At 44.9% G+C, this 288,358-nt stretch overlaps 5 protein-coding genes, 1 long non-coding RNA gene and 1 other non-coding gene across 10 annotated transcripts in view; 2 read left to right on the top strand and 5 right to left on the bottom strand.

The window, feature by feature from the left end:
- Positions 1–1,223, bottom strand: part of LOC107401958 (uncharacterized) — a 3,790-nt gene extending 2,567 nt beyond the window's left edge. Inside the window, 3 exon segments of the mRNA XM_076554686.1 lie at positions 1–671; positions 840–1,034; positions 1,083–1,223. The exon segment at positions 1–671 is cut by the window's left edge and continues 301 nt beyond it. Of these exon segments, the coding sequence (XP_076410801.1) occupies positions 1–671; positions 840–1,034; positions 1,083–1,223 (1,007 nt within the window).
- Positions 1,224–36,844: 35,621 nt separating this feature from the next.
- Spmip10 (sperm microtubule inner protein 10) lies at positions 36,845–43,530 on the bottom strand. The gene is made up of 3 exons (XM_006997936.4): positions 43,382–43,530; positions 40,357–40,465; positions 36,845–37,155 (listed from the first exon to the last, which is right to left on the bottom strand). Exons 1-3 carry the CDS (start codon positions 43,465–43,467, stop codon positions 36,946–36,948), a joined length of 405 nt encoding a protein of 134 aa, XP_006997998.1. The 5' UTR covers positions 43,468–43,530; the 3' UTR covers positions 36,845–36,945.
- An 831-nt stretch (positions 43,531–44,361) lies between these two features.
- Positions 44,362–57,994, bottom strand: Phax (phosphorylated adaptor for RNA export). Its single transcript, XM_042263882.2, has 5 exons — positions 57,833–57,994; positions 54,739–55,322; positions 51,617–51,737; positions 47,051–47,134; positions 44,362–45,022 (listed from the first exon to the last, which is right to left on the bottom strand). Exons 1-5 carry the CDS (start codon positions 57,926–57,928, stop codon positions 44,753–44,755), a joined length of 1,155 nt encoding a protein of 384 aa, XP_042119816.1. The 5' UTR covers positions 57,929–57,994; the 3' UTR covers positions 44,362–44,752.
- A 13,703-nt stretch (positions 57,995–71,697) lies between these two features.
- Positions 71,698–114,045, top strand: Aldh7a1 (aldehyde dehydrogenase 7 family member A1). Its single transcript, XM_042263692.2, has 18 exons — positions 71,698–71,993; positions 73,197–73,250; positions 75,773–75,838; positions 85,473–85,553; positions 85,986–86,109; positions 87,732–87,864; positions 89,142–89,186; positions 93,005–93,082; positions 95,618–95,715; positions 99,359–99,400; positions 100,936–101,030; positions 104,137–104,221; positions 105,784–105,890; positions 107,455–107,571; positions 107,730–107,827; positions 107,974–108,047; positions 110,646–110,721; positions 112,139–114,045. The coding sequence occupies exons 1-18, from the start codon at positions 71,700–71,702 to the stop codon at positions 112,191–112,193; spliced, it is 1,722 nt and encodes a 573-aa protein (XP_042119626.2). The 5' UTR covers positions 71,698–71,699; the 3' UTR covers positions 112,194–114,045.
- Positions 114,046–129,253: 15,208 nt separating this feature from the next.
- Positions 129,254–240,559, bottom strand: Gramd2b (GRAM domain containing 2B). 3 transcript variants are annotated; one of them, XM_076555274.1, is made up of 14 exons: positions 240,411–240,559; positions 160,209–160,328; positions 156,340–156,439; positions 154,083–154,149; positions 152,192–152,295; positions 148,127–148,222; positions 145,302–145,373; positions 145,127–145,207; positions 142,052–142,163; positions 141,421–141,543; positions 140,764–140,851; positions 139,225–139,329; positions 135,358–135,451; positions 129,254–130,460 (listed from the first exon to the last, which is right to left on the bottom strand). In XM_076555274.1, exons 1-14 carry the CDS (start codon positions 240,536–240,538, stop codon positions 130,419–130,421), a joined length of 1,332 nt encoding a protein of 443 aa, XP_076411389.1. In that variant the 5' UTR covers positions 240,539–240,559; the 3' UTR covers positions 129,254–130,418. The 3 variants fall into 3 exon arrangements, with proteins under 3 accessions (XP_076411389.1, XP_076411390.1, XP_076411392.1); XM_076555275.1 differs by lacking the exon at positions 240,411–240,559 and adding an exon at positions 233,073–233,346; XM_076555277.1 differs by lacking the exon at positions 240,411–240,559 and adding an exon at positions 201,666–201,800.
- On the bottom strand, positions 144,984–145,075 carry Trnaa-agc (transfer RNA alanine (anticodon AGC)). Its single transcript has one exon. It is a non-coding gene; the product is annotated as a tRNA-Ala (tRNA).
- On the top strand, positions 201,946–253,439 carry LOC107399619 (uncharacterized). Of its 2 annotated transcripts, XR_013046105.1 has the most exons (7): positions 201,946–202,044; positions 205,963–206,102; positions 222,940–223,023; positions 234,415–234,533; positions 240,450–240,569; positions 243,642–243,707; positions 243,821–246,388. It is a non-coding gene; the product is annotated as an uncharacterized LOC107399619 (long non-coding RNA). The 2 variants fall into 2 exon arrangements; XR_013046104.1 differs by lacking the exons at positions 243,642–243,707; positions 243,821–246,388 and adding an exon at positions 253,060–253,439.
- Positions 253,440–288,358: the final 34,919 nt, after the last annotated feature.

The raw sequence follows: 288,358 nt of genomic DNA, 5'->3' as shown, positions 1-288,358 counted from the left end.
CTTTCTAAGAACGCTGCCGGCGTCTCCTCCTTTCCCTGGATCACATTCCTAACCTGAGCCAAATTGGTAGGGGGTCTAGCGGCCCCTCAGAGACCCGCTAAGAGCAACTGGCGATAGAGACGTAGGTGCTCCCTACCTTCTGGGGTCGCGAAGTCCCAGTTCGGGCGGGTGAGGGGAAAGGCTGCATCAATGACATTAGGCAATTGGGTGGGTCTTCCATAGTCTCCTGGAACCTGCTTCCGAGCCTCCAGGAAGACTCGCTGCTTCTCCTCCACCGTCAGGAGGGTCTGCAGTAACTGCTGACAATCGTCCCATGTGGGCCAGTGGGTCACTAAAATGGACTCAATCAGGTTAGTCAAGGCAACAGTGTCCTTAGAGAAAGGAGGATTATGCTGCTTCCAGTTGTAAAGATCAGAGGCCGAAAACGGCCAGTATTGGAGCTGGTGATTGGGGCCCTCCCGAAGGGGGAAGGCCCTGGATTCTTTGGCTGGTTCGTCGCACCTTCCTCGTAGGCGACCGGCAATTGGGGAGGGAGCTGGAGCCTCATCCTCCCGCTCTCTCTGTAGAGTCTGTTCGGGGGCCTCTGGGGGGGGGTGCCGGTCCCTCCGGCGCCGCTGCAGGGGCCGCCGGTCCCTCCGGTGCCTGATTCCCCGGGTATGGCGGTGGGTCCTCTGTCAGGAGTCAATAAGAGGTGAATTGGGGTCTGGGGGAAGGACAGGGGCCTTAGGGGGATCCTTTCGTGGGAGAACAGGGTAAAGGGAGGAGGTAGGAGGGGCGAGAGGGAGCGGTGGTGCTGTGGAGGAGGTGTAACACTCGGGGCTGGGTGGCTCGGCGCCCACGGGTGACGCCGCCCCCGAGCCATCTTCCCCACTCCCCCGGCCCCGGGATTCGGCGAGCATTGCTGCCGGCGCTGGAGGGGAGAGAAACGGCCTAACCCATGGAGGGGGTTCTGTCGCCAGGAGTCTCCATACGGCGATGTATGGGACCTGGTCCGGGTGGCCATGGGGACTCGGAGTGAAGACTTGTCCCTCCACCTGTGAAATAAGTCTGAGGTTAAAGGTTCCCTCGCGAGGCCATCCTACATCCATCATGACCCATTCGGCCTCGCAAAGGGTGATCCATTTATTCTTCTTGACTACAACTCCCTCGTTGTTGGCTTGTGCCTTCACGTCTGACCAGTGGTTAAGCGTGAGGCTCAGGAGGGTGGTGACAGTCTGTCCCATGGCTGTTTCTAGGAGGAGAACGGTTAAATAGAAAACAAAGAACGACAGACAAACGCAAATGAGACTAACATGCACTGCGCGGCTTCGGTTCCAAACTGAAAGCAAAACCTCAGGAGACTGCGAGGGTCCGTACCCCTTGTCTCCGACCAACACCACGTATCCCTCGGATACGTGAGTGGCCCCGAAAAACCGTGCCCCGGAGGGGACTTCAGACACCCGTGGAACATCTTCCAGGGTTACGGTGGGCGAAGTCCGAGCTCGTCAGCTCCTTCAGCCCCCACCGCCACAGACAGATTACCAGATGCGCGCAGACAAGCAGACAACACTCAGACAGGACAGGGATGACATATACCGAGGCCGGCCGGCTTACCTCCTGACGGTGGGTCGGAGGTCCCAGGGAGGGGTCTCTATCCCGGACGAGCCCCCAAATGAAAGACCCCCAGAGGAGATCTTCCCTCAGGAGAGACCCCAAACCCAAGGAACACGCCGAGACCACGGATCAGATGCAAACAGCAAGAGGGTTTATTCAGATACACAGGTACCTGGGGCGAAGTCTCTCGGAGGACTTGCGCACCTTCCTAGGGCAAGGGGGACTTTTTATAGGATCCCAGGGGCAGAGGCGCGGTTACAGAAGCAAGAAGCATAGTTACAGGGTTCCTATTGGTTGTTTCAAAGAAGGCCAGGTGAACTTGGGGACGTATTTTTAATTCTCGGAAATTTGATGTGTGTGGCTGACTTGGCCTTGCCTAGGGTACAGTGGGTGTTTTTCCAGCCCAACTGCTTATTCCTCAAGGCCGGTGGCCGACCACAGTTATCTCTCTCAAGGCCGGGTGGCTGGCCACAGCTGTGAACTCCTGTTTTTCTGGTTCTTGCCTTTCAGAATGGCGTTTCTTAGGCTATGTTATTGGGACCGGGGGGGGGGGGCATTTCATTGGCCCAACGCCCCATGTCCTCATAATGGAGTGGGGGTCTTTCAGGGCCACCACCGTTGGTGCGTCCTGGGAGCCACGTGAGGCCGGCACGTCCATCTCCTTGACGAAGGGGCAAACGCTGTCTGGATTCCCGGGGAATCCTTTCCTCACCGTGGAGGGGGCCCCTGCTTCTGTGGCTGACGAGTCAAGGAGCAGCCTGCGCCCGGTATCCGCTCTTGGCCTTGGGGACGCCTGGGGCCTTGGCTCCGGATCACGTTTATTTTTTATTTTTCTGCCTCCGCTGCAGACATGGGAAACAAGGCTTCCAACCCTGTTAGTCCTTCCTCTCCGTTAGGCTGTCTTGTTGAAGCTTTAAAACCTCTCAGTTTAATGCCTTACATAAAGATTTCTAAGCTAACTCGTTTATGTTAAAAAGTGGCCAAAGTATGCTTTAAAAAATAACAAAGGGCCGCTGAGCTCCTTAGATCCCGATATTTCACGGGGGCTATCCAATCACTGTTGGCGTTCAGGCAAATGGAAAGAGTTGCTTTCTTCTTTCTCAACGCTAAACTGTCTCTTCTTGTTTCCTTCTCTCCTGCTCATATGCTCCTAGCTATACGTAAACCAGAGGATTCTCTGACTCCGGAATCTCTGACTCTAGATCTTGCTAAGGAACCAATAATTAAAATTCATGTTCCATCCTCTCTAACAGAACTCTCTCAGATAGAAAGTAAGCTGGGTTCTTATACGTCTAATTCTGCTTCCTTTATTAAACAGTTTCAATATATAACTCAATCTTATAGTCTCACCTTTCATGACTTCCTGGGGAGCTCAGGTGTGTATGGGAGCAGGCTAGGACTAATACAGACGAAATTCATCAAACTAACCTTTCACATCCCCCAGGAGCTGAAGCGGTTCCTGACCGAGAGCCACACTGGGACTACAACACCCAGAGTGGCTGTTTAGCCAGAGATAGGTTTATTACCTGTCTCCTGACAGGCCTCCATAAGGCTGCCCTAAAACCAGTAAATAGTTCAGGATAAATACGAAAATCTGTCTCTTGTTCCCCAGACCTACCTGACTAAAACTTAAGCATCTGGAGAGCAAGGCTCCGGACCCCACAGGCAAAAGAGTCACCTGTGGCATTTAAGGTGTGCCAGGGAAGAGATAAAAGCCCGAAAACAAAATTGCCAAGTGCTGGCACTCGCTGACTTCCAAAAGCTGTTGGGTCCCTGTTTTAAATGAGGAAAAGGCCACGGGCTACCGAATGCCCTGCCAGGCCATCAACAGCCTTGTTAAAAGTGCCGCCTAGAAAGACAGAGTCAGCTGACTGCCCCCAGGCACCAAGATGCATGGGTACATCAAGCTAAGACCTCCAACAGACCTAGGCTTGGCTACAGACATGACAGGGAACCCAGAACGCAGCAGGGAAGTGATCTGTTTCTTTCCTTCTGGACACCAGAGCCATTGACTCAGTCCTGGGAGTTTTGGGATGCCACCTCCTTTATTGTCGGGGTTGGGGGACAGGCTTATCTACCTCAGCAGACACCGCCACTTAATTGTATTTTCAGAGGCATCCCTCTCACACATACATTCTTAGTGGTGCCAAGTTGCCCTGTACCTTTAATGGGGAGGGATCTCCTAGCTAAGGTAGGAGCGTCCATTTCTTTTCACTCCACACATTTGCCTCCTCCCAGACACACCAGCAGCTCTCCAACTTCTCCTCCTAGCCACTAACTCTACAGACTCCAAATATGCTTTTCATATCCTCCTGTCCCACGCTGCTATTTGGAGGGAGCGTGGCCTTCTCACAGCAAAAGGAGAATCCGTATCTAACTCAGGCCATATAATGGCCATGCTGGAGGCTTCCCACCTCCCCAGGGCTACAGCTCGATTTTACCCATATGCCCACCGTCAGGAAAAGTTAAATATCTCCTCAGACCAGTTCTAACACCAGGTCTTTTTCCAAGCCTCCAACTGTTCCAGATAGCCTGTTAACCCCTCTTTTATGTCACCTAAGGTCTATTCTATGGAGCTATGCGGACTGCTCACTGCCTCAGCCGTGTGACAATCCTTGCCCATCTCCAATACACATTGGGGATCAGGTTCTTCTCTTTCCTCCAGGCCAGCGCCCTTTACCCCTTTCCCCTAAGTGGCAGGGACCCTTCAAGGTAATTCTTGTAACCCCCACAGCTGCTAAACTCGAGGGCTTTCCTCACTGGGTCCACCTGTCTCACCTAAAACCTTTTTTATCTCACCTCCATCCCAGAAAAATCTCTCTTCATATACAGTGAAACAAACAGGGCCTCTCACTCTCAAGCTCCAGAGGACATCAGGACCCACTGCCTTGTCACCAATTCCAGAGGAATAAAGTATCACCCCTCCCTTTCCCAACCAGGGCCACACAGAGCCGGAGGCAAAAAGGACCATCAAAAATATCCAGGCGGTAAGGAATAATGTAATACAACAATTTATCATTGTCCAATACTCAGCAACTGATCACCTGTGTTTCCTAAGTGTTAACCTAATAAGAGAAACAGGTGCCTTAAATGAACTACCTCCAGCAAGGCTTGCCTAAGGAAAACAGGTGCCTTAAATGAACTACCTCTAATGAGGCTTGTCTCAGATAGAAATTAAGCAGAGTACTAAGACCAGATCTACCTCAGGTAAATGTCACATGCCTCTATCTGGGCAGGCCAAATCTACCTCAGATAAATGCCAACTCCAAAATAAAATAATAATGATTCTTTCTCTCTAAGCTCTCTCTATGTCAACAGTATCTTGTTAAATGGGAGGTCCCCAGCAGCAGCACGGTTGGACAGCCGCAGAACCAGGAGACAGCAGAACGTCGTTCCAGGACCTCCACCATCATCCCTGGACTTCACAAGATACCCCTCACCCCCCCCCCCCCAAGAGCCAACCAATGCCCACTATTCAGCTGGAAGCAGTCTTTGAGAGAAACGTCGCCCCCATACCCAGTCAACCACAATTTTTTTTCTTTTTTAAAAAATAAGAGTCAGGAATGAAGGGTTCACAACACGCCGCCCGCCCCCCCCCCCCCCCCCCCCCCCCCCCCCCCCCCCCCCCCCCCCCCCGCACGGTCGCATTTACCAGGTGGACACTTCTGCCTAGCCAATTCTGGTCAGGCCGGACACCTCCGCCTAGCAAGTTCCAGCCAAGGCATCTCACGTGACCAGAATCGGTGACGTTACATGGCTACGTAAGCGCGCAGCGTGACTATGTGATCTACGCACACACATGGAGTAGTGACGTGACCTGGCCACGCCCCCAGCCGGTTTTTAAAGCGGCATGCCATATTCCCGGTTCTCTCTCTTCTCTCTCCTCTCCCTCTTCTTCACGCACGTGTCTCTCCCACAGGCCTGAGCACTCTCTATCCCTTTATCTCTAATAAACTCTTATAAGTGGATTCTGTCGTGTTTCGTGACACTTCCTTGCAGGGTAAGAACACAACGCAGCTAAATAACTAACACCCCCCCAATCAAACTTGCTTCAAATTCAGCTCAAATTGTGGTAGTGGTATTATTCTTGACATTGGGATTAACAGGGTTTTTTTTTGTTTGTTTCTTTAAAGAAAGTATATAAGCAAACCCAGACCTTAACTATATGGAAAAAGTTCCAAGGAAAAAAGATATTTAAGATTCTCCTAAAAGCATGCGTAAACTTAAAGTGGGCAAAGACATAATATGAAGAAAGGTACACATCTTCATTTTGTTTCTATTGCTGTGAGTGTAAGGATTCTGTCCTTAATTATGTCACCAGCCTGTGATGGCGTCCCAGCCTAAAAAGAGGACGTGTCCTCTCTGTGTTCTCTCTTTCCGAACTCTCTCCTTCTGTATTCCCCCCTCCTCGCGGTCGTTCTCTCCCCCCTCCCTCCCTCCCTCTCTCTCACCCTCCCTCTCCCAATAAAGCTCTAGAAAGGTAACCATGGCTCTTCAGTCACTGATACATCCAGCACTCTCCTCCTTCGGCATGGCCACCGGCCAGCCACGAGCACCGCCGCTTAACCAACAGTGAGGAAAAGTGTTCTGGTGGAAGCTCCACCTCAGACCCTGGCACCCATATACCCAGAGAGTCTGGAATGTTCTGGTAGAAGCTCCACCTCAACACCTCTCCCCCCACATCTCTCCTCAACCTGCTTCCTCAAAGCCCACCAAAAGCAGCCCCTCCCTGGGACTGCTCAAGACCACAACTACAGGTTACTTAAGGCCTGGTAGCCGTATTTGCCATGTGACCCTTCCCTAACCTTCCCAAGGGTCACTCAAGATTGATTTGCTCTGTTCATCAAACCTGGCTTTATTAATTCGGTTTGATTTGGCTTAATACATCAACAGTGGTGGAACCGAGCAACTGGGGATTTAAAACTTATCAGAGCCGGGCAGTGGTGGCGCACGCCTTTAATCCCAGCACTCGGGAGGCAGAGCCAGGCGGATCTCTGTGAGTTCGAGGCTAGCCTGGGCTACCAAGTGAGCCCAGGAAAGGTGCAAAGCTACACAGAGAAACCCTGTCTCAAAAAACCAAAAAAAAAAAAAAACTTATCAGAAATGCCCTGACAAAACCAGCACAGGGAGGCAGAGGTAGGTGGATCTCTGTGAGTTCAAGGACAACCTGGTCTACATAGAGTTCCAGGACAGCCAAGGCTACACAGAGAAACCCTGTCTCAGAAAACCAGAGGGGTGGGGGGAAGCTCAGGGAGAAAGGATTTATTTTGAGCTCAGTTTCAGATTATTGTGCCCATAGCAGGGAAGTGGAGGCAGCCGGAAACTGAAGCAGTGGGTCACGTGATATCCAAGGTCAAGAGCCAAGAGAGTATAAATTCACACAGGCTTATGCTCAGCTCACTTTCTCCATTCTTAAAAAGGCCAAGGCCTGGCTGGTAGAATCATACCAACCGCACGCAGGGTGGATCTACCCACCTCACAGGCAACTCATCCGGGCAATTCCTCACTGAAAATCTCTTACCAGCAGCCTCTAGACTGTGTCGAGTTGATAATTAAAGTGACCACAGTACACTTTAATGTTTGGAAAGTCTTGAGCTCTTCCAGGTAGCTATATTTGAGCAGGTCTGTGAAATTAATTTGAGAAAATTAATGCTGGGAAATGCAAATTTAGCTTAATTTAGGGAGCGTTAAGGGTAATGTTATACTTAAATATATGTGCAATAAAGAAACAGAAGAGGGGCTGGAGAGATGGCTCAGCGGTTAGGAGCACTGACTATTCTTCTAGAGGACCCAGGTTCGATTCCCAGCACCCACATGGCAGCTCACAACCGTCTGTAACTCCAGTTCCAGGGGATCTGACACAGACATATACGTTGGCAAGACACCAATGCACATAAAATAAAAATAAATAAATTATTTAAAAAAAAGACACAGAAGAGATGAGTGGAAATTAATATACTGGCAAATAGTTCTGAAATGGCTGTTCTGCCTACTATTACGTCAAGATACAGGGGAGCTGTCTGCATCAAAGCCAAACACAAAGCGTCATACAGAGGGCCTGAGCTCAGTGGTGATGGCTTCCGAGAGGAATGACATGGGAAACCTGATGTATGCTGAACAGATTCAAACTAGCAAGTGACTGGTTGCAGAAAATAAGAAAGAAAAGATGGATGATGTTGGCATTCAAAGTGTGGACCAAATAAACACATGAGTTTCGTGTACAGAATGTCATACCTTGGCAGCGTGACCTGGGTGCTGTTGGTTGCTTATGGAACAAGCACTTCCACCCTAGAAGGTCTCCTGTAGGTGTCTGGAGAAATTCTGGCATGGTTCTTTAGCAAAGAAAGCCAGAGATGCCTTAGCGCTATGCTCCTTCCTCCCTTTACACTAGTGATAGGAATATAAGGGGAAAACATCCCTGCAGTGGGAGCCCAGGTCTGCAGCAAGTAGAGAAGAGTGACATGGGTTACCAAGAGCCTAAGAAGGCTCGAGACGTAGCTCAGTGATAAAAAGGTTGCGTAGCATGCTCGAGGCCCTGGGTTTGATGGACCGACCTACACGGGAGCATGTGCACTGAGCATGTACGTAAAGACTAAAGGATCATGGAGTTTTCTGTACCTGTATTTTATGAGTTGCCATTGCTCATATGGCACATGACCTCTATAATTTGAGAAGAATTAGCATAGCTATTAAGCAAGGCTTGATCTAATAGCTCAGGCTGAACTCGGTAGCTCTTCAGACTGTTGGAGATGGCTCAGTACCCTTCGCTGTGGGAAAGTCAGTCCAGAGAAAACATGCATGTTATAGAATGGGAAGTGCACAAGGAGCCAGGAAAAGGTCAGAAAAACCCCTTTCTCATGTGTATTTGACCTAAGTTTCTTATACAAACCACATGCAACCTAAAGCCTTGCTGTAACCGCAAAAACAAACCTGTGATTCTGAGACGCAGATTATCAGTGACGGCATGCGGAAAATTTTCTTTTACTAATTGTATGTTTTTCTAAAGGAGTTTCTTTAGTTTGCTCTTTTTTTTTTTTTGGCAGATCATTACTGATACCTGCAAATAAGATTTTATTGGAACACCACCATGCCCACTTGTTTGTAAAGGAAACAACACCTCACTCAGCTTGTAGCTTGATGATGGATCCACTCTTAGCCTGGACTAGTACATTGGTGACATGCATTTCCAAACAGCCATTTCCCACTGGGCTTTCTTGGCTCTCATTAAGACTTCTCTGAAGCATAAATCATTCCCAATTACTACCTTAATTGAACAGAATATTGGAACTCCCAGTCAACTTAGCTTTCCTCTGGCACCAAAAGCCACGATCATAGTCTCTTTGGCTCATCTCCTAATGTTAAAGTCCAATAATAAAAGATACTCAATGACCAAAAGGTTTGTGTATTATAGGGTAAGTCTGTGCATTATTTAGCATGCTGAAGCTTTGTATTCCCCATCTCCCTAGCTGTTGGAAACTGCTGCAACACATTAAAACAACTTTATTTTAATGTAACACGGAGAATCATGAAATACAGGCAAGGGGTGGGCAGATGGCTTGGCGAACAGAAGCACTAGCCTTGCAAGTCTCATGGCTTGAGTTTGATCCTGAACCCACGTGCAAAGCCAGGTGCAGTAGTATACATCTTCAATCAGAGCACTCCTGTGAAGCGTGATCCTAGTTGGTCTTAATAATAAAAACCCAGAGTCAGATATTGGGGTAAAACCTGAAAGATCAGAAAAGCAAGGGAGCAGCAACAGTCACCTCTTCCCTCTCCGACTCCTCAGACCGAAAAGGGCCAAGCTCCTCTCTCTGCCCCTCCTCATCACTTCCTCTCTCCGCCCAGCCATATCACTTCCTGTCTCCTGTCTGTACAGACCTCCAGACCTCTATGGTTAACTAGTGGCTAGCTCCACCCTCTGATCTTCAGGCAAGCTTTATTTGTCAGAGCACAGAATATCACAACTCTCCTGCAGTGAGTGAAGGGTAAAAAACAGGAAAACTGGCAAGAAGCTCACGGCCAGCTAGCCTGGAGTACATAGTACAGGCAGAGATGGGCCAGCTAGCTTAGAGTACATAGTACAGGTACAGAAACAAGAGACTGCCTCAGCAAGGTTCAAAGCAAAACAGACTCCCAAAAGCTGTTCTTGAACCTACACACACGCACACACACTAAATAATACTTAAATATGTATATACACATATGAATATATATATATATATATATATATACATATATATATATATATATATGCTAGAAAAGGTCCTTTGAAGTCATATTGTTCCCTTTTACATGTAATTTTGCAACTGATGAGACTGAGGCTAAGTAAGACAATTTTTTAAAAGACTCATTTATTTTATGTTTATGGGCATTTTGTCCACGTATATGTCTACACACCAGTATGGGATCCTGTGAGACTGTGGTTATAGAGGGCGGTGAGCCACCATGTGACTGTGGGGAGTTGAACTCAGGACCTCTGGAAGAGCAGCCAGTGATCGTAAACATGGAGCCATCTCTCTAGCCCAAAGATAAAATTTATTGAAACCAGGTGTGGCAGTATTGTGTTCCCCAAAATATTATGCACCCTAATAAACTTATCTGGGGTCAGAGACAGAACAGCCACTAGATACACAGGCTAGAAAATGGTGGCACTCACACCTTTAATCCTAGCATTTCAGAGGTAGAAATCCCTCTGGATCTCTGTGAGTTCAAGGCCACATTGGAAACAGCCAGGCATGGTGACACACGCCTTTAATCCCAGGAAGCGAGCCTTTAATCCCAGGGAGTGAGGCAGAAAGCAGAAAGATATATAAGGCATGAGGACCAGAAACTGGAAGCATTTGGCTAGTTAAGCTTTCAGGCTTCTAGCAGCAGTTCAGCTGAGAGCCATTCAGAAATGAGGACACAGAGGCTTCCAGTCTGAGGAAACAAGACCAGCTGAGAAGTTGGCCAGGTGAGGTTAGCTGTGGCTTGTTCTGTCTCTCTGACCATCCAGCATTTCACCCCAATAACTGGCCCCGGGTTTGATTTTATTAATAAGAACTGTTAAGATTCATGCTACAACCAGGGCTGGAGAGATGGCTGAGTGGCTGAGAGCACAGGCTGCTCTTCCAGAGGACCTGTGTTCAATTCCCAGCACCCACATGGTAATTCACAATGATCTGTAACTTCACTTCCAGGGGATTCAATGTCCTCTTCTGGCTTCTGAAGCTACCAAGCATGTACATGGCACACATGCACACATTCAAACAAAACATCCATACCCATAAACTAAAATTATAATTAAAAAAATATTTAAAGCAGACCCTATAGCAGGCTGGGAGAGAAACTAAGATTGGAATCCACTTTCTCTGACCCAGTGGCCTTTGACCTCTACTATGTATGCTATAGGAGAATAAAGAGATGTGCAATGTAGCTCCCAAGTGAAATGACTCCTAATCCAATCAGTGACTTCTCAGGAATTGTGGCAGAGATTCTGTATCAGAAGGTATCTGGGGAGCATCAGGCTGACTTCCTAGAACATCAGTCATCCCTTAGAGTTCACAGGTTAGAGTAGGACCCGCTACCATGACAACTTCTAAGCTGGTGGCTAAACACAACACACGTTTATTCGCTACTCATACCAGCTTGGATGCTCCTGGCTTATGACAGCCTTCTATGTAATGATTGAGGAACTCGGAATCTCCCTAATCTCCCTATTTCTGCCTTCCACACCTTTGCAAATAGGAAGAATCAGCATAGAAGACTTCTTAGTCCTTCTGACTTTGGAAAAATACATTTCATGAATTACGCTGTTCAACACTCTTCATGTGACCCCATCACACCGGGAGAGTCTGGGAGATACAGTCTCTGACCTGACCACTGACTTTGTGAACTTGGGAATGGCGAGCACAAAAGTTTGGTGAGTCCTCCCAGAAGCAAGGGGGGTGGTTCAACACCCTTGCCTCAGTTACCAATCCCAGGGAATCTATGAGGCGGGGAGTGCAGTAACTTTCCGGTTGTATCTGGTACAAACAGCTCCCCTCGGCCCAGTGCTAGCACCTTGGGAGGAGCATCCCATCCAGCGCAAGCCAGCCTGGGAAGGTGATTCAGTGGGTCCGAAGCAGCATCTGGTCCAGTCAAACATTTGCGCCACTCAGCTCCCATCATCTCTCGTGGTAACATCGCTCCATCTGGTGTCTAATCTGCCAGGATTCTGACTGGTACACTTTCTGAGTACTCATGAAAGGAGGGTTAGTGTAATAAACTTTAACACCCTGAATGGTTTGTTGCAGCTGGTCCTGAGCCGAGGATAAATACAATCATCCTCAGGATGAATGGTCACTTGTTGGCCGCGTGAAAGGCTCTGATGGAGTCTCTTTGCTTACACAAGTGGCTGGTTGATTTCTCAAAGGACCGTCCTCTATGGAGGGCCGGGCACTGCTCTTCCTCACTGATGGTTACAAGCACAGCAGCGGCATTAACCATGTCAGCTTTGCTGGGGGTCCGCGCTGTTGAACTCATTCATCGCTCCTTTTGCTATCCTGTTCCCAAGGCAACTGTGTGAGGAGTGGAGCGGCTGAGGCCAGAAGCTAGTTGAAACATTCTAGGTGATAGTTCCATAATTTTTAATTTTAAAATTTATTTGATGTATTTTGGTGTTTTGCCTGCATATGTAATGTCTGTACACCAAATGCATGCCTGGTGCCCACAGAGACTAGAAAACAGCATTGGATGCCTTGGGACTGGAGGTACACACAGGTGGTTGTGAGTTGCCATGTATGTTCTGGGAACCAAACCCAGATCCTCTGGAAAAGCAGCCAGTGCTCTTAACCGCTAGCTCTTAAAACTCCAGCCTTCTGTTTTCTGACTCTTGTTTTTTGTTTGTTTGTTTGTTTGTTTTTGTTTTTGTTTTTTGCCTCATCTACTGTGGTTAATTTTGATGTGCACTAGTGATACTCTAAAAAAATATTACATTTATTTGTTTATTGGCGGGAGGAACTTGCCATAGTATGGGTCAGAGGTCATCTTGTCTAACTCAGTCTTCTCCTTCCCAGTATATGGGTTCTAGGAGGATGGATTTTTTTTTTTTTTTTGAGACAGGGTCTCACTATGTAGCTCTCTAGAACTCACAGTGTAGACCAGGCTGGCCTCAAACTCCCAGAGACCAGCCTGCCTCTGCCTCCCGAGTGCTGGGATTAAAGGGGTAAGCCACCATGCCCAGCTGAGGATGGAATTCTGATTGTCAGGTTCAGCCACACCTTCACCTGCCATGCCATCTTGCTGGCCCATTCTTGCTCAGTATCACAGACCCACTCACATACTGGTTCTTCCAATCATCATGTTTCCTCCAACGGTGCTCTCCCCATGCCCATCACTGGTCAGGCCCATGATCCCTTTTATTGGAACAGTTTCCTCCTTCCCACGGAGACTAACAAGGAGTCCCACCTGAAGTTCCAGCCCCAGATCCACTGTCCTCCTGCCTTCTCTCTTTTTTCTTGCGGTGTTCAAAAACAAGTACTCCACCGTTGAGCGACACACCTTCCCCAGCCTTGTGCTTTCCCCTTAGTGGTTGGAGACACAGGACACAATATCTCCAGAGAGGAGATGTCCTGCCGTGTGCCTGAACACTGGAACCTTGGAAACTTCACCAGTATAGCAGGCTCCTTCATGTTTTTTTAGGGGTTATCTTCCATTTGTACTGCATGTGTCTTGGCAGCATTCCAGAGAATTGGGAATTTTTCTTTCTTACCAGGTTCATCCTGATATCAATAGGACTGACCAATGTAAGCGTCTATGGAATGTCGATACAATCCTTTTGGGTATTTGTTTGTTTGTTTTTGTTTGAAACAGTATCTTGTTACGTAGCCAAGACTGCCCTCCAATTTACCATTCTCTTCCCTCAACCTCAATGTTGGGATTACAATTTATCTCCATGCACTCAACACCAAGTTTTGCTTCTTAGTTGGTTGGTTCAGCCCAAAGCATCTGGGGAAACTTAGAAAGAACCAGCCAAGGTCACTGAATCACCGCATCTCTTTCTCTTAGGCCACCCAGACAAACCTTGCTCATTATAACACTGAGCTGAACATGCCGAGTCGTTCTTGTCCACTGTCTTCTCACTTGGAACTGGTGCTTTTGTCCTTGAAGTGAGCATGTCTGTGAATGTGCCCACCATCTTTCTTTTTAAAAACTGTTTTATGTTATGGGTATGATGTTTTGCCTCTTTGTATATCTGTGAACCACATTTGTGCCAAGTGTCCTTGGAGGCCATAAAGAGGGGATCCCCTGGAATTACAGATAGTTGTGAGCCACCTTGTGGGTGTTAGGAACTGAACCCAGGTCCTTTGCAGGAGCAACAAGTGCTCTTAACTGCTGAGCCATGTCTCCCAACCTCTTCTTTTTAAACTATGATCTCAAACTGAGCATGCTCCAAATATGTATCTTAAGTTGAGCATGCTCAGAAACGTGCCCAGCCCTAACATGCCTTCCTACACCAATATATATATAGATTCTTCAAATAAACTCCCATTCTTCCTTATTTCAGGGAGAGCACTGCTTTGCAAAGAACCCTAACAATACAGTAAATAATAACAATACAACTACCTGGAATAAACACAGCATGACTGCAGACAATAAATCTTTCTCTAGTCTTTTATCTACTGGTTATGTGTTTCAGATTTGCATCCCCCAAGACAAGATGTGAACAACCGCAATCAGCCACACCATGACCAATAGTGGGGAAGTTAACATAGTTCTAAACCAAAGTCATAAACAGACTGAATGAAAAAAATAAATAAAAGGAAAGCACCCGGCCGCTCCTCGCTATGGTGGAGGAGAAAGTTTATTGTAGACAAAAGGAGAGCATAGTTAAGAGGCAGGGGCATCTGGGAGAGTCCAGAATGGACATGACCCTGAACCACGAGGGGAGAGAGGGGAACCAGATGCAGCAGCCATGAGGCCAAAGGTACAAAGGGGGCAGGTAACCAAACCGTCTGGGTTATGTAGGGAAGAGCCTCTTGGAGAAGGGCAGCCCAGCCCCTGGGCTGGAGAGTTTAGGGTCGGGGTGGGATATGCCAGCCATACCCTGTAACAGGTAGGGACTGAGGGATGCTGGGAGAACCTGGAGGCCAGGTCCAGCTTTGATATGCTACCTAGGCACCTCAGCCATTTGTCCCAGGGTTTGAGACTTAACACAGACAAGTATCCATTCTTTGGAAACACAACTATTTGTTATTTGGCTGTCTAATGGGAATTGCAAAGAACAGACTTTTAGCAGAATTGTCAGGCTGAAGTCAACGCTTCTCTGTTCTAGTAAAGATGTTGCATCTAGCGCGGGAACTCCAGTTAGGACTGCTAATGGATTGCTTCTGGCGCTCTGTGTTCTGCCACGCTTCCTTGCAACTTTGTAGAAATCGGGCTATTTAACGAAATGGATATATGTGGGAATCACTGTCTCTATATCCCTTAGGTGTTGGGAATTATATTACTATCTACCGTTCTCCCCAGGATTCAATACTGTCTCCAGTTGTTGCTGTTTAGTTGCTTTCAGTTTCAAGTTTATGTCTGGAAATGACCACAGACTCGCAAGACGTTGAAAACCACCGCGCGAGCAGTCCTGTGGACCCAGTGTCTATATTCCCCCACGTCTCCAATGCCAGAGCCAATGCACCTTCATGATTCGATGCAGCTTCTGTCAATCACATTTCATCCCAGTGAACCACGGAGGAGTCAGTTATTTGTCTCATCGGTGTGGCGAAAACAGCTCATGAAGGAAGGGGTCGCCTTGGCTGGCAGTTCCAGGGGATACCGTCCACCACGACTGAACGATGGGAAGACAGCAGGAGGCGGCCGCTCATGTTGCATCTGCTGTTGTGAAGTAGAGAGGCACGAATGCTAGCTCTCAGGTCACTCTCTACCTTTTTGTTTTGTTTTTCGGAACTCACAGAGATCCGCCTGCCTCTGCCTCCCGAGTGCTGGGATTAAAGGCGTGCACCACCACCGCCCGGCCGAGACAGGGTTTCTCTGTGTAACAGCCCTGGATGTTCTGAAACTCGCTCTGTAGCCCAGGCTGGCCTCAAACTCCCAGAGATCCACCTGTCTCTGCCTCCAAGGGCTAGGATTAAAGGCGTGTTCTCCTTTTTATTACAGCTCAGGAAACCATGCCCCCCGCCACATCCATGGAATGGTACCACCCACAACTAAAGTGGATCTTCTTACCCCAGTCGACCTGATCTAGATGGTCTCTCATAGACTTGCTCAGAGGTTTGTCTCTAGGTGATTATAGATTGCCACATTTGACGATCAGTACTAGCCATGACCGATGAGCAGGCATTTTAAGCAATTACAGACTAACCACAGCTCACCCACCAACCACAGATGTTGGGGTTCTCACCGCCATCTAGTGGATGAATGAGGCAATGCTTCAGAAGCACATCTATCGCCAAATGCTCCATGTGAGCCTCGGGTGAAGAAGCTGAAGAGATGGCTCATTAGCCCAGATTCCCGGGATGTCACACGGAAACTCACAACCCTCTCTCCAGTTCCAGGGGATGCCCTCTTCTGGCCTCCGCAATACCAAACATGAATGCGGCACACAGATATGCATATATACATGCATGCAAAACACCCATACACACAAAATAAAATAACTTTTAAAAACTTAAATACAAGCGCCATGTGGCATTGCACATCTTCAACCCCAGCACTCAGGAGGCAGAGACAGGCGGATCTCTGTGAATTCGAGGCCAGCCTGGTCCACAAAGAGAATTCCAGACAGCCAGGCTGTAACACATAGAAACCCTGTCTCCCTCCAAAAACAAAACATAACAACAACAACCCCCCCAAAACCAAACAAAACAAAAACCTTAAACAAAAAAGAACTTGGGGTAGGAATTTTTACATCTGTGATTCCAAAGGAGAAACTTTTCACTGAGGTGAAAGGTGAAGAAATCCAGACTCCAACTAACTAAGCCTAAGGCAATCCGAGAGTATGAACTGCACTCACGTGTCCTGCCCACGAGGCTGCCATCCTCCTCCATCAGTTCGTCTTTACCAAGATCTCCTCTGGGAGTCGGGCATAGCCTTTCAGACATTGTCTCCAGAAGCACTTCCACGGTCCTTCACACAATGACAGAGGCCTGAGCCCTGGCAGTCAGCAGTTCCACAACTGGAGGACATGCAGAGTCAGGAGAAGGGGATATGGACAGGGCAGCCAACCTCATCCACTCTGCTTCCCAAAGAAGACAGACTTCACTATAAAAAACTGAATGACAGGAAGAGGGCAGCTATGTGCCGGACTCGGGGTAGTGCTAGGATGGGGACAATGTTAGCATGTGTGGCATCCAAAAAGAAGGACAACGTGGGTGGAATGTGAAGAAGGCGGAGCTGGGCCAGGCTGGGCTTGCAAACGAGACCGAGTATGAGGTAAGACTCGCTGGCTTTCCCTTGGGGGCACACTGATAAAGTGATTTAGTTCCTATGTTAATGAATAATTTATACAGGGAGTCACTTCTCTTTAATAATCCGTGAAACGAGGGCCATAGTATTAATTTGATGGGCACTACGACACAGGGAAATTTGAGTTCATGACCTGGTTGGATCTGTTGTTTCTACTTACATTAAAACTACTCATCCACACATCAGCTCGCAGCTCATTCCAAATGTATCAGATCTTAGCTGTTGCTGCTCTCATGAATTTTTATGAGATTACAAAGCCAGTCCAGCGCTGACCTTGAGTGTCTTATCTATCCTCTCTTCATTAGGCTGTGCTCGAAGGAGCCATTCCCGAAGGAGAAAAACGTATTAGTCATACTGAAACACTCCAGCACGAGAGAGGCCTGGACTTGTCACTTTTGACACCGACATCGACCTCTCCTCTGTGTCACTGTCGGCCTTTGTAGTAGGAGCATTTTATTCCCACTTGAAGGATAAAGTGGTTCTCTCTAGCTGTGCTTTCCCGGCCTCATTTACAAAGGTAAATGTCATCGGCAGTGCAGCAATTCTAGTGTGGCCCTCGCCCGAATCCGTGCGCACAATCAATCCCCTGTAGTGTGGGCTTCCTTCACACCATCAGACTCTTCTCTGTCCCTCCGCTCTGCTCCTCATGAGAGACCCTCACCTGGGTTTCTTTCCATGCAAGCACTCATGTCTCTCACTTTGCAATTCATCCTTTCAACTATTTCCAGATTAGTTTTTTTGTCAAACCAGGCTCTACTCATTTACATCATCATCTGGTCCACAGAAATCTGTTACAGCTGCTTGTTTGGGAATTGAAAGTTCTTTCTGAGAAGCCAGGCATGGTGGCACACCTACAATCCTAGCCAGGCATGGTGGTGCACACCTACAATCCTAGCACTTGGGAGGAAACAAGAGGGTCTTGACTTTAGGGCTACATAGGGAAACCTTGACCAAAAAACATAAAGACATTTACTGGGTGGCGGCGCACGCCTTTAATCCCAGCACTTGTGAGGCAAAAGCAGGCCGATCTCTGTGAATTCGAGGCCAGCATGATCTACAGAGCAAGTTCCAAGACAGCCAGGGCTACACACAGAGAAACCCTGTCTTGAGAAACCAAGAAAAAAAGAAAGAAAGAAAAAAGAAAAGGAAGAAATAAATTCTTCATGAGCTGATTTTTTCCTGTCTAGTACTGTTGTTTTTATTAAATTTATCTTATATAATTTATTATTTGTGTGTGTGTGTGTGTGTGTGTGTGTGTGTGTGTGTGTGTGTGTTGGTAGGGATCGATTCTAAAGCCTTGTACCTGGTAGACAGCACTCTACTTCTGAGCCACATCCTCAGGCCTGGGAGAGTGTCCTGTGTGACTCCACTGAGGACACGTGGAAGCTTGTACCTTCTGCTTCCTGACATCATCCCACGCACCTTTTCCCTCAAGTCATAACCAAAGGTATGAGCATATGCAGAGATGTGTGAGCCTCTACAGTGAATTATAGAATATAAAAGTAATCTTTTGGACCTTTGAACATAGAACCAAATGTCCTTCAGTGAGTAAATACACAAAATGTGGCATGGCCATATGATAGAAATACTGAATATTACTATTCAGTAATAAAGAGTAATGAGTTAGCAATACAGGAAACAATTTGGATAACTCTCAAGAGTTTAAGAAAACTGATTTCCAGGGTTGGTTTCATACTGGGTGATCTATTCATATGATGTTTGTGAAATGACCAAGTTATATCAATGGAAAACAAATCGGTAGTGGTCAGAGGGATGGTGTCACAATCAAGGTTCAACACAGGAGAGTTCTTTGTAACAGCAGAACAGATGTTTAAGATCACCGTAGCCATGGTCACCCAACAGGTTAGCCATGTGTGGTGGCACATGTCTGTAATCCCAGTACTTAGGAGGCTAAAGTCAGAAGAATGAAGTTCTAGGTTAGCCCAGGCTACATAAGAAAACTCTCTCAAAAAACTCAGAACTTGTGGGTGTGGCCAACCAATGATTGGTCCAACCTTGAGGGGGACGCATGCCTGACACTGCCTGGGTGGTTAGGAATCAGAAGCTGGACAGCCCAAAGACCTAGGGTAGAACCAAACACGACTGGCCAAAAAGAAAAAGAAGTCAATGAAATGATTTCTAATGCTATTCTAGTACACTCAGACCACAGCCTAGTCCAACTGTCATCAGAGAGGTTTCATTCAGCAACTGATGGGAGCAGATGCAGAGACCCACAGCCAAACATTAGGCAGAGCTCAGGGAACTCCGTGGAAGAAGAGGAGGAAGGATTGTAGGAGCCAGAGGGGTCAAGGACACTGTAAGAACACAGCCCACGGAATCAACTAAGAGGGTTCGTAGAGCCGGGCGTTGGTGGCGCACGCCTTTAATCCCAGCACTCGGGAGGCAGAGCCAGGCGGATCTCTGTGAGTTCGAGGCCAGCCTGGGCTACCAAGTGAGCTCCAGGAAAGGCGCAAAGCTACACAGAGAAACCCTGTCTCGAAAAACCAAAAAAAAAAAAAAAAAAAAAGAGGGTTCGTAGGTGCTCACAGAGACTGAAGCAACAATCACTGAGCCTGTATGGGTCTGAGCTAGGTCGTCTGCATATTTGTTATGGTTGTGTAGCTTGGTGGGTTTGTGGGACTCCTAACAGTGGTTAGTACTTTTTGTACCCCATTTTCACAGTATTTAAAGGCATGTGGGGACTGGGGATACTACTTGGTCAATAGGGCACGCTTGTTCAGCACACATGAGGTCCTGGGTTCAATCCTCAGCACTGAGGAAAAAAAAGTATGCACCATCACACCCAGGTCATGTATCTCTTGAGAGAGAGAGAGAGAGAGAGAGAGAGAGAGAGAGAGAGAGAGAGAGAGAGAGAGAGAGAGAGAAGCTTTCTTAGCAACATTTTGAGATATAGCTTGTACAAAATGGTATGTATGGGTAACGTTTAGACAGTTAAGGTCTTCCTCTCCCTTGAGGAGCCCGTCCGCACACAGGCATGTCTTAAGTTCCCTTGCTCTCTCTCTCAGGAAGCACAGCCCCCAACCTGGGTGTGCTGTGGTTTCTCTGGGTGGCTTTCTTCTAGCCTTGGTACTTCAGCCTGTGTTAAAATCATGCTAGCAAACTCCCAGCTACGCTGCACTAAGCTAGTCCTGAAATTCTCTGCAGCATTGAAGCCACAAACCCTGGTGTGACCTCAGACTGGTGTGGGTGGCAGTGTGGAAATGCATCTGTCCCCTTATCACTGACAAGTACGGGGACTTGGGGTAATGATGAAAGCATTTTGTTGTTGTTTGAGACAGGATTTCTCTATGTAACCCCAGCTGTCCTGGAACTCACTGTGTAGACCAGGTTGGCCTGGAACTCAGAGATCCTCCTGCCTCTGCCTCCTGAGCACTGGGATTAAAGGCATGTGCCACCACCGCCTGGCAATGAAAACATTTTAACATGACATCCCTGGTGGTGCGTTCGCAACTCTGTGCTACCTCTAAATGGTATGAGAAGGCAATGCAGAAACACAGTTCTCACCCCCAAGAGGATAAGAAAGAGCTAGCCTTATTCTGAAGCAACTCCTGACCATGGCCAGGAACAGATTTAGGTCACACCAAATTACATGTTCCAACCTGGAAACAGTCTCATGGAGTTTTTATTGTAATGAAACGAAGGAAGTATATGTAATTCAGGGTGCTTTTCAAATCAGAGAAGTAGGACCATGGCTAGGTGGGGAGACCTCGGCTGTAGCCTCCGACGCCATCTGCAGACACTGTCGGCGGCGTTTGGGCAGGTGGAAGCCGGTGCTCAAAGTCAATGCATTCCAAAGGAAATCTAGTGCTCTGTTTGTACATTCCAAGTGATTTACCTCCTGGTCGCAAAGCTGTTAGGCCAAGAACAGAGGAGGGCAATAAATGGCTACCATGAGGGCTAAAGATGGGGTTTGGAGAGCTGGCTCGGTGGTTAAGAGCACTGGTTGCTCTTCCAGAGGACCTGGGGTTCAATTCCCAGCAACCACATGGCAGCTCACAGGCAGCTCACAATCATCTGCTGGTCTCTTTGGGCACCAGGCACACACAATGTGCATATACACACATGCAGACAAAACATACATGCACATAAAATAAAAGCAAGAAATAAATAGGAGGGGGCAAACACGTTAAAGATGGATCAAGATAATTAGGTTCTGGTCCTGCAACATTCCAACTCCCTCCAACCATTGCCGACCCTGTCAGTGAATCAGGTGCCCAAGGCTCAGTTGAAGCTTCTTTCTGGGGACTTTTGTTTACATCCTCCCTGGTGGCTGAGCATCACATTTTGTGCGTGTGGGGGCCACATACTGTTTATAAATGTGATTAGTGTCCCAGGATCGGCTGTAAACGAGGCTGAGTAGCAGGCAGGAAAGCAGTCCTCAGGAGGGAGGAATGGTTGCCAAAGTCATTAAGGAAGAAACCGGATCATATTAAAATCTACTAGACATTATGACCTGGATCTGATCTTTTAAAATTATTTAATCTTCTGTACTTGACATAGCATGATATATATTAAAAGTAATATAGCTAAAATTAAAATAATATCACAAACACTGAACAGATGAAAAGAATACTTTTTTTTTTGTTGTTTTGTTTTGTTTTGTTTTTTTTTTGAGACAGGGTTTTTCTGTGTAGCTTTGGCTGTCCTGGAACTCACTTTGTAGACCAGGCTGGCCTCAAACTCACAGAGATCTGCCTGTCTCTGCCTTGAAGTGCTGGGATTAAAGGCATGGGTCACCACTGCCTGGCTGGGAATACATATTTTAAACAGCCAGAATTTCCGTAGTTTTTAAAACTTATATTGACTATTTATTTGAATCTGAAACACAGGAAAAATATTTAAGGCATTATAAGTATCTAAAACGTATAAAGACAGGTAAAACACATTAATAGTCTTGTGTTTCCTTAGCAAATTTAAATGAGTTCATTTGTTAAAGAATTAAGTCATTATAATGGCTACTTTGAAATTGCTTTTATTTTTTAAAAAGGCATTTACTTCTCATTAAAGTTTATGAGGCATTGAAAGCTGAATAAAGTTGAAGCATTTTAATTTTATTCATTTTGAGCTTCCTGTTGATATTTGTGGTAAATTCATTAATTCTTTAACAAGTGTTTTACCTACACTATTTTATCTTTGTTTAAAACTAAAAGCACAGAGATGAATAATTGTCCCATGTATATACTTATGATTAATACGATATATAAATATGTAAAACTTTATGTAATATGTTAAAAAAATATGTAACCTTAAGATGTCTTTGCAAGTCTTGATGCAGGTCTTTAAAATGACAATTTAAAAAGAATATTTAGAGTTGTGTCTTCCTATATAGGCTTGGAAAGACACAGAATGTTGAAAATCCTGTTTTGTTATATGTTTAAATCCTTAAGTGCACACACATGCGTACACACACAAAATCCAAAGGCACTGAGATCAGTCATATTTGAAGTATGGAGTAAAGAACGTAGCATTGACCAGGCGGTGGTGGCACCCACTTTTAATCCCAGCACTCAGGAGGCAGAGCCAGGATCTCTGTGAGTTCAAGGCTAGCCTGGTCTACAGAGCAAGATCCAGGACACCAAAACTACACAGAGATATCACCCCAAAAAAAACCACACACACACACACAAAACAAAACTAGCATTTTAGAGGAGGGCAAGTATCCCAAAGGAAAAATTGTGTCCGGAGCAGAAGGTAATTTATATCTCTAGCAAATGGGACCATGTGGCAGAGCCAGAATTGAGACAGGATCAAGAAGATAACCTCTGGGCCAGAACTCTATGATTATATATATCTATTTTCTTTTAAAAACTTTTTTACATTTAAATGTAAAGGTTTATGTTAATTCTAACACAGTCAGATCTAGAGTCATCACCGGCCTCCGTTTGTTTCTCCAAATGGTCACATGGACTGTCTTAGTCCCTTTGTTATTCTGTCCCTTCCACTGGCATCCTGGACACATGGCCACACTTAGCCTGCTGGGGCAGTTGGAGCTAACACTTTTCCTCTTGAAATTTTAGTTTTACTCTAAAAGGAAGTTGGGCCAGTTTCCCAGCTTTAGTTTACTGGAGCACCGACAAGCCAAATTGTATTGAGTAAATGATACGTGTAGAGTATAATACATAAGTAACCGTATATCATCTCTCTAAAAAGGAAGCTAAGTAGCTGGGGAGTGGGCAGCTTCCTCTACTGATAAAAATATTTTTTCAATGTTACTTTAGACCAAGGTTTTTTTTTCCCCCATCTTAACTATATTTACCATGCTTGCTTTTGATCTAAAAGACATAAAAGAAGTGCAGGTTCTTGGATCAGGAGTCACCTACTGGCCCAGTATCAATCTGCAATATTGATCCCTTCCTAGATCTGGCTGGTCTGTCTCTGATCGGGATTAAACACCACAGGCCTGTCCCACACAGCCTTTACCCAGCATCTGGTCCTTCCCCGGGTTCACAAACCCCTTCTTCCCTCTAGGCATCTACGCCTCTGTTCAGTGTAAAGTCTAAAGGCACACACACACACACACCACACATATACACCCACAGAGACACACATGCTACACACACACACATACATACACAGGCACACACATACACACAAAGAGGCACACACATATACTAGACACATACACACACAGGAGCACACAGACACAGCGGCACACAACTACACCACACATTCATAGGCACACACACACATACACACACACACACACACTATACATGTGTTTGCACATACAGATAACAGAGTATGAACACAAATAGTCGTGTAATTATTCTTGATAATAAGTCCTTGGACTACAAAATGGAAAGATATTGCCATCATATGGAATTATAGCTGCAGAACTCTTTGTCACAGGTGGCAACAGGAATCTAAGGAAAACTGACAGTCTAACAATTAACTGAAGACTCACAATTTGCAATTGGATGGCAAATTCAATGAAGAAAGTAGGAAAACTTGTATTTCTAAAACCCAGCTCAGTAAAGTGTCACACCAAAATGTACAAAGCCTGTCAACTATCTGTGTGAGCCCGTTGGGGTCTGGCAGTATGAGTCGGCAGTGGTACAAAGCACCCCCAAGAATCCTAGGTGAGCTCCGGGGCTCCTTTCTGTCTTCCACGTTGGCCCCTCAATGAACGTCCACTTCAGGACTGCTCTCTGCAAAGCGCGGTGAAAGCCAGGGGGAATATCGAGAGGATTGTGGGATGGCCTCGGTCTCAGGAGGACTTCAGAAGAAAGAATAGTGATACAGAAGACAACTGAAGCCAAGGCCCAGACGCAGGAAGGAGTGTTTCCAACACCAAAAGGAAGGCTTGAAGCACAGACTGAGTGGCTGGAAGACCAGCATGAGGATGTATTAGGTAAGTAGGGAAAACGAGAGGGATGTGAGCATCCAGGAAAAGGTACAAGCTGCGCCCTGTAGCCTGCATGGACGTTGTCGCAGAGAACCATGTGAGAACGAAACCACCATGGGAGGGTATGAGAAGAATGTGCAATAAGACGGTCGCTCATGGGTCCTTTCACGGCCAGTGTGTCAGAAGCTGTGTGAATGGAGATTGGTTGGGATCGAATGTTGATGGTCTTTCCAGAGCACTGTTCTGTACTAAGATACAGATAACACAAACTTTACCAAGGAGCTATTTCTGTGTACAGTCCATGGCATTAAAGCACAACCATGTTCACCTATAGGGACCACTGAATAGCTTGGTGGGGTGAGTGTGGGGAGCGGGGCGTTAAAGTGATTTCTGAGACCCAGAGAACTAAAAATAACGGGAATGCCTCACACTGATGGTACTTATCAATAGTAAACCTTCATAAAAAGGTAAAATAGGCCAGGCACAGTGGCAAATATCTTTAATCCCTGCACTCAGGAGGCAAAGGCAGTCGAAACTCTGTGCATTCAAGGTCAGCCTGGTCTACATAGTGAGTTCCACATATGAATAGTCACACACCTACACATAAATTAAAAAATATATATTTTAAAGTAGACTGAATGCCCCTGAGTCCTTAGCTGAAAGGGACTGAGTTCTGGTCTCCTTCCACTTTATATAAGCTTTTCTCCACCCAGCAACCATCACTGCCTGGCTCTGGTTCTCGTCCAGACTGGATTAATCTCATGTAATCCAGGGTGGCTTTGAATTCATGGAGATCCAGATGGCTCTCTGCCTCCCAAGTGCTAGGATTAAAGGCGTGTGCCACCACTGCCGGACCTCTATGTTTAATCTAGTGGCTAGCTCTGTCCTCTGGTCTTCAGGCAAATTTTATCTGTTAGAGGACAAACAAAATATCACCACAATTCACACTTATTTTTAAATCCTTGGTCATGTCATACATGTGTACAACATATCTTGGTCCTATCTGTCATCCATTTCATCCCTCCATCATCCCTTACCCTCCCAACAGAGTCCCCATGTTCCTCCAGCTTCACTTTTCCTCAATAACCCGATAAGTTCAATTCATGCTGCCTTTATATGCATGGCGTGTGGGATTGTCCCCTGGGTCTTGGGCAACTTATCATCAGCTTCTTCCCCGCTAAATAAAATGACTCTTCTTCCCTCAGCAGTCACCCACTGCCGTTAGCTTCTCGGGTAGGGACAGGACGTAGCCCCTCTTTTCTCCACTATGCATTTTTTTCTTTTTTCTATTCCCCCCCCCTTTTTTTTTTCTTCGAGACAGGGTTTCTCTGTGTAGTTTTGGTTCCTGTCCTGGATCTTGCTCTGTAGACCAGGCTGGCCTCGAACTCACCGAGATCCGCCTGGCTCTGCCTCCCCTATTTCTTTTTTAAATAGATTTTTCTCTCGTACAATACATCCCAACCAGTTTCCCCTCCCTATACTCCTCCCAGCTACCCTCACCATCTCTTTCCCCCAGACTCGCCTCCTCTCCCTTTTCTCTTCAGAAATTGAATTGCTTTTTAAGTGATGCAACAGAGCCCCCTTCTGGTCCAGTGAGGAATGGGGCCCACGAAGATGGACCTGCCAGGGAAAGTAGACCTTGGAGTTGAGTGTGAAACAGCGTCCCAGAGGAGTTAGCAGTGGTGTTGCTTTGGAACTGGGACAGCAGCCCAAGGAAGAGCTTCTGTTGATAAATTACCTGTCTGTACTTGCCTGTACTCTCAGCACTCCTGGGCTAGCCTGGGCTACAGAGTTGTATCAAAAGATCAAAATCATCGTCACCATCATCACCAATGACATCAGCATCACACCCAGAAGTATTAACATCAGGATGTTTTGGTGTTCTGGCTTCCGGCATTGTTTCTGGTTGTATACATTGTTATTATTCACACACACACACACCACCACCACCACCACCAACAACAACAACAACAACAACAAAAACCAGGTAAACTGCTCACGCCTTTAGTCCCAGCACTGGGGAGGCAGAGGCAGAGGCAGAGGCAGAGGCAGAGGCAGAGGCAGAGGCAGAGGCAGAGGCAGAGGCAGAGGCAGAGGCAGAGGCAGAGGCAGAGGCAGGTGGATCTCTGTGAGTTTGAGGCCAGCCTGGGCTACCAAATGAGTTCCAGGAAAGGCACAAAGCTACACAGAGAAATCCTGTCTCAAAAAAAACCACACACACACACACCAAAAACAACAACAACAACAAAAAAAACAGGTAAACTGACCTCATCCTTCAGTGTTCTCGCACATATATTTTCCCACATTCTTTGCAGAACACACAGATCCTCTCTTGCCAGAGCCCAGAGGATGCAGAGAAGTGCAAACTAAACTATTTCAATCCAAGCCACTGCTCATCCTTCTGCCTGCCTCCCTGCACCCCGTGGACTATGCCTGCATGGCTCAACCCCCTCGGATGGAGAGAAACTGGTCAGTGCTGGTCAGATCCAATCACCAGGGATCTTAGTATAGGAGAGCTATACCACAGGCTGTTTGGAAGTCCCAGGGATTCACGATCACTGGAGAGGACCTCACTGGGCTAAGAGCCTTCATGTATTAGGGCTCTGCTGGGAGGGAAATCGTAACCTCAAACTAACCCATAGTAGAGGAGGGAAGCACCGGAAGGAGCTGAGTGTGAAACCAGGCAAGGGGCAGTCTGAAAGGAGACACTCACTGGAGGAGAACTTGGTATTCACAGAAATGGAAGGAAAATCCAGGGGGATGAAGAGTTAATTACTGTCGTACAATTGTGTCTAACATGCCCGAGGGAGCAGTTTAATGGACAAAGGTGTATTTGCGCTCATGGTTTCAGGGAGTTTGGCCCCATGTCTCTTCGTCCCATGAACTCAGGCAGAGCATCATGGGAGCGAGAGGTGTGGAGGAACCAGAAAAAGGAGAAAGGACTGAGGCCCAGATAAAACTTTCAAAGGCACATCCCCGGTGACCTACTTCCTCCAGTTAGGTCTCCCTCCTCTAAAGTTTCCAGAACTTCCCAAAATAGCTCCATCAACTGAGATCAAGTGTTTAACCATTTGCCCGTGGAAGATATTTCAGATTCAAACTGGAACAGACAGGAAACTTGATGTCATAGAATCGCTGTCTCAGAGTCAGACTTCACAGAGGGTAAATAAGTTACTAGATTGTTCTGGTTACTGTACAGTATGTCTACAGATAGATACATTTATAAAGGAAAGGTTGAATCAGGTGTGGTGGTGCTTAGCTTTAATCCCAGCACCCGAGAGGCAGAGGTAGACAGATAGAGCTGTGTGAGTTAGAGGCCAGCCTGGTCTACACAGTGAGACCACGTCTTGGGAAAAGAAAAGACAAGTTTGGGCTGGGGGCATAGCTCAGTGGTTGAGCACTATAACCTAGCATGGGTGAAACTCTGGGTTTGCTCTCCAGCACTGAGGAAGACAAAGAAAGAAATAGCTCCTTAATGAAGTTCATAGTTTGAAGGATGAAAATAAGATAGGGTAGACCCACTCATTCGGCCTCTGGAAGGTAGCTTCATAATCTGAGCACGATCAAGGGTGAGATTCTATCCAAAGACAGGCCTACCACCCTACCACAGGGGGGCCCTGGAGTTGAACCCTCACAGTAAAAGCAACATTAACAAATCAACCAGAGAACTGGAGTGATTCAAGGGTTCCTACCCTCATAAGACTAACGCAGGGGTCCCCCAGGTGCTGTATTAATCTCTTCTGAGGGTGCACACCCAAGTACCCAAGACTCCTATTACGTTTCATCACTTAACACTGTGAGGACCAAACTTCTCCACAAACACATGAACCCTTGTAGGGACGAGAGGACTCAAACCACAGTGTATAAATACCACTGGCTGTGAGCGATATAGTCAGAGGTCTCTGCGTGTGTTCACTGCTCATTTCAACTCAAGATTTTTTCCTACCTAGTCCTAGAAATACAGGAGGATCCCAACTCACATCAGCTCCCAGACTCCAGGTATCCTTTCACAGAGGGCGTGGGCTCTTTAAGATGCCCGGTGGAGTTCCCATTCCTCATTCCTGTAAGATTGTCTGGGCTTCAGTGATTTCCGAGGTTTTAAACTCCACTTGAGTGGCATAAATAGAAAGGCTGTCATCGAAGTTGACACAAAGACTTTTCTTTCTCCATTTTCAGCTGACTTTGCTTTTGTGGTCCACGGCAGAGAGGGTGCTGGATTGATTCTTGACAGGGTGGGAAAGCTTGCTCTAGAGAAGTGGTTTAATTGGCTCAGATCTGTTTTAGAGGCAAAAGCAGTATCGTGTGATTATGAGTGAAAAACGTACTTGTCCTAAACAGCCTTTAGACCCCCAGGGCCACTAACCTCTCATTTCTTAGATCTGTAATTTATATAAATGTACAGACTATTGAGGAGATGCAGAAAATGAGTGCTCTGTAGGGAACTCCAGCTGTTTCTTAAGTTTCAGTGGGGCAGAATGGCAGTTCTCGTGAGTGTGATGTTACAAACACAGAAATGTCTGTGCTTTTCCACAGTGCCAGGATTGATAAAACAACAGACTTATAAGCCATGTTGGTCTCATCAGCGGTAGTTTCCCTTGATAGCAGTGTTGGTGAGCATGGATTCTCTTATTCCATTCTTAACAGCTAAGGTTAACTCTGGGTCACACAGCAAATCCCCACCCACCCCCACCTCCCTCCCTCCCTCTCCCTGTCCCCCCCCCCCCCCCCCCCCCGTGTGTGTGTGTGTGTGTGTGTGTCTGTGCACATGTGTGTTATGGAATGGCCGCGAAGAGAGGGAGATATTCATTCCATAAGTTCTGACTCTAGAGAACCCTGACTAATACAGGTCCAGATGGGCAAATGGAATGGACAGCCATCTAAACAGGCCACATCAACAGCAAAGGACCATGCCTGTCTGTCCCTTGATTCACACAGCAGTTGATCCTATGACAGTCTGTTGCCATCACATGACTAGATGTTCTCCTCTCTGTGGAGTGAAAGTGAGAGACGCGTACACCTTCCTGGGTCTGGTGTCTCTGGCAAGTTATGAGGACTGGTTCTCCTATTATTTAATTATTATTTAAATACACCCACGTGCTCTTGTGGTCCCAATTCACTTTCTAGGAGGGTGTCCTTTCTACTTTTAGCATAAGTTATTCACGAGCTGCGCCTTGTGGGTGGTGCCAGACTGGGGCTGCTGTTTACACGCCCACCGAGTCCTCCTTGCCCCGCATTTCCTCTCAAACCAGAGCAAAAGGCTGCTTGTAACACGGAGTCACCAGGGCAGGGCACAGCCTGAAAAGTCAGGGTTTGTACAACATAGAGTAACACTGAGCAAGGTCTAGTCTGATCTCAGCAGTTATGTAAATTATATTCCACAGCTGCTGAGGCCTGGGTCCCCAACTCCTGACTTCCTAACTGCCTCTGACCTTTTGCCCTAGCTAACACCCTGCCCCATAGGGACGGGCCAATCAGAAGCCGTGAACACCTCACCCGGAAGGGCCTATCAGGAGCCATGAACACTTCACCCCTGGGGAGGGCCAATTACAAGTGGACACAACTCTAGGGGCTGAGCTACAATGTTGCAATTCCCTAGACCCAGGAGAGCCAATCAGCTCAGCCCAGGTATTCCTAACCCGGGCCTGAGCCAATTTCTGTAACTGGATCATCTTGGAGTCCCCCCCAAGCCCCACCCAACTTGTCTAGCTACGATAAAAACCCTCGACCCATGCGGCTCAGTGTCTCTCCTGCTCGGCTGCTGTGTCAGTGGACGGAGAGGCCCGAGTTAACTCGTATTAAAGACTCTTTGTTTTTACATCGGATTTGGCCTCTTGGGGATCCTTTGGGGATCTGGACTTTGGGCACAACAGCCCCACAACCTACAGTCAGCACCATGCTGCTCAGACCGCAGCCTGGTAAGATTTCTGGTCCCGCTGGCACCGGCTCAGCCAAGGTCACCCAATGTGGGTTTTAACCAAATCTCTATTGTTCTGTTTACCAATGAAGACTCAGGAATCAGATGTTGGGGTGAAGACCTGCTAGATCAGAGAAGCCAAGAAGCAACCACTGACCTTCCTTTTTGGGGAGTAAGGAATTGATTAGAAGAGTCATTAAAGCCACTACAGACAGAGAGGTAACCCAGTGGTGAGGGCTTCTAGGAGAGTTGGGGTCTCAACCCTAGAGAAAGACAGCATGGGGAGGTTTCTGGAGATATCAGAGCCTATGGGGTGTGGGAGCCCATTCTTGGGTTCCTCGTGGCTTTACCCAGCAGGTCCGAATAGAGGATGATCAGGACCACGGGCCTGAGTGCAGGTGTCTGAGATGGTCTGCACTTGGCTGTGCTGGGGGAGGAGGTCTTTTGCTCCACCCCTTGGCGTCTCTATAAAAACCCTGGGCCAGAGACAGTCGGGGCCCGTTGGAATAGGTTCCAGGCCCTCTCGAGGCTATCCTTTATTTTCTATCTGTTTATCTCCGCAAGATTCTCTGCTATAAATCCTTCTATCTAATATTTCCTGCTGATTGCACTCAAGAAAACTCTGGGGAACTGTGGGGGTGGTGGGTAAACGCCCCACAATGGGGCAGAGGAAAGAGTCTCTTACAGTGGTCTGAGGATGGAGGAAAGTTCCACAGAAAGTGGTTCTCTGAGTCCCAGGCAGGAGGCAGGGAAGTGGATGGGGATCAGGATGTGTGGCTTCAGTGTTAACTCACCCTCCCAGGTGAGAGTCTGACCCAGGCACTGTGGGGACTCAGGAGTTGCCTGTCAGTATCTGAAAAGGGAAGAGGAAGCTGGGCAGGCACTGCGGCCTGAGCAGAGGCTACATTCTAACTGGAGTGATGGGCAGTTATGAGAATAAAAGAGAAATTGTCAAAGAAATATCTTTTTTTTTTTAAGTATTCATTCATTCATTCATTCATTATGTATACAGTGGTCTGTCTGCATGTATGCCTGCACACCAGAAGAAGGCACCAGATCTCATTATAAATGGTTGTGAGCCACCATGTGGGTGCTAAGAATTGAATCCAGAACCTCTGGAAGAGCCAGCCAGTGCTCATAACCTCTGAGCCATCTCTCTAGCCTCTGTCAAAGAATATCTTAATAAATTTTTTTAAATTAAAAAGAGCATAAATTGCTGGGCAGTGGTGGCACATGCCTTTAATCCCAGCACTCGGGAGGCAGAGCCAGGTAGATATCTGTGAGTTCGAGGCCAGCCTGGGCTACAGAGTGAGTTCCAGGAAAGGCGCAAAGCTACACAGGGAAACCCTGTGTGGAAAAACAAAAAACAAAACAAAACAAAACAAAAAATGGAGCATGAATCTAGAATTCTTCTTCTAGGGTGATAATGTAGACCTTTTCTTCACTACTAGGGATAATTGAAAAGAGAAACCATGTGACCTTGGGGGAGGGTACAGAGTAAATGGATTAAGTTTTATTTTTAGGAAAATAAAATCTTCTAAGGCTCAGAAGACATTTGAACCAGAACCCACTCCTTCCTTCATTCCTTCCAGCTTATGATGGGGACTTGACAGGCTCAGCCAAGAATGATGGCCAGCCTCCCTTCCCAGCCCTAGTCAAGTGGTTACCTGTTGAAGTAAGGCTGACCTCAGTTACTGCATGCTGTGTAAAACTGTGGTTTTTCTTTTCCTTCCTTCCTCCCTTCCTCCCTTCCTTCCTTCCTCCCTCCCTCCCTCCCTCCCTTCCTTCCTTCCTTCCTTCCTTCCTTCCTCCCCCCTCTCTCTTTCTTTCTTTCTTTCTTTCTCTTTTGAGACAGAGTTTTCTATGTAGTTTTGGTGCCTGTCCTGGATCTCGCTCTGTAGACCAGGCTGGCCTCAAACTCACAGAGATTCTGCCTCCTGAGTGCTGGGATCAAAGGTGTGTGTCACTATCCCTGGGTGTGATTTTTCACATTGTACTTCTAGGAAACTCCATTTGACAAGCAGCGTTTGAGTCCATTTTGAGGGAGGAGGATGGCTGTGGCCCTGGGTGGACATGTAAACAACACCTTTGGTCTGGGACCACATGCCACAGACTGCAAGTAGCAAGACTCTGCCCTATGCATTTCTCATGGAGAATTGGAACTGCCAGTGGACAAGGATGTATTCTGATCATTTTAGGGAAACCAGACCCGTGGACTTAGCAAACACCAGGCCACAAAAAAGACACAACTCCTTCTCCTAGACTCCATGAAGAGGTGGACACTCAGCACTGAGATGGCAAAGACCCTCCCACCGACCTGTCATCTTGTTAGATAGGTACAGGCACTGGCAGGCTTGGAGGCCATTGAAGATAGACCCCACCCTCATAGTCATCTTTAGATCCTACCTTCTCTCTCTCTCTCTCCCCCTCCCTCTCCCCCCCTCCCCCTCTCTCCCCTCTCTCTCTCCACTTTCTTTCTCTTCTCTCTCTCACTCTCATCTCTGTCTGTCTGTCTGTCTGTCTCTCTCTCTCTCTCTGTGTGTGTGTGTGTGTGTGAACTGACAAGCAGAGAACTCCTGACTGTCCCCGGGGTTCAGCTAGGCTCTGTCCCTACTGTTGATGTGGCCTTCCTCAACTTCCATCTTTGGTCTGCCTGCTTGCCTGTCTTTCCTTGCCATTCATCTGTCTCCCTGGTCCTTCATCAGGACCTGATCTTGCCCTTCCACCTCTGCAGCTGGACTCAGCTCTACAGCTGTGCTCTCAAGCCCCTGGCACACAGCTGTGGCCGCTTGAGCCTTTCCCCTGAAGTTGGGCTTGGGTTTCTTGTCTTATCAATACAGACCTTATTTACCTCTGAGACCTCTCGCTTTAGCCCTTTGTAGTTATATATATTATAATCCTTATAAAGAGATAGATCTGCTGTGTGACACGTGATCGATGATGAGCTGAGAGTTAATGTTGGTAATTAAGATGGGAATAAGTTTTTGCCCAGCGGGGGTGGGGGTTGGGGGTTGTGGGGAGTTGGGGGTTGTCGGGAGGTGTAGGCTTGCTTTCCTTTGGCCCTATCTGTGTGCTTTCTTTCAGAACAGGGACCTATGGGCTCTAGTGAGTGTAGGCTGACCTTTAGTAGAGCGGTAGTTGGAGTGTGTGTGCTGTGGGATGGTCTGTATGTCAAATGCTCTGATTGGTCAATAAATAAAACACTGATTGTGGCCAGTGGCCAGGCAGGAAGTATGGGTGGGACTAAGAGAGAGGAGAATTGAGAGAACGGGAAGGTGGGAGGAGTCACTGTCAGCCACCGTCATGACCAGCAGCATGTGAAGATACTAAGCCACGAGCCACATGGCAAGGTATAGATTTATGGATATGGATTAATTTAAGCTATAAGAACAGTTAGCAAGAAGCCTGCCACGGCCATACAGTCTGTAAGCAATATAAGTCTCTGTGTTTACTTGGTTGGGCCTGAGCGGCTGCGGGATTGGCAGGTGACAGAGATTTGTCTTGACTGTGGGCCAGGCAGGACCAGAAAAACTCTAGCTACAGGTCTGTAACCTGACCCAAAGCCCACTGAGGTCTTCAGATTATAGATCCTCTGGCTGCTCCCTCCTTGTCCCCTCCCCCAAGCCTAAAATCAGGCTGTACCTCTCCTGCCATCTGTCAAAGAGCTGGTAGGTCCCTCTGTGTGGGAAAATCAAGCCCAGCCTCCCTCCCCACGCCCAGGAAAGAGACTAAATTACAGCTTGATCAGCATGTCCTGATTGCCTGCACACAGTCTAGGACAGGCTAGTCCACTCGGAGCAGAACTTGTGGCTATACCCTAAAACCTTATAAAAGTCAGTCTCTGGCTTTCTTCAGTTTTGTTTGTTTCTGAAGGAATTTTGAAGACTCCCTGCAGACCCACTATCATGCTACACGGCCACTCTCTCTCCTAATGCAGCTCCTTGCGGATTTTGAAGAGGTCCCTCTCTCCCTTCAAGGTCCCATCACGCCGTGTCTGGTGTAGCTCTCCTAACTGCCCTCTCGTTCGTTATAAGGCTGGATCGTGTCCCCCAAAGCCCCATGGCCGCGAGGCTCTCTCTCCTAATAAAGCTTGCTCCGAAGGGTCATTTTGTGTCAACCCTTTGTGGTATCCCCCGTACTTCCTCATTGGTAACACGGGTGTCACACAGGAAGAAGTGTGCCACTGTCCTCGAATTTGCTCCATGGGCAGGCTTGGAGGTCGTTCCTGAAATTGCTCAAGACAAGTCACTCTTGGTTCCTTCCCACGCCCTCTTTTGCCGTGGTGTGGAGAGAGGTTTAAGCTTTTAAGGGACGTTCAAAGACAAGGGACTTTCACTGTGGTGGGAGGGTCACGGGAGCCCAGGAAGAAGGCTGCCAAAACTCTGCCATAGGAGCAGGGCTATGGGCAAACCCAAGGCTGATTTTCTGAAAATCCACTTGGACACTCAACACTGCAGCTGGATGAGGGGGGAGGAGTGGGAATTGGGGTGAGGGGAGGTTAGATGTCCCTAAAATAGCAAGCCAAGAGTAGTAAGAAGCTCCCCATGGAGTGGGCTCTAAGGAGCCAGAAGTTGCTACAAAATATTTTCTTTCTTTCATTTATTTTATTTGTTTATTTATTCATTTTGAGACAGAGTCTCACAATGTAACCCCTGCCGGCTTAGAGCTCACTATGGACCAAGCTGGTCTCAAACTCACAGAGATTCTGCCCGCCTCTGCTTTCCCAGGGCTGAGATTAAAGGCGTGTGCCACTATGCCCAGCTACAGTATATTTCCTAAAATAACCTGTTCCCATCAAAAACTTTCCAGACATTGGAAGAAAAATTAGGAAAGAACAATTTATACATTAGAAAGAAGAAAGATAACAGAACCTGCCAGAGGTGAGCTTTGGCAGGTAACACCTTCCTAGAATCCATTGTAAATATGTTTCAAAACTAAGAATACCAATTAATGCGTTTCTGCCCAACCTGGGCTATATAGTAAGACCCTGTCAAAATGGAGGGGGAAAAGAGTAAGGGGACCCAGGAGTGGATTTCCAGGGAAGGAGGTAAAACTCAGGTGATATGAAGGGAGGAATAATGGAAGAGGAAGGGTTAAATGGGGTGGGGGGATGGGAGGTCATAGAAGAGGGGGAAGTATGGGGAGTAATAACTAACATGAAAGATCTTTTTAAATGCTACGTCAAGCTGTGCTGGCTAGTCTTGTATCAGGTTGATTTGCAAGCTAGAGTTATCTGAAAGGAGAGAATTTCAGTTGAGAAAATACTCCCATAAGAACTGGCTGCGAGGCATTCTCTTAAATGTGATTGATAGGAGAGGGCCCAGCCCATTGTGGGTGGCTCCATCCCTGGGCTAGCAGTCCTGGGTTCTGTAAGAAAGCAGGATTAGCAAGCCAGAAAGAGAAAGCCGGTAAATATCACCCCCTCCACGGCCTCTGCATCAGCTCCTGCCCCTGGCTTCCTGCCCTGTTTTGAGTTCCTGTTCTGGCTTCCTTCAGTGATGAACTATGATGTGGAAGTGTAAATCAAATAAACCCTTTCCTCCCCAACTTGCTTTGGGTCATAGTGTTTCTTCTCGGCAATAGAAGCCCTAGGACAGAAACCTACTGCAGAAGCATCCTAACATATATAAACACACACATAGAAAAGGAGTTTATGTGGGGGTCCTCTCTAATGGGAACAGTGCCTCTGCCAGACACCACAGGCTATCAAATAACCCAGTTTCAAGTATGGGTGACTTCTTTTCAAGTTGTTGTTCAGCAAGGTCCCATCGCCACCTCCCCCTAATATTACAAGTTATGCCTTTGTTCTCAGTTACCCTCCAGAAGTCGATGGTAAAAACCTCATTGCTGAATACACCACATACTTGAATCACAGGATGTGGAGAAATTAAGCTTGGTACTCATCACAGCTGGCTGGCTTTCTGAGTCCCAGGAGGGTCTATGCACGGTGCCAAAGAAGAGAGGTAAGCAACAGTCTCGCCCAGGTATGAGCCCTGGAAGACATGCCCGCTGTTGCTATAGTGGAATAAATGCCATGGGGGTAACCAACCTCTGCAACCCTCATCAGAGAAGCTTCTTTTTAATACAGAGACCCACAACTGGTCAACGTGCAGAGAATAAGAGACTGTGGAGCTCGTGTCTAAACAGGACATCCATATCATCTCTCCTCTCTGTAACACTCAGATCAAAGCAGAAGATGGGGTGGGGAGATTGTAAAAGCCCGAGGATGTCCGCTGCAAAACAGTCCTGGCCGGACATGGCGGCTCTAAGGACTCACAGTGGCTGGAGCTGCATGGCCAAGACAGTAGGCTGGGCCCATTGGTTGCTCTTTATCCACCTGGAGTGAAATGCCACCAGAAAAGCGGTTTCCTTCCTCCCCGCTTGACCTCAGATAGCCTCAGAACTGATGCCCTTTCCAAAGCTTCGAAGATCTCTATATAATGCTAGTGACTTATAATCATCAAACAAATTAAACTTTTAGGCGAAATGCAATGAGCTTAAATTAAGCACCAGAACCAAGAGAGGGCAAGAGATTGAACTATTTTATAATTTTATTCTTTTTGGTAGTAATGGGATTAGAACACTGAGCCTCTTGTGTGTTGGGCAAGCACACTGCTACCCCAAGGTCAGCCCATTAGATCAGTCGCCTCCTGAAGCCATGGGAGATCACGGTGCTCTGGTATCTGGACAGAGGCGAATGCAAAGGCATGTCGGCAATCTTTATCTCCGGTGGGCCTTTCTTCATGATGACTTTCCGGTCTTCGCCATGGCAAAGCCGCTCACTGTGACCCCAGAACAGAGAATCTTCCAAGGGGCCAGCATAGATCCCACACGCATCTGCTTGCTAAGAGAGAAAATATTCTGCTGAACAGCACCAGACGTCATTTTCATGTTAGATTTAAAGACTTTTTCTTTTCTTCCTCCCGACCCAAGTAACTATATTAGAATGTATTACTAATGTGGGTGCTGAGAATTGAACCCAGGTCCTTTGGAAGATCAGTCTCTTACCTGCTGAGCGATCTCTCCAGATCCCTACCCCTACCTCTACCCCCTTTTATTTTAAAGGAAGGATCTCACTAGGTAGCCTTGGCTGACCTGCAACTAGCTATCGAGACAGGGCTGGCCTTGAACTCACAGAGATCCTCCTGCCTCTGCCTCCCAAGTGCTGGGATTAAATGTGTGTGCCACCATGTCTGGCTTTTTCTTTTCTCTTTAATGTTTAAATTACATTTATGTAAGTGTGTCAGCATCTAAGAAAAATGGAAAGGGAAGAATAAGCTAATAAGAATATTAACAGTTAGTGTGAGCATGCTATTTCATTTCATTCTCTTTTTATAGTTCATGGTAACTTCTTAAGGTGGAACTCTGCACGCACACACACACACACACACACACACACACACACACACACACAGAGTCACTGGTAATATTGTAAAAATTGTTGGGAACACATTAAACTACATTGTAAAAGTGAAACACCCTTAAACTCGCTAAAGATCCAGCTGAAGGCGTCAGCTCAGTGGTACAGTGTGCTCAGCACCACAGGAAAGCCTGAAGGGTCAACCCTCACGCCTAAACAAAAGCAAAACAAAACACAAGGAAAAGAGGGGCTGAGGAGATGGCTCGGATGGCAGAGGCTGTCAGGTCTAATGACCTGACCTCAGTCCCCAGGACCTACATGGTGAACCAACCAGAGCATCCCCACACACATGCTTACACATAAGTGGTAGTCTGAATGTACACATGCTTACACTTGTGGTAGTCTGAATATAATTGGCCCCCATAAGCTCATAAAGAGTGGCACTGTTAGGAGGTGTAGCCTTGTCAGAGTAGGTGTGGCCTTGTTGGAGTAGGTGTGGCCTTGTTGGAGAAAGTGTGTCATGGTGGTGGTGGTGGGGGCTTTGAGGTCTCCTTTGTTCAAACTATACTCAGTGTGGTACACAGTTCGCTTCCTGTTGCCTGCAGATCAAGATGTAGGACTCTCAGTTCCTTCTCCAGCACCATGTCTGCCTCTATGCATTCCATGTCCTGCCATGAGGATAATGGACTAAACCTTTCAAAATGTAAACCACCCCAGTTAAATGTTTTCCTTTAAAAGAGTTGCCATGGCCCTGGTGTCTCTTCACAGCAATAGAAAGACAGAATGAAACATACTTTTTATAACAACAGTGAGTGAACTTCTTTAATACACTGAATTTTTCCAATTTCAGTTCATAAAGTTTGTATCTTGTATTTCTAATAAGTGAAAAAGGTAGTTAAAAGTAGTGACTCACCATGTAATGCTATTCATTTTTTTCTAATTTATTTATTTTTATGTCATGTGCATTGGTGTTTTGCCTGCATGTATGTCTGTGTGAGGGTGTCAGATGCCCTAGAACTGGAGTTAGAGACAGTTGTGAGCTGCTATGTGGGTGCTGGGAATTGAACCCAGGTCCACCAGAAGAGCAGTCAGTATTCGTATACCACTGAGCCATCTCCAGACCCTGCAATGCTATTTATTAAGCCAACAAATTATATAAAATAGATCCCAATATCAAGACTGAAGAAAAGCCAGTCACGGTGGTACACACCTTTAATCCCAGCATTTGGGAGGCAGAGTCAGGTGGATCTCAGTTAGAGGCCAGCATGTCTATATGCAAATTCCAGGATAGCCAGGAATATACAACAAGGCTTTAACACACACACACACACACACACACACACACACACACACACACACACACACACCTCAAAATTGAAGAAAGTCTTAATAAGCGTATGTAGACTGGTATTTCATACCTGTGTTTTAATTTCTTTAGGTTTTTGTTGTTGTTGTTGTTGTTTTGTTTTAAGTATTAGATTAAAACTCATATTCCAGGCTGGGTGGAGGTGGCACATGCCTTTAATCCCAACACTCAGGAGGCAGAGTCAGGCAGGACAGCTAGGGCTACACAGAAATATCCTGTCTCAAAAACAAAAAAACAAAAACTAAACCAAAACAAACAAAAACCTCCATATATCTCAAGGAAAACATAACTTTTAAAATTTTATAGCATTGTGCATGAGCATTTTTTAAGGAAATAATTGAGCCATGTTTTATAATTTATTTTATCCCATGTAAACATCATTTCTAAGACTTCTTTTCGTCTTGCCAAAACATATTCCTATTCAACATTAACTATTCAATTGAAATTTTCAAATTATTTATGCAATAATACATTTTAACTCTTTAAAGAAATAACTTACTAGATAGGTATGGTGGCTCATGTCTGTAATCCTAGTACTGGGGAAGCTGAGGCAGGGGGATAGCCATGAGTTTCAAAGCCAGCTTGGGCTACATAGTGAGTTCTAGGAGAATCTGGGCTCCAGAGTTGAGACTCAATTTGAGAGGGGGTTGTAGGAAGGAGAAGGAAGAAGAGGAAGAGAAGAGAAGAAAGAGAGGAGGAAGGAAGGGATGGAAGGAGGGAGAGAGAGAGGGAGGGATGAAAGAAGGGAAGGAAGAAGGGAGGGAGGGAGGACAGGGAAAAGAAGAGATCTATAATGGTCAATCTGAATTTGGAAAACGTTTTCAAATTGGCTAGTAGCACTGAGTGGGCAAGTCTCAACCTGTAAATCCAGCCCAGCTCTTCCTATGGCTCTCTCTTTGAATAGTCAGCATCATCTAAAAACATAGCTCCAGTCCTGTAGCTTCACTGATATTCACGACACCTACGCCTGCTCAGCCTCCAACCCTGCACATGAGTGTATGTGACCTCAAATGCTGTCACCTGTCCATTTTAAGTTTGCATTTGGGTTACTTTTTGTTTACATGTATATATGAAAATGAAAATGATTTTTTTCCGTAGCTATACATGTCTTAGAGATTAAATTGGCTTTAGTTTTATTATCACGTTTAGTTTATTTAGTGAGCCTGTGTGCACAGGCCAGAGGACAACCTGCAGGAATCAGTTTTCTCCTTCCATCCTGTGGGTCACAGGTCAGCCTCAGACCGTCAGGCTTGGTGGAAAGCATCGTTATCTCTAACAGCCATAGGCAGGCATTAACCTGAATATTTGTGAGAAGATACCTGCAGATTCACATTCCTGAATTTCATGTTTTCTTTCCAAGGCATAACATAACGTGATGGGAACATGCCTTGCTTTATTGAGAACCGTGGCAAGTGAACGTCATCACACCTGAAGATTAGGAAAGGAGAAAGGGGATTAAGTTAAATTGTGTCCACGTCATTCTAAGACAGCAGTTCTCAACCTGTTGGTCATGACCCCTTTGGCGGAGGAGGGCGGGGCGTCAAATGACCCTTTCACAGGGGTCACCTAAGACCATTGGAAAACACAGACATTTACATTGTGATTCATAACAGTAGAAAATTGACAGGAAGTAGCAATGAAAATAATTTTATGGTTGTGGTGGTGGTGGGGGTCACCACAACACGAGGAACTGTATTAAAGGGTCGCAGCATTAGGAAGGTTGAGGACCACTGCTCTAAGGAATGGATGCAGTTGTGTTCATCACATCCTACATCTGCAGGACAGAGAGCTGTGCTGCTGAGGTGCATCTAACAGCAAGCCAGCCCTCTCAATATCTCAGCAGCCAGCCAGCTGGACGTGGGAGCTCAGGCCTTTAATCCCAACAGTTGGGACGCTAGAGGATTGCTCTGGAGACCATCCAATCTACCTATTGAGTACTGGGCCAGCTAGGGCCAGAGTGAGACCCTTCCACAAAACAAACAAACCAACCCAAGTATCACCAAGATCAAGTTAGGGCTGGGTATGTGTACCCCAACTATAAATGTACATACAACCCAGACTTTGATTTTGATTTGGGAAGTGTGTGTGTGTGTGTGTGTGTGTGTGTGTGTATGTGTGCGCACGAAGATGCCTTTCAGAGACCAGAAGTGGGCATTCGAGCCCCTGGAGCTGGACCTAGAGGCAGTTGTGAACTGCTCAGTGTGGGTGCTAGGAACTGAACTCTGGTCCTCTGGAAGAACAGCAGCTGCTCTTAACCACTGAGCCTTCCCTTTAGCTCTACAGTTTAGTTTGAAGAGTGAATATAGTACACCGCAATTTGCTTCATACCTATGAATTGTCCAAAGGGAATATACAGCCAGAAAAAAGGAAGAGAAGGAGGGAGGGAAAGACTAATTTGGATTCTGGATTTATCCAAGCTCTATATTTAAGTCAGACTCACTATCCTTGCACCAACTTTTCTCTATGGAACATTAAACTTTCTATATAAATGCTAAGAAGCATGTATGTGGTGGTTCGAATGAGAATGGCCCCCATAGGTTCGGATGTTTGAATACTTGGTACCCAGTAGTAGAACTGTTTGGAACTGTTTGGGAAGGATTAGAGGTGTGGTCTTGTTGGAAGAGGTGTGTCACTGAGAGTAGGCTTTGAGGTTTCAAAAGCCCTTGCCATTCCTAGTTCTCTCTCTCTCTCTCTCTCTCTCTCTCTCTCTCTCTCTCTCTCTCTCTCTCTCTCTCTCTCTCTCTCTCTCTCCTCTGCCTTGTGCTTGTTTATGAGATGTGAGCTCTCAGTTGCAGGACCACGCCTGTCTGCCTGCCTGCTGCTATGCCCCTGACATGATGGTCATGGACTAATCCTCTGAAACCATAAGCTTCTTAGAAACTCTTTCTTCTACAAGATGCCTTGGCCATGGTGTCTCTTCACAGCAACAGAAAAGTAGCTAAGACAAAATTCAAATTTACTGTGCTCTCGTAGATCTCAGACCACACAACAAATCAGCAACAGAAACCCCAGGACTCACTGAGGGTTGGTGGTACACACCTGTGATCTCAGCTATTTGGGAGATGGAGGCAGAGGCCTCACAAACTACCGACCAGCATGGGTAACTGAAGGAGACACTGTCTCAGAAGCGGGAGGAAAGACTGTATAAGTCAGAGGGGATGGAGGACACCAGGCCAACATGGCCAACATGGCCCACCAACTCAACCAAGCAGGCCTCACATGGGCTCAGAGACCGAAGCGGCAAGCACAGGGCCCGCATGGATCTTCGTTGGGGCCTCTGCACGTCATGGTTGTTAGCTTGGTGTTTCTGTGGGACTCCTAACAGCGGGAGCGGGTGTATCTCTGACTCTTTTGCCTGCTCCTGACTCTATCCTCCTACTGGGTTGCTTTGTCCAGCCTTGATGTGAGGGCTTTTGCCTTGTCTTAGTGTATCTTGTTTTGTTTGGCTGTCCTCTCTAGGAGACCTGCTCTTTTCTTAAGAGGAAACAGAGGTGGAGTAAAAAAATCTCGCAGGGCGGTGGTACACGCCTTTAATCCCAGCACTTGGGAGGCAGAGGCAGGTGGATCTTTGTGAGTTCGAGGCCAGCTTGGTCTACAGAGTGAGATCCAGGAAAGGCGCAAAGCTGCACTGAGAAACCCTGTCTCGAAAAACGAAGATTAAAAAAAAAAAAAAAAAAAAAATCTGAGGGAGAGGGAAAATCAGGGGTGGGTAGGAGTGGAGGGAAATGAAACCGTGGTCAGAGTGTATTGTGTGAGAGAACCTATTTAAAAAAAAAAGTTTGCAGCAGAGATGACCGGGAAGTTAAGAGCACTTGAATATTCTACATGAGGACAGGGGTTCAATTCCCAGCACCCACACTGAACAACTGCCAGTTCCCCCCACATCTAATACCCCCTCCTCGCCTCCAAGGACATGGACACACACACAGCGTGCTTGCCCATAAACTCATGCAGATACATACATACATATAAGTAATGGTTTTTTAAATTAAAAAAAAAAACAGAAAAATAATCATTTTAAGGGGCTGACAAGGGCAGGGAACGCAGTTTAGGTGGTAGAGAGCTTGCCTAGCACACATAAGCTTGGGTCCCATCTCTAGCACTTCTTGGTGGTGCACACCAGTATCCCCAGCACTCCAGGTGGGAGCAGATCGAGTCCAAGGTCCCTCTCAGCTCTATAGGGAGGTCAAGGCCAGCTTGGACCACATGAGAGCCTGTCCTGGGGGTGCAGCGGGGGAGGCTGATGAGACTCAGTGGTAGAGCACCTGCCTAGCTTGTGAGGCCCTGCACTGTGTCTAAGACAACACAATGACCCACCGCCCAGAACCCCGAGGTCCTCCTCACTTATTGGCAGGCTTAGATTCGTTCCCTGCTGCACCACTGTCGTCCAGTTTCGGTAAAGCAGGACAGGCATCTTTTTCCAAAGCCATCACTGGCAGCAATGACAGAATTCTCACTTAGAACCTCATACAGCCCAATTCTGATGAAACTGCTGCTGTTGATGTAACAATCATCCTAATGCCACAGCAACCCTTGAGAGCCAGCAATGTGCAGCTCAGAGCTATATTCACAGTGTCTGTAAGTCTCTTCATGAAAAACATTATTGATTAAGGCATGACAATAGTTGGAGCCCCTGCACATTTGACAGACACAGGAAAACATGGTTGGATTAGAACCTAAGGATGCAGTTCAGTTGGTGGTATTTGCTCAGGAGGACTGAACTTTTGGTTCAATTTTTAACACTGTATAAACCAAGTGTGGTGGTGCAGGCCTGTAATCTCTGCGCTTGGGAGGAAGAGGCAGGAAGATCAGATATTCAAGGCCATCATTGGCTACATAGGGAATCTGAGGCCAGCCTGGTCTACATAATGAGTTCTAGGATAGCCAGAGCTACATATTGAGATCTTACCTCAAAAAAACAAAAAGAAAAAAAGCTTCTGACATTTGCTTTCAACAAACAAGTGGCAAGTGGCTTCCGTACAGACTAAGTTTCTGTCTTCAAGAGTGCTCAGAAGGGGCTAGTGAGATGGCTCAGCAGATAAAGAAGTTTGAGGTACAGGCCTTACAACCCAGAAGCCACTTAAAGGGGAAGAGACACCTGACTCCACAGAATTGTCCGTGGACCACCACAAGCATGCTGGGGCCAAATGCACGGCCCCCTCACTCTCCTCTCAAGCACACAGTAATAAACAGCTCTTATCAAAACTTGCCAAAAGGTAGTAGAACATGGTGGCATGAACCAACCCATAATCTCAGCACTACTTAGGCAGAGGCAGAAGGACCCTGCCCACCCTGCAGGAACAATTGGATGTCAGAGCTGATAATTTATGCAATTTATGCATATTATAGCATATTTTAATGGAATGTGTTGAAACCAAAGCATAGTTCAGCACAAAGATAAATCAGGAAAAAAAGCTTCTTAATGGCATCCAACAGTGAGCTGGACAGTGACTGCAGGTGGAACGAGGCGTTACCAGTCAGTACATGCAGCAGAGTGAGAAGCAAGGCCCGTGCTGTACGCCTGTCAGCTACAGCCATCCATCTCTAAACACTGCTATCAATGGCAGCATCGACTGCTCTCATACACGTTTACTTCAAGCAGAAACAGAAACAGCTCTCCTTCCTCAGATTCAGTGCATAGTACAGCAACCTCAGTAGAAATGGAAACGATGTTTTTTTTACAAAGGTTTATTCTTCAAAATGTCCAAAATGTGCCTAAAAGATGTCCAAATCCTGAGTGTGGTCCACCTCGATGGCTTCCTCAGCATCCAGCTTGGTTTCACCAGCTCCTTCCTGGGCTTCATCAAGAGAGGCCAGGGCCTCATTAGTGTCACTTGCAAAAGTTTCTCGTGATGTATCATCATCCTCTTGAAAATTTAAACTTTTAATAGCTTGTTTCATTTTTTTCCCCAATAGCTGTGTTCTTCTTTTTCTAGCAGCCTTTTTATTTTCATATTCCTTTTGATTTTCAATGTAGAAAATATCCTGAAATAAAAAAAAAAAAATTGGCTAAAAATAATAAACAAAAACCATCCCATATTATTTGTTATAGGTACATTGAGGCGGGACTTTTATAGTCATTTTTTTTTTTTTTCTCACAAAAAAGGACTAGTCATCTCATTATCAGAACAGAGTTCATGATATTAAGTGCCAACTGCTATATTCGAAACCAATCTACTGTTAGGTAGGCCATGCTTATTCTACCATAACACATCATCCCACATATGTGTTTGCTAAAAGAAACTACCTGGGGAAATTTTGTTTAGAATTTAAATAAACTATAACTGATAACACACACACACACACACACACACACAACCAGAATAAACGATTTACTACTACTAACTTTGAAACATCCTAACTATATATGACTACAAAACTATTTATGTGCTATGAAATTAAACTAACCTATGTAAGAACATGCTACTTGCAAAATGTAACAACAATTCTATCTCTTCAAAATATTATTGTAGGGCTGGAAAGACGGCAGTTAAAGCGATATTGGCTTGACGGAAAATTCCTTACAAATCATTCATACCTTCTCTCAGGAGTATTACTTTCCCCAGGCAAGTCCTGAGCATACCCTCCACCCCCCACCACACATACTTTCAGGAGACATCCTTATCTACTGGAAGGTCTTCCTTAGGCCTTGGAGGCTGTGACACACATAAAGAAGCCAGAGGTCTCTTCATGAGGCTATGAAACATTTGTCCCTGTACTTGCTCAGGAACAAGATAATGAAAACAAGGAAACTTTAAAAGGTCAACAAGATTCGGTGGGCTATAAGAACTGGTCACAGTTGAGCAAGCCTCTTCCCACTGTCCACTCAGGCAATGACGTGACATGTACAGCAACAAAGTTAGTTACATTAGCTGAAGTTACCATGCCAGAATTTGAATAGCTGTAGCAGCTTTGGCCTGAGGATTTTTCTTGGGCACTCTGACCTTTAAGAGTTAATAATACACTGCTTGGGACATGGCAATATGCCTGGGGTGGCTTGAAGATTTTGTTTTGGTCTAGCATTCTTGTAGCAACAACCAGAGCTACCAGCCTGAGAACAGGCTGTCATATGCCTCTAGATTCTTAAAAATTAGGTTATAGATTCTTAAAATTAGGTTACCTCACAAGTAAAAATGTTAACTCTTCATCAATTGTGTCAAAACTTAAAGGGAAACGACTGGAAATGATAACTCTGTTCTGTCATATTTTATTAATGAGCAAAAGGGAGTGAAACACATGTCCAAAAACAAAAATGATATGATCGATGTTTTGGAACAACATGAATATATCCCTGTTTACTAAATTCTGTATAAATAAAGAAGCACTCTGGATGCTAGTCTGTCAGGGCTGCAAGATTCTCCCAACCATCATGGCTGACTCCTTACGTCCTCTGCTGAGACCTGTCCATAGCCAGGGATAGCTCCCAGCAAGGTTGTAGGCCTTAGTGGCCAGCTCTCTTAGTCACTGAGTCCTCTCATTGGCCCTACTGCATGTTCTTAAAACTGATTCTCAAAATGCTAGACCAGCCCAGCAGTGGTGGCACACATCTTTAAACCCAGCATGCAGGGGGCAGAGGCAGGCAGATCTCTGTGAATTCGAGACCAGCCTGGTCTACAGAGTGAGTTCCAAGACAGCTGGAGCTGTTAAACAGAGAAACCCTGTCTCAAACAAACAAACAAACAAACAAACAAACAAACAAACAAACAAAAACAAAACAACAAAACAAAAAGAAAAGAAAGACTGAGTAGAAGTCCAAAAAGTACTATGCATCTTTTCTCTCCTATTTCTGAAACAGGATCTCATCTAACTCTGGTGGCCTCAAACTCAGAGATCCACCTGGCCCTGCCTCTACCAAAGGGCTAGGGTTAAAGGTGTGCACTGCACTCCTATGCCCGGCTCCCCTCTATCTTCTGAAATGGGATCTTCCCTAGACTGTGCAGCCATCCTCCTGTCTTTGCTTCTGGGTGCTGGGATTACAAGTGTGGGCCCTAAGGACACAGCCATTGCCATTACCTTAATTTGCTCTTCACTGATGCTAGGAGTGTTCTTCAGGAGATTCAGAAAAACCCCACCGGGTGTTCTTCTTCGACTACCGTTCTATGAAAAGGAATGAAAAAAAATTAAACTACACACACTTCCATGGGCAATTTTTTTTGAGAATATTTCAAATTTATTCTTTGACAATTTCATACATGAAGACTGATTATTTATTTAACAGTGCTGAGACAGAAGTCAGGGTCTCTACCATGCTAGGAAAGTGCCCAGTCACTGAGCTAGAACCCCAGTTCCCAGACCACGGGCTCCATGAATGACCAGGACATATTTGAATAGAAGTATGCTTATGGAGACAGCCAGTACCAGATTTGAAACCCAGATCTGATTCTGGTTTTGTTTTGTTTTTTTAAGAATTTTAGATTTAAATATATACATTGAGATATATGTATCTATTGCTGTTTCCCACCAGTCATGATGGACATATTCTATAAAGTAGTCACAAACACTGAATTAGCAAATATTAAAACACAGCTCTAGACATAATGTAACATTAGATTTGGGCAAACTTGAGTCCTGTTTAAGGACACTTTATTTAAAACAATCTGGTGGGGTTAAGGGTGTAGCGCAGTGGAAGAGGGCATATTTTGCACAAGACTGGGTTTTAATCAACTACCGAAATGACAACAAATTAAAAATCAACCAACCAAACTGCTTGCACACACTTATGGATTCACTGATACTGGATAATGACCAAAAGCATTACAAATCTTTATTAAATGGAGCTTACTGAATAAACTTTTCCCTTACGGCATGCCACAGTGCTCTTGAGTTGACAAGTGTTAGTTAGTACCCTCAGACTACCCATGGAGGCCAGCTGACCACCAGAAAATACAGCACAGAAATGTGAAACACATAGCACTATGTAAAAAAAAACCTGGAGAAGGACACTAGCTCACAGAGCAAGAGGTAAAGCTCTGATTTAGCATATTCTAGAATGAAATGTGCACTTCAGCCAATCGAAGACCCCCAAGAACTGTATTTTAGTAAAAGTCAAAGTGAAATGTGAGCACAAATTCTTCCCCACTAGAACCTGCCCCATTTCTTCTCTAGTCTTATGTGGTGGTTCAAATAAGAACGGCCCCACAGGCTCATGTTTGAATGCTTGCTGCCAGTTAGTGGAACTGTTTGGGAAGGATTAGGAGGCGTGGCCTTGCTGGCGGACACTGGGGACCTGGCCAGTCCGAGTGTTTCTCTCTGCTCATGTCTGTCTTCAGATGTGAGCTCTTGGCTACCGCTCCAGCGCCATGCCTGCCTGTCACTACACTCACAGACTCCAACCTCAAACGCTAGGTCCCAAGTTCAATGTTTTCTTTTATAGGTTGCCTTGGTCATGGTGTTTTAGCACAGCACTAGAATAGTAACTAAGACATCTTATGTCCTATTCTCTCCTTAATTTTATTCAGCCACAAAGACCCCCTTGTTCCTATCAGGCACCAGGAAGAGATTAGGTCAACATGCACAAAGTTCAAGCCCACTTTTTTATTTAGTCCAATGTGGATTTTCTTGCTTTAAGTTTTAGTTTTGAGCCTGATATGTGGTGCACACCTTTGATTCCAGTACTCAGAGGCAGAGGCAGGTGGATCTGTGAGTTTGAGGCCACTTGGTCTACATAGTGAGTTCAAGGGCAGCCAAGGATACATAGAAAGATCCCATCTCAAAAACAAACAACAAAAACAGTTTTTAGTTTTGAAAAGATCACACTGAAATGCCAAGTACCTTGAGTATTCTTGGCATCCTGCCAAACTTGGCACGCACGGCCAATTCTTGCTCACTCTGAGCATTTCTGGCCTAGCAGGTGCCTCCTCTCCCGTCGTCCACGCTGTCATACACATGGCCTAGTCCTGCAGCACTTAATGCTTTGCCGTTTAAGCCTGTTCTCATCTCTACCCTGACCACTTACTTACTCCACCCTCTTCCTTACACCTTCTTCACTTGATCTATTTATTTCCCCTTAGTGCATAGACTTGCCAATACACTCGAAATTATATTTATTACTCTTAACATTTTTTTACATTAATTTTTTTCAAGAAAGGTGTGCATACATGTGGAGTTCAGTGGACAACTTGCAGAAGCTAGCTGGCTGTTCCACGCCATGACTCCACCATGAGTGAATCTAGGGAGGCACTCAGATCATCAAGCTTGGCAGCAAATGCCTTTACCCACCTAGCCATTTCAAAGGCAACTATTTATTGTTTCTTTTTTTTTTTTTTTTTTTTTTGAGACAGGGTCTCACTATATAGGCTGGTGAGTCGGAACCTTACTAGGTAGGCCAGCTCAGTGATCCTCCTGTCTCTGCCTCTCATGTGCTGGGATTGTATGTGTCACCAGGCCTGGCTTTATAATTATTGCAATAAACTCAGTTTTTCTTGTCTTCAACCTCAATATCTCTCAGTACAAAGTAGGCACTCAATTATTCAAAGAGGATACATCAAAAGCGCACTTGAATTCACATCTCAGTATTCAGCAGACCAGTATTAACCTACTTGAATATAGTTTTCTTTTTTAAAAAGTTACAATAAACCTTTAATTTCATGTTCAAGTAAATGAAAATCTAAACAAGTGATATGACTAATTTTATCTTTTGTTGCTGATTTCTATAATTTAAGTTTATAGGCTGTTTTTTCAGCCAATGCTATCAATCTTTTTTCAAAATGTTCATTTTAAATATGATATGTGGTAGTGTGAATGCTGGTACCCAGAGGCCAGGGGCATCAGACCCCCGTGGGGCTGGAGTTAAAGAAGGCTGTGAGGCATCCAGCATGTGTGCTGGGAACTAAACTTGCGCCCTCTCCAGAACACTATGTGCTCTTAACCCTTCAATCCTGCAGGCTTCTTCTCTCTCTATTCCCACAGCTTTTTCATCTACTTCAGTGCTGTGCCTGCTGGGTAACACACCAAACCAAGAGCAGCAGGAGAGAAGGAAGACAGTCACACTCTCATCCTTACCTCACAGTGAAAGCTGAATGAATGGAATCTGGAAAACCACCTTCTAAGTGATACTGCCCTTGGCCTTGCCAGAGAAGACACAGTGAACTGTTTTTCTCAACCCCTTTCCCACTCCAGGGGCTTTTTCAGATGCCTTTCCTTCTTACCCGACCACCCGTGAACTTTCAATACACGCAGGTATACTGTTTATCCGTTTGTGAGCTGACTTATATCTGAAGCAGGGTCTTGCCCAGGCTGTTCGGGAACCCCCAGCAATCCTTCTGCCTTGGCTTCCTGAATGCTGAGACTACAGGCAAATCCCATCACACCAAGCTCGACTTGGGTTTTACAACTTCAGTGTTTTCAAGACAGGGTCGGACTCTGTAAACAAGGCAGGCCTTGCACCCATGATGCCTGGCATTAAGCTATGTACCCTATGTGTACCATCTCATCTAATCCTTAGAGCACAGGATTCATCTTCATTTTCTACTGAGGAGACGGAGCACAAGGAATCGAATAATTGAGCTAAAGTACAGTAAGCTGTGCTCTAAAACCAAACCCTTCAAACTTGACCTTTCAGTTCCTTCCCAACAGTTGTCAATGTCTGAGGATAGCTGGAGGAGCCACAGTGAAACCCTGTCATCAAAGCAGGGGTGGGGAGGGCAACAGAGAGGCGAGTTTATTCTGCTTTAAAAAAAAAGGGGGGGGGGGCTGGAGAGATGGCTCAGAGGTTAAGAGCACCGACTACTCTTCCAGAGGTCCTGAGTTCAATTCCCAGCACCCACGTGGTGGCTCACAACCATCTGTAGTGAGATCTGACACTCTCTTCCATATACATAATAAATAAATAAATCTTTAAAAAAAAAAAAAAAGCCAGATGATACTATAAAACCAGCCACAGGCACCAGGCAGTGGTGGCACACATCTTTAATCCCAGAACTGGGAGGCAGAGGCAGGCACACTGTGGAATAATCCTTCTGTACACTATGAATATGTATTATTCTCATTGGCTAATAAAAGTGTACAGGCCAGTAGCTGGGCAGGAAGTTAGGCGGAAGAGTCAGACAGACGCCAGCCAGCCGCCAAGCAAGCAAGACATGTAAGAAATGAGGAAACAAGCCATGTACCAAGTGGCAAATATAAATAGAAATATAGGTTAATTTCAATTTAAGAGTTAGCTTGTAGTCTGGGTGGTGGTGGTACATGCACTCGGAAGGCAGAGTCAGGCAGATCTCTGTGAGTTTGAGGCCAGCCTGGTCTACAGAGGGAGATCCAGTACAGGCACCAAAACTACACAGAGAAACCCTGTCTCAAAAAAACCCCAAGAGTTAGGTTGTAACAAGCCTGAGCTATGGGCCAAGCATCTATTAATTCATATTCAGCCTTTGAGTTGGTTATTTGAGACCGGGCAGTGGGGACAGGAAATGTCTGTTTACAAAGGCAGATCTCTGTGAGTTTGAGGCCAGCCTAGTCTACAGAGAAAGTTCCTGGACAGCTAGGGTTACACAGAGAAACCCAGTCTCAAAAAACCAAAACCAACCAACCAACCAACCAAACAAAAACCCAAAACCAAACCTAGAAACAGTAAAGCAGTCTTACCATTATGAAAAGACCACCATTTTGTTCAACTTCAGCAGTTTCCATCAAAAGTTCAATGGCCTTTTTGGTCCCAATTATCCTCACTACTCGGGCTATCAGGTCTTTCTTCGGTTCCTGTAACCTGTCAAGAACACAAAGCAATTACTACTTGTTGAAATCTATTCCCCAGTATAGTTCTCAACTGGAACCCAAACCTTACTGCTAACACCTGCTTTTCTTTCTAATCGCCATCCATTAACCATGGAGTCACTGACACAGAACAAGCTGCTCTTTCAGTCCCCAGAGGATGTTAACCTCAATTCTATATTAACTCTTAAACTAAGCCTCTTCATTTGCCTTGTTGGATTATGGCAGTTCTCAAAATAAATAAGCATGCAGAGTGAGGTGAATGAATTCAACTCTAAATGTAAAGACAATAAACTGGTTCACTTCTGCCAAACCAAGTAACAAACATATAATATGCTTTCAGTTATTATGCTTCAAAATTAACCTTTCCAATATCTACAAATGATTTCTTATAGTTCGATCCTAACGGCCTTACCTAATCTGCACACGTCAATTCTTTCCAATGTCAGACACATTATTTTCATTCTGTTCTTCAGAGATCAATGATTCAGGGAGCTTAAGTAACTCTAACTGGGTCAGACAGAGCCCATGGTCCCCGGAGATAAGAAAAACAGTGCAGAAGCCTTTTTAGTTTCCAATCAGACCCAGTACCTTGGTTTCTCCTCACAGGAGGCAATGCAATACTGTGGAAAAAGTATCAGACTAGGAGGAGCAAGAGACCAAGGTTCAGCTTCAGGTCTGACCCCCACAAAGCTGACGACCTTGTGCAAGCCAGGTAACTACTGGGCCTAAGCTTCCTTATCTCCAAGGGAGACTTTAGTTTATAAATTCTACATTTCCTTTCTGAATGCAAATTCCAAACTTCTATCTAAAATTTTCTGTATGTGTAAGTGTATTGTCTGCATGTATGTCTCATGTTTAATGCCCAGGGAGCCAGAAGAGGATGCTAGTGCCCTGCCACTGGACTTGAAACCCAGGCCTGATTCTTAATTTTTTTTAAAGTTTTTTATTTTTTGTGTATGAGTGTTTTGCCTGCATGTATGCATGTGTACCATGTGTACTCAATGCCCACAAAGGCCTAAACAGGGGGTTAGATTGCCTGGGACTGGAGTTACAGATGGCTGTGAGCTGCCATGTGGGTGCTGGGAATCAAATCTGGCTCCTCAGGAAGAACAGCCAGTGCTCTTAACTAATAACCATCTCTCCAGTTCGCAAACATCTTGACTATTAAAACCAAACTTACCAGTACTGGTGTTGCCTGAAACACTGTTTCCCTAACAGCAATATTTATTTTCAAATATGTAACTAGTGACGACTTAGAGCTAATAAAAGTTAATTAGAATCTGAACCTGTGAAAAATGCATGAGTTGTCAATTTAGTATCTGCCAAATAATTCTAATTACCCAAAAGAAATGAAAATATATGGCCAAAGGATTTGATTTGCAAGCAAAGGTTCACTAACAGCATTACTCATAATAAACAAATGTAGACTATCCATCAGTCTGGATATACATAAATCTATATGCATCCAGTAAAATCCCAGACTATTGTAGTGAATGCCTGTAATCTCAGCCCTTGGGAGGTAGAAGCAGGAGGAGAGTTCAAGACCCACCTTGGTACATAGTAAGTTTCAGGCTGGCCTGGGCTATGGGAAACCTTTCTCCAAAACCAAACCCCCAAATCACACAAAAAGCAACACCCCTTATTTACAAATTAAGAAAATAAGCCGGGTGGTGGTGGCGCATGCCTTTAATCCCAGCACTTGGGAGGCAGAGGCAAGTGGATCTCTGAGGTCAAGGCCAGCCTGGTCTAGAGCTACACAAAGAAATCCTGTCTTGAAAACAAACTACAAAAAAGGTATAATGCATGGCTGCATCTGTATGGCAAATTTACAAGGACAGGAAGTATACTTGTCTGGGAAGGAGAACAAGGATATTAACAGTAAATGGATATATGGACATAGACAAAGAATTTTACTGGAGAGAAAAGGTTTTAAATGCAATGGTTATAAAAATATAATAATAATAATAATAAAGCAATGGTTGTAAAACTGGATTTGTCTCCATAAAAAACACCTGAAAATGAGTGATTATTATATTAACATATCAGTTATTTTAATTTTCATTTCAGAAATAACATTAAAATAATTATATCCGTTTATTTGTGTGTGTGTGTGTGTGGGGGGTCATGCCATGGCACAAATGTGGAGGTCAGAAGACAGCTTGCAGGAGTTAGTTTTCTACTTCCACCACATCAGATTAGGGGGGATTAAACTGGCACCAGGCTTAGTGACAAGCGCCTTTACCAGCTGAGCCACCCTGCCAGGCTCCCCCTTAGAGACAGTATCTCATCTAGCCCAGGCTGGCATCAAACTCCCTATGTAGCTGAGATGATCTTAACCTTCGGATCTTCCTCTCCTTAGTGCTGTGATTACAGGCATGGAACACTATGCCCAGTGTATGGGGTGCTAAGGATTGAACTTTGGGTCTCACACATGTCAGTCAAGCACTGTACCAACTGTGCTAGGTCTCCAGCTCCAAGTTATCTTTGTTTTTTTTTTTTTTTTTTTGTTTTTTTTTGTTTTTGTTTTTTCGAGACAGGGTTTCTCTGTGTAGCTTTGCGCCTTTCCTGGAACTCACTTGGTAGCCCAGGCTGGCCTCGAACTCACAGAGATCCGCCTGCCTCTGCCTCCCAAGTGCTGGGATTAAAGGCGTGCGCCACCACCGCCCGGCTCCAAGTTATCTTTGAAAAGACACAATGCATTCATAGTCAAATATGCCCTGGGTTAGTTCCTTTAAGAAAAATAAAATAAAACAAAACAAAAAACCCTCAGCCAGGTGTGGAACACACACCTTTAATCCCAGCTCTGAGAGGCAGAGGCAGGTGGATCTCAGAGTTTGAGGCCAGCCTAGTCTACACAGCAAGCTCCAGACAGCTGGGACTATAGAGAGACCCTAAAAACAAGTGAACAAATGAACAAAACAACCCTCACAAAGGAATGTATTTAGCATCTACCTTACTCCCTGTAAAGACCAGCTATGTAGTCCAGTGCTTACCTGAAAGCAATTTCATCAGCCACTTTCTCCTGAGCGTCGTCTTCTGTGATCTCGTAGCGGCCTTTGTAGTTCATTTCCAGTCTGTGACCCAGTCTCTCTTTGACGGGTCGCTTCCGTTTGAGATGACCCTGCCCGTTCTCTTCTTCCTTTGACCCAGGTTTTTTGTCACCACGCATATATTCATCTAGGTCTTTGTCTAACTCTTTTGTATACTCTTGAGATTCCCGCTTCAGTTTCTTAGCAAGCAAATAATTATAGGTCTCAGACTGCCTGCTTTTGTCAATGGTGCCCTCCATCCCCAAGATGCCGAGTTCAATGGCCACTGCATCTTGATTTTGTTCCTGGAGCACGGCACCCCAAATGTTGTTCACCTTCTTTCCTCCGTTGAGAGCGGTTTTCTGACTGCTCTGGCCAAACGGGAAAGGCTCTGGTTTGGGAGGAGGATTAAAACATTTTTGTCGCTTGTGTTTCCAAGGAGAGCACTCTTCATCTGAATCCACACTCTCCTCACTTGAATCCACATTCTTAACTGTCCGATAGTTTGATACCGGCGCGCATGCAACACTGCCCTCACCTAGTACTTTCTGCAAGGGAAAGAAATCGGAGTCAGTTCCACAAAACATTCATTCCACCTACCACGGGCTATTTTTTTACAATGATGTAGTACTGCGCATGCCTGTCAGCCCAGCATCCCAGAGGCTAAGACAGGAGGACCAGAAGTTTAGGGACACCTTAGGGTACACGGTGGGTTCAGGCCTGTCTGAGCTGCACAGCAAGGCCTTCTTAAGGAGAAAAGGAGGGAGAAAGAATGTAGGAGAGATTCAACTGGAGCACCCAAAACAATCATGCTCCAAAGACATCTGAAATAATCTAGTCCCTATTAAATTAACTCAGTTCTGAAAGATCTCCTTCTACAAAACTTACCAAAGCCTTTACTCCTCACCTTTAAAGACCACGTCTGTGAGACTGACATACACAGTAATTGTTACTGGCAGTTAAGACAAAGTTTGTTATCTTTCTCTCCAAAAATATATTTTCTAGTTGGGTGTATCAACTTCCTTTATATGGTTCTGTGGCTACTCCTTTAAGATTTGATGGGATAGTAGAGCTTAGCAACCCACAACTTCAATCCCAGCACTCTTGGGAGGCAGAGGCAGGCAAATCTCTGTAGGTTCAAGGCCAATCAGGGCTACATAGTAAGGCCCTATCGCCAAAAAAAAAAAAAAAAGATTTGATGGTAAGCTCCTATGGGGAAGAATACCAGACATATTACTTTTTTTTTGTTTGGTTTTTTGAGACAGGGTTTCTCTGTGTAGCTTTGCTCCTTTCCTGGAACTCACTCTGTAGACCAGGCTGGCCTCAAACTCACAGAGATCCGCCTGCCTCTGCCTCCCGAGTGCTGGGATTAAAGGCGTGGGCCACCACGGGCTAGACAGAAATATTACTTTTAACTGCAGGTTTCATCAGGTGTAGTAGTGCACACCTTTAATCAGCACTCAGAAGGCTGAGGCAGGAGGATCCTGGTTTTAAAGACACTTTGGGCTACAAAAGAGACCCTGTTTCAAAACAAGCAAACAACAAAACCACTCAAAATTCAGACTTCACAGCATTGTTAACCAATTACTAATGTAAAAAAATTTTAAAGGGGCTGAAAAAATAAGGTCCTAGTATTAATATCCTAAGACATCTACATGTGAAGATAATCACTTAAAAAACTTTAACAACTGACACTGGCGGTGGTGGCCCACACCTTTAATCCCAGGGCGCTGGGGAGGTAGAGGTAGCAGGATCTCTGAGTTTGAGGCCAGGCTCCAAAGCTACACAGAGAAACCCCGTCTGAACAAACAAACAAAAATTAACCACCACATACAAACTACACAAATTTATGCTGTATAATATGATGCTTCAATATATGTATATATTTCACAATGATCAAATCAGGGTTGTTAGCTTATCTAGCACTTTAAATCATTTCTTCATGGTGAATAGATCCTTTTATGGGGGGGATAAGTGTGTACATTACACTCGGCTCATGAGTACAGGGGAATTGAACTCAGAGCCTCCTGCATGCTAGGCAAGCACTCTACCATTGAGCTACATCTCCACCCCCTGGCTATTTTGAAATATACTCTAATTAGTCACCCTACTAAGCACTGCAGCCCTGAGTTTACTTCTAACTCTAAATTTGCCCTCCATCGTTGCTTTTTATACTAAACACAAGACCAAACATTCGTTGAATTCCTCTTAGGTATTTAAAATGAGTGAGATGACTCAAGCCATTAAGTGAATAAATAGTTCGCCGGTGATAACCACGGCCAACACTGGCCAGGCCTTACAGTGTGCAGTATTCCGCCTCATACCTTTACACCCGGGGGCGGTCTATCATGCCAGTCCCACCTGAACACCAAAACAGGGCAGTTAAATATTTTGCAGACGGCGGCGGTGCCAAGGATTGAGTGCGGGTAGCCTGGCAGGAAAGCCCTCGGAGAGAATAACGGGAGTCTCAGAAAATCAGCAGGCTGCCTGGAGTGCTAGTGCTCGGTGATCACCCAGCACTTCTGGGGTGTCAGAGGCAAGACGACAGCTCCAGTGCCAGATCAGCCGTGGGCTACACCGCGGGATGCCATCCATCTACCACCCTGGGCGGCCGAAACAAAGCCTGGTGCCTCCATGCAGCGCGTGGAAGCAGACCAAACTCGGTGGTGGGCGGGGGGGACCACGACACTGAAGACCGGGCCCCGAGTACGCAATGAGCTCCCTATCCACCCGCCAGGGTCAACATAAGAGCATCAGAAGCAGTTTCAGCTCTCCGTTCCCCACCTTTGGGGGCGGAAAAAAAAATCTGTCTCCACGGGGCGGCTGTGCAGAAGCCGGGAAGTTCGCAGAAGGCAGGAGCCGCAAGAGAGCGGGGTGCACGCGTGTTCCGGGAAACCGCGAGGCCGGGTAGCGGGCTGGAGCGCCGCCGCCGCCGCGGCCTCCGACTCCTGCATCCCCGAGGCCTCCCGCGCTCCCTCCATCCCGGCCGCGCTCCCTCCCCCGACCCCCGACCCCCCGGCGTCTGGCCCCGGCCCCCGCGCGCCCTCTCCTCGCTCACCGCCATCTGCATCGGCCTGTCGCTGGGGACCACCGTCATGTCGGAGTCCGAGTCGGAGAGCTGCCCCTCTTCCATGTCGCCAGCTTCCAGCGCCATCTTCCCGCGGCGGCGCGCGCGCAGGGTCAGGGGAGCGCTTCCGGCGGCGGCGGCGGCTACGGCGGGCGGGCGGCGGCGGGCGGAGGGAAGGCCTCGCGCTCCGCCGCGCTCCGCCGCGCTCCGGCGCCCCCGTGCGGCCGGGCCCCGCAGAGCCTCACCATAGCCCGACTCGCCGCTGGGAGGCGGGGTCCGCGCGCCCGGCGACTTCCCCGCCCGCCCTCCCTCCTCTCCCCGACCCACGGTAAGGCGGTGCTCCCGGGATGCCGCTCCCCCGGATGCTCAGGACGGCCCTTCCGGCTGCCGGTCTCCGCCGCCGCCGCCGCCTCCAGCTCCGCTCCCCGCCTCCCTCGCCTGCTCTCCCGAGGCTCGCACGCTCCCGCCGGCTCGCTCCCGTTCCCGGGCGGCCGCCTTGGCTGCCGCTGCTTTTCCTGAGTCCCCGCCTTAGGCTAAAAGTAACGAAGCCCTTCTTCCCGAGATGATAAAAAAACGGCCCACCCACCTCACCCCGGGGTGTTTAAGCGAATCGAGGCTCAATTATTTTTAAAGTGCCGTTAATGGTAATGATAGGCCTTTATGGTAATGTTTATTTTTTTTTCCCTTTAACCTTAGCTGGTGGAGGCCAGGGCTGTTTGAGCCTCTGTTGTGCAAGAAATAAATCATGTTACAGCTGCCACGCCATCTTTGTGAGCTTTGACCTTCTGGAACCAAAAAACAAAAATAAACCCACTTCTATTAACTAAATAAATGAATCAATAAATAAATCATGTTCCATTTTTCAGTATGAGGTGGTTTGGGGCTCAATTACAGATAAGCAGGAGGCGCGAGCCCACCCCCTACCGCCACTGTCCCCAACCATACCCCTGGCTTCCCTGAGTGGGCAGCTGGTGCCCGCTTGTCTAGGCACCCCAGTTTATCCTAGAGTTGAAAAGTTACAGGTACTCTGCCGTGTGACTGAGCCAATGATGATGGGAAAAGGGAATCCCAAAGCCCAGGAGATACAATAGATTAAGGCTTTAATGTTCGGAGCCAAAAGGATGGGGAGTTTGGGGAAGGTGCTTTGCTAGTTGAGAGCAAAGGTTATGTAGCTCTCTGGAGTACCAGACTATGGGAAGAGGGCCTTTAAAAATCACTGTTTCTCAAAAAACCAAAGCCACCCTCCCAACACACACACAAAATGACTGTTTCGTGCCAAACTGGTACACCAGTCCTTTTAGTAGGCAGACATTTGTGTATACTTGAAAAACAAAACAACCGAATTATTGTTTCATGCCAGAGTGGTACGCTAGTCATTTTAGTAGGCCAATATCCATGTCTGTAGAATTACTGTAAAATAAAAACTTTCACTTTTCCTAGTCTCTTGACTTTGTTATTACAAAGCGAGGGTTCTCGTTTCTCACATAGTTGAAAGGTTTTAGTCCCTTCCCCGTGACCTAAGCCAAGGACTCTCAGCAGAGCAACTGAAAGCATTACATAGACACACTGCAGCTGGGTGGGTATGTAAGGAGTGTCCTAGCCCATGTTGCAGAGCGTGGATCTTTTCTCGCAGGTTTCCAAAGGGAAAGGGTCTATGCTGTGTGACCGATGAGTAGTCCACAGTACCCTTGTAACCAGGCAGTCTCTGAGCCCTCAGCAGCAAGGGCTGGTGGTGGGTGAAAGGGTCTTGAGTTGTGAGGAAGGGGGCGTGCAGAGGATGAGCCCATTTAGTTAATGTGTATCCATCCTACAGGCTCTGTCACTAATAGCTCCTGTCGCCTTGGAGTCTGTTAGCCTGGGGCCTTTGGACAGATCTCTATGGGGGAGGAGACATTGCTTCAGGCTGGCATAACCTGAGCAGAGTCTCTTATCGGCTCCAGCAATCGGCTACTGGATGACAAAGCAAAACTCTGACTCTGGAAGGTACCATCCCAGCTGCGGCTGTGTCAGGTAGCCTATGCCTGAGGTTTGGGATATCAAAAGGCAAGATGAACTACAATGACTGTTTTCATTCAGGCTAGACGGGAGCACTGTTCCTGTGACGGATACAAACATGGTCCTTCATTTATGTGAAGGATGGTGACTTGATTGACATAAGCATCCTTTTTACATCCCTTCTGGCTACATAGCTAGGTTGTTGGACTTTTCCAGTCAGCTGGGAGATACCCAGTATTAACAACACTGCACACAATTAAGAAGAGTTTCTCGCCGGGCGGTGGTGGCACACACCTTTAATCCCAGCACTCGGGAGGCAGAGGCAGGCGGATCTCTGTGAGTTCGAGGCCAGCCTGGTCTCCAAAGCGAGTTCCAGGAAAGGTGCAAAGCTACACAGAGAAACCCTGTCTCGAAAAACCAAAACCAAAAAAAAAAAAGGGTTTCTCTAGGGGCTGGAGAGATGGCTCAGCAGTTAAAGGCACCTGCTGCTCTTGCAGAGGACCTGGGTTCAATTCCTAGGGCTACAAGGAGCTGCCAAGTCCAAGGGTCAAGAGTCCCAGACACGCCGGGCGATGGTGGCGCACGCCTTTAATCCCAGCACTCGGGAGGCAGAGGCAGGCGGATCTCTGTGAGTTCGAGGCCAGCCTGGGCTACCAAGTGAGTTCCAGAAAAAGGTGCAAAGCTACACAGAGAAACCCTGTCTCGAAAAACCAAGAAAAAAAAAAAAAGAGTCCCAGACACCTTAGGCCCAAGAGCTTTGATATTAAATGTTGCAGGACCTGAGGGTTTAGGGGCTGCTACATTCATCAGGAGCTGTCTGCTGCCGACCACCATCACCACTCACCGCCCTTGGAAGCCAAGAATTACAACAGCTACAAGACTCCAGGACCATTGGTAGGTGGGACCCAAAGCACCAAGCTTCCATCTTGAGTAGCTAAAAAGCTGATGTCTCTGGTTTCTGGCTAATCTTGGTTTTCAAGTGGACAGGATTTGGAATCAATCACCTAGGAGGTACAGCTCTGAGCCCAGGCATGTCTGTGAGGACATTTCCAAAGGTTTCGCTGAGGAGGAAGACCCACCATGAAAGGAGGTGGTCCATGCCATGGGGTTGGGGTCCTGGGCTGAAGGAGAAAGCAAGGAGAGCACCAGCACGCTCGTCTCTCTGCTTTCTACGTGGAGGTTTCAAGTGGCCAGCCAGCTCACATTCCCACTTCGGTGCCTCCCACACTATGACTTGGAAGTCACTCAGTTGCCTGGGCTGGTCTTGGTCTAGAAACATGGCTCAGCAGTCAAGAGTACTTGCTGTTCTTGACAAAGACTTGAGTTTGATTCCTCCTGAGTTTGGTCACTCCTGAGTACTGGTTTACAGGCATGTACAAACATGTCTGTCCCTGAAAGTGAACAACTCCACACCCGTGCACAAATGGTCAGCACTAACTGGACCCCAGGAGTTAATAATAACAACAAAAGACATGGAGTTGGGAGGGAAATGGGTTGGGATTTCCAGGGGGAATTGGAGAGAGGTAATGGAGAATGGATACAATTAAAACATTTGCATGCATGTATACAATTTTCAAAGTATAACATTTTAAAAAAGAAACAAGTTTTATTTTGTTTTTGGACAATGCTAGGAATCACACAGAGTAGGCAAGAACTTTACAACGGAACTATACCCTCAGGCCCAAGCTTTCTGATCCACAGAACCCTGCTTTCTTCAAGTCCCCAGCACACAGTGCTCTGTTCAATACTGGATCTGTCTGCCTCTTTGTTCGGTGTTACAACACCTCACAGCCAGCCATGTCAGCAAGCGTATCTTTGAACTCCTGGTCCTCCCGAGCACTGGGATTCGAGGCATGTACCACCATACCTGGCACATTTTATCTTTGCTAGGATATTGCATACCTGAGGTTATTTACCATGTATTATTTTGTATCTGGCCTCTTTTGCTTCATGTAATGCTTTTGGTATTTATCTATGATTTTTAGGAGAATGGCAAAGACTTTTCCAAATGCTTCTACCATTTTTATTTAGTCACGAATTAATGAGCATTTTAGTTGAATCCAAGCCAACCTAGTACTTAGTTATCAGTCCTTGTGATTATAGTTAATATTGGTCTGAGTTCTACAGAGAAACAATAAACCACATTTAGAGAGAGTTTTACAATATAGAATGATTGTGTAAATTGGCTCATGTGACTCTGGGGACAGAGGAGCTCATACAATCTTCCATCTGCCGACTGGAAACTGGGGAGATTAGTGGGATATTCCTGGGGTGAGTTTGAAGGTTTAAGAAAAAGGAAAACCTATGATATAAATTCCAGTCCAAGTCTATTATAATATGGATATTGTCCTCAAAGGTGTTTTTTGTTTGTTTGTTTTGTTTTAATTTTGAGAGAAGGTCTCACTGTGTAGCCTTGGCTGGCCTGGAACTCACAATGTAGACCAATCTGGACTAGACTGAAACTCCCAGAAATCTACTTGCCTCTGCCTCCCAAGTGCTGAGATTAAAGGCCTATGTGACCAAATCAAGCAGGGTTCATGCTTTGAGGGTCTTGTTTCTAGAATATGTAAGAAATGCTGGCACAGGGAAAGGTGCATTAGGTAGGGTACTTGCTTTGCAGGAATGAGTACCCATGTTCAGATCCCGAGCACTCACTTAAATAACAAGTGAGCATGGCAGCTCCCTGTAACCCTAGTCCTTAGGAGCTGAAGGCAGGAGATTCCCAGGGGCTGTTGACAAGCCGGATCGTCAAGCACTGGGTTCAAGTGAGAGATTTATAATAATAATAACAACAACAACAACAATAATAATAATAACACTAATATATAAGGTGGAGATGACAGAGAAGGACACCCGATGCTGACCTCTGTCTTCCACACACAGGCCCATGCACTCACGTGAACTCATGAAGTTTGGGCTGGCAGAAATGAGACTGTTTTAAAGAGCTTTCTCTTTATCTAAGTCTCTAGATCTATCAGGCTGTTGAAGCAGTGAACCCCAAGAAATAGGGATTTCCCTGGGAATCTCATGCTGGAAAAAGGACAAGGCACAAGCAGAGGAGGGACTGGGGAAAAGGATTTTCCACAGCTCTAACTGCTCAGACTATAGACTGAGAAGAAAGCCCACACAGTGACGGGTCAATGAGCGGTGGCTGGGACCACACCTTGATCCGATTCTTTAGAGGTGTGCATCCTTGGCCTCTGTGCAAACTTTAATCTCATCCTGGGACCCAAAGATGGACTTTAGTGGGAGTCATGGATCTCTCTGTCCCTCTTCCCAAAGTGACTGCATTGAATAAATCTCCCTTTTCTGATTTTTACTATTAATTTGTCTATTGCAACTGGCTCCTCAAGGATGGGTGATCAAACATGACTTCTTGGAGCACAGACTGTGACTCCCAAGTTTGGTAAAAACACACATGGGCCCGCATAGGCAAACATGCATACACATGTGCAAAAAAGAGAAGAAGAAATGCTTATGGTTCTACAAGTCTGACTTTTAAAACATGTACCAATTTGACAGACTGTTCCTTAGGTGTTACTGGTTTTTTCCCCAATCCGGGTCCATTTTCCCTCTCAGGATTATGGAACCAAGCATCGGCTGAGCAGAAAAAGGAGACTTATTTTTGGTTAAGAGCAAGAGAAATGGAGGATAAACTTTCAAATCGGTTTAGCAATTCTTGGGCCTTGAGAAGTAACAGGTAGAGGGTTAAAAAGTGAGGAAGAGGGAGAGGCTTAGAAAAAGGGGGAAGAATATTCACATTTTTTCAGAAATTGGATAGTCAGCATTCTGGAATTCAGGTGATACCCCTCTCCCATCCCCGCCTTTTTTTTTTTTTTTTTTTTCTCTTTGCTCATTGCCATGGTAATTGTCACCAATCTATGGTGGTAAGGCACAGGCCAGCAGTGTTATCCTCATAGCCTGAGGAGTTTCTCGCCTTGGGGAATGGGGTAAAGTTAAACTCTTGACTACGCAGAAGAAAAAAAAATTCTGGGACCAGCCCGAGAGAAGCAAAGTTAGCAAGCCTGGTCAGTAGAGATAATGGGGTACACACTTCAGATTTAAGTGCTGGCTCCGAGAGAGGTGGAGAAGGGCTGTCCATACGCAAAACGGCTCAGAGCTCAACAGAGCTGTGCTTAGGGGTCTCCGTAGTGGATACATTTGATTGCAACATTCTCTTACATTGTGCCAAGAAAAGTAGTTTACAGCAAGGTTAAAGATTCAGTAAAGGTCAAAAATTAAGTAAAAAATATGGTCCAGTTTACTTTTTACGGTCGTTGGTTTTTTTTTTTTTCTTTTTATTGTTGTTGTTGTTTTTCTGAGACAGGGTTTTGCCACCATCACCAGCTTGGTTTACTTCTCTAACATTAAAGAATTTCTTTTTATAAGTGAAATTGTAAAGTGATTTTGACAAGGTACGTTCTTTAAGTTTGGATATGAGAGAGACGTGCTAACTGAACACACACACATTCTGGCCCCGAGGCGTCTGTAGCAAAAGCAGCGTTATCTCTGTAGGCCATTGCTTCTTGTTTTTTTCAAATAGTGTTGAAATCTTTTTTTTTTTTTACTCTTAGTCAGCAGGACATATAAAGTAGATTCTAGGGTGAGGGCTTAAATAACAGAGTTTTAAAGTAATCTTTTAGGCAAAACCTCAATTCTTTCACTAGGATTCTAATACTTTGCAAACAGCCTGCCTGCCTGCCGCCCTGCCCGCCTGCCATCCATCTGTTCTTCCTTCCTTCCTTCCTTCCCTCCCTCCCTCCTCTCTCTCTCTCTCTCTCTCTCTCTCTCTCTCTCTCTCTCTCTCTCTCTCTTCCTTTCCTGCTTTTTCCTTTTTGTTTTTCGAGACAGGGTTTCTCTGTGTAGCCCTGGCTGTCCTGGATCTCACTCTGTAGACCAGGATGGCCACAAACTCAGAGATCCTCTTGCTTCTACCTTCTGAGTGCTGGGACTGAAGGCATGCACCATCATGCCTGGTTACACCTGCCTTTTCAAGAATGGACATGACCAGAAAAGTGTGATTGATCATCTGGCCAGTTATACTGTAAACTCAAAACCCCCCAGGCAGAATATAATTTCCCTGCCCACTGAAATATTTGACCTGGAGGAGGAGGCATGTGTCATGACCTTGCTATTAAATTGCCCTAAAAGCTCATGTGTTGAAAGCTTAGTTCCCAACTGGTGTCATTAATAAGAGGTGACTAATCATAAAAAAGCTAATCTCAAAAACCCATTGATGAATTAATAGCTGAATGGACTATTAGGAGGAGTTGGAGCCTGTTTGGGACAAGTGGATCACTGGGAGTATGCCTTTGAGGGGTCTTTCTTGTCCCTGGCCCCCATCCCTTTCCTATCAGCCATAAGGTGAGCAGCTTTTCTCCTCCATGGTCCTCTATTATGTCTTTCCAAGAGCTCAAAGGCAATACAGCCAGTCATAGACCAAAATCTTTACAATCATGAGCCAAAAAAAAATTGTTCTTTTAAGTTGTTTTTCTCTGGTATAGTATTGCTCTAAAAAACTGATGGACTTAGCAAATGTGCAAGCCAACAATCTCCCTTCTCCTTCCTAAACATTCTGCTACCGACTGGTTAGGGATGCAGATATGAGCCTATAGCTTCCTCTCTCTGAGTCAGTGAGCTGTACAATAACGCCTTTGCTGTAGTATTTAGGGCAATAACTAAAGACTTTTGGGTACCTTCCTGTGGTCTGCAGAGGACATTGTAAAAGCTAGAGGTCAATAATCTGTTGATTACGATAGCCTTGTAAATCTTGAAAATACCTTGGTTAGTCTTGGAGTCCTCCGTGCTGAAGGAGGATGGTCATCAGCTTCAAATAAACACACCTTAAAGGATTAATGTGTTGAAGTGCTGAGTTGAGCAGAGTCTGACCTAAAATGCCAAAGCAGTAAAGGAGACAGATAGGAAGTGAAGGCAGAGATGCAACGCCTCCGTATCCAGTATTCAGTGACCCTGGAGATATCTGCAGGCCCGAGTGAAGAGTCAAGGCTGTGGGGAATAGCAGCGTCAGAGTCCCTGTGACATTTCTAATTGTGGCAGTGGATGGATTTTATGGATAGCTAAGGATGTGACTAAACAGTTTGTCATAGCAAAGGTATTTCCTATGTTTTTCTCTAAGAGTTTTAGAATATTAGCTCTTACTTTTAGGTCTGTAGTGTTTTGAATTAGTTGCATATGATGTCAGCACTAGGCATGGCAGGCACTTTTAGGGGACAGGCTTATATGCTTATTAGCAAAAAGCTGTCCCTTATAAGTCTGGTAATATGACCACAACTTTATTTCCATTTTTAATTTATGTGTGTATGCACATACATATGTGTTCGTGTGTGTGTGTGTGTGTGTGTGTGTGTGTGTGTGTGTGTGTGTATGCTGCACTTGACTAGATGCCTCCAGAGTACAGAAGTGTCAGATCCCTTGGAGCTGGATTTACAGGAATCAAGACTTGGGAATCAAACTCAAGTCTTTGGCAAGAACAACAAGTGCTCTTGACTGCTGAGCCATGTTTCTAGCACCAAATTTCCTTTGATTTTCACTATTACTTGTCTTCTCTCTCTCTCTCTCTCTCTCTCTCTCTCTCTCTCTCTCTCTCTCTCTAGGGGTTGGTTTCTCAAGACAGAATTTCTTTGTGTAGCCCTGACAATCCTGGAATTCACTCTGTGGAAGAGGTTGGCCCTGAACCCAGAGATCCATTAACTTTGCCTCCCGAGTGCTGGGATTAAAGGTGTGTACCACCACCACCTGGCCCTTTATTTCATTTCTTAATCTGTTTATCTCCTTAAACATGGGACTTAGCTCCATTCCACTTCCCGGTTCTCCTTTTCTCCTCAAATTGTACATTTTGTATTTTTCCTCGCTCAACTCACTCCTTTGATTTGAGTTAACACTGATAAGCACACAACGGAGTCTATACTAGGCTGTTTTTTAAAATTTTTATTATTAAGAAATTTTCTATTCAATTTACATACCAACCACAGATCCCCTCTCCTCCCTCCTCCTGCCTCCCAGCCTTCCCCCATAACCCACCCCTCATTCCCACCTCCTCCAAGTCAAGGTCTCCCCAATGGGGAGTCAGCAGAACCTGGTACATTCAGTTGAATATACTAGGCTGGTTTGAGATTTTCTCTGCCAACAGAATTAATCCAAATATTTTCACTTTAGCTTCAGGAAGACTCTTTGGACAAGGGCAAAAAGCAGCCACATTCTTCATCAAAAATTACAAGAATGATCTCTGGGCAACACACTAAAATTCTTCTCCTCTGAAAATTCTTAAGCCAGGCCCCCACAGTTCAGATCTTCCATGCTCCTACTAGTATGACCCATTAAGCAGTGCTTAAAGCATTCTACTGAAACCCAAAGTACCAAAGTCCAAATTCTTACAAACAAAACATGGTCCAACTATGACAGCAATACCCCACTCCTTGTACCAACTTCTATCTTAATTAGGGTTTCTATTGCTATGAAGAGACACTGTAATCATGACAATTTTTGTAAAGGAAAACATTTAATTAGGGCTTGCTTGCAGTTTCAGAGGTTTAGTCTATTATCATCATGGTGGAACAGGGTGGTGTGCAGGCAGACATGGTGCTAGAAAAGGAGCTGAGAGTCCTACATCTTGAGTCACAGACAACAGGAAGTGAACTGTGACCCTGGGCATAGCTTGAGCATAGGAGACCCCAAAGCCCACCCCCACAGTGATACTTCCTCCAACAAGACTACACCTACTCCAATAAGGCCACACCTAATAATGCCACTCCCTTTGGAGGCCATTTTATGTCAAACTACCACACTAGTGAAAAGTGTTTTTTTTTTAAAAAACCCAAACAAAAACAAAACAAAACAAAAACAACCCCCATGCTCCAAGCATTTTCCTGAAGATAATATTATTTCTTTTTTTTATTTGTCTGAACTAAAGTCCATAACACACACACACACACACACACACACACACACACTTCATCTATTTGCTAATGGACACCTAGGTTGATTCTATAGCTTAGCTATTGTGAATAGTGCCATTTTAAAAATGAATGTTAAACCAGGAGGTGGTGGTGCACACCTTTAATCCCAGCACTCAGGAGGCAAAGGCAGGTGAATCTGAGTTTGAGGCCAGCCTGGTCTACAGAGTGAGTTCCAGGACAGCCAGGGCTGTTACACAGAGAAACCCTATCTCAAAACAAAAAAACAAACAAACAAACAAACAAACAAAAAGGATGTTAGATATTCCTGTTGTATGCTGAGATTCTTTGAGTAGATAAGTATATACCCAGGAGTTACCCACCTGGATCATGTGGTAGTTATATTTTTAGATGTTTTTTTAACCCTCTGTTCTAATTTCCCCAGTAGCTACACTAATTTACACTCCCACCAAAAGTGTACAAGTATTCCCTGTCTTCCATCTTCCTGGTGTTTCCTTGTTTTCTTCCCTTTGGCCATTCTCACTGGGGTGAGATAGACTCTACAGCTATGATTTGCATTTCTCTGCTGGCAAATTAGGTTTAACATTTTAAAACAAAGTTACTAGTCATTTGTACTTCTTTTGAGAACTGTTTTTTTGGATTCATTTGCCCATTTAATTGACTGGATTATTATTTTAAATATTGTTTTACTTTTAAAAATTCTTCATAGGTTCTGGATATTAACACACTGTCAGGTGAAGAGCTGGCAAAGATTTTCTCCTGTCCTGTGCTCTCCCTAACTCTGCACATAATCTGTTTACATTCATTTTATTATTTCTTTAAAATAATTTTACTTTTTTCTTTTTTTGAGACCTGGTCTTTCTATGCAGTCCTGATTGTCCTGGAGCTCACAATATGGACCAGGCTGTCTCAGACTCACAGAGACACTCCCGCCTCTGTCACCCGAGTGCTGGGATTAATGGCATGTGCCACCACACTGGCTTTGTTTTTCTTTTGTGTCTATGAGTCTTTGCCTACATGTATGTCTGTGTACTATATCCATGCCTGGATCCTGAAAAGGACATCTGATTCCCTGGAACTAGAGTTAGAGATAGTTGTAAAGCACGTTAGGAATGTTAGGATTAGAACCTGTGTCCCCTGTGAGAGCAACCAGTGCTCGTAACCTCCAGCCCAAGCTCTTAATTTAATGCAATCCTACTTGTCAGTTTTTCCTCCCTGAAAAACAGGGGCTCATGTAGCCCAGGCTGGCCCCCAATTTACCATGTAGCCAAGGATGACTTTGAATGTCTGATCTTCCCGCCTGCCCCTTCCAAGTTGAGATTATTTGCTTGTTCCTCCACCTGGATGAACAGTAGAGGGTTAAACTCAAGGCTCCCTGCTTGCTAGGCAGTCACTCCATCCACTGATTTATACTCCCAGGTCACATTTGCAAATTCTTTTTTTTTTAAAGATTTATTTTATTTTTTAAAATATGTATATGTGTGTGTGTGTGGCTGTGCACATAAGTGCAGGTGCCTGCAGAGGCCAGAGGCGTCAGAGCTCCCTGGAGCTAGAGTTATAAGTGACTGTAAACCACCTGCCAGGGTGCTGGGAACTGGACTCAGGTCCTCTAGAGAACAGTTATATGCTCTTAACAGTTGAGCCATCTTTCTAGGACCCATTTGACAATTCTTGCTCTTAATTCCCAGACTACAGGAATCCTGTTTAAAAAGCCTTTACCTACACTAATATCTTGAAACTTGAGAAGTTTTAAAATTTTGAAGCAGACTCTGATGCAGTCTGGGCTGGCCTTGAACTTGCTATGTAGCACCTTCTGCCTCCACCTCCCGTGTTCTCTGTTACAGATGTGCATTACCACACCCAGCCTTGTTATGCCATGCTGGAGATGGAACCTAAGACTCCATGCATGCTAGATATATCAATGAGCTATATCCCCAGATCCCCCCTCCCTTATTTTGAGACAGTGTTTCTCTGTGTAGCCCTGGCTGTTGTGGAGCCCGCTCTATAGACCAGATTGTCCTTGAACTCACAGAGATCCACCTGACTCTGCCTCCTGAGTGCTGGGATTAGTAGGTACATGTGTGCTACCACTGCCTGGCCCCATTTTCACAATACCAATTGTGTTAATCTATGAGCATGGGAGATCTATTCATTTTCTCCTGTCTTTTTTTCAATTCTTTATTCAGTAGCTCTTAATTTTTTTTTTTTCAAGACAGGGTTTCTCTGTGTAGCTTTGTGCCTTTCCTGGAACTCACTCTGTAGACTAGGCTGGCCTCGAACTCACAGAGATCTGCCTGGCTCTGCCTCCCGAGTGCTGGGATTAAAGGCATGCGCTACCACCGCCTGGTTTATTCAGAAGTTCTTAAGTGTTTCAAAGTTTTTGTTGTAGGTCCTTTATTTCCTTGGTTAGATTTATTCATAGCTGTTCTTTTTTGTATTTTATTATCATCATTGCCATCATCATATCATCATCATCATCACTATGGCCAATGAGGTTGTTTTCCTCTTATCTCAGCATGTTTTTATTGCATATAGAAAAGCCACTTCATTAGTCATGTAGCGTCACTGGTAGACTGTTGGCCCACCGTGCATGATGCCCTGGGTTTAGTTACTAGCACTGTATAGTCAGGTGCATTTGCACACACCTATAATCTCAGCACTCAGGTGAGAGAGGCAGGTGTTAAGGTCATCCTTAGCTGCATAATGAATAGGAGGCTAGCCTGAGCTACATTAGACTTTGTCTGAAAAAAAGTCCATTAATTTTTTTATGTTGATTTTGAATTTAAATCTAACTACTTTGCTGCCAAGTGTTACTATATATTAGAAATATCTGGTATATCTTGGAGTTTTTTTTTTTTTGAGACAGTGTTTCTCTGTGTAGACCTGGTTGCCCTGGAATTCACTTTGTAACTCTGTAGACCAGGCTGGCCTCCAATTTACAGAGATCTGCCTTCATCTGCCTCCTGAGTGCTGGGATTTAAAGGCTTGTACCACCACCAGCTTTTTAAGTAAAGTGTCATATGAATAAGTATAGTTTGATTTTGATTTTTCCTTTTCTATTCGTATCCTTTTGTGACTTTAACTGCAGGGTAGAAAGCAATGGAAGTATATTGAAAACATCAGCAGGGAATCATTGAAAAACCCAGTGTGACCTGGGAATCACAAGGGCAAGTAACAGGCTGGAAATCACTTAGGCGTGTGTCTAGTGCTGATGAGATGTTAGGATTTCCCTTATACAAAGAGGCCTGGTTATTGGGGGAATGAATGACACAGGGTTACCCTAAGAGGGTGAGGGGCAAGGATATCGCAGAAGACAAAAGAAATAGAGAGTGAAGAACATTGATTAAAAATGGTTTGTTCTTCCAAAGTAAGGATATACTCAGGCAGCGTATTTAAAAGGCGATGCAATCATGTAATACTTCCCATTTATTAGGAAACATTTGTAATTTACCAAAGCAGTGAAAATAACCTTCTTCACACCTCCACCCACTGAAAAAACTCCCAGGGCTACAACAGAGACCAGTGACGACGTCACCGCTTCTTGAGAGAGCCGATTAGAAATGCTGAGGTTTTCAGGTCCCAGCCCAGACCCACGGAAGGAGCATGCCCAGAACACCCTGGACACTGCGGCCTAAGAGCGTATTGTCTGGAAGCTCCGCTCTAAAACCTCTGGACTTCAGAACCCGCGGGTGGCTCGGTTCCCCGCCCCTCCCCGCCCCACCCCGCCCCCAGACCCTAAGGCCATCTCACTGTCCAGAGGGTAAGGTCGGTCAGGGAGACCCCGGGGGAGCGGATGGGGGGGGGGGGACGGGCAGGGGGCGTGCCGGCGGGGGTGGGTGGGTGGGGCGAGGCTGCCCAATGGGCTCCCGGGGGAGGGTCTGCCCAATGAGCATTCGCGGAAGGGGGTGGGGGTGGGGGGCCGGTCTTCAATGGACTGGGCGGGGGGCGGGGCCTGCCCTGGGGACTCGGCCGCGCGGGGGGCGGGGCTGCATTTCCCGGACTCCCCCGCGGCAGGGGCTTCTGAGCTCGGCATGTTGCGTCTGGCTCGCACTCTCTGCGAGAAGAGCGTGAAGACCAGCAGGCTCTCCCGCCCTCCGTGCAGGCCCACGGCCCTCATGTCCACTCTGCTGATCCAGCATCCCCAGTATGCTTGGCTGCAAGAGCTGGGGCTCCGCGAGGAAAACGACGGCGTGTATAATGGAAACTGGCGCGGCGGGGGAGAGGTATGCGAGCGCCCCGGGAAGTTGCAGCCAAGGTTTGCCTGGGAGGCCGCGAGGCGGGCGCCCCCATTCCCACCTCCCGACTGGAACCTCGGGAGTAATAGACAGGATGGGAAGTTTTAAATTGATACAGTAGAAGTTTTTCTAACGATGAAAGGTAAGAGTAAACGAACTTTAGATGTTAGCACTGTGAAGAATCGATGGAGGAGGTTTGGAGCCGCCAGGAAGGCTACACCCCAGTGTTTAAAACCGTATGGCAGTTTTGCTTGGGATCTGTCACAAGCTCGCCCTGGCTAAAATCTTGTGAACTTTCTCCCCTTGAAGACTTGATTTTCAGTATTTATTGCCCAAACTTACCACTGAAATAAAACCCTTTCTAGAACAAAGTGGACAGGTAAGGTTTAGTTGCCCCAAACTTAGGTGAGTGTCTCATACGTTTAAGGGAAAGAAAGGAAGCTTTTTCAGAAACATATCATTCAACTGTATCAGAACCTGCTTTGTTACAGAAAACGCAACTTCTTTTAAAGGCGACTCTTGACCGTAGGGGAGCCAGGTGATTTTTATTGTTATGAATTTGGGAGCTTCGCCCTATTGTCTCTTAAAAAACAACAACAACAACAAAAAAAAAAAACCAAAAAACAAAAAAAAAAAAAACTTTTTGGTTCTGGGACTTGAACCCAGGCCAGTGTGCACCCGAGGCAAGCGCTCTGCCACCCACCTGAGCTCTCGGCCTGCTTTTTTTTTGTGGCATCAGTCATTAATGTCTGATAAAATCTAGTCTTTTAGCCGCACTTTAGTTTTGGCTTTCTATTTGGAGACCTCTCCAATCTCATCAACACAGGCTTTTTTGTAGTTTATCTGGACTTGGGCATTCTGTTTCCAGACCAGAGGGTGGGCAGAGTAAGGTGGTAAAAGCAGGAAGTTAAACTGTAGTTGAATATCTGGTTACAATAAGGGTTGTGTGAGTGAGTGTGTTGTGTGCCTTTGAACCTAGTGTTTAGATGACCAGTGTATGGATCTTTACAGAAAGTTTCTCCGGCATAGGTGAGAAACCCAAGATTGCTCTGAAGAGTCGGTTAGTCCTAACAGAAGTTAGCCTAAAGGCTCCTGTTTTGCTTTTATTTTTCTATTTGGTATCTCCTCAATTTGGGAATGGTTATAATTGCTATGTATGATTGTCATCTTTTTTTGCTTGTTTGTTTCAAGGTGATTACGACCTATTGTCCTGCTAACAATGAGCCAATAGCAAGAATCCGACAGGTAAGCTGTCACAGGGAACTGTGCTAGCGATCTTCAGAGGCAAAGGTTACAGATGGACAGAATCATGCACTTCTTTGTCATGGCGAGTCTGTTTGGGAAGACTGCTCACTCTGGCTCTGTGGTATTAGCTAGAAAAGTTAGTTAAGTCAGAGAGAGGATTAGGCAGAGGGTCTTTTTGTAGTTGTTTGGATACAGGATACGTAGCCTAGGCTAGCCTAGAGCTTGCTGCATAGCTGACTTTGGACTTACCCATAGGCATGGCAGCACCATACCAGGGTTTTTGCTGGGGCTTGAACCCACAGCTTCATGCATGCTAGGCAAGTTGAACTACATTCCTAGTCTCCCTCTTGGGTATTGCTTTCAAGTCACTCCAGAGTTGGCTTTTTGTTGTTGTTGGTTATTATAATAATTTTTTTTTAGAATGAAAATTCTGATTTTTTCAAATCTGGGTTGGAGCCCAAGACTGAACTTTTTTTTTCTTTTTTTTAAGATTTATTTATTTATTATGTATACAGAAGAGGGCGCCAGATCTCATTACAGATGGTTGTGAGCCACCATGTGGTTGCTGGGAATTGAACTCAGGACCTCTGGAAGGACAGCCAGTGCTCTTAACCTCTGAGCCATCTCTCCAGCCCCCTTCTTTTCTTTTTTTTAATTAATTTATTTATTATGCCTACAGTGTTCTGCCTGCACACATCCCTGCAGGCCAGAAGAGGGCACCAGATCTCATTACAAATGGTTGTGAGCCACCATGTGGTTGCTGGGAATTGAACTCAGAACCTTTGGAAGAGCAGCCAGTGCTTTTAACCTCTGAGCCATCTCTCCAGCCCCAAGATTGAACTTTTTAATATGGGCCATGTGTTGGTTGTATCCAGATGAGACTAGACTTGATTTGAAAAACAAAGCTTTAAAGCACAGCTGGGTAATCTTTCCTTGTATTAGATTCTAGCTGGTGTTTCTTTGTTTTTTAAAATTTATTTAAGAAATTATTCATTTTATAGCTGGGCGGTGGTGGCGCACACTTTTAATCCCAGCACTTGGGAGGCAGAGGTAGGTAGATCTCTGTGAGTTTGAGGCCAGCCTGGTCTCCAAAGCGAGTTCCAGGAAAGGCACAAAGCTAAACAGAGAAACCCTGTCTTGAAAAACCAAAAAAAAAAAGAAAGAAATTATTCATTTTACATACCTCCTGTTCCCCTCAGCCTCCAAAAGGGTAAGTAAAGGCTCCCATGGGGAGTTAGCAAAGCCTGGTACATCAGTTAAGGCAGGACCAAGCCCCTCCCCCCTGCATCAAGGCTGAGCAAGGTGTCCCACCTTAGGGAATGGGATCCAGAAAGCCAGCTCATGCACCAGGGATAAATCCTGATCACACTGCCAGGGGCCCTTTAAACAGACCAAGCTACATAACTGTCTCCCGTATGCAGAGGATCTAGTCTGGTCCCATGCAGGTTCCACAGCTGTTGATCTAAAGTTTGTGAGTTCCTACGAGCTTGGTTCAGTTGTCTCTGTAGATTTTCCCATCGTGATCTTAACTCCCCTTGCTCATAGAATCCCTCTTCCCTCTCTTCCACTGGACTTCCGGAGCTCAGCCTAGTGCTTGGCTGTGGATCTCTGCATCTGCTTCCATCAGTTACTGGATGAAGACTCTACTAGCTGATGTTTCTATTTATGCTTTAGTTTATTTTAATGTTTCTATATACCCGCCCCTCCCCATGATGCTGGGAAATGAACCCAGGCCTTCAACCATTCTAGTCAAGAGCTTGCGTTCCCCCCCTACCCCCACCCCTCAGCTATAAGTCCAGCCTCATAAACAGTCTTTAGGATTGTAGACTGTTGAAATATCCTGTGGTCAATGCAAAAACCACAGCTTTTAGCTCAAAAGGAATAGGAGATACGCTTTTTCTGGAGCTAAAATTGAAAAACCACCATGCCCTGGGAAGCACAGCTAGGTTACTCCAGGTTGTTCCCTCAGGGAAGCTGTTTCTTAGGGTTTTATAGTTGTAGGAAAATGAAAGCCATACATTAAGGCAATATAAAAATACATTGGTGGCACCTCGGATCAGCGGTTACAGCAAGATGGGGCATTCTGCCTGTTATCTGATGACATCCTTCACTTTTGGGACTAGTGGTCTGCTGAAATGATAGATTCCAAGAGATTTTATCTGTTAGCCACAGGATATTCTGACAGACACCAAGGTGGTGAGGTGGGCAAGAAATTTCAGGGGGCTGAAATTAGCTCATGGTAAGGTAGTTAGGTTCTGGATCTGCAGCATTCCAACTTCTCTGCAGTTGTTTTTTTTTTTTTTTTTTTTTTGAGACAGGGTCTCTCTGTGTAGCCCTGGCTGTCCTGGAACTCACTCTGTAGACCAATATGGCCTCAAACTCACAGAAATATGCCTGCTCTGGCTCCCGAGTGCTGGGACTAAAGGCCCTCTGCAGTGCTAATCAGGATCTGCAGACACAGTCTCCTTCTGGAAATTCTCACTTCTGCTCTTTCATTCCGTTTCTCTTCCTCCGATTCTTAGGCCAGCATGGAAGACTACGAGGAAACCATAAAGGAAGCCAAGGAAGCTTGGAAAATGTGGGCAGAGGTAAGTATGTGTTTATGGTCTCCACTGCAGAGCAGGTCACCTGCTGTCATTATGAAAGAAAGCTAAGCATGAGACAGTGCTGAAATGTGCCATCTTGGGGCCTGTGTTCATTTCCTCCCTGGTATTCCTAATATAGGGTCCTTCCCATTTGGGATCACAAGAATGGGTAACTTTAAAATAGATGAAAACTATTGTGATATGATGTAAACTGGAGCCATGAATATTCTCCCCCAAAACTTGTAATTGAGCAAAAGAAGGGGAGCTCTTCGTTCTCTGCCCCTCCTGTTTCTCCTCCCAGACTGTCCAGGGACAGGATGTCTTCACAGCATGTCTGGCTCCAGAGCAGCTACACCATTTTCTCAGGGCTAAGGAGTTCCTGTGGGCCATGAGGCAGAATCTGCCTCCTTCATCTTCGAACGCCATCCATCATGGGTTAAAAGAGCCAAAATGGCTTACACCTTTAATCACGGTACTTGGAAGGCAGAGGCAAGTGGATCTCTGTGAGTTTGAGGCCAGCTTGGTCTACAAAATGAGTTCGAGGACAGCCAGGACTGTCCCAAAAAACAAAACAAACAAAAAAAGCAAAAAACCAACCAACCAAACAAACAAACAAAAAATAGCCAAAGTGAGAATTCTGCTGTCCTGGGCCTCACTGATCTGCCACTATAGGTGGGTATGGAGTGGGGACTCAAGGAGAGGAGTGACTTGGATTTCCCAGCATCTCTCTGTCTCCATCAGTGTTTTCACAGAGGGGAGAGCAGGGGTGCTTGTCTTCTGGAGTTGTCATGGGGATTAAGTCACTTAACCATGCATTGTTTGCAGGTGTCTATAGCAGAGCTGGCACATGGCAAGCATCAGTACACCACAGTGCCATGTGTTGGAGACTGAACTTTTGTCATTAGGCTTGGTGGCAAGTGTCCTTACCTCCTTAGCCATCTCAACAGCTCCCTGGTTTTTTGGGCTTTTTTTGTTTGTTTGAAGCATGAGGCAGTATGAAAATCAAATTTAGTCTTCTAACTCCAACCTCTTCAGTACAGATGGTTATCAGAGCTACCTTTGGGCATTTCTCTCCCAGCTCTCAATCTACTCTGTAGCTGTGTTTTTTATGCATATTACGTGATATGTGCATGCATTTAGGATCACATTGTATGCCAACAAAGTAATGCATACTTTAAAAAAGCTGGTGTTTATTGTTGTGTGTCTGTGTGCACCTGGTACATGTGTGTTGGTATGTGTCACAGTGTGTGTGTGTGGTGGTCAGAGGACAACTTTGTGGAATCAATTCTCTTTGACTTCACATGGGCCTTGGAAATCAAACTCACATTGCCAAGGGCATCCTTTACTCACTGAGCCATCTCACGGATCCACTTATTTTTTAAATGATGTTTGTTTAGTCATATGTGTGTTGTGCTTATGTGCCTGTACATGCATGTAGAGAGGCCAGAAGAGGGCATCGGTGTCTTCTTCCATCACTCTGTTTGTTCCTCTGAAACAGGCTTTTCACTAGGTTGGAAGCCAGCAAGAAAATCCCAGTAATCCTCCTGTCTCTGCCCTCCTTGGTGCCTTGAGGTCACTGGCATTTGCTGGGATTCCTGGGAAGTTACATGCATGCTGGGATTAGAACTCTGTTCACTAAGATTGTGGAGCAAGTGCTCTTATCCACTGAGCCGTATCTCCAGCCACATTAAACTCTGTGTTTTCAGAAGCTCTCTGTTTGTCCTGGTTGTCTTAGAGCTTGTTATGTAGACCAGGCTGGCCTCAAACTCACAGAGATTCTCCTGCCCCTGTCTCCTGAGTGCTGGGATTAAAGGCATGCCCCACAACACCTGGCCAAACATTTACAAAAGAGATTTATTTAATACATTTGAGGGTTTTGTTTGAATGTATGTCTGTGTACCATGTGCCTGGTGTCTTCAGAAGTCAGAAGAGGGCACTGTATCCCCTAGAACTGGAGTTACAGATGGCTGTGAGCTGCCACATGGGTCCTGGGAATTGAATCTGGGTCCTCTGCAAGAGCAACAAATGCTCTTAATTGCTGAGCCATATCTCTAACCCTGACCTACTTTCTCCCCTTCTTCACCCCCCCCCCCCTTTTGAGACACATTATATTTGGCCAGAGGATATCTTCTTGCCTCAGTCTCCCCAAATGCTGGACTCATTCACATATCTTTTAATAAGAAACATTTATGCTCATGTGTGTTTATCTAGAGTAAATACAGACATGTTTGCGAACGGTTTGTGTGGTTTCAGGGTCTGTTTTCCTAAACTGATTTTAAAGAGTTTTTATTTATGGTGGTGGTGGTGGTCGTGGTCGTGGTGGCATGTGCCATAATGTGCATAGGGAGGTCGATGGTCAGCATTGTGGAGTTGGTTCCCTCCTTCCCTCTTATGTGGGTTTTGGGGATCGAACTCAGGTCACCAGGCTTGAGCAGCAAGCACCTTTACCTGCTGAGCCATCTCATACCCTCCTTCGCTGACTGTTAAGTCTGTCTCCCCTGCTGCAGTGGTTGCTGCCGTGATAATCTTTCTGAAATGTTGTGCTTTATTGCTTTTGTCGCCATGTTTGAATTTAGGATCTCATTTGTCTCTTCAGTGTCTTGCCCCACAGTGCCAGAGTACGCTCAACATTTCCTTCAGCAGCGTGTGCATTTTTTGAGTTGAGATGGAGTTGCTGGATAAGTCGGGCAAGTCACTCTTGGACAAGAGCAAATTGGACCAGTGGGGGATCTCTTTGTTGGAATCCGAGTTAAGCAATTGAGTTCAAAGTTTAGTGTGGAGACAGCTTTTCCTAACAGTCCTCTTGGGCTGGGGTCAGTGTGGCAGTGACTTAGAGATGGGATGCCTGGGCCTTGACAAAAACAGGGGATCGGGCTGTCTGGGTCTACAGGCTGTCGTGGTCTACAGCCTCCCTCGAGGATCCTCCCACTGAGCTTCTCGGCTCTCTCTGGTCTTCTTTGACTTGTCTACATTGCAACAGAACATTGTTTCATTTCATTCCGGTTAAGTTTCAAAGGGAACATTTTTTCCTAAAAGAAAATAAAAACAAAGTATAAATTCAAAGGAAAAGTAATTTACAAAGGCTGCTCTACTTATTTATGTATTTATTTTGAGCGAGAGGGTTTAATGTAGCTTAGGGTGGTCTCAAACTTGAGATAGGCAAGGCTGACCGTGAGCTCCTGATGCCTCTGCCTTCCCGAGTGCTGGTGTTCTTGGAGTTCACCTCCTGGCCTTCCCTGAGAACAGGTTTCTTTCTCCTAATTACAGATACTACGGAGAACCTGGCTCTAGGACTGAAACTCATTGCTTCTCGAGACTCAGTGAATGAGCTCTACCTACGGCTCTCCTTGTCTTGCTCCTCTAAATCCCTTGTGTGTCCTCAGTTTCCCCTCTGTTGCTGATGAGATAGAGCCAGAGACTTCTGTCCCTTGAGGACAGAAATGGATCGTTTCTCCTAATTACAAAGAGAAATAAATACCAGATACCATAGTGAGTGTGCCCACATTATGTGCCAATATTCCCATTTGGGTGTTTCTTTATAAGCAGGTCTCCCTGTATTGTACAAGGCTGGACTGAAATTCTGGCCTCAAGGGATTCTCCTGTCCGAGCGTCCGAACATCTGGAACTGAAGATGGACACCACTGTTCCCTCAGTCTGTGTAGTTCCTTCTACATGCTGTCTCATGTCAATTGTAGATGAGAGTACATGGGTGGAATATACAGGGGTGAGGACTTCTGATGTGAACTGTGGAACAGGGTCCTGGAGGTTTTTGTTTTCACAATTAAAAAAAAAAAGATTTACTTATTTTATATGTGTGTATGTACTGTGGCATGCCTGGTGCTCTTGAAGCAGTGACAGTTTTCAGGTACCACGTGGATGGTAGGATAGAACCCTGATTCTCTGCAAGAGCTCACTTAACCACTGAGCCATCTCTTGGGTCCCTCAACTTCTAAAATTACATGTGTGCATATGTGGGTGGGTGCATATGTGCCCTAGTCCACATGGGGAGGTCACTTCTCTCCTTTTACCACGTGGGCTCTGGGGATTGAACTCAGGCATTTAGGGTTGGCCGCTGTAGCGTTTACTCACTGGGCCAGGCGGAGGCTCATGTGTGCCAGACTGACCTTTAATTTGCTGTGTAACAGGGACAATTACCTTGAATTCCTGATCTCTCTGCCTCCATCTCCTGAGTGTTTTGCCACCATGTCTGGCTTTGTGCGGTGCTGGGTCTCGAACCCCTGGTTTTATTTATGCTAGGCAAGCATTCTGCCAACTGACTGTGATCCCAGCTACTGTACTTGATTGATAGCCTCTTCTCGGACTGGTCCATTCAAAAAGGAGATAGAAAAGAGGCTATCATCCTTGCTTCTTATTCCTTTCTTACTGTCCTCGTCGACCCCTAAGCCTTGTGTTCTCAGTCTGTGTTGTTCCTAAGGATGATCTGGGAAGTGAGACTGAAGGTGTCGAGTTAAGTGATGTTGCTGTTCATTAGCGTGATCAGACATAGAGTCTGATGTTGAAAATCCCACAGCTGATCAAGAATCTGTGATCAGTCAGTTGCCAACTGTCAAGTCTTGAGCATCTTAAAACACATGGCTATGTCTTAGTCTGGTTTTGTTTACTGTAACTAAATACTATAGACAGGGCAATTTCTGCCAACATTAGTTGTTGTATAGTGCTGGGGACCTTGGGCAATCCAGAGCTGAGGGGCCACATCTGGTGACAGTCTTTGTGAAGAGTATATACAGGCTGGACGTCCTACTTCAGGTCACTCTTCTTTTGATAAAGCCACTAACGAAGCCATAGGGAAGGGTCCTTTACTTAGGACTCCATCTGTTCCTAAGGCCCTCCCTGCAACCACTGGCATATGACCTTAGCATCTGTCCTGGGGATATACTGCAGACCACAGCACTCTGTATTATATTATATACGGTAGTATAGTACTTCTTTGTGTAGACCACAGTGCTCTGTATTATATTATATATGGTAGTATAGGACTAATTTGTGCTAGCTCTTGCCTGGCCCCATGGTCTTCCCGAATCCTTTCCTCCAGTCACTTTCTACACCTGGAGCTAGAGCGATATGCCAAAGTGGATTTTGATTTTTTCCCTTCCTGTTTAAAACCTCCTTGTAGTCCTTGCTGCTTGTAGGACCTTTGGCCCTTGGCCATGTGGTGCCTTCTTTTCTTCTCTTGCCTGTCTGAGCTATTTTGCTTTTCAAAATGACCATATTCTCCCTGCCTTTTGGGCTTTGCATATGCCTTGCTCTTTACTTGGATTTCTCCGCCTCTTTACCCTGCTGATGACAGGCATGCTTTAAGTCTTTGCCCTACCCTTTCAAAGACTTTCCTCCCTTAGCAAACTAACACTGCCGTGTCCCAGCTGTTCCAGCTGCACAGCCTGCTCCTCCTCAGTAGTCACCTGCTTCTTGTCTCCGTCACCGGGTTAGCCTCGACTGGGCAAGAATTGTAGCTGCCTTGTTTACAGTGATGTCCCTAGGCAGTTTTATAGTAACCGAAAGACCGATTGCAGTAAATTAGATGTGTACCTCATGGGACTGGAGAGATGACTCACTGGTTAAGAGCATTTACTGCTCTTGTAGAGGACCCGGGTTTGGTTCCCAACACCCACATGGCAGCTCACAACTGCCTGGAAGTCCAGTTCCAAGAGATCAGGTGCCCTGTGCTGACCTCTGTGGGCTCCTGCATACGTATGTGGTGCACATGCACACACTGAGGCACACACCCCAATGACACATAAAGTAAATCATAATTATTATTATTATTTTTTTAAAGATTTATTTATTTATTATGCATACAATGTTCTGCCTGCATGTGTCCCTGCAGGCCAGAAGAGGGCACCAGATCTCATTACAGATGGTTGTGAGCCACCATGTGGGTGTTGGGAATTGAACTCAGGTCCTCTGGAAGAACAGTCGGTGCTCTTAACCTCTGAGCCATCTCTCCAGCCCCAAATCATAATTATTTTAAAAAATGGGTAACACAGGGGAGGTAGAGGCCATGCAGACTTGCTTGCAGCTGATGTTCCTCAGCTTGGCTACGTTTACAACCCTGTCAGCTCAGTTCAGTAGAAACAGGATGACACCTGTGCCACGAGCTGGGCCATGCCAAGGATGGGATCTGTGCTAATTCAGTGAACGTCACCGGGTGCATGTATCCTAAAGACGACGAGCTTGGCCTGGCAAGGTAGTACAGTGGGTAGAGGCAGTTGCTGCCAAGCTTGACAAGCCAAGATCTGTCCCTGAGACCCTCGTGGTAGAAGGAGAGAACCAACTACTACTGCAGGTTTGCAGGTGGTCCTCTGCACCCCTCCCCCACCTAAATGAAGCAATATCTTAGGGGCCGGAGAGACGGCTCAGTGGTTGGGTGCCTACTGCTCATGCAGCAGCCTAGAATTGGTTCCCAGCACCCGTATCAGGCAGCTCAGAAAGGCCTGTAACTCCAGCTGCAAGGGATCTGATGCCCTCTTCTGGCTCCCACACGCCATGAGTGTGCACACACGCAGACATACACCTAAAAATAAAATTAGAAAATGTTTTAGAAAAGTAAACCTTGCAGTTGTACAAAATGCCGTGAACAAGAGTGGAGGGATGGCTCAGTGGTTAACAGTCCTGGCTGTTCTACGCAGTGACTCATAACCATCTATGAAGATCAGACACCCTCTTCTGGCTTTTGAGCGCACCAGGCACACATGTGGTGTACAGACGTACATGCAGTCAAAACATCCATACAAGCCGGGCAGTGGTGGCGCATGCCTTTAATCCCAGCACTCGGGAGGTAGAGGCAGGCGGATCTCTGTGAGTTCGAGGCCAGCCTGTTCTACAAAGTGAGTTCCAGGAAAGGCACAAAACTATACAGAGAATTAGATGTGTATACAAAACTATACACATCTAATTTACTGCAATTGGGTTTTTTTGTATCGAAAAACCAAAAAAAAAAAAAAAAAAAAAAAAAAACAAACAAACAAACAAAAAAACCCCAAAAACCATCCATACATAAATTCTAAAAACAGCGAGTGAATAGCAGCTGTGGTCCTAAGAGCTTGCCACTGCCGACATCTTGGTGTAGCCTCCAGGCTGCAGCAAAGCATCACTTACCGCAGGCATACTGTCTTATACTTCCCTGCTATCCTGCTGAGGCTCTTCCCGCCTTTTCTCATCATTCTAGAGACTGTCCCTCTTACCGCCGTTGAGTAATTAGTACATCACATTCTGATGGATCTCTCTGTTAGAAAAAGTGTACAGTGACTGTGTTTTAGCTGTTTCAACACATGGAAGTTCAGTTGCTAGCTGTGGAACTGCCTGCTCCAAGAGTAAGAGTGTTTCCAGCATGATGCGTTGCCACGTTGCCCTCCACAAAAGCCGTTCTGAGATGTGGGGATGTCCTGGGGAAAAAGAGCTTGCAGCTCAGTGTGGGGCTCTGAAAGATGGGGTGTAGGGATGTTATGAGGAGCGTGGGAAGTGGGACTCCCGGCCTATGATCTGCAGGAGCTCTCTCTCTCTCTCTCTCTCTCTCTCTCTCTCTCTCTCTCTCTCTCTCTCCTCTCTCTCTCTCCCTCCCTCCCTCCCTCTCTCTCTCTCTCCCTCTTCCCCTCCCCCTCTCTCCCTCCCTCTCCCCCCCTCTCCCTCTCTGTGTTTTCTTTTTCAAGACAGGGTCTCATGTAGCAGCCCAGGTTGGCCAATGGCTTAATATGGAACTTAGTTCATAGCAGAGGGTGGCCTTGAATTCCCGATCTCCCCGCCTCCAGTTCCTGATTACTGAGATTACAGGCACATGAAGGGAGGTAGAGGAATAGCTAAAGAGTGCTGTGGTCACTACTGGGGATTTGTGTCACTATTTGTGAGTCACAGCTCAGAGTTAGCATTGCTCAGCCTATGCTTTCTCCCCAAACCCTGCCCTTTTCCTCAGTTGTCTGTTACTTAGCCCTGGCTGTCCTGGAACTCACTCTGTAGACCAGGCTGGCATCGAACTCACAGAGATCCACTTGCCTCTGCTTCCCGAGTGCTGGGATTAAAGGCACCTGCCACCGCCGCCTGGCTTGTTTATTTTCTAATTAATTAATTAATTTGTGTGTGTGCGTGATTGTACCATAGCATGCATGTGGAGGTCAGAGGGCCACTTTTAGGTTCTCTCCTACCAAGTGGATTGATCTCAGGCTTGGCAGCCGGTGCCCTGACCTGCTGAGCCACCTCGACAGCCCCCTACCTACCCCACCCCCAACCCCACTTTGGTGTTTCTCGTGACAGGGTTTCTCTGTGTAGTCCTGGCTGTCCTGGAACTCACGGTATAGACGAGGCTGGCCTCAGGCTCAGAGATCTACCTGCCTCTGCTTCTGCTGGGATTAAAGGAGTGCGCCCCCATGACCAGCCAGCCATACTAGCCTTTCAAAGTAGAGACCTGAGTGAGAGCCATCCTTAGCTTGTTCATTTTCCTTATTTCCTGCTTCCGTTCTGTTAGTGAGTCCTGTCAGTTCCACTTCCAACATAGATGGACACACTTGCAGTGTTAGCACCAAGCTTCCGAGCTCTTTTGTTGAGGTTACTCTAGATTGTTTTTTTAAAGGCCGTGCCTCATGTAGCCCAGGATGGCCTAGAACGGACTGTGGAGCTAAGGGAGACCTTGAACTTCAGTTTCCCAAGTGCTGGGGTGACAGTCGTCCACCATCACGCCCAGTGTTTGTAGTGCTGAGGGTGGAACCAAGGGCTTGCGAATGCTAGGCAGCCGCCCCACTCGGAACTGTCTCTCCAGGCTACTCTGTTTTAAGTTGATCTCCCTTCAGTTCATCTTCTGTACAGCAAACAGTGATGTTGAAAGATACAGCAAAGCACTTTATCCTGGGCCTTAAGAACATAGAAGTTTTCACATTGCCCTAGGGTGAGATTTCCCCCTCCCCTCTCTTTCCCTCTGTCTGTCTGGGAGCAGGGCATCAGGGGCTCAGAGTCTCGTAACCTTGGCAGGCCTGGAACTTGCTCTGTATACCAGGCTGACCTTGAACTCACAGGGATCAACCTGTGCTGTCCCACCTCCAAAGAGAGGGAGAGGGAGAGGGAGAGGGAGAGGGGGAGAGAGAGAGAAAGAGAGAGGAAGAGAGAGAGAGAGAGAGAGAGAGAGAGAGAGAGAGAGAGAGAGAGAGAGAAAGAGAAAGAAAGAGAAATCCTGTTTGCTGGATAGAGAATAATACTGCCTCTGTAGTACTGGGATCAAAGGCTTGCACCACCAAGCCCAGTTGGGATTCCTTCTCTTTAACACCTCCAGCTACAGAGGCAATGGCCTTCCCAACCAGCCCTTTATTCTCCATGATTTTTTCTGTGTTTCATGGCCAACTCTTTCCATCCTTCGGGATTCAGCATGAGTCTGATCTTAGATTCTCCCTGCATCTAGTCTTGCCGTTTTCTCTCTTCAGTATTTGTCTTTAGATCAGCAGCAGTTGGTGAGGTCTTTGCATCTGTTGCCTCCCCGAAGAGATTAGCTCCAAGGATGATGAGCCCTATCACAGTGCCGATGTGACCCAAAAAGCCTCTTCCGATATAGTTGCACTTCGTTCTTCTGTGGTGCGCGTCTGACAGTGGGGTAGACACGGACTTAGACTTTGACACCCAAATTCCATTCTTTTCTTAGATTCCTGCCCCAAAGCGAGGAGAAATAGTGAGAAAGATTGGTGATGCCTTGCGGAGAAAGATCCGAGTACTGGGAAAGCTGGTAAGGTAGTTTTGAAGTCTATTCGTGATCTCTTGAGTAGAGAATAGGCTGTCAAGAGTTTTCATATGTACATTTCGTTTTGTTTGAAACTGAGGTTTGTGCTGTGTTGTCTAGCCTTGGCTCAAGTGATCCCCCTGCCTCAGACTCCTAACTGCTGGAGTTCTGTGTGCTTCCTTTCCCACTAGACTTAATCAGATTTAAAAGGATTAACATTGTACTTGTGTCTTAAGATTGTGATTTTTAAGAAAAACAAATTTTGAAATCCATTTTTTTTTAGAGGAAAGAGAGGAAAGTGAAAAAAATCATCAGAAAAGAACAGACTTTCTTAAAGTTTATTACCTACATAAAATAATGTTTTGTTTGGTCCTTAGCGTAATGTTTAAGATACAGATTCTCCTGGAGAAATTCTGCTTGGATTTTTATATTTTTTAGGTGTCTTTGGAGATGGGGAAAATCTTAGTGGAAGGAATAGGAGAAGTTCAAGAGTACGTGGACATTTGCGATTACGCTGCCGGCTTGTCGAGGATGATCGGAGGACCTGTCCTGCCTTCTGAAAGTAAGCCTGGCGTCAGTTAACTAAGTGTTTGGTGCTAAGTGTTTGCACAGCTCCAAAATTCTGCTGCGGCCCAGCCAGATGGCTTGGCAGGATGCCTGACAACTTCAGTTCCATTCCCAGGACCACAGAGTAGAGGGAGGGAGAGAACTGATTTTTGTGGTCCTCTGACCTCCACATGTGTGTACGCACAGACTCACACACCAGCTGTGTGTCAGGGAACTGGGAGCCATAATAGAACAAGAAGAGGATTGGGCCATACTCGTGTAGGGGACTTCTCCCCCAGCCGGGGCGTGCTGTCGAAAAGACCTCTTCGGGGAAGATGCCCTAAGGCCTTGAGGAGATGGAAGTGGGGGTAGAATGCTTCAGGTGGGGGAGAGGCTTGTGTAAAGCCGAGGGTGGAGGAACACGGTCCACGTGGGGACTGCCTTTGCTTCGGCACAGCCGGAGGATGCAGTGCAAGCATCCCTGTTGTGAGGAGTCTGGACTCTAGCCTCAGTAGCTGCAGCATCTGTCCAGACTGTAGATGCCTTCACGCCAGGGGTTGATGGCAGTAGGGCAAAGCAGGGAGGGGAGGAGAGAAGGCTAGCCTTGCAAAGCAGGGGTGAGGGTGCCGGGCTGCAGGATAGCCTCGGTATGAGGTGCTATGTTAGGAGGAGAGGAGAGAAGGCTAGCCTTGCAAAGCAGGGGTGCCGGGCTGCAGGATAGCCTCGGTATGAGGTGCTGTACTAGGAGGCTCCCAGCCCATCAGTGTGAATGATGACAAGAAGGGCCGCTGTCCTACCGTGTCGTAGAATGTAATTTAACCAGGTCTGTCAAGAGTTTCTTGGCCCAGCCAGCTATTGATTAAAATAAGCCTTTGTGGGATTAGCTTTAAAGTTTGCAATTAAAATATGAGTTTTGGTTTTTTTATTTTATTTTATTTATTTATTTATTTCATACGATGTCTCATGTACTCCAGGCTGGGTTGGAACTTACCATGTAGCTGAGAAAAACTTAGAACTGATCTTTCTGCCTCCCTCTCCTGAATTCTGGGATTACAGGCATGAGCCACCACACCCAGTTTATGCTGTGCTAGGGAGCCAACCCAGGACTTTGTACATGCTAGGCAAGCAGTCTACCAAAATATAATCATTTCTATTCGGACTTTTAATTTCCTTACAGTGAATGGAAAGTTTTTGTAATCCATCCAACATGAGCCTATACCACGAAATTTCTTGTCTTGAAGTCGGAGAGGTCAAGAGCCGACATAAAGAACATAGACCTGAGAATCACGTGTTCTGTGCCCTGTTTATTATATCTTACCCTTGGTGTTCACATCTCTTGGGGGAACCTGACATGTCCCTGTCTTCCAAATGGGACTCATAATGCCCTTACCTCTGCAGCTCCTGAGGTACGAGGTATAATGAACACCATTAGAGTTGATGAAGTAGTATAGTAATAAACAGTTCAGTTTTCTATTAAGTGATATATATGCTCATACCCTTTGGCTACATGAGGTGATCCTCAGAAGCATCAGGAATCCTCTCTGGTCTGGTACCTGTACTTCTGACCTGAAGAGGAAGGGTTTAGGATTTTGTTCTTAATAAATTTGTGTTCACTAAGTGAATATTTATACCCCTCAGGACCTGGCCATGCTCTCATCGAGCAGTGGAACCCATTAGGCCTGGTGGGAATCATCACTGCCTTCAATTTCCCGGTGGCCGTGTTTGGTTGGAACAATGCCATATCACTGATCACAGGGAACGTCTGCATTTGGTAAGCTGTGCCCTTCTCCCTGTGGTTCCTGTGGAGAGCAGTAGCTATTGCTCTACACTGCGCAAAGGGCTTTAGATGGATTCCAGTGTTTTCCAAACTTTCTCAGCTAATGCTTTAAGTTGTCACACGTGCTAATTGTCTTCATTTTTAATTTGTATTTCACATCGGTGACATGTTGAGATGTAGTAGTGTCCTCCTCCCCTCCCAGCTGCCCTTACTCCAAGTGGAAGGAGCATACCTGGGTTCTGATACTACCCAGAGTGAGGCTCTAAGGTTAATGGTTCAGTCTTCTGTAGAACTGCCTCCCCCCCCCTTCAGATGGATTGATTGATTGATTGAGTTTTTATTTATTTTGAGAGGAAGACTCTGAACTCTTGCCTCTACCTTCTTTTTTTTTTTTTTTTTTGGTTTTTCGAGACAGGGTTTCTCTGTGTAGCTTTGTGCCTTTCCTGGAACTCGCTCTGTAGACCAGGCTGGCCTCGAACTCAGAGATCCGCCTGGCTCTGCCTCCTGAATGCTGGGATTAAAGGCGTGCGCCACCACCGCCCGGCATTGCCTCTACCTTTTAAGTGCTGGGATTAAAGACATGGGCTACCTTGTCCAGGATTTTTTTAAATTTAATTTTTCTTTTTTTTTTTTTTTTGAGGCAAGATCTCACTACGTAATCCAGGCAATCTTACTGCCTCAGCCCCCGAGGGCAGGGATTACAGGTGTGCAGCAGTGTGCCCAGCCAGATTTATTAGTGTTAAGTAATGCCTTCCATAGAACATTCTCAGTCTCTCCTATAAAACAAAGTGTAGTTTGAAGGCTTCGTGATTTGGTACCACTTGCCGAAGGAACCTGTGCCTTCTGTTTGAGATTTCTCATTGTGACCAACTGCTTGATAAGAGACGACTTAAAGGGGGAGGTCTATTTGAGTCACAGCTCCGGGTGGAGTACAGTCCATCATGCAGAGGCAGCATGGTGTGGGACCAGCTTGCTCATACCTGTTCAGTCAGGAAGCAGGGGAAGGAGATTGCTAGCATTCATCTGGCTTTCTCCCCCTTTCCCTTTCATTCTGTCCCAGAGCCCAGTCATGGGACGCCGCTCCCCATGTTTGGGGTGGGTCTTCCCCCTTTAGTTGAAGGATAGGTTTCCATTTCAGTTATTAGAGTTGTTTGTCTTCTAATTGGACAGAACCTTTTCTCCAAAACTTTGTATTTCTTTGTAATGAAAGGTATTTGCCTCTCCTCAAGTTAATTTTCTCTCTCTCTCTCTCTTTTTAAAAATGTCTCTAGGAAAGGAGCGCCAACAACGTCTCTCGTTAGTATAGCGGTCACAAAGTAAGTATGTGTGGCTCTCTTTTTCCTGGGTATGGCGTAATTTTGCAAAGGTGATTGACAGGCATTGTTTTTTTTTTTTGTTGTTGTTGTTGTTTTGTTTTGTTTTGTTTCTCAAGACAGGATTTCTCTCTGTAACAGCCCTGGCTGTCCTGGATCTCACTCTGTAGACCAGGCTGGCCTTGAACTCATAGAGATCTGCCTGCCTCTGCCTCCTGAGTGCTGGGATTAAAGGCTTGGGCTACCACATCCAGCTCCCTAGGCGCTAGGTTTTTAATGGTAGGAAATGTCCTGTTTGTTTCAGAATAGAGATCAAATAACTTTCTTCTTTCGTTGTAGTAACACTTTATACTATTTTACATTTTATATGGCTCTTTCTGAGCCATGTCATTTAATTTACCTCTTTGGAAGGATGCCAGATATTGACATGCGTGTTGAACTCTTCTGAACATTTTTATCACTTGAAAAATAAAAACCTCTGCAGTGAGAAGAATACAGTCCCCGGCACTTTAGGAACTGTATTTGATAACTATCCACACGTTTATGGCTGAGAAGCCCTCTGCCCCCTGTGCTGGGGATTGAATTTAGGGTCTTACATATGCTAGGCAGGTGCTCTGCCATTGAGATGTATCAGTCAAGTGAACAGACCAATAACAAAACAGACAGAACCAATTAGTACACCATTTAATACTATTGAAAAGGATACATTTTTGTTAAAAATCGTAAGTCCTTATTTATTTATATTTGAGACCTTTACATCTCTGTGGTCATAAAATCAGTACTGTCAATTTAGGAATCTAGAATTTAGATTCATTGGCTTCTTCTGGCCTATTTAATCCTGATGGTTAATGGATGGATTGTGCAATCCAGTGGTTGCATAATCTTCTTTCTGATTTAAGAAGTTCTGATAGAGAGCTTGTTGTACAAGGGTGTCTTGTGATCGCCACATATACACCATGGTATGGGTACCCCCACACTCCCACATACATATTATACCCCCCCACCCCCACACTTGGCTGTCAAGATGGCTCTGTCCCTGGAACCCACATGGTAGAAAGATCAGACTCCCATAAGTTGTCCTCTGATCCACATGCATACCATGGCACACATGTGTGCACACACTTCAGACATATAAATACACACACACACACAAAACAAATAGATAAAAATGTAATTAAGGCTGAATGTGGTGGCATACACTTTTAATGCCAGCACTCAGGAGGCAGAGGCAGGCAGATCTCTGTGACTTTGAGGTCATCCTGGCCTACATAGCAAGTTCTAGGCCAACCAGGATTATATAGTGAGATCCTGTCTCAAACAAAAACTTATCAACAAAAGTAATTATTAAAAAAAAAAAAAATCTACCACTGCAAAACATTAAACAAAACCAAAAGAGGTAAGATATTATGTCTTAGTATTTAGTTAAAAGGAATAATGTCTTCTTAGGGTTTTCAAATTAATGTTAAATGGAAATATGAAAACGATGAGACTCCTCGGGCAGCTTTTAAAATGGAAGCTGTTTTCAGTGAGAGAATGGTTTGTTGTTACTGAGTTCCTGAGTCAAGTAGCCTTGGTTTGGGCACTAGTTTCGGTTTCAGCCTTTTCCTTTTCTTCAGACAGTTGTGAAGAGTCTGGATGGTCCTGTGGACCCCTTCCCTAGTGGCCTGCTTCCTTCCGCTTAGCTCCGTTTCTTGCCTTGCATCACCTCCCAATACCTTACCACACAAATCCCTCAGGATAGTAAGCCATGGTTTGGTCGGAGCTCACTCCACACACAGGTGCGTTCTGATCTCTCAGGCACTTCTCAATGCAATCAAGTTGACGTCAAGATTAGCTATCACCCCGAGTTGAAAAGCCTAACACCCCCGGGAGTCCCTGTCTCCTGCAGCAAATCTAGAAGCACAGCGTTCAGATGCCATCGGAGTCAGAGCCGCCGTGCTCTAGGCTGAAGGCATGCCATTCCCATGGTAGAGTCCACAGATCGTTGTCCCGGCCTCGTTGGGAAGGAGCTGCAAGTTGGGACTGATAGCAAAGGACCTTTGCTCTGTTTGTCTTCTAAGAACTCAAAATTATTGGTTTTGAAATAGCATCTCACTCTGTAGCCTGGGCTGGTTTCTCATTCATGGTGAGCCTCCTGCCTCAGCTTCCTGAGTACTAGGGATTACAGGCATGAACCATAACACTCCACTGGAAACTGGGAAGGAAGAATCATCCTTCTGAAAATGCAGAGTCAGTTCAGCTGTCTGTCTGTCTGTCTGTCTTCCTTTCCTTCCCTCTCCCTCTTTCTTTCTTTCTTTCTTTCTTTCTTTCTTTCTTTCTTTCTTTCTTTCTTTCTTTCTTTCTTTCTTTCTTTCTTTCTTTCTTTCTTTCTTTCTTTCTTTCTTTCTCTCTCTCTCTCTCTCTCTCTCTCTCTCTCCTTCCTTCCTTCCTTCCTTCCTTCCTTCCTTCCTTCTCCTCCTCCTCCCTCCCCCCCTCCCCCTCCCTCCCTCCCCCCCCCCCCCTCTCTCTCTCTCTCTCTCTCTCTCTCTCTCTCTCTCTCTCTCTTTTTTCAATGGAGAGTTGCTCTGTGTAGCCCTGGCTGTTCTGGAACTCTCTGAAGACCAGGCTGGCCTCAAAGATCTGCCTGCCTCTGCTTTCCCAAGTGCACGGATTAAAGGCGTGTACCACACCTGGCTAGTTCAGCCAGTTTTCACAACTCACAGCCAGAGTTAGATACTGTGTGACCACGGTCTCATTTAACTGCAGCCCTTAAATTGAAGGAGAGCATGTCAGAGGATACTGCCGTTTTCTGACAGAAGCCAGCGGATGCAAGCCCTGTGCTACTTCAGGGTTATATAAGGCAGGCCCCGTTCTCCAGCGTACCTCCATGGAAACTTCTAGTCTTGGGAGACTTCTTCCTTCCACATTCCATCCCTTTTTTGTTTTAATTTTGCTTTTTGAGCTGGTTTTCATGTAGTCAGACTGCCCTACATTCATTACACAGCTGACTCTGACCTTGAACTCTCCATTCTGCTTCCACCTCCCAAGTGCTGGGATGGCAGACATGTACCACCATGCCTGGCTCTCCTTTCATCCTGTACTGCTTCTCTCTTTACGGGGAGGGGATGTGGGAGAGCAGGGTCCCTGTAGTCCAGGCTAGTCTTGATCTCCCATGAAGTTCTGATCCTTATGCCTCCACTTCCCAAGAGCTGGGATTTCAGGCATGCACTAGCATGCCTAGTTTATGCAGGACTGGAGATTGAGTCCAGGGCTTCATGCATGCTGGGCAAATACTCTGAGCCAGGCCAAACGTCCCCTGCTTCCCTTTCCTGCTTCTGTTTGTGAGCAGGTGCGGGGGTGGTGGGGTGATGTTCAGATGTCTTATTTCTTTTGGAGTCTCTTTATTTCCTTCATCTTCCTGCACCTTACTCCTTTGTAATTCCCTTACTGTTGTTTTTATGGATGTGTGGTTAGGGACAAAAGAAGACGTCATCCATGTCCTTCCATGCTGACTCCGCCCCAACCTCCAATCTGCCATATTGACTCCGATGTGTCGTCATAGTTGATGAAAATGCGTTTTTTAACCCCCCATGCAGTGCTTCCCATCTCCCACTCACGTTCCGTATATTTTTTCCTTTAACACTGTATTGCAAACCCACACTTCTTGTGTTTGTAAACCTTACCTATCACCTGTGAGGAAAACCCAGGTCTGAGTGTTTGAAGAGTTGGGGTGGGGGTGGGGGTTGAAAAGGGAGGTCACGTGAGAGGGATTTCTCTCCCTCATTTATACACTGTTCTGAGTGAAATGGTTGGCTGAGCAGTGTCTGCTGTGTCCTTCCTAGGATCGTCGCCAAGGTTTTGGAGGACAATCAGCTGCCTGGTGCCATTTGTTCCCTGACTTGTGGTGGAGCAGATATTGGGTAGGTGAAGGGATGAAGAGCAAGCATCCTTCTGTTGAAGGACCCTGGGTTGATTGCTGGGACTCTTCTACCATAATAACAAAACCCGGTGTGGCTCAAGAGGCGAGCCTGCCTTCTGTGGGCATTCCTACTGTAGACCTGCTATGCGATTCTAAGTGAGCAGCCTTCCCGAGAAATACTTGTTTCTTAGCTCTCCACCTACGGATTGCCAGTGTTTATATTTTGGGCAGATAATGATTTCCTGATACCTGATTTATCTAGGGACCTATCAAGTGAAACTGCGACATTGCACTCCGAGCCTGAGGACTTAGCGTAGAGTCATTCCCTTGGCTGACCATAAAAAGAGGCTGGGGGTGGAGCCCATAGGGTAGGGTGTTCGTCTAGCATCCATGAACCTCTGGGTTCAGTGGCTAGCACTGGAGATACCAGGTATGGTGACACGGGCCTGTAATCTCAGAACTCTGGAGGTGGAGGCAGGAAGATCAGGGGTTCAAGGTCATCTGCAGCTACATGGCAAGTTTGAGACTCTATCCAGAACAAAAGGGCTTTTGAGTTTTGTTTTAACTGCCACGAGATTCATATACCATAAAACCCTCCCTTTGAAACCGTACCGCTTGGGTCTCTGTTAGTTTTGTTTTGGTCTTGGAGTGGGAGCCCAGGCACTCTGTGTAGAGCCCAGGCAAGGTTCTCCCACCGAGCTGTGCCCTCAGCCCCTGCTGAGCAGCTTTTAGAATATTCAGTGTTGGGCAGCCATTACTATGTTGTTCCAGGGTGTTTCCACACCCATTCCCCACTGTCTTCCCCGAGTTTCTGACAGTCACTGACATACTTTTTGTCTCTGTGAACTTTGGTGCCGTTTTGTATAAATGGAATCAGAATGTGAGCTCTTTTGTGATGCTCTTTTATGGCTCCTCTTTTACTTAGCATAAGGTCACACACAGCCTCTTGAATCTGGAATTGGCTACTACTGCTCCAAATCACCAGGAGAGCTGGGGTCAATTTTTTATCAGCTTAGTCTTTGACCAGGGAGGTTCCCTAGGAGTCAGGTCTCTTACCATGCTGGTCTAGATGTTAGGCTCTTACTTCTTTGTTCATATAGATGAGAATAATAGAAAACCTATCCTTCTGCCTCCCTATTCCCTACCCCCCCCCCCCCCCAACCATCATAGTACCCAGTGAAGTGTTTTTAAATGTCACTGAAACATGAGTGTTGTATTCTTTGGCCTACTCGGTTCTTGCACTCTGGACTTCCTGTCCTTCTGTTGGCCTTGGCATAGCGCAGTAGTCTACGTAGGACCTTGCTAAGCATGGCCACCTGGCATGCAGGCACTCATGCTCGTGGGTTGAACCTGGGGAGTTTTACCTGAGTGATTAGCTCCAGCTGTCCAGAGTGCCAGCCGAAGCAGGGGCTGCCCTGCGGTGCTCACACTGAGTGGGAGCATCAACAACTGGACAAAGAAGTTCAGTCAGTAGTGTGTGAGCTACGTTCCTGAGAAACAACCGGAAACCCTAGAACAGTTTTTAATTTCTTAAAAATTGTTTATTTGTGGGGGGAGTTTTAACTTGGGGGAAAAGGGGGGTTCAAGGGAGGGACCGATAGTGGAAAACTCAGGGTAGCTGTAGATGACTTGAGCGTTTGATCCTCCTGCCTTCCACCTCTCAGATGCTGGGATTGTAGATATAGATCACCACATCCAGTTTGTGTGGTGCCTCTTGAATGCTATGAAGCATTCAGCTACATCCCCAACCCTAAGAGCAATACCTGTTACCTGGGTCCCGGAGAGATCTGCCGTGTTAATCATGAGGATTTGTATTTTGAGATAGTGCCTTACTAAGTGGTCCAGAATGGCTTTGAACTCATGCTAAAATAGGCAGGCCTTCAATATGTGCTCTTCCTACCTCAGGCTCCCAAGTAGCTGGGATTACAGGCTTGTGCCATAGCTCCGGTTGTTCTTTTCTTCTAAATAAGAGATTTATTTAGTTTTATTTGTGTGGGTGTTTTGCCTGCGCGTGTACCACATGCATGCCTGGTGTCTGTAGAAACCAGAAGAGTGTTGGGTCCTCCAGAACTAGAGTTACCGATGGTTGTGAGCCAGCATATGGGTTCTGGGAATTGACCCTGGATCTTCTGGAAGAGCAACTGGTCTTTTAACCACTGAGCCAGCTCTCCAGCCCCAGCTCTGGCTCTTCTTAAAGGAATTGTATTGCAGAGGAGGAACCTGGAAGCAGCTGGTGCTCATTAAAGATGCGCTAGGAACATGTTGTCTCTGCTCCTTCTCAGTACAGGAAGAACTTTCTTCATGAACTAAGGAGGTTCCCTAGAGGGCTGTCATAGCTCACAGAGCAGCAGGTTGGCTTGTTTTCCCTGTGCTGCTACTTGTGAAAAGTTTCTTTCATTACCTCATGCCCGTGGGAGAGACTTCCTTGTAACCTTGACTGTCTTGCCATGGGCCCATAGCATGCTTCTTGCTGGTGCTGTTGGGTGCCGCCATTTCTAGGTGTTTCTGCTTGGGTGACCCTCTCTGTTCCCTGCAGCACAGCAATGGCCAAGGACACACGTGTGAACCTGCTGTCCTTCACGGGGAGCACTCAGGTGGGGAAGCAGGTGGCCCTAATGGTGCAGGAGAGGTTTGGTAAGTGCGGGCTCTGTGATGACCATTTGAATCAGTTTATGATATTTCAAGTTTTTGCTGGGCCTGGTGATGCACTCCTTTAATTCCAGCACTGGAGGGGCAGAGGCAGGTGGACCTCTGAACTCAAGGCCAGCCTGGTCTAGGTAATGAGTTCCAGGTTAGCCAGGACTATATTGTGACCCTGTCTCCAAAAACCCAAAAAACTAACAAACAACAAGCAAAACAAAAAAATTCAACAAAATAAATAATGCAAGATTTAGCTTTAGAAAATTATATTTCTGTATAGTAACAACGAATGAAAATTGAAAATGAAATTTAGGAAACAATTCCACTTATGGTGACATCAAAACAATAAAAGACTGACACAAAACCCAAAAGTCGTGTTAGTCTTTTGTGCAAAGTACCTGACGAAAGACATGAAGGCCTGAATCAATGGAAAGACACCCACTTTCACTTTCCACCGTGTCTAGGCTTGTTAAGATACCAGTTCTTCCCAAATGATCTGCAGCTCACTGGACCTGCTGTCAATATCGGCTCTCTGTTTTTAGCAAGCAACAGGTTGATTGCCTGTATTCTTGTGGCAATACAAAGAGCCCTGAATATCTGAAACAATTTTAAAAGATCAACGATGGAGAACTGATTTTATAACTAACTACAAAATTATCGCATGACGTCATAGATCAATGGGATAGAACCAAGAGCCCCTACATGTATTGCTAATGGGTGTTTTTTCCTCTTGGCATGGTTGCCAGACATGTTCAGTGGGCAAGAATGGTCTCCCTTGACAGGCAGTGCTTAGATAACTAGATAGCCACATGAATTAGTATGAAATTTGTCCTCGCCTTACTCTAAACCCCAAACTTAACTAAAAATGTATCAAAGACCTAAATGTAAGAGCCAAGACTAAATTTATGGAAACCTAGGAAATCAGTCTTTGTGACCCTGGGCTGGGCAGTGGTTTCTTAAATGACACCCAAGACACAAATAGTAGGAGTGACAATAGTTAAATTAGACTTCATCAGAAACTTTCTGTGCTTCACCGTATACCAGAGAAAGAAAGCGGGAAGAGCGGCCCACAGAAGGGCACAGAATGTTTACAAGTCATTTCTCCAATAAGGAGGATGTGTCTAGAATATAGGAAATTGTTTAAGACAGGATTTCTGGCCTGGAACTCGCTATGTAGACCACACTGGCCTTGAACTCATGTGCCTGCCCTGCCTCCTGAATACTAGAATTAAAGGTGTGTATGAAATATAGAAACTCTTAAAGATCAACAATCTAAAGACAAATGCTATACATTTTTTTTTCTGTAATGCTGGGTTAGTTCCAGGACCTTATCCATATGAGATAAGTGCTCTACCACTGAGCTGTATTCACAACTACAAATAATGCAATTAAAAAATGGGCCGTGGGGGCTGGCGAGATGGCTTAGTGGCTTTGCTGTGCAGCCATGATCACTGAGTTTAATTCCTGGAACCCCTGTAAAAGGGCTGGACTCAGTTGCTTGCATCTGTAGTCCCAGCACTCCCATTGTGAGATGGGAGAGCCAGGAGAATCCCCTGGAAGCTCACACACAGAGCCTAGTGGTGGAAAGAAAAGGAGAAACTGCCTCAGAAACAAGGTGGAAGGAAAGAGCTGACTCCCAAAAGTTATCCTCTGACATCCATATGCATGTGCTCTTGTGTGTGCTTGCTCTGTCTGTCTGTCTATCTGTCTGTCTGTCCATCCCACCCTCTCACATACACAAAGAGAAAGAAGAACTGAAAATGGGCAGTAGATATGAATGAGCCCCTCATATGTGCGATAAATCAGAAAAGACGCGCAGCTTCATTGTGTCTCTGGTCTCGGGAGCAGAGTTTACCATCTCACCATCTCCTACACAAAGCAGTAGCTGTTGTTCTTGCTTAAGTAGCAGCGTGATAGGATTGCAGTCTCTTGAGGGCGTTTGGCCATCTTAAGTGATAGGCACTTTTGTTTGGAAGGGGTTGGGGATTGGCAGTAAGGAGGGAGGTTAGAGAGCAGTTGATGGGCATAAGAAGAAGACATGGGCGTTCCCCATTGGCCAGGTATCACTCGCAGTCAGGAAGGGGAGACTGCCATCTTCTGTACAGAGGAATCTTCTGTTTCCTCCTTAGCACCTAGCATAGTGCCGTGTGTCGGCAGTGAGCCGTGCTTAAGTCAGTTCTTGCCCCAGAAGCTGGAGCTGTTGTAGTCCTCAGAAGCTTTGCCAATAGCAGCCATATCATACTTAATCTCCACTGGATGCTTAACTGTTTCAGAGCCATGGGGGTGACCATGTACTCTCCTGTATCATGCCATTGCTGCTTCAAATAAATTTCTTTAAAGGAAATATATTTTCAAAAGAGTAGAACAAAACACATATCTATAAAATTGAGTTAGATCTCTAGGCTTTATGCAGGGAAGAGTGAGGTGAGCCAGGCATTCAGAGAGTTCTGTATGACTCCTCTGGAATGTGAGTGAATTGGCATTATATGTCAGAAGTCCTGCTGGTCATACACCTGGGCAGTGACCTAAGTAGATGATGGATAACACTGATGACAAACAACTAATACGTTCAACACCGGATGATTAATAAACAAAATTTGGTGTGTTGTCACAATAGAATAACATGCATTGATTTCATTTTCCCACTTCTGGGGATTGCCTACCCCATTATCTTTTGTTCCCCTCCACATCTGCTTCTTTTGCCTCCTAACTAGCCCCCTTCTGTTTTCGTTCACGTCGTGTGTGTGTGTGTGTGTGTGTGTGTGTGTGTGTGTGTATGTGTGTGTGTGTGTGTGTGTGTGTGTGTATGTTATGTGTGCACAGGTAAAAGGACAATTTGCAGGAGTCACTTCTCTAATCGTGTAGGTCTTGGGGATTGAACTCAGGCTTGGCTGCAGGCACTTTTATTTGCTGAGCCGTCTTGTCAGCCCCTAGTGAATTTCATTAGGGCTCCTTAAAGGATTGAGGGTGGGTTTGTTTATGGGCTCACAGGCGCCTTACCAGTTGCTACACCACTGAAGAAAATCTTTCTCTCTCACCCATCAACCATTAACTATGTATAACTCCCCAGGGAGCTGTGGGGCCCCATGGGTTCCTCTTTTTTCATGACAGGGTGTTGATGGGCCCCATCTTATTTGGGTAATCACACAGCTACTTTAAGTTGATTGCCATGGTCACATTCTGCCTGGAAGTCACTGTTCCCCACTACTTTGAAGGGCATGATAGAGATGTCCCACCCATTCATGGTAGACGTTCAGCTGTCATTAATTCTCAGTACTTTGACCAGTCATGAGTCTCTCCAGTCACTGCTGAAGGAAGCTTCTCTGACCAGAGCGGACAGAGGCAGCAGCTATGTGCATAATGCTTTGTCATTTACTCTCTAGAAGCATGCACATGCATGGGTTCACACGCGTGCAGTGTGCGCATTTAATGCATAGCCTTTTTCAGTGTGTTTCCCAAGAACACGTTGTCGTATGTAACTGTGGTACAGTGTTGTAATGGTCAGTAATTAATACCATTGGCAAGCTGCTTCACTGATGAGAAAATAAATGGAAAGATAACGGGGGTGGGGGGTTGGATGTGAGTTTGTCTGCACTGAGTACTGAAATGGGAAATAACTGTCTGCTTTCTCTTAAAGGGAAAAGCTTGTTAGAGCTTGGAGGAAACAACGCCATTATTGGTAAGGCTGCCCCGTTTCACTTTGCTTCCTGTTCAGTCTGCTGTCTGCAGTCACCTTGAATATATAAAACTTGCGTGGGGATTCATCCTTGCCGTGCTCTGTGTGCTCGGGGCTCAGTCCCCATCTTTAGGAATTTCCTTTAGGATTCAGGACATGAACTTGGCTTAAAGGAAGAGGGAGCTAAGAAGAAACAGGATAAAGTTGGGAAAGTGTTACCTGGGGTCTTGAATGTGGGCATGAGACTTCTGTTGTCTCTAGCATAGCATTACTTCATGCTTTTCCTTCTCTTGTTTTCTAGAAACGGGCTATGTGCTCTTCTAGAATAATCAATTGTTTCCTGGGTGACTTGCTGATTTCTTTAGGTTTTAGACAAAGTTGACCTTTAATGGAGTATTGGTGACTTTCATGTTAGAACGCTTCCTTTTTTTTGTTTCTTAAGATTTTATTTTTACTTTTAAGTGTGTGTGTGTGTGTGTGTGTGTGTGTGTGTATTTGTGAGGGTGAGTGCAGGTACCTGAGGAGCCAGAAGAGCTATCAGCTTTCCAGAAGCTGGAGTTACAGGTGGTTGTGTGCTACCTGTCATGGGAGTTGGGAACCAAATTTGGTCGTCTTCAGGAGCAGGACATGCTCTTACACTGCTGAGCTAATGCCCCAGCTCTCTGTGTAACATAGGGTAATTATGCCTCTGTGGGAATGGATGGGAGGAAGGACGTGAAGCACTGTGCTGTGCTCTGAGGTCTGAGGTCAAGGACACAGCTAGTTCACAACCTCCCATGTACAAGACCCCAGATTTGGTCCCCAGAACTGGGGGAAAATTCAAATAGTGGAATTAAAGAGCCATGAAATGGATAGGACGTCTAGCCTGTGTATGTGAAATGCCTTCCTTCCATCCTCCCGATCCGAGGATGCTCAGGTTGGAAGGGTGACAGTGACAGCAGAGGAGGGGACGGCGGCTGTCAGATTCCAGAAGGCACAAGGAAGCAGGGGTTGTAGGTGACAAATCAGCTCCGTAAAGGTTAGCCTTGGAAAGACTGCACTTTTCTTCTCCTGAGGGCGGAGGAAGAGGAGTGGAGGAAAGGGAATGATGGGACTTTACCTGGACGTCTCCAGAGGGAGCTGGAACAGGCTCTGATTGTCCCCCGCAGCAGGGGACAGCAGGAAGCTCTGTGGCAGTGGGGAGTGGCCTGGGCCAAGCGAGCACCCTGATGGAGGCAGAGCATGGGTTTTCATGGAGCAGTCATGGGGGGCGTGGCACTGAAACAGATGAGAGGTGAAGTGATCCAGCCGAGCCTCAGTTTACCTGTGCAATGGGTAAAGGTCGTAGTAGATTCCGTTGCTCTGTCTATCATCATATACGCCTCCCTAGAAGAAGAGCACACCTCCCCCTTGGACGTGTGTCTCCATACCATGAATTGTCTGTTTTGCAATGATTATTTTGATGTTGCTGTATTTTCTAAAGGCATTGTTTTATACTGCGTAACAAGTGTCCTGTCTGCCTGCTGCTCACTGATGGCACACACTTGTGCTTCTTTAAGCTTTCGAGGACGCGGACCTCAGCTTGGTTCTTCCGTCCGCTCTGTTTGCCGCCGTGGGAACAGCTGGCCAAAGGTGTACCAGTGTGAGGCGGCTGGTGAGTGTGTCCACATTACTGCTTGAGATTGTCCTTTTTCTTTCTGTGAATGTGTCTGTGTGTTGTGTGCAGCTGCCCTCAGAGGGCCAAAGGGGGTGTCAGGTCTCCTAGAGCTGGAGTTCCAGGTGGCTGTGAACTGCCCAGTGTGGGTCCTGGGAACCAAACTTCTGGAAGAGCAGCAAGAACTCTTTCACTGCTAAGCATCTCTCCTGCTTTTTGAACACCCCAGTTTAATGGATTCTGTCGAGTAGGAGTCATCGAAGTGTTGCTAGAAGAATATGTTCCTTAAACATGAGGGTCAGATGTGTGGTCCTCCTCCACTCCTGTGATGGTGGCAGATGCTAACCCACCCTAAGCTTCGGTGGGCTCACAACCCCTTGAGAGAAGCCGGACGCAGAGGTGATGCCAATTTTGAGTTATACTCCATGGCTAACGTCCAGTGTCTTCCAGGGGACCAGACAAGTTAAGTTCTAAAACCGTTAGCTAAACAGTGCCTTTGCTTTTCCATAAACATTTCAAGTATTTTAAGTTTGGGCCTCACCTGATGTGACATGGCTTATTGAAAAGCAAGTGACTGTCATGTCCATTCTTTCCTTAGTATATGTTTGAGCTGAGGTGGTGATGTACACCCGCAGCCCTAGGACCTGGGAGGTTGAGGTCTGAGAGTCCTTTGAGCCCAGGAGTTTGAGTTTAGCTTGGGTGATGTTTTTAATACACACACACATACACACACACACACACACACACACACACACACACACACACACACACCCCTCCCTGTATAAGGATGTGTTGTCTAGCCTCAGTGTGTTCAGTGTGGGGGTGTAGGTAGTTTAATTTATATACTAGATTGAGTTGGATTTCAATTTAGAAATACATCTTTATTTGTTAATTTTTGTGGCTCTCACTATAGTGAAAGACTAGAACTAAGTAAGTTTTAGGGACAAAATGTGGCTGCATTTACATTAAAAAGCTGCCACGGAACTGAAAGCTCTCGAACAAAAAGAAACAAACTCACCCAGGAGAAATAGATGCCAGGAAATAATCAAATTGAGGGCTGAAATCAACGAAATAGAAAACAAGAGAACAATACAAAAAAATCAATGAAACAAAGAGTTGGTTCTTTGAAAAAACTCAACAAGATAAACAAACCCCTAGCCAAATTAACCAAAAGGCAAACAGAGAGCACCCAAATTAACAAAATCAGAAATGAAAAGGGAGACATGACAACAGACAACAAGGAAATCCAAAGAATCATCAGATCATACTTCAAAAACCTGTACTCCACAAAAATGGAAAACCAGGAAGAAATGGACAATTTTCTGGATAAATACCACATACCAAAATTAAATCAGGACCAGATAAACCATTTAAATAGACCAATAACCCCTAAAGAAATAGAAACAGTCATCAAAAGTCTCCCAACCAAAAAAAGCCCAGGACCAGATGGTTTCAGTGCAGAATTCTACCAGACTTTCAAAGAAGAACTAATACCAATACTCTTCAAAGTGTTCCATACAATAGAAACAGAAGGAACACTACCAAACTCTTTTTATGAGGCTACAATTACCCTGATACCCAAACCACACAGAAAGAAAGAGAACTACAGACCAATCTCCCTCATGAACATTGATGCAAAAATACTCAACAAAATATTGGCAAACCGAATCCAAGAATACATCAAAACAATCATCCATCACAACCAAGTAGGATTCATCCCAGGGATGCAAGGATGGTTCAACATACGAAAATCAGTCAATGTAATTGACTCACTTTTTAATCTTGGAGCAAATATATGTAGCTATACTCTGTATTTAGTGTTAAATAGATTGACTTCCATGGTGACAGTGATTCATATGAAAAAAATTACAGCCACTTAGCAGCCTTTCCATGACTAGTTCCCAGAATGACAGTTCACTTGCTACGTGGAGTCTAACAGAGAATGGGAAATTGGGCAGTTGGGTAAGTCCTCCTCTGCCGCTAGGAATAGAGCATGAAATATATGGATGTCCTAGTCTAATGCTGGCTGGAGACCTTCAAAACCCGAGGCTCAGTGCTTCTGGTGACTCAGCCATGCTGAGTCCCATGTCTACCTGACTCACAGCTACAGTGTGGGACAGATACACCCAAGTCAATTGATAGATGGCTTCTGTAGTATAAAAACAGCAACAATGGAGTTTTGTAGCTTAGCAGGTCAGGTTCTTAGAAACTTGATACAGACATGTTTTATAGTGTTTGGTTGCTTTTTAGGGTGCTTTTTTTTTTGTTTGAGACAGGGTCTCATGTATCCCAGGCTGTCCTCAAGCTTACTGTGTAGCTGAGGATAGCCTTGAACTTCTTTCTGACCCTCCTGCTTCTATCTTTCTAATGCTGGGTTTATAGGCATGATGTACCACACCTGACATGTGGTCCTGAGGATCAAAACCAGGGTTTCCTGAATGCTAAAATCATCATATGACCAACTAACCTGCATCCCAGCTTTGCTTTGTGGTTTTATTTCAACATCCACCTAGAAGAGATGATTTATTTTCATGTAGTTAATATTAAAACCAGAAAATATATGATTAAGAGCATGGTTTTAGCCGGGCGGTGGTGGTGCACACCTTCAATTCCAGCACTTGGGAGACAGAGCCAGGTGGATCTCTGTGAGTTTGAGGCCAGCCTGGTCTACAGAGCAAGATCCAGGACAGGCACCAAAACTACATGGAGAAACTCTGTCTTGAAAAACAAAAAACAAACAAAACAAAAGAACATGGTTTTAGTTTGTTTTCAGAGATTATAGTATTTTAGTAGTTACTAATCAGTACTGTTAAGAACTTACTTACTGGGCTGAAGAGATGGCTCAGAGGTTAAGAGCACTGGCTGCTCTTCCAGAGGACCTGAGTTCAATTCCCAGCAACCATATGGTAGCTCACAATCCCCTGTAATTGGTGGCTCACAATCCTCTGTAATTTGATCTGGTGTCCTCTTCTGGCATGTAGGTAGAACACTGTATACATAATAAATAAACCTTCAAAAAAAAATAGAAAAAAAAAAGAACTTACTTACTGTCTCAAGACTTGTATATTCATTTTGCTGTTCCCCTGAATGCTTGTTCTTTACATAGTTTTTGCACGAAAGCATCCATGAGGAAGTTGTACAAAGACTGAAAGGTGCCTACTCACAGATCCGTGTTGGGAACCCCTGGGACCGTGAGTAGCTGGTTCTTTTATTAAAAGTTATTCCCTTTTGAAAGCTGGTGTTACCTATATTTCTGACCTTCTGAGTTGGAGATGGTGGTGGCATACCCTTTTCTGAGAGGTCTGAGGGACATTCGATGACATCTTCCTAGGTTAGGGTCTCGTACTTGACATGTGTAAGAGTTGAAGTCCTGGTTGGATGGGGTGATGGTTGGATGGGGTCCTGGTTGGATGGGGTGATGGTTGGATGGGGTCCTGGTTGGATGGGGTCATGGTTGGATAGGGTGATGGTTGGATGTGGTCCTGGTTGGATGGGGTGATGGTTGGATGGGGTGATGGATGGGGTCCTGGTTGGATGGGGTCCTGGTTGGATGGGGTGATCGTTGCATGGGGTGATGGTTAGATGGGGTCCTGTTGGATGGGGTGATGGTTGGATGGGGTGATGGTTGGATGTGGTCCTGGTTGGATGGGGTGATGGTTGGATGGGGTCCTGGTTTGATGGGGTGATGATGGATGGGGTGATGGTTGGATGGGGTCCTGGTTGGATGGGGTGATGGTTGAGTTTCTTTTTACTGCTATTATCCTTTCCAAGGCACCACCATCTGCAGGGAAAGTGTGCGAGTCCCCAGACCTGCCTGCTTCCATGGCTGCCTCTCAGAGCGACCAGAATGTTTTGTTTTGTTTTTAAATTAGATTTATTTATCTTACATGTATGAATGTTTTGCCTATGTGTATGTATGTATACCTGGTGCCACAGAAATCAGAAGAGAGCATTGGGTCTCCTGAAACTGGGTGGTTGTGAGTCACCATGTGGGTGCTGGAAATTGAACCCAGGTCCTTTGCAAGAGCAGCCAGTGCTCTCAACTACTGAGCCGTCTCTCCAGAGGACCGTAATTCACCCTTCTGCTTGGGACAGTACAGTGAATCTCACTGTGCTTAGACTAAAATCAAGATTCCCTCTGTGGCTGACTCCCCGGCTTTTATGATGCTGCACCTGCCTCCCGCCTTCCTTATTGTCCACTAGACCCATGTCCACTTGGCCTGGGCTGCATTTGTCCGACTTTCTGGTGTTTTCAAGCATTCCTGACTCTTCGCTGCTATTTTTCTCTGCTAGAAACAACCTTTGCGAGGTCTTTGCATGGCCGACTGCCACATCCTTGCAGGGGCCTAACCCTCCCTGTGGTTACTTCAATGCTCTAGTTTCTGGCAACTGGTTAGTCTACCCCATGAACTGCATGCACAGTAGCCACAGAGATTATAGTGGTCTTCCAGAGTGGGCACACTGTCATTAGCTATTTGGTTTACTCTCTGTTTATGTCTGCCTCCCTGCCACCCCTACTCATTTGCATATCATGGTGGCAGCTCTCAGAGTTGGGTAGTTGTGTTGGAAGCTACATACTTGATACAAAGCGTAAGATGTTAAGCATCTGATCCTTCACAGAAAAAGTTGCTGATTCCTGCTCTTACCTGAGGATAAAGGGAGGAGGGCTTAGCTTGTTAATTTGGAAAGCCACTTACGTAATAAAATGATGCTACGGAGGGCAAAATGAAGAGCATCCCTTTTCTCTCCCCAGCGAATATTCTCTACGGACCACTCCATACCAAACAGGCAGTGAACATGTTTGTTAGAGCCGTGGAAGAAGCAAAGAAAGAAGGAGGCACAGTGGTCTATGGGGGCAAGGTAATGAGCGCTGTGGGTGGGGAGGGACGGCCTCGCTGCTTCCCTTGAACACACAGACTGCTGAGAAGAACTGGTCGAGGGTCCCAGATGGATGCTTTTCTTCTCCCAAGCCCCATCAGAAGGTGGAAAGGGGTTTTGAGGAATGAATGGTGATAGAATAGGCATGAGACACAGAAGAAACTCAGTCGTAGTTGCCTTGGGGTTAGGCCCTAGGACTTGGTGTGAAAGGGATCTGGGTGTGCTGTAGCACAAGACTGTATGCAGGGTAGTTAGGATTCCTGTTTACTGGTTGAGATAGTTAAGGGAAGAAATCACAAAAACTATACATACTGTTATTGTCAACACTGGAGAACTACATTTTTGTTGTAGTTTGAGACACCGACTTACATAACTCTGGTGGCCTCGAACTCAGATTTGCCTGCCCCTGCCTCTCTGGGGTGCTGGGGTTAAAGGCAGGTGTCATCACACCCATTGAGAACTACATTTTCAGTCCTTTCAATGGATAGCCAAGGCCTTTGCTTCATGGATTTGTTGCCTTATTTGTGCAAAGAGTGTGCACCTCATTTATAGTCTGCTTAGTTTCATTCAGTTTAAAATTCATGGAGACGCAGTTCTTGCGAGGCAGTCCGAAAGCAGATTCCCCCAGAGTGGAGGCACTCATATCCAGCTGGACACCGTGTGGGTGTATATTTACGCACATTTTTTCTTATATTGAGCTTTCTGTACAGAATTTAACCTAATCGTTACAGAAGTGGGGTCCACCCTTATGTGAGACTTAAGTTCATGGTTCAGTCTGCCCATGGAGGAACAGATAGAGTTGCATGTGAACCATTTAGAGTGCAGGGTTGATGTGGAGCTTTGAGGGCTGGAGGGCTTCAGGAGAAAAGACAGTCATCCACTAGGTGGAGAGGTTCTGGGGAAATTGGTTACAAATGCACATTTTCGGCGTTTAGGTAATGTGTATGAATTCCCTGGGGCTTACATAATAAGGTATCAGAAACTGGTTTGGGAACATTGGACACTGAAGACCAGTAGCAGAGTGCCGATGGAGTTGGTTTCTGGTGAAGTCCCTGTGGGTTGTGGATGAGTCCTCACATGACCTTCCCCCAAAGGGCAAGGGACACTGGCTGGATTGCATTAGGCCTATTCTGCTGACTTCACTGGTGGCCTCCTTGAGGGTCCTGTGTCCAGATGCCATCACTCTTGAGTGTTGGTCACATTCAGTGTATGAATTTGGGCGAACACTATTAAATCAGTACACAATGGGTGCAGATTGCCTATTTTAAAATTAACTTAAAAATAGCATTTCAGCAGTCTGCCCCACCACATAACTTGATTGTGGCACACAGCATGGTGTTCCTCTCCAAACTCCTTTTTCTGTCTTCTGACAAATAGGGGCAGGAGGCCATTTTCTTTCCAAACAGGATGCTGCTTTGGAGAAATAGTTTTCCTGTAAATGCTGTTTTGTTTTTCTCCTCATAAATGTGGGCAGGGGTGATATCCTCTGACTCCAAGTCATGGAAAAGGAACTCCATCCATTCCTCATTTCATCTTTCTACTTAAGGTCATGGATCACCCTGGCAATTACGTGGAACCCACCATTGTGACCGGCCTTGCCCATGACGCACCGATTGTACACACGGAGACTTTTGCCCCAATTCTCTATATCTTCAAGTTCAAGGTAAAGAAAGAAAAGATCCGAACCGTGAAAGAAAGCAGATATGGCAAAGCATTCACTCTTGGTTTTCTTTTGTGCACTAAAACTGTTTCATGAAATGAGCTTTGACCCGAGCACAGGAACCGCAGGAACACTAACAGCTTCCGGTCTTGTCCCTTTAGAATGAACAAGAGGTTTTCGCTTGGAATAACGAAGTGAAGCAGGGACTCTCGAGTAGTATTTTTACCAAGGATTTGGGCAGAATCTTCCGCTGGCTTGGGTATGTATGACTTTGTCTGGTTTGAACGTTTATGTACGTTTGCGTGGTGAGTGATTGTGTTCACGGTGAGAGCCCGAATGTGCGGGCTTTGTTCTCTTGTGTTGATTTCCTTTGTGTTCTCACTGTCCCTCTCCTCACACACACAGACCCAAAGGTTCCGACTGTGGCATTGTGAACGTCAATATTCCTACCAGCGGGGCTGAGATTGGCGGTGCCTTTGGTATGTAGAGACTCGTTTTTCCTTTTTAAAGATGCGTTTATTTTGGTACTGGGGACGGAACCGAGGCTGTCGTGAGTGCTAGGCCAGCACTGTCACTAAGCTGAGCCTCTGCCCTCATTACCCCTCTCCACATGGAGCAGCAAAGCAACAGTAGTGTTTACCTTTAGAAGTTTGTCAGGAAGCGGAAACACAAGCTGAGCCGTGGTGGCAACCGCCTTTAATCCCAGCAAAGTACTTGGGCATCAGAGGGAGGTGAATCTCCTGACTTTGAGGTCAGCCTGGTCTACAGAGTGAGTTCTTGGATAGTCAGGGCTACACAGAGAAACCCTGTCTCAAAACACCAAAAAAATCAAAACACACCAAACAAGAAATGGAAACACAATTTATATTCTGTAATAACCTGTGATCTAGCATGCCTGAAAAGAGCCTGTGCTCCAACTCAGATTCTTACCAGGGTCCTCATGTTCTGCTTTATGTTGGAGCAGGGGCTTTAGCTCAAGATATACGAACCTTGAAATTCAGTGTTTTTTCTAGGCAGAAGGTCCCAGACCAAGAAAAGTTAAAACCTTTACTTCAACACCAGGAAACTTAAAATACAAAACATTTGCAACTACACGTGTAAAGTGGACTTAAAAATTGACCTGGGAGTTGAGAAATAAAGATGACAGACACATATACAGACAAGCTCTGAGGTCTGATGGAGACCGACGAGCAGCAGCCTGGGAACTCAGTGCATTTATTACATCTAGTGTGAACAGGAGGAGGTTAGCTAATGTCCACAGGAAGCCCTGTGGGGAACAGTCTCAGGCTGCAGCCCTCAGGATGAAGGAGTTGCACTTCAGTGTTCTGCACACACAGATTTTAGCTAAAGGTCAACTGTTGGTGGGCACCCATGCTTGGACCTCGGGAAGGCCTTGCCATTCTCATGGGTCTGAGGTATTCTGGTCCTTGGAATGGCTGTGCTCATATCAACAGTATGCATTCGCTCAGGACTTTATCTGCTCCCTCTTCATATTATCTTTCACTAGATGAAATACTAAGTCATTATTTTTTCCTGGGCACTATGAGTTTAGTGGTAGAGGTTTTTTTTTTTTTTTTTTGCAAGTATTAAGCTTAACTGTTAAAACTTATTCATAGTGGGGCCCAGGCTGGTTTAGTGGGTAAGGGTGTTTGCCATCAGGCCTGAGAATGTGGATCCAACTCCCCCATGGTAGAAGGAAGGAACTGACCCTGGAGGTTGTCTTCTGGTCCTTACACTCACACTGTGGCATGAACACTCATGAACACACATACACAAAATAAATCAATGTAATAGAAAAAGGAAAAACAATTTAGCCCAAATGGCTGAGTGTGGTAGCACATGCTTGTAATCCCAGCTCTCTGTAGGCTGAGGCAATAGGATGGCCATGACTTTGAGGCCAGCCTGGACTGTGTACCAGGCCAGACAGACCCAGTCTGAAACAAGAAAAATAACAACAACAACAAAAATAAAATAAAACAAAGTGTAGTGAAAATAAGTGGCGTCTCAGAACCTCACCTTCCTACTTACCCAACTTTGTTCTCTCTCTCTGTCTTGTTAAACATATATACATGAAAATCAAACAAGCAAAAGACCAATAAGACCCCCCCCCCAAAAAAATGCCAAAACTAAATAAAAATTCCAGAGAAACCCTGTGGAGTTCACTTTGTTCTGGCTGCCTACTCCCGAGCATGGGGCCTGATGTGGGGCGCGGTTGATGTGCACACTGCCATGCCGTTGAAGAAAATTGACTTTCCCTTTGCCTTTGGGGATCCCTTGCAAAGAGTTGCTTGGTTAGGCGTGGGGCCCAGTCTTCATTTCTCCCTTTTGGTGCGGGGATCCCATCTGGCTTGAACCTGTGAAGGTTTTGTGTGTGTTGCCGTGGTCTCTGTGCTCATTAGTGCATCAGTTCTGTGTGTTTGGAAGACACTTTGCTTATCACCCAGCACCTCCGGCTCTTACAGTCTTTCTGCTTCCTCGTCCACATACATCCCTGAGGGAAGGGGTCTGGTGATGCTGAGCGCTCCAAAGTCTCTCACTCTCTGCACATTGTTCAGCTCTGGGGCTCTGTGTTGGTTTCCTTCTTCCTTTTTTATATATTTTTTTTTAATTTAAAAAAATTTAAGATTTATGTGTGTTTGTCTTCATGTATATATGAGTACCCCTTTCATGCCTGGTGCCTGCAGGGGCCAAAAAGAGGGTGCCAGGTACCCTGGAACTGGAGTTACAGATGGTTGTGGGCTGCCACGTGAGTGCTAGGAACTGAACCTGGGTCCGACACAAGAGTAGACAGTGCTCCTAACCACTGAGCCGTCTCTCCAGCTGCCACCCCCCCCACTCCCCCACCCCCGATTCCTTCTCCTCCACTTTCTTCTGCTTCTCTTTTTCTGGGGAGGGAGGCACTTCATATATCTTATTTACCCCAGGCTGGTCTTGAACTCATAGTCTTCCTGCCTCAGTCTCTGAGGGTTGGGATTATAGGTGCGTACTACCCTATGAATACAGTATTAGTAATCCGATAGCTCTGGCGTCCTCTGAGGGCCACAGGAGATGTGTGAGATGATTTTGCATTTCCGTAGGTGGAGAGAAGCACACTGGCGGAGGCAGAGAGTCTGGCAGTGATGCCTGGAAGCAGTACATGCGGAGGTCTACATGGTAAGGGAAGGCTCCAGGGAGGAGGGTTGCTCTTGAAGCCTTTGGAGAGGGCTCCTGCCCTTCTGTCTTCCAGTTTCCTGTGTGCTCAGTTTCTCTGGGTTTGACTTTTCTGGACTCTAGCTGTGTGCTGCACTACAGGTTAAGTACCGCTAATCCCAAATGCTCCCAAATCTGAAAAATTCTCCAGTGCATGACACGTGAAAATTTCCCTAGCTGGTCACGTGAGTGGCAGTCATATGGAGGTGTACTAGGAATGTGAAAACTTGCCTAAGGCAGTGTGTGTACAGAGGAACATGAAACAGGATGGACTTCCGGTCGAGACTTGAGTCCCGTTGTCAAGGTGTCTCCTGGATATGCAAATATTCCCAAATCAGAAAAGGATCTAAAAAAGTGGCTCCCACACATTTGCAGTGAAGGACACTCACCTTTAACCGTCCCTGCTAGCCTCCTTGTCTAGCCTAGCAACGGACTGTGGAATTTCCTTGTTGGATTCTCCCCCAGAGGTTAGGTAGATCAGAACACTGGGTCACTCAGCATGAGGAGGCGGAAGGAGCCAACCTTTCCATGTCTCCTATGATGGAGTTTTCTTGTATAGTGAAGCAGAGAGGAGCATGGGGTCTGGCCTGCAAGCTTAGGGACCAGCTTGGAAGTATGAGCAGGACTCCGGAGGCCAAGTTGGTTAGGGCGTTTGCCTGAACATACATGGCGTCTTCTGGAGATGCTGCCTGGGACTTGTTTTATCTTTGTTGTGTTCTCTGGCCTACGTGGGTGGAAGTGGCCAGTATGCATGTACAGTCACTTCAGATGCCCGGTCATTGCTGTGCTCAGTTGGGAAGAGTTCTGGGTGAGACTCCTGAGGCCTCAGCTGGTGCCCTCACATCTCCAGCTCTGCCACCTGCCATGCTGGATGCTGACTTCTTTTCCATGGCATTTCCTTGTGACCTCTATCTTTTCCTGTGCCCTCAGAACTATGTAGGGAAATACTTTGTTCTGGTTTTTCAGAGCCCATTGAGTTAGGATGCTTTGCCTCTCAGGAGAAAATCCTAGGTTGGGAAAAGGAGAAAAACAAACAAACAAAAACAAAGTAAAAAACCTTAAAAATTACTACATTCCTACTAATAAATAAGGGGAATATTTGCATTTCCCCTTATAATGCAATATAAGTTATTGAGAAAGAAAGTTAAATTGCTCATGTTCTTACATTATGATCAAAAGAAACACTGTGGGTAACAGGTGATGGGCGTCTCCCAGTCTTTTGTGTTTCTCTTTTTCTTTTGTAAGGAGTCACACTGACATTGTGTACTATTTTTTTTAACCAACTTGTAAGTTGTTAATATAAATAGGCCTATGTCTTTATGTTATAGAAATATTCTATATTATATATACACTGTCATTCATTTAATTCTCTTCTCCCCAGTACCATCAACTACAGCAGGGACCTTCCTCTGGCTCAAGGCATCAAGTTTGAGTGATGATGCTTCAGTTTGCCATAACTTAGCCATTCCCGCGGCTGCTCTGAAGAAGCCCAAGAAAACGTTGATTTGCCCTGATCGTTCTGAGTACAACAGTGACTAATCTCCAGTGATCCCCAAACCTGACTAAATCAAGATACTCATTCTTCAAAAATTCAAATTAAATATTTTCAACCTAGTTACATTTAGCAAAATATGGGTTTGGTGGATTTGTGTCACTAATTACCTTTTTTAATTACAGTCAATTGTTTCTTAGTTAAGTACATGCATGCCATCATAGGCGGTTGGGGATGTGGGAAATGGAATAGACAAGCAGAAGAGTCTTTGCAGTAGAACGATGAAGGCTGTCTTCTGAGTTGTGAATGCTCATGGTCCCCTCCTCTGGCAGGGATTGAAGGGGAGAGGTACCCTTCACATGCTAGGGACCACAGCACAGTTTCATGTCTATGATTTGCAGTGTTCCAAATGACAGTGGGTCATTGTTGGGTAAGGTGAGGGATTTAGCTCACTTCTGAATGGTTGTCTACCATGTGTGAAGTCCTGGGTTCAATTCCCAGCACTGCAACAACAACAAAAGATGCTGAATAACAAAGGGTGTTCACCCGCTTATGACTCCTGCTCATGACTGTGTCTAATAGAAAGAAATGGGTCGGGATAGATAGACCTTTGTTCTTGTCCCGGAACTTGTCACCTGCTGGGAACTCTGGGACTCAAGTCACTCATGAAAGTACATTTGGGTGCCTTGAGTGACCTCAGACTGAATGCCAGAGCCACAGTCTTGTGCAGCTGTTCATGAGTTTCTTCTCAGTCTGAGTGCTCACAGTGCACTCAGGGAAGGTCACTGCCAAGTGTCTACGGGCTCACTGGGAAGCTGGGGACAGGCCCAGCGTACCCGTTCTGTGGTGCTGTCACTCTGTACTGCGTAGCAGCCACAACTGGACCTACTCCCATCAAACAGCCCATGTGGGAACCTTTGAAGAACAGGAAATTTGTGGGGAACTTGAGCTATCATGCTGTGGAAAGCTTGGGACAGTAGTAAAGAATTTGGGGGACTGATTTCAGTGTGAGGAAGCATCAGGTAACACACTAAACCGTTACAAATGTGTGTTCACACTGCTCTGTTGTCACCGGTGAGTGGCATTGAGTGGCATGATCTTGCCGTATGATCTTGCCATCACTGGATATGAGCCAAGCCAGATACTGATGGAGCTACTGAGAGGATGTTGGCATGAGTTGAGGGTAGGCAGAAAACGTTTGTTTCTTGAGGAAAAATTGACACGAAGTAAGAAAGTGACATGGCTTACTAAGATTTGGAGGTGGATTCTCAGTCATTGCTGTGGCCATGAGGACATAGATTGCTCTTTTTTCATAGCACACACAGAATGCAGTGAGCCAGCCAGTTTCTACTGCCTACACTGGAACTATTTTCTCGAGACAGGCTTTTTCCCCTCCAGACATCCTGAGATCTGGGATTATAGGTGTGTGTCACAGCCCAGCTTGACTCTTTGAAGCAAGAGAATGTGTAATTTTGAAAAAAAATTAAAGAGGAAAATGAAGTTGGAGAATCAGGAACTTGGAATGTAGTCCACACACCAGGTAAATGAGGTGCACACCTGGACTCCCAGCACTCAAGAGGTAGAGACAGGATCATGAGTTCTAGGCCATCCTTCGAAACAAGAGACCATGTTATGATGAACAAAACAGATCAAAAATACAATCAAGATCAGTGCTGTGACTGGATGGATGGCCTTGAGCCCAGAGACCCACCTGCCTCTGCCTCCCAAGTGCTGGGATTAGACATCTACCACCACACCTGACCAGTACTCAGTTTGCTAAAAACAAAACAAAACAAGAAACCTTACACTTCAGTTAAACATTTAAGGAGCTATGATGTGGCCACACATGACAATGACATTTATGTACAATGTGTAGAAGGTGATAGGGCGCTAGAATCCTGACGAAAACTAATTCAGAGGTTCCTTTGAAACTCCATAATTTTTATGTATTTCTAGCACAAGGGCTCAATTTCTTGTCATGTTTTTATTAAAACTTTGGCTTTTAAGTTGTCCTCTGTACTTTTTTTTTTACTTGTTTAAGAAATAAAGATTATGTGTGTGTGTGAGTGTATGTGTGTACAAGTGTGTGTGTGCACAAGCACATACAGGTACATGCGTGATGATTCACCACTTTCCATACTGAGGTACAGGTGCTTAGGAAGTTCCCAGGAATCTACAAGGATGACCCCACCTTAGACTACTAGCAGTAGTCAAGAAGGTGCCTGTACTGGCCTACTCCGGTAATCAGATTAGTGAATACCCTAACTGTCATCATAAAGCCTTCATACAATAACTGATGGAAGCAGATGCAGAGATCCACAGCCAGGCAGAGTTCCAGGAGTCCATTCACTGAGAGAGAGGAGGGATTCTATGAGCAAGGGACATCGAGATCATGATGGGAAAACGTAGAGACGACCAGCTAAACTAGTGGAAATGTATGAACTGTGGACCAATAGCTGTGGAGCCCCCCATGGTACTAGACTAGGCCCTCTGGATAAGTGAGACAGTTGTTTAGCTTGAACTGTTTAGGGGGCCCCCAGGCAGTGAGATCAGGACCTATCCCTGGTGCATGAGCTGGCTTTTTGGAGCCCAGTGCCTATGGTGGGACACCTTGCGCAGCCTTGGTGCAGGGAGGAAGGGCTTGGACCTGCCTCAACTGAATGTACCAGGCTCTGCTGATTCCCCATGGGAGACTTTGCCTTGATGGAGGTGGGAATGGGGGATGGGTTGGGGGGGAGGCTGGAGGGTGGGAAGACGGAGGAGAGGGGAATCTGGTTGGTATGTAGAATGAATAGAAAATTTCTTAAAAGAAGCACTCATAAAAAAAGATTACTTATATGTGTGTGAGTGTATGTGCGTGCGTGCATGCGTGCGTGTGTGTGTGTGTGTGTGCGTGCGCACACAAGCACATGCAGGTACACGCCAGTGATTTGCCACCCTCCGTACTGAGGCTGACTCATCTAGTCTGCATAGCCAAGCGGGAATCCCCTGGCTGCTGGAATGACAGGCAGGTCGGTCCCCACCAGGTGTCTCTGTGAGTTCTGGGGTCCAAACTCAGTCCTTCATGCTTGTGTGTCCAGTGCTCTACCCACTGAACCATCTCCCCTGCCCTGCCTATCAATATATTTTTACATGACTGATGGATTTATGACTAGACCAACAAGAAGAGTGTGTTGGATCCCCGGGACTGGAGTTAACAGTTGAGAGCTGATGTGTGGGTGCCAGAAATTGAACCTGGATCCTCTGGAAGATGCTGAGCCATCTCTCCACCCCTGCCTCTCCCCCCACCCTTAAATGCAGGGTCTGGGCTGGCCTTGGACTCACTATGTAGCTGACAATGACCTTGAGCTCTTGATCATACTGCTAGCTCTCCAATGTACAGGTGTACATCTCCATGCCAGTTCAATGCAGGGACGGAGATGGAAACCCAGGCCTTGAGTGGCAAGCACTCTCCCTACAGAGCTACATTCCCAACCCCTTTAATTTTTACAGAGTCAAATCTATTAATATATCGTTATACCAAGTTTAGAGAATCAAGTCAGAAGTCTTCCTCTGCTTCCTTTAAAAAAATGATTTATTTCCTTTATGTGCATTGATATTTTGCCTGCATGTCAATGTCAAATCCCTGGAAGGTAGAGTTACAGACAGTTGTAAACTGCCATGTGGGTGCTGGGAATTGAACCCAGGTCCTCTGGAAGAACAGCCAGTGTTCTTAACTGCCAAGCCATCTCTCCAGCCCCTTCCCCTGCTTTGTGTTTCTGAGGGTTTCACTTGCATTTACGTCTGTGCACCATGTGCCTGCCTCATGTCCAAGGAGGTCAGAAGAGGGTGTTCAGTTCCCTGGAACTGGAGTTGTGGATACTTGTGAGCTTCCCTGTGGGTGCGTCAAATCAAACCCGGGTCCTCTGCAAAATTAGCGGGTGCTCTTAACTGCTAAGCCATCTCTCCAACCTCTTAGATTTAATCAATTAATTAATTAATTTTTGTTTTTCAAGACAGGTTTTCTCTGTGTAACAGAGTCCTGGCTGTCCTGGAACTTGCTTTGTAGACCAGGCTGGCCTTGAACTCACAGAGATCCTCCTGCCTCTGCCTCCTGAGTGCTGGGATTAAAGGTGTGTGCCACTACCGCCAGGCTCTCTCCCTAGCTTCTTAAAATCACCCTTCAACTCCCTAATTTTAAGGAAATTAGCTTTTCTAGATTCCATAGGAGTGAGATCTTTTCTGTGCTTGGATTATTTTACCAAATCTTACGTTTCATCCATGTTGCTGCAGACGACAGAATTCTACCTATCCTTAATGGCTGGGTGGTATTTTCCATTGTGTATGTGTACCGTATTTCATCTCCTCATCAACTGGTGCACATTTAGATTGTATCCTTGGCCATGGTGATAGTGAATTATTAAACACGGGTGTAGATGTAACCAAACGTCTTATTAAATAAGAAACACAGAACCAATGTAAAAGAGAAAGCCAAGAGGTCAGAGCTCAGAGCTAAAACCTTACCCTTCCTCCTGCGGTGGTCCTCCCTCTCTGAAAAAGACCTACTTCCTGTGTGTTTGTCTTTAATATAGTCTTTCTGTTCTGCCTTCTCATTGGTTGTAAACCCAAACACATGACTGCCTTGTCACTGCCTGTAAGTACTGTCTCTAATGCTGGCTGTATCCCTGAACACAGAGAGATCTACCTAGTTCTGTCTACCAAGTGCTGGGATTAAAGGCGTGTGCCACCACTGCCACGCTCTTGCTATGGCTCTAATAGCTCTGACCCTCGGACAACTTTATTTATTAACATACAATTAAAATCACATTTCAGTACAAATAAAATACCACCATACACGGGTGTGCAGATGTCTTATAAATTAGGAAGAACTAGGAAGACTTGTGTTTTAAAAAATTCTGTATACATGCACCTTGATCTATTACAATTTTTAAGGTTCCTTGAACATTTTTGTAAGATTTTTTGTTTTGTATCCCAGGTTGGCCTCACACTTTGTAGTGAAAGCTGGCTTCTACCCCTCAATTCTTGGGATTAAAAGTGAGTGTCACCATGCCCAGCTCAATGCCTTAACTTTAAAATTTTTTCCTACATATGAGATGATTTCAGTTTCTGTAAACTGGATTCCAGCCTCCCGAGGCTGAGAGCAGGAGAGTCTCAGTTGTCGTTATGGTGTTGACCCCTAGGTGTCACTGTTGTTCAGGGCCGTGTTTGAGCAGGTGTGTTGGGCTGACTGGTTATTAGAAGTCGTTCTGGAAGTTTGCCCCATTTTTACCAGCTTCCTTATCTTCCAGCACACTTCTCTCAGCCACACGGATCACCCGAGCTTCCATGGAATAAGCCCCAAAGAGAAACACAATGTTTGAAACTGTGGGTTCCTTTTAAGTCAAAAATATGATTATGGGGTCTGGAGAGATGGCTCAGCAGTTAAGAGCACTGGCTGCTCTTCCAGAGGTCTGGAGTTCAGTTCCCAGCACCCGAATGGTGGCTCACAACTCTCTGACTCTAGTCCCTTTTGACTGTAGTCCCATGGGATCCAATGCCCTCTTCTGGTGTTCATGCATGCAGACAAGCCGGGAGGTAGTGGCAAACACCTTTAATCCCAGCACTCAGGAGGCAGAGGCAGGAGTATCTGTGAGTTCGAGGCCAGCCTGGTCTACAGAGAGTCCGGGACAGCCAGAGCTACACAGAATCCCTGTCTGGAGAATCCAAAACAAAACAAAACAAAACAAAAACAACAAAACAAACAAAACCCCCTAAAACCCAAGTGGCTGGGTACATCTGTGAGGGATTTAAAAAAAAAAAAGTCTGGGTCCATGGTCCTATCGCAACTAGGGTCTGCATCTGCATTGATGTCTATGGCTCTCATTACCATCAAAGGCTGAGCAGATGTCCCAGGTCTGAGTTGACACCTGAGGTGCCCAAGGGTCATGCTGCTATCAGGATCATACAGATCGGGGTGGCCTGCACTGCCACCCGGGGCCATGGTGATGTCTGGGTCTGAGTTGTGCCCGGGGGCCATGTCTGGGTCCGTGACCCTCCCGCAGCCAGGATCTGTGTTGATTTCTGTGGTTCCCGTTACCACTGAAGGCCATGCCACTACCTGGGGTCTGGGCTGCCACCTAGGGACATCTGGGGACCTCGCTGCTGCTGGGCCCATGCTGACCTGAGAGTCCTGAGCTGTCACTGAGGCCCATGGTGACACCCGGGCCCAAGCTGTTGCTGCTGGCCATGTCCAGGTCCGTGGTCCTGCTGCAGCTGGGGGTCTGGGTTGATGTCCGTTGCCCATGTTACCACAGGAGCCCATGTGAACGATGTGTTGAAGTACAAGGGCTGTACCAAGCTGGCCCCGCCCCTCACTGGTCTCGGGAGAGCCACCTCCCCTCTCCATGGACATGGGAGAGCTGGCTCCGCCCCTTACCTGACGGGGGTGGGGGGTGGGAGTAGGGGAGTGGGGGTGGTTCCATAAGCCCGGACTGACCAGCTCAGCTACCACTAAGGCATCCATCCAGAGCTTTTCTGAGTTAGCACTCCCCAACATCTTCCCCAGTCTGCGGGAGCATGGGAAGAGCCTGGTCCTGTGGAACCATAGCCACAGGATCTCGATGACTCCCGGCATCAGCAGGATATCCGGAAGGAGTTCTGGTGAGGGTCCAGTACTGACGGTGTAGCAGAAACTAGAGGCCCTGAACCTGACCAACAACGCATTACACAGTGAACACTTGCAAAGGGAGCTGTTTGGAGAAAGGGATGTACTGCATGACTGACACACAGCAGCTCCCTGTGTGTCCCTCTGCTGGAGGTAGACCAAGCAGAGTTTTCCAGAGAACACCGCTGGACTGCGCGCCACACCTTTCCCAGACCCTGTAACCTATCCCTTCACTTGTAAGTTACCCCACAAAATAAACCTCCCTTTTAACTACGTGGAGTGGCCATAATAATTTCACCAATAGTTGTCTTCTCCCTCCATACATATGCCATAGCTACTGTATCCTCTACACACACAATAATAATAAATAAAAATGCAAAAAGTCACAGTTTCTTTGGGTCCCTCCAGTTAGACCAGGCGGTTCACAGCTCTGTTCACCTTTTCCAATTGCACACGTTTCTTTTATCCAGGCCAAGTGACATTTGGAGTCTCTTCCAGACACAACAGCTCACTGATGTTATTCTTCAGGCACTGATAAGCCAGGCATGCCTCCAACTCCCCTTTAGACAGCCACTCCATTTAGAAGAATGAAACAGACTGTGCCCTTCTAGGCAGAACCTTCGTATGATAGAGATATCTCTTAGCTGCTCCCATAGACTGGAGAAAATAACGGGGAAACAGGATTGCTCCCTGTTAACTAGCCCGGGTAGAAACCATCCAGGGCGAGCCTGTACCAGGCCTCTGGCTTCTAGTTGCTGTCTTGCCGGAGATGGCTCACTGCCATGTCTGTGTTTCTGTGGGTGGAGGGGGCAGAGCATAGCCTTCCTGTTTCGGAGTGTGATCAGAAGTGGACACACTCCTTCCACTATTACATATGGGCGGAACCCAGTCACACAGCACATGCGGCCTTATGAACCCAACTTTTCTTATGGAAGCTGCCCATTAGTCAAGAACTCCGTGCTTTATGTTGAGAGGGTAGGGTGGGAATGAGGGAAGTAGCCTTCACCGGGTGCTGGGGTATCTTCTCCATGGAGTCTGACTGCCCGCCAACTCTGGATTCACTTGGATTCTTCTGTCATTTCCCAGGACAATCAGAGCCATCCGCTTATAGAAGCAGCCCATCATGGAAAATTCAAGGTTGATTAGGAAAGAGGAGGAAGGGAAGAGAGGATTGTGGGCAAGGTGGGCAGCTGAGGCTAGGGCTTGGCCATACTGGAAACCCTGTGGTGGCTACTGGGTAGACCAGAAGGCCTGGCTACATGGAAAAGACTGGCTGATTAAAGAGAAGTGGATAACCAGAACAAGGTCATGGTTAGCATTGTTTCCAGCTGCCTCTGCTTCATGTGCTGTGCCCAGTGCTTCTTCTTTTATGGCCCCTGGCTTCTAGAAGCCCTGAATTTGTGCTATGATTCCCAGCATCAGGCCGTATATGTAACACCAGGAAACCATCTCTCTTTTAAGGCACAGTATCCTCCTCTACAAAGGTGGTAGTCTTGTCCTACCACACTTCTTCAAGATGTTTGAGCAGAGCTGTAATACCAAGCATGAGAGCTTTGTGTCTGAAGTGGAATAGGCGGATAGTCGGACTTGGGGACAGGTCTCCAGACTGTTCTGTGTAGAGTGAGGTTTGGGCTGGAGCACCCCAGAGGCACTCATTCAATCAAGAGTGACTCGGCAGTCTGGGCAGATAGATAGGGTCATCCCTGATTCAAGGGTCTTTTGTTTTTGGAGACAGGGTTTCTCTGTGCAGCCCTGGCTGTCCTGGAACTCACTCTGTAGACCAGGCTGGCCTTGAATACAGAGATCCGACTTGACTGCCTCTACTTCCTAAATGCAGAGATTAAAGGCATTTGCCACCACTGCCTGGCTCAAGGGTCATTTCTTAAACAATGAGTCTAGAGACTTCATCCTCTGAGAGGCCCAGTCTCTCTTCCCTTATACCAATCTAGGACTTGGGCCATCAGAGCCAAACTTTCTTGAGGCTGGATGGTGTGGCAGCATGACTGTGTGAAAAATTAGGAAGAATCTCTACTCTGAGGACTCTGAGGTGCACAGGCATCAGCTCTGGACTGCCCACTCCTAGGCCCTTCTCTGAGAGATGACCTCTTGTCTTGTTTCTGTTGTAATTCTCGTGCATCTCTGAGGCCGGAAGGGAACAGACATGGTGGTGGTGGAGGTTGCATTTCTTTGTTTGTTTTGAGACAGGATTTCACTCTGTAGCCCTGGCTGACCTGTAGCTCTGAGCAGACCAAGTTAGCCTTCAACTCACAGAGGTCCATCTGCCATTGCCTTCCAAGGACAGGGATTCAAGGTGTGCACCACCACACTCCAGCCTTTATTTACTTTTTTGAGACAGAATCCCATGCAGCCCAGGCTGGTCTCAGCTTTACTATGTGGCTGAGGATGACCTGAACTGATCCTCCTGCCTCCACCTCCCGAGTGCTGGGATTACAGGTGTGTACCACTGTTCAGTTTATGAGGTGTTGGGAATGGAGACCAGAGCCTAGGGCACTCTACCAACCGAGCCACACCCTTCCATAAGGGGTGGTGACTGAACAGTTGTGGGTGATGCACAGATTGTGTGTGTGTGTGTGTGTGTGTGTGTGTGTCTCAGTCTGTGAGCTATCCCATAAATGAACAGATTGCCCAGCCTCAGCTCAATGGGGAAAGTCTTGATTTTTAAGTGAACAATACATTTTTTTTCCTATGGGAATTTAGTACAATCATATACTTGGGAGTTTTATTAATGTCATTGTAATTGTGGGTCATTAAAATAAAAACATTTCCCCCCGAATGACCCTGAATCCTAGAGACAAAAGGTTGGGTTATTTGGAGTTAGACTTGGTATCTCAACTGACATACTGTAAACTGGAAACAAGCTGCCACATCCTTGAACGCTTGGAAGTAGTTCCTTTGGGATTGAGTAAAAGCTCATAAGTGGGCTTTTACTTCTAGGAAATGATTCTTTTGTCGTTACTGTTGCTGGCTGTCCTGTTTGAAGTACTCACAGAAGACAACACCTAATCTGTACCTAGTGTTAATTAATACCATCAGTTCAATTACAACACCTTAAAAGCCCAATAACCGACCTGTTCTTGTTGCCTTTAGGATGTCATATGACTTCACGTTTACACACAACAGTAGTCTAGTCTTCTCCGTGCTGGCGTGAACGTGCCTTTTGCCTTGCAGCTGGTAGATAGGGACGTGTGTGGGACTTGCTTGCTTAGGCTGACTTCCCAGGCAGATCAGAGACAGGGTGGGTGGTGCTTGCCTAGCCTCACATCACGACTTCGTCAGTTTCCATTTGACCCCTGAAGGACCTCAGGGCTATGGGGAATGTGCCAGCCAGTGCTGGGATGTGGGCTGCTGTTTCCATATTGAGAGGCACAGCAGCAGTCTCGTCCAGTCAGATTCCATAGGCTCAAGAGAAACAAACAAAGAAACAAAAACCACTGCAATGTTTTGAGAGACAAGTTTGGCATATTTTAGTGGCAGGTTCTTACCTAAAACAAAACAAATCATGGGCCGATTAACTCATAGTGTGTCACTTCCCAGAGTTTGCAGACATCTTAGAGAAGATTAATTATTTTCAGGTTGTATTACTGGAAGGCTTCGCTTAGTTGGGAGTGAGAAGTGAGACCTCAGCCCTTTCTCCCATTTAATCTGAGGGAAGCTTGGCTCTTAACTCCAGCCAGGCTGGAATTCCCCATCCAGTCACCTTGTTACATCTAAGATCTGGGATAGGACCTCTGGCTTCAGCTTCTGTCCCTGAGCCTAAAATAATCGTGAGATATGCATGTGTCCGTTCCAGAGGGTGAGTCCATAGTATCATGGTGGGAAGCATGGTATCAGCTAGGCAGACATGGTGCCGGAGTAGTAGCTGAGAGCTTACATCTGATCCACAAACAGGAGGGAGGGAGAGAGGAAGGGAGGGATTAAAGAAGAGAGGGAGGGAAGGGAGGGAGAGAGAGAGAGAGAGAGAGAGAGAGAGAGAGAGAGAGAGAGAGAGAGAGAGGGAGCATGAGGGAGAGAGAGAGAGAGAATGCATGAGAGAGCTAGCTGGGAATGTCTTGGGCTTTTGAAACTTCAAAGCCCACCCCCAATGACATACCTCCTCCAATAAGGCCACACCTCCTAATCCTTCCCAACCAGTTCCACCAACCGTGGACTGAACATTCAAATATGTGAGCCTGTGGGGCCACTCTCATCCAAACCACTGCAGGTACCAGGTTTATGGCTGGTACCCAATCCCCAAAATAAATAAATAAATAAATAAATAAATAAATAAACAAATAAATAAACAAATAAATAAATAAATGATAATTACCAAATACCAAATAAGAGTATTTGGGAGATACTGAAGAGTTCATGAAAACCAAATCCACGAGCGAGGCCATTTGGATCTAAATGGTCCCTACAGATTCATGTACTGACTATTTCATCCTCAGCTGGCAGAAGTTGTACAGATGTATGCTTTGGAAGGTTATACCTAGGGGACAGGCATTTCTCTCTGGGCCTTGAGGTAAACAGCCTCTGGCACATGCTCTTAGCACCATGATGTTCTGTGTAAATGTGTGGGGCCAGGAAACCATGGACTGGACCCGGTGAGCTGGTGAGCCCAAATGATCATGTTCTATGTACGCTGTTCTCTCGGGGACTTTGTTCTGACCCAGGAAGAGAAACAAAGCTTGTGCTCTTGCATTTCCTCATAGCCAGGGTTTAACCAGCACAGATACGAGGACAAACATGTAGACCAGGAGCTTCCAGACCTGAAAGGAAGCCGAATAGTGGGTCTGATGTTAGCCGATCCTACCTGTTTGGTCACTTTTGCTGGCTCAGGCACTGTTTATTTTATGTAGTGTTTTAATTTTTATTTTCACATGTATGAGTGTTTCGCCTGGCATATGTCTGTGTATGTGCATGTCCATTACTCAAGGAGGCCACAAGAAGGCATCAGATTTCCTGGTACTGGAGTTACAGATGGTTTTGAGCAGCTGCCTGGGTGCTGGGACTCAAGCCTAGGTCCTCTGACAGAGCAGTCAGTGTTCTTAACCATGGGGCCATCTCTCCCGCCCTCCAGCACTGTTCATGAAGCTGGAAGCGGGGGACAGGGGTGGCATAATTTGTCCTTTATAAATGTCATGGTCTGATTCATTAAAGTTGACCCAAATGTCAGGAAGTGGCCCATATAGAGAGAGCCTGGCAGTGCCAGAACAAAAGATTATAAAAACATTTATTTGTATTTTTCCAGGAAGACCATGTATCTGGTTTTATGCAGCTACTTTAATAGCAGGTGTGGCCACGTGGGAATATTTACCTGGAGCAGAACCAAGAGGAAAGGTGAGAGATTCTCAGTATTGCTCTCAGAGAAAAATGTGCCACGTCCCCAGATCCCCATCAGAATTTGATGCCATGCGGTAGCTTCAGAGTTTTCACAGTTGTTCCGTGTGTGTGTGTGTGTGTGTGTGTGTGTGTGTGTGTGTGCTTTGAGGCTGGAGGTCAGTGTTGTGTGTCTTCCTTATTATTGAGATGGAGTCTCTCACTGAGTCTGGAGCTTACTGATTCAGCTAGACTGGCTAGCTAGCAAGCATCAGGGGGCCCCTAATTATGCCTCCCCAGTGCCAGGATTATAGGCATATGCCACTGTGCCTGTGTAGGATTAGGGATCCAACTTAGGTCCTCATATTGTGTGACAACCCCTTGCTGAATGGGCCTTTTTTTTTTTTTTTTTTTCAAGACAAGGTTTATCTGTGTAGTTTTGTGCCTTTCCTGGATCTTGCTCACAGGCTGGCCTTGAACTCAGAAAGATCTGCCTGCCTCTGCCTGGCAAATGCCACCACTGCCTGGCAAATGGGCCATTTATTAATGAATGATTATTGCTGATATTAAAGTACTGATATAGGAAGGTGAATACTTGAAGGACTCAAGCCTCTGGAAATATTTATATATACTGTCATTTTCCTAAAAATCTTCATTCAAGGGGCTGGAAAAATAGCTCATCAGGTAAAGGTACCTACAGCCGCAGGTGATGACCTGATCTGAGTTTAATCCGGGGCACTCATATGGTACACACCATAAAGAGAGAAATGACTCCCACATGTTGTTCTCTGATCTTCACATGTTTGCCATGGCACATGTGTGTCTACACACACACACACACACACACACACACACACACTCATACATAGGCATACACTAAATAAATACAATTTAAAACCTTCACACAGAGACATGCACATGAAATAGAGAAAATATAACTAAAAAACTCCATTCCAAAATCCATTTAGGGATCTAGGGATGTAGCTCGGTTGGTAGAGTACCTGTCTAGCACTCACAACACTGTAAACTGGATGTGGGAGTTACACACCTGTAATCCAGCCTTTGAGAGGGGGAAGCAGGAAAATCAGGTGTTTGAGGTCATCTTTGGCAGAATGTCAGGTTTGAGGCCAGCCTGAGCCACATGTGACTCTGTCTCAAAAACACAAATCCATCTGGGCAAAAGGAACCTGCCTCCCGCTTAATTCCATGGTGCAGGGTTAGTGGAAGCAGAGCTTAGAGGGATCAGTATCCTGTCCTGCCTACTGATCCACAAAAGGGTACGAGTCGGTACTGACAGTAGCCTTTGAGGTTTCCCCAGAATCAAAAGGCTGCATGTGCTGGCCTGAAATGCATGCACTTCTCTGGTCAAGTGTGCTAACAGGATTCTGGTCATGGGGTGCCATCTGAGCCCAGGCAGAGATCAAGTGACGGGACTAACACACTAATTTAAGACTGTACATTTCATGTGGGTGAAGATTGGATGAATTGGTCCATACACTGGTGATGGGAATGTATGTATATTTATAGTTTCATTTTAATTTTTTAAAGATACTTATTTATTGTGTGTGTATGCATATCTCTCTCTCTCTCTCCAGTACATTTCTTAGTTTCTTAAAAAGTTAATCATATAATTGCCATGAGATGCAGCCTTTCATTTCTTAGCTGTTTTCCGAGGAGAAATGAGAATACCCATACAGACTTGTATTAGAATGTTGGGCGAATCTAAACAGTCTTAATAAAAACCCGGAGTCAGATATTGGGGTGAATGCTGAAAGATCAGAGAGACAAAGGAACAAGCCACAGCCACTTCTCACCTCACCAGCTCCTCAGCCGATGTCCATAAATCCTCAGACTGAATGCCTCGGAGTCCTCAGCCGAGAAGGTCCCTAGTTCCTGTCTCCTCACGCCTTACATGCCTTTCTCCACCCAGTCATTTCACGTCCTATCTCAACCTTCCTAGTGCTGGGATTATTGGCGTGTGTGCCTCCCAAATCCTGGGGTTAAGGGTGCGTGCCACCACAGCCTGACTCTGTTTCTCTCCTAGACTGGACCAATCTCCTGTAGCCCAGTGTGGTCTTGAACTTACAGAGATCCAGACGAAACCTGTGAATAAAACCGAGAAGGGCGCTGAAGGGATGTATGTGACTCGGTACCGGAGAAGCTAAGGCTAAAATGTCCGAGGTCCTTGGAAGGAAGGGGACGAAAGCCCGGTTGGCATGAGGGAAAGGAGGCTGGTTAGGGTCCCGGGGTGCAGGCAGAACTGGATACAGCTTGGCTCTGTCTGCCGCATGCAATGGAGTCGTGAGAGTTTGGGAGAGCAGAGGCCGCTGCAGGAGACTGACTGCAGCTGCAGCAGAGCTCTAGCCCTGTGGCCCAGGACTGATGAGTACCTGGGACTCAGAGAAGAGGGCAAACCCCGCAGCAATTCTCAGAGAAAAACAGGGAACTCGGGGGGTGGGGGTGGGAGTGGGAGTGGGGGGTGGGGAGTGGGGGGGTGGGGGGTGGGGGTGGGACTCAGCTGCTAAGGAGGCACTCGGCGGTGGCTGCCCCCAGGGCCAGCTCCTGCAGTTGTCCTGATACCTCACCCACCACGCAAAATAAATGTCATTGTAAGGGGGCTGTCTTGTCGTCCGTTCAAGCGGGCACTTTCACAGGTTTCGGAGAAAGTTTGCTCTCAGGTTTAACTAGGTATGTGATTGCTAGGGAACGTTACCTGGCTGTTCTGTGTGTGGACTTCATCATCTGTGAAAAGTACTGGTGCCCACTATTAGGATCCTGCCCTCACTCCTGCACATGCGCAGCTTGGGGTCTTGCGTCTTACGTCATGGGGGGGGTGAGGACGACTATGCACGTGCCTTAAAAAGCCGGATGCAGACCCCACGGGCTCTCTCTGCTCCCTGCTCTCTGTTCCCGCTCAGCTCTGCTCCCGCCATCTCTCTCTCTCTCTCCAGGCCTGGCTCTCCTCTCTCCTATCCCTTCCTTCCTCTCCAAAAAGCTCTCCGTAACTCTGGTTATCATCCTTTCACATACATACTTGCAGGCAAAACCATTCAGGTACAAAATAAGGTAAACACATCTTTAAAAAATTAGGTAGAGTGATGGCAGGACAAATGGATGCATACTCCTCCACGCTGCGTTTTCTCATACTTTTGTGTATTAAGGCTACTTTCAGAAAGAATTGTCCAAGTGAGGCTTTCTGGCCAGATTCTTAAAGACCTAAAAGATAATGAGTTGTATGAGTCATAAGGACCCATTTATACAGTGGCTTTATCTGCAGGCAAGGGCTATTTCATCTCCCATTTATCATTACTAAATACAGATGATTGGTGTGGTGGATGCTGTGTGTGTGTGTGTGTGTGTGTGTGTGTGTGTACAGAGGGGGAAAAAAGAGAAAGACTACATTAAGTGGTTAGAAACACAAAAGATAAGAAAAACCACAATAGAAAAAGTGATTTTCAGTCTTTCTTCCCACACTAGGAAAGGCTTTGCGTCTAGACACAACAAAGACAGCCTGGAAATTCTGGCAATCAAGCATGCTGCATTAAGCAGTACGGGGCAGCGGATGCCTGAAAGCCTAGCACCAGGGAAGCCATGGTGCGGGATGGCAAGTGTGATGGCAGCCTCGGCTCTATCAGTTAATCTGGCCACAGCGTTTGTGTCAGGATACACGCTTAAAAGCAGCACATGGGGGGGGGGGCTGCTCAGTGGGTAAAGGGGGGCTTGCTGCCAAACCTAATAACCTGGATTGATTGCTGGGATCCATACGGTCAGAGAGTCAGCTCCTGCAAGTTGTCACCTGATCGTCACACATGTGCCACAGTATATATACTGCCCCCCCCAATTAGATAAGTGTAATAAAATGGGGGTGGGGTGGGGAGCAGTACATAAAAGGATATCCTGGGCTGGTGAGATGGCAGGAATTCTAACAGGGAGGCATGCAAACGATGGCAACGTTCCACAATGTACCTTTCTTAAAAACTGTTCAAGCTGGGCGGTGGTGGCGTAAGCCTTTAATCCCAGCACCTGGGAGGCAGAAGCAGAAGCAGGCAGATCTCTGTGAGTTCAAGGACAGCCTGGTATACAGAGTAAGTTTCAGGACAACCAGGGCTACAGAGAGAAACCCTGCCTCCAACTAACTAACTAACTAACTAACTAACTAACTAAAAGAAAAAACCAAAACCAAAACCTGCTCTGCTACTAGAAAGCTTCAAAGATCATTCCTGGAGGCTGGGTATAGCATGTGCTTTTAATTCCAGTACTTGGAAGGCAGAGGTAGACAGACCTCTGTGAGTTAGAGGATAGCCTGGTCTATAGAGCAAGTTCCAGCAAGAGCTACATAGTAAGACCTTCTCTCAAAAAATATTCCTACACGTAAAACTGATTTGTTGCTTTAAGATGAACCTCTAGGTGGCAGGGCACAAACAGTGGGACCAGTGAGGTCCTAGGGGGTAAAAGTGCTTGCAAAGCAAGCCGGACAATCTAAGATTGATGCCTGGAAGTTGTGGTTTAGAGAGAGAACTGACTCCTGAAAGTTGTTCTCTCTGACCTCCTGTGTACACGTGCACAAACACACACACACACACACACACACACACACACAGAGATAAAATAAAAAAAAAAGAACATGGTACCTGTTATGAGGGAAACTACTTGCCCAACAAAGTTGTGTGTCTTAGCGGCTTCATCATATCCACACTGGCACTTTTTCATTGGAACTTTCAGTCTCATGGACGAAGCAGGCAAGAGGATGGCAAGCTACCATGTCTGAGGCCAAACACCTCATCAAATGTCAGTCAAACCTAGGAATCAAATACTTGTCTCCTGATTTCAAAGCTCATTTTCTTTCCTTGACATCATTATAACCCAAAAAACTTAAAATATTTTTTTTTTGACTTTTGAAATAAATCCTCCATGGTGGTGGTGGTGGTGGTGGTGGTGGTGATGGTGGTAAATATGAGTGGAAAGTCACAGGGTGGAGGTGAGGACATTTAAAAGGCACAGCAAGTCTGAGGTAAAAGAATTGACAAACCCAGGAAACAGTGTTACATAGAGTGTTTTAGCCAATGAGTATTTATTAAAAGCCGGTGCACCAGGCACAGTTACCCAGTAGGCTGACAAAATACAAATGATGTAACCAATCCACTTATTAGCTTATCTGATTAAACAAAATACATTTCATAGAAATGATTATAAAACGCATTGCAGATAGAATGTTTTACACTTACAGATCTTACGGTACCCTAAATAATTATTAATAAAAAAAATCCAACCCATACGGTAAGTAAAGTTAGCAACCCACCACTTATTACTTTATTGTAGGAGAGAGATAGCCAATTACCATGCTGAAATGGGATTTAGAGTCCAACACAGACATCCTGGCTCAAAACTGCTACCGTAGTCCACTTAGAATCTTAGAAACAGTACTTTCCATTGCATAGGAAATCACTATTGCAACTTTTGGCTTAAGGATTAGTTGTGGTTTCAGGGTGAATCTAATCCAGTACTTCAGTCTGCCACCTCGAAGATTCCTGATCGGAGGTGGAGGAGAATCACTCCAATTAAGTACCAGTCACGGGGAACAAAACAGCCCAACACAGATGCAACCTTTAATTCACTTTACCAGACATGCTCACAAAACTAAAATGAAAAACTGAAACTCATAGATGAGAGAAATCAGAACATAAGCACAGGAGGAAAACAAAAAACAAAAAAACAGAGACCAAAACGCAGGTGTCTGAAGCAAGCCTGTTCATCTGGAAATATTCACTGCCTTGTTGGAGGCTCGTGGCTAATTTAAAGAACCATATTGAGTTTGTTGGTATACGGCGTACCCCTTAGGTCTGAAGGTTGGTTGGGATGGGTGAAGGGAGCCGAGAGGAGGCTGGGGAGGGCTGAAAAGCATGGAGTGCAGTGTTTACGGACCCTCACCATAACTCTCGCGCTACAGGTGTCCTCCAGGACCTTGCCCACCTCCCGAGATGGGTCTGTTTTCTTCAGGCAGCAGCAGAGACAAGGTCAACTTTTATTGCACAAAAGCAAAATCATTCCCTTTCCCCCTTTCCTGAGCTGGAGAGCTCCAAGTGCAAACACATCGGGAGTCCCAGCCTCTTGCGCCTCTGGCCAGCAGGGGGCGCACAGCAGACTCTCTCGGGAAGCACCTTCTTCAAGGGAAAACGAGGTATTATGTTGGCCCCAGCATCCGGTCACTCAGTCACCATTCTCAAGCAGCTTTTGTAAGTTGTTCTGTATCTTGAAACAATAAAAGAGATGCCACTGTTATAAACTGCAATATGTATCTTAAAAGTATATTTGCTATGGCCGGGAAGTGCTAGGACCTTATTCTACCCAGAATAAAAAAGCTATGTGGAGGTTAAATTTAAATATACAGCTCCGCCCTGTGGTTTTAACTAGCGTCATAATGTTTAGCAATTCTATTACACATTGCTATGCATAACATCCACAGAAGACTGGTATCCAGAGAGACCAACTACGTCATATGGTTGGACCTCAAGACTACAGTCCATAGTTGGGCATTAAAATGTTCTCAGGAAACACAGAATAGGCCAGTTTTAAAGAATTCACAGCAAGGGATTCTGAACAACCAATATTATTGATAGGCGTAGAGAACCCTGTGGATTAAAAAAAAAACAAAACATATTCTTTTACAGCCTGCTATTTGTGTCCCCCAACACAACTCAGGTTGAAATGGAACCCCCAAAGCCCTATGCCGACGGTACTTTAAGGTGGGGCTTTACTCATCGTGGCGTTAATGGTTTGATATGAAGAGACACCCACAGCAGCAGGCTCTCTCTGTCTCATCACGGAGCTCCCATCTGCAGGGAGTCCTTCACTAGGTACGCCCTCCCTACTTTGAACCCCCCAGCCCCCAGAACTGAGAGCTTAATCTGCCCCTTCTCTTTATAAGTTACCCAATTTGTAGCATCCACTGATAGCGCTGCGTAACTAAGACACCGCTTGGAGGGAGTCCATGACATCCTACAGGCACGCTCAGCAGAAGCAAAAAGAAAGGGCCTCTAGCATGCGTGCGCAGGGACTCAGGTGTCTCGCCTTGACCATGCCACCCCATACACAGGCTGGGTCTGCATCTGACGCTGAGGGTGAGGAAGGATAAGGAACAAGACCGTGTACACAGATAGCAAGTGACAGAGTAAGAATAGAAACAGAACTATGACTCAAATTTATGTTCTTCTTACTACATCACTCTACCATGAATGCCACTTCCAGCCCGAAGAAAATAATGATTTCTTTACCCATAAAACACATTCCTGGGGGGAAGGGGCTGCTGGAGAGATGGCTCAGTGAGTAAGAGAAGCTTTTGCTCTTGCAGAAGACCCGGACTTGGTTCCCAGCACCCATATCAGGTGGCTTACAACTGCCTGTAACTCCAGCTCCAGGTGAGTAATGCCCTCCTTTACCCTCAAGGGGCACTTGCTCACATGTGGTGTACATACATATATGTGGCCACACACTCATACACTAAAATAGACAATTTCATTTATTTATTAATTTTCTGGAGACAGGGTTTCTCTGTGTAGCTTTGGAGCCTGTCCTGGAACTCACTCTGTAGACCAGGCTGGCCTCGAACTCACAGAGATACACCTGCCTTTGCCTCCCGAGTGCTGGGATTAAAGGCCTGCGCCACCACCGCCCAGCTCTAATGACGAGTTTTAAAGCATTCTGAGCTGGGGAGATGGCTCAGGGGATGTCACACATCTAGAGACACCTGGGAAAAGGGAACTTCAGTTGAGGAACCGCCTCCATCAGACTGGCCTACAGCCCTGTCTGTGAAACATTTTCTTAACTGCTAATTGATGGAGGAAGGCCCAACTCAGAGGCAGGTGTTCCTAGGCAGGTGGGTTTGGGGTGCATGAGGGAAGTAACTAAGACCCGAGTTCCCAGCACCCAAGTGGTAGCTCGCTACTGTCTTTACTCCAGTTTTAGGTGTGTGTGTGTGTGTGTGTGTGTGTGTGTGTGTGTGTGTGTGTGTGTCCAACTCCCTCTTCTGGCCTCTACATGCACTGTATACACCAGGTGCAAATACACACACTCAGTCAAAACATTCAGATACATAAAATAAAAAAGAGAGAGCGGGGCGGCAGTGGCGCACGCCTTTAATCCCAGCACTTGGGAGGCAGAGCCAGGCGGATCTCTGTGAGTTTGAGGCCAGCCTGGGCTACAGAGTGAGATCCAGGACAGGCACAAAACTACACGTAGAAACCCTGTCTCGAAAAAAAAAAAAAAAAAAAAAAACCAAAAACAAACAAAAAACAAAACAAAACAAAACAAAAAAACCCAAAACAAAAAAAGCAAACAATGCTAGGCACACGCCTTTAATCTCAGCACTCAGGCAGAGGCAGGCGGATCTCTGAGTCTGAGGCCAGTCTGGTCTAAAGAGTGCGTTCCAGAATAGCCAGGGCTACACAGAGAAACCCTGTCTTGAAAAACCAAAAAAGAAAAAAAAAAAAAAAAAAAAGGAAAAAAGGGTAAACATACCTATAAAAACAAAACAAAACAAAAAAAGCAAAACCCAAACAAAAGAGATAAATAAGCAACTGACAGTCAAAAACCCAGTAGCCAATAAATATATCAAATGCTGATTTTCAGGAGTATTAGAAAATATAAATAGGGGCCATGGAGATGGCTTGATGGGTATATTTGCTGTTCAAGTTTATTGAACCCTAGCTCTGTTCCTGGAACCCACTAAAGAGAGAACTGACTCCCCAAAGTTGTCCTCTGACCCCTACATGTGTTCAGAGGCCCGTGTCTACACACTCCTTATACCCTCTCACATCCCATAATAATAAATAGAAACTCTGAGGACAGTTCATGACGGGATTCAATTTCACAGGGTCAGACGGGTACTCAGGGGCCAGCACGGTGGGACTGAAAGACAACGAATGGGGAGACATCTGAGGGCGGACTTCACGGGACTGGAGGGGGAGGGGGAGGGGGGTCACCCCTGGGTTTCCTGTGAGTGTGACTGAAGGGGCAGTGACAACCGTGAACAGAAACAGGGGAGCAGAGCTGAGGACTGACCATGAGGCTTAGATACGACCGGTCGGTCTCCAACAGCGGAAAGGGATTGCTGCGAAGAGCCGAGTCACGTCTCAGGATTTCCCACAGTGTATTTGGGTCTTTTCATTCCCCGGGCTGCGCCAGGCAACTGCTCAGCCACCTCTGGGAACATTTTGGCCCCAATCTCCTTTTTACAGACTCTGCTTCGGGAGGCCAGTGGTCTCCTTTCATTTCTAGCAGTCTCCCCAGCTGCCCAGCTGGGCTGGGTCTGAGCCCTACACAGACGCGCCAACTGTGGATGGTGAACAAATCCTTCTGTGGCGTCCTGGCAGGGCCAGGCAGGGGAGGAAAGAGAAACACAAGGCAAGGCCAAAGGATTCTGTGGGCATCTGATCCAAAGAACAGCATTTACAAATCAGAATGAGTAAAACTGAAAAACAACAGTGTCCCGCTCCGGAGAGCGGCAGATAAAGGATTAGGGCAAAACCGAAGGAGATTCCAAAGGACTGGACTGTCTGAAAGGAGAAGCAAACCTTGGTAATTAGGTGTATCTCTAGGAGAGTTATGAATGGTCCTCTCCTCATTCATCCTCTTACCGTCTTAAATCTACGAATGAAGCTAAGGGCAGGGCTGACCCAGGGAAGGCACTTTGGAGACAGAAGCATATAACTAGTAAATGAGAGGCAGGTTTATTTATTGTTAGGATGGGACCACACCCTTTCAAGTGCTAAAGACACTTTCTGCCACTGAGCCAGTCCTAGAAGACTTCCCCCCATAACCCTCACAAGACAGGGTTTCTCTGTGTAGCTCTGGCTGTCCTGGAACTCACTTTGCAGACCAGGCTGGCTAGGACTCAAGAGATCCGCCTGGCTCTGGCTCCCAAGAGCTAGGATTAAAGGCGTGTGCTACCACACCCAGCCTTTTTTCTTAAACGGTTTTATTGATTATTTCATTTTATGTGCATTGGTGTTTTGTTTGCATATATGTCTGTGTGAGGGTGTTGGATACCTTGGAGATGGAGTTATAGACAGCCGTGAGCTGTCATGTGGGTCCTAGGAATTGAACCCATGTCCTCTGGAGGAGCAGTTAGAGTTCTTAACGGAACACTTGCAGAAAGCAAGCAGTAGACTTCTAACCACAACTTGGCTAGTGGTTCAAATTCCAGGTCCCCAAATAACAGCCTTCTACCTCTGCCACATGGAGCAAGGTAATTTAAAACTTTATTTATTCCTTATGAGCCAAGGTGGTAACAGGGATTAGACACAATGTTTTGTGTGAGCTGAGAGTCCACTCTGTAGCTCGTCAGTAGTTTCTAGTTGACTCCCAAATGCATCCCTCTGTGAACCCCAGTGTCACTGATCACTTACCAGTGGTCTCATGTCCAGCCAGGGACACAAATGGTAGACCAGCTTTCTATTGGATGGTCTGTATTTCAAATTGCTCTGATTGGTCAATAAATAAAACACTGATTGGCCAGTGGCCAGGCAGGAAGTATAGGCGGGACTAACAGAGAGGAGAATTGGGAGAACCGGAAGGTGGAGGGAGTCATTGCCAGCCGCCGCCATGACAAGCAGCATGTGAAGACGCCAGTAAGCCACGAGCCATGTGGCAAGGTATAGATTTATAGAAATGGATTAATTTAAGATGTAAGAACTAGATAGCTAGAAGCCTGAGACATTAGGCCAAACAGTTTAAATAATATAAGCGTCTGTGTGTTTATTTTATAAATGGGCTGTCAGACTGCTGGGGCTTGGCGGGACCCGGAGAGAAAACTCTCCAGCTATACCAACTAAATCACTATTTTGTGGTGAGATAAAATTCTGTTAAATTCTGTTTGATTATGGAAATAAAAGAGGCCAGTAGCAGCCGAGCGGCGGTGGTGGCGCACACCTTTAATCCCAGCACTCAGGAAGCAGAGCCAGGCGGATCTCTAACGAGTTCAATGCCAGCCTGGGCTACAGAGTGAGATCCAGGACAGGAACCAAAACTACATGGAGAAACCCTGCCTTGAAAAACCAAAAAGTAAAATAAAATAAAATAAAATAAAAATGCCGGTAGCAATGGAAAGGAACCACCAGATTGCTCGTGTACCTGGGAAAAACCAACTTACCTTTTCTAATTTCACTATGTTAGCTGTAAGTTCTTGGCACAGGGCCTCCACATTTAACTGTACTGGTGATCCCAGGCCTGATGGGACTGTCTGCCTGTGAGGAAAAAGAGAAACATCAGTAAGAGCAACCATGGCAAAGGCAGGCACGGAATGTTACGTTTGAACAGAAAACTATAGGGTAGAAGAGAGGACCAGCATCGTTTTGCCTGTAACTGTCATAAAGGCTGGGTAGTAATCCTCAGCTCTAAGGTAGATGTGTATTGGCCAGTTCTGAGTTTAGCATGAAATCTCTTAAGCTAATTTTCTTCAAGTGCCTTGTTGTGTGTTGGCTTCAACACAAAACTCAGACAATTGTTCTCAAGAATGTGGATTCTTAGGGCCTTTGTTCAGATCCTAGCACCCTCGCCATCCCCACAACAGCTACGTGTTCATGATGGACTGCTGGTCTCAGCCGTGATAGATGGTAGAAAGGGCCATTTACACTGGAGTGGCTGAAAAGCCAGGGAGTATCCTTATGTAGCCAGTTGAATTTCCTCACAGCCATGAGGCTCACCTCTCCCTCCCAGTTCTTTCCTTACGACTTGTATAGATATACAAGTATAGCTCATCATACTCATCATACCAACTGACTACTCGTGGCTGGAATTCTATACCGGTCTCCAAAGCGAGTTACTATTCTATGTAGTAACAGCTAATCCCACAGGAACTTTGGAGAGCTACAGTAGGTACATTTCCCTGGAGGATGCTCTAATACCACTTCTTATATTTCTGTGACATGCCATGGTCTGCATCATCTGTATATTCCTTGGCTGTGCTTCCTTAAAGTTTTATTTATTTTTATTTTGCATGTATGAGTGTTTTGTCTGTATGCATATCTGTGTACCACATGCATACAGTACCCTTGGAGGCCGGAACAGGGTATTGGGTCCCCTATGGATGGTGGGAAGCTGCCGTGTGGGTGTTGGAAACCAAACCCAGGTAGGTCCTCTGCAGGAACAGCAGCCATGCTTTTTACAGTCGAGCCATCTCTTCAGTCCCTCTTGGGTAGGATTTAATTTTAGTGGTTGAGTTCTTGGATGTCAGTGACTAGTCTGACTTATTTTCTATCGGGTTCATTTTTGAGGCAAAGGTACTCAGTAAATTGCTGATGGCTGCTCACGTCTTTTTTTTTTTTTTTTTTTTTTTTGGTTTTTCGAGACAGGGTTTCTCTGTGTAGCTTTGCGCCTTTCTTGGAACTCGCTTTGGAGACCAGGCTGGCCTCCAACTCACAGAGATCCGCCTGCCTCTGCCTCCCGAGTGCTGGGATTAAAGGCATGCGCCACCACCACCCGGCAGCTCACGTCTTAAGAGAGGTGCCTATTAGGAGCACGCAGCATGCTCATAAGTCCTTAATTCCTGGAAACGGAGTTTGAACTCTTGATTTTCTAGTTGAGGGGAGTTGAGGCTCAGAGGACTGATGTATCAACAGGCAGTTCTGAGGGACAGTGATGTTCTCACCAACAGGCATGGAGCTGGAGAAGAGTGGTGGTCCCGAGGAGCCTGTCGCTTGCTAATAACACTGGCCAACTGTACGGGCTCAAAGGGAAGGCTCCTCAGCAAGTGCGGAATCAGATTACACGTGTGGATTTAGCTACCTGGCTCACTCTGGACAAAGGGCCCAGGGGAGGTCAGGGTCTGGGATGATGCTGTATCAATAGTCCTTCCACTTGTGGGTGTCCCCTGACCTTACTTTGTATGTGGTGTGTGTGTGTGTGTGTGTGTGTGTGTGTGTGTGTGTGTGTGTGTGACTTTTCTTTGTAGGTTATTTTTGAGATTGTACTTCTTCTTGGGCTGATTTTAAGAGGGGAAAGAACATTTTGTTTGTTGGGATTTCCCCCCCTTTACTGCTAAGTTAATTAAATGGTACTAGAACGTGAGGTATATTTTTCTAATAAAAACAACTCCTTGGAAGATAGGAAGCAACAGTCTGCAATCATTGGGAGTCACCTCTAATACAAACAGAGAGTTGTATTAACATTTTGAACATGACGGGAGGGCAAGGGTAGGGTATATGGATCTGTTCTAAATTGTTTATTAGGCTTCTGAACACATGTTTTGGTTCAAATATGTATTTGTGATCTCCAAATGACCTGTATGCAAGCATAAGACACAGAACAAGGGCTTTAAGTAATTTAGGTGGGCAGTGAAGAAGGGCCTAGAATGGTATGTGACACAGTAGAATGTTGTGGGATATTTGCACACTGTGTGAAAATGTATTGCTGTGATTGGTGTGATATAAAGCCGAGCGGTCCATAGCTAGGCAGGAGGTGTAGGCAGGACTTCTGGGCAGAGAGAGAACTCTGGGAAGAAGAAGGCAGAGTCGTCAGCCAGACGCAGAGGAAGCAGCATGGGCAGTGCAGAGAGATGAGGTAACAAAGCCACATGACAGAATGTAGATGAAAATAAATGGGTTAATTTAAGCTATAAAGCTAGTGGGACAAGCCTAAGCTGAGGCCAAACTTCCATAATTAATAAGAAGTCTCCTTGTTGTTACTTGGGACTGGCGGCAGAAAAGAAGTCTCTCTACACTAGAAGACTGGGGAGTGTGGGGCTGTGGTGGTGCACGCCTTTAATCCCTGCACTCAGGAGGCAGAGGCAGATGGATCTCTGTGGGTTCGAGGCCAGCCTGGTCTATCGAGCAAGATCCAAGACAGGCACCAAAACTACACAGAGAAACCTTGTCTTGAAGAAAAAGAAAGAAAGAAAGAAAGAAAGAAAGAAAGAAAGAAAGAAAGAAAGAAAGAAAGAAAGGAAGGAAGGAAGGAAGGAAGGAAGGAAGGAAGGAAGGAAGGAAGAAAGAAAGGAAGAGAAGAATGAATAGGTGGCATAGATTTGATTGGTCCAGCATGTTCAAAGTGTTGGATGAGGCTAAGAGTGGTGGCGCACGCCTTTCATCCCAGCACTCGGGGAGGCAGAAGCAGGCGGATCTCTGTGAGTGTGAGTCCTGCCTGATCTACATAGTGAATTCCAGTACAGAGAGGATTATGTAGAGAGACCCTGTCTCAAAAAAAAAAAAAAGTGATAGATGAAAAATCTTCACAGACACATTCAACTAGTTAGTAATCATAAATACAGGCACGGGTTCCATAAATAAATTTGTTAATATAAAGAATTACTGGGTTGGGGATTTAGCTCAGTGGTAGAGTGATTGCCTAGCAAGTGCAAGGCCCTGGGTTCGGTCCTCAGCTCCGGAAAAAAACAACAACACGAAAAACAAAAAACAAAACAATAAAAAAAAGAATTACACATGATGACATGTGCTAAGTTGCTTGAATCATTTGTTTTTAAACAAATGTTTTGATTCACTGCCACTTTCTTTTTCTTTCTTTTTTTTTTGTGGGGGTGGGGTAGAGTGGTGGTGGTGGTGGTGGTGGTGCTTTCGAGACAGGGTTTCTCTGTGTAGCTTTGGAGCCTGTCCTGGAACTCACTCTGTAGATCAGGCTGGCCTCGAACTCACAGAGATCTGCCTGTCTCTGCTTCCCGAGTGCAGGGATTAAAGACTTGGGCCACCACTGGCTGGCTTACTGCCATTTTCTAAAGATAGAGGTGAATGGTTTAAGGCCAAGGTCACAACCTTCATCTTAGGATAATTAGCAGACTAACATTCGGCATGTTTCTTGTTGCATTGCTGGAGACGTTGACAGCAGCACAGGAATCATGTAAGGTTAAGTCAGGCATTTCTCGACCCTTCTTCCTCTTTACATCCCCAATGCACACCCAGCTGAGTGCTTCATACAGAATGCATTCTCAGTGTCTCCTAGGGAGGACTCTGCACTTAGGTCAACTGTTACACCAATCAGAGAAGCAAGCACCGGGAAGCTATCTTACCCAGTACTGTAGGGATCCACAATGGATGTCAGGGACCCCAGCCGCTCCTCCAGAGTGTTAATTCTGTATCTCATGTAGAAGGTGGAGACGATCAGTGCACAGACACTAGAGAGGGGTAACGAGAAATTTCCAGTATGTTAATGGCCAGGAACTGATATTTAAAAAACAGTGAACTTAGCCGGGCGGTGGTGGCGCATGCCTTTAATCCCAGCACTCGGGAGGCAGAGGCAGGCGGATCTTTGTGAGTTCGAGGCCAGCCTCCTCTACAGAGCGAGATCCAGGAAAGGCTCGAAGCTACATAGAGAAACCCTGTCTCAAAAAAAACCAAAAAGCCAAAACCAAAACCAAAACAACCCCCCCCCCAAAAAAAACCCAAAAAAACAAAACAGTGAACTTGGAGCTGTTTTTTTCCACTTTGGGAGCATTTTCAAAAAGAACCAAAGGCTTAAGAGACTTTGGTCTAAGTTGAGGGGCTGGAGAGATGGCTCAGCAATTGAGAACATTTGCTGCTCTTCCAGAGGACCTGAGTTCGATTCCTGGTACCCACAGCCATCTGTAACTCCAGGTCCAGAAAATCCAGTGCCTTCTTGTGGCCTCCATGGGCACCAGGTGTGCATGTGGTGTACAGAAGACATACATGCAGGCAAAACATTCAAACGAAGTAAAAAACAGAAAAATAATAATAAAAAAGAAAACCAAAAAAAAAAAAAGAAATAAAGAAATAAAGAAAAAAGAGAACGGGTTGATACTTATTATAAAACTTACACCAAGGAGACTTAAAATCCTGTCACCCAAGCCCTCAAAGTGTAAACATCAGCCATTCTTATATTTTGGTTGTAAGCCTAGCCTTTAACGGCTGAGCCATCTCTCTAGCTCAAAATCAGCCATTCTTACAGGATTGTTTAAGGCCTGACCCAAGCTGGATGGCTAAGCCGAAACTCCTTCTCAGCACTCTCTTCCTCTGGTCCAGGAGCCTGAGCAGAGAGCAACAAACCTGGTTCCCCGGAGAATCACACATTCCTTGCTTTAATGGGGACCAGATGAGCATGTCTATTCCCCTCTGGGATGAAAGACACCCTAGAACTGAACTGGATCTTCTCAGAAAAGCAGTTGATTATAGACTGGAAGCTGATGAAAAGTTAAAAAAAAAACTGTCTGTGCCTAAGTTGTCAGTGAAGATGACTGATATCTTGTTACAGATGGATGACATCTTGAAGATATTTTGGCTTCCGTTCAGAAGAAATTGAACACACAGAGAAATAAGTAAGCAAGACAAAGACGCTTCAGAAATGACTGAGTGTTGCTCAGGACTCAGTTCTGTGGCAGGCTCAGCACAATCATTATGAATAGCTAACCTAAGCCTGAGGGGAAGGGGAAAAAAAAAAACGCCCAAGAAGGAAATGGAAATTGCCAAGAAAAATATGTGGGTTGTGTCAGCACAAGTGGGATTTACAATGACTCTTGGCAACGTGAAGAGATTATTCATCTGCAAAACCGGGTCATTTGCATAAACCACTTATAGTAAACATATCGACTTACACAATTGCATAGAAAATAAGAATATGGCGGAGAGTTGGACATTTCTGAGACGTGACTTTAGGCAAAATCCCGACTGTTTCCGACTGGCCTGTTGAGTCGAAACCAAAACAGCAATATGTTAGCACCCCAGCATACGTCTTTCACTGAGCCATATTTCAACAGGGAAGGAGTACTTGAGATGGGGTCATTCCCAGGCAGTAGGGAAAGTATTAGTAGAAGCCTCCTCCTTGGTATTTTAACCAGTAGGAAAAAAAAAATTTTCCCAAGTCATTTCATCTAATAATATATATTTGAGAGGATTTTTTCTGCCAAGTATTGTATTGGCGGGGGGGGGGGGTCAATAGAATAATGCAATACCATTATTATTATTAATTATTATTATAGTTAATAAGTAAGAAACAAGTCAGTCACGCGTTTTACCACCAACTTTTGGTTCATAATCTCCAAGTATTGTGGATAATGCAGCAGCTTCCACGGTGACCCCTGGTAAAGCCCAGAAGCAGGAACTACTTATTGAACACGTAAGTGGGATTTGACATGCAAAGTCCAACAAGAGGAAGGGAGGGACCATGAGAGGCAACCCCAGTGTGAAACACTGGGGCTCTTCACGCATCAACCAACGGGAATCTCCTGCCCATCAACAACCCTGCTCCTCACCATGTGCAGGCAGGCTCTTGGCTTTTCCATCAGGGGCTCTGCTCCCGTGGGCATCTGTCCGAGGTGGTTTTGTTTCTCCCTTGGTGACATTCAGAAGTGTCTGAGACTCGGTCACATGGAAGTCTGTCAGGAAAATGAGGCGAGGTCAATTCGCTCCCCGATATATTTAACAATCATAGGGTCAGCTACAAAGTCCACGACTGCCTTCATCTACATAATGGCCATTTTGTGGATCTCTCATGAGTGGGATGTGGTGCCTGGAGACTGAAGCCCAAAATTCACCAAGAAATAAAACGATGCAAGGGCGCTGAGGCAGCATCCACAGACAGTGTCACCAACTCCTACTATTACTATTGCTGAAATAGGTGAGAAACCTCATGTTGATCTCTCTCAGCCACCGTAGCATATCAGTGTAAGAGATGCCTGTTAAATGTGGACAAAGGAAATGGATTTTGCCATGGAGGCTATTCTCTTTCTTAGGAAACTTTTCCCCAGTTTTCCTTTGCAACTGTTAACTGGGAAGAGAAGGGTGGGAATTGTTTTTCTTATTTGTTTGTTTTCTTTTGAGGTGGGCAAGGGGAGGGTGTTTTGTGGGGCATGAAACTTGAATCAGGACGCGATTTCCCCAGACCTCGGGAGTTCTCGGACTCTGGAGTCTGCGAGCCGGAGCTGCTGTACCCTTCCATGTCTTGTCTTCGTCGTCGAACCACTCCATCCAGGTCTGAGAATTCATCGTTGAAATCCTGAGGGGAGGCGATGACGTGAGGAGACAGGCAGGCCTTTGTAAACCCGAGCCCTCTGGTTTACGCCTGACCCATAAAATATGAAAATGAAGCATGGGTTATACCACACGCTACAGGATTTTCCTAACCTGGGAGTATCTGGTTACGGAAACTGAGATTATTCAGCATGGTTAGAAGTCTCCTAAGAAACAGCCCACGGCTTGTTTGAAACAAATATCTGGAGAAAAGCACTGGCTGGCTGGTGAGAAATGACTAGTGGGAACCTGAGAAGTCTCAGCAGTGCTGTGCCCGAAACATCTGACTGCTGCAGACAGCATAAGAGGAGCATAGACATCTCAAATCCATTCAAATATGTGAACAAAAATGTTGCAAATTATAATTAAAAAAACATGACAGTGGGCACAGGAAAGAAAAAAAAATACTGCTGGCCAAACAAACCGAGAAAAAAAAGCTGCAACCTTTTAAATTAGATCCGATCAGGGTTAGCTAAGGTACAGAGGGTAGGAAGAAGATGTGAGAAAAGGTCACAGTTTTAATTTGCATTCCACTGGCTTCCCTGAAGTGCTAAGGCCTAGGGAGACACATAGTGTTCCCAGCTGGCCCTGGCAGAGGCAGAACTAGGCTGAGCTCTTAACTGTTTAGTTGCCAACTGAGAAAAGACTCATCTGGTAAGCAAATGAGCAACTTTTGTGTTTGGGTTTGTGGTCTTTGGGTCATCTCAACATTCATTACATTCCTTACAGTGATTTATAGGGTGAAAATTTGATTGACTGATTTATACTTAATGGTTTGAGACAGGGTCTCCATCTATCTCAGGCTGGTCTCCAAGTCTCAAGGTAACTGAGGATGACCTTTAACCTTGGACCCTCCTGTCGCGACCTCTACAGGTGTGTGCCACCATGCCCGCTCTGTTTGGTGCTGGGGACAGAACCCATGGCTTCGTGCAGGCTAGGCTAGCATGCTACCAACTGAGCTACAGCCCAGTCTGAATAGTGAAAAACTTTAGTCTTTTCAACTTACTCCTGACTTACTGGATGCTTATCCTGTATGGGGCAGTGTGCAAGCCACCATACACACACGGATGTGCTGGATCTCCCCGCCCATGTGGTGAGCTCGGCAAGCATTACAGTGGATGAAAGAAGAGGGCCAGAGTGGAAGGAACTTCCCTGAGGATGGACTCCAGCTGGGTGGGCTCAGACTGGAAGCCATGTTTGCTGAAGTCTAAGTCATCGTGTGTATTCATTCTGTACTGCCCACACCTCTCCCCTCCCTGTGCTGTGGATCACTCTGATGGCTTTGTGGGGATGGACAGCCGCCCTCACTTGAGAAGCACCAGTAAATGCAGTCATGTAATATCTAGACTTTGTGGTTTTTGTTTGTCATAATGATTTTAAGGTCCATCTATGTGGCAGCATGTATTAACACTTCAATTCCTTTTTATGAGTGGGCAATATTCCATTGTATACTATATTAAAGACATCCCATTCATTAGTTAAAGGATGTCAGGGTTTTATCCTACTTTGGGGCTATTATGAAAAATACTGCTATAAACATTCCTTTTTGTTTTTGAGACAAGGTTTTGTTATGTATTCCAGCATGGCTTATGTAGCCCAGTCTGGCCTAAAACTCATAGCAATCCTCCTCTCTTAGTCCCCCAAGTTCTGGGATTGCAGGGGCATGCCACCACACCCAGATAAACTTTCCTGTTTGAATTTTTATGTGAACATGTTTTAATTACACCAGTTTTTCAAAATGCAAAAGAAGATTCATAGATGTTGAAATTTTTTTGTTTTTGTTTTGTTCTGTTTTCTCTGGATAGCTCTGGCTGTTCTGGAACTCATTGTGTAGATCAGGCTGGCCTCAAACTCTAAGATCCACCTGCCTCTGCCTCCTGAATGCTGAGATTAAAGGCATGGGCCACCACCCAGCTGAAACTATGGGTTTGTATTGCTTGACTCAAGGCAAACACCAATAATCAGTGTGGGGTCAGTGATTTATATGATATTGTTAGACCTGTCTAGGAAAAACAAAATTCTATTATAGGTAGGCATCGTGTATAAATGGGAGATACCACTGGAGGTGTTCACTGTGGTCTACAAAGTCCAAGGGAACCATAATAGCTGTATATCTGCTACCTGAGCATAAGAGCCTTGCCTAGTCATTTCTGAGTTTGCCCATCTTTTCTAAGCTAAAGTCTTGGAAGGTGAGAATTAGTTTTAATTTTCCCTGGTTTCTGATAGTGTACACCGGTATAATACCCTGAGTGGACTTTTGTGAGCTGAGCCTGTCTCAAAGAGCTTTGTGGCTCTCTTTAAAGGAGCATTGTGAGGCCGGGTGGTGGTGGTGCATGCCTTTAATCCCAGCATTCAGGAGGCAGAGGTAGGCAGAGCTCTGTGAGTTTGAGGCCAGCCTGGGCTACAGAGCGAGATCCAGGAAAGAAAGGCACAAAGCTACACAGAGAAACCCTGTCTCGAAAAACCAAAAATAAATAAATAAATAAATAAATAAATAAATAAATAAATAAATAAATAAATAAATAAAAAAAAAATAAAGGAGCATTGTGTCTGGAATGTAGCCTAGTGGAGAGTGCTTGGCTAGCATGCATAAGGGCCCGGGTTTGACTCCTAGCACCACACACAACAAAACTGACAAGCAAGCGAAGCAAGGTCTTATGTACCTCTGGTCTCTCTATCACATTTCTTCTCTGTAGAACAACCTATAGATTACTAGGAAAAAAGTTAGTGGCCTCCTTTGGTTCCTCTGCTTCTGGAGAGGTAAGCTGTCCCCCAACTACACTGGTCATGAGTTCTTCCCAAGCCCTGGCTGAGGTGTGAGCACAGGGTACTGAGGATTGAACCCAGGGCCTCGTGCTTGCTAGGCAAGTGCTCTACCACTGAGCTAAATCCCCAACCCATGGCTCCACCTTTTGCTCGTGCATTTAGATCATTACTTGGACGGCTTACCAGAGGCAGAGATGAAGGGCGATCTGTCCGGAAACTATTTTCAGCAGAAGATGGGTTGGGACTGTTACCGACACTAGTGTTCTGAAATCACAGGAGGAAAATGAAAATCCAGATCAACTACAGAATTTAGGAAATACCAAAGAAAGGCAGCATAGAATTCTGATGTCATACGCACCTCCAAGTGTCCACACACAGATTTTAGCAGTTTGTATGTTGAATCTCTGGAGAGTAAGGAGACAAATATGTACTGGAAAAAAAAAAAGCACAATCAAGAGTTTAGAGTTAAAAAATTATTTGTCACGTAAGTTTTGTGTTTTCTCATAAATTTTTAAATTACATTTAATGTTGGGTGTATGAGTGCATGCACAAGCACTCACATGTGTGCCATGGTGTCCCTGTGGAAATCAGAGGACAATTCTCCACCATATGAGTCTTGAGGGTTGAACTCAGGTCATCAGGCTTTGTGGTACACACATACCTTTACCAACTGAGCTGTCTTTTTGGCCCCTAGCCTTTATATTTTCAAACAACAAAGATTATCACTTTAACTATAACCTCATTTTGAAAATCTGAACATTCAATTTTTATTTTATTTCTTGAATAAAACAAGTACAATCCCCCTTGTGTTTTTTTTTTTTTCCTTTTGAGGCAGGGTCTCATGTGGTCCAGGTTGGTATCAAACTCCCTATGCAGCCGAAGATGATCTTGAACTCTCGATAGTTCTGCCTCCACCCGCCAAGGGCACAGATTATAGGTGTGCACCACCATTCCAGTTTATGTGATGTTGGGGATTGAATCCAGGGTTTCATGCTGTTAGGCAAGCATGTTACCAATGGAGCCACATCTCTGGCTCCTTTTATCCCACTTATTACAGTAATAAAATCCCCAAATTCAATTTAAGCACAATAAAAAAAGTGGAGCAAAGTGAAGGCTCCCAAAGGATGACATGGGTGTCCCCTAAAAGCACAGAGGGGAGGGCGGGGCACTAAGGCAAGGCTGGCGGTATAGGCTGGGTCCTCCAAAGTCCCCTCCCCTCCCGAGTGTTTGGTTTTTAAAGGTATTTTGTGATTCCTGGAGGGGGCTTGCGTTCTCTGTTCTGACCTAGATTTCTGTAGAAAATGTCCCAGCAGCTCTAACAGGGTTGCTCTTTTTCATGGCACGTCTAGATTCTTCCTTGTACTAATATGGACATTGCTCACCATCCCCTATGCCCCCACCACGGGATGCTTGTGAGTTATGGGGAAAATAAATAAAAATCAAAGCTAGCCAAGCATTTTGGAAACAAATGACATATGGAAAGATTTTACTTCTGTGTAAACGGTACATCTACAAGATTTGAACATCTCCTTGTGTGTGTCATGGGAACTTTTCAGACTGAGTTTGAGTGATCCTTCTCATTGACCACCAAGAGAATGAGGCAACTCCAAGTCAGCATCACTGCATTCCAGAGTAGTGGGCGCTGTGGTCTCCGGCACTGGACAGATTTAGGTGCAAAGTCTAGCTCTGATGTACACTGGCAAAGAGTAAGTGCTTGATAGCTAATTGTATTTTAAAAAGAGGCATGTTAATTTGTTTTTTAGTTTATCAGAATCTATCATCTATCTATCTATCAATCATCTATCTATCTATCTATCTATCTATCTATCTATCTATCTATCTATCTATCTATCTATCTATCATCTAGTTTGATCATTTGTCTATCTTACTATATAGCCCAATCTGACCTCAAACTTATGATTCTCCTGAGTTAGTTCCTAAGTACAGAGCTCACAGATGTGCACACTTGGTCAGAACAGCTGTTATTTTTCCTTCTTACCCATACTCAGTTATCTAGCATGGTTAGAAGGTGAAGGCAGCTCTTACGCTTTCATGAAAATAACAGGTGAAACAAATGTCTAAATGGAAAGGTTGCTGGCTGTCATGTTAGGGCAGCCCAGTTCAGGAGTTATTCCAGAACCTTGGTACAGAAGACAGGCTGTGTGTGTGTGTGTGTGTGTGTGTGTGTGTGTGTGTGTGTGTGACCATATTGCATGTTGTGGTTCATGTGTAGAGGTCAGAGGATAGCTTGCTAGACTCAGTTCTCTCCTTCTATCACCTGGGTCCTGGGGATAGAATGCAAATCTTTAGGCTTGGTGGCATGCCTGGTTCACCTTAGGATTAGAAAAAATGCAAATTAATTAAGTGTGTGTGTGTGTGTGTGTGTGTGTGTGTGTGTGTGTGTGTGTGTGTAGGCCTGTCACCTGTGAGACTGGGGATCAAACTTAGGCTGTCAGGCTTTTGCCAGTCCCCTAGTTCCTGAGCTACCTCACTAGCCCAGGCTCCCCCCCTCCCCCTCCCGGGGGTTTCTGTCTGTCTGTCTCTTGTTTTTTTTTGTTTTTTTTTTTTTAACACAAAGCCTCTCTGTAGTCCTGGCTGTCGTGGAACTCACTATTTAGACCAGGCTGATCTTAACCTCACAGACATCTGTCTACCTTTGCCTTCCAGGTGCTGGGATTAAAGGCATACACCACCACACCCAGCCCAAGCCTTTTCTTTTCCCTTTTTAAACTTAGTTTTAATCTATTATTATTAGTGCAAGCATGCATGTGTATGATGTATGTGTGGACATGAGTGCCACAGTGCACACATGTAGAAGTCAAAGCACTACGTTTGGGAGTTAGTTCTCTTTCTCCATTGTGGGATCTGGGGACTGAATGCTAGCTGTCCGGTTTGCAGTTAGCACTCTTGTCCACTAAGCCACCTTGCCAGCCTCCCGGATCTTTTTTTAATAGATAAATTTCATATTGGCGTCAACTGGATGGTGGGGGGAAGCATTGTTAGCACACAGTAGGTTCCATGCCTTCGACGTACTTTCCAGAGTTGTTCTGCGCACAATGCACGGTTAACGCTGTTTGCTTTCTGTGCGGTTCCTGTAAACTTGCCATTGAAATGCATTAAATTATAACAACCACAACAATAACCACAGACAAAGCAAAGGTGGTCCTGCACTGCGGTACTCACCCTGTCTGTGACCGTCGATATGATCAGGGCATTTGGCACCAGAAGGGCGGTTTTGGTTTTCTTTATCAGGGTGACGGAGAAAGCTGGGATAGAGATCTGAAACAGAACCATCCAGTCAACGCCAGCTCAGATTCGACCCACAGCACTTCAAATCTAAACTTGGCTCAAGACACCACCAGCTTCATGAAAAACTGAATCTGGGAGTGGTGGGAACATATCACTGAGCTGTTCAGACAGGGGCATCCAAAGCCACAGGACACAGCTGGGAAGTTCTAGACATGGTAACAGAACACAATATTTATTCTGATGTTCATGCATCAGGGCTCAAGGCTCTGGAGGTCTAGGGCTTACGGGATCTGCTCTGGACTTGGTTTTTGGGTTGAGCGCAGGTGGAAGGGGAAAACATGCTGGACAGAAAGTCTTGAACTTGAATTTAGTCCTGTTACTATAAACATGACCTTCTCAACCTAACACACTATCCACGCAAAGCTTCTGCCTCCTGATTTATAAGTTCAGGCAGCCTTCCTTAATATTCAGAATTTTTTTCGGGATTAAATAAGATAAGGTCCAGAGGACATTCAGTGCTGAATAAAAACTTTTACCAGGTTCCTCATTTGTCTCATGATATCAGAGTGCACAACATGTTCATTTCTGGCTCAAATAAGTAACAACAAGCCATACTTATCATTTAATTATGCCAGTCATGTAAGGCTTAGGTATCAGATCATGAAATATGTTCAGAGAAATACATGGCTCACTCAAGATCCTGTACATCAGAACTTACAAACATTGGGATCTGAACTGATCTGATCCAAAATGGTCGTTTCCTCCCAGATGATAGGCTATAAGAATATATCAGATGACACAGAGAACAATGACCGCCACTGTTTGGTTTCAAGTGAAAATGACCATATCACTGTGAACCCCCAAACAGTCTCACACACAGGTATGGTTTAAAACAAAAATGATTTGACTTGATGCATAGGTACACACACTTACTGGAATATGTATTTTATAAAGAAGCTTCATGAATTCTGAAAGAGGTCAGTGGGTCAGTGGGGGAAGAGGAGGGCCTTGGGCTGATTCTGCCAGTTTGAAGGAATGGAAACAATTTTTTTCCGAGACTTTTTCTTTTTTTCTTTTCTTTTCTTTTCTTTTTTCTTTCTTTCTCTCTCTCTCTCTCTCCCTCCCTCCCTCCCTTTCTTCCTTCCTTTCTTCCTTCCTTCCTTCCTTTCTTTCTTATTTTTAGATTTATTTATTATGTATACAGTGTTCTGCCTACATGCATGCTTGCAGGCCAGAAGAGGGCACCAGATCTCCTTACAGATGGTTGTGAGCCACCATGTGGTTGCTGGGAATTGAACTTAGGACCTCTAGAAGAGCAGCCAGTGCTCTTAACCTCTGAGCCATCTCTTCAGCCCCAAGACAGGATTTTTCTGTGTAGTTTTGGTGCCTGTCCTGGATCTCGCTCTGTAGACCAGGCTGTCCTTGAACTTATAGAGATCCACCTGGCTCTGTCTCCCGGGTGCTGGGATTAAAGGCATGTGCCACTGCCACCTGGAAACAACCACTTAAGTTTGAATATCTGCAGTCACATTTGGTTCCCTGAGATGGATTATCCTCTGCTCTGAGGAGTTCTAGGAAGCGAGGCTGTGAAAAATGAGGGACCGATCCCATTTAGATACTTTTCTTATATTTTTGGTTGCGAGCTTAGCCTTTAATGGCTGAGCCATCTCTCCAGCCCTAAATACTTTCCTAAAAGCTATTGTTTTAAAGATTTCTACTCATAAACATTCTCAAGGGCAGGGGATAATTCTGACGTTGGGATCACTTTGGAAAAAAGTACTTGATATCTACTATGATAACGATATCAGAATGAGTCCAATGTGGCTTCTGAGCAAGTACCACAAGCGCACAGTGACCAGGGGCCATAAGTTCAGGCTTTCCTGAGCCATAAATGACCCAGAAGGAATTTTAATCCTCTGTTCCATGGCTATAAAATTATAACCGAATAACTTGTGAAATGAAGACGACGTGAACTTTCAGTGAGACTAGATGCAACCTGATATATACTCATCTTAATTTTACCGGCATCTGAAAAGACCTCGCCGGTAATGCGTGTTTCGGGGTAGGCGTTTAGAAAGAGAACAAGCTGGCAGTCTTTAATCTTATTAGATGATGTTTAACTGAGGTCTGGTGACCCTTGAGGGAATTCTGCAAGACCCCTGAAGCCCAAAACTCTCTGACACCATCTTTGGGGTGGGAAGACACAGACAGACCACTGTCCCGGTTTTCATCCTGTCCCCTGCTAATTCTGTCTCCTCTCTCTGAGGATTAGCTGTAGCTCACACAGAAGTGTGTACATGTATTAAAAAACCAGGGACACTTCTTTCAGCTTCTTTTTGTCACTGAAGTACATGCACAATTTTCAAACCATTGCTAAATCCCACTAGCTGGAAGCTCACTCACTGCCTTGGTGAACTTATATGTTATTAAAAAAGAAAAATCCTTTGTTCAGAATGTCTTCAGTTCCTGGACTCTGATTAGAGACCCAGACTCGCTCTGAATTCAGAGCCATGCTTATCCTGCTGAGAAGCAGGACCAGATCTCCCACAGACCCCATGACCAGCTTCTTTTAAATATAATTTATTTATTTTTATTTTATGTGCATTGGTGTTTTGCCTGCATGTATGTCTGTGTGAGGGCTTCAGATACTGGAGTTACAGACAGGTATGAGCTACCCTGTGGGTGCTGGGAATTGAACCCAGGTCCTCTGGAAGAGCAGTCAGTGCTATGAGCTACTGAGTCATCTCTCCAGCTCTGACCAACTTCTTATAATCCTGAAATCTAGAGTAATGGTGGAATACTACTTTGCATTGGTCTAATTCAGAGAATGCCTCAATTCAAAATATGGCTGTCTAACAATAATGTATAATAAGCATATATAAAAAGGAACATGAAGTAAGCTGTTCTCCAGAGCTAACACCAGCATGATAGAGAATATTCATCATATTCGTTGAGTGGTCCTTATAGGATTACCAGTGGCTGTAGGGAGAATGTTTAGATATAGGATATTTATTTCAAAGGGTTTTATTTCATAACTGGCTACTTTATGGCTATTAAATGGCTTACTCATAGTCTCAAGGTACAGTACCGGGAAACTCACTGAGGTCATGCAAAGCAGGAAGGCACTCCTCTGACCTCTGGCTGCCTGAATGAACTGTGCTAGAATGCCGTAGTTCACAGGCACGACTGTCTTTTCCTTCTTTGTGGGACAGTTTCAGAAAGCAGGGCCTCGAGAAACTGCTAGTTCCTTCATCCCTGAGGCTGTTCGCAAGCTCTGGTGTCCTGTGTCTCAGCTCGACTTTGTGTTTGACGGAGAATCCAAGGCAGCCACACCAGAGCATATCTGAGGTCATGGGGCTCTGACTTCCACACACCAAGCCTTGTACACTCAAGTTCCAGGTCCCTTGTGCCAGCAAGGGTAAGACACTAATTTACAAACCTGTTGTCCTAGTAATGATTATGGATACAACAAAAATGGATACGTTTTAAAGGTTTTTTTTTTCAAAGGGGGTAGATGTTTGAGGCAGGGTCACATACAGTAGGTAAGGCTCACCTGGAACTCACTTAGAGCCCAGCCTGCCATCAAAATCATGGAAGCCCTCCTGCTAGGATTATAGGGTTGAGCCACCACACCCCGCTACATATTTTGGTTTTTAATGAATGCTTTTGAGACAGATGAGAGCATGTTTCCCAGAAACGCACAAGAACAACTTCAATGTCTCTGATGACATGTGGGTAAAAGCGATTCAGGGCCAAGGGTGGGAGAAGAACAGGGTGATGTGTGCAAGGAGAGGGGGAAGCAGGTGGTGCTTTGGGGAAGGGAGGAAGTCAGAATCATCTGGAGGCATTTAGAGCCATAGGATTTGGAAGCACAAGAAAGGAAACTGGGTAAAAACTCAGGCTCAGGAGGGAAATATTTAAATATAGCTAAATTTAAAGTAATTTCTACTAAAACAGGCAAAGAATACAGTGTTAACCCTGTCTTCTAAACACACCAACCTTAGTGTCTTTTCCAAAGACTTTGGAATGAAAACAAATCCAGTTTTCCGACACGAAGAGCTTTCCTTGGTATAGAATTTCTTTCTGGAGAGCACAGGTAAAGCCTAAGAGACAGACAGGTGGAGCAGCAGCATTTAGAATCTCACCAAACTACTATTATTTCCATGATTTCTATTTCAAATAAAAAATTGTCTCTATTTTGGTGACAAAACACACATTCATACTCCAAAGTTCCATTGCTAGCCACTAAGAAAGGCAGGCCTCTTCAGGGCCAATGCCTCCATTTAATGCAACTCCATAATGGCCTGTCTTGTTTTGTTGTTGGAGAGAGCTCAGCATGACCAGAGATGCTCCTGTCTACCATCTTTGTGACCCCGACTAAGCATGCCCCAAAACATTCAGGTCTGTCACTTTAACTTTCAAGCATGTGCTCTGTGAATTTGGGTTAAAGCATGCCCAGAAGTATGTCCGTCCGCCATCTTTCCTTCTTGAACGATGACCTTAAAATGAGCATGCTCAGAAGCATGCCCACCCCGAAAGTGATTTCCTACATGTCTAGCTTCCCAGAATAAAACTCCTAGGCTTGCTTTCTTTGAGGAGGGCATTGCTTTGGAAATAACTCCTGTGTTCTTCATCCACTGCAGGTAATAGATTGTTCCTCATTTTTTAAATTTCTTGCTATACATGTTTTTGCATTTCCACACAATATATGAACTTACTTTACTTGGTTACACTATCACTTCTGTATGAGTTTTTTTTTTTTCTTTTAAGATAAGGTGTTGTGTGGTCCAGGCTACCCTGGAGTTCAAAATTTCGACTTGGTTGGGCTCAAATTTGAGAAGCTCCCGCTGTAGTCCCGAGTGCTGGGATTACAGGCAAACATCACCATGCCCAGCTCCTGAGTCACCTTTAGCATAATAAAGTTGTCGTGACTAGCATGTATTTTTCAATTCAACGTGTTAGAGACGTTCTATTGTAGAAATGGGAGGAGGGCAAATCTACCTCCAGAAACCAAGCATGGCGTTTTCAAGACCTCTTCTATCCGCAACAGTGTGTCACCTGCATGCTAATATAAGCACTCCTGGTCCTCTCTTGCCAAGATCCTAATGACTCACTGATGATATGATGGTCTCCCTGGGGAAAGAGCACATGACCACACCTTCTGCCGGTCAATGAACAAGTATACATTAACAAGTATACACCGAGAGAGGCTAGAGTTGAATCACGGGTCCTGTGATGAGCCACACGCTGACCCGGCATGCTGGGAAGCTGCTTGGGTGTGACCACTATGCTCTGCACTGCACAGGCATGGATACTTCTGTACACCAGGGACTACTACGCTTCCTTTCAGCCTCTTGGGGCTGCCTTTCCTGCCCCAGGCTGATTATCCTAAATCTCAGGATGACTCAGGCACAAACATTTCAGCATAAGCAGAAATGGCAAGGACGTCACTGTGGAACCTTCCTGAATGACTCGGTATCACGAGAGCAGACTGTTCCTTCTGTCTTACGCTCCAGGGTGCTAGTGAGAGGTGAGCGCACCTGGTACACCTATACCTTCCAGAAACTCTTTTTGGTGACCAAGTCCCTGAAATGTGCTCTCCTTCCTTCTATACTGTTGAGACAACTCAAAAAACACTTTTCTAATATAATTTTTCTTTGAAGTGTATGCATGTTTTGTCTGCATGTAATGTCTGTGTACCTTGTTCATGCCTATTGCCCTTGGAGCCCAGAAGAGGGCACTGATGCCCTAGGAGTTACAGAGAGTTGTGAGCTGCCATGTGGGTGCTGGAAACTGGACCCAGGTCCTCTGAAACTGCTGAGCCATGTCTCCAGCTCCTTCAGACAGACTTTTAAATATGTAACTTAAACCAATAACAAGTAGGACTTACTTTGCCTCAGTGGTTCTTCAGTTGGGACATCAAGAAATAACTTGTGAAAGTGCATGTTCGCCTTGTACTGCGGGAGGGCAAAACACAGGCATCAGCACCGCCACCAGAGGTTGCCAACCACCACACTAGTTTAACTACTAATTTTCCAATTCAATCCTTCAGGGAGACACAGGGGACGCAGGATCACATAGGGTTCATGTTCCAACATAATTAACACCTTGCTGGGTGGCCAGCTGAGCATCAGATCAGGGCAAAGGTACTCCCGATAAGACAGCAGATGACATTCTAAGGACTTTCACCAGGGAAGGTGCTAGAGCCATACACCCAAGTGCCCTGGGGAAAGCTCAGGGCATAGAAGCTTTGCACTCAGCTAACCCTGAACTTGAAGTCCTTGGCTCTACTTCTGCCTTGGTGTGTGGTCATGCCCTCACCATTTAGCTCCTCTGGGCCTCAGTTTCTTTTTTTTTTCTGTTTCTGATGTCAAAAGAATTCCCTCCCTTAGAGGGATACTTCCAGGTTTAAACAGAGTAACACATTGGGAGAGCCCACCATGCAGGGCAACATGTGGTCACCAGCACTATGTGGCCATGAAAGCACACGAGGCCAGAGGCAGACGAGCAGGACATAACACTCCAGGGTGGGACAAGGCCCAAGTGTCTGAAAATGGTGTCCTTGCAAATTGCACCTGGCTCTATAACTGTGGAGATAATATACAGCCAGCAAGTTGTAGCTAGTGAAATGCTTGCCACGAACATCATCTGCACCCCAACTCCAAGTAGGTGGCACCCCACTCCAGGGTTAGGACACCGTGAATCAGGGATATTGAGGAACATGGCCACACAGTGACTGAGAGACAGATCTAGGTCCTTTAGTGACAGGTTGCTCTGCTTCTAGAATGCTCCTGAGAAAATATGTGCTAAGACAAGGGTTCCTCACGCAGCCCATCCATACCACAAAATTATTTCATTGCTACTTCAAAACTGTAATTTTGCTATTGCTATGAATCAAAATGTAAATGTCTTATATTCGGGATATCTGATATGTGACCCCTGTGAAAGGGTCGTTCGACCTCCATGGGGGTCACTACCCGTAGGTTGAGAACTGCCGTGATGGGCACTCTGAAAAGCAGGGTCTTTGATGCTGTGCTATCTGAACCAGCAGAGCTCTCAACTACAAAACCAGACCATCTATTGGCATAAAGAAAAGCTCTAGATCAGGCTATTAAGTCTGAAAGAAAAAAGGTTGGAGATATTCTATTATAGCTCTTGGAAGACTAAAACAAGAAGACCATCATGAGTTCAAGGGCAACCTAGGCAGCAGAGTATTGTTGTGGGGGTTGGTTGGGGAGAAAGAAAGGAAGAGGAAAAAAAAAATCAATACAGCATATAAAGTATATTATTTGGCTGTTGACTGGCCCCCATGGGGGAGGGCAAAAAACCATTTTTTTTAATGGTTTTTTGAGACAGGGTTTCTCTGTGTAGCTTTGCACCTTTCCTGGGACTCACTCTGTAGCTCAGGCTGGCCTTGAACTCACAGAGATCTGCCTGGCTCTGCCTCCCGGAGTGCTGGGATTAAAAGGCGTGAGCCACCACCACCTGGCTTCAAAAAACAATCTTTAAAAAGGGCACACCTTGGTAGGAATTCTGTGGAAATTGAAAATTAAAAAATTAAGTTTCACGCCTGTGCCCACTCTTTTGTTTAGTTCTTAGAAGGCACGAGTTCAGGCATTTAGGGGAGACGTATACAACAACAAACTGGAGGACACTGGCGTTCAGGGGTCTTGCTCAGCAGCAGAATGTGTCCTTGGCACACAGGACTTGGGTTCAATTCCTAGAACCAAAACCCCCAAATAAAACCCGAACTCCCCCAAGCTGGCCCTGGTAAAGGTGGATTCTGTCACCTCTCTGGGTGTGTTCAGCACAGACAGAGTTGTGAGCTGTGTGTTCAGAGGTCTTGCTTCTCTGTGCGGCAGGTACCTGATGAGATGGTATTATAATCCCTGGATACAGTGCTCCCCCCAACTCTGTGAGATATCAGACCAGCACCTGAGTGTCAGGCTCTGTCTCACATGCGTGCAGATGGCTCAGCTGTGGAATCCAGTCGGCCAGGCGAGCAGCGCCCATCTGTCCTTCACATTCTCTCAACCCGGTGCCTACTTTGGCCCTGCTTGGTAGACGGCCGCATTTCGGGATTCTTACCCGCCATTGGCTCCCATGGCTGTGTCGCCCCCAGAGCCCACACTGCGGCCCCTCATTACCTGGCTGGAAGACGAAGACTTCTTTCTTTCAGTCTTGCTTTCGGCTTTACACTCATTCTTATCGCCCGACCAAGTGGAACCATCAAAACTGGATTTTGACCTGGGGAAATAAAACCCACAGAGATTACACAAGGAACTGTCTGTGTCGCTCATTATAAACCCTCACTGCTGTACAATGTCACGCGGAAGACTGACATTAGTTTTCTGCTTCTAGATACAGATCAGAGCTCACGACACTCTGAGGGCATTTGCGAATCACGTGACCGGGATGAACTCAGCAGGCTGCCATAATGAACTGCAGAAAGGGCATTTGAGATGTGAAAGTAATTATATGGGTTCAACAGTGTTTCTAATCAATAGAAAGAGGAGTCCTTGAGGCCCATTGCCCAATAAAATTACAGCTGAAGCTCAATCAAGGAATATTTTTGTTTCACAATCCATTAATATTTAATAAGAATTAACTAAGTGGAGCATTGTGCTGAACGCCTTAGGCACACAAGACAGTCTTTATCCTTAGAGAGCTTGTGGGCACATGCATCGAACATTTTTTTTTTCTTCTTTTTGTTAAAGGCAGAGCATGCCGGGCATGGTGGTGCATGTCTGTGATGCTAGCACATGGAAGGCTAAGGTATGAGGCTTTGGATAAGGGGGTCTGACAGTTTGATTTCCCATCTGCTTTCTGGTCCTGCTCACGGCACCTGCAGGGAGGGAGAAGAACACACTGAGAAGTCTCAGAAAGCAATACTGTGTAAGGAAGTGCTCCACCCACCGAGGGCGGTGCTCCACACGGCTGTGCCTTCTCCAGACCATCAAAGGTAGCATTGTCTGTCCCATCTGCCCACAGTCCACACCTCTTCAAAAAGTCTCCCTGTGTCTGCAGTTTGGTTGGCAGGGATGAATGCATTTGAGGCCACCGTGAGCTACACAGAATCTTCCAAACACAAGAGTGGGGTTTGGAAAGACAGCTTAGTGGGTAAAGAGTGAGTGTTACTAACACATGAGGACCCAGTCTTGGACCCCCAGTACCCACGTAAAAAGCCAGGCGTGTCTGTGGGAGTCTGTAACCTCAGCACCGGGCTGGGTAGAGATAAAGGGGGTTTACTGGGTTCATTGCCACTGGCCCAGCTGAAAATGGTGGACTCCATGCTCAGCGAGAGACCCTGTTGAAAGGAATAAGATGAAGACAGAGAGAGAAAAGGACACTTGAATCCCTCCTCTGGTCTCTCAGTGTATACACATGGGCTCACATAACCTTCCCCATCATGTGCACACAAGGCACATCACCCAGACAGACACCATCATAAATGTCGAGTCTTCCCTTGTCTGTTAAAGGCAGAGGCTAGAACTCTGGAATCTTGGTCTCAGGCTGACTTAAGCCTGGCTCTCCACTTTAAGCAGATGTGAGTGAGTCTGCACATTATCTTCAACCCTGTAGCTGGGAACAATCATCTCAAAGTGGAAAGCGTGTATGAGTTCTAGAATTGATGCACACCCGTGTTTTATAATTATGTAGTTGCTTTATTGCTAGTGGCTGGAAATAGTATACAGAAGGTCCATAATTTGACACAGTTTCTTAAACTGAAACTACTTATTTGGTTCAAAGTAGATCTAGGAGGAATCTGAACGAATTCAAATGCCACAGAGGGACAGACATGATGGACACTGGGCAGACAGTAGACACTGGTGTTCTCTGCTTTGAGAACATAAGCTATACAATTTTTAGGCTTCTCCCAGCAGTTAATGATCCGTAAATCAGAAAAAGGACCTCTCAGCAACTCACAGTAGATGGATTTGACCAGCTCTGGACTAGCTAAAATGTTCTCTGGGAATTCTGGGATTATTATTATTATTATTATTATTATTATTATTATTATTATTATTATTATTATTTAACTATGAGTTTGCCTATATTCGACCTGAAAAGATAACTATTTTTACAAATGTCAAAAATAATAATGACATTTAGATATGTATGACAGTGCCCGACTGCAATCCTAGTATTTAGGAGACTGAGACAGGAAGATCATGAATTTAAGGCCATCCTGGGGGATACAGTGAGTTAGGGGCAAGCCTCAGCTACACAGTACATCAAATATAAACAATAACAACAAAACAATGCTGGGTGTGGTGGTGCATGCACTTAACCCGAGCATTCTGGAGGCAGAGGCAAATGGATCTCTGTGAATTTGAGGCTAGCCTGGTCTACACGGAGAGACCCTGTCTCAAACAAACATCAAGAAAACAAAAGGACAGCAGCAAATAAAATAAGGATGGAATGCATCACTTCTGTTGGTTCAGGGTGTGTTATGTTATTGGAATTAGAAGGTAGCAGGCAGATGTTCTGAAGGACTATGCAGGGTAGGCAAATACAGTAAGAAGGGCAGCTCTCTCTTTAAGGGCTTGAAAGGCACAGTGGTACAGCGGCGGCTCTGTGGTGCAGACGGGAAGCTTCTCCGCATCGTACTGATTTCTCCGCATCCTCTTGGCCATGCTAGTCTCACTTCCTACAGCTGCCCACAAGCAAGACCAAAGCCCAGTGCTAAATGAAGGCGCCCGAAAGCAGTTAAGAATTTCCAGACATCGCAAGCGGAGCGTCAGTGCCCGGCCCTCTGCACCGCTGCCAGGCCGGATACCCTCGTGGTTCCCCACATCTCCTACTGATGCACGCACAGTTCTCATTTGAAGCCTGGGGAAGTCGGGGAAGTCAGAAAGAACCCAAGCATTTGCAGGGTAACTCCCCAATCCGTCACAGCGAAAGAACCGTGAGAGCGCGCACATTGCGCTCGTGTGTGTGTGTGTGTGTGTGTGTGTGTGTGTGTGTGTGTGTGTGAGAGAGAGAGAGAGAGAGAGAGAGAGAGAGAGAGAGAGAGAGAGAGAGAGAGAGAGAGAGAGAGAGAGAGAGACATGGTCATTTGGTGCATGGGGCAGGGTGCTCTGCGGGAAAACAGCTCTAGAAAAATGGTGAAAGATGAAACTCCACAAACAGGGTGTGCAGGGAAGACAGAAATTATTGGGAGTGGGACCTGAAAAGGGAAATCGGGGTGAGGAGTTACACTACAGGCATTGATTTAGGAGAGGGCCGAAAGGAGACAGAGGTGGAGAGCCAGGGAGGAAGGGCAAGGTAGGACTTGGTTAACTGTCTCCTGGCAGAGGTGGGGGAGGGCAGGGCTTCTAACAGCTACAACCATGGGGAGGAGAGCACTTCCCCTTTGTGGAGAGTCCTCAAAACCACATTTAAACCTGGGGACACAGCTTGGTGGTAGAACAGTTGTGTGTGTTCAGCCTCAGGTTTGATCCCCAGTACCAAAAAACAAAACCAAAATTAAAACACCACCACCAACAAAACTTCTCACATTTATTCCTCTGGCCACAAATACCTCTAAGCTCCCGCTTGGTAGTTTTTGCCTCTGAGAGTGATAGAGCCTACAGCTCTGTATTAAGACACATCACTCCTCCTCCCTTACAGCCAAACCAGGTCTCCTTCAATAGCCCCAGTCCCAGGACACGGGTAGCTCAGCAGATCCCTGGGATAGGGTCTCCTCTGCTCTTTCCCGTGGCTCCCAGGAAAAGTGAGGGTCAGGCGTGCGTATGTGGAGGCTGAGCAGACACTGGGCGCATTCTGGACTGAGAGTAGACCCGCTGGCTTCCTCGGCCAACCCATCAGTGTTTTCAGAAAGAGGCAGCCCCTTCTGCAGAGGCTGAGGAGCAGGAGCAAAAGGTCCTGCTAGGAAGACCCGAGAGTAACAGGGCAAAACCCAGGGCCATGCTTTCTCAGGGCATGATATGCGTACAGTTGAGCCACAACCATAAAACCAGAAACACCAGTGTTCTCTACAAGCCCGAGAACAAAGGGTCCACTGAAGACTCACCACAGGCCGATGCTTCTCTTCTGGTCTGGGGACTCGGCCTCCACTGACGAGGTAGGGGACTGGGCTGTTGGCGACTTGCTGATCTTCTTCCTATCCTCCACACCATTCTCAGCCTCTAAGCTGGAGAAGAGAGAAAAGCGCTTCACTTTAGACATCCAGAGGGAGGCAGGAGGAGAAGCAATGAAGTGCTCCCGGGTTCTAGAGAGAGGAATGATCTTCATTCCTCACTGGCAGCCTGGTCAACTCTGGCAGCTGAGGTCCTTCCCAGCCTCCATTCTGAAGCCACTCCGTGGGAGCCTTAAGGGCAGGCAGTCCCTGCAGGTGACACCTGCTTCCCTTGTAAATGTCTGACCGCCCAGGACTTGCCCGGCTCCCGGCCTGTGCCCGTGGCCCCGAGCTGCTCAGCTCTGCCCAGCCAAGGCGTGTGCTGTGCTGCAGATGACCTGGAGGCTGGGAGAGCCCCTGTGCGCAAGCGCATGGCTCACACACAGGGGTGGCCTCCTGCAGGTGCCCAGAACCCCCACCCTCTTTGTTTGCATGTCGCTTATGTCACTTATCACCTTTTGTTGTACTTATGACGGTCCCACTCCGGGTTGTTGTTTTAACTACGCACTTCCCTAAGCAATTTACAGACTCTAATCTTTACAGCCACCCAAGCTAAGTGAGAATTATTACCTTCATTTTATAGGTAGGAAATCAGAGGCCCTCACTGAATATCTTGCCCACAGAGCTCATATCTATTTTAGTTCTGTCCCCTCATGAGGTATTTGTATATACATTCTATTTCTAATTTCATCCACCTACCCCTCCACCCACCTCTCCACCCATCCATCCACCCACCCATCCATCCATCCATCCATCCATCCATCCATCCATCCATCCACCCACCCACCCACCCACCCACCCACCCATCCATCCACCTACCCATCCATCCATCCATCCATCCATCCATCCATCCATCCATCCATCCATCCATCCATCCCTTTCTCCCACCCCAACTCACCCACTTATTCATCTTATCCAATATGGAAGTTCCAAGGTGGGGCAAGAATTATGTTCATCTTTATATTAACCATTCAACACAGCACGGCAGTGGGCCGTGAACAATGGGCTATGGAAAAACTAACCCTGACCTTGGTAAGAGAGACAGGAAGAGGGTAGAGAAGAAGGTAAATCAAGAGGGTTTGCTCACTGAACCACCGACAAATGGATGACTGCCAGCGTGGTGGATGAGGCAGGCGCACCAGTTGGTGGATGGAGACGGCCTTGGGATGGTTTGCCATGTGGGAAGTGGGAAAGAAGTGAAACTGAAGGAGAACAAAGGTGGTATTCACAGTCCAGACCGTCTTTGATCTTAGCCTGGGCTGTAAAAACTCAGGAGACACGCTTCTGAGGTTTCCCCACACTCTACCGAGGCTGAGCAAAGTCAGATGCAATAAAGCGGCATCGCTGTGACGCATTAGCTGATGTGAATCCTAATTTATCACCTATTTGCTATTTCTGCTTGCATGTGAGCAGGCAGGAGGTTAACATGCAGGCAGGCCAAGCCCCTGTGTGTGCTCATTAACCATGTTTCACAGCATGCAGACGCTGCAGGCCACCCTGATGGGAATTATATCCTGCCATTGAAATCAAGACTGAGTATATCTGACAAGGAAAACCAACTCATCATCCCGGAAATGGCTGGTACTCTCATTTTGTAATTAGCTTTTCTTTTTTCCAAGCAGATAAATACTGAAGTTCAGAGACCAACCCTCTCCTTCTTCAGTTCTTCTCAAGGTATATTATGAGGACTTAGTCCACACTGCACTGCTTTATAAGACAAGAGGCACAATGGAAGCCTTTCAACTATGACTGGGCCAGATGTGGAGGTGCACACCTTTAATCCCAGCACTTGGGATGTAGAAGCAGGTGTATTTCTGTGAGTGTGAGGGTCAGCCTGGTCTATATAGTAGAAAAAATGCTTTGCTTTAAAAGTTTAGGGAAAAAAATGTACTTTATTTAACCTCAGGGCCAATTTAATTTGTAACCTAGAAGAGTTTAGCAATTGTTAAGAGGTAAGGCCATGTGGTGGTTTGAAAGAAAATGGCCCCCAAAGGGAGTGGCACTATTAGGAGGTGTGGCTTTGTTGGAGTGGGTGTGGCCTGGTTCGAGGAAGTGTGTTACTGGGATGGGGGGGTCGGGTGGGCTTTGAGGTCTCCTATGCTCAAGCTACTCCCAGTGTCACAGTTCACTTCCTGTTGCCTTCTGATCAAGATGTAGAACTCTCAGCTCCTTCTCCAGCACCATGTCTGCCTGCACGCCACTATGTCTCCATGATGATAATGGACTAAACCTCTGAAACTATAAGCCACCCCAATTCAATGTTTTCCTTTGTAAGAGTTGCCATGGTCATGGTGTCTCTTCACAGCAACAGAAACTCTAACCAAGGCAGGTCATCTTTGCCTGTTCTCTCTATTCATGTATTTTATGTGTATGAGTGCTCTGTCTTCATGTACATCAGAAGAGGAGTTCAGACCCCATTAGAGATGTTTGCAAGCTACCATGTGGTTGCTTGCTGGGAATTGAATTTAGGACTTCTGGAGGAGCAGTCAAGTGCTCCTTGGGAACCAGAGAGACTGACTTTTTTTAAATGTAGATGACTTCATTTCGGCATCCACTTAAATACTCCCTAAATTTTACACAGGGTCAGATTGCCTCTTGGAGGCACAGCTGTGGTTGTCTTGTATAGAAAGAGCTGCCCTCCCTACGAGCCACTCAGAAGAGGGCACCTCTCCTGATACTTGGCTCAGCAGAGACAGATGTACCTTGCTCTGAGCAAAGACGGCCTGGCAAGAAGCTGGAGAGGAGCCAAACTGGGCTGGATTTCAACCTCTCCTGGACTTGACCTTGCTTGGGCAGGCACTTTTGTACAGGGCAGGGCTCTGAGGGTCGCATCACATGGTGGTTCTGTTTCTGGAACTCTAGATTGGCACTGGAGTCTCCAGCACACATCTCGAAACATCCTATCCGAACAGTGACTTTCAATGCAAGACACACTCCCACTCTCCTGAAACGTGTACAAATCTTCAGTCTCTTCTCTGCTCAACAGCCCTACTGGGGGCACACTGGCTTCACAGCCTTTCCTACGTGGTCCCCTTCAGGTACCTGTTTCCTTCCTTCCTTCCTTCCTTCCTTCCTTCCTTCCTTCCTTCCTTCCTTCCTTCCTTCCTTCCTTCCTTCCTCCCTCCCTCCCTCCCTCCCTCCCTCCCTCCCTCCCTCCCTCCCTCCCTCCCTCCCTTTGTTTCTTTCTTTTTAAAAGGATTTATTTTATTTTCAATTATATGTATGTGTCTGTGTGTGGGTAGGTACATGTGAGTGCAGGTGCCCCCAGAGGCCAGAGGCATGGGATTCTCTGGCAGCTGCAGTTACAGGCAGTGAACCACCCAAGAAATGCAGGTGCTAGGAACGGAGTTCTGATCCCCTGCCAGAGCAGTACATGATCTTAACTTCTGAGCCATCTCTCTCTCTAGCCTCTCCTGCTGGTTTCTTAACTCGCCAGGTGCCAACGCAGTATCTTGGATTATTCACTTTTCTCCCAAATGCCTTCCTTATTGAATTACTACTCGAAGTTCCTTAAAATTCAGGCACTTTCTGGTTTTTTCCATGGCACCCAGCTTAGCATTTTATTTTACTGGTATACTGACTGATGTGGGAGTAATTGTGCATTGTCTCAGAGAGGAAGTGAATTCCATCCATGGGCCAATTCAGTTCCAGGGTGGTGTTTATTTAAAGGTGCTAAGGGCTTAAGGGAGCTAATTCCCAACAAGCAACTTTCCTGCAGGGGCCCCTCACCTTGGAGGCCTTGTCAGCGGGGAGACTAAAACCCACATGGAATCCAGAGAGTGGAGGCCCACCCTGCCGTGCTTGAGGGAGTAGGGAGGACACCCCGTGCTTCCCTGAGGCTCCCCGGAACTGGGGATTACTGAAAATGCAGCCAGGCGGGTTTAACTGGATCATGAGCACAAAACCCGGGTTCGTTGTTGTTTCTAAACAAGAAGACAACCCTTTTCATGGACAAAGACCGAAAAGAGTCAGTGGGGAAATCCAATCAGCCTCTTTCCAACGAGTATTTCTTGGAAAGGTCTTTACTAGGCTCTGAGCTAGAATGAGGACCGATCTGAGGACCCACAGAGGGACAGAAATCGCCCCAAACACAGGACTTATCTTCACCTGCCTTGGCAGGTTAGTTCTTCTCCCCTCTTAACTATCCAAGTTAAGCATCAGTTATAGTCCCCCAATGCCTTTTGGTAGGAATTTGAGAACAACGAGATGGCTAGCTTATACAAACAAACCTGTCCTGGCCTATGAAGAGACTGCATTTCATACTAGCTGGGACAAGCCGACTTTAACACAACCCTGCCACACACGGTTACACAATCCACAAATAAAAACAGGTTGGACCACCCTTATCAAAAGGTTGATGTCTGTCATTTTCCCAGACCTCTGCTGATGACTTCAATTCAGATTTCACAGTTTTTCCAGAATTAGATTTCTTAGGGAGAGGCTAGCATCATTTCTTCTGGTGACTGTCCCTGGGAGTTCAAAGGACATCCAACATTCCTTTCTCTGGTGAGCACACTGCCACTAGGCAGAAGAAACTGCTTCTCAGACGGAGGACATCAAGTGCCTTGCTGTGGTTTAGTCTCGGAAGCTGGAATCCTTTCCAGTTATAACAACAATTCCGTGTTAAATTAGCCTAACTGAAGGCATTAAAAATAGACTTTCTTGTGCGAGGAAAGGTTGGGGTCATTTTCCAGCCACCTCTTTTTAAAACTATACCCCTTACCATCTCTAAGAGGATCTACGTAGGAAAAATTTCTGGAAATGGGACTGTAGCCGTTAAAGCCAGGTCAGAAGCAGCCCTGTTGCTGAAGACTGGGCCTGCTGGACTGGAGACCTCACAGACACCCCCACTCCCCCCTCACCCTCCCACCCTCCCACCCCACCTCTGGTCTGATGGTAGGGTGGTGTGGTGGTGGCTCCGTCAGGAGCAGGCAAAGCTGTGATATCTGAGAAGCAGATTTATCCTCTAGGGATGGAGGAGGGTTCTGGGAATTGCTGGGTGACACCCTCTGTAAAAATAGTTGGTCTAGCTTCCCAAGGAGGAAGTAGAGTGGACGTTAACAGGCAGAAGGGAAGACACTCCGAGAGATACTTTACTCTTTTTACGGCTGTCAGACTAGTGAAAAGATGGTCCCTACGGAGCTGGAATTTCCCCCAAAATCTCTCGCTGGAAGAAGGAGAAGGCTGGAAGCTGTACCCTTCAGAGGAAGTGCTTGTCCCCTAGACACAGATCTCACACGGTTTTAACATCTCATCAGGCAGCCTGTCAGGAGAGACTGGACTGAGACAGTGACGGGTGGGACCGCACCTTGACCAAAGCTGCTTAGTGATGCCTACTACCTCTTGCCTTCTATTTAAACCCAGACCTCCAATCAGGACCTCAAACTGAGTCTGGGGGAGGGTGAAGTGTTTACCAGAACTTTCTATTTGCTCCTTTTCCCCAATGTAGCCACACTGAACAAATCTCCTTTCTCTGCTTTTCACTGTTATGCATCTCTTTATTGGAATATTGAGGGCAGGTGGCTGAGCCTATCTGGTTAGGAAGGTTGGGGCCCCGTCTTTGACCTCTGAACTGCAGTGACATGAGGTGTGAACGTGTAGAAGTTGGTGGTAGACATAAGGATGGCTGGAAGGCCCTTCAGCTGCTCCGATGTGGTCAAGGCAGAATATCCCAGTGAGTATATAACAACAGCTCCTGGTTTACAGTTCTAACCCAGCGTGTCTTTGTCTAGCTGGAGTTTATGCGTCTACATTTCTACTTCAGAACAGATACTGTAAGCACCAATACAGTTTGTATGTTACAAAAGGGGAGACAAATTCTTCAACTAGTTTCATGCGGCTCAGTTTCTCTCCACAGAGGCATTTTCTTTTGCAGTAACGTGTGTGTCTTTCTAAGGAGACTCTGCGCAAACGAGTGTGTGCATATTATCCATGTAAAAGACAGCATACCATTTTATACCTTGCTTTTAAATAGGCTTAAATTTTTTTTTTTTTTTTTTTTTTTTTTGGTTTTTCAAGACAGGGTTTCTCTGTGTAGCTTTGAGCCTTTTCCTGGAACTCACTTGGTAGCCCAGGCTGGCCTCACAGAGATCCACCTGGCTCTGCCTCCCGAGTGCTAGGATTAAAGGTGTGCGCCACCACTGCCCGGCTTAAAATTGTTTTAAACCGTGTCTCTGTGTGGGGTAGGGTGAGGTGGGGTATGTGAACATGAATGCAGACACCCACACACGCTAGGAGAAGGCATCAGATACCCTGGAGTTGGAGTTACAGGCAGCTGGAACCTTGGTGAGGGCAGGAGGTGCTCTCAACGGCTGAGCCATCTCTCTGCCTCCTACATTTAAGAAAATTACTTACCTATTTATTTGTTTATTATTTTATTTGTGTGTGTGTGTGTGTGTGTGTGTGTGTGTGTGTGTGTGTGTGTGTCTGGAGGTCAGAGGACAATTTGTGGGAATTAGTTTTCCCTTCTACTCTGTGGGTCCCAGGGATGACCTGGCAGTAGCGCCTGCTGAGTTATCACATCAGGTCCAGTGTGCTCTAAAAATAACAACTACAACAGCGTAAAGTACTGTATCTCGGTGCTCTTTCTTCATCAGTATGCATAGATCTTTCTCATCATCACCTCTCTTTCTTCCTTCTCTGTTTCTCTCTCTCTTTCTCTGTTCAACAGGGTCTTGCCATGTGACCCAGCCTCCTGGGGTGGGATGACAGAAGTCACCATGGCTGAAGGACACTAAACCTGAAGTACAGGAAACAAGGGCATTCAGGACTGGCTCGGGGCCCAAAGACATCCTCATCCTTCTGGGGCAGACTTGTCCTCAAGCAGGGGACACTCTCTATCCATGAACAACACAGATCTGGGGCTAGACTTGTCCTCAAGCAGGGGACACTCTCTATGCACGAACAACACAGATCTGGGACAGACTTGTCTAACGTCCTTCTTTTATTTATTTCCCTTCCTGACCAGTACTAGGGATGAAACCGGGGCTTAAGCTAAGTGTTGAGTCATGTCCTCAGCGCTTCTTCATTTTGAGACAGGGTCTTGCTAAGTTACAAAGGCTGGCCTTGAAAGTGTAATCCCCCTGCCTCATCCTCCAGAGCAGCTGTGTTTATAGGCTCATGCTACTGGACTTGACTGAGTCTCACCATTTTTTTTTTTTTTTTAAGATTTATTTTATTTTGAATTGTGTGTCTATGTGTGCATGTGCACATGCGAGTGTGCATGTGTTAATGTATGAGTGTGCACACAGGACTACACGTGCCTGTGGAGTTCAGAAGAGAGGGCTGGATTCCATGGAGCTGGAGTTACACTCAGTTGTAGGCCACCTGAGGTGGGTACAGAGACTGAATTCAGGTCCTCGGGAAGAGCAGGACTTAACTGCTGCACCAGCTCTCTGGCCCTCATTTTTAACTAAGAAATGTAAATGACATCCAGCAATGGCCAGATTTTATAGGAGAAAACCTAAAGTCCTAAAGAAAAAAAACAACAACAAGATAAGCCAAAAAGTAACAATACAGGGAAACTGACCCCAGAGAACAAACAAAAAGGACTCAAAGCCTTCACAAGTAAGTCCTTAGAGAACGAAGGCGGAACCCTGTTGTGGAATATTTAATTATGTAAAGGTGTGTTATATTTATTTGTGCTGCATTTGTTTAATTATGTAAAGATGTGTTGCGTTTGTTTATGCTGCATTTGTTTAATTATGTAAAGATGTGTTGCATTTGTTTATGCTGCATTTGTTTAACTATATAAAGATGTGTTGCATTTGTCTCACCTTGCCTGCCTAGGGCACCTGATTGGTCTAATTAAAAAGCTGACCGGTTTGCCGGGGGTGGGGGGGGTGTGGGGGGGTGGGGGGTGTGGGGGGTGTGGGGGTGTGGGGGGGTGGGGGGGTGGTGGCGGCGGCGGCGGCGGCGGCGGCGGCGGCGGCGGCGCATGCCTTTAATCCCAGCACTTGGGAGGCAGAGGCAGGCGGATCTCTGTGAGTTCGAGGCCAGCCTGGGCTACCAAGTGAGTTCCAGGAAAGGCGCAAAGCTACACAGAGAAACCCTGTCTCGAAAAACCAAAAAAAAAAAAAAAAAAAAAAAGAAAAAAAAAAAAAAAGAAAGAAAGAAAGAAAGAAAGAAAGAAAAAAAAAAGAAAAAGAAAAAGCTGACCGGCCAATAGCTAGGCAGGAGAAGGACAGGCGGGGCTGCAGGGCAGAGAGAATAAATAGGAAGAGAGAAGAAAGAATGAGAGAAAGAAGAACAAGAAGAGAGAAGAGGGAGACCATGCCCGGGGGCAAGAAGCCAGCCAGACATGAGAAACAGTGAAGTAAGATATATAGAAGGAAGAAAAGCAAAAAGCCCCAAAACAAAAGGTAGGTAAAGAGAAACAGGTTAATTCCAGTTAAAACAAGCCTAAGCTAGGCCGAGTATTCACAATTAATACTAAGTCTCCATGTCATGATCTGGGAGCTGGTTGGTGGCCTAAAAGAAAAAGCCTGGTACAGAACCCTGCCCCTACCAAACAACAACAAAGCAAACACAAACCAACTCACACTATTGTGGAGGAGGAGAGCCTATCTGTCTCCTAACTCTTAGTTCAATCCTGGTTATAGTTTGTAACACTTCAGGATCTGCCCATCTAGCTTCCCGGTCTCTCAGATGCTCACACACTCCAGCCAGCCACCCTGCTAATTCCTTGGAGGAACTGCTACCTGGGCTGCTCCTTCAGGGGGACATTCTCATCTCCAAGTCTTTACTAAGTCACCTTCTCAGTGAAGCCACATTTTTAACAAGTGCTGGAAAGATAGTATCAAGACAGAAAAAAAAAAAAAATCAAGCAAGCAAATTAAGATGTGTAAGCCAGGCACTTTTGCACTAAATGAATAGGGATTCCAAACAGAAGACAAGATAAACAACAATACTAGCAACCAGAAAAAAAAAAATCAAACAGAAAAAAGTGCATAAGGATCATTAAAAAAAATGTCAAGCCTAAGGGCTATGGCTTTAGCTAGACCTGTGTCTCAACAAAACAAAAACAAAAAAAAAAAGGAAGAGGGATCTTTATTAATATAGAGAAGTTATAAAATACAGAGTACACATCAAAAACAAGTGGATTCCTTCTTAATCTGTCTAAGACCTAATGCCAGACTCCGTTCTTTCAAGTGGACTCTCTCAAGTCTTGAGGAGTTAGCCTTTGTTGGGAACAAGTTTAATTTTGCACACTATAAGTGATAGTGTGAGGCCAAAATCAGGAACAAGAACAATACCCTTTGCAGGTTAAGGGTTCTGTTTGCAGTTAAAACAGTTAAGAATAAGTTCCTGGGCCGGGCAGTAGTGGCACATGCCTTTAATCCCAGCACTTGGGAGGCAGCGAGGGGGATCTCTGTGAGTTCGAGGCCAGCTTGGGCTACCAAGTAAGCTCCAGGAAAGGCGCAAAGCTACGCAGAGAAACCCTGTCTCGAAAAACCAAAAAAAAAAAAAAAAAAAAAAAAAGAAAGAAAAAAGAAAAAAAGAATAAGTTCCTGTTTTTCCTATGTTTGTCTGACCCATTTGATCACATGTGGGCAGGAGGATATGTGAGCAGGAAATATGTCAGGATGTATGCTTGCCCCTGATTGGATGTAGGTGGGAGATTCACAGGCAGGAAATACTCCAGTATGTATGCTTGCCCCTGATTGGATGTAGCTGGGAGGTACATAGGCAGGAAATACTCCAGGATGTATGCTTGCCCCTGATTGGATATAGCTGGGAGGTACATAGGCAGGAAATAATCCAGGATGTATGCTTGCCCCTGATTGGATGTAGCTGGGAGGTACATAGGCAGGAAATATGTCAGGATGTATGCTTGCCCCTGATTGGATGTAGCTGGGAGGTACATAGGCAGGAAATAATCCAGGATGTATGCTTGCCCCTGATTGGACCTGATGGGAAATGCGGTGTACTGTGGGTTTTACCTTTTTAAGCCTTTGCAAAACATGACTTGTGGCCATTTCCTGGGAACCCTTGGATGGTCCTGGCCAGAGCCCATCCTCCTGGCCAGTATTTAATTAAAGCTTGCTTCAAATCTGGCTTCAAATTGTGGTAATGGTCTTATTCTCTCCTGGTGGGATTAACAGTATCGACCACGAAGATTGCCTAGGGAATCAGAGGTGTCTTCTAATGTGAAGAGGAGAATCAGGGAAGCTCTGGAAGTGGAGGAAGTTTGACTTTTTAAAGCCTGGACAGGTGGCAGGGAGCAGCTGGGCCGAGAGGCTGGGAAGCTTGATTTGGCTGAACAGAGGGGACTGTCTCAGACTTCATTTGATTGACAGTGGGGATTAACGAGGATCCATTCATTCAGATCAAGTAGGAGGATTGAGATGAGATGCTGAGTGTCCACCATTCCTGAGCAGGGACTTGAGGTCATGCCCGTCTCCGGAGCATTATATTGCCATCAGTGGCCAAGGAAGGCACACGTACGTGGAGGTCAGAGACAAAGACAATGGAAAAGCGGATGGGGAATGAATTCGAGGGCAAGAAACAGGCGGCCCAAGGGAAGTCATCCGGAGACCATGTTGAGATGAGCGGGAAGAAAAGCCATGAGAGAAATGTCAGGGCAAGGCAAGGTCATCCAGGGAGGGGAGCACAGCATTGCCAGAAACAGTCCTAGGGTCACAGGAGGAAAGGACCTGCTAGGAAGAGTTTTGTGAAACTAGTTTTAGCTAAGATGGACAGATGTGGGCAATGGGTAGAAAACTGTACCAAAAAATCAAATCCAATCAAGTCAAGAAAGGCTACGAGAAACTGACACTTAGAAGCATACATGATGCTGCGGGGGGAGGGATGGGGAGGGGACACGGGGTAGGAGGCAGTTTGCCAGTTTGGAATGCTGGGTGGAGTGTAGCACATAGCCACAGCAGCCTCTCTGGAATCTTACAGCTCTCTCTCTGTTCCTGCTGATGTGGGTGGAGGCATGGCCCCTTCCCACCCAACCTTCGTTCCCGATCCTTCCTAACTACCCCATGTCTCTCAAAGCCTTGGGCAACTCACATAACTAACTCCACCGTGTTTCATTTTCAGGATTTGCACTCAAGTGACTGAAAAGCAGCTCCTATGAAAAGCAGACAAATGGAAAGCCAGCCCACCGTCTGTGCTTTGTGAGGGGCAGCCACAGCGGTAGTTCCCTTCACCCTGGGGGTGCACGCAGCAGTGATGTCCACAGTCGCTCCCATGGAACCAACCTTCTAGAACATCAGGGCCTGATGCATCCTCCTCGGACTCTACCTCCATCGCGTCACACCACAGCTCCAGAGCTAACAATGGCCTTTCATGGAGCTCTGGATGTCACCCAAGCCTCTCCAGGGTCCTCCAGTCTCCGCCTGCTTTCCATTCTGGCCCTGCTGTTGGTCTCTTTCACAGGCCCGTCCATCTCCCTCTGCACACTCTGCTCCCTCACACGGCCTCAGGACAGGTCCAGCTATCTCTCCCCTATTCATATCAGCCTCTGTCTCTTCACTCTCAGTATCTGGATGTGAAAAAAACCTGCAACTAATACTAGTTGACTAGACATTGCCTATAACCCATCCAAGGACAGATGCTGCATTATATAGAAAGCTTATCCTGGAATTTTGTCTCAAGCCTGCATGGTAACGTCCTTTTCAAACGTGGGTGACAAGTCCCACCGGAAGAGGGCCCCACTGAGCGTTGAGGCGAGAGGGAGAGAAAAGGCCAGTCTCCATGCTTTCTCCTGCTTAATTAGCATTGTGCAAACTTCTTTTTCAAACAGATTATCAGTTAGGTGAGCAATAATTTGAAACCACACGGAAACCTGGAAAACTGTCTTGATTACTAGTAGAAACCACAGCAAGAAAAACCATAATCAAGTGAAATAATTTCTCGGCAGCGGCATTTTGAGGCCAAAGCACAGTTGGAACCGACACAGGAGAATAACAAGGCACTCCATCAAGGCGGCGGCAGCTGATGTGTCCGATCTCCAGCCAAGGCAGACGATGCTGCCGACGGAGTTCTCTTGTTATTTACATCCTCTGCATGGGAATATTAGTTTGCACTGCTCGGTACAAACAAAATATGCTGATTATATTTCAATTGGAAACCAGAATATAATCTCCTTTCTTTGTTTCTTCCTTCCTTCCTTCCTTCCTTCCTTCCTTCCTTCCTTCCTTCCTTCCTTCCTTCCTTCCTTCCTTCCTTCCTTCCTTCCTTTTTTGTTTTTGAGAGGAGTCTCACAGGCCTAAACAAGGTAGAGCAGGCTGGCCTTAAACTTGTGGCCATCTTCCTACCTCTGTCTCTTATACCCAGCTATTTTTTCACGTTTTTGTCTCCATCGTTTTTTGAGGCTGTTCATTTACTAGTGATTGCTGAATATCAAAATAAATCACTTTTTATACACTAATGAGATATATTGCGGGCACTTATTTGATTAAGCTGTGTTTAGGGAAGAATTGGCTTTTAAATAGAATAGACACCTCACTTAAAAAAGTGTATAAAGTTCGGGGGAAAATGAAATAAAGGACAATATTAACAAACCTCCAGCTATTAACTACTATAAACATCAGAAATGTCAAACAAGATGGAAGAATTGGTTAGCTATTTCAGAAAGCAGCTAAAAACCAAAGCTGAAATTTTGGAAAGCGATGTGGTCATTGGGAATATTTTGGAAGAAGTAACACAGAAACAGAGTAGGACACGTGACTAAATCAAAATAGCCGCTTGGAATTAAACACAATCTTGGATGGTAAAACGCAGCAAACCCCTCTCTTATTGAAATACAAGACCAGGAAGTTGGGGGCTTCAGGCAAAAGTCATAAAAGGCTGAAGGTATTCAAGGAACGAAAAAGGAGCGAGCAAGCTGCTGGTGTACCCGGAGTGCTGAAGTGGTAGGTGCGCCCGCCCGCCCGAGGATGAGTTTGCATCTAAGGATGCAGCAATGAGCTGCTGTCCTCCCTGAGGGAGGGGCGGTGGGGGAGAGGCGGGCGGAGATCTGAATGCAGAACAATAACAGGCTCTCCCGTGGCATCCTGAGATGACGCAGCTTAGAGTCACGACACCGCTGAGTCTGGTATATTCCCTGAGAGTAAGGTCTGTAACGCCACAGTCTGAACGTTTGTGTTTCCACAAAATCCCCGGTCTCTCTGTTGAGAGACACTGGTTCCCAGCTTGTTCCTAGACACTTCATAGCCTGCCTACCTTGTTCTTGAACTCATCATGCCTCTGCCTCAGCCTCTCTAGGGTTGGGATTACAGGTGTGTACCACAATGCCCTGCTCTACATAAAAACTCTTGTTGAGAATGCAAATCCTCAAATACGAAAAGTGAAGAGGTACAGTCTTTGGGTGTGTGTGTGGGGTGATGAGTCAAGAAAGTGCAACCCTCACAAATGGAAGGACTGTCCTTCTAGAGGCGACAGTAGAGGTGAGTGGACCTGCACCAGCAGCTGGCCCTGCCACTAGAGACACAGATCTCAACTGTGTGCTATTTTGTTACAGCAGTCCCAACCGACTAAGACACAAGGCTTTCCTCTTCCAGGAAAAGAATGAACCAGGACCAGGTGGGAGTTCAGAGGGAAACGGGAAGGAGTCAGAACCACCAGAGAGCTACTAATACACTTTATGGGCAGACCATTCCTTCTGGTTAAAACAGATAAATGGTTCTTGAATTAAGTTTCAATTCTCTTGTTGAGACCTTAGTGAAATTAAACCTTTGACAACATTTAAGCCGGGGCATAGAGTGGGTAGGGGGCCAAATGTGCTGTGGTAGAAATACACTTATTTAGCCAGAAGGGAATATTTTACCTATTAACAATGCAATAACATTTGAAGTTTAAACATACAAACAAAAGCCAGGACCACTGGAGAGGGCGAGGCAGACTCTGAAGGGACAGATGTTTGCTTTTGTTCTGAGGACTCCCCAGGGAGCCCAGCTCCCCTGCCCTGACCCTAGCCTGTGGGGGTGGACACAGTGCACAGGCCCCGAAGCACGGACGGACGGAAAGCTGCACTCTGAACTGTGGTTGGCATCTCTGGAAACGACAGCCTTTCCTCCGTCCTCTGCCCTTTACTTCCCATGACTCTGTCATTCTGTCCCTTGTAGGACAATAAAATAAGTAAACACAGAGATCAAAAGTTAGAGGGAACCAAAGGCCAAAATACATGGTCACGGCGGCTGGACTGAAGGGCACCAAATCCAAAACAGCTCCAGAATGTTCCAGAAGCCCCTTAGGCTTTGCTTCACCCCAGATCAAAGCCGCGGTTACTATTTCCTGTCTCCTGGGTTCTGACCTCCCATTTCAGGCTGCATATATCTGAGGAAGCAGAGGGTGTTCACCACACGGGAGTTTCCCAGAGGCAGGCTCACCTGATGCCACATGACACCAGGTAATCAACGCAGCACTGGAGGGGAGGATCCCATGAGGAAATGTACTGTGAATAAATAGTATGCATTATTAAATTCAGGATGCCGTTTCTAACTATCAGTCAGGGGTAGAAGCACCTGCTTGCAGTCCCAGCCATTTGGTGGTTTGAAGGAGGAAGAGCGGAACTCAGGAGCATGGCCAGCCTGAACAATGCAGTGAGACCCGGTTAAAATAAAAATTAATAAAGCAAACCAAAAACTAACTAGAGTCAACTTCTAGAAAAATGACTGCCAGTTCTTGAAAACAAGATATGGATACATTAGAGAAAACAGCTTTCTCCAAAAGGCTTTGTCTAGCCCAAACACTCCTGAATTAGATACATTTACTTAAGAAAAAAAGCAGTTCATCGGTTCCTATGAGAAACAAGCAAGGCTTTAATCCCACTACTCAGGAGGCAGAGGCAGGCAGATGAGTTTAATGTCAGCCGGGTCTACAAAGGGAGTTTCAGTACAGCCAGAGCTACATAGTGAGATCCTATCTCAAAAATAAAAAACAAACAAACAAACAAACAAAACAAAAACAAAAAAAAAGGAAAAGATAGTATAGTTTTTGATCTATCAACTTACAAGGGAAGCTTTAAAAGAGTTAATTAAGTTTTTTAATTACAGAAGAAAGTAAATGTCTCTCATTTGCTTTTGTTTCCCCAGGAATTTATCGCCACATGTGGTACATATTAATGTCAACAATAATTTCATAGTTTACTAAAATAGTAATATTTAAGTGCTATATTAACATATAATGTTATAAATTTTGCAAGTATTAAGACATGGAAAATGGCAAATGATAATGCCTTATTGATTTGGGAAAACAAGTGTCTGTCCCTATATCTTAAATACTCCTTTTTTATATTGACTTTATTTTTGTGTGTATGTGAATCTTTTTCCATGTGTATTTGCTTTGCTGTGTGTGTATGTGGCTGCCTCCAGAATCCAGAATAGGGCATCAGATCCTCTGGAGCTAGAATTACAGCCAGCTGTGAGCAGCTCATTGTTGCATGAGTCCTCTGCAACAGTACTCTTAAATGCTGAGCCATCTGTCCAGCCCCTAATGACTTAGATTTAATGCGATTTACACAAGATAATTACCCCTGCCCCCCCTTTTTTCCGAGGCAGTGTTTCTCTGTGTAACAGGTCTGGCTGTCCTGGAACTCACTTTGTAGCCCAGGCTGATCTCAAACTCACAGAGATCTGACTTGCCTCTGCCTCCTGAGTGCTGGGATTAAAGGTGTGTGCCACCACCGCCCGGCCAATTAACCCTTTTTCAATGAAATAAACATGGTTTAATTAGTCTTACATTTGGCATCTTTATTTTCAATTTTTAATTTCCCCATTACAGACAAGCATTTTGTTGTTGTTGTTTTGTTTTTCAAGACATTGTTTCTTTGTGTAGCCCTGGCTGTCCTGGAACTTGCTCTGTAGACTAGGTTGGCCTTGAACTCATAGAGATCTGCCTGCTTCTGCCTCCAGAGTGCTTGAATAAAAGGCATTCAACATGCATATTTTTTACCTGTAGTAAAAGCATGTAACGTTGGAAAACATGTCTCTTCCAGGTGACTTCATGCTTGTAAATCATTATTTGCATCATGGCCACCAACCTGACACATAATCCTCCTACAGCCTTTTCAGTGAGGACGTAAGACAGGTTCTGTCCATTCTCCACAGACATAGAGGCAACCGTGAGAGTCTTGAGGAACCACACAAGGTGACCTCTGAAGGAAGCCCTGTCAATGCTCATCTGATGACCTTTCATCTCACCACGGCCAGTCAGATGCCTACCTTCTCAGTATTTTCTAGTTGAGTTCCTTCCTTTCTCCCTCTAGTTTAGTTGGCTTAGCTAGGGTCCAAAATGCCTCCTGCTTGGACGGATTCCTTCATTTGAGTTGATATACAACACTTCTTTTCATGTTTACTGGAAAATAACTTAGCCATGAGATCTCTGAAAATGTAGTAAACAGAATCACACTGTCTGGGGGTGAAGTTCAGTCAGTAGAGGGCCCATCTAGTATACATGAAGACCTGGGTTCAAACCCCAGAACCACAGAAAAGCAGATGTGGTGGCACACGCATAGACCTCCAGCCTTTTCGGGGAGAATAAGCAGAAGGCTGAGATGTTTAATGTCATAAGTGAGAATGAGGTCAGTCTGGGGTACATCATGAGATCCTAACTTAGAAAAAAAAATTGAAACAAACAGTTCAAAACTTAGGATCACATCATCCCCCTGCCTCCAAAGCTCTTGTAGTTCTCCATTGCCAACAGGATGAAGTTGAAATGAGGACATGGAATAGGTCCTTTGAAAGGGACACTTGGATTTCTGGCTCTGAAGTCTAAATACCTTAGATGATTGGGTTGCCCCTGCTTCAAGGTCTCCTGGGAGATTTGGGCTTTTATTTATTTATTTATTTATTTATTTATTTATTTATTTATTTATTTATTATGTATACAGTGTTCTGCCAGCCTGTATGCCTGCACGCCAGAAGAGGGCATCAGATATCATTATAGATGGTTGTGAGCCACCATGTGGCTGCTGGGAATTGAACTTAGGACCTCTAGAAGAGCAGTCGATGCTCTCTCTTAACCTCTGAGCCATATCTCTAGCCCTGTACAATTTTTTTTTTTTTAAGTTCTGAATGGGGTCACACCCTAAGTGTCATTTGTCCTAACTTCTCAACCTTTCTGGATCCTGAGACGTGTCTTCCCTCCTCATACCCCATGAGCTATGACTGCCATGGCCATGTGATCCCTTTAGTACTTGACTTAAAAGTGGCCTATGCTTGTCTTTTCCTGCTGGGCTGTCCCTCGGCCCCTGAAGGGTAGTTAGTGTCCTAGTCCTGTCCCATCTGTGTAACCCACAAAGGTGTAAAGTCATTGGCCTCAAGAACTGCATGTCCCCTAAAGTCCAGGCTATCTAACTTCCCCTTCCTTGCCACTCACTGTCATAAACAGAGGCGGGCAGGGATGGATTTCACTTGGAATTTCCTGAGTTTAGGAATACTGGAGCAGGAAGGCCAGAGACATTTTCTTCTTTCTTTCTTTTTCTTTTTTCCCAAGTTGCTATGATATGATCTTCTTTCTTTCTTTCTTTCTTTCTTTCTTTCTTTCTTTCTTTCTTTCTTTCTTTCTTTCTTTCTTTCTTTCTTTCTTTTTTTTCAGAGAAATTTTCTACCATAGGGTGGATCTTGATCTGTGGACTGGACCAGTGAGGGTGAGCCCTCCCATTCTTCCAGGAAACGACCAGACACAAGGAGTCTTCGAAGGGGATGGGTAAGGAAGCACACCTTCACTGAGGAAGCTTCCCCAGGCTTTCTCAGTAACTGGGTGAAAGGTGGTGGAATTGGTCTGGTGACGGAAGCCAGATGATCTTACCACTCTGCTGGGAGTGGCCATTGGGCTAGCTACAGTGTGGACTTTGTTTGAGTTGAAAGGGCAATGTTCAGATACCGAAGGCTGCAGGGAACTGGAAGAAAACAGGGTGGACTTTTCTCCATTTATTCCTTCTTGGTCATGGAGAAGGCTACAGAAGAGTCTCTTCCATGATTTACCTAGGAAGCCTGAGGCAGATTCCGGCTGTGCCATCTCCACCAGGGATGCTAATCATAGTTGGGTGTCTTATGAGGAGGTGGGGATTCCCTATGACCAGCCCACAGACTGTGTCACATCTGCACGGCAGGAGCTGTTCTTGGTTATGTCTTCCTCCAAGTCAGAAAACAGACATCTCAAAAGCCTTTGGGGAGGCCGTGAACTGTCCGCCTGATTGGAGAAGCCAGGCACCAGAGGTGGAAGAAACAGCTATGACGGATGTCATTAGAAACATCTAGACTGACCTACTTTTTGAGATGACTAATGACTTTGTATCATGATGAGGTAACAGAAGGCACTCGTTCAAGGGAGAGGGAAAGCTACAGACTCTGAAGCTGATCCTGTTTCATCTGTATCCCTGCCAACTACACCCACTTCCTATTTATTTTGAAGCAAATTCCCCACGTTATCTTCTCATCTGTGGCTACTACAGCATGTAGCTGGAGAAGAGGTTTCTCAATAACCAACAGCGTGGCTGGGAGAGGGCCCAGTAGAGAAAGCTCTTGCTGCAACACAAGACCAGAGTTTGGATCCCCAGATCCCAAGTAAATGCCGGGTGGGTGTGGCTGGCCAGCTGTAACCCCAGTGCTTTCAGAAGGCAGGGGAAGGGGATCCCCAGAGCAAGCCAGAGGCCTACATTTGCTGTATCTGTGAGATCTGGGTTAATAAGGCAGAGAACAATTGAGGAAGAGCCCCAAGCCTCTACACATATGGGCACACATGTGTAGACATGCCCCCCACACATGGGAGCATGCATACGCATATGCATGCACACCCCACACATACACATGCAGAACAAGTAAACAAAATCCAACAACAAAACCACAACATCAAGTCTGAAAAGGGATTAGGAGCTGCAGATGCTATTTCTGATTACCAGTACAATAGTCTGTCAGCATCTCCATTTCCAGCTACTCTGTCTGTGATGTAGTAGTCTTTTTTTTTTTTTTTTTTGGTTTTTCAAGACAGGGTTTCTCGGTGTAGCTTTGCGCCTTTCCTGGAACTCACTTGGTAGCCCAGGCTGGCCTCGAACTCACAGAGATCCGCCTGGCTCTGCCTCCTTAGTGCTGGGACTAAAGGCGTGCGCCACCACCGCCCGACTGATGCTATTTCTAATGGAGTTAAATCCAGATGTTTTTCTCAGGATGGTACTAATGCTGCGCAGGAGGAGGCAGGAAGGAGCCTGTGGACTAGAGCATCTCTAGACGTACGGCGAGGCACTGGGCACCAGTATGAAATTCGAGGGCCACATTTCCTATCTAGTCTACAGAGCTGCTTTTGGAGGCCAGGGACCCTACCTGCTCTGGCTGCTTAATCTAACATCTGGGCCAGATCAGGTTTTCCAATTAGGAGACAGAGGAAGAGATTCCAATTACGTGGGTCAGCATGAATAGAGTCATAACTATAACAGAGTGTACCAAAGCACACGGAATATCACTAGGCTGGGCTGGAAGATGGAGCCATACATAATGCTACAGCTGCTCCTTTCCTGTAACCCTTGTCCCATGCTGAAGGGACAGTCGTCAGACAAACCCAAGCAGCAGTAGACCTGACAGTCCATCAACACCTTGTCCCCCCTTACCCATGGGGTATAAGTTTTTTTTGGGTGTGGGGGTATAAGTTTTGAACCCACCAATAGATATTTTGAAACTGCCAATACAAATTGCAGACTGCCCTGAATCCTATATGTACTATGTTCTTTCTGTACATACATACTTGTGATACAGTTTAATTCATGAATTAGGCCCAACAGAAGTTGAAATAACTACTGCTAAAAACTAGACTGTATCGAAACACCGGTATCCTTATTCTTATAGTTCGGGACCCAGTATTAAGTCAAATAAGAGTCACTTGCACACCACCACTACGGTATCAGCACAGAAGCTGCAAGGCTAGTTAGGTGACTAACAGGTAGATGGCGTATGCCACCCCGATACACTGCAAAGGGTGTCTGGGTGGGAAGGAGTGGACAGATGTAAGAGTTTATCTTGTTACTCAGAACGGTATGCAACCAAAACCTTACACATTGTTTACTTCTGGGATTTTCCATTTAGTATTTCAGATTGTAACTGGAACTCTGGAAAAGGAGGGCTATCATATTGTATAGGAAAGTTACCATCCCTGCTGGGCAGTCGGTGACTGGGCTGAAGTGTCTTCGAAGAGAGGGGAAGAAAACTAAGAGAGTATGTGGGAAGGTCTTAACAGTATAGGTTTTGCCTGGTAGGGCCCTGGTTGCTTTTATCTAATTAATGGAACTCTAGTATAGAAAAACAAACAAACAAACAAAAAAACATTGCAGATTGAAACAATACTTAGTAAAATCAGAACTGAAATTAGAAATAAGACCGAAAAAAAATTTCTTCCTCTCTTAGGGGTCATTTCAAGTGTGCTCAGGCTATACAGTAAACTGGCTCTGAACTCAAGGGACATTTATATGTCAGGGTCAATTGGTGCCAGGGGTCTGTAAAAACACACTTCCTAGGTCTGCATCAGACCTCTGCACATCTCATACTCACTAAGATCTTGGTAACATGGGGTCAAGCAGAGAAGGCATTACGATGTTTCTGTCATGCAGAAACCTTGTAAGGAGGCTGGGGGACAAGGGTAAATATATCCCCGCACACCAGCATTGCTGGAAAAACAATCCCCATCATGTTGAATGCGTAATGCTGTCTTCAGGAGTGAAGTTTCTATACTTATTATAGATACACTATGCATGTTCAAAATACGAACCTTATCTGGGTTTCCAATAGGAGGTACAATTATTGGTGATTTTTGTTTGTTTTTTATTTTCACTGCGATCTCTGTTTGCCAACGTTTCATAGATGGTAATGTTTTGAAAATACTCTTTGAAAAAGGGGAATAAGAACACAATGATCCCTTGGTGGTGGTGGCACACGCCTTTAAGCCCAGCACTTGGGAGGCAGAGCCAGGAGGGTCTCTGTGAGTTCGAGACCAGCCTGGTCTATAGAGCAAGATCCAGGACAGGCTCCAAAACTACAGAGAGTGGTAGTGCACACCTTTAATCCTAGCACTCAGGGGGCAGAGGCAGGCGGATCCCTGTGCTATGCGTTTGAGGTCACCTTGGTCTACAGAGCGAGATCCAGGACAGCCAGGGCTATTACACAGAGAAACCCTATCTCCAAAACCAAAAACAAAGAGAGAATAAAATGATTTTGATACCTGCTTTTTACCACATCTTAAACTGGAACAAATTTCAAGTAAGTTCTTAAGGTGTGTTTGTGAGCAGCAGATTCACAAGAAAAAAAAATCTAGAAGTCTTATAACACACAAATGTGATTGGACACTGGGAAATGCATCTGAAATTGGGTTTTGGATAAGTTTGTTTTAAAGTTATGGCTGATGTAAATACTTAGGTGAAGGAATGAGATTAGGAGAGAGTGGGTTCATATACTACATTCAAATCCTGTCTGGTTTTGTTTTGCTGGGTATTTGGTGGGTCTGATAATCTCGCTAACATATTTTTATATGCATGGTAAGAAAAACAATTCTTTCTCAGGATAGTAGGAAAAAAATTATATGCATATATATATGTACAGAAATACACTAAAATTTTTACTTCATCCAAATAAAAAGTGTTTGCAACTGATCTGAAAAACTAATACAGCCCTATTGTTACAGCTATTAGGCAGATGCTGTTGTTTATCATTGGAACACACAGAGTACATTTTATTAGGAGCCTGTAGCCGGCTAACACGTTTCTAAGCTGACTCTCATTGGGAGAGCTCTTATATAGAGTTAGAGCATATAATCTGTTTTCAAAAAACCACCTCATATCAAGATTGTCCATCACTATGGTACCTGTGAAATCCTATGGGGCATCCGCATCTATGTCTCTCTATCGTGGGGTGATCAGATGACTTAACCATGCGAGGAGTATGGGGTGAAGGGGAAGGCCAGGAGTTTCTCAGAGACTGCTAAAGGAATACCTGTGTACAATGGTATGACTGTGGAAGACTGGGACCATACATGCAGTACTGCCATGGGCGACACAGTAGAAGAGGGGTGGCCATGAGTCAACCCCCTCAAGCAGTCTCAACCCCCTGGGCACCCAGAGGTGAGCCTGCCGCTTTGGCCATCTACATCTCACAGCCCACACGCTGACTGTGACATGCAGCCTGGCTTCTGGGTCAGCTGTCCTGGCGTGACGGAACCTCAGTCTGTAACGTAATTACAGTCTTCAGGCTGTTCCATCGCCACCAAGTGCAGCCAACCGTATCTCAGTGTTGAAAAGGCTTCTATAGCTTCTGCGGGGTGGGCAGCCGAGTTGAAAGGGGGAAAGAATATTCTAACTCATACCCTATCATAAAGGTTTTTTTCTCTTGCTGTGATAACAGATGTTCATTTTGGGAAACCCCAAACGATATCAGTGGTGTAAAAAGAAACCGGCAATAACATAAGAAAGCACACTTTACACGGAACTCTCGTTGAGAAAGGTCTTAGCGACCTTCTTCCCAGGCCTGTTTCAATGAATAGAAACAGTCACATATGATTTTATACAGCAGGACCACGTGACATTTTTTTTTTCAATTTAAAAAATTATCTAAGATAGCCCTGAGTTCACTCTACTCCAAGACTAGAGATAAATGATGCCTTTTACAAATGCTGCAAAAGGTGCCATTATATTTACGTATTATTTATTAGCCTCATCCAGTATTGATGACTCCGCCCCAAACTTATAACAAGGTTCATGCTGTCTTCTAGTATTTTTACAGTTCTTTTGTGTTTAAACACATGATCAGCCAGGAACTTATTTTAATTATGCAGTAAAGAGGTTCCTTAAATGGCTAACCAGTTACCCCATCTTTTCCTCGGCTGATCTGAAAATACTTCCAGATAAATTCGAACTGCTTCCTGACCCTCCGTCCTAAGGGCTTCCCCACGATGTGCTCAGGCCCATGTTTCTATCATTCTGACTTCACCTGAGCATTCCAAGGCCCAGCTCTTTCAAAGGAGTCTTAGGGCAATTCCTAACATCTCTCTGAGAGCCAGGGCTCGTTTGCAGCTGCACACAGACTTCAGGAACTGTTTATCAATGCTCACACTCAGCTCTCCTGAAGAAGGTAAGTCCTCTATTTATCCAGGCTGTCTCCTTCAGTGAGCATACTGCTTTTTTTTTTTTTTTTTTTTTTTTTTTTTTTTTCGAGACAGGGTTTCTCTGTGTAGCTTTGGAGCCTTTCCTGGAACTCACTTGGTAGCCCAGGCTGGCCTCAAACTCACAGAGATCCGCCTGCCTCTGCCTCCCGAGTCCTGGGATTAAAGGCGTGCGCCACCACTGCCCGGCTGAGCATACTGCTTTAAGTCTTACTAAATTCACTACTAGGCATTTTATGTTTTTGGTTGCCTATCTGCACCCCTTTATCCAATTTATATTTCAACTCACTGTTGGTAAGAAAGCTGACTGATTTTTCTATCCTTTCCTTGGCAATCAGAAAACTTACTGAACTCTTTAATTGCGGTTTGGCAATTAAAACGCAATACACAATACAACTTATCCTCTAATCCACTTGTATGTTGAGAAAGTCTGACATCCCACATATGACTCCTGACCTAGCCGCCTTTCTTTACTTTTCCTTATTGCCCTCACCCTCTGACATAGTTTCCCCGTGAACTGTGACACCTGGGTCCTTCAGCGCTTTGTTTGGGTGGCGGCTCATCGCCCTGTAACCTCTAACTGCCACAGCACAGACATCACTTCCTGTCACTAGGGCTCAGATTGCTGCATGCGGTGGTCCTCCATCAACTTGGTGTCTCTCCTGCCTCAGCTGTTTGCCTGTGATCACATAGTCTACCAATTCCCAGCCGTAACCACTCTCCCCCTGTGTTTTAAGCGGCAGAGGCAGGCAGCTAGCTGCCCTTCATGTTTCCATGGGCTTCCAGTCCACGACGCCTTCTGAACCTCGCTTACTTTCTGAGGCAGCTCGGACTACCTATGAGGTCAAGTCCTATCACTCATCTGCCACACCCACTAAGCACACTGTGCTCCTGCTGACTAGCTCGAGCCAGTCTTAAATGGTATAATCCCTGGGTTCTAAGCAGGTAGGAGAAACAACCCAGTCCTTACTGTGGATTGAGATCTCTTCCATCAGACGAGCAGTTCTCAGACACCCTCTCCTTCTATTCTCCAAGCTCAAGTCTCAGCCACAGATCACACTTCTGAAGCCCCTAACCAAACATGGCTCATCTCTCTAGACCAGTGGTTCTCAGCCTTCCTAATGCTGCAACCCTTTAATACAGCTCCACTTGTGGCGGAGAAACTCCAATCATATGTTTTGCTGCTACTTCATAACTGTACTTTTGCTACTGTTATAAATTGTAACGTAAATATTTTGGGAGATAGAGGTTTGCCAAAGGGGTTACGACCTACAGGTTGAGAATCACTGCTCTCGGTGATGGGGCCATGTCCTGACCAAGAAAGGGAAGCCTGAGGTTCACAGACAACAGCTGTGTGTCTCCTCCTGACCAACAGTTACTATATCAGCACAGAATGCATCCATTCACTCCTCCTGCTTAGGAAGGTGAGGTCTCTCTCTAAACCATGTTCAAGGCCATCTCTGACACCCCAGGGGTGTGTTCTTCCAGTTTTCAGCTATCCACATCATCTTTTCTCCCTTTCTGTTGGCTCCTCCCCCTGGTTTATACAACAGTCATTGGTGAGCTTCCCCTTCGTTCACTCCTCTGCCACGCCCCCTGAAGCTGCTGCAGTCTAGACCTGCTGACCCTGTGTCCCACATTTTCTGTTACCCAGCACATGGCAGTTTGGCCTCTAGGCCTGTTGTTCATTCCACGAAAATTTTTCTATCACTAAATGCCAAGGGCAATCTTCCATCGTCTTGGGCATTTGAACACTTGGTCCCCAGATGGCAGTGCTGTTTGGGGATGTTTAGTTGGGCCAGCTTTGCCTGCTTCCACTTTATTCTCTTTGCTTTGTGTGCTATGGTTTGCCCCCCCCCCACCCCCCCCACCCCCCGGTGATGAACTCCTGCCTTCTGAGACAATAAGTCCGAATAGACGCTTCTTGTCTGTAAGCCATCTTGGTCATGGCGTTCTATCACGGCAACAGAAAAGTGACGAACACATCACTATCGGATTCTCTTTTTCTTCTTAGCTGTTTTCATAACTCAGTCCCTTGGGAACATTTTATTTTGTTCGATCAACTATTTGTTGGTGTTTTCTGCTGTGCTGTTTAATCTCCTGAAGTTTTGTGGTCTGTTCCTTTGACCTGCATGCCAACATCTGCATGTCACCATCTGCATGCCAAACTTCTGCATGCCAACATCTGCATGCCAACATGGGCTCACCCCTCTTTTTAGTTTCCACTCTTCTTTCAAAAACTCCAACCTGATCTTAACCCCCACCTGCGGGCTGGCGAATCCTGACTCTGTCTTCTGGGTTTAATGTCCATCCCAAACTCAACTTTCACAGAAAGAAACCCATATCTTTAATTTCTAGGCTTTGTGGAGTAATATAAAAGCATCATCATCCTTTCCACTCTCCTTCCGGAAGTAAGAATCTTCCTTCCTTGTCAATCCAATACATCACTTGGTTCTTTCAAATGTACTCTTCTATGGGGTACACACACACACACACACACACACACACACACACACACACACACACTGCAATTATTCAGCCATGAAAAGAACGAAATTCTGCCATTTACAACAACATGGATTGGCAATGGAGACCATTATGTTAAGAAAGAAAAATGCCACAATAGTAACTCAGGTGAATCTAAAAAGTTAAGGAACCCGAGAGAACAGTGTTGGTTACCAGAGATTGGAGAGTATAGAGAAGGCAGAGGGATGGAGAAGGTTGATGATCCATCGGTATGAAGTTGCAGACAGACAGGGGCAAGAAGTTCTAGTGTGCTAACGTAATGGTAGAGTGACTACAGATAATAATGAGTTACATATTTCAAAAGAGCTAGCAGCTATTTTTTTTAAGGTTTACTTACTTAATTTTATGTGTACGAGTGTGTGTCTGCCTATATATCTGAGTACCACACGGGTAGGGTGCCCAAGGAGGCCAGATGACGGTGTCCGATCCCTCAGAGCTGGAGTTACAGATAGTTATGAGCCACCATGTGGGTGCTGGGAATCAAACCTAGGTCCTCTGCAAAAGCAGCCAGTATTCTTAACCACTGAGCTGTTTTTCCAGCCCTGGAGATCACTGTGTTCAACCTGATTTAAATATTATACAAAGTATATGTATATTGAAATATCACATGGCATCCTGCTAATAGATACATTCTATGTATGCTAAAAAATAAATTTGGTTAAAAAAATTATATTGATTTCTGCCTTAATGTTCTTGAGGACAGAGTCTGTGCCAGATACCCCCCAATGCTGTCCAACAATGTAGGTGCTTTAAAAACGTCCCTTAAATTCAACTACTATGCAAATACAAGTGTTCTCAAGACCACAAAGTATGCTACAAATGTTAAGTGTATTTACCACGTGGACAGCTGCTACCCCTTAGTACGTTCCCAGCTTCACTTCTGAGGAAAGAGCTCTTTCATCTTGTCCTGTAGTCTTCAGACGCAATGAAAGGTCGCTTCTGGACTTAAAATGTACCAGAGAAGCATGCAGTGCTCTTGGTGACGAACGTGGTCCTCACTGGTGTACACGATTAAGTGAAGTTGCCCATTTAGGCATTTCACTGCGACACCGTGGCAACGTGGCGGTCACGAGAATGCAGCTGAACACCGATACGGACCCACAGTGTGTAAGGGGTGGTCGAGCTTGGTTCCAGGGGCAGACCCACCTCAAACAGGTGTGAGTTTACTTAAGGAAAGAAATTAAATAATAGAGATGTCAAATCATGCAGGAAAGCGAGGATCCTCTTCAATATTGACAAAGCCGGTTCCAGTTTGCTCGGGCTAATAGAATTCTTTACACAAAGGCACCAAACAGTGCTGAGAAGTAGGGCAGTTTCTTCAAAGACCGATTCCTTAGGTTGGCAAGGCTCTAACAAACCAGGTCATTCCTTTCTAAAGGAAGGAACTGAGGGCCTCAGGAGAATGGTTCCCCCACAGAGGCAAAGAATTGGTTGCAGAGCCAAAGTTGGAAGCAGAGCAAAGTCAAAGCAGGGATGGGATGCCGGCTCACAGGGCTCCAGGCCCTCCTCTTCCCGTTCTCTCTGTTTGGGACACCCCTAAGTTCACAGCAAAAATATACATCCAAAGGGGCCAGTAAGATGGCTCAGTGGGTCTAGGGACTTGTGGCAAAGCCTGTATGACCTGAGTTCAAATCCTGAGGATCTGCATGGTGGCAAGAGAGAACTGATTGCTACAAGTTTTCCTCAGATGTCCACAAGCATACTGTAGCACGTGTGCAAGCACCCACATGTGCTTGTGTGCACACTCACACACTTACACACACACACACACAAATAAAATATAATAATTAAAAAAATATACTCTTGAACTTAGAAGGGTAGTATTTTTATTTTTCAGTTCGATTATTTCATGTGAGTGTTTTGCCTGCATGTAGGTCTGTGTATCATATGCCTGTCTGTTGCCTGCAGAGGTCAGAAGAAGATGTCTTTGGAACTGGAGTAGCAGATAGTTGTGAGCCAACATTTGGGTGTTGGGAACTGAACCCAGGTCCTCTGAAAGAGTCTCTTTAGACTTCTACCTTTTTTTTTTTTTTTCAGACAGGGTTTCTCTGTCCTGGAACTCACTCTATAGACTAGGCTGGCTTTGAACTCACAGAGATCTGCCTGCCTCTGCCCCCTGAGTGCTGGGATTAAAAGGCGTGCGCCGCCGCCGCCGCCGCCGCCGCCGCCGCCGCCGCCGCCGCCGCTGCCACCACCACCACCACCAGGCGTCTACTTTATTTTTTAATTATGTGTATCTGTGTGTCTGTGCACATAAGTGCAGGTTTCTGCAGAAGACAGAGGTATCAGATCTCTCTAGAACCAGAGTTAGAGGTGGCTGTAAACCACCAGCCATAGGTGCTGAGAACTGAACTCCAGTCCTCCAGAAGGGCAGAATGTGTTCTTAACAGCCAGCCCATCTCTCCAGGCCCTCTACCTTACATTTTGAAGCAGGGTTTCTCACTGAGCCTGGAACCCACCAATGGGCTATAGTGGCTCCAAGATTCTGTCTCTACCTCCCCAACACTGGGATTACAGATGCACCCTGCGGCTTGTTTTCCATGTGAGTGCTCATTATCTGAACTCAGATTGTCTTGGTTGGGGTTTCTCTTGCTGTGAAGAGACACCATGACCACAGCAACTCTTATGAAGGAAAACATTTCATTGGGGCTGGCTTACAGTTTCAGAGTTCAGAGGTGTAGTTGGTTGTCATCATGGTAGGGAGCATGACGGCATTCAGACAGACATGGTACTAGAGAAATAGATGAGAGTTCTATATCTGTATCAACAGACAGGAAGAGAGAGTGATACTGGGCCAGTTTGAGCATCTGAAACCTCAAAGCCCACCCCCTCCCCCCAGTGACACACTTCCTCCAACAAGGCAACACCTCCTAAGTGCCACTCCCTATGAACCTATGGGACCATTTTTATTTAAATTACACAGATGTTCTTATGCTTTCATGGCAAGTAAAATGGAAATGGTACAAATGGATGCATCTCCCAGTCCCTTAAAATATTTTAATGCTAATGCTATATCAGCATTTATCTGAGTATATCAAAAGAATTGAAAACCATTTAGAACAGAATAGCAATCATAAATACTCGCTGTTTTCACGGGGGCATTAATTCTAGATCTGGATGTGTAGAAATTATTGTAACTATTGCCCAGAAACTGTCTTATTATTTTATAGTTACAACTTGTTTTTGATTAAAAAAATGATCTTATTTACAGAAAGGTTTAAGGGTATTTAAACTATTCTTGTCCACTTTATTCACCAAAATTGGCTTCAAACAACTTCAGGCTGTTTCCAGAACTTGAATTCTCTCTCAAAAGAAGAGGCATTGCCAACCCTGTGGCTATTTGATCAGGCTTGGAAAGTAACTCTGTGAGATGGATTTTCAAAAGATTTTGTGAAACTGTGGCATTCTTGCTCAAGTTCTTGGTGGTTCCGTTGGTGACTACTTTAAAACAGACAATATTTACATGCTGTTCAAACAAATCAGTCACAGCCATTTAGAAAAACATTCTAGAAACATCTGTGCAAAGAAGAACTGAACTATGGGATTTATTTTACTTTATTTTATTGAGATAGGGACTCTCTATGTAGCCCTGGCTGTCCTGGAACTTTCTTCATAGACCAGGCTGACCTCAAAGAGACAGAAATCTGCCAGACTCTCCCTTTAGAGTGCCGGGATAAAAGGCATGTGCTACTCTGTCTGGCTTCAACTTTAAAATAGGCTTTAAAATAGGGGATTTATGAATAACTACAGTGCACATCATAAAGCAGCAATGGAAAAATATTCACTTCTGTTCTGTCAGAGCAGAATGCAGGCAGATCTCTGAGTTCTCGGCCAGCCTGGTCAACATAGTGAGTTCCAGGACAGCCAGGGCTATGTAGAGAAACTCTGTCTCAAAAACAAAAAGCAAACAAAGGACAATGAAGTGAAAAATGGGACTGCTCAGTTGGGAACCTCCCCCTCCACCGGGCTCAGGAGTCCACCAGCTAAGGCCATGTGACAGCCATGCTCTAATGGTTTTGTTAGTGTTAGAACAGTGCAGTCACTGTGTGGGTGAATGACTATGCTGCGGAGAAACTTGTAAAGAGTGGGGTGTGATAGCAATGTCTGCCACTTACTAAGCTCTGTGCTCCAGATGTGTGTAATCACCCTTAAATCTCATGCAACCCCCAACCCAAGTGCAGAACTTCTATCTGATCGTGCATCACATGACGATGTTCTGGTCAGTGAAACACTACATAGATAACAGTGGCCCATGAGACTGTCAAGGATCTAGAGGGCTCGGGAGATGTCTCAGTGGTCAAAGCACTTTCATTCAAGTATTAGGACTGGAGTTCAGATCCTCAGGACCCATGGAAATGCTGAGAAAGTACGGTGGGTAGCCTGTTATTCCAGCCCCAGAGGACAGAGATAGGATCCTCAGCGCAAGCTGGCTGGAGAGGCTAGCAGTATTCGCAAGCTCTGGGTTTGATAGAGACCCCCAAATAAATAAGATGGAAGAATGACTGAGGATGATTCCAGACACCAACCTTGGGCCTCCACATGCACGGACACCCATGTGAATGTGCACTCACACACATGTGTTCACATGCCTGCAAATACGCACACACACATACACATGAGCACGGGAAAAAGAAAAAAATGCTGTAATGAGTTAAAATAATTCCTACTAACTAATTAAAATAATTCCTGTGACATTACAGCATTATAACATGGTATCATGATGTCCTCTGTTTATGGTGATGTTGGTACAGAGGAAATAATTGTAGGGCCAACTGTACAGAAGCATAGTAATATTATTATAAGGTACACAATGTTCGATAACGAAAACAAACTTTTAAAAAATATTTACTGCCATGCTTTTTATTCTCTCCAAATTTACTCATATATATATATAAAGATTACTGTCAATATGGCAGGTTACATCCTGTTTAACAAGTTCCTCGACTGCATCACTTTCTCTTGTGCTGGATTTAATCTTTTTCTGTCTCCTTCACTAAGGCCCTGGGGGGCAACAGATTAGACCATTACAAGAACAAGCAAAAGGCTGGGTGTGCCGCAGTCTGGCCTAAGTACACTCTCTGATGACCACACCAAGGCACAGTCCCCTAACAGCGCCATTTCTCCAAAAGTGTTCCCATCGTCGCACAACACAGGACTGGATGTCCACTCGTTTCAGGTGGACATCCAGTCCTGTGTTTCAGGTGGACATCCAGTCCTGTGTTGTGGAAAACAAAACACTGGATTATGGCCTCACATGACAACAGAATAAAAACATTTGCTTTACTCTGTTAGAAGAAGTGTGATACGCCCGAAGTTATGCCAAAGATCAGCCAGGCATTGGAGCGCCTTTTGTTGGATTTAACCCATGAAGAAAACCTGGAAGGTCAAGGCTACGGATTCACAAGAGGAAGTGTGCCATGGAGTCAGGGTGTGAGGATCTGGGTAAGAGCACAGGGCAACGGATGTGATAAAAATCAATCGCCAGCACTGACAGAAGCTGGGTGCCACAGAAACACAGCACATGTGAATTTCTGCATAGAAAACGCACTCCTCAGGGTCACATCCCAGCTCCTTGTATGCCACTGGAAGAATTTAAACCTTCTGAATTTTGACAATTTACTTACTAAGTATTACATCTTTCTCCCACCTCCACCCCATAGTACGTCCCAGGCCCTTAGCATATACCAACACAGCTACAGTTTATGAAGTGCTGGGTAACGTCAGCCCTGGGCCAAGCGCACCTCTTACGGTCCCCATTGAAACTTCAAAGTGAGCTGATACAACACAGGTGATGAAATGGAGGCCCAGCTGCTCGGTACTTCGCCAGGGCCTTTCTTGGGGAATCGGTCTTCTCAACTTCTCCAGATTATGACCCCCGGAAAGTCCTGACAGGAACCAGCTGTGATAAAGACACGCTGGCTCGCTGGCCCTCACTTTGGCTGACGGACTACTGAAACAATGGACTGCAAGAGATAGAATTTCCCTGGAATCCCGAGCTAGAGGAAGGTGTCTGAATCCCCGGGGCAGCCACGACGGGACCTTGTCTCCCAGAAAGATGTGCAGTTTTCAGACCACTGTGCGGGGGACAACGGGGTGTAGTGAGGGGGCCAGTGATGAGTAGGGCCACGGCTTAGATATGCAGAGTCTGAACCTTAAGCCTGAACCTCAGGCCAGGCATCCAAAAGTGGACTGGGGTGGTGGTGGTGTCCCTGGGGTCCTTTGTCTCTCTCCCTACCTTGGCAAATCTCCCTTTCCTGGTTTTCAGTATTAATTTGGCTCCCCCACCCCCACCCCACCCCCCTGGTTTTTCGAGACAGGGTTTCTCTGTGTAACAGCTCTAGCTGTCCTGGAACTCGCTCTGTAGATCAGGCTGGCCTTGAACTCACTGAGATCCGCCTGCGTCTGCCTCCCAAATGCTAAGAATAAAGGCGTGCGCCGCCGCCGCCGCCGCCGCCACCACCACCCAGCTTAATTTGGCTTTCTAAATTTAGCTTATCGAGAAGAGGTGACAGAGCCTGGCTTGTTAGCGCTACCAAGCCATAGACTCTGACCCTAACTGCAGTAACGATCTTTTGAACTCACACCCCCAACAAGAAACGACCCAGGGTATACAGATATATAAAATAGGCCTACAAGTGAAGCAGTGACTGATAATAAATCATAAAGAAATGTATTTTAAAACAATTTTTGCTATATGTATAATTTTACTATTTCTTAGTGATGGATGTGCTTGATTATTGTAACATAAAGAATTAAATTTTGGCTGAATATTTGATACAAGGGACATCTTATAGAGTTGATAGGCATCTTGATTTGATAATTGTCAATGCTGAGAATATTCCTTGGCACAAATTCAGCAGAAGTATGTTTGGGAGAATTTCAGACACTGTATTAATCCCAAACTAAAATTGGCTGAGCAATTTTTTTTTTTTTTAATATTTAAAATGTGTACATCGCATGCATGCAGTGCCCTTAGAAGCCGGAAGAGGGCGTCAGATTCCCCTTGAAACTCGGGTTACACATGGCTGTAAGCTGCCATGTGGGTGCTGGGAATCAAACACTGGACGAGCAGCCAGTGTCCTTGATACCTGGGCCATCTCTCTGTAGTGGGGCCCCAAAACAGCTTGACCACACAGCTGCCATGACAGGCTTAGAGGCCCAGACACAGCTTCTGTGACAGGCTTACTGGCAGGTAACACTCCTACCCAGGAAAAGCCTTACACTAATAACACCCAGGGAGGGCCTACTTCTAAGGGGAAGTACCTGACATCCTAAACATTCTAACCATTAGATAAGGTTAGATAAAATGGCCAGATGTCCCTGAGTCTCGCACACACCTGCTTCTATTTTACAGATACCCCTAAACAAATGTCAGTCAATCAGGGTCCTGAACCCTGGAAATCTCCTCACCCCAACCACTGCTATGATAATAACTCTATCCCACCCGAGCTCAGTGCTCTCTGCTCTCACCACTAAGTCAGACAGACAGAGGGACCAAGCTCAGAACTTGAAGATAAAGGCCCTTTGCTTTTACATATGGGATTCGGTCTTTGTGGTGGTCTTTTGGGGGTCCCCGGGATCTGGGCATAACACTCTCCAAGTCAGCAACTTAAAAACAGCAATTTACAAAAACCAAACATTCTAACATTATAATCCAGAGATATACTGATTTGACACAGGGCGGGGAATGATGACAGGAAAATATTAAAAAGTCTGTTATCCATAATTAATCCACAATTAAACTGTAACATCCCTGTAAGAGCAGCACACTTTGTATGTGCGGTGAAAACACCACAGTTTTTAACTGAGAACAGTCTGGGACCTGGGGTGGCGTTTCAGGCAGTGTTTGCTGGCATGATGTGGCGAGACAGTATGCACCCTACAACGTCTACATGCTCTGTGCTCAGAATCAGGGCAGTACAAAAACCCACAATGCAACAAACATGGCAAGGAAGACCTGAGGTTCACTATGTGTTTGATTTTGAATTACCTGTGGTCATTTCATTCAGAAACCCGTGACTGCTGCCAAATTTTTCTTGACTCCCACATTCAGTAATATATCCCATATGTGGATTGCATCCCACAGTTTAAACAGTCAGGCTCCAAGAAGACCCAAAATCTCAACTCTTGATTCTCTGGATAAACCAGCAATTTCCTGTGATATTAACCCAGCCATAGAGCTGATTTGGTTCACTACAGTTATTTTCAAACACTTTCAAACCAGAACATGTGTATCTTTATCATTCAGTGTCTCACCACTGAGGACTGCCTTCCAACGTACTTTTTGCATTTTTTAATATACTATAATGTTTAATTCCTACCCCAAAGTTTAAACTAGCCACTGAACTGGGGTTGTCGAATTTGATGACTTAGAGATAGATGAACACACACACACACACACACACACACACACACACACGGACAGAAGCATAACATATAATAGGTTCTTGTACTGACTGGGAACTTCGAAAGTTCGAAGTGAAGCACTAGAGAAATCCAGTTGCACTTGGTTAGGACTGACTTTCTTCTCTTGTTTCCAATTCAGGACCACTCACTCACTTTTGACTTTGACCGTCAAGTACACCCAACACGGCACACCCAAACATTCTCTTACGTAGCTTTAAAAAGCTTGACAGAGCTGGCGGGGTAGCTCAGCTTGTAGTCTGCTGTCAAGGCTTTATTTCCAGGACGCCATGAAGGTGGACAGAGAAAAATCAACTCCGTGAAGTTTCCCTCTGACTCCATACACATCTCTCTCTCTCTCTCTCTCTCTCTCTCTCTCTCTCTCTCTCTCTCTCTCTCTCTCTCTCTCTCTCTCACACACACACACACACACACACACACACACAAATGTAATAAAAGGAAAATTTAAAAATCATGAAAAGCTTAACTGAGGACTGGTGAGATGGTTGGGCATGGTTCTTGCCATCAAACTGAGGGCCTGAGTTCGATCCCTAAGGATCTACATGGTAGGAGAGAACCAACTCCTCTGACCTGCACCCCTGCACACACACACACACACACACACACACACACACACACACACACACACACACACACACACATTAAGTTTTAAATGTAATGAAAAAATTTAAAGCCCAGGAAAGCTTTATGGGCAACTTTTACTGCAAGTTACTCATTTTTACTTAAACTTGAAATATTTTTAAGATTTCATTTTATTTATGTATGAGTGTTTATCTGCACATATATAGATAGATATGCACCTATCTATCTGTCCATATATGCATATGTATAACACGTATGTGCCTGGTGCTTTCAGAGGCCAAAAGAGGACAAGAGACTCCCTGGAAATGGAGTTACTAAATGGGTGCTAGGAATTAAACCCAGGTCCTCTGGAAGAGCAGCAAATACTCATAACTTTTGAGCCATCCCTCCAGCCCCTTGAACTTGAATTTAAAGTAAAAAAAAAAGTGTCCCCAAAATAACTACTGAAAATACCAGAAAGCATCCTTTGAAGGCAATGTTTCTATCATATAACCCATTCTCCTGTTCTACTTACACATGGAGTTAAATAGATTTCTATAGTCTTATTTGTTTATTTATTTATTTATTTTTGGTGTGTGTGGGGGTGTCAAATCCAGGACCTTATGCATGTAGGGTAAGCCCTTGCTCATTGAGCCTAAATTAAAATCCGTATGTCTCAGGTTATTAAAGTTCAGATTTAAAAAGACAAATTGCATTAAAATGTATATTGCAAATGTAGTTCATTATTCATTATTCAGGATATGATACAAAATAACATTTGCTGAGAAATATATCTTTAGTTCTAGCCATTTGTTGAAACTCAGTAATAGTACCTTGACCACTACTAAATCAGATCTATAATTTTAAGGAGCGAGTCATTTGATAATTTGTCAAAAAAAAAAATGCTGAGCTATATGTGAACTGTTCATGTCATGGTGCATGGAAAATCAGAATGAAAAATGTAATAAAAATAGTGAAAGCCAAGATAATAAAATATACAGTTAAATTATCTATTTTGGGTCAAAAAAGGGAAAACTGCACTTTTAAAAGTATCTTTTTAAAAATTAATTTTTTAAAAAGAATTTATTTATTTATTATGTATACAGTGTTCTGTCTGCATGTATCCCTGCAAGCCAGAAGAGGGCGCCAGATCTCATTACAGATGATTGTGAGCCACCATGTGAGTGCTGGGAATTGAACTCTCAGGACCTCTGGAAGAACAGCCAGTGTTCTTAACCTCTGAGCCATCTCTCCAGCCCTTAAAAATCATTTTTAATTGTGTGTGTCTGTGTGTGGGCATGCTCATAAGTGTGAGAGGAACTGCAGAGATCAGAAGCATCCCATGCCACTGGGGCTGGAGTTACAGGCAGTCGTGAGCTGCCTGAGGTAGGGCGCCAGAAATCAAGCCGGGGGTCCTTTGGAAGAGTGGCATGTACTCGTAACTACTACCGAGGCATCGCTCCAGCCCCAGGTTCACTGCCTGCTAACGTCAGACATGCAGCTTGGTGAGAAGAGAGTCAATTGCCTCAATGTCTAGCACAATGACCCCAAAAGCAGTAGCTACAGGCAAGCAAATGTCCCTAAAAATAGCTGACAGAAAGTGTGATTCAGACACTGAACATGTGGCGCTCCCCCTGACACAGTCAGGCTGAATGCAGGTAGGAGCTTGCCAGATTTCTTAATTAGGGAGCCACGGGTCTCCACCTCCCTAGCTCACCAGCAAACCATTCTTAAAAGTCACCATTTGTAGGTCACCTTGGATAAACTCCTGAGAAATTTAGTGTGTGTGTACGGGGGGGGGGGGGGGGCAGGAATGTAATTAGTTTATAACTCTTTCCCACTTAGGGTAAAGATACCCAAGAGCATCTAGTGGGTAGTGTGTGGGTTGAGATATGCCAGCAATTGACGGCAGCCCTTGGTACAAACTAACCCTTCAATAACAATGAATAATTATTATGACGGCAACACTAAATTCCAACAACTGACGACATCTATACAACGTGAGCACTGATAAGGAAGGAGGGGCCGTGTGTGGCTAGTGATAGGCAGAAGGCTGTACATGAAGGAAAATTGGAGTTGATGTCTAGAGATAAAAGAGAAAGGAGAGAAAAAACTCTGTGTAAAGGAGCAGAGGTGAGCAGAGGGAGCTGGATTGGAGACAACTCAACTCTATTCTTTCTCTATAGTGTCTCATCCGTCAGTTTTGTAAGAATATTTTCAAAATTTAATTTCTCTATTAATATTTCTGGTGCTGGGCCTCGCACAGGCTATTCCAGCAGCCTACTTTTGAGCTAACATTATCCTGATTTTTAAATTAGCAGTTTAAATGTATTTATTTTTATTTTATGTGTATGGCATATGAGTGTTTTGCCTGCATGCATGTAATTGCACTGTGCATGTGTCTAGTGCCCTTGGAGGCCAGAAGAGGGCATCAGACCTTCTGGAACTGGAGTTATGGATGGTTGCAAGCTACCATGGAGGTGCTGGGAACCAAACCTGGGTTCTCTGCAAAAGCAGCCAGTGCTCTTTTTTTTTTTTTTTTTTTTTTTTGTTTGTTTGTTTGTTTTTGGAGACAGGGTTTCTCTGTGTAGTTTTGCGCCTTTTCTGGAACTCACTTGGTAGCCCAGGCTGGCCTCGAGCTCACAGAGATCCGCCTGGCTCTGCCTCCTGAGTGCTGGGATTAAAGGCGTGTGCCACCGCCACCCAGCGCAGCCAGTGCTCTTAATCATCTCTCCAGCCCCCTTCATCAACACTTTACATGACTACATATATTTTGGGGGCACACACACACACACACACAGAGTGAAATGAGTAAATCAAACTGCTTAACATATTTTGTACCTAACTACTTATCATTTTTTAGGAGGACATTTGATATTTTTCTACTTTGAAATATACATTATTTATGTCACTTTAGTTACTTTGCTACACAACATATCTGACATTTATTCTTGACATCTATCTGACATTCTGTCCTCTTTATTACAAATTACATTCACTTTGTGCATGTGTGCACCACGGCACATGTGGAGGCCACAGGGCAACTTTTGGGAGGCAGTCATCTCTTTCTACTATTTGGGACCCAGGGATCCAACTCAGATCATCAGCTGACTTTACACTCTGCGCTATCTCATCAGCCCTGAAACTCTGTGGCCTGATCAACAACTCCTCATTCCTTCCCACTCTGTACTCTGGCTAACTATCATTCTACTTCTATGACATCATGCAGTATTTGTCATTCTGAGCTTGGCTTATTTCCCTTAGCATAATGTCTTCTTGGTTAATCCATGTCCCAAATGACAGGATTTCCTGCCTTTTTGAAGCCAAATAGCATCTCTATACCACATTTTCCACTGTGCATATGGACTAGATTTTCTTCATCCCTTCATTCATTAATAGATAAAGGCTGATTCTATGGCTTAACTGTTGTAATTTGGGTATGGACATGGTGGTGGTCAGTGTTTCCTCTTTAATACAGGGCTGCTAGTGTGACTACCTCACTGTCCGTGATATACAGGTGGCTAATATTTGGAAAGGAGGTTGAGATGGTCTATGCGCATCCAGAATTAGAAGGACCTTAAAAGTTCGGCAGAAAACTCTGTGTTTTAGAGTAGGCTATGGAGAGCCACTCTGGCGTACAGACTCTGGAACTGAGGCCCAGGGATAAACTACCATCCCGTGTTTCTATCTAGAGAGGGAGGATGTGGGCTGGAATCGGAGCTGCTGTTGTATTAATTTTGTTTAGCTTCTCAGAGCTTCAACGCTCTTATTTGTAAAATGGAGTTATAATGATGCCCGTCTCATTCTGTGTGCAAATGAGTGTGAAGTGTGAGAGTGTGAGAGCATCTTCCCTCTCACATAGCAAGCATTCTCAACAATGCCCACTATTATGACCTAGGAGGCTAGGCTCTGGGTCAGAAGGCGGTGTGCTTAGGATGCCATTCTAGTACCTTCCCACAAATGTTTACCGAGACACTTGGAAGCCCACAGAAGGAAGCATAAACATCTGGTAAGCTAAAATGATTCCAAGGGACATTATCACACTAGTACACCCACAACAACACTCCCTTCTTTAAGTAACTCTTATCCTGACACCAGAGCAAGAGTTGAAGAACTCAAAAGAAAATGTCTTAAAATCTAGATGGAAACAAAAGTGACTCTGGCAGGCTTAGAAAGTGCTGCCTTGTAGGGACAAAGAAGTTAGCAAATTCTGCCACATTTTACCAAAGATGGCAAGAGTTAAGACATCTCAACTACACGGAAGATCCAGTTAGAGGTCAAACTTTTTACAGTACCTTGTCCACGTAACGTGGCAATGGCCACATTTGAGTCTTGCCCATCCTACCGCTCTTCCGAGTTCCAGAAGGACAGATGCAAAACCACGCTTATCTTTGAACTGACCACATGATTGGACAAGTAGGTACTGCAGTACTTGTTAACCGAAATGAATTTGTGAAATGGATTGTTCCAAATGAAAGGCTTGTATCCGAGCTATGAGCTTCGGTATAGTCAGGCTTATTGTTTTCTATAAAAGCATTTCCATAATATCTAAGTGTTGAATGAACAAAACGTGTACCGATGCTGTGGTAGAGTTTCCAATCAATCCGAAGCACAGTCTTATCCTCGGATCTAGACACCCGGGACATGGAGATTTCAAAGCTTGGCAGCTGTTCAGTAGACTTGAGTCATTATTCTTTGTGTAACTGGAAGTAGACTGCCTTGGGTCAATCTTGGACTAGGAATTCCAAGACCCAGGTTCCCTAGTCCCCTTTGCCACTCAACACTCTAGTCACAATGTCTATATCGCGGTGAAAGGATTCTCCATACTGAGTTTTCTTTGGAGAAGTAAAGTATACATAAACATGATAAACAGGGTTACTTAATAGTCCATCTTTTTCTTAGATCTGAGTTCTTTATTTACTTTTGGGGTTTTTGAGACAGGGTTTTTCTATATAGCCCTGGCTGTCCTGGAACTTGCTATGTAGATCAGGCTGTCTTCGAACTCATGGAGATTCCCCTGCCTCTGCCTCCAGAGTGCTGGAATTGAAGGCATGTATCATCACACCCGGTCATAGATCTGAATTATTATTATACAGTTAGTATTTTATTTGGGGGTGAGAAAAAAACACATTTTTGGGGGGTTTTAGTTCTGGCACCGTTTTCTCTTCATCAAAACAAGTAGGAACTATACCACTTCTCGACCTTTCCAGTAAGATCAAGTGCAGGATGAGGAACCTTAGCTTAAGCTACTGGACACTGGATGGCAAAGAAAAGAGAGGTCAGGGGAACAGAGACCTAGGAGACAGAATGGCCACAGCCTTGAAACCACAGACCATAGCGGCTAACAGCTCTTCTCCCCAAATTTCCATGTAAACTCAAATAACAGAATCCGGAGCAGTGGAATGCTGAGACCCTTTAATACAGTTCCTCATGTTATGGTGACCCCCAACCACAAAATTATTTTCATCGCTACTTCGTAACTATAATTTTGCTACTGTTAGGAATCGTAATGTAAATGGCTGTGTTTTCTGGTGGTTTTAGGCAACCCCTGTGAAAGGGTCACTCGACCTCCAGAGGGGTCATGGCCCACAGGCTGAGAAATGCTGATCTAGAGCCTGTAGTCATGCTTGAAAGCCCTCGCGTGCAACAGGGCTGTGATTCACAAACAGAACACCAGCAACAACAAACACCTACATGATGGTCATACGGGTTGAGTCTTCACTCTTAGAAATTATCATTGATAGTAGTATCAATAAAACATTCCAGGCTCACCAACAACTTAATAGTGTGAAATAAAATTGGGCTTATTTAGATATTGATTTGTGCCATTAGTTAATGTTGCAGTGATAACGTTCTGACACACTATGGTGATAGAGTAAATCAGTCAAGGATTATTTTTTTCTTTTAAAAAGAGGAACAAGAATAATAATCATTTAAAAGAACCACACCTCTAGATTGTTAAACAAGCATTCAAAGTAGCACCGGAAAGGAAAGAGAGTAACCTTACAGGGCGTAAATCCTGGTGAAGGAAATATCTGTTCTCAGTGCAAAGGATTTACAGGTCAGATAATGTTCAAATCCAATATGCACGGAAATGCTTTAAGAGTACAGACACAGCAGCTTTTGAAGTGTTCTTGTCTTAGTACATATTTCAGTGTTCCTTCACGCTACTGTAAATGGTGTGTGTGTGTGTGTGTGTGTGTGTGTGTGTGTGTGTGTGTGTGTGTGTAAGGGCACACAGACTTGGAAGGAAAGTATACTTGTTTCCAACGACTTCTCTCTTAGGTGGAAACAGTGAAGAGGAACTCTGAGAGCCAGCCACGAGCTCTAAATCAAATAAAGTACACATTATTGTGAAAGCGATCAACACATGGCATCCAATAGCCAGAGACCTGGATCTTCCCAGAGATCAATCACAAATGGAGGAACTGAAGCAAATTTTAGCAAGGGTTCTTGACATGACGCCGAGATTTGAGGAGTTTCCCCAGATCTCTTTTGGGAATTAGAAAACATCAATCATACTTTCGGACCCAATAATTCTCATCACCACCGGATCGCAAAATAGACAATGCATCTTTAATGAGGGAAGGCAGGGAGAAAGGGAAGAAAAGAGCTGGAGAAGGGGGAGGGAGGAAGAGAATGAGACAGAGACAGACAGACAGACAGACAGACAGAGACAGAGGCAAGCGGTCTCCACAGAAGTTTAGAAAGCCTTTCCCATCGGAACGCAAGCTAGCAGTTGAGGTCACTTACTGGACTGGGCCAACTTTGCCTTCTCTCTTGCCGAGCACTTTGGCGGGCTTGGCGTCCTCCACCTCTTGCTGGAGCTCAGTCATCGGGGCCGCGTCCCGGGCGTACCCCAGGACTTGGCTCCCTACTCGGGGGCACCCCGCTCCCGGCCCTCTGACGCCTTAGCCCTACGCATCCAGGCGGCCGAGCTCCGGGGCCGCCAACCTGGACACGTTGGAGCCGGCGCGATTGGTCCGAGCCCGGCTGGAAGAGCCCAGAGGGAGGGAAGAGGAGGGTCGAAGCAAAGTGACAGCCCTTTTCCCCAACCCAGGAGGCAGAGGGAGAGCAAATGGAAACCTGTTGAACTCGTCTTTCTGGGAGAGGACGCTAATTGGCCAAGCAGGTGAAACATTTGCCTAACCAGACAATGCAGTAGCCGCCTGCCGCTCTGGGTCTTCTCCCCCCCACCCCAGGCTAATCTGGGGCGGGGGTGGGGTCGGGTGGGGGATGGGGGTGAGGGTGGACTGGGCAGGAAGTGGACCGCACTGAGTGGTGCTAGCTCACATCAGTGCCCTGCGGGCCAGCCCACTGCCTCGCCTAAATTATCCACACAGGGTAATCTCACTGGGGACAGTCTCTCTGTGCTAACAATAGAGCCCCTCGGTTTGTCAGGAGGGAACAAAAATAATAAGTAGTCACTTTTTAAAACCCCGTCTAGTTTCTTCAGTGGGTAAGAGATGGGAGAGGCAGCGATACAACCTTCGAAACTTCCCTAACAATCTTGGTGGGTACGGTTTGGCGGAAGGACATTCCATGATCATGTGTACATCTTCTATAAGTAGATGGGTTTTTGTTGTTGTTGTTGTTTTGTTTTTTGGAGACAGGGTTTCTCTGTGTAGTTTTGGTGCCTGTCCTGGATCTCACTCTGTAGACCAGGCTGGCCTCGAACTCACAAAGATCTGCCTGCCTCTGCCTCACGCGTGGTGGGATTAAAGGCGTGTGCCACCACCGACCAGCACAGCAGATGTGTTTTTATGTATATACGGATGGACATTTGGGGGCGTCCCACCTTCCGCGGTTCTGAATGATGCTGACTATGAACCGGTGGCCGAGTGTCTGTTCAAGTCCCTGTGGTTCTATTTCTTCGGATGCTTATCTAAAAGTAGACATGCTGAGTCACATGGTTCCATGTGTTTAACGTTCCCTTTTGATGGATGAATAGGGTAAGTATTCAGGTACACCCTTACAGCTGAATTAAAGAGCGCTAAAATACTCTAGCTTCTCAGATTAGGACTTCAGTGGTGTGGCTGTAAGTGAGGCAGAGCTAGGGGAGGTCATAGAGGTGGGGCTTGTGGGTCAAGTACCAGGAGTAAGGAACCTGGGTTGTTTTTACTTGCTAAGTTTTAATTACATCACCAAACGCTAATTGTTTATTCTTTCAGTTATTGTTTTTTTTTTATTTTATAAATTTTATTACAAAAAAGGCAAATAGGTGAAAACGTCCCACACAAAAATTAACCAGAACCAAAGTCTATACAGCTCAGTGAACTTCTCTGCCGTTAAAATTGGCATTCCGGCTGAGCAGTAGTAGGGTACCTCTCGGCATTCGGGAGGCAGAAGCAGTCAGATCTCTGAGTTCGAAGCCGGCCTGGTCTACAGAGAGTTCCAGGACAGCTAGGGTGACACAGAGAAACCTTTTCTAGAACAAACAAATAAGCAAATTGGCATTTAAGACAGAAGCTTCATTTGAAGCTCCACCTTCAGTTTTACACTTTCAGTATCCAATATATTTTATGCACTTATGCAGAACCAAAAGGACTGATAAAACAGAATCAGAACTAGAAAGACACTTAGCTTTCTATCTTCTTCTATAACTCACGTTCATCACCTGCATTGTCTTTCTTCATCTAATATTGAGACTTTCGTGGTCTCTTTTTCATGTGTTCTGTACCCACATGTACATTTGTTTACACATTCACATAGATTATTGGCTACATTCCACATATGAGAGAGAACGTGTGGTTTTTTTTTTCTTTCTGAGATTGTGTGACCTTGCTTAATATTATACATCCTAAGTCCATCCATGTTCCTACAATTTTTTTTTCCAGAGCTGAGGACCAAACCTGGGGCCTTGTGCTTGCTAGGCAAGTGCTCTACCACTGAGCTAAATCCCCAACCATGTTCCTACAATTTTTTTAAACTCCATTTTCAATTAGAATTGAGTAGTATTTCAATACACACATGCATACACACACACACACACACACACACACACACACACACACACATATACTAAATTTTCATGATCCATTCGTCCATTAATGGACAATGAGGTTGATTCCAATTATTTGCTACAGTAGATGAAGCAGCAATGAACATGGGGAAGCCAATGTCTCTGTGCTAGGCTCTGGAGTTGTCTGGACATATGCCCAGGAGTGAGATAGCTGGGTCCTTGTAGTAATTCTATTTCTATTTTGGGGGAAGGGAATCTTCAAACTGATTTCCACAATGGCTGTATTAATTTGTACCCCCACCAACAATGAATCAAGGTTTTCTTCCAACTACTGTACAATCAAATCAAGCACAGTGTATACAATATAGCATCAGTCAGTCAATAAGGAGGTCTCATGTGTAGGACAGAGGCAGATGATGTTGCTGAAGATTTGGAGGCACTTTGACCTTGTGCTGATAGGAAACTCATTACTTTTCTTCCTTCAGGCCTCTGGAAACCTAAATTCTTTTCTAACATCAAAGAAGAATTCCAACTCTTAGTTATTCCAGTTATTGAAATAACTTTGGTAGAAAAATGTGAACTCATCTTTTTGGAGGTAGAAACTTCAAATAGTTTAGAATATTGGTCCAATGTTGACCTTTACTTAGCATTGGTCTGATCCACTGAGCATCTGTCACAAGTTCAAGGGTAGAGTTCAAAGAATGAGTTTGGAAATTTGAGTAGAGGTGTGGTTGTGATGTGTGACCAAATGGTTACCTAATTCACAGAACGTGGCAGGGTGTATATCTATTAGTCAATATGACTATACATTAACTGGCTTCACAGGCCAGTATGGTTATTCACAGTCTGATGATACATTTTGGAAGGTGCCTATGATTTTTAAAGAAGAAAACTGGAGGCTCTATAATAATTTGCCCGTGCCCAGGATTCATGGTCAAAGTAACCCAGAAACACTTATCAGTCCATTCGTGTTTTCAATTACAGCCAGTTTTCTGAAGGGGAAAATGGAAACACTTTGAGAGAGGAGGAAGAAAGTGGAGCAGTGTCACTGGAGAGCTTAATTTTAAGACGTTTGTGTTGTTTGTTTTTGTTTTTTGTTTTGTTTTGTTGTTGTTTTTTGAGACAGGGTTCCTCTGTGTAGCTTTGAAACCTGTCCTGGAACTCACTCTCTAGCCCAGGCTGGCCTCGAACTCACAGAAATCCACCTGCCTCTCCCTCCCCAAGTGCTGGGATTAAAGGATGTGCCACTGCTGCCCAGCTAATTCTAAGACTTAAAGAAAAGTTTGTAAGAATCAAAGTTGAGAAATATTACTGGAGGCTGATCACTTTTGAACACTTGACATTAAATAAGAAAGTCTGGTGAACACAACCTTGACCGTGGAAGAGTGTATTGTAGCCACAGAAGCAACTTCCATGAAGCCTTTAAAACAACAAGACATTTGAAATCACTAGAAAGATTTCTGAACCAGAATTTCCAACCCAGGTAACATTGTATAGTAGGACATTTAATCACTCAAGATTTCTGCCTAGAGATGAAACAGACCCCATGTTTCCTGCCTGCATTGAGAGGAAAAGGGCAGAGTGGCAAAAGGTCCTAGGGCCAAAGGGTAGTTCCAAACCACTAGCACATATCTGGTTCCATGAGAACAGAAGACACAATACAAAAACCTTCCTCACTTCAGCACTCTTTACAATTTTAAGACTTTAAATTAATTTCTTATTTACTTAATGTTTTTAATGCGGGGCCACGAGCCCTGCTTGCCTTGAACTCACCACATTTGGCTTGTGTGTGGTGCTGAGGATTGAGTTCCAGAGCCTTGTGCATGCCATACCAGGCAAGCACTGTACCAACTGAAGTACATCTCAGCCCTTCATTCCAACACTCCTCAAAAAATGCAAAACAAACGATGCCACATGCTGTGGTTTTAATAAGTGTTCCTTAAAAAGTACGGTGCCCAGCTTAGGGCAGGATCATAGAGATGGTAAATCCTTAGGGACGAGGTCTAAAGGGATGCAATTAGGTCACAGGGGCCTATTCTCAAGGATATTGGGACCCTGACTCTTCCTACTTCTCTTTTTGTTTCCCAGGTACCAGAAGGTGAGCAGTTGCCTCTGGCATGCTCTCTCTCCACACTGCACTTCCTCTTAGCAACTTCCAAAACAATGGTACAACTGATCGGGGACCAAAATCTTCAATACTGTGAACCAAAATGAGCCTTTCCTCGTCTGTAAGTTGATTTGTCTAACTTACAGTTATTTTGTTAGAGTAATGGGAAGCTAGCATGCCACTTAAGCAATAAATTAAAATCTACTCCATATTTTAAAATATCTGCCCATTTTCTAAATGGTAAATGTTATTGTGAAGTGGGAAGGCATCTGATGTCATCCAGATGAGTTCCGCACAGGCTTCAGGTAGAATCCAGCTCTTAGACCTAGTGAGAGGAGGACCTGGTACTTAAACTTTTTAGAATTTCATATAATGCGGTTTGGTCAAATTCATCCTTATTCCATCCCCTCCAGCTCTTCTCCTGTTCCCCTTAACTGTTTCCTCTTAACTTTATGTTGTTTGTTTGTTTTGTTTTGTAAACCCCCCCTGAGTCTACTTAATGTTGCTAGTGTGCATGGGTATAGGGCCATCTACTAGACCATGGGCAGCCTCTCAGGGGCTGTATCCCTGAAGAAAACGGATCCTTTCCCAACAACCATCAATTGTCAGTAACTTCTCAACTACAGGTGGAACTTCCTGAGTCCTTCCCTGGTGCATGCTGGAGGTTTCTCTGGCTTGATCTTGTACAACTCTTCTGCATGCAGTCATGGCTGCTGTGAATTCATGTGTTCAAGTGCCCTGTCGTGTCCAGCAAATACTGTTTTTCTGTAGATGTCCACTACTTCTGACTCTTCCAATTTTTCTCTCACCTCTTCCACTATGATCCCTGACCTGAGCCCTGGGGAAAAGGGATGGAATATAGGCATCCCAGCCATAACTGAGCACTTTTAGTCTTGTATTCTCTGTATGTTGACCAGCTATGAGCCTCTGTATTAGTTGCTATCTATTGCAAAAAGAAGCTTCTCTGGTGAGGACTGAGAGATGTATTTATCTATGGTTATAAAGATAAGAACTTAAGGGAAAGTTTATTATTATGTCCATCTAGAACAATAATAGTGTTAGGTTTCCCCCAAGGGCCTATGACCTAGACAGTCATAGGTTTTTGGCTCAGTTAACGGTACCAGGCATGCATTCCATCTTGTTCAATGCCAACTTCTTAACACTATTTAGATAGTCACTCCTGCTTCAGTTGGAATTCTTGTGCTTGAATCTGATTCACATATTTGTATTTTGTCTTAATGTTACTGGGGGAAATGGGAAACTTGCCTACCACACACTAAACAAAATTTAAAAATCAAACCTCCATCACTTTTAAAAGATGAATCTGATCTTCAGGGAGTTCAACAACAACAACAACAGCAACAACACAACTCTCAGTGCTCCCTAGAAGATAAATACCCTGTTTTCTTGCCCTCCAGTGGGGGTGCTTGTAGGATTATAGAAGCCTGAATAATGCAAAACACATTTTGTTGATGGCAAAGAACACGTGCTGTGTTGGAGAGTGTGTTGAAGGAAAGTCCCATTAGGGGCCACAGGTGTGAATACAATATCTGTGGAGAAACAACTAATCAGAATGCAGAAAACAACTGACCATGAGGGCCCAACCCAAGTTGGTATACCTATAGTGCAACCCCTACATCTATGATGGCTCCGGTAATGTGTGGAAGAGGGAGCAGGAAGGCTGTAGGTACCAGAGGACCAGGATATCTCCTGTGGGACAGTGACTTCTATGCATAATAGATAGGAAAGCTGCCTCATGAAATCTCAACAATATAATTGCCTAAACAAGGCTTGTGTAACGACAACCCCAGATGACATGTGTCTTAGTCAGTGTTTCTATTGCTGTGAAGAGACACCATGACCACAGCAATTCTTTGTTTTGTTGTTGTTTTTTTTTTTTTTTTGAGACAGGGTTTCTTGGTGTGACCCTGACTTATCCTGGAACTCACTTTGTAGATCAGGCTGGCCTCAAACTCACAGAGATTTGTCTGTCTCTGCCTCCCGAAGACAGGGATTAAAGGCATGTGCCACCATGTCCAGCTTACCTCAGCAACTCTTATTTATTTATTGATTGGTTTTTTGAGAGAGGGTTTCTCTGTGTAGCTTTGCGACTTTCCTGGAACTCACTTTGGAGACCAGGCTGGCCTCGAACTCACAGAGATCCACCTGGCTCTGCCTCCTGAGTGCTGGGATTAAAGGCATGCGCCACCACCGCCCGGCACAACTCTTATAAAGGAAAAAATTGAATTGGGGTGGCTTATAGGTTCAGAAGTTTGGTCCATTATCATCATGGTGGGAGGCATGACGGCGTGCAGGCAGACATGGTGCTGGAGAAGGAGCTGAGAGTTCTACATCTGTATCACAGGCAGCAGGAGGAGGCAGCAAGAGATTCACTAGGCCTGACCTGAGCATCTGAAACCTGAAAGCCCACCCCCAGTGACACACATCCTCCAATGAGGCCACGCCTCCTAATAGTGCCACTTCCTGGTGACCAAACATTCAAATCTATGAACCTATGGGAGCTATTCTTATTCAAACCACCACAGCATGTCAATGTGGAATGAAAGAATTTCCCATCCATTGATGGAGAGTTACAAACAATCCATGGCTGCTGACAGAGGGAGAATCAGTCTTCTCCAGGGACAATCCTCTTTATAGGTTGTCTAATCCCAAGGGACCAGCCCTAAACACATGTCTAGATAAGCAACATGAAGTGACCTCAGTAAGTTGTGTGTACGTGCGTGTGTGCGTGCGTGTGTGATTGTGTAGATATGTATGTATGTATATATATTACCTATATGCATATGTATATGTAACAATAAACATTAAAAAAGAGGTTATGAATTTGAAAGGGAGTGGATAGACACAGGAGGAACTGGAGGGGCAGAAAGAAGAAGGAAAATTAGTCAAGTATAATATTCATGTATGAAATTCTCAAAAGATAAAAATTTAAATCTAAAAATAGCTCGTATTTAGAGAGAAAGAAATGTTTGAATTTAGAGCTATTTTTGGCGGCTGTATTTTGAAGTTTCCAGTTGCTTGATAACTATCTGAAACTGTAGGGGTTTCAACAATAAGTCATTATTATTATCTCTCGTAGTTCTATGAGCTAGATGCTTGTCCCTCATTGGGAAACAGTAACATGGAGCCCAGGGATGGAATCATTCAAAAACTCAACTGAACTGGATATGCAAAGGGCATTTGCGTTGGAAGATCTGGCTCTTTCGGTGGACTAGCTAGTAGGGCTGAAAGCCAGAGGGATATCCCAGTCTCCCTGTAAGATACTCCACTGAGTAGGCTAGCTGTGGAATCCTTATCTATAACATTGAGATCTGGATACGCTTGTCTGTGTGTGGTTTTTGGCGGCATGCAGGCAGACGTGGTGCTGGAGAAGGAGCCGATTGGAGCCTTATATCTTGCAAACCAAGGTTGAATCCACATGTTCTTCATAAGACAGCCCTGGAAGGCATGCCACGTCACCTGTGTCAGGTTCTATTTATCAAAGGTGAGCCGCAGACCAGCCTAGATTCCGGATGTGAACACCAGGAACCAGGTCACTAGGGCATTGTTGTAGATACATGAGACACAACAGTGAACAGAAGGGTAAACACCCACCTTGTTATGAGTCCTACATTCTAGCTGTAGAAACCAAAATGGAAAAAGTACAACCAGCCCTCTGTAGTCACATATTCTGTCTCCTCAGACGTGACTAATTGCAGGTCGAAATGCAGATTGGCCTACAGTGGATGTGTCCACACTAAACACATGGAGTCTTTCTGCATTTGTATGACAACTACTTACACAGCATTTCCCTGATACTAGGGATTGTAAATGACTAGAGATTTAGGGGTTTTTGTTGTTGTTGTTTTTGAGACAGGGTTTCTCTGTGTAGCTTTGGAGCCTTTCCTGGAACTCACTCTGTAGAACAGGCTGGCCTTGAACTCACAGAGATCTTCCTGCCTCTGCCTCCCGAGTGCTGGGATTAAAGGCGTGTGCCACCATTGCCCGGCTTTTTTTTTTTTTTTTTTTTTTTAATGACTGGAGATTTAAGTGCATACTTTACAACAGATTTTATAAGGGACTTAAGCCTCACTGGATTTTGATCTTAGAAACGGTCCGCAGAGGATGCTGAGGGACCACTGTATCTGAGTGGCATCGTTTCTCAATGTATAAGAGATACAAAGATAATGAAACAGAAAAGAGTAGATGGAGAGGGTGACTTGTTTTCCATAGGATGATCAGGGATGCCCCATTGAGAGGTGACTACTGTTCAGCTGAGCTTTGAAGGACAAAAAGAGGAAGTCCATGAGGATCTGGATGCAAAGCTAGCCTGCCGGAGGGAAGAGTCAGGCAGAGCCCCCGAGACTGGTTGCTGAGCCTGGCATATTCTAGAAACAAAAACAAGGCTACTGCTCTGTGGTCTGTCTGCTGTAGGAGGAGATAACTAATTGTCTCATACAGGTAATGAGTTTTCTGTCTACTTTTTTTAAAATCAGTTCTCATCATCAAGAACAGAATGGCCCTCAAAACAAGGACCCTGTCTCTTGTATTCACTACTCTACCCGAAAGTGTCTGCTTCATGTTAAATGCTGTGAGGGTTTGAAAGAAAATACTCCCCAAAGGGAGTGGCACTATTAGGAAGTATGGCTTTGTTGGAATGGGTTTGGTCTTGTGGGAGGAAGTGTGTTACCATGGAGGCAGGCTTTGAGTTCTCATATATGCTTAAGCCAAACTCAGTGTCTCAATTCATTTCTTGTTGCTTGCATATCAAGATGTAAAACTCTCAGCTCTTTCTCCAGCACCATGTCTGTCTGCACACCCTCCATGATGATAATGGACTGAACTCTAAGCTGCCCCTCAATTAAACGTTTTCCTTTATAAGAGTTGCCATGGTCATGTGTGGAGGCCAACAGAGGTTTCCTAGTGAGATCTGAGCTTGCTTTACCCAGCAGGACTGCATTAGAGGATTACTTGACCATGTGTGTAGTTACCAGGTGATGGGAAGGTTCTGCACTTGGCTGTGCTTGGGGGAGATCTTTTGCTCCACCCCTTAGCATTTCTATAAAAGGCCCTTTAGAAGATACAGGAGGGGCTGGTAGATAATGATTCAGGCCCTCCCAAGGCTATCTTGTGTTTCTGTTTTTCTCCCCTCTATCTTTCTACCGAATATCTTTTATCTCTCTCTCCTCAAGAATACCCTGGGGAAAAAGTGAGGGTGGGTCTCCCACAGTCATGGTGTGTCTTCATAGCAATAGAAACCCTAACTAAGACAGATGCTCAATAAATATTTGCCAAGTGAATCAGTCATTGGGTCGCTGTTTAAGACTGGTGCCCAACCACACTCCTGTAGAATTTTCACTGACCGAAGACGTTAGAACACTGGAATTTTCCCACTCCACAAAGGGGGGAAGGAGGGAATGGAAAAGAAATACATAATAGAAAATTTCTCCTCACAACTGAAAAAGAAAGCCACTGGCTCATGCCACGTCTCACTTTCCTAGTTGAGTGCAAGTGTCCCTAAACAGAATGGAGGTGTCCAAGACTCCCAGATGGTCTAGCACATGAGCCACTATTTATGACATACAGATACAAGGCAGAGTTGCAGAGTCTGGAAACATCCAAACCATCTCTTCCTTCCCTTGTTTTGGGATGGTGCCATCAGTCATCGGACTGGCCTCCCCCCTCCCCGCCCCCCACCATCTTTTGGCAGGTTCTGTTTCTCTCCTGTGAGTACTTGACAGTGTGGCCCACCATTGCCCTTGTCATAGTGTCCTGAAGCAGCTAATGGTTATTTATCCTTAGAGTCTTTTCTGCCTATCACACTCTGTGTTACTTCGGTTGCACGCGTTTAATTGCTTGTTTTTACTTTATTTCCTTTTCACACCATCATCTTCCTTTTGGACAAACTCTATTAGTATTTTCTCATCCCGCAGTTCTTTCGTCTATGCACTACTATTTATCTTGAAACACTTAACCACAAGAATTAAGTTAGCCCAGAAGAAATATGCGGGGAGGGTGGCAGACGGGTTGTGGATTATCAGCTAGCTACAGGTTTACTTTGCATTTTTGCTCCGTTTTAAAAAGGAGAATCTTCACGTGAGGCAAATTGTGCCCAACCTCCCCTTTCTTCTCCTCTCTGTTCCTTCCCTTTCTTTCCCCCTCCTTTCAACAGGTTTTTTTTGGGGGGGTTCATTTTATGGACCAGGTCATATTCTGGGTGACGGAGCTATAGAAACAAACAAGCAGCATGCTTGCTGTAAGTGAACTTGCAATCGTGTTGGAGAGCAGGTCCACATATATTTCCCAAGCATACATCCGTAGACTGTTGTGTTTCATAACCAGGTACTTGCTACTAAGTACTGTCATGATGTCAATGAGTGGGAGAGAGAAAGGACTGGCCCTTCATTCCTGTTCTCCTGTCTCGGGTCATGCAGAAGCCACCTCCCCTCCCCCACATCTGCACAACTTTTTAGAACTGGCCTTAGCCTGGGGTAGGAGAACTGGGCTCCAGTCCAAGCCCTTAGCTTTGTGTTGGAATGTGACGCTGTTAATGGAGCCCAGAATGAAAGTACCCAAGCTGCAGGAAGGACAGGGCCAGCTAGAGCAATGGCACTTCTTTTTGCTTTGACACAATCTAAGCAGTGGGAAGGGGGAGATGGCATGTGAGTTTTATGTGAACTAATTGCAAAAAACTGAAAACTTTTCCGAGGATGGAGTAATTATTACAATCTATTCGTCTAAGAAGACAGGGCCTTTGCCTTCTTTCTGTAGGGCTGTATGCTTTGCATTAGTTTCTACTTAAAAAAAAAAATTCCAGATGGAGTCAGCACATTTCTCTGCGTGTTAAGGTCATAGATTAATTAAAATCAGAATTCAAATTTCATTTTTATTGTAAGCAAATAAATGAGCTAAAAATTAATCTTACTCTATATCAGCTGGTAGGTAATAGTCTGTCTACCAAGACAGACTATCACAAGGAGATATCACAAGGAGAGTAGCTGGAATGCTTGGTGTTACAAAATTTAAAATTATAAAAGCAGATCTGTAGTAGATAGCACAAAGCAGCTCCCACTGAGAGCTGCTGGATATCATCCTGGCTTCTGATTGTCTTGGCTTCTCTGATGCACCCCAGATGTTGCCTAGTGTTTATTTATTTTTTTGCCTTTGGGTGTTCAAGGGATTGGTTGTGGTGTCCCTTCAGTAAACAGGTCTTCCTGTTGGAACTAGAAGTTTCCCTTGCGTGAACCCCATTGGGAGAAGCTTGTAAGGCTGGTCTTGGCCGTCAGAACCCTGACTGGTGGTATGCTGTGGAATGGTCTGTATGTACCACCGCCATGTTGGGAAGCTGAAGTGGGCAGAGCCAGCAGCCACAGTGCTGTTTCAGTCTTAGAATTCTGCAGTTTAAAGCGATAGGCTCAAGGTAATATAAAAAAATAAGCCATGTAAAGATGGCTACCACACAGAGAATCTGGATTATGTTCTCTTTGATATTCATAAGTGAAAAAAAAAACATTTGATTGCAAAAGCTGTTGAATTATGCCAAAATGTATATTTTAAAGGTACCTTGACTTCAAAATTTGGATGTAAGGATATGTTGCTTTGGAAAGGAGGCTCTGCCTTTGTTTCCACAGAAAGCCAGAGGCTATGGATTTGTTCCAGATTAAGATACATCAGGTTTGACCAGCCAAGACCCCCTGAAAGGTCTCCAATGACACCATGGCCCAGATGATCCAACATCCAGAACTGTTTCAAGACAACTGGCTCAAACGATACACCCTCACGGACTACTCCATGATCCTTAAATTTTCTTTGTGTCCCCATAAGATACAGTGCCCCCCTCCAGCAGGAAGTAGTAAGAGAAGCTACGCCCAAATTCCCAAATATACCAAGCTGGCTTTGGAGATGTTTAAAAGTTAAAACCTTCCTCTTTAAAAAAAAAAAAAGAAAGAAAGAAAGAAAAGGGGAAGTGCTGTGGGATGGTCTGTATGTTAAATTGCTCTGATTTGTCAATAAATAAAACACTGATTGGCCAGTGGCCAGGCAGGAAGTATAGGCGGGACTAACAGAGAAGAGAATTGGAACAGGAAGGCAGAGAGAGACCCTGCCAGCTGCTGCCATGACAAGCAGCAGGTGAAGATGCTGGTAAGCCATGAGCCACGTGGCTTAGGTATAGATTTATGGAAACGGATTAATTTAAGCTATAAGAACAGCTAGCAAGAAGCCTGCCATGGCCATACAGTTTGTAAGCAATATAAGTCTCTTGGTTGGGTCTGAGTGGCTGTGGGACTGGCGGGTGACAAAGATTTGTCCTGACTGTGGGCAAGGCAGGAAAACTCTAGCTATAGTGGTGGAATAAGGGTATGGTAGGCTGAGAAGAGTCAGGCTGACCTGAGACTCTTCATACGAATTCTACTGCTTGGATAGATGACTTACTTTCTCTAGATCTCACTTTCCTCATTTTGGGGGTGGGAAGTGGGGACAGGAGAAGCATTTACTATCTAGAACCACTGAGGAATTTTAAAAGATCATTGTATTGTGACTAGTATGCCAGACACATAGTAAGGTTTGATTGCTCTGAATTATTAACTATCATCATTACATTATTGACCAAAGAATTGCTTTTAACAAATTGGGGATGTGGCCGTCCCTTACTTCATCAGTTCTCAGCATTTAAAGCCAACCCATAGTATATAGAACATTAATGTCACATGCTGGAGGAAGTTACTAATGCCACATGAGATGTGACCTATGCCATCCTCTCAGTAGTCAATCTTATTCAGGCTAATTTATTCATGTCAGAAGTTAAGGTGATGCCTTTAGGCTAGAGGCATGGATATATTTAACTTGTTAAATCTCAGCCCTAATCTCTCATCTTCTGCCCCCCCCCCCCCCCCCCCCCCGGGTTCCCCCCCCCAAGCTCCCCTGGACAGAATGTCTTTTTTAACAGAAAAGCTTTAGCTTAATTAGTAAAAGAGTTATTTGAATTAAGAGTTAATCAGTTTTAACTCTTATGGAGATTTATAGTGGCTTTGCTCTGCTTGGGACTGTCCTGATTTAGTCCTGTCTCTCTGGCATACTTATAAGTTCCATTTCATTCCCTAAACATGACTCTGTAAAATGTAGTGGGAGATGAGGCAGTGTCTTAATACATAGTCCAGGCTGGCCTCAAACCTACGAACTTCTTGCTTTAGCCTTCCCAGAACCCAGATTACAGATGTGTGTTACCACACTCATCTTTAACCTACAGTGTCGACCACACCAAATATTTCAAATGGCCATCCAATTAGCCAGGCTGCTCTGCTGACCAGTGGCTGCTTTCTGTCAGTCACTGTGTTTCCAACATTTTTGTTAAATGACTTGAAAGTTGCCAGCAAGTCGAGGTGAAAACAAATACATTCAGTCATCACAGTTGCTGGGCAACAGCCCAAGCTCACCCTCCACTGAGAGATAACCAGAGCATGTCCTTAAGCACAGAGCTGGTGGATCTCAATCCAATCAGAAGTTTGGATCAATCTTATTATTTATCTTGACTTTATTAAACACAGAGCGAGTGAGTTTTGTTACTCACTGAGGCACACTCTGTGTATATGTATGTGTAAACAACCTGGCTTCCTTCAAGTGATGCTTTCCTGGACCGTTTTGCTTTAGGGAGGAAGAATGTAAGGCTGCTTCTCCTAATTCCCAGGCTCTGGCTTTCAGTTTAATCACTTGGGGCGCTTACTTCTTAGAGGCTCAGCTACCTAAAGACTACTAAATGTCCGAGGGGTAAGCTCTGCCGTGAGAAAACCATAGCATATGCCAGCGAACACAGTGAGATCAGCTCAGGACCCTTCCCTACGTCTGTATTACCTCCCTTTTGTGTCATTTTATCGACAGGAGCTCTAAAAATGTTCTTTCTCTACATTGATCTTAGTGGTCAGGTACCTGTTTGTATAGATTGAACAAATTCGTTGAACATTTCAATACACAAGTTAAATTTCAATTTTAACAATTTTTTTTAAAAAAGCTCCCACTGTCTTCTGTCAAAACTGTGTGTACCGTTAGTAAAGTAATAGATGAACTAAAACACAACACGTACCGAATTTTTAATCTCATTTTGTCTCTGTTCTGCGGATAAATGTCTCATTATCTCTGCTTTAAATATTTGATGATAAAACTTCAGTGATGACAAAGGAGTTCTTGATTGGGACTTTCTCCCTGTCCTTTCTCCCGTCCTTCTTTTAGTTCACACAGTAAAGTGTATGACTCTTTCCCACGGAATCCTCGGGAATATCTGCTGACAATATCCCAGGCCTCATAAGTCCTGGTTTATCAACAGCGTGGGTCTTTACTTCTTGACTCCTGGTTGGTTGTGCAGGTCTTTCAGAGCTAAGTTGAGGGGTGGGTTCAAAGGGCTCCAGGAGAGTAGGTAGGGTATTAACACACAACATGCTCTATACAGATTAGAACCTTTGGTTTTAGCGAAGAACTTACTAACATCAGAGATTCTTTATTTTACTTTGTTTCTGCCCATAGGAGGCCTGTTAATGATGCGCAGCCAGCCCTGATTGGGTTGACTAAGTGTAGGTAGTTTGGGGACCGAGATTTTCACAAAATTAAAGAAAAAGGAAATAAGGCAGTGAGAGCAAATTGAACTGGGTGCTTCTGATATGTCAGGTGTCCCTGTGAGGGACCTCTCACTGTGACAATAAGAAACAAAGACTTGTCTTAGTGCCAGGGATGGGCTACTTGTCTCTGCATTGTTGGGGTGGGGAATGTTTTTTGAAATGTTAAGTGTCAATTTTTTTTTTTAAATTAGAAAATCTAGTTTAAGGGAAAAAGTGTCAATCATTTTGACAACGGGAGTCAGTTTATTAGTCATGGAAAGATTATTTTTTTTTATTTTGTATTAGTGGCAAATGCACATTCAAAAATAGGAAATGACTTTCAGGCTCCCTTGGCTTCACGGGTATGTAGTTCATAGGCCACAAAGTTCACCCTTTTCAGTGTGCACTTCGTGGGTGGGGAAATGGCCCAGTGGGATAAGAACAGTTGCCTTTCTTTTAGAAGACCCAAGCTTATTTCCTAGCACCCATGCCTAGTGGCTAATAACTGCCTTGAACTCTAGCTCCAGGGAGCCCAACACCCTCTTCTGAGGCCCCAACAGTGCCTGCACACTTCCCCCAGACACTCACATGCACACACAGAGATGTACACATGAGTAAAAGTTAAAATAAATAGTAAAAAGGAAAGTGCTGTGTGTGGTGGTGCAGGCCTTTAATCCTAGCATTAGGGAGGCAGAGGCAGGCTCTGTGAGTTTGAGGCCAGCCTGATAGTGAGTTCCAGGACAGGTAGGGTGATGTAGACACATCCTGTCTCAAAAACAAACACACACACACACACACACACACATACACACACACACACACACCCAAAAGGTAAAGCATATATCTCTATGGTTTTGTAACACTAAACAGAATTGTGCAAGTATCATCACTACCCAACTCCGGAGCATGTTCATCATCCCCTCTCTGTAAACAGACAAAACCAAAAAGCAAACCCTCAGCACTCTAGAAACCCAAACTCTGTATCTATTGGTCATCAGCTCCATTGTCTCTTCCTCCATCCTCCGGGACTATCGTCGGCATTCTGTCTACAGATTTGCCTACTTTGATCATGTTATTTAAATGGAGTCACGGGGCATCTTGGAACTAGTCTTTTTCATCTATGTCCCAGCGTGGCAACAGTATTTCACTCTTTATTATGACCAAATCTAATAACATTAATCTTCCACATTTTACTTATTCATTCTTTAGTAGATTGTTATATAATGGCTATTTATCATAAATATTACATATATATACATTTGTATATGTAATTATATATTATATACAATTGTATACAATACATATTTATATACAATTGTATATGCACTATAAGCAACATTGTGGTGAATATTTATGTGCCAGTGGTGGCTCTGTTGTTAGCGTAAGTTTTCTCCCAGCTTTTTGGAGGAGTTATAAATGACCCATAGCCATAAGCAGGTATTTCCGTGGACACATGTAAATTTGCTGAGTCATATCATAATTCTACGTTCTAGTTTTTGAAGAACTTGCCAACTTGTTTCTTTCAAAGAGATTGTGTGATTTTACATTCTCAACAACAGTATGGAAGACTCAGTTTCTCTACACACCCACACTTGATAGTGCCTGTCTTCATTTGTAGCCATGTTAGTGGGCATGAAATTGTACCATTGTGGTTTAAGTTTTCCTTTTTTAATGACAAATGATTTTTAGTGCAGCATTCTATTGTACTGTGTATTTATATGTCTTGTCTGGTGAAAAAAAATCTGTTCAAATCTTTTGCTTACTTTTAAAAAGACTGATTTATTTTTTATTTTATTTGTGTGTGTATGTGCGTGAGTGCACATGCATGCCACATGTGTGTGTGGGTGCCTGTGAAGGCCAGAAGAGGGCATTAAATTCCCAAGTATTGGAGTTACAGGCAGTTGTGGGTCACCTGGCATGGGTGCTGGGAATAGAAGCCAGGTCTGGAAAAACAGCATGCCTTTCTTAACTGTTGAGCCATCTCACTGACTCTTCACTTTGTTCATTTTTTTTTTTTTCCTGACTCAGAGTTCTTCTGTGTAGCCCTGGCTGTCCTGTAACTTGCTCTGTGGACCAGGATGGCCTTGAACTCAGAGATCTGTCTGCCTCTGCCTCCCAAGTGCTGGGATCAAAGGTGTGTGCCACCACTGCCCAATTTGCTCTGCTCATTTTAATTGTGCCACCTTTTCACTGTTGAGTAGTAAGAATTCTTAATACCAGACCATTATCAGATACCTGCTTCGTAAATATTTTCTTCTGCTCTGTGTGTTTTCTCTCACTTTTATGCTGGTCTACTGCATTTGATTTATTATTGCTGCACTAATACTTTTGTTTCCATATACTAGATTTTAATTACCTCCTTCCTGTAGGAGGGCTGCATATTTTAGCCCAGTTCTGCTGCTTCAGGAAAGAGGGAGTTACAGACGGGAGGAGCAGGGTCACAGGGGACCTGGGAGAGCACGGGCTTTAGAGCCTTCATCTAGAGTCCAGCTCCTCTCTTAGCCTTGCCACGCCCACTCCCCAGCTTCTAATCTGGAAGATGGAGCGACAGCAGTCTCCATTTCATAAAGTCATGTTTGGATTAGCTCTCGGGGGAGGAAGACTTTGGCCACCGGAGACTGCTCAGAAGTGTTAAGTTGCTGTCGTTTTTATTAAGAGATAGTGGAACTGGGTCTAATGAGAATTCCTAACAGCTAAGTTGCCACTCTGTTTCTCAGTGTGTTCTGATTGGCTGCTCAAATAAAAGTCCATGGTTGTCTACCAGCCAACTTGATAGGCACAAAGCAACTATGACTTTATTTCCTTTGATCTCAATGATTAACAACTCTTTGGGGTCCAAGGAATCACAGATTAAAAAGAATCTGTCATTTGTGGTGTAAATGAACATTTTATCAGCATGTTCTTGCTCTCATTAATTAGTAGCTATTTATATAGTTACATGGAAAAAGAATAGACAAAACACCCTCTTTATCAGTTAGCTATGGACTATAAGAAAGGTCACTTAAAAAAAAGAAATAAAAAGAAAAGAAAGGTCACTTGATATGCAGTTAAATATTTACCGTGCTTTGCAGCATTATCTCAGAACTTCCATTTGGGTAAAGAAGCATGTGAGGGCCAGTCTCTTATTGTTATTGTTATTATTATACTTAAATTTTTATTATTATCTTATTTTATGTGCATGGTATTTTGCTTGCATGTATGTCTGTGCACCATGTCCATGCAATACCCACAGAGGCCAGAAGAGGACATTGGGTCCCCTGGGACTGGAGTTCTAGATGGTTATGAGGCACCAAGTGGGTTTTGTAAATTGAATCTGGGACCTCTGGAAGATTAGCTGGTGCTCTTAGCTGCTGCTTTATTATTATATTATCACTCTAGCTCTGTTTTATTACTGTAAACTGGATACGGTGAAAGTTCAAAGTCAAACGGTCTTAGTTCCACCCATTCCTGTAGTCAAGTGCTGTAGTAAATGAGGAGGTATCATTCAGTAGAGATGCACTTGACAGTATAGATCTATAGCTATAGCTATATAAATTATACAATGTAATTTTATGAAATTTTTATTTAAACAACTCAGTATTAAATTTTACTTCAGGAAAAGTCTGATGACCATCTCCAGGACCAAAATGGTAGAAGGAGAGAACAAATTCCTACAAGTTGTCCTCTGACCTCCAGATGCATGCCACACACAGTGCATGCCCTCTTCCCCACAAAAGAAAAAAAGAGAAAAAAACCCAACCCTGTCATTTCTTGGGTTTTTGGATAAGATCACTCATTAAAAAGCTTGAGTCTTGAGCTAGACAGACAGTTCAACCGTTAGAGTCTAGGCTTGCAACCCTAAAGACAAAACAGTAAAGCTCTTAATTGATAATAACCATTCAATTGTATTTCTAGGTGCTGATGAGCTATCAATTAAAGATGGGAAATATAGTGAATTTATATTTCTCAGTGCTGAAGATACTTAAACATCTTTTGGGAAAAAATCGGAATGACCCTGGGAATTAGCCTCTGCTGTGAGATGCTCACTAAGTGAAGCCAAAGGGTCTTTTTTTTTTTTTTTTTTTCTAATCTTAGCTTCCAATCTTTAAATCCAGGAGACTTGGAGGGAACAGAAAATATGCTGTGGGTTGAATTTGGATATTTAGGCTAATAGTGTGATTTTCAAAGTGGACACATGCAACTTTGTGACACAATCAGAAACACATATGACTTCTGGTTGGTGTCCGTGTTGGTCACAGAGACTGGAAGTCAGGACCTGGGTCTTCTCTTTTCTTTCATTCGTTCTTTCTTTTCTTTTCTTTTTTTTCTTTTTCTTTTGGTTTTTCGAGATAGGGTTTCTCTGTATAGCTTTGCGCCTTTCCTGGAACTCACTTGGTAGCCCAGGCTGGCCTCAAACTCACAGACATCTGCCTGGCTCTGCCTCCCAAGTGCTGGGATTAAAGGCGTGCGCCACCACCGCCGCCGCCGCTGCCACTGCCACCGCCGCTGCCACTATCACCCGGCCAGGACCTGGGTCTTTTAGCCATCTAGTTAATTCAAGGAATGGCTGCTTTCAACAGACTTTCTTTTATGAGCAGGTGTATGCTAGAGAGGAAAGGGTGTGTTCTTAATCCCCTCCACCAGGAACTCTAGGGGGGAAAATGTTCCTTTGTTTCTGTGTGAATTCCCAATTTTTCACTACCTTAAAATTACAACAGCCAACTTTAGAATGTTTGTGTCAAATATTTGTTATATAAACAAATACACAAGAGCACACACACACACACACTCACTCACACACAATATTTCATGTTTACTATTGTACATATTTCTGAATCCCACCTCCCCCTCCTGGGACTCTCTGCAGACAAAGGACAAGGGGAGTGGCCCATGCCTTTAATCCTAGCTCTCATGAGACAGAGGGAGTTCAAGGACAGCCTGGTCTGTACTGTGAGTTCTATCCAGAGTTACATAGTGTGACCCTGTCTCAAAGTAACAATGACAAAAACCACAATAGCAACAACAAAACCAATAAATGAATTCTCCACAATCCCGATCATCATCCCTACTTTACTGTTGGAAAAATGAGACACACACACAAATGGATAGTTCATAAGTTAGAAAGTTGTACACCAAGCAGTGCTTCTCACACTAACACTCCCCAAAAGATGCCAGGGAGCTTTCTGTGACTGTTTAAAAACATTACTCATCACACTTCCTATTTCGTCACTTCCCAGAAGCACTCAGAACACATGCCACTCTGTCTTTTATAGGTAGATGGTCCCAGACATGCCATGCTTCAGCTTTGTGTTTCTTCCACTTCCTGTGATGGTGTTGAAGAGAAGTGTGTTCCATAGAAACCATACTTTCATAGTGTGTGTGTACATGAGCTGTGGGTATGTGCACATATTCGTGTGTGTGCATTTTGTGTCTGTACATGTCGGGGCCAGAGGGCACTCTCCAACGTCGTTCCTTGGGAGATGTCCTCCTTGGTTTTGAAACAGGGCCTCTCACTGGGACTTGGGGCTAACCAATTTAGAGAAACTGGCTTGCTCATTAACTCCATGGATCCTTCTGCCTCTGTCTTCCCAGCATTGGAGGACTACAGTTCATGCTGCTGCTATTATTATTATTATTATTATTATTATTATTATTATTATTACTATTACTACTACTACTACTACTACTACTACTACTACTACTACTACTGTTATTATTTGAGTGCTGGGAATCAAACTTAGGTCCTTGTATTTGAGTGGCAGGAACCTTTTTAAATGTTGACTATTTTCCTGGGATATGAATATGGTTTTGCTAATGAGAATTCCTGGAAGCAAGCTGTGTCTTCAGAGACTGGTTAGAACTACAGTGATGTGGAGAGGTTGGAATGTTGCCAGTCCAGGGCTCATTACCTTATCTCGACTAGCTTTAGCACCCTGGATGTCTTGTCCACCTCTGTGTTGGAAGTAACATCCTGTGCCTAGTAGATTAAAAACCTCGGGGGAATCTCAATAGCATCTGAGGCCGTAGAAAAACTTCCCTCATCTTGCTGTAACCACCTCTCTGATGTACCCATCAATGTGCATTAAACTTGCCTTTTGACCTTTGTTCTGTAAAAACTATAAAACTTCATGAAACGGCTTCAAAATTGGAACATGGCATTTGGTTTAACCTAAATCTGTGTTCCTGGGCTCTGGCCACTCAAAATGGCTCCAGAATAAACTCTTATGCCCTTTAAGGCAGTGATTCTCAACCTTCCTAATGCTGCAACCCTCTAATACAGCTCCTCATGCTGTGGTGACCCCCCCCCCCCAACCATAAAATTACTTTTGTTGCTACTTCATAACTGTAATTTTGATACTGTTATGAATTGTAATGTAAACATCTGATCTGCAGGACATCTGATATGTGACCCCCTGTGAAAGCGCCATGGGACCACAACAGGGTCATAACCCACAGGTTGAGAACCACTGCTTTAAGGTAAGCGCTGTGGGCTTTTTGTTTGATTTTTGTTTTTGTTTCCCTTGTCTAACTTACACTGGGGTTTTGGGAAGTAACCCCCTCAGGAGTTGAGGTGCCTCTGTCCACCTTAGTGGAAACTCATACAACTGCATAATCAGTTAGGGTCAGCAACCCCACAGTTCTCTTTAAAAACAGCATGGTGCCTATTTCTGAGTGTCCCTTCTGGGGCTCTAGAAGCTATCCTAGGTGACACAAACTAAATTAAGTTATCATTGAATTTTGAAAAATAGGAGGGATAATTTGGATCCAAGACAGGTGAAAGGCAATGAAGTTGGATAGATTGGGTCCATCCGTGCATTCGCTCCAGTAGCTGATTTCATTTTTATTGGTTTTATTTCCTCACGTAGCAGCACAGAAAACTTCCCTTCTTGTTCTGTCCCTTGCTTTCCTTATCTAATCAATGTAGGGAGTGACTGTAATCCGTCTAGTTTAGTGAAAGGCGCTCAAGTGTATGCAAGTATTCCCACACACAAGCGGACACAAGAGACAGTCATTTGTAGTGGGCTCGCTGTAAGCACTCACTCATCACGTGCACGCTTCCTGGCAGGCATCCCCATTTCTCACAGAGCTGCAGAGGAAGCAGTTCTAGAACTTTCAATTCAGTTCTCCTTGCCTGTTTTTGATTTTGAACATGAATGCTCAAATTGTCTCTCTCTCTCTCTCTCTCTCTCTCTCTCTCTCTCTCTCTCTCTCTCTCTCTCAACAGATTTCTCTGTGTAGCCCTGGTTGTCCTGGAACTCTCTTTGTATACCAGGCTGGCCTCAGAACTCAGAGGTCTGCCTGCCTCTGCCTCCCAAGTGCTGGGATTAAAGGCCTGCGCTACCATCATCTGACAAATTTGGCTTTCTTATACATATTCTGTTGTTGTTGTTGTTGCCAAAAAGATGAAATATTTGTAACAAGAGTCACTTCCAATCCAGCATGAATTCCTTATGGGGATTAATCCCCTCAGCTGGCCAAACCACATCTGTTCCTTAACCCAGCACTTAACAGTATGTAGCCAGGGTCAGGGTCTATTCATACCAAAAACTGAGATCAGCCTGGTGAATACAGTCAGCTGTAGTCAGAAGTGGACATAGCCTTCGAGGGTCTGGGGTTATGCAATTTTAAGCTTTTCTCTAAGAAACATCATGACTAAAACATCAGGTACAAAGGTGAGTATATTATTTTATTTACTTATATATTATTAGAATGAGAAAGAAATCAAATGATCAATTTGAAAAAGGTAACACATTCTGTAACATCTTCAAATCTAGAAAAATAATCCTTATTAATCACTGGACAGAGTCTCTGATATATATATATATATATGTATATATATATACACATGTATGTATATATATCATATTATAAATATATATGTATTTATAATTTTTGCCAGTAGTAATTTTTTCAAATTCAAATCCATTCTTGTAAATGCTAATCTGTGTAACACACGGATGTCACGGCTGTCTTTGTATTACTTTGAGGTTGGTTCCCCCCAGTAGGACTTCTGACACACTAATTCTTGCTAAGAGCTGACTTTCCAGCTTCTAGGGATTCTTCTTTCTTTCTCTGCTTTTGATCTGTAGGTGTGCTGGAACTACATAGAGATGCACTGCTGTGTCTGTTTTAACATGGCTATGGAGGGCAGGGCCATTAAAGTCAGGTTTCTATGCTTGTATGACAAACACTGTATCCACTGAGCCATCTCCACAGCCCATGTATCCCTAGTGTGCAATTACTGTAAAAAAAAGAAAGCAAGGGCTGGAGAGATGGCTCAGAGGTTAAGAACACTGACTGCTCTTCCAGAGGTCCTGAGTTCAATTCCCAGCAACCACATGGTGGCTCACAGTCATCTATAATGAGATCTGGTGCCCTCTCCTGGTCATACATGCTGTATACATAAAAAATAAATAAATCTTAAAAAAAATGAAAAGAATCTAACATGGGTTATTTAGTTCCGTCAGCTGAGTCTTGTCTATACAGTCACCCTGAGGTGACTGAGCAATAAGAGAATGGGGCCCATTGCTTGGAACCCGCACATCTAATGATGGGAAGGACTTTTTTCAAAGCCTAGCTTCTGGCTCCATGCACCTCAAACCCTTGTTTCTCTTCCACTACCCACACGACTCTGACTTGTGGCACCTGTAGGGGACGTTCATATTATGATGTTATCAGCGGTCCTGCATCCCTCTGCCGGTAAGCGGAATGAATGGGCTTAGTAAGTCATGAGGATGTTTCCGAAAGGCATTCCAACCCCGGATGGTCAGCAAAGTCTAATGTGCACACAGAGATAAAGGTGAATTACAGAGATAGATCCCACTAACTCCAGCTCAATGAGTCTCCAAACAGCGCTCCCTAGATCAGAATGTCAAAGATGTCCCTGGCTGTTTGACCGGAGGAGGTGAAGTGTGGCAGAGGGAAAGTGAGTGGAGAAATTCAGCGATCAAAACTGCGGTTAAACACACAGGAGTGTGTGAGCGCCTCACTAGAAAAGATCCAGGGGCTTTGGACGGTAAGTGGGGGAGAAGGTTAAGCTGTGTTGGCTTGGTCGAAAAAACAATCAATCAAACAACAAACCAACAGCCACACCCCAGTGCGATACATTCTGAAAACTGGCTGATACAGGACACGGTGCCCACAAATATAAGAAGACTGCTGACTTGGAGGCGCTGGAATTGGGGCCACAGGAATGTCCCCCCCCCAGAAGTTGTACAAAGCCTTTCAGAAGGTACATCTTGAATGATGAGCAGGGGTCTACGAGGCAGTCATAGGGGAAAGAAGGACATGCCGTGAATTTGAAAATCTGGTAACAGCATGGAGCACCGATACTGAGAACTTGTTATGTGCTTTGAGGTGCAGTGTGGAGGTGTTGGGGGAGAGACTCTCTCCGGGCACTGATAGCTGCTGAACATGTCCATCCATTCCTGCTCTGAGAATTCTGACTCTCCTTGGAAGAGGCCTTTGACCTCCTCATTCTGACCTCCACAGCCACACGCCCCTACACCCTGGTGCTCCTCACTCTCGCCCCCTTATGAATCTGCTTGCCCTTCACCCTCCCCTCTGAGGGTCTCCAGCAGCTCAGCCACTCTGGCCTCCTTCACAGGGACACTTGCCCCACACTCAGAAAACAAATGACCACCCTAACACAGTCTCGCTTCCTTTGCCTGCTCCCAAGTCCTCCCTGCTCCTGGAGGAGGGAGCGCTGATGTCCACATTTTCAAAAGTCCGATCCCCCTGAGGAGTCTACATTTCCCTCTTGTCTCAGCGACCCCTGTGGGTAGGAGTGAACCCCAGTCTGCTGAGTTCCTGCGGGTGAGGACTAAATGCTCCGGTCCTTTGGTCCTTAGCGTCTGGCTGAGCAAGAGAGAAGGCCTGGGAGAGGGGAGATCAAGAGAGAAAGAGGCGCGCATGCCCTCCCTCCCTCATTGGTGGCCGCTGCTAAGTGGAGAGGTGGGAGCTGAGTCAGGGTCACCTAGCAGAGTCAGCAAGAGCGTGATTGCCAGGCTGCCTTGCACTTCAAAGTCGGTCCGCAAACCAGAGCTCAGGGACAGCTGTCAGGCATGGCTGGTCCTCTCTCCTGCATTCCAGCACAGCTCTGCCTCGCTCTGGACCTGTTTACCATCACGAGCCTGGTGGGGGTCCCCAAAACCCACAGTGGACCTTCCACTGAGGTGCCAATGAGTAACTTTTCCCCTTGGTCTCACTGCCAACGGGCACAATGGCTCTCCCAACGCTACTTGATCCAACAACAATTCTTGATTTTTCTATTTGCTGAATGATTAATTTAATTAATTAACCAACATTTAATTATTAATTACATCAAATAAATTTAATAATGTTATTACAATTTAATTATTTTTTATAGAATTTTCTTTTTTACATTTATTTATTTATTTATTTATTTATTTATTTATTTATTTATTTATTTATTTATTATGTACATAGAAGAGGGTGCCAGATCTCATTACAGATGGTTGTGAGCCACCATGTGGGTGCTGGGAATTGAACTCAGGACCTCTGGAAGAGCAGTCGGTGCTCTTAACCTCTGAGCCATCTCTCCAGCCCCACAATTTAATTATTAAGTTGAATTAACCCAACTATTAATTTGCCAAAGCTTCCCTCAATCAAATGTACACAAGTTTACAGCAATCTGTATTTCTTTTTTTGTTTGTTTTTGTTTTTCGAGACAGGGTTTCTCTGTCTCGTTTTGGTGCCTGTCCTGGAACTCAATCAGTAGACCAGGCTGGCCTCAGACCCACAGAGATCCACCTAGCTCTGCCTCCTGAGTGCTGGGATTAAAGGCGTGCGCCACCATCGCTCAGCTGCAATTTGTGTTTCTTAAAGGTTGTCCAATGTCCTGTGTATTTTAGCAGATGATGTTTTTGTGATTTTGAATGTAATAATACTGTACATATTATGCATTTTCAAATGGGGATCATCTTGAAGGAAGTTAAGGAAGTGCTCAGTAGCTTTTATAGCTCCTTGGAAAACCTGAATTAGAAGGGTAATTTAATGTCTTAGCCTGAAAAAGACTGATAAATACTGAAATGTTAAAGGAGTCCCTTAAAATTGGAAACAAGGGGGCTGGAGAGATGGCTCAGCAGTTAAGGTCACTGGCTGCTCCTCCAGAGGTCCTGAGTTTGATTCCCAGTACCCACAAGGTAGGTGGCTTACAACCATCTATAGTGGGATCTGATACCCTCTTCTGGCATACATGCAGGTAGAACACTCATATACATCAAATAAATCTAAAAAAAAAAAACAAAAACAAGAATATCTGGAATTGCTTCCTATATGCAACATTCTAATACTTTCTTACTTGTATAATTATTAGAAAAAAATAAAGATCGGAAGGGTAAAAACAGGTGGGGCGATAGCTCAGCATGTCAGAACACTTGAAGACCCGAGTTTCAATCCCAGCACTCATATAAAAAGCTCAGTACTGTGTGGGGCAGAGACAGGAAGGTTGCTGGGCCTTGCTGGGTACCAGCCTCATTTCAGGTTCAGAGAGAGACCTTGCCTCAAGGGAATAAAGTGGATAAGGAGGGAGCAAGGCATCCAATGTCCTTCTTAGGACAGTGCACAAATGCACATCTGCACACACATGTATAATACACCAGACCACACACATGCGCGCGCGCGCGCGCGCACACACACACACACACACACACACACACACACACACGGTAAAAACAAAAATATTAATATTTCTAATCATACTATCATCTACAGAGGAACATTTTAAAGCTTATAAATGATCAAAACTAATAAAAGGATGTTGAATAAAAGATCAATCTAGAGATTGCCCAAATACATGTGAACACAGATGCACTCACGTACACACACACATACACGTGTAAAAATCCCCTCAGTCAATTTATGAACCTAAATACATTTCTATATATTAACAAAGTAACTGCAATAACTGTCTTTACAATAGCAACACAGGAACCAAGTACCTAGGAATGAGTATAATAAATGATTTATATGATCTTTGTGTAAAATGATCTAACATTTTGAGTTATTACAGATGATCTAAGCAAATGGAGAGATACATGGTGTCTATAAATACAGATATTTATGCTGTAAAGATGTCAAATTTCTTTAAATTGAACAATTGGATCAATGTCATTTCAATTAAAAATAAAAGTCAGTCCTAAGACTCATAAGAGTAACTATGCCCTCCAATTAGGTAAGTAGTCTTGTTTTACCTGTTTTTTTTTTTTTTTACTATAATGTGATTAAAAATTAGTAACATAATATATGACAGACTGATTTTGCATATTAAGCAGAAGAGGAAGGCTAATCAATAAATAATGTAGAACAATTCAGTATCTAAATAAAAATTCTAATGCTGTTGATTAACATTAAGAAACAAAGATAAATTCCAAATGTAAGAGGACCCTAACTTAAAAGGAAATGTTAATCAACCAAATTCTTGTAAGGTCTTCATTGTAGAGAACCACAACCAATCACAATGTAGACTCGTGGGGCTCAGTTCCAGGGGATACATCTACCAAACACCCCATCACCGAAGGCTCGGGCAGCATTTCGGAACAGAGACCAAAAGACTGTAAAAGCCAGAGGGTCAGGGAGTTGGCTGTGAGACTATGTCTCCTCGTAATGTCAGAAGCTACACCTGTAAAGTGTCACCAGCAAGACTGCCTAAACATGAGCTGAATAAGAACGATACCAATAGACACGCTAAAGTGGATGGTGGAAAGCCCACGGGGCCTCACCCCCATACAAAGAACTACAGACAACGGAGGAACACAGAGAGTGGGAGAAAGTTTTCCCTAGTGACAAGTTCCCAATCAGTTACACAATACCAAATGGTCAGCCCTGAAAACATACATACAAGGATCATTATGCAGACTGAGGTTATTTTTTAGGAATATATGTGTATATACATCATATATGCATGTGATAACAATTAATCAAAAAAGAGGGCATGGATTTGAAAGAGAGCAAGGAAGGGTGTGGATGGGAGGAAAAGGAAATGATATAATTATACTATAATCTCAAAAAATACAAGAGTGGAAAATAAAGTCTTGGACATAGTATGAAAAGACAAATTTGAATAAAACAAAAATGTTACAAAACCTGCAACTGACAAAAAAATTACTATCCGGAGTATTTATAAACTGTCAACAAGGAAGAAGAAGATAGTGAATCCATCAAAGAAGTGGGATTTACACATGGCAGCCATGCTGGAATGATGCTTTTTTTGTTAATGAGGAAAGCATGTGAAAGTTGCACCAGGATTCCATTTCTTACCTTCCAAAGGGGAAAACGTCAGATGAAGGCAATTCACATGCCCTTGAGCACAGTGCTAGTGGTAGTGTAACCAACACAGTAAGTTGGAAAACAATTAGGCATTGATAGGCAAAGTTAATAGTGTCCATGATCCATAACGAGCAGAGGCCTCTCCTACGTGTGTACCCCTGTGGTGCTAAGGCACAGCACACTAGGAGACATGAGCCTAATGATGTTTTCCTTATATGAACAATGACCCTAGAAATAACATTCTGGGATGTGGAGTGCACATCTAAAGTGAGATCACATCATACGCTCCTCCCTGACCCTCAGGTCGTCTTGTCATACTTGGAATAGGATGCCAACTTCATCCTCGCCTTTCTGATCCGGTCATGGACCTCTCTCTCCAGGTTCCTCAAGATTTCTCTCTTAGTTAGGGTTACTCTTTCTGTGATGAAACACCATGACCAAAAGCAACTCGGGGAGGAAAGGGCTTATTTCATAGAGCTTCCATATAACAGTTCACCACCCAAAGCAGTGAGGGCAGGAATTCAAATAGAGCAGGAACCTGGAGGCAGGAGCTGATGCTGAGGCCATGGTAGACTGCTGCTTACTGGCTTGCTCCACATGACTTGCTCAGCCTGATTTTTTATTTAAATAGAATCCAGGACCACAGGACTACCACCCACAATGGGCTGGGTACTCTTGCATCCATCACTAATTAAGAAAATGCTCGCCGGGCTGCGGTGGCGCATGCCTTTAATCCCAGCACTCAGGAGGCAGAGCCAGGTGGATCCCTGTGAGTTTGAGGCCAGCCTGGGCTACAGAGTCAGATCCAGAACAGGCACCAAAACTACACAGAAGAACCCTGTCTCAAAAAACCACCCCCCCAACCAAAAAAAAGAAGGGGGGAAAAAAAAAAAGAAAAGAAAATGGCTACAGCCTGATTTTATGGAGGCATTTTCTTAATTGAGGTTCCCTCCTCTCAGATGACTCCAGCCTGTGTCAAATTGACATAAAACTAGTCAACACAATCTCCTTTATCCCTGAAACATGCTTCTTTCCATACTGTTCATGGCTGACTCTTTCCATTGGGTTCAGTATCATTTCCTAGGGGAGCCCTTTACCATTTCACTTAAAGTAGTTTTCCTTCCTTATTCTCCCTCTTGGCTTTGACTTGTTTCCTATTAAAAATATTGATTTTAAATTATGTATTTATGTATGCATGCATGCATCTATTTGTATTTTTTTCCCCAGGCTTCCAACATTAAACATCCTCTCCAAGAAGCCAGGGATTAGCCTTCTCTTGCTCATGATTGTATCCCCTCCATACAGCCTGGCATACAACAGTTACTCACTCAACTTTGGCTGAATTGCGTGCTTGAATAAAAATAGTGTGCGGATTCTATCTGCTTCTATTTAAGGTAGTTTGTTGATCTGAGAATCAGCTTTATCAGCTCCAGTTCATGGGAAGGGTAACAGGAAACCCAACAACCACAGCTACAGAAATTCCCAATATATATTTAGAACATAGAAGCTACAGAAATTCCCAATGTATTTAGAATATAGAAGACATGTTTTCTTGTTCTTGTTTTATATCTGAAAAATTTAACCAATGTGTGCCTGAACATTTGTTCAAGTACTTCCAGTAATTTTATACATAAAATACTAAGATGTTTCAACTAGATTAAAGGTTCTTCAATTTGTACACTATTTGGAGGTATGTTAATGTATTTTTTTAGGTTGTTTCCAATACACATTTAAAAGTAGCACTCATAAATGCTAAGATGGAGAGCTGATGTTAAATACTATGTAGGCAGCATAGATCTGGATCCTTTTAGAAAGATGTGAACATTTAGATTTCGGCAGACTTTTCTTTTTGTAAGGATTTCATTTTTAAATTGTGTGTGTGTGTGTGTGTGTGTGTGTGTGTGTGTGTGTGTGTGTGTGTGTGTACATGACTTCAGTGTCTGTGGACACCAGACGAAGGCGTTAGAGCCCCTGGAACTGGAATTACACATGGTTGTGAACCACTAGACATGGGTATTGGGAACAGACCACCAGTCTCCTGCAAGAGCAGCAAGTGCTTTTAACTGCCCAGCCATTCCCCCCTCCCCTTTTTTTATTCCATTTACTTATTGAAAATTGTGTTTATTACATTTACTTAGATCACACCTAGTGAGGTATTTTTGTTTGCTAGCGCACCTTATTTTTCCTCATTATTTTTGCACACCAGAGAAGAGCTTGCATGGCCGTTTAACAGGTAGATGAAGATAGCACATTTGAGAGTCAATTGAAACAAAACACGAACATATGCTGCAGGGATTTTACATTTATTTTTTAAAAGATGTATTTAATTTCCTTTTCTGTGTATGAGTGTTTTGCCTGCATGGATAACTTTGTACCACATGTGTGCAATGCCCAAGAAGGACAGAAGAGGATTTCAGATTCCCTGGCACTGGAGTTACAGACAGTCATGAGCTGCCATGCAGGTTCTGGAATTTGAACCCAGGTCTTCTGCAAGAGCAGCCAGTGCTCTTAACTGCTGAGCCATCTCTCCAGCCTAGAGTTTTACATTTCCAGTCACTCGGCTAGCCATTAAATAATGGGTGGGAAAATTAAGCTAACATGAAAACTTACAAAAGAATTATTGAGACTATATTAATAAGGAATTGAGTTTTCATTAGTGATATGTAATTACACCATATCAGAGCAGCGCATTGATAGTAACAGAGCTAAAAGGGGATATGTCCTAACTGTAGTCAAAAGTTCTAATAAGTCACCGTACAGTATAGAACTGAACCCGAGCACGTAGTAATATTCAGTATTTAATTAGAAAGGCAAAAAAGAAGACAATTATCTGAATGTCTTAATAACTACTACTTAATAACATTTTAATAATAAGCCAGAGTTCTGGTTTGATTGCCTAACTCCACTTCCTGAAAACCTAAGAGCAAGTCAAGAATGAGGAAATTCCCAGTGTCCAGTTATCTGATATGAATATGGAAGAAGACATGAAAGATTGGGCTGAGCGGCGGCAATACTTGTTGTCATTTTTATTCATTTCATTTTATTTTTCCCCCCTCTCTGCTCATATCCCCTCTCTCCACACCCTTCCAATTCCACCCGGCAGGGTGCCTGGCCTAAGAAGCCTCTGGCCAGTGTTTCTCCACCGAATGAGGTTGGAGCTCTCCAAGGGCCATCTGCTGGGTGGCTGGAGGTGGCCTGGGTAGCCTCCTGGATGGCCAGGGCAGGGTTGTACTTACCCGAAAAACAGAAAGCTGGGGCTGTCAGAGGAGCCGTTTAGGGCCTCGGGAGTGGTCTTCGGGCTACTGGGAGTCTCGAACTTGAACACATTGTCGCTGGAGGAAAGTCTTTTCTTCCCCATGGTACCCTTGACCTCCAGCACTTCAAGAAGTCAGCTCAGAAGCTCATCGCTAGAGCTCTCAAATAAAGTGAAAATTGTCGTATTCCAGCAGCAGCAGTCACAGCTCCTGCCTTGCAGGAAGCTCCTACCCGACTCTGCTCTAGCCCAGGCAATTTTTTTTTTTTTAAGTTAGTTAATGAGTAACGTATCAGTATGACACAACACGCTTCTCATACTACTGACGTTTGCTCTGAAAGAGAAACAAGTGTGTTTGCGGAGTTCAACTCTCACTTTATTAATATGAACATTCCTGAATCTGTGGACTTCGGCAGAAAAACCTATGGAAAAATAAACAACTAAACCAAACCATGGAGGAGCAGAGCAGGTGACAGGTAGACATTAAAAACAGGATGCCCTTGCTAAGCGCCTGAGCCTGCTGGGCAGGGTGAGGAATGTGGATGTGCTCTTTCACCACACATACAGGAAATAATCCTCGTCATTACTCCCAGGATGCTTAAAGCTGTGTGAGCCTTGGTCCTCAGAACCTGATGGCTTCTGGACTTCTGATGGCTATGGATAAGGCAAAGTCAAGTGAGTCCGAGAACTCGGGCCATACATTCTGCTGAGTTACAGCTGGCCACAACCTTGAACAAAACCAGAACATCAGAGACAATAAGAAGCAAGAGTTTGAGCCTCGTCTCTGTCACTGGCTGACTGGGCAGCTCAAATGGTCCCCACCCTACTGTGCTTGGTGTCCATCTCTCTGCCTCATGAACTTAGATGATAAGGACATGGAAGAACCTGTCATGGGGATTTGTAACTAAGCGTGGGCCAATATACCTTGTACCCAAACCCAGGAAGTTCAGGAAGGAAATTTCTTTGTATGATAGTATTCAACGGCTTGATGCTCATGTGATGGAAAACATCAGCGTCTTCCCACCAGTGGTTCTACAGCAAGGAAAGTTTGTGCCGGAGGAGCCTGGGCTTCTGTGATTGGCCAGAGAGGCTGGGAGAAGTACAGATTCGGAATGTGGAAGGGAGCAGAGATTCCTGGGAAATCAAACCTTCAGCCTTGGCCGCATTATCACTCTGCTGATAACCAGGCAGGGCCGGGTTTGCTGACTGTATCACTGCCTCCAAGAATACTCAGGAGATAAGACAAAGTATGTCTTTCAGTGGAACTTTCCTGGTACCCAGTAGGGTGACCTGATGATCTTTGCCTGGGATTTTTCTCCTTTTAGGTCTGAATGTCATGACTCCTAGGAATCAATCATTGCTGGGCAAACTGACTGGTGGCCACACAGTGTCCTGAGCTGAGACTCCCGTGGTATCTTGGACCAAGCTGCCCCTGTGCTTCCTGGTGAGGTGGAGTCTATGCCTCGCTTTTGTTCCCTTGCCTTGGTATTTCCATTGTGTGGGAAATCACGTTGTAAAGAGATGGCATAAAAGCTAAGTTATACTAAAGTGTTGCATGATACCGGTCACCAGGTCTCTCTCTCTCTCTTTTTTTTCAACTTTTTCTTTTATTTTTATTTATTTTTTATTGTTTAAAATTAATTAATTAATTTATTTTCTATTATCAGCTTGATAGAGTATGTATTTTTATCTTAATAGTGAGATGTTTCATTGAGGCTTGCTCAGTAATTGAGTAAAACCGAAATTTATTATAAGCCACAGTCATCCTAGGGACCTCCATGCTATATATATAGCCTCCATGGTTCTGTGGGTTGTAGTCTGATTGTTCTTTATTTTATATCTAGAATCCACTTATGAGTGAGTACATACCATGATTGTCTTTCTGGGTTTGGGTTACCTCACTCAGGATGATTTTTTTCTAGTTCCACCCATTTGCCTGCAAATTTCATGCTTTCATTGTTTTTCTCTGCTGAGCAGTACTTCATTGTGTATATGTACCACATTTTTTTCATCCATTCTTCCGTTGACAGGCATCTAGGTTGTTTCCAGGTTCTGGCTATTATAAATAGTGTTGCTATGAACATAGTTGAGCATGTATCTTTATGGTATGAATTAGCATTCCTTGCATATATGCCCAAGAGTGGGATGGCTGGGTCTTGAGGTAGTTCAATTCCTAATTTTCTGAGAAAACCGCCATACTGATTTCCACAGTTCAACAGGTCTCTTAAAGAAGCAGCCACCAGCAAGGTAGTCTCTAACCTTGTTAGGAAAAGTCTGCTCAGCTCAGATGTTAACAAGCAACAAAGTTCAGGATGTTGTTTCTCTCCTGCAGGTATGACTTTTAGCCAGAAGCAATGTTTAACTCAGAATAAAATGTCTCCGAGGGAGAAAATTCTGGTATCAGTGTGATGGGCATAGCTTTCACTAGGAAAGCTTTCCTAATATTCAGTTAACGAAAATATCTATCTACTGGCAAAACTCTCTACTAGCCTCCGAGTTTTATTGCCCCTCTGCCTGCTCTCTGTCACACATTCTCACAATCTGCATTTCAGTTAAAAATTCTTGGTCAAGATGATGTTCAAAGTCTTCTCAATCTCTTTGTGTAAACACCACAGAGTAAAATTTGACTTTAGGTATTTTTTTTTTTATTCTTCAATCAAACAAGGTCCATAGTTCCAATAACTTGGCATTGTGCAATGATGCTAATCTTGTTTACTTGAGTTCAAGCGATCTGAAGTCCACGTCTGAAGACGTAATACACCTTCCAGTGCTAGGCTAGATTTGGAGTGGGGTCTTCATGACTGTACAATCTCCCCTTCCTCCTCTTTCCTCTCCCCCCATATTTTCTAGAAGTGTGGAGTTTGGATATCAAGACATATGATCAAACTGAAAACACCAGACAGTTTCAAACCAGCTTCCCAGAGGCATGGAATATAAAATTCTATTTATAAGTGAATGTTTCCTCTGTGATTAAGCAGAGTTGGAAAGATTTGTAGACTGTGTCTGGGCTGGTATGAATGGCATTAACTTGTATGCTCTAAGCTCATTGTTACTGCCGTTTGGGCATGGAAGGTTCGAGTATGCAGTCTGTACACAGACGAATCAGAAAAATACTATGGATGCCAGGGAAGATTATGGTTTTTAAAAAGGTTTGTTTTCAGTTATGTGCATGTTCCTAGGTCTGTGTGGTGTGTGTGTGAATGTAGGTGTCCACAGAGGCCAGAAGAGGGTATTCAATACCCTGGAACTGGAGTTACAGGCAGTTGTGAGCTACCCAATGTGAGTGCTGGGAGCCAAACTTGGATTCTCTGCAAATTCAGCAGTGTGTGCTTTTAACCCATAGGGCCATCTTCTCCAGCCCCAAATTGTGAGTTTTGAGCTGGCCATGTTTTCACTAATTTTGAGTGGAATCACACATAGTACAATTAAAACGTGTGGTTTCTTTTCTCACTGTGATGGTAGCTGTGTGCCCAATCCCACAAGCAGAGCTAAGACTCTGGGGACTCCAAGTGTCCCCATTTATGGTAATGGTTCTATCAAGTAGCTTGTACTGTTCCAGGCTAACTCATTGGCTGCATTCCATATAAAGTCTCCTCCAGTGTCTTCGAAATTTTCTGTTGTATGATTTCTATGATGAAGACTGGAGATGAGGATGAAGGGAGAAGAGAGACATTGCCCTTGACATTATATAATTATATAACTCTCTGTAGAGGTCGTGACAACGGGAGGAATTTTGCCTCCAGAAAGATTAGAAAATTAATCTTCCAAGTGCAGCAAACAGAGCACACTTGAGGCAACCTTTCCTTTGTGCATTTATTTGGACTTTGCCACAGAAGAGAGAGAAATTTGAAAAGCCATTTTTCTATCCAAGTCCAACTACTCCCTGGGCAAATATTTCCATTGTTCTCAACTATCTTTGCTTACACTTACAAATTAAGTTATGGTTGTTGATTTGGAGCTGGTGAGACAGCTCGGTGGATAAAAAAGCTTCAGACCAAACCTGACAATTAAGAGTTCAATCCCTGGGAACCACAAGGTGGGAGCAGAGAAGCGATTCTGGCAACTTCTGACGCCTACATCCAGTGAGCAGTGTACACACACCCCTCCCAACAGCGAACAAATAAACAAAGATAAAGACTATAAAAAAGGATTCCTCTTCTCCTTCCCCCTTCCTTCTTCTTTCTCTTCCTCTCCTCCCCGCCTCTTTCTCCTCCTCCTTCTCCACTCAACATCTTTCTTTGCAAGGCTCACTGCTCAGAGCCCGCACCTCTGGATCATAGTCCCACGCTCATTTCACAATGCCACAGAAGGGTTGCCTTTGAAATACCTAACTGATGCTACGGCTTCCTTGCTCTCTGTCTAAAGCTCCTCTCCCCACGCTGTAGCTGTCCCCCTGCCAGGGGCTGACCACCTCCCTGATAGCTTAGCTCAAGGGACACGGCGGTGTTTGTTCCTTCTCTTCTCCGGGGCTTGCATGTCCTGGGGCTTTCCTTTTTAACTTTAATACACTATCCTCAATCGTCCATTGGAGTTCATTCTTTGTTCTTGAGCTTCTGTTCGTACCCACTCTTAAATTCTTTTATAGAGGAGACTAAAAACCTCAAGTGGGATCCCTGACTTCCCAAGATGCCTCTGCTGGGACTCTCCCAGTTTTCTGGGAACACTTGCTGCCTGCCTTTTCATTGGCAAGGAAAAGGAACCTGTTCCCGCACCCCTAGATGCTCCATGATGCCCAGTACCCGTGTAACAGACATGGCGTCATGTACCTGGAACTCTAGTGCCTGGGAGTGAGGGGTGGGACGGATGTGAGCTGGATAGCCAAGCAGGCTGGTTAAAGCTGTGACCTTTGGGACACTGTCTCAAAAGATAAAGTGGAAAGTGACAGAATAAGATCCCCCAAGATGACCTCTAACCACCCCCCACATGTATACATATGCATACCCCCCCCCCCACACGCATGCCATTCATTTTTAGCATTCTGTTGTGGTGATTGACTGACACATTTCCTATATAACAATGTTACATTAATAATCTGCCTTTCCAGAAAACAAAGCTCTAATGTTGTGTTGGATGATTTCTATCGTGTAAATTCTCCCACTGTGGATGATCCCAGCACGATGCCCTCATGGCTTGGTGACAGTCAGTCTTGTGAGCTGACTCGCTCATCTTGAGACAGACACTTTGACATTCAAGCCTGGGTGCTGGATGAAGCACCTTCATCTGCCCCCAGGACACTAGATTTAAGTAGCCCATGTCCTCTGATTTAATTAGCATTATCAGCTGACATACTGCATAGCAGCTATTTCATACTCTGTCTTTGGCTACATATAAGTTGGTAATTATTTCTGGAGATACTATGGTTATCTGTGCCTCCATAGGGGCATTTTTTGGTGATATTATTAGAATAAAATACATTATAACACAGAACTTACAATTTTCAAGTTAATAGGTTGGTGGTATTATTCATAAAATAAACGCTTATTTATTTATCATTCTGAAAATACATAAAACATAAAGTACCCCATATTTCTCGAGAAAAGCACAGTTCATTCTTGTAGTATCATCACATTTACATTTTACTCCCAAAGCTTGTCAATGTAGTTTGGTAATCCTGAAAGTACGTCCAACATGACTAAATATGTTTATCACTTTTGGGAGCCATTATCAGTGGGAGTAGTAAAAAATATGTCTTCCTGGCTCCTTCCTTCCCAGAGGCCAAGGGCAGTTGAGATAATGTTAACAGTATCATTGGACAACCTCAGGACACAGGTTTGCATTTACCACCGGCCATGATGGTTTTGATTGATGGTGGCCTTGGCAGAGGGGCAGCAGATGGCAGTTGACTTCAGGGTGTCTGCCCACCAGAAGGCAAATCCCCGATGAATGAATCTCCTGTAGACAAGGCCCCACAGACTCCAGAATGTCTTTTGCTTCTGCTGTGCCTTTACATGTTTGCCGCTGCCATCTTTCTCTGATATCTGGCATGGTGTGCATGGGTGTGGGGAGATCCCCACTGCCTGTAATGTAGTGTGTTTATATCACAGAAACATCCTGTTCTACTAGGCATTTTAACCTGTGGATTATTATGAAGATGATTTCTTCCTAAGCTGTACTGTTTAATTGATAATAATAATGTTAGTTTAATAGAGTTTTGATGGTTAAAAATAAAACAAAGAAGTGTCACACAGCTAGAACACATGAGTTTCTATTGAGGAACGGTATAGACTGTGGCTTAGATTAATGATTAAGAAAAACAATTGAGTCCCAGTAGCCCAGCTAGTTTAATTTTTTTTTTTAATCTTAATGTTGGGAGATGTGTTCACAGGTTTCAGAGTGCATCACAGCTGAAACAAAGCTTTGAAAATAACTTAAAGTTAGACTAAGCTATTTTTGTTAAATAGCTTTGAGGTGAAAAACCCAAGAAAACAATTTAAAGTTTAGAAAGGCACACAGTTGAGTGAGGAACTCTTTAAGATCAGGGAACAAGAACAAAGCAGCCCAATTATTATTAGCTGACATGTCTTTCTTGCTAGGATTGGTTGATGATCAAAGATGATGATTAATTCCTTGTACTGATTTTTGCCCTCCATCTACTGATAGAAAAAACTATTGGTGAGCAGGTGTGCAATTTAAAGCAGAGCTGACTGGTTTTCATGTATAAAAGTTTAGATTTGTGATTCCTTTAAGATTCCTTATAAGATTACCTTTCAAGATAAATAATAAAGTGATTGATTCTTTCTTTGTAACCACCATGTGCAGCCTGCCAGTAAAAGAAATGGCTGAGAAAAAAATACCCTCCTGTTTACTCACATTCTGTTAATTTGTAACAAGTTATTTAGATGTAAATGTCCGTGGGTTCTTGGGATGACTTTGTTTTAATCACATAAGGGAGATGAAACCCATGTTTTTTACCTGTATCAATTATAATTATTCACTTGAAAAATAGAATGGAACTACATTGTAATTTCTATATGGCCTGAAAAATTTTGTCAGGGATATACAAGCTGTAGACAGAATACAGGAAGAGAATGCACCTGCCTTCTCTGTCTGAGTTCTTCAACTTGAAGTACACAAGAAACTCGCCTAAGTCTGCTTGCTATGCAATGAATATATATTCATTTTTAGAAGTCCCTGAGTACATTCAAGTCTATAGGGCCGTGCTCACTTTTGCTCAAGGCTCTAAAGATAAGCAAGGAAAGTACCTCAATGAGCAACCAAAGACCTCCTCCATGCAGAGAAAAAAAGACCTTTCACATAGCAGAACAGCTGCACGCCACTCTCTCTCTTGTTAGTTTTTGCAGGTCTGAGACCTGTCACTTACAATTCCATGTCCCTGTCTTCTGGTTTCACATCTCTCCAGGGGAGCAAATTCTTCCAGGGCATGAGCTGAGCTTGCAGTGTTTGCTGGATGCCCCTCTTTGGTGACAGGGGCTGCTGTATTCCCTTCATCTCCGGAAGCCAGCTGGTCCAAGAAACTCTGGTGAGTACCAGGAAGGAACTTTGAGTTTATGCTCCACCTGGCCAATGGCAGGCCTGTCAGCTAAGCCTCTGGTTTCTCTTTCGGAGGCTTCTCAGGAGGATGGGATCAGCCACACCCAAAAATCCATCTGTGGCTCTGAAGGTGACCACAGGAAATCTGTGCAGCCACTGTGGAGATCAGCTAGGGAGGTTCCTCAAAACTAAAAACAGAGCTCCCATACGATCCTGCTACACCACTCTTTAGCATAGACCGGAAGACTCTAAATCAGCAGACCGTAGGGTGACTTGCACACCCATGTTTATTGTAGTGCTATTACAAGAGCTCAGATAGAGAAGCTAGATGCCCAATGAGATGATGAATAAGGAGAATGTGGTAGATATACACAAGGTGCTTTATTTAGTCTTAAAGAATGAAGTAGTAGCATTTTCAGGAAAATGGATGGAACTAGACATCATGTTAAGTGAAATGAGAAGGACTGAGAAAGATTATTATGTTTTTTTTCACATGAGGAATCTAGGTTTAAATTCATGTGTATATACATAATATAAACATGCACATACTCATTGTGAAAGCCTACGGGGACTATTTGAGGGGAAGGAGGTGAGCAGTGGGAGATGGGATTAAGAACAAGTGAGGGTTACATTACTAGGTCCTACACCAGTCCTGATGTAGTCCTTTCCCACTAGAAGGCAGTGAGCGTATGGAATTTGAAGGTTTCCACCAGAATCCTCCGTTTATCCAAGTACAGGACTATATATTATATAAATCAAGCCTCCCCCATTTAAGTTGGATGCTCACTATTAGATTTTATTACTCATGTTTACTGGAATTTCTGTAATCAGAACGGAACATGTTTTTGCTGAATGTGTTCAGTGCCAGGTTTGCTGTGGTTTATCCCTCACTGTGGAGAGTCTAGAAATATTCACCAAGTAACAAAACCTGCCATGGGAAGAAGGGATTCATAGGAGCTGTTTTTTTTTTTTTTTTTTTTTTTTTTTTCTATTCTCTGTAAGTGATTCTATTGTGTCAACAAGGCTGACACTAACACTGCTTATCAATTAGAATAAAGACAGGTTCTACCAGCATTTTTTTTTTCTGCTGCGTCAAACAAAATCTCAGTTGGCGAACTCAGATGTTGGAACGTGTTCCATGTATTTAATGTAGGATCACTGCAGAACAAAGGGTGCATGGGAAGATGATTTATTTGCCCAGGAAGTTCTAAGATAAAGACGTTCAAACAGAAGAGCACAGCATGTTTGAGTTTAAGGCGAGATGGAACCAGAAGTTCCCATGAACAAGACTATGGGGAGCATTAGTGACTTTTACTCTCTGGTCTCCACCCTCTTTCCTCCTCTTTGATGAGAACTTGTCTGAGATGCTGGGGAAGATTAGAGGTACTACTGCCTGTGTTCGTCAGCTTCCTGCCACTGTGACACCTGAGAAAAACCACCTAAAAGGGAAAAAGATTCATTTTGGCTAATGGCGTGAGAGATTTCAGCCCATGGTCAGTTGGCTCCATTGCCTTGTGCCTGAGGCTAGGCAGAAGAATATCATGGCAACTTGAGAATGTGGCCGCCATGGCTCTATTTAAATCAATGGTTCTCAACTTTCTTAATGCTGCAACCCTTCAATACAGTTTCTCATGTTGCAGTGACCCTTCCACCATAAAATTATTTTCATTGCCATTTTATGACTGTAATTTTGCTACTGTTACAAATTGTAATGTAAGACATCTGTTTTCCGATGGTCTTAGGTGACCCCTGTGAAAGGGTTGTTCAACCCTCAAAGGGGTCATGACCTACAGGTTGAGGACATCTGATTTAAATTAATAACCTCTGTGTCCCCATACAGGACTCTTTGTAACTTCTGACTACTTTAACTACTTTAGCTTTGGCATGTGATTTGCTTTGGCTAGTAGAATATGGCAGATGTGAAGTTGTGACAGCTGGAAGTTTAGATAATAAGTAATCTGAGTGCTTTTTCTTTGTGGTTCTCATGGTAACATGCTTGAATTACAGGCATCCTTTTTGAGAGACACCTGAGCAGACCCAGGTCATTCCATCTATGGTAGACCACTCACCTCCCAGATCATGGGCTGTCTTACCACAGCCACATGAATGAGCCTGGCCCAAATCTACTTGACCTGGATTTCCAATACTTCTGCTAACCTGTAGGCTCATGAAAAATGATAAAGCATGTTCAACATTTATGCTTTAAGATGATGTGTTAGACAGCATGGATAACTGCTGCTGACCGTTATTCATGCTACGAATGGGGTAAACTGGGAATAGCTTCTCCCAGGGACAATCACAATGGGATTATCAAGTGTTTGAAGCAAATTAAGTTAAGTCTGAGGCAGCATCTGCATCAGGCAGAATTAAGGGTGCAGTGGAGTCTTCATGGAATGAGAGACAGATTCATTGCAGAGTCAATGTGTTGACAGTGAAGGGTGACATTAGGCTCAGGATTATGACATCTGTGAATGGTCTCAAAGTCAAATATGGTAGACCAGAACTCTCACCCTCATGTTCCCAATATGCCGGGACCATATCCCCACCACCTTTCTCTCCCTGCACTCCACTTGAGGTTTCTCAACAAGGTTCAGGACAGGGCTCAGCATCTCTCTCCTCAGGCCTGTTCCCCAAACACTGTTCTCTGGGACCCAGCTCTTCTGCAGTAAACAGGTGACACACTGTTAGCGTGACAAACACACCATCAGTGTAACAAACACACCATCAGTATGACACCACACAGCTTCAGTTTCTGCCTCATGCCTGACCTGTAAGCGCCCTCAGACAATCTCAGGTCTTAGTCACCATGCAGTTCAGTTTTCTTTTCTGGAAATGATGACGAGGGAAAGACATTGGCCAAGCTCTATGGTTTCTCTGCACTGCTTAGCTTCACTGTTAAGGAAAGAAATAGAAGAAAAACAAGAGTTGATTGTTTTTAAGAGAGACCGTCCAAGGTCCTTTTGATCACCGGTAAAGACTCTTTCTGCTGATTTGGAAACTTGGAGTTATGGGCCAAAACTTGGGTAAATATTAACTCTCATTTTACTACTTTTCTTATCAGCCACAGAAACAAAAGTTCAGGCTTCATGTGGTGTGGATAAATCCAAAGTCACAGATGTGATTGGAGGTGAGGTCATAAATGTAACAACAGTTGTGATCATCTTTAGAGAGAAAAAAAACCCATGAAAATCTACCTCCTGCTCAACATTATGAAGGTGTAACAATGTTGTTTCTCCTTAGGAAGTTCCTAATTCCACGATGCAATTCCAGACACATAAAAGGGAACTTAAAGACCCTCTCTCAAGGCCAGCCTGGGCTACCAAGTGAGTTCCAGGAAAGGCACAAAGCTACACAGAGAAACCCTGTCTCGAAAAACCTAAAAAAAAAAAAAGACCCTCTTTAGTCACCTAATTTGATGGAAACCCCTCTCTAGGCACCTCATCATCTCAGCTTTTAGGAAAGCAGGAAAGGGCTCCTCAGAGGAAAAGGCTGGAGGAATGTGGGAATGAATTTGAAACAGTAAGTAGCATTAATTATAATGATGGTATTTTCTAGAACAATGTGCTCCAAACCTTGTTATCAGAACACTTCGTTTTATGGGATGTGGCTCAGGTCACTCTGTCTCCACTGTCCTCAGTTTTTCGTTGTAACACATGGGCTTGGGGACAAATCAGTATTTCCCTAATCTGTGGATAACTCCTCTAACCCGTATAAAAGTTGGGAAATCCTGTATAAAGTTTCTGTTTCTCTGAGAGACCTTGATGAAGGTCACATGTAATAAAGCTAGGCACCTATATTAACCCAGGCTTAACTAATAGAGATCATGGAAACCTATTAACACCTGCTGGAAAAATCTTACGTGAGATATGCAGACAGGGGCCATTAAGGCTTTCTTTGGCTGTAAACATGTCTACTTTTGCCAAGAGAGGAAATGGAGGAATCATATTTTGTTTATTGCCTATTTTACCAGGCACCATTCAGGTATTCTGTATTTTTCTTATTTATTCCTTACAATAACCATATGGAATAGTATTATTTTACTTTGTCAATACTGACTTTAACAATTATGCCCCCCCCCATAACCAGTTTAGCTTTATGAAGAGAGCAACAAAAAAAATACAGAATCTCTAGGGGTAAGTTTTGTTCTCTTGCTTTACTTTTTGGCTTTTTATAAGACAAGGGCTCTTTATGTAGCCCTGGCTGGCCTGGACCTTGCTATGTAGGCCAGACTGGCCTTGAACTCACCAAGACTGGTTAGCATTTGCCTTCTGAGAATTGGGATTAGAGGTGTGTGCCACCATGCCCAGCAAGGCTTGCTCTACAAATGGGTAAGTCTATTACCAGTCTATGACGAATGCCATATGTTCCAGTGATGCCCTAACCCTATCATTTCCTGTGACTGACCCCAGTAAATAAAACATCTCAGATTTAATGTGACCAAAGTAAAAATTTAAATCTCCAACAAAATTTTAAATCTCCTTGAGAACTTTCTGTGTGTGTGTGTGTGTGTGTGTGTGTGTGTGTGTGTGTGTGTGTAACCTTTCTTGTCACAGTGTTTTTTCATCCAACTGGGTGATGGCAGAGCAATGTAGACCATGCTGATGCCTCTCATTACCTCTGTCCTCACATATCATTAACAGGCATTATCAGCTGTGCCTTCAGAACATGCCTCTAAACACCACTGCTCTGATGCATCCGCACCACAGCATCCAGGTCTGTTTGTCATGAATGTGCTCTACACAGGGTGATCTTAAAAGACAAAATTAGTTATGCCCTTTACCCCCAACCCCACGCTAGTGATTAAACCCATGGCAGGCACTCTACACTGAGATACACTCCATCCATCAAGCTTTTTTAGCTTTCATATTTTAGACATGGTGGTGCTGGTGCTGGTAGGGTGCTCCTCAGTGTTACCAGACTGGCTTTGAACTCCTGGGGTCAAGGGATCTAGCTCTCTCAGCCTCCGGAGTATCTGGGTCTCCAGGTGTAACCATCATGTCGGACTTTATTCTCCTTAAAGTTGCCAGATGGTTTCATGGATTGCTAAAAATAAAATGGAAATGCAACCTCTGGCCCTGATGAGATCCCTGTCCTCATCTACAACCTTACTTGGCTCCTACCTACTTCCCTTGTCTTTCTTTCTGATCAGCGACGTTCCAGCCTCGTCCCTAGACTGCATACCGGCTCTGCCCTCTGCTTAGACACCCCCCACCCCCACACACACACCTCCAGCTCTTGCCCGATAGATATTTCTAGGATCGCTGTGGTCTTAATGTGCTGCCTATACAATCTAGGGGTTGCTAATGTGATACTGTTAGGAGGCGGAGCCTTCAGGGCTGGTTAGAGCACAGTGGCTTCTTACTTGTTAATCTAGAGGGGACTTCACACAGGCCTTAGTCTGTTTAAACTCCTGCTTCACTGTGCAGAAGACCCTGACTGGACAAGGAATGCTGGCAGCCCCCGGGATAGTAAGAAGATAACCCTATCCTTTATATGTTAGCTATTTGCAGATATTTTCTTATAATAGCACAGACTGATTAATTAATGAAAGAAATAGGTTTTTTTGTTTGTTTGTTTTTGGTCTCACTTTGCTTTCTCGCCGTTTTTTGATCAATGCACATTTTGAAAATAAACACATGTAAAGACAAAAGCAGTGTCCTCAAATAGATTTCAAGCACAGGGGCTCAGAAACATTTTGGATGAGATTGTTTTCCCGCATAAAATTTAATTTGCAAAAAATGAGAAGGAAGAACTAAATAGTCAAATACATTTGCACAGAGACAACAGGACTTAGCAGGATTTAGGGAAAAAAAAAAAAGGTTATCATTGCATGTGTTAGAAGTGGGGTTTTCAGGGGAGGGGGGAAGCAGAAATAGAAAGTATACATGATTAAATTTAGACACTGTGAAATTCTTATCCTGTTGCTCATGCCTGGGAAAGGCCTTGCCCAGTGGCTTTCTCCCTCAACACAAGTACCCTAAGTGAAGGAAAGGCAGTAGCTGAAGGGACTTCTTCCCCGAGACCCTCGTGGGAAACACCTGTGTGTTACAACCAAGACAAATACAAGGGGAGCCTGCTAAGTGGAAGCTAAGTGAAATGTTTCTAAAGGTTGGAGAGCTGTCAAGGAGTGACGTAATGAAACCAGTTATCAGGACGGTTCCATCTTTGAAGTCCTGGTGCCATCTAGTGGCCAATAAATCCTGATTTCTAGACCCATACTTTCCCCAAAAGGTGCCTCTTAATGTCTCAGCCTGTTTCAGAATTGAGCAAGGAGCTTGGACAAACACTGTTTCCATGTGGATTCTTTGTTCTATAGGTTCAGTGTGTGAATAGCTCATGGCTGTTTTAAAAACAAGCATGCTAGATGCGTCTGCTTAGCTAATTTTAAGATTCAAGGCTCTCTTTGGAAGTCAGTTCTGTTTGTCTGATTTACTCTCTGCACCTCCCTTGTTTTTCTTAATAAAAAGTATTACAGAGTGTTTTATATTGTAAAATCAAAGGGAATTGTGATCAACGATACTGATATTTTTGACATAATCAAAGCAAAGAGCCTCGCACTGGGGGGTGGGGTGGGCAGTTAATCTCTGCTGAAGTGAGGAGAATCACTGGCGTACTCAGCCACGGGCCAGCCGAGCATGACGACAGGTGACTTGGCTAACCTTAGGATCCTCGTTCATCTTCCATCCTACTAATCTTAATGATTCAATGAGTTTTCACTTCTCATTTTTAAGACTTAAGTCATTTCAGGCTTAGAAAAAGTAGAATCCTCATCTTTCATTCAGATTCCTGAAGTGATAACATTTTCACTTATTAATAGCAGATCTATCAAAAATTTAAAAAGTGTCTCAGACACAATAATATTATTGCATAGTTTATAGACTTCATTAAATGTCCCTACTGTCTCATGAATGTTCCTGATTTGTAATCTATCTGGTGTTTACATTAAAGTATGTAGGCTTGACCTCCAGCCTGTAATAATTTGGAGTCATTTTATTGTCTTTCAATAGACATGGCTCTTTTGAATCATTGTAGATAGCTAATTTGTATAAAGCCTCAATTAGACTTTCTGATGTTTCTTCCTGATTATGTTCAGGACCCATCTTTAGTGAGGACGTGGCAGAAACCATGTTTCTGCTGTCAGCCCAGCAGGTCAAGAGGTCAGTGATGCCAATGGGTTCCAATCATGTCAATTTCAATTGTTTGGGCTTTGGAGGTGCCTCTGTGGTTAGGTGTCCACAAAACAGTCATTGCAGATGGCTCTAGGGAGGCGTTTCTGTGGAAAGCTTGTCTTGGGAGGAATAACCAGACCACAGGCAAGCTTAGCCAGGATGACATTAGATGAGTTTTTAATGGTTCATGGAGTTTTGAGGGTATGTGTGACACTCAGGAACCCGAAGATACTTGGGAACTTCCTCAGACCTTTTATGAAGCTTCCTAAGGAGAAGAGTCTTCAGCTGGAAAACCAGATGGAAAACAGCAGACGTTGCTGGCTCACAGGTGGCTGACGTGCCCTCCGCTTGCAGTGTGGCTATCCTGGACAGTCCTGGCAGATGTCTACCCAGGAGTTCTTCTGGTGCTTTGTATGATACCAGGAGCTTTCTAGACCAATGCTCATCTTAGAAACACAAGGAAGTTCTGTGATCAGCCTTGGTGAGTAGAGCATTGGATCGATGAATAGATGTTCCCATGCCTCCTGCACCATGCAGGGCCTTACTAAACAGGGGGTGTGGATGCTGACTCAGCACAAGGCTTCATCTCACAGCTGGAATTGTGTTTGAGAGAAAGAATGATAGCCTGGAGAATATTAAGTAGGATTCTGTGACTTTGAACATAGAGGATAGATATATTAATAAAATAGATAAATGGACACACACACACATGCAGAGAGAGGGAGAGGGAGAGGGAGAGGGAGAGGGAGAGGGAGAGGGAGAGGGAGAGGGAGAGGGAGAGGGAGAGAGAGGGAGAGAGAGAGAGAGAGAGAGAGAGAGAGAGAGAGAGAGAGAGAGAGAGAGAGAGAGAGAAGCTGTCTGGATGTGCCGTTAAGTTTATGGGAGCATCTTGATGATTGCTCTGACATACTTATCATGAAGATGTTTGTTTGCAATGCTGGCGGTTTCATGAATCCTCCACAAGTTTTAGAACCTTGACTATTGGAATTAACTGGAAATAACAGTTTAGTACTCAGACATTTTACCTGCAGTGGGAAGATCAAATCCTTGTAAAGAGGACTCTTGATAACAAGTGCTGGTCAGCAGCAGAAATCGGCTGCAGATGCCTGTTTATGTGAGGACTTGTTGGGGTAAGTGTCAAACGATGAGCAGAGTGCTGTGGCAAAGCTTGTTCCCTCACAGGCTCCTCGGACAGAGCTGGAGAGAGCTATGGCAGAAGCTGACCCCTCCTAGGCTCCTGGGGCACAGCTGGAGAGACAGCACAAGAAGGCTGTGTTCCAGAGAGGAACGCAAAGGCTGCAGGAATCAACACAGTGGCAGGAGAAACAACCTGGCTTTCTTTCAAAAGAAGACCCCTCCAATAGTCCTGACATTTTTGAAACAACTTTTCTGATTCCCTCTTGTTGAATTTTAAGGTGTTATTTAACTTACTCATTTGTGTGTGTGTGTGTGTGTGTGTGTGTGTGTGTGTGTGTGTGTGTGTGTGTGTACATTTCTGTAGATGCATCAGCATGTGTGAGAAGGCCAGAGGTGACCCTAGACATCTTCTTCCATTATTCTCCACTTTATTTTGGTGCAGGGTCTCTCACTAAGCCTGCGCTCGTTGATTTTGTTAGACTGACTGAGCAGTGAGCCCCAGGGAGTTGTCTATTTTTGTGCCCCCAATCTGGGGTTGCAGATGTGTCCTGCTTTGCAAGGGCACTGGGGATCTGAACTCAGGTCCTCACGCCCACACAGCAAGCACCTTACTGATTAAGCCATCTCCCTATTTATTTAGATATATTTTGTCTATTTTGCCTGCATGTACTTTTGTGTACCACATACATGCAGTATCTAGAAAAAGGCACTGGATCCTTTGGAATGGGAGTTATCGTGTTAGATACTATTGAAATAGGCCTCCAGACCTTTGCAGTTCCCTAGAACTTAGCACAACTGACTCCATGATGGAAGGACTATTCAGGCCTTGGAACCCAGCACGTAGGCAGCAACACCTGCCAAAATGAGAACAAAGACCTAATCCATCAAAGGCCGTAGTTCTGGAACAGTCCCTAAATGTTCTAACCTTGCTTTTGGCTTCTGTAGTTTTTGTGCTTAAAAGCTCGTCCCGGGAAAGACTCAGGACTGCACTTAGGTCCCAAACACCCAGAGTACTTGCCAGCTGGCTAATAAAGGCTTTCTATTGGCCTCAGCCTGTGTCTTAGCAGCCTTCTCTAGTGGATACCTCACAGAGCTATTGGATGCTGGGAACAGGACCTAGGCCCTCTCCAAGAGCAATAAGTTCTCTTAACCATTGGGCCATCTCTCCAGGCCCCTTAAGTTTTATTTTTGACAAAACAATTTACTCTCTCTGTATTAGGTATTTTGCTATGACAAAATACCTAATGGAGGCAATTTACTCTGTTTTGGCTGTTTGTGGACCTGGGAAGCCTAGTGGCAGGGGTGGGAAACAGCTGCTCACGTTGTATCTACAGAGAGGAACCAGAGAGAGGACACTCTGCTTGCTTTCCTTTCTTCCTCTTTTTATTCAGTCCAGGTGCCTAGCCTATAGGATGATACCACGCACATTCAAGGTTAAACCACTCTGGGCACATCCTCAGAGATCTCCTCAGAGGTGTGTCTCCCAGGTGACTCCAAATATAGTTAACTTGATGATAAAGATGAACCGTAACACATAGGGAATACAATGTAATGTTCCCATACAGGCAAACATTGGGGGAATGATTAAGTTGAACTAATTAGCATCACACAGAGCTCTGCTTTTCAGCCTGCCTCTCTTCTGAACCAGCTGCTCAACACCAACTTCACCATTTGCTCTTCGCACATTTCCTCAGGCTTGTCAATGGACGTTTTTTGTCATTTTAATGCTGAGGTCCAGGTATGTCAAATGTTCTCCTCTGAACTATTTGCTTGGACCCTTCTGAAGTTGAAAGGCAGCCATGACAAAGCACAATTCCTGCCCTGTACAAAACCAAACATGGGACTCACCAACAGTATATGGGGGGAGATGGACAAAGAATGTTCGCTCAACTTACCAGAGTTATCCAGAGCTGGGAAACATGAGTAGCTGATTTACAGTTACAGCACCAGGGGCTCACGAGGGGAGGGGTTGCTGGCAAGTGGGGTTGGAAGTTATCATCCCAGTGCTGGTTACTTGGGGAGGGGGGGCGGTTTTGCTTTGAAAATTCATGGAGTGCTCTACTTACTGTTTGTGCTCTTTTCTGTTTGCTTTAGCTGGTTACAAAGTAGGACATTGAAAGGCAAAAAGATTTTTCTCATTGACTTTCATGGGAGGCCTGAGACTAGGCACCTCCAGTGCATTTTTTTTTTTTTTTAAGAAAAAAAATTAAGCCTGGAACATTTATCTTTTCAGACCTACTTCTTTTCTTTGCAGTGCTGATTTTCAGTTTCTTGGGTTTGGATCTCTTTCTAAGCTACATTCAGGGGGTCAGACACTTACCACATTAGTAGCAACCAGCACCAGAAAGAAAATGACACACGTCGCCAGGAAAGAGAGCGCAGCAGTAAGGCAGAGCCACAGGACAGCTTTTTGTTGAGGAAAGTTCATCCCACTCCAGTACATGTGGAAGCCACCAATAAAAGACACCCCTTCTGAAGCCACCTTAAGAGGAAAGTGAAAATTGGACATTGAACACCGAGTTATTGAAGCCAGTATTTTTAGACCGAGTTCCACCCCGAACAATGCAGACGGCTATACCATTTGGTGTTTCTTGGAGAAAAGTTTTAAGCAGAAATGTATATAATTTCTTTGGAAGGGAAATAGAATTCATGGGGTCAGGCAATATTCATGAGGTAGTCCGCCTTTGCCCAATTAACATTTAATGGTAGCTCTCGTGGGCTTACCTTTGCCCAGGGGACTGTATTGGTAGACTCCACTTTCTCTATAGCAGTGGTTCTCAACCTGTGGGCTGCGACCTCCTTGGGACACACACATTGAATATTTACATTACAATTCATAGCAGGCAAAGTTATAGTTATGAAGTGGCATCGAGATAATGGTTGGGGGTCACCACAACATGAGGTACTGTATTGAAAGGGCCTAGGATAGCCCTCAGTTGCTTTCTCTGTTGGTTTTGAGACTGTGGTAGGATAACGGACACCCTGAAGTGGTCCTTCTTGCCGGCGGAACCGTTCAGAACAGCAGCAGCCGATCCTCGACCCTCTGCCCCTTAAAACCAGGGATGCTATTCTTCTACCTGCAAGTTTCAGGAGGAAAGATATCAGTCTGGCTTTCTGGTGACTGACAGGGGACATAGCTGGGATGGAACTGATCACTGGAGGGTTTTAAAGGTTAATTAAACACTTGAGTCCATGTGATAAGCCTGGCTGGCCCATGAACGAGAGATTAAATTCCTCTCCACAAAAATTTATTGGATGACATTTATTGTGTAAAATAGTAGCATTGGAAAGATAACTAAAGGAGAGGTTTCAGAATTGGGGAATAACTATGTTGTCTTATTTTTGTGGGGGTGTCAATGCATATGAAGAAATTCAGAAATGTAGAAATGGCCCAACAGTTGGCAAAGAGGGAATCTGATTATACTAGAAGCAGGGAAGGCTATGAAGAAGAGGAGCATCATGGGAACTGTGTGAGAATGTTCAGGTAGGCAAGGTGGAAGAAGACATGCCGGAAACAAGACTAGGGTCCCAGAAGCTTGGCTTTCCTTGGAGTGTGCACAAAGCACTGAGAAGTTGGGGATGTTCAGGGTTGCATTGATGGGGTGGCTGGGACAGGAGTAGGAATCTAGGCCAAAGCTGGATGTTGGATCCCAAGCTTGAAGAGCACCAGAAGGATTAGGCAAGGGGGAGTGGTATGCCTCCCTGTGTTTTAGAAAGTTAAGTCAGCAGTCATGGGGATTGTGTGTTACAGAGAATGCAGACAAGGAGACTGGTCAGGAACCCGCTGTAGGGTTCAACACACTGAACCAGACGCAGATGAGCAGCTTCTTTGAATAGGGAATTCATCCTGGGTTTAAATAGCACAGGCATGGTTGGTTCAAAGCTTACAAAAGCGGGCTATAGGTTACGTATGGGGTGGAGCTGAGTGACCACACTTGCCCGATGTATGAGTCTCTGGGTTCAATTTCCAACCCCGAACAACAGCTTAATAAAAATATGAGCAATTTCCATGTTATCTACACAGAAGTGAAGAATATACAGTGTGTGATACCACTGATTATATTTTCATGCTCACAGACTTCTGGGTAATTGGGTGTGTGTGTTTTCTGAGGTATGCTGTAAGAATAAATCATATAGGAGCATTGAAAACTGTTTCTATATTGAGACCCTCAGGGAAACCCAGTGGAGAGTCTGGCATCTCAGGATGAGAGAGGAACACACTGAAACATGGAACTCTGAGGAGAACAGAGGTGAGCCGGAGGGGAACCTAAAAATGACACGCGAGAGTGGAATGCAGAAATGGGAGTGTGGAACGGAGAAGAGGGGTGACCACTAAAGTTTGTCTGAGAGCTTTTCAAACCGATCCTCAGGGGAGCCTGGATGTGGCTTCCTCAAGATGAAGGTGACGTGAACGATGTCTGAGGACACTTCAGCTGGGATTCCTGTACCATCTTCTCCTGAACAAGCCCAAAAAGGGAAACCAGCGGTGTTACCTCAAGTATTTTTTAAAAGAACGCACGCTTAAAGACTCTTTTTTCTTTTTCTTTTTTATTTTACAGGGTTTCTCTGTAGCTTTGGAGCCTGTCCTGAAACTCTCTCTGTATACCAGGCTGGCCTTGAACTCACAGAGACCGCCCCCTGTCTCTGCCTCCAGAGTGCTGGGAATAAAGGTGTGTGCCACCACTGCCTGGCAAGACAGACTTTTCTTTTAAAAAGTACATATTTCGTATCCAAGCATGACTTCCCGGTATCAGGAACCCAAACTGGTCACAGATGAGAGACCAGAGTGATGTTCTGGGATGATCTGGTCTCTACCCAATTGTGTGGGGTCAAACTGATGTCACTAATTCAGAGCGAGTAGAACAGCGGGAGTTTCTGCTAGAAGAAAGGACAGAAAAGGTCAATGGACTGGAGGACAAATGTGTTTATGACAAAAAGTCCCACATCATCTCTAACTGTTACAAGAAACACAGCTCAAAAGAAGGACCCATGTCGGGTTACTATATCCACTTCGAGTTTTCCTCACGTGTTAGAAGGGAGCCAGCTCTTATCAGTGTCTTCGGGCCAGATGCTGTGTGTCTGCTTGATTTCTTGGTTCTACCATTCTCTCACCTGTGTGTTTGTGTTTCTCTTTCTTTCTTTATCTAGCATTTACCAGTGTAGCATTAGCAGGGGCCGCACATGTATCACCAACCATGAGCTCTGTAAAGCCGATCGCCGTAGTTTTCTGGGTTAAGTCAGGGTGGAGATCGTAGGTTTTCCCCTAGCTCTTTTCACTCTCCTGGTTCTTTCTAAAGGGTTCCGCTGAGCTTGAGTCCATGCTTCCCAGAGTCAGGTGAGTGAGGGCTGGTGTACCCTGACGGTAATAAAGACTCCGAGGGGATGCTGCTGAGTGCTGCGTTTTCAAATGGGTTTGTAAAGGAGTCCGTGTTCTGATCCCCTGCTAGCGAGTACCCAGGATGAGTTCTTATCTTGGACAGACTGCAATGTAGCCCTCAGACTGAGGAAACCTCCTCCTCGCCTGCACTCTCCTGCTGAGTGTCCAAGTACCTACACTTCATTTCCTCTCTTCCATCAAGACGCAGTGCGGACCTCTGACGGAGTCATACACCGCTCTGAGGGTCAGGGAGGAAAAGAAGGAGCTCAACTCTGCCCTTCAAAGTGACATCTTCACTTGGACTTGATGGAGTGGTTTGAGATCTCCTGGGCCTTGATGTCTCCGAGTCGCTCCTTGTCTAGGGGAACACCTTAGCCGCTCACCTTCCAAAGGCGTGAGCGAAGGAGAAGGCACCATCCATTGTCAAAAGCCTCCCCGCTGCCATTTTGCCTCTGAACGCGAGGTATGAAAGGAGTGTAGACTTTTCCTCCTGTAAGTGGAACAATCTGATTGTTCTGTTGTTAGAGATCCGAGCGGCTTCCACGGGTGACCCCGCTGCTACCCACCAGAGCCACTGCCTGGCATGGCCTGCAGAGCTTGTAGCGGCTCTGAAGGATGATTTGAGGCAGCAGAAACCTCTTATGTTACAACCTCTCTGACCTTTCCTGGGGCTCACTCAAAAGCTGTACCTGGGACTGCTTTTTGCTGGGCTTTGTAGTGATATATCTTCATTAGGACTTAGGAGTAAATAATTTTTTAAACCCCTCAGAAGGAAGCAATTTGTCTTGAACATGGTGGATGTGATCTTTAGAGAGAGGTGAACAGTTCGCCTTTTTCCTCAGCAAAAGCTGAAGATGATGAATGAGTTGCCCAGGGCTCAGAAAGCCTCTTTACAATGGGGAGCGTTATCTGTGGGGGGATTTTTAAATCAATGCGAACGTTGTCCTTGCCTAGGACTGCTGATTTTCACAACACAGCATTGCAACCGCTCACCGGAGAGGGTTAGGATGGAGGATATCAAAGGAATAAATCTTGCAAATTACAAGTGTCCACGCTCTTCAAGGGAAGGATAAACTTGTGTGGATTAAATGCATTGGTAGTTAACTCTGAGCCACCAGTAATGGATCGGTCTCCCATTAAAGAAAGAAATCAAAGCATTTCCCCTTGGAGCCATTTAACCAAGAGTGAGCCTGGGTTTGAATTCTCGACCTCATGCACCTTGTGTCTTCAGTCCACTGTCTGTCTGTTGTGGGAGTCTGAACCTGTGCATTTCTGAAGACTGCCTTGTGAATCTGTCTGTGTGTCTGTCTGCTTCTGTCTGTCTATCCCTAAGGAAGGGCTTTGCTCTGTATTTATTGAATATTCCAGAAAGCATCACATGGATGGAGTAATAAGGTACTCTTTGCAGAAACCATAAACAGATCCTTACAAGGGATTAAGTCACAGGCTCCACCTGACCCAGATAACAAACAGCATTACAATATCATTGTTTATCAAGTAAAAGCCAAAATGTTGAGTTCAACATTTACAGTGGAGATTTGCTTTGTAATAAGATTGCTCTCCGCCTCTATATTTGCTATTTTCAGCAAGTGATGATTAGAACACACATGCGTTATTCTGGGCCAGGGATGTGGAAGAGTACATAATTTAATATTACAGCTATGCAATAGCTTAGGTTGTAAGTGCTGAGTACACGGGAAACTCCAAGCAAGTAAGGCTGATTGTTACACTGTTCTCTTAAAGGCAGGTTAAACAAACGGGCTAGGTACACAGCAGGATAGCAGTATTAAGTCTTATGTGGCCTCGAGGTGTAGTATTAACTTTGACTGTGAGGTCCAGGAAAAGTTCCAGTCACTTAGACTGTAAGAGATTTTATTTTTCTGAAATCATAATGCACTGTCTTAAGCTCTCTTCATATGCCTGGTAAACACTTTATAAACTAGAAGGCTTGTTCTCTGCTGTTGTATGAGGGCAGGCACAGTATTAGACTCTTTTTGCATGTGGACGCTTTTGTGGGGAAAGCATACATGCGCTTTGCCTGCTAGTGATATGTAGAGCTGGTTAAGATATCCTAAATAGGGTCTTCTTTATTTAAACCAAGATAGGTTTGATTGGTATAGTAATAAGGAATTTGAGACACACTAATATTTGAATCGATTACGAAGGTATACATTTATCACATGTTTGTTCCTGTAGCATTTTGCTAATTGAGCAATGAGTCATTTGAGGCCAGAATTTGATCAAACAAACAAACAAATAACAAGCAAACAAACAAAATGCTATCAGCTTGTAGTGGTGTGAGAAAGAATGGTTTTGGTTGAGAAAGGCCTGCTATGTTACCTGATCAGATGGGATCTGTATACACACTATCCTGTCGGGTGTGTGTGTGTGTGTGTGTGTGTGTGTGTGTGTGTGTGTGTGTGCGCCACACACCTGTAGTTTATGGAAAGGCAGACAGGACTGGAAGGGAGACTTGACTGATGCCTTCCATTCCCAGAATGTCTTTTCTAAGATTTATCACTTAAAATCTCTGTTAAATATATTGAGACTTACAAAGGAAGCAGTTCTACCATTAACACAAATCCATTTGATGGGGGGGGGGCTGCTTGATCTCTCATTTGTAGAAGGACCATCTTCCACACACATGGCAGTTTTCTCTGCACTAGGGCAAGGATGGGCATTTGAAAACCTGCCATAGCTCAGCTTCTTTCCCATGGGCTAGGAATGTCGGGAGCCACAATTTATAAAACTCCAGAGCTTTGGGCCAGCTTCATCACTTTCTATAAAGATGTTTATTCACTGAAATCAGTACAGCAGACGCCGCCTGGATGTTATCTGTGTCTCTCTCCCCAGTTTATCAGACACAGTCATGATTCTGGATAAGGCTTGCTTAGTCACCCTGCTGCCGACTTGGGTTTCTCCTTCCCAGAAACGCTCTCTTTGCTGGGACAAGTTGTTGCCAGTGGTTTTAGTTTTATGGTTACTCGTTCAGGCTGGTAGGTCCCTGGTGTTCCCAACTTCCTGTCTTTCTTAGCTGTTGACTTTAATGAGCAAAATTAAGTGGGCTTCAGTGTGCCTATGTCCAAAACATTTTTGGTACGCAATAATACAAATACATACTTTTATTTTTTTTAATGAGAAAAAATAAAATGAAAAAGGAGAAAATACAGATCCAGCCATTCTTATGCAACTCAGAGGCAGCCCCCTGTCTATGTGTCCTCCAGGATATATTACAGACACAGACTCCTGGCACAGGCTATTTTAGAGGCTGCCTTTTTTGTTTGTTGTCATGTTTTGGTATTGTCCTCAGCTCTTATCAGACTTTATCAAGGGCTGCAAATTTCACCGTCAGTTTGACTTCAACTATCAACACTGTTTAATGTCTAATTTTTCAGTGTTGTGAGCATCATGTGGGAGCCGGGAATTGAACCTGGGTCCTCTGGAAGAGCAGCCAGTGCTCTTAACCTCTGGGCCATCTCTCCAGCCCCTAGTTTTTCAGTGTTGTAAAAACCACCAATGAGTGCCCGTTGGGGTGTCAATGGTGACATCATGACAGCTTTCTAGAGGGAGAGTCTTGTCTTCAGAAAGGTCGTCAGGTTACTCTGCAGGCTGCCTGCTCTGCTTTATGTACCCCGCCTCCCTCATGTGCCCTGCCCTTCGTGTGCCCTGCCCCCTTCATGTGCCTTGCCCCCTCATGTGCCCCGTCCCTCATGTATCCCCGCCCACTTCAGTGCCCCGCCCCATTCACATGTCCCGCCTCTTTATGTGCCCCGCCCCCTCATGTGCCCCTAACCCCCCCCCCCATGTGTCCCTGCCCTCTGCATGTGCCTTAGATTTCTGGATGTGATTTTGATTTCTTATTCTGTCTCTTAGGTGTTCTATAGATTTCCTATAGGTTTTGTCATGGGGAAACAAAATAATACAAAATAAAACAAAAGATGAGCAAATAAGTCCGCTAAGTAGGCATTTGGGTTGAGTAAAGAGGAGAACTCCCCATTCTTTAAAACACCTGTAGGTGAGGTGGAAAATGCCAAAAGGCCTTCACGGGGGGGGGGGGGGGGGGGCAAAGCCTAGCTTCCTAGCACCCAGGATTCCTGATCCCAGTCACTCTGTTTTATCGTAGGTGTGTGTGTGTGTGTGTGTGTGTGTGTGTGTGTGTGTGTGTGTGTCTCATTACAGCCTTCCAGCGTGGTTTACTGCGTCAGCTTTTTATCTCCAGTGGAAAGAGACAAAACCTCTTCTTCATAATTGCGATAGTACTGAGCTTGTGTTAGGGTGTTCTGGGAATCGGTTTTATATCTGAAGTCATGGCTGACGGACTTGGGAACGCAAACGATTCCTCCAATTCTGTCAGCACTTAGTTTCCATAAATCCGTTCAGAATGGAGGTGGGGAGGACTTGCCTCCATCTCAGATTGGGTTACTTTGGGGTGACCCCTCAGGATGAAACAGAGGAAAAGTCATCATGCAAAGGCAAGGACTCTGCTCTAAGGGATTGATTAAGGGAGAAAGGACCAGCCAGAGAAAAGGCACCGAGTGTTATTTTGAGCATTTCATAAGAACCAAAGTTGGGCATCAAGGCACATTCCGTAGTCCCAGCTACTCTGGAGTCTGACTGAGGTGGGAACTCTTGGCTTTGAGACCAGTCTTGGTGACACGGTGAGACCCCCTCTCAACAACAAGATGGGGACTTTTGCTATGGTTTGAATGCCTCTCTCTACAGTTTGTATGTTGAAAGTTAATTATCAAGGTATGTAATGAGGTCCATACTTATTCGGATCTGAAGATTCATATTTTATTCCCAGTGCTTAGGAAGCCATGGCATGGGGAGGTCAAGTTTGAGACCAGCTTGGGCTGCGTAATGATTCTGATACACTTTCTCAAAAAAATAAAATAAATAAAATAAACAAGAGAAGCAGGGCGGGCAGGACTTTAGGAGTTCAAGTCATGAGGCTAGAGATGTCACCAACGGGTACAGTGCCCCTTTGTTATAAAACAGAAAGGCTGGACTGGGCATATACAGCCCTGTGAAAGAGCACTTGTCTAGCACGATCGAGTTCTGTTTCTGAAATAACAGCAGTGCAAGAGCCATTTGCTGTCATGCTGTGTGAGGATGTGACAAAGGGCACTCACTGCCTTCGAAGCAGAGAGTGGTCTTTGCCAGACACGGAAACCTCTGCTGTCCTGATCTTAGATTTCCTACCCTCTGCCACGGTGAGGGAATCCATTTCTGCTTTTCCTGTTCTTTATAAGTTAGCAAGGTATAACTGGTTCCAGCATCAGAAGTGGCCAGAAGCAAAGGTACCCAGACGTGAGCTGCTGTTGGAACAGATATCCCTGAGATGCGGAAACAGCTTTGGAACAGGAAATAGATCCTGGCCCTGGGATAGTTTTGTAGTGCATGCTGGGAAAAGCCTGCCCTGCTGTCAATAGATCATGAATGGCAGTTCTGGTGAGGGCTGGAAGAGACCTGTGACGAAACCCAGAGTTTGCCTAAGTGATCATGCAGCATGCTTCTAGAATAAAGAACTAGGGGCTTGGGATGTGGCTCAGTTGGCGGAGCGCTTGATAACACGCTCAGAGCCCTCCATTTGGTTCCCTAGGACCACATAAATTGGAAGTGGTGATGCATATCTAACCACAGTTCTTGAGAGGTGAGGCAGGAGAGTCAGGAGTAAAAGGCCATCCATCCTCAGCTACTGAGTGAGTTTGAGGCTAGCCTGGGTTACTGGAGACCCTTCCTCAGAAAACAAGAGGGAATACAAAGTAAAGGTTGTTCTCATGGAGCATGGTGTCTTAGAAATGAAGAGTTCATCATTGGAGATGGGAAGGAAGACCATCCTTGTTCCAAGATGGTAAAGAACACCGCCAAATTGTCAGCCTGCCCATGCAAAGATGGAAGAGTGTGTTTAGGGGAGGATACCAGGGTACCAGTGTGGCTGAGCAGCTGCCCGAAGAGATGACAGTGGATTGAAGGAAGCCTGTGGTGATATTGTGTTCCCCAATATATTGTGCACCTTAATTAACTTATCTGGAGTCAGATAACAGAACAGCCACTAGATATAGAGGCCAGAAAATGGTGGCACACACGCCTTTAATCCTAGCATTCTGAAGGCAGAGATCAGTCTGGATCTCTGTGAGTTCAAAGCCACACTGGAAACAGCCAGGCATGGTGACACATGTCTTTAATCCCAGGAAGTGATGGCAGGAAGCAGAAAGGTATATAAGGCGGGAGGACCAGGAACTAGAGCCTGGTTAAGCTCTTAGGCTTTGGAGCAGCAGTTCAGTTGAGATCCACTGGGATGAGGACTCAGAGTTTTCCAGTCTGAGGAAACGAGATCAGCTGAGGAATTGGCGAGGTGAGGTTGGCTGTGGCTTGTTCTGCTTCTCTGATCTTTCAGCATTCACCCCAATACCTGGCTCCAGGTTTGTTTTTATTAATAAGACCTTCTAAGATTTGTGCTACAGGGGCTGGAGAGATGGCTCAGAGGTTAAGAACACCGACTACTCTTCCAGAGGTCCTGAGTTCAATTCCCAGCACCCACATGGTGGCTCACAACCTTCTGTAATGAGAATCTGGCACCCTCTTCTGTGTACATAATAAATAAATAAATCTTAAAAAAAAAAAAAAGATTCGTGCTACAGAAGCCAGATGCTACTAAGTGGGATAATGCAAGAATGACCCCACGGGCTGGGGCAATGGCTCCGAGGTTAAGAGCACTCGCTGCTCTTCCAGAGGACCCTGTTTTGATTCCTGGCATCCACAATCATGACTCACAAACTCCAGTTCCAGTGGAACGGATGCCCTCTTCTGACATCGGCAGGCACTAAGCACTCGTGTAGCACACACACATACATGTAGGCAAAACATTCACACATAAATAAAGTGAATAAATCCAATAAAAAATAAAAAAAGCCAATGACCCCCCCCCAAAGGCATTTCAGAGATGGAGGCTGCCAAGGTCCTAACCCTGTCTACTGTGGACTTTGGATTTAAGTTGATGTGTGAATAAGACTGTTGGGATAAAATGAAGACGTTTTGTATGTGAGAGGTAAACAGTTTTGGGGGCTGGTGGCTATGGACAGACTCTATGCTTTGCACGCTCACCCCCCCCCCTCGACCGAATCTATATGTTGAGACTTAATTACCAGGCTGTTAATGAAGACGGAAGGCTTAAGGACAGAGTTGATTCATGGGGTCGGAATGGTCATGAATGGGATTAGCACTCTCACAAAGGTGATGTGATGATTCACTGCCATGTGAGGGTTCAGCAAATGCTGTCCATTTGACAAGAGAATAGCTCTTAATAGAGACTGAACCTGTGGGTCCCTCAGCTCGACTCTCAGCCTCCAGAATGGTCAGGAAATAGCTTTTTGTAATTGCCCAGTAAAGACTAAGGATAACTGAAAATTAATGTAAAATTCTTACTGAAGGTCCATGACTTCAGAGTGCCAGACTAGCTGTATAGGAGTCCACTGAGATGTACAGAGTTTGGGCCTGAGCACACGCTTAAGTGACTACCTTCATTTAGCTGTTGGGTGCTTTTATTTGTGTGATACAACAATGTGACTTTTATTTAAAAGAATTAGAACTATTCAGGATATTTGATAATATGGAATTATTGCTTTTTGGATAGAAGATGGCATCATGGATTTACATATATATGTAAATACATATTTACACATATAAATTGCTTAAATGTATTCACACATATAAGTATATATATTTTTGAATGTGCACATGTGTACGTGTGTGTGCACATTCCTCTCTCTTTCTGCACATGAGTGAACATCAACTAAAGTATCCCCTCAGCTCTCCCCACCCTGCTCTGTCCTACAGCACTGGAACTGAATCTTGGGCCTTCACATGCTAAGCAAGCATTCTGCCACTGAATTATATATATATCCTTACCCTCTGTCTTAGCTATTGTTCTGTTGCTGTGAAGAGACACCATGACCAAGGCAATTCTTAAAAAAGAAAGCATTTAAGTGGGGGCTTGCCTAGAGTTTCAGAGGTTTGGCGCATCATCATTATGGTGGGGAGATGGTGTTGGGTGGCATGCGTGGTGCTGGAGCAGTCGCTGAGAGCTTTACACCCTGGTCTGCAGGTGGAGGCAGAGATAGATACGCTGGGCCTGGTGTGGTCTTTTGAAACCTCAAAGCCCACCCTCAGCAACACACCTCCTCCAACAAGCTCCATCTTTTCCAAGGGCCACACTTCCTAATCCAGTGGTTCTTAACCTTCCTAACGCTGTGACCCTTCAATACACTTACTCATGTTGTGTGGACCCCCCAGTTGATACTTCATAGCTGTTATGAATCATAATGTAAATATCTGATATTTGACCCCCAAAGAGGGTCTCGACTCACATGCTGAGAACCACTATCCTAGTCCTTCTAATTCTCCTCAAACAGTTCCACTCCCTGGCGACTAAGCATTCCAACCTGTGAGCCTATGGAGAATTTTCAGTCAAACCCCCATGACCTCTTACATAAATGCACTTTCAATGGTAAAATATTTTGTTTCAAATTTGTGAGACAACAGTTTATGTTGGTGGACAGAAACCTTGGTGAGAGGGTGATAGAGATGGGTAGAGAGGCCTGGGCCCCTGGTGGGCATGGCTGTGTGAGCATCCCAGTGAGTCTCACGCTGAGGTGGGGTTTCCCGAGCATGCCACATGCAGCTCTGCACTTATTTGCAGTGCTGGGGACCAACCCAAGGTCTTGCACATTAGTAGGCAAGGCTCTATCACTGAGATACACTCCCAGCACATTCTTGCATTGTAAAGTAGATTTTTTTCTTCTTGTCTAGGCTCTCTTGAGCTGCTGGACTGTCCTGTTGGGGTTCTAGACCTCAAACCTTGTTGTCTAGAATTTCCATTACAGAAGTGAAACCATTGGCACCCCCGGGAGTCTATAAATAAGCTAATAACAATTAAGGCTACTACTTCATTAAACTACTTCCTAGGAGATTTCAATCCGCTTAGTTCATACTCTGAATAGTGTCAGTAACTGAGCATTTTAAATACAGATGGCCTTTTGAAGAATGAATGGCTTAAGAGCATTAACAATAAATTCAAATAACAACAGTTAAAAATTATAAAAAAACAAAAACAAACAAACAAACAAACAAACGAACAAACAAACAAACAAACAAAAACAACCCTCCAGATAGTATGAGATGTGGAGAGCATGTAGGTTGATTTGCCACTGGGCAGAGACAAGTTTTCAAAAACAGACCTCAAGTTCAAGGTCAGAGCACCTTTCATGTTACAATGCTGCCACCTGGTGGTCATGATGTTTTACTGCGGCAGTATTCGTGACTGCATCGTTGACAGATTAGAATTTTCTGCCTCTCTCCCAGAACAATTATTTGCAATCTTATCTAAGACTAAAATCTATTTGCCACAAAACACATATTACAACAAACCACAGAAGCTTTTCCATCTTTTTACACCCGAATTCCCTCCACAGAATCACAGAGGATGAATTCGAGGCGGGGCACTTACCAATGATCATCTGTATGGAGTCACGATGACTTTTCTCTCTGTTCTGGTCATTAGAATCAAAGCCAGCTTTGCCATCACAGCGATGTGATGACTTGATCTAACAGTTGACATTTCACTGGGAGTTATGTTTTGGGTAAGAAGGAGAAATTAGAATAAGACCTGGTGCAATCTGGGAGTGTGGAGGAGGCCAAGAAATTCTGAGTAGGGTTGAAGTAGGGATGAGGCAGAGGAGGTCGCTCAAAGATGCAGGGTTTGAGTGCTCCAGGCTTTAGACATACAGGATCTGGGCCAGTCTGCACCACACATTGGCAACAGGTGCACTTTGCCCATTGCTTTAGATGCTAACAATGAAAATATCTCTTAAATGTCCTTGAAAATTAGACCATTTCCACTTCATAATCCTAGCCGGGCTGTGTCTCGACTCTTCCTAGCCCCCACAGGTCAAGTTCTTCTTATTCTCATATTTTCTGGCCTGGACTTTGGGGACATTTTTGTTTACAGTTCTTACCACTTCTCGATTTTACAGAGCAAAAATGGAAATTGTGACATTAAAATTGGAAAGGAAATATGAGTGTTGAGACGGATTCCTTCCCTTCCGGGAAATGAGGAAGAAAATTGGATGTGAATAAGATGCACCTTTGTGGAAAGCCAGGGGCAGCGCTCAGGATGCCCTAGGCTGTGGGTGTGTGCTCAGACGTGGTTATTCGTGGAGATCTGATACAAGTAGGTTATGTGGCTACCGTGCTCAGAGGAGGAGCAGGGTCCCCACCATGCAGCAGGACTCAGATGTGGAGCAGAGTCCAGATAAACACAAAGAACTCGTGGGTGTCTAGATCTCCTTTCACTGTCCACTATGGTGTTCTTTATAATTGGTTACTTCACTTTGCACTATAATTAATTGGAACAGGATAGGATTCAGTCCTTCAGCAGCATGGGCCAGTTTGGAGAGCTTAGATAGAGAACGTGCCCACCATCACAGGGCACTCTGTGGCACAGCACTTACATTATTGAAAATGTCTCCCCACCCCCACACTTCTGAGACTCTTTGTGTAGCTTTAGCACAATCTCCCAGTGATTCTGATTGATTCTCTCTGTCACAAAGGGCAAGAATGGAGAGTTAATGGATCCAGATTCCTGTCAGGAAGCATGTTAAACCAGGTACTTTCTGAGCAATGGATCAGCCTCTGCTGAGTCCGGAGGCCGGGAATTCTGGGGAAGCTGGCACTTGGGTATTTTTTTTTTTTTTTTTTGTGAGTGTGGCCTTAGAGCAGTGGTTCTTAACCTTCCTAATGCTGAGACCCCTTAATATAGTTCTTCATGTTGAGATGACCCCCAACCATAAAATTATTTTGTTGCTATTTCACAACTTTATGCTACCGTTATGTATTTTGCTACTGTTATGAAACTGGGTGGTGGTGGTTGTCAAACGACCCTTTCATAGGGGTCATTTAAGACTATCAAAGAAATTGCGGATATTTACATTATGATTCATAACCACTGCCTTCTAGGCTGATTGCATACCACCATCTTGCTGTGACCAGGCATAGTGAATGGGCAGATACTTTTCCTCAGTTTGGGGTGGGGGTGTCTTGGTTACTTTTCTGTTGCTGTAGTACGGTTCCAGAGGGACAAGGGTCCGTCGCCATCATGGGACAGTGGCAGGCATGGTGGCTGGAGCAGCAGGCTTCTAGCACTCTCCTTTTGAACCACAAACAGGAAGCAAGAGGACAAACTAGCTGTGGACAGGGCCGGGCTGCCCGGGGGACGTACCTCCTAACCCTACCCAGACAGTGCCAGCAACTGGGGACCACACATTTAATTACCCCAAACTACGGGGCAACTGTCATTCAAACCACCCGGAGGGGGTGGCTGTGAGCAAAGCCCGTGATGGACATACATAAAATGTCACAATGAAACCCATCATTTTGTCCAATGGCCGTCCGCTGACAGTGAAAGGGCCACTTACCCTCCCCAAGAGAGTGCCGCCCTCAGAATCTCGTCTCACAGGCCCGTCTCAGTACCGTCCCCCTGAAGACCGAGCCTCGCTGTGTGGATTGTGGAGAGTCACAAATGCTGTGGAACCATTCAGTCGCTTTTTACCGACATCACACGATGTTGAGAGCTCATTCCTTCTTGCCGGTGAGGTTCCTTGCATGGTCCGGCTGCCTTTTCCCAGCTGTTCTGACCCAAGCTCACCCATGGGCATCCCTGGCTTAACTATCACCCCGGCATTTTCTTATGTCATAGGTGACCTGTTCTCAACCTTCCTAACACAGAGACCCTTTAATACAGTTTAATACATGTTTTAGTAAGCCCAACCATAAAATTATCTCGTTGCTACTTCATAACTGTAATTTTGCTGCTGTTGTGAATCGTAACGTAAATATCTGATATGTGACCTTGAAAGGACCAAGCAGAAGCCATAACAGGCTGCTCAGTCTTCTCTCAGAGATCAGGCCTCAATTTCAGTTTCTTGATACTTGAGCAAGCAGTTTCTGGGAGGGCCCTGAACAAAAGACATAGTCCTTGCAGTAGCTCCCTTTCTGCACGTACTCTGACTGCTCAAGGTTCAGCCAGTTGTTTACTGTCTGGGACCCCTCACCAACTTAGAGCTATGTGAATGTGACAGGCCAGCCAGCCCCCATGGCAGCTCAAGGACAAGGCCTGGGACTTGTCCAGGCCTGCCCAAAAATGGTAACTGTAACCCCCAACCAGTAAATTCAAAGGTTACACACCCTCACCCAATCATATGACGCAAAGACTTGTATCACCCTGTTTGCAGTTTTTCCCTTTACAAATCCCTCACCCTGAGAGCGTAGGGCCATCCTCCTCCACCTGCTGTGTTGGACATGGACCAAGCCCGGACTTGCTGGTTATCAATAACCCCCTGTGTGTTTTGCACTGGATATCGGCTCTGTGGTAGTCTAGCTCCGGGGTCTTGGGACTCAGGCACAACAACCTCAAGAGGTCGTGTGTCCCACAAGTTGAGAACCAAGGCATTATCATCTTCACCTGTGCCCACTGTGTGCCCTCCTGGAAACTCGGTAATTTATAAGTCTTTGGACTGCTACATTATTAACCAGGTCTTAGGGAAGCGGACGACTCCCCTTGGCCTGGTAGAGGTGAGTGAGGTGGAGTTTAAGCTTGTGGCTGAACACGTAACCCTGGACAGAGAAAATGAAAAGCCATGTTGCAGGCTCCCGAACCGCTAATGACCTGTCTTACCGATGTTTTATGTGTCCCCCCCAAAGCCTCCACCTGTCTCTTCTCGCTTCCTTTAGCTTTCCAAGGTTTAATGTTTCTGCTGAATGCCAGGCTCTAACAAGGGCAGAGGGCCCAGCTGAAGGTTGCTTTCAGCCCCTCCAATAACCCATTAGAGGCTGCACAGGAAGCTTCTGCCTTTACACCAAGTGAAATGGTTCTGCCAAGAACTTGAGATGTTTATGAACACCCAAGATGGAGCAGAGCAGTGGATGGACTTCCCGTGAGTCATGCAGCAGTGAGGTCCAGAGGGCATCTGTAGGGCTGAGTGCATCCGTGTGAAGTTTTGCTGATTAGAGATGCAAACTTTTCCACAGCTTGTGACTTCATGTTTAGTCACCATCAGACTTTGTAGCTATCGCTTTCCTATCATGGCCTTTGTCAACGACTGTACCCAGAAATCAGAGGGAAAAACCAAGGAAACTTCTTTGGTTAAAAAAAAAAAAAATCAGTGCTACAGGGTATGCCTTTAACCACAGCACTTGGGAGGCAGAGCCTGGTATCTAAGAGTTTGAAACCAGCCTGGTCTACATAGTGAGTTCCAGGCCAGCCAAGGTCTATATAGTGAGACCCTGTCTCAAAAGAAGCCACATGTACAAAAAGCAGCACCAATTTGAGCATAGGCTTTTCAGCCAAAGCCGCCCTGCTGAAGGTTTGTTTCTCCCTTCCTAGTAATTATGAGGGACACAGCAGGCAGAGAGGCTTGAACATGAGCTGTGTGCATTAACAGTCAAACCAAGGTCACGAACATCAGTAAATACCTCGACCAGGACTGGAAGATGATTCACAAGTTCATTTATGAAGAGAAGTTAATCATTCACATCTGGAAGCTGAGGTCAAAAGATTGTGAGTTGGAGGCCAGCCTAGCCTCCATGATAAGATCCTGTCACATACACACAATTCCAAAAATGAGATTATGCTCCCGAGGGCACATATACAAATGCCCCTCGGCACCACACTTCTCGCGGTGTATTGCTTTGAAGTCTCACTTCCAAGATGTGTGGTTCCTCTATAATCAGGACTTGAATAGGAGAAAAAGTAAACACGACAAACTCCGTGAATTACAGAGGCTCTTCCCCGGGACAGAATTATGTCATCGGTTGACGGCTAGCTTCCAAAGCCCTCATCTCAGGCTGTATTTCTTGGAAGTCAAAGCTGCAACCAGAAGACAGGTGATCATGTGCCACGGTGATATTAATTCTGTGTGTGGTGAGACCAGCTAATGGCATTGGGCAAGGACAGCTGAGGCCTCACGCGGCGTTGCTACCCTCCATTTCATGCTGTACCTGCGCGTTTCCCTCCTCTCCCAGCAACATTGATTGATTCGGTAACGCAGGGTGTTTGCTTTCCAGCTGGCAGATCTAATTGTAAATAAACAGCTGCTGGCTGGGTGCAGACAGTGATGGTGTTGGCAGGTACATGAGCGGGGTGTGCGGGATGATTTAAAGCCTGTTCGGTGGAGTGTGGGCTGGCTGGGAAAGAACGGGAGGGAGGATGTTTAGGTCCAAAGTTCACCATGGCTCACCTTACTGTAATGGGAAAGCTAAGTTATTAAAGTTTAACATAAACTAAAGGCTGGTTTGTGACACTGTAAGGGTTGATGATTATGTACAAGTTATGCGAAATACGTAGGCTCTATGTTATGTCAAAATCTTTTGTTTTTGAACAGAATCAGGTTGTAGTGGTTTGAACAAGAATGGCCCCCATAGGGTCATATATTTGAATGCTTAGCCATCAGGGAGTGGCACTACTTGAGAAGGATTAGGAGGTGTGGCCTTGTTAGAGGAAGTGTGTCTCTGGGGATGGGCTGTAACACAGATTTCTCCTTTCCTTTCCTCCTTCCTTCCTTCTTCCCTCCCTCCTTCCTTCCCTACATCCCTCCCTCCCTTCCTTCTGTTGATATTCTAAGATATCTTTCTTTCATCTGAATAGTTACTTTCTGTTGCAGGGATAAAATACTCTTGAGATAAGTTAGGGAAGAAAGGGTTTACTCTGCCTTACGGTTCCAGAGGGTTAGAGTCCATCATGGCGAGGGAGGCATGGGAACAAATAAGGAAAGTTTGGTGGCCGGAGCAGGAAGCTGGCTGACCACGTTTTTGTCCTCACCCATGATGCATAGAAAGAAATTAGGAAGTGGGGAGGAGCTACAAAGCCCATCCCCTGTGCTGTGCTTTATCAAGTCTCTACTTTCCAGTCTCCATTAGCGGCCCAAACAGTGTCACCAACTGGGAGTCAAGTGATCAAATCCATGAGCCTAAGAGGGACATTTCTCATGCAAGTCACTACACTGTCCATCACTGAAAGAAATTGTTGTTTGCTTGTAGATAATGTTTGCTTTGTATAACTAGATGCTCCAGTATTGGGATTGATATATATGTGTGTGTGTGTATCACATATATAACACATGTATATGATACAAATATATAATATAAAAATAATATATTAAGTAATAAATATAATCTCCTTTGGTTGAATTGATTCCTTTATCATTATATAGTGATAGAGTGACCTTTTTCGTTGTGACTAAAAATTTCTGATAGAGGTGGAGTTACTCATGCCTTCTTTCTGTTTCCTTTAAAATTTTCCTTATCACATTTATTCATTTATCTAATCTATTCATTGGGGGGAAGGAAGCACATTCCACAGTGTGCTTGCAGAGGTCAAAGGAAAACTTACAGGAGTCCATGGGTCCTGGGGTTTGAACTCAGGTTGTTAGGCTTAGCCGCAAGCCCCCTTATCCACTGAGCCATCTTGCCAGCCCTTGCTCTGGCAGTTTCTACTTGGCAGGGTTTGTCTTCTTTCCTATTCCTTCATTTGCATTTCATTTCTGTACCCTCTGGAGAAAGGAGTTCCTGTAGGTGACTTATCGTTAGCTCTAGCTTTCCTTTTGAAAATCAGTTCAGCTCATTGCTACATTTTAATTGGGGGAGGAGCTAATCCACTTACATCGAAGGTTATTTAACAATGCTACAGGAAGAGTATGTCTATTGTCTTCTGGTTATTTTGTATGTCCCTTAGTTCGTACCCTGTTTATTGTTTTGATGCTTTTTGGTATTATGTTTTAATTTTGCTTTGTTTTATTACTTTGATGTGTTTTCAGGAGAGTAATTACCTTTCTTTTGCTTGGGATGTTGGGTTCCTTTAAACAGCTGTCGAAGGCCCCACTGGAGTGTGGCACACACTTTCAGCTCTTTATTTGTCTGGGAAAATATTTCTTGCTAATTTTTAAAGAATACATGCATATTTTTCCTTTATGCTATTGGATTATTTCAAAGGACCTACATTCAAGCCCCAAACATGCTTTTCCTTCCTCCTTCCATCCCTTCCTCTCCACTCCAGCCTTTTTCCCTCCTGGCTTGCTGTGTATCCCACACTGCTCTTGGTCTTGAAATCCTTCTGCTCCAGTCTCCAGGATGCTGGGAGGACAGGCACGTGCCACCCAGCTGACAAAACGTTCTTCTGTCTGATAATTCTGTTGAGGCTCTCAGCTCTATGTGTTTCATTTATTGAGTTATTTAGATTCAAGATTTCTGATTGGTTCTCTAGGGTTGTGTTCTCTTCGCTGAATTTCCTACACACATCATGTATTGTCTTCCTGATGTCATGGAATTATCTGTGTGTATTCTCCTGTGTCTCATCAAGTTTCTTTAAAATAAATTATTTGAATTCTTTTTCAGGTAATTCATCAGTTTATTTGGGTCTGTTGCTGTAGAATAAGTATGTGCCTTTGTCTGCATCCTATTGTGTACTTCGAGCCTTCTTAAGTGTATACCTTGGTATTATGCATCTGGTGGTTGAGTAATCTCTATTGATTTTATAGAGCAGCTTTCATAGCAAAGGGCTTTTAGCTGGCAATGTGTCTTATACACTGGTTTAGGTATGCCCGACTTTTGTTCCAGATGTGTGCACTCAAGTGCAGGGTCAGTATATCAGCTTCAGCTACAACCAAGTTGGTGATGTCTGCAGGGTCTTAGTGGCCTGAGCTGTAGCCATTGTGGGGGCACACTGCCAGGTTGGCTTCAGTTTGCTTAAGTGGGTTTGGTTCATGGCAGCGCTGGGCTTAGTGTGCCTGCTCTCTGTGTACATGTGCACGAATGTGCAATGTGCCCATCAATTTTGGGGGTCATGTGTGGAAGTGGGGCATACTGATGTGCCCAGGTGGTTATAGCACAGTGCCCAATAGCAAGGTTAGATGAATATCAGAGTCTGAAAGCGACATAGGAGATTTCATGGGTCTTCTAGAGGCTGGCCTTGCCAGAGAATTCTGCCTGGCTACTCCTGGGAGATGAAAGTCTTCTCAGGGCTTCAGTGAGCTATGCTATACAAAGTAGGATCTTTATAAAGGTCTTCTCCAGGCTTCAGTGAAATTCTAACTTCTTCCTTGCAATTTCCAACTGAATTTCCAGGAGGCCTCCTGTTCCTTTTCTTGTTTCCTTGCCTTTCTGTTGAGTTTTTCTTTGCAGCAAGGTTGAGGTCCTCATCACCTTTCCTCTAAGGTAGGATGTTTTTGACCTGCGTCTTAACAAAAGGTCTCCTCTTGCAAGTCCATTTTCTTGTTCATAACTCCACTCTGCCATTCTCGAACACACAAGCCTGCTAGAGGTCAACACACTGTGTTCTTTGGAAGGAGATGGTTTCTTTTGTGCACTGAAGTTCCCCGGGAAGCCACGCCGTGCTAAAGACTACAAGGCCAGTGAACTGATCAGAACTGTAGAGAGCTGGAATGTAGATTCAGAGCTTAATTATCTTGGGCTGTCTTTAGCCTTCTCAATGGTATCCTCTTTTTTTCTTTTTTGTTTTCCACTTTTGTGCCTGACACATCATCCTTTCAAGCATCAGGGTTAACCTTTGGAATGTATTAACCTAGCAGATCAGTAGCTTCCACCATCCCAAAAGCTATGAATGCCACCGAATAACATCTAAAACCTATGTGTTTGCTTTGCTACTATAATGTGCCTACGTGATGCTCTCACCAAGGTGCCTTAAAAAATGCCTTGATTGACGCCTCTCCTGTCTTCTGTAACTGTATAGTTCATGCAACTGCTTCCATGTAGGAACATTTTTTGGGGGGGAGAGATAGAATTGTAGCTTGAGATTCTCAGGCCATGGCCCCTTGGCTCGGAATAAACTCACTTACCTCCTCGGATGTGAGAGCAGGGTTTTGCACTGACACATTGCTAAGGCATCAGCCAAGAGTAGGAAAGTGGAGGTTTCTAGACATGTACCAGTGCTGCAGATATCATGAGACAGCCTGGTCTGTTCCAGTCAGCTGATCTCCAACAGCCCTTCTTCACTCCCCTGCTGTGGAGATGGTCAGACAAGGGGAAGAGTAGCCAGTCTTCTCAGCTCAGGGATGGGGGGCGTCTTCAGTGTAAACAGATGTGTTTTAGTTTGTAAAGGCTGTTGGCTTGGGCTCAAATTCCGTTTCCGAAATAGCCCAATCTACAACAAGGAGGACTTGATCTGTAGTCTGAATTTGCTTAACAACATCAATACCGGCTGTCACTTCGCTTAGAAGCTAGCAGGGCTTATCCTTGGCACAGGCAGAGCTGGCCATTCCTGTGTTAGTATGCACCGCAACACACTCTTAATTTTAGGCCTGTTTTTCCAGTCTCATATCTCTGCATTTGTGATGGCAATTAAGGCTGGAGGTAGCTTGTGGTGTCCTTGAAACTGAGGGAGAAGAGAAATTATGACTCTAAATAATACGGAATGAGCCGAGTCCCCACTGCAGTAGAAGCCACTCAGGAAAGTTAATTAAACTCAGAAAAATAGGCTGCAAGATAATTAAGTTGAGGACTAATTTTGCTCTGCAGGCATTCTATATTGTTTTTGCAAGGGTCCAAAGGAACACGAGATAGGAAATCTTCAGGTTGTGTGCGTGATTCAGAAAGAATCATTACCAGTAGCTAAAAGGCCAGATAAAATGGTAATGTGGACTAGGAAAATTATATTTGGTAAAATAAAAGTGATAATTATGCTATGCATATTAGACATTTAGAATTTCTTCTAGCTACCAGGAGAGCCAACTTGTCAGTGTGTCTAATATAGGAGGCAATAAACATGCATAGCCCAAGACAGATGGCGTGGTTCACTTGTTCTCTTTTCCTTTAAATCGTAGCAGAGGGCTGACAGTGATGTTGAGCCTTTCTATAAGGTGATTGTTTTCAATTTAGGGAGAGGCATCTCTGATTAGTGATTGGGGGTCGGGGGAGGTCCAAAAGCTGATTATGTGGGAGGGACCCATTTATAATGACCTTCAACCCTCTAATTTTGAACTATCTAACATTCACTAGGTATCATTAAAGCCAGCTCATTATCACATTACCTCGTTGACCTATTACTTTTGAGTTAGCATATTTGAAATTCATATATTTTAGTACATACATTAATATTGACTGAAATTATCCTGTTGATCAACAGATTCAAAATTTACTCCTACTGTTCTTTTTCCTTTCCTTTTTTTTGTGTGTTTTGAGACAGGGTTTCTCTGTGTAGCTTTGCGCCTTTCCTGGAACTCACTCTGTAGCCCAGATTGGCCTTGAACTCACAAAGATCCGCCTGCCTCTGCCTCCCGAGTGCTGGGATTTAAGGTGTGCACCACCACCGCCTGGCCATCCTACTGCTCTTAAACACTGTACAATGTGATTTTTTTTCTCTCTCCAGCTCTCTCTCAACCCTGGCCTAAGTTTGCATGTATAAAATTCTAGGGGTGGAGGTAGTTTTGACTGCATACCTTCTGTGTGATGGAGTAAGAACAAAGCCATCGATTCCTCTCATCGCTTCTCATTCCAGGAGTGGCTATTTGCATTCTAACTGAACTTGCTGTTCTCAAAGCTTTGCTGGCTGTTATTTAGTAGCCTGTGGCTTTCAAACAACTAATTACATTTCACTTGTCTTGCCCTTAGTTTTCTTATGATTGATGTGAACTTGACATTGGATTTGGATAAAGACGTTAATTTAATAGTGAACTTGGGATTTGCTCTATTCCTCTCTCTCTCTTTTTTTGTTTCTTCTTAAAAAAGCAAAATAAAACAGTGTTTGGGCCTGGGGCTGTCACTCAGTTGTCAGGGTGCTTATCTAGCACGCAAAAAGCCCTGGCTTCAGTCCCAAGCCCCACATATAAAGTTGGGCATGGTGGCATATGTCTATAATCCCAGTACTTAGCAGGTGAAGGCAGGGAGAACCAGAAGTTCAGACAATGCTTGGTTACAGAATAAGTTAAAGGCCAGCCTGGGCTACACGAGAGCTAAACAAATCAACCAACCAATAATCAAAACAAAATACCAAAGTACTTGAAGCCATTTTTCTCCAGGAGGCTCCATCTTTAAGCATCAGTGGCCTCTCATTTGAGTGCAAGTGTAGAGGCCCCCACCTGGACCCCATAAGGAGCAGGACACCGGTACTGTGACAGTGACAAGCTTAGCTTGTCATTCACCAACCTCGTCTGGGTATTAAGGGACCAACAAGTTTGAACTACTAACTATGCTAGGGGTTTCAGCTTGACTTGGTCACTTCTTGCTGGGACCTACACAATTTGCCGTCTTTCCTGTTGCCTGTTTGTTTGTATGGACCCGGTCCTGCTGTTTTTCCTGTCTTCCCTGACTTCAGCAGCTCAATTCAACCTTAAGTCTTGGCCGGACTCTGCAACAGAGCCTCCAGCCGACTTCCAGCAGGAAGTGTGAACCAGTTCCCATGGAGATTCCCTCTGCATCCCTACCAGCTGTCTGCTTGCCTCCAGTCGGGCCTCAGCTCTGGCCATTGTAACTCATTGTAGCCATTCTGTAAAAAAAAAAAAAAAAAAAAAAAGAAAGAAAAAAATACACACACACACACACACACACACACACACACACACACACACACACACACGTTTACTGTGTGATATATATTGTGTGACCTGAGAGTTAACATGGGATTTGTGTTGATCTTGGCCAGAGATGCCAAGGGAAATTGGGACCATGGGCAAATTGTACCTAGTGAAAACAATACAGTTTGGGAGTTCCTGTTTGGTAAACTGTTTTGTAAAAATTTCAAGTAAATGTAATCATGAAAAACTTGCAAAAAAAAAAAAATCATGCACCAAAGTTAACGAGATCCGAAGTCTATACATCTCAGTGGACATCTATACAGATGAAACAGCCATTTGGAAAGGAAACTGTGGAGCCTTACATTGGTTTGTATACTTTTATTATTGAATAAATTTTATGAACCTATTCACTAGTAAAAATGAAAAATCCATGACATAATTAGAACGAGAAAAACATTTAGTTCTATATCCTCTTTCATAATTCATGCCCTTTACCTGCATTCGGTCTTTCCATATCCCCTCATAGTTAACTTTGTTTTTTTTTTTTTTTTAGTTAACTTTTCTTATTCTCTTTTCTTCATGTTAAACTTTACCCGCCTATATATTTGTTTACACATGCATTATTGGCTAGACCACATATGAGGGAGAATATGCATTTTTTTTCTTTCTGAGATTGTGTGACTCTGGCATTAAGGTAACAAAATGGGTCATACCATTGTTAATATCAGACTTGGGAGTGTTTTATTCTGGGAAAGGTACTCAACACATCCCATTAATATTCAGTAACTAATGTGGCCAATTTCAGACTGACTCCCTGAATCTATGCTTAAAAACATGACCAGCAGCTATTTGCAACTGTGCACACAGGACAGTAATAGATTTTCACTGTCTTGCCTCAGGGGTGTGTAAATGTCTTTGCTCTCTGTCAAACTGTTGATAAAGGGATTTTAAATGGTAAGGACATTTGGAGGCTTTCTATTCACCTATTACAGAGATAATGTTTTAATTAGACACAGGGAAGCTGTTTTCTGTGCTTTTTCTTTTCTTGAGCTTAGGACTTTAGAATTGGTGACAGGACAAATGAATTATGATCCCCCAGATGGTCACTGTCCTGGACGTAAAACTAGTTGGGAATCTATGAAGAACGACCCATTCAACCCAAACTCAAACCTCCATCTTGCAACTAAAATGCCTGTATCTTTAATAATGGGTTTTATTGTAATCAGTGGACTGGGGCAGGGGGTGGTGGTGGTGGTGGGGTGGGGGCTGGAATAGGAGTTTCTCACCTTTCTAGACAGACATCGATTCACCCTATGGTGTGGTTCCTTATGATTAACTTGAAGTCCTTTTGTCATGAGGCTCTCACTCTGAAATTCCCTCAGCTCCAGAGTTCTTTTGATCACCATTGAAGAAATTTAGATGAGACACCCCAAATCCAATGGAGAAGAGATACAGAGTTTACTAGAGAAAGAGGAGCATCCTCAAAGGCTGGGAGTGAACAACGGAGCGCTGTGCCAACATGGCATATAGGTGATGGTTGATACCATCAATGTGACAGGATCCATTATCACCAAAGAGACAAGCTTCCAGGCATTCCTGTGAGAGATTATTTAGCTAACTGTAGAGTTTGGGCAAGCCTGTGGGGGATTATCTTGATTGGTTAATTGAGACATGAAGACCCACTCTAAAGAAGGGCAGTACTGTTCCTTGACTTGGGGTCTTGGCCGGCATAAGAAAGGAGGAGGTCTGAGCATGAGTCTGAGGTCTCATGACCTCATGAGTCATGAGGTCTGAGGCTTCCTGACTGGATCCTATGTGACCAGCTGTCTTAGGCTTCTGCCACCATGATACTTCTGGCTATGACTGTAATCTTAAATTATGAGTGAAAAGAAACCCCTTTGTCCTTAAGCTGTTTTGGTCTGAGTGTCTCATCACAGCAACAGGAAAAACAGCACGCTGCACTTTCGGCATGGTTTAGACTATTTCTAAGGTTTTTAGAATTGGCAGCTTCCCCTAAAGGGTATTTCCCTGCCCAGGTGATTGGCAGGCCCATTTGGATGAATTCTCTCTTACTGTCTTTATTTAGCACTATTAATTATACGTAGTAGTGGGTTTCATTATGCTCTTTTCATGTGTATATAATGTATTTTGGTTGTGTCAGCTCCAGGTGCCCTCTTCTGTCCTCTCTCACTGCCACCCCCCTCTTCCTGGCTAGGCTTCTTCCTGTTTCCTTTGGGAATGTGTTCATGACCTAACGAATTTTGTTAAGGTTGCTCAAAGGAACACAAAATGTTATTTATAGGGGTATGGACATCTTAGTGAAGAAAATGTTTCTTTCTCCCTTCACAACCAGGAACGGCCTAGAAAATCTCCAGGGAGGAAGAGGGTGTGTGTGTGTGTGTGTGTGTGTGTGTATGTGTGTGTGCTTAGGAGCTCTATCCCCACTCAATGACAGGGCCATTCTTATGAAGGCAGAGCTGCTGTGAGTTCAAGAGTGGACGGCCATGTTGTGCTCCAGAGACAGTATTCCATAATGCTCCACCCCATGTGATTTATTGGGAATATCATGTACATTTATCAAAACAACAGTGGCAGTGTAAGGAACCTCAGCATTGGCTCAAGACACCCCAAAACCAAATTCTCAGTTCAAAGGAGATTTGTCTGTCCCAGAGGGACAGAGGGCAGGGAATAAGAGATAACCATAGGTGATAGAGGATGAGGGAGAAGGGGAAGGGGACAAGGGAGGGGACAGAGGTATTTATCCCAGAGGGACAAAGGGCTGCCTTCTGGATAGAGAGGAGACAGACATGGCCCATAGGAAAATGGTGGTTTATAATCATAACAGGGGAAACCCATGGTAGGATGAGGTGTTTAATTTTGATTGGGAATGTTAGTTTGGTGAGCCAAAGGGGGCTTTTGTTTGTTTGTTTGTTTTTAAATATAACTTTTTATTGATTCTTTGGGAATTTCAAATCATGCACCCCAATCATTTCTCTATTCCTCCATACTCGCCCTTCACCCTTGTAGCATCCCCCTCCAAAGGAAAATTTAAGAAGAAATAAAAATTAAAAAACAAACAAATAAACAAAAAACCCCAAACCCCCAAGAAACCAAACCAAAAAACCACTTGGAGCCCAGAGGCCTCTAGCCAGACCAATGATTTGGGGCAGTAAACACTTACAAGTAAAGATGAATGGACCAAAGGTCAACTGTGTGACTCAGTGGGCCACACTACAGCTTCCATGACAAGATTCTTCTCTCTCTCTTTTTGTTTATGTTTTGTTCAGTTTTTGGTTTTTCTTTTAAATTTGGTTTTGTTTTGGGGGGCAGGTTGCAAGGGCAGAGGGCAGATGTGAAGGGATGGGGAGATATATGGGATTGGAATGCATGATCCACAAAGAATCAATAAAGTTAAAAACAAAACAAAATAAAAAAAATCTCTTCGATTCTCCATCTTTCCCACCTCTCCATCCACTTCTTCCTTTGTTTCAGTGGCATTGGGAGCTGCTGTGTGTCAGGTAGTACATCCCTTTCTCCCAACAGTTTTACCTGCAATTGTTCATTGTATAATGTGTTGTTGGTCATGTGAAGGCCTCTAGCTTCTGCTACACCGTCAATACTGGACCCTCACTGAAACTCTTCTTGGATATCCTGCTATTGCCCTGAATCATGGAGATCTTGTGTCTATGGTTCCACAGGACCAGTTCCCTTCACGAGCTCCGGAAGATCATAGATGGGGTAGATGTTGGGGAGTGTCAACCCAGAGCCTGGGTGGTATCTGAGTTAGTCAGTCCTGGCCTCTGGGACCACCCTTCTCAGGTGAGGGGTAGAGCCAGCTCTCCCATACCTATGGTAAGGGGTGGGGCCAGCCTTCCTGTGCCTTCATCTCTGGGCAGGTGAGGGGTGGGGTCAGCTCTCTGGTGTGTGTGTGGGGGGTGGGGTGGGTGAAGTCCTCTTCCAAAGCCAGTGAGGGACAGGGCCAGCTCAGCACGGCCTTGTACTTCAACATATGGTTTAACACATGATTCCCATGGGCCCCTGTGATAATACGGGCAACCGACATCAACACAGACCTCAGCTGCAGCAGTATCATGGACCCAGGTATGGCCATCAGTAGCAGCTTGGTCCTGGATCATGGCCCCTGGTGGCAGTGCAGGCCACCCTGGTCTGTATATATGTTAGTGCCCTTGGACACTAACATGGAATGGGGGTTGGCCCAGACTCGGGGCATGTGTTTAGCCTTCAGTGGTAACAGGAGCCACAGACATTGACCCAAGCCCTAGTAGCAGACTTTAGTGTAACACTACTTGAATTCTTTCTTTCTGCTTTTAAATACAGCCTTGTTTTGAGATGGTGACTCACTCTGTATGCCTGGCTGGCCTGAAGTCACTGTGTAAATCAGGCTGCTTCCTTTTCATAAAGATTAGTCTGTCTCTGTGTCTGCTGGGATTAAAAGAGTGTGCCACCACACCCAGCTGTTAAGAGAAGGTGGTATTCCTGTCTTCTTGAACAGAAAGTCTCCAGACTGATACCAATCCTACTAATTTTAGGCTGGTCTCAATGTTGTGCTTCTTTCTACCCAGGTCAAGAGGCCAACTGAGATCTTATGATTTTCTTTTTCTTAGAATTAACACATATCATGCATAATGGAATTCATTAGTGACATTTTCATACATGTATATAATATATTTTGATCAGGTTAATTTCCATATGCTCTCTTGTGCACCCCACCCAGCACCCAATGATTCCCCCCACCCCATGTAGTCACAGTCTGTTCTTTTGAGCAGTAGCCTGAGCTCTTCACTCTCAGTCCTGACTTTTACATGCTGCTGATGATGAAGGGGAGGAGTCTGTCCTCCATGACCGTCAAGGCTGTTAACATCTAACTAGCTATGGGATACTTTCTGTCTTGTTTTAAATACTCTGGGCAGTGTGCAAAAACATTGGAGATGAGTTATGGTGCTTTGGTTGGATGAATGAAGAGGTGGCTAGGTACCAGGCTCTTGGAAGTGACCATCAGGCAGGAGGCTGAAGATGCAGCATGTATAGTTGTATGAAGTGAGGGAAGAGGTTTGTTGTAGGATTGGGTAGTCAACAGCCCTGTGGACTTTGAGACAGGGTCTTACTATGTAGCTGTGGCTGGCCTGGAGATTGCTATCTCTATCAGGCTGGCTTGAACCACTATTGTCTTAAATGCATTAGAAATTTTCCCTCTGGAGGGAGCAAAGCTGAAGATGCTATGCCCTGTCACTACTCGGGGAAGGCACCCAAATAAATGTCTTGATTTGAATTTAGCGGAAAAAGTCAACCCAGAAATACTGGAGAAATAGTGATGTTTCCGGTGTACCGGGTTGCAGAATGGGCTTGGATTTCAACATGAAACAGGCACTTCCTTAGTTCATCTCTTATATGTAGACAGGAAGGCCTGAGAAATTAAAAGTAGTGGTGTACAGAGCCAGGTTAGAACCTGTCTCCTGACAACAATCCTAATGGAGTTTTAGTGACTGTATGGATATATTGGTTTGTGGAGTCTCCAGACAGTGCTGCTGGAAACGATTGCTTCTTTTCCTGGTAGTTACTGACTCCCCTGGAGAAGGAACACCCACACCGTGTTGACTAACACGAGCATCACTGTTCTCATTGTCTGGTTGCCAAATGGCAGAGCATCTGGCACATACTGCTTGGGACTAGCCCAGCTCTGCCGCTGACTGGAGACTTTAGCTGTTCTCATGGTATATGGGACTCAGCATCTTCAGCTGCAAAACATGAATTAAAGAAAACAAAAAACAGTGTGCCTAACACAGGGCAACATCATCATCTCATGTTACTTGAATTTAATAAGCAATGCATTAACATGGGCCAAAAAGTAACACAGATGTGCAGAACGGAGTCTTTGTACTGTGTCCCATAGTCCCCAGTTCTGTATCTTACTGGTGGTAAGTTTCTGTTACTTTTGGGAGTGTATTCCCCTCAGATGCTGAGAACAACAGTATTTATAAGGAAATATGAATGCACATCTTTCAGTTTTTAAAGTCTAAGTATAATGTGCAATGTGTTCCGTGCTTACTTTCATACTTAATGTGTCATTGACCTCATATGTATTCATATTCTTACTAACTTTAGCTGCAACATAGTGTATGGTATAGATTTATCATAATTTATTTTACTTCGGTTGAAGGACATTTAGGTTAATATAAGTTTTTAGTATTATTTATCATACCCTGGGCGTATGCTATTTGCATACACCTGAAGATAAATTTCTTAAAGGGGAACTGAGTCAAAGGGTGTGTACATCATTTAGTTTTGTTAGTCATTGCCAAATGTCCTTCCACAGGCTTCTATTTTCAGTCTTCACAACTTTGAAAGCTGTGTTTTGTCTTAAAACTGCATGTTATCTGACTTTAGAGTCATATTTACCACATGGAATGAAAAGTGGTCACTACATAGTTTTGATTTTATGTTTCTTTTTCTGTGGGTGAAACTGAACAGTAAAAAGTATTTGAGCCAGGCAGAGTGGCACATGTCTTTAATTCCAGTGCTTGTGAGGCAGAGGCAGGATGATCACTATGAGTTTGAGGCCAGACTGTTTGTGAAATATTCTTATTTTGGGATAATATTTTCATACACTGTGAAGATGTGTCTATGTCCTTTCTCACTTGCCTAAGCCATGTTCTGATTGGTTTACTAAAGAGCTAAATGACCAATAGTTAGGCAGGAGAGGATAGGTGGGACTTCTGGGGAGAGATAGGAACTCTGGGAAAGAATCTGAGGTGCAGGATATTTGCCAGCCAGACTCAGAGAAAGTTGGATGCATGGTACTGAGAAGAGGTAATGAGCCAAGATCAATATAAACAGGTTAACTTAAGTTTTAAGAACTAATTGGGAACAAGCCTAAGTTAAGGCCAAGATTTCATAATTAATAAAAAGTCTCCATGTCATTATTCGGGAGCTGGCAGTTCAAAGAAAGTCTTACTATATTCTTATTGACTTCTGAAAACTAGTTTTTCATATTTTTTGCTCATTTGTGTGGCTTTTGTTTTTATGTTAATTTGTATTTACCTTTTTTAGCATAGAAATGTGACTATAAAAATGAAAATGTGTACATATGGAGATCAAGTTATAGATTAAAAATGCCCAAACTTGTTTTTCCTCATCATTGTGACTCTTTTTATATATCACAATTTCTGCATTTCTTTTTTATTTGTGGATGTGTGTATACAATGCATGTGTGGGTGCCCCTTACAAAGGAGGGACCAGCTTTTCATTCTGTTTTGTTTATGTTATCTGGATATCATCTACTGTCAGTATATATACATAACTGCATTATTAATAATTACATGTATACATACTGATGTCTTAATTACATTCACCTCAAGAGATCATAGGGAATGAGCAATATACAGGTCATCTTTCAGCCACATCTACTTTTAAAACTTAAAATAAAAAACGGTTCTTTAACATGTGTTATGTTGATCAAGCAAGTAAACATAAAATTAAAATCTTTTTGTTAGGAGTATACCTTGTAACTCTTCCCCGCTCCAAGTGAAGTATATACCATATATAAAAATCTTTGGAGACAATATTCATACTTCATTTAATCAGCTCTTCATGAATATATATTTAAGATTTTTCCTGGGGCAATTTAAAAATATGTCCACAAGTTCTTTGGCATTTGTCTTTTCAAAAGGTGGAACCAAATTTCCCCTGAGTATAGGCCAAATTTAGTGATTTTCTTCCTAAAGAACAGAATGTGGTAGAAATGGAAGCATGTGATTTCTGGACAGTACAATAAAAGGCAAGAAACGATGGCTTCAACCTTGCTCTATTGGGTCACTTTTGATGGTTGCCATGTTTCAAGCATGCTCAAAAAGCAATGGAACCTGTCATCAAAACTCAGGACCAGGGCATTGTGGCAGAATCCTGTAATCTTAGCACTTGCGGTACTAAGGAAGGATTGCAAGTTCAAGGTCTAAAGAAGAAGAAAACAACAACAGAACACACACACACACACACACACACACACACACACACACACACACAAAAAAAAAAAAAAAAAAAAAAAAAACCCAAAAAACCAAAATAGAATAGTAAGGCAGAACCAAGGAGCCAAGGAGCGGGAAATATAGGTCATTGGTAGAGAGCTCGCCTAGTATGTACAAGGCTCTGGGCTCAGCCCTAGAGCAAGCTTAGCACATAGAGGGGTCGTCTTGGATGCAAGTCCTTCAGCTCCTCCAGCAAGGCCATCAGACCCCTGTAGCCCTGGATGATACCTCACTTGCAAGTTCCTGGAAGATGGTGAAGATGGTACCTTGAGTTGTTCTCATAGTGTTTATGATGAAACCACACCAGGTTTTTTGTATTATTATCTAATAGAACTGCATTGCTGACAGCTGATGCTTATCAGATTTAATAGCTCAATGAGCACACCAGAGAAACAGAGGCTTCAGGGTGGATGGCAGTGAGGAGGGACAGATCTCTGCAGATGGTATTTTTGGTGACTGATTAAAAAGGGGCCGTTAATGAAGCACCATGTTTGATGGGCTCTGAAAAGAACAGTTGTACTGAATCAAAGGAATAGGCTAGGGTTCACTGACAAAATCAAGGTGAACAAGGCTTGGAAAGGGATCACGGTGAAAACTGAACTCACGTTGAAAACACAGACTCAAGTTTCATTTAAATTGTAAACACAATGATTTCTCTCTTGATACATTTTTTTGGAGCCTGTTATTTTATTAGATGTGTTATGTTTCAAAAACCAATGTCTACGTAAACATTTGCCTTTGAAATATTTACTTGGATCTTTTTAAGTTGTCTTCAATGATTTTTATTTTTCTGTGAGAAAAATGCTGCAATAATGTGGTGCATTTGATGTTTCCTTTTCGAGAAACTGTTTCTATACTCAACTGGTGGAACAGTACCAAAGGAGAGTCCCTTGGCCCATGCCACATTCCCATGAAGATAAAAGGCTTGATCTCTGTAGGGGACATCTGCTGTGCCTGACACACCTCCCAAACGATGTGGATAAATATACACAAATCCAAGACTTCTCATCTGTATTTTCTTAAACATATGAAAAACAAGCAAGTTTTTCAGCCAATTCCAGGTTCTCATAATATCTATTCAGACAACTAGAAAAGCTAGAATTGTATTGATTATGGAGGATGATGAAACAAAAATAGGAAACACCTCTGTGTTCTGTTTTGTTCATTATGGGATAGCCATAGGAACCTGGGAAACCTTTCAGATCTTTTTGCAATATGGTGTGTTGTGAACTGGATACGTCTTTTCTAGTTTCGAAACTTCAAAGGCTGTATTTAGAAAATGCAAGTAGGCAGTCCTTGCAATGGCAGGATTTTTTTTTTCTGGACTAGTTCTATTGAAAACAGACTTTTCTCTGTTCTCAGAAGAGTCACTATTGAAGTTTATGAACTAAATTTCACATTATAAACAAAATCTCTGTGTTTTTCTACTCTTCACAGCCATACAAGTACTACTGCTGGAATGACCTTGTGAGTGAAGCCATAGGCTCTGAGAGCCACCATGTTTCTCCAAGTGGAAGATTTTTTTTCCATTTTCAATTAGAACAAAGCACAGATACAATTTGCACAGAAGAGCTTATTCAAAAGTCAAATCCCAACTGCAGCCTTTTCCTCCAAGGTGTGGGAAACCTTTTCTTCCCGAGCTCCTCAACTAACAGTGCTTTGCACAAGAAATTGGAAGAGCTCTTCCTCTTTCTGCATTTTAAAAATATATCCTCTGTTCTGTAGGACATGGAAATCTCTGGGTATGACTATAACCCCCAACACCCCTGTGCTGGCTACTCTTCTGTCAACTTGACATATAAACTAGAGTTATCAGAAAGGATGGAGTCTCAGTTGAGAAGATACCCCCATGAGATTCAGCTGTAAGGCATTTTTAAAAATTAGTGATCAATGGGGGAGGGCCCAGACCATTGTGAGTGGATCCATCACTGGGCTGGTGGTCCTGCATTCTATAGGAAAGGAAGCTGAGTGAGCCAGGGAAAGCAAGCCAGTAAGCGGTATCCCTTGATGGTCTTTACATCAGCTCCTGCCTCCAGGATCCTGCTCTATTTGAGTTCCTGTCCTGACTTCCTGCAGTGATGTACAGTGCTATGGAAGTGTAAGCTGAATTCTCCTCTCCGACTTGCTTTTTGGTCATGATGCTTCATCACAGCAACAGAAACCCCCAAACTGTTTAACCTGCCTCCCTTATTCTTCTGAACCTCTTTCATCCCTCCTATACTCAAATTTGTTTCATAGACTACAGGGAGCCATCCAGGGAAGAGTCAGTCACAACGTGTTCATTCATATCTGGGAAGGCATGTCTTTGAATCCCACATGACTGTGCAAGTGGAGATTGTATTAGAACTCACCGCAGAGTACTTGAGACACAGCTGGACATTAAGACCTTTGGGAACTATAAGAGGACCTGGGTGCAAAGACAGTGATGAAGGCCAACAAAACAAGAAAGGTTTTAGACTGTAAGTTGTAGAACAATAATGCTTTTGACAGAAACTTGGTGTATTATTTCACTCCTTCCTTCCCCTTTCCATTTTCCCTTCAACCTTTCTTTGTTTCATATACCCCAGGCTGTTCTCAAACACTGTGCAGTCAAGGATGACCCTGAACTTCCAATCCTGCCTCTGCCTCCTGATTGCAGGCATGCACCACCATACCCAGTTTTACATACAGCTAGGGATTGAGCCCAAGGCTTTGCGCATGCTAGGCAAGCATTACAACTAAGTTACATCCTGGGTCCTAAAACTTGGCATTTTATGAGGAATATTTGGGCTTTAAAAGGTGAGGTTTTTCTACAACTGTAGTCTACCATGCTGATGAGTTACACATCATTCTCAAAAGGAGACTTTGCAAAGATCCAGTCTTGACTCATGATATTAGACAAGAAAGGAGTTTCAGACTAGGAATGTAGATCAGTGGTCAAGAACTTGCCTGACTCCCACAAAGTCCTGGTTTCCACTGACAGGTGCAGTGAACTGCTTTTCAGGTACCTTAGAAGGAGTGTGTAAAGGCAGGAAAGCAAACAAGAGAAACAGAGGAGCATACTGTTGGCAGGAATGTAGCTAGAACTTAACACTCTTTACTGGGAATATTAACACACTAGGGTCCATCGAAAGTTGAATAAAATACTCAAAAGGCTTGATATAGCAACTCAATATAATATTCTAATTTATCCAGAACCACCTTTTAATCACAACTGTGAAATTGCTCATTACCAGATGGCATCCTGAGTACATGTTGAAGACATCCACGTGCATTATCCAAAGTGTATGTGTGTGTGTGTTTTTCCTTTTGGATTTCATGTCAGTTTATTTCTTCCAGAGGTAGTGTTCCCTCTTCACATCTTCCATTGTTTTTACATTAAATTCTAATTAGTCCAATACAAGTATGCTCCCCTTTAAACTCCAAAATTATTAATTAGTCCGAGCCCCTTATGGGCAGCCTAAAGTCTCATAGTCTCTACAGGCCACTAGATGCCAGCACTGTATAGGACTATCGTGTAAAATTTAAGTCCTAACACAAACTTATGTTATTTTAAGAGTCAATACAGTTAATTTCCAGATAGAGTTTATCAATTTCTTGGTCAGTTGATTCCCATTTCTTCTTCTAAGTTTCTTCTTTTTGCTGGCAATAGCACCACTAATGAAGGTCTGCCGAGAGCAAACATTTCTCTTTTGAGCCCTTCTGAATCTGAAATGTGCTATTTTGTCTTCACTTCATAATGTCAGCCTCTTCACAGTTGTTTTCTTGTATGAGTGTGGAAATACACCATTAACTTCTGCTACTGATGTATTTTTTTCCTCTGATGTTATATTCTAAGATGTGTACTCTCAAGCTGCTGGTTATTTTCTTGGTAAAGCCTTTTCTTACTGAAAAAAAAAATGCAGAAAATTTAAGATCAGGGCCGTGTTCTTGTTTCTTCCCTCCCTCCCAAGATGGAGGTGATTTTTGTAGTAGCAGTTCAGTAAGAGCTATGACTTCAACAGAAGCCTTTTCACCAGTGTGGCCATGTGCTAGAGCATGCGAGTTAATTGGGAGGGTGGAGCCATCTCGCTTTATTAACGGTGTGCTCGGGTATGGACTTTTAAAATAAATTGATCTTTCCTGGCAATCAGCCAGAATTTCAACCTGAGATCTCACGTCTTTTTTAATTTTATGTAGTACTCTGTTATCTTTTTATTTAGATCTATTTTTTTTGAGAATTTCATACATGAGTACCATTTCACATCAAATTCTACTCCTCTCTCTTTCCTCCAGCTCCTACCATGTCCCTACTCCACTCCTCAAATTTTTACCTCTTCTTATTATTACATATAGATATGTGCATGTGCATATATTCATTATGTATGTATGTATTAACCTACCTACCTATCATCTATCTATAACCCTCTGAGTCCAGTTAGTGTTACTCACATATACACGTATTTAGTGCTGACCTAGGATCCGATAATATTGGCGGCTCATCCATGGGCAAAACTGGTTCTCCATCTCTCAGCAGCCATTCACTGCATACAGCTGTTTATCCAGGGGTTGGACCTTATGATAGTTGCCACATTCACACTGGCATGTCAACTGGTGTTCTCATGATGTGGGTCTTGTTCAGACAGCACATTGTTTGAATCTCACGGGCACAGCTTCCCTGTCACGCCTAGAAGGCACTCTGTAGCCACAGGTGCCCCCGTCCCTTGGGTCATACAAACTTTGCACCCCCCTTCTGTGGTGTTCTCTGAGCTTTAGGTGTAGGGGCTATTCTGTAGCTCTATTCATTAGGGATAGTATCCCATGGTCACTTATTCTTTGCATATTGTCCAGTTGTGAATCGATGTAGTCTCCATCTACTACAGAAAGCAGCATCTTTGGTGAAGGCCGAGAGCTACATTTATCTGTAGGTATAAGAATAAGTATTTAGAATGCAGTTAGGACACTGGCTTAAGAAATGGCAGGAGGCCGGGCGGTGGTGGCGCACGCCTTTAATCCCAGCACTCGGGAGGCAGAGCCAGGAGGATCTCTGTGAGTTCGAGGCCAGCCTGGGCTACCAAGTGAGTCCCAGGAAAGGCGCAAAGCTACACAGAGAAACCCTGTCTCAAAAAAAAAAAAAAAATGATTTTATTCGCCGGGCGGTGGTGGCGCACGCCTTTAATCCCAGCACTCGGGAGGCAGAGCCAGGCGGATCTCTGTGAGTTCGAGGCCAGCCTGGGCTACCAAGTGAGCTCCAGGAAAGGCGCAAAGCTACACAGAGAAACCCTGTCTCGAAAAACCAAAAAAAAAAAAAAAAAAAAAAAAAAAAAGAAATGGCAGGAGTAGGTTCTTTAGGGTCTATGGCCTCCTAGGCTTAGGTGATTGGCTAGGTTTCTGGTACCAGGCATAAATTTCCTCCTCCTGAGTCCTTAAGTCCAATTAGACAGTTGTTGGTTACTCATGTTGGTTAAAAGTGCCATGATTGCACCGTTGGAAATAGCTCACCAGACTGGCCATTG

Source organism: Peromyscus maniculatus, chromosome 19, assembly GCF_049852395.1.
Source record: "Peromyscus maniculatus bairdii isolate BWxNUB_F1_BW_parent chromosome 19, HU_Pman_BW_mat_3.1, whole genome shotgun sequence".
Classification (NCBI taxonomy): domain Eukaryota; kingdom Metazoa; phylum Chordata; class Mammalia; order Rodentia; family Cricetidae; genus Peromyscus; species Peromyscus maniculatus.
Note: the sequence above shows the minus strand (reverse complement) of the source record. Positions and strands in the feature narration are given on the sequence as shown.

Excerpts from the sequence above, each read along its gene's own strand:
- Spmip10 (XM_006997936.4), bottom strand. The coding sequence starts at position 43,467 with ATGGCTTTGGAAAAAGATGCCTGTCCTGCTTTACCGAAACTGGACGAC. Across the intron at positions 40,466-43,381 it reads GAATCTAAGCCTGCCAATAA|GTGTGATGACGTTCACTTGC; the intron begins GTGAGGAGGACC and ends CCTAATCTTCAG. Across the intron at positions 37,156-40,356 it reads TCAGGAATGTGAATCTGCAG|CAAGCAGATGCGTGTGGGAT; the intron begins GTATCTTCTCAC and ends TTTCTCTCTTAG.
- Gramd2b (XM_076555274.1), bottom strand. The coding sequence starts at position 240,538 with ATGAAGGGAATACAGCAGCCCCTGTCACCAAAGAGGGGCATCCAGCAA. Across the intron at positions 140,852-141,420 it reads CAAGAGCCTGCCTGCACATG|GCCAGTCGGAAACAGTCGGG; the intron begins GTGAGGAGCAGG and ends TCGACTCAACAG. Across the intron at positions 135,452-139,224 it reads GTGGATCCCTACAGTACTGG|GCAGACAGTCCCATCAGGCC; the intron begins GTAAGATAGCTT and ends TTTTCCTCACAG.
- Aldh7a1 (XM_042263692.2), top strand. The coding sequence starts at position 71,700 with ATGGACTGGGCGGGGGGCGGGGCCTGCCCTGGGGACTCGGCCGCGCGG. Across the intron at positions 73,251-75,772 it reads CAATAGCAAGAATCCGACAG|GCCAGCATGGAAGACTACGA; the intron begins GTAAGCTGTCAC and ends TCCGATTCTTAG. Across the intron at positions 86,110-87,731 it reads ACCTGTCCTGCCTTCTGAAA|GACCTGGCCATGCTCTCATC; the intron begins GTAAGCCTGGCG and ends TATACCCCTCAG.
- Phax (XM_042263882.2), bottom strand. The coding sequence starts at position 57,928 with ATGGCGCTGGAAGCTGGCGACATGGAAGAGGGGCAGCTCTCCGACTCG. Across the intron at positions 47,135-51,616 it reads ATGGTGGTCTTTTCATAATG|AACGGTAGTCGAAGAAGAAC; the intron begins GTAAGACTGCTT and ends TCCTTTTCATAG. Across the intron at positions 45,023-47,050 it reads TCAGTGAAGAGCAAATTAAG|GATATTTTCTACATTGAAAA; the intron begins GTAATGGCAATG and ends TTTTTATTTCAG.